General features: G+C 42.2%; 20 protein-coding genes across 38 annotated transcripts; 11 read left to right on the forward strand and 9 right to left on the reverse strand.

Moving 5' to 3' along the window:
- Nucleotides 1-4,066: 4,066 nt before the first annotated feature.
- On the forward strand, nucleotides 4,067-6,167 carry fkbp3 (FKBP prolyl isomerase 3). The gene is made up of 7 exons (XM_055044233.1): nucleotides 4,067-4,197; nucleotides 4,360-4,461; nucleotides 4,600-4,701; nucleotides 4,799-4,934; nucleotides 5,014-5,081; nucleotides 5,666-5,763; nucleotides 5,884-6,167. Exons 1-7 carry the CDS (start codon nucleotides 4,096-4,098, stop codon nucleotides 5,936-5,938), a joined length of 663 nt encoding a protein of 220 aa, XP_054900208.1. The 5' UTR covers nucleotides 4,067-4,095; the 3' UTR covers nucleotides 5,939-6,167.
- Nucleotides 6,168-6,935: 768 nt separating this feature from the next.
- Nucleotides 6,936-9,420, reverse strand: faua (FAU ubiquitin like and ribosomal protein S30 fusion a). The gene is made up of 5 exons (XM_055044236.1): nucleotides 9,323-9,420; nucleotides 7,849-7,930; nucleotides 7,576-7,720; nucleotides 7,276-7,331; nucleotides 6,936-7,171 (listed from the first exon to the last, which is right to left on the reverse strand). The coding sequence occupies exons 2-5, from the start codon at nucleotides 7,921-7,923 to the stop codon at nucleotides 7,046-7,048; spliced, it is 402 nt and encodes a 133-aa protein (XP_054900211.1). The 5' UTR covers nucleotides 7,924-7,930; nucleotides 9,323-9,420; the 3' UTR covers nucleotides 6,936-7,045.
- A 458-nt stretch (nucleotides 9,421-9,878) lies between these two features.
- prpf39 (PRP39 pre-mRNA processing factor 39 homolog (yeast)) lies at nucleotides 9,879-17,101 on the reverse strand. Its single transcript, XM_055044234.1, has 15 exons — nucleotides 16,964-17,101; nucleotides 15,603-16,011; nucleotides 15,268-15,458; nucleotides 15,049-15,174; nucleotides 14,330-14,448; nucleotides 14,064-14,231; nucleotides 13,785-13,965; nucleotides 13,283-13,390; nucleotides 13,040-13,204; nucleotides 12,435-12,561; nucleotides 11,368-11,636; nucleotides 11,023-11,207; nucleotides 10,854-10,937; nucleotides 10,623-10,737; nucleotides 9,879-10,543 (listed from the first exon to the last, which is right to left on the reverse strand). The coding sequence occupies exons 2-15, from the start codon at nucleotides 15,976-15,978 to the stop codon at nucleotides 10,454-10,456; spliced, it is 2,304 nt and encodes a 767-aa protein (XP_054900209.1). The 5' UTR covers nucleotides 15,979-16,011; nucleotides 16,964-17,101; the 3' UTR covers nucleotides 9,879-10,453.
- A 3,198-nt stretch (nucleotides 17,102-20,299) lies between these two features.
- arf6a (ADP-ribosylation factor 6a) lies at nucleotides 20,300-23,257 on the forward strand. Its single transcript, XM_055044235.1, has 2 exons — nucleotides 20,300-20,524; nucleotides 20,676-23,257. Exon 2 carries the CDS (start codon nucleotides 21,377-21,379, stop codon nucleotides 21,902-21,904), a length of 528 nt encoding a protein of 175 aa, XP_054900210.1. The 5' UTR covers nucleotides 20,300-20,524; nucleotides 20,676-21,376; the 3' UTR covers nucleotides 21,905-23,257.
- A 13,876-nt stretch (nucleotides 23,258-37,133) lies between these two features.
- On the forward strand, nucleotides 37,134-82,780 carry LOC129369055 (E3 ubiquitin-protein ligase pellino homolog 2). Of its 4 annotated transcripts, none has more exons than XM_055044357.1 (8): nucleotides 37,134-37,512; nucleotides 41,864-41,993; nucleotides 42,296-42,397; nucleotides 42,869-43,066; nucleotides 43,139-43,324; nucleotides 43,393-43,598; nucleotides 52,062-52,220; nucleotides 82,616-82,780. In XM_055044357.1, the coding sequence occupies exons 1-7, from the start codon at nucleotides 37,433-37,435 to the stop codon at nucleotides 52,210-52,212; spliced, it is 1,053 nt and encodes a 350-aa protein (XP_054900332.1). In that variant the 5' UTR covers nucleotides 37,134-37,432; the 3' UTR covers nucleotides 52,213-52,220; nucleotides 82,616-82,780. The 4 variants fall into 4 exon arrangements, with proteins under 4 accessions (XP_054900332.1, XP_054900329.1, XP_054900328.1 ...); XM_055044354.1 differs by lacking the exons at nucleotides 52,062-52,220; nucleotides 82,616-82,780 and adding an exon at nucleotides 44,284-46,716 and having other exon boundaries at nucleotides 37,134-37,314; nucleotides 37,421-37,512; XM_055044353.1 differs by lacking the exons at nucleotides 52,062-52,220; nucleotides 82,616-82,780 and adding an exon at nucleotides 44,284-46,716.
- LOC129369058 (homeobox protein OTX2-like) lies at nucleotides 66,579-72,068 on the reverse strand. 2 transcript variants are annotated; one of them, XM_055044364.1, is made up of 4 exons: nucleotides 71,972-72,068; nucleotides 69,010-69,227; nucleotides 68,734-68,885; nucleotides 66,579-68,463 (listed from the first exon to the last, which is right to left on the reverse strand). In XM_055044364.1, exons 2-4 carry the CDS (start codon nucleotides 69,104-69,106, stop codon nucleotides 67,795-67,797), a joined length of 918 nt encoding a protein of 305 aa, XP_054900339.1. In that variant the 5' UTR covers nucleotides 69,107-69,227; nucleotides 71,972-72,068; the 3' UTR covers nucleotides 66,579-67,794. The 2 variants fall into 2 exon arrangements, with proteins under 2 accessions (XP_054900339.1, XP_054900338.1); XM_055044363.1 differs by lacking the exon at nucleotides 71,972-72,068 and having other exon boundaries at nucleotides 69,010-71,264.
- Nucleotides 82,781-86,410: 3,630 nt separating the features above from the next.
- naa30 (N-alpha-acetyltransferase 30, NatC catalytic subunit) lies at nucleotides 86,411-93,576 on the forward strand. Of its 2 annotated transcripts, none has more exons than XM_055044361.1 (4): nucleotides 86,411-87,406; nucleotides 88,803-88,926; nucleotides 89,037-89,092; nucleotides 90,103-93,576. In XM_055044361.1, the coding sequence occupies exons 1-4, from the start codon at nucleotides 86,603-86,605 to the stop codon at nucleotides 90,238-90,240; spliced, it is 1,122 nt and encodes a 373-aa protein (XP_054900336.1). In that variant the 5' UTR covers nucleotides 86,411-86,602; the 3' UTR covers nucleotides 90,241-93,576. The 2 variants fall into 2 exon arrangements, with proteins under 2 accessions (XP_054900336.1, XP_054900337.1); XM_055044362.1 differs by having other exon boundaries at nucleotides 88,818-88,926.
- Nucleotides 93,577-94,446: 870 nt separating this feature from the next.
- Nucleotides 94,447-103,471, reverse strand: LOC129369053 (armadillo-like helical domain-containing protein 4). 3 transcript variants are annotated; one of them, XM_055044350.1, is made up of 8 exons: nucleotides 103,360-103,471; nucleotides 101,329-102,137; nucleotides 99,804-100,187; nucleotides 98,810-98,929; nucleotides 98,567-98,725; nucleotides 98,424-98,455; nucleotides 97,752-97,901; nucleotides 94,447-97,673 (listed from the first exon to the last, which is right to left on the reverse strand). In XM_055044350.1, exons 2-8 carry the CDS (start codon nucleotides 102,110-102,112, stop codon nucleotides 97,599-97,601), a joined length of 1,704 nt encoding a protein of 567 aa, XP_054900325.1. In that variant the 5' UTR covers nucleotides 102,113-102,137; nucleotides 103,360-103,471; the 3' UTR covers nucleotides 94,447-97,598. The 3 variants fall into 3 exon arrangements, with proteins under 3 accessions (XP_054900325.1, XP_054900327.1, XP_054900326.1); XM_055044352.1 differs by having other exon boundaries at nucleotides 99,804-100,184; nucleotides 103,360-103,466; XM_055044351.1 differs by lacking the exon at nucleotides 103,360-103,471 and adding an exon at nucleotides 103,068-103,230.
- Nucleotides 103,472-103,616: 145 nt separating this feature from the next.
- Nucleotides 103,617-110,402, forward strand: actr10 (actin related protein 10). Of its 3 annotated transcripts, XM_055044359.1 has the most exons (15): nucleotides 103,617-103,707; nucleotides 104,053-104,119; nucleotides 104,272-104,688; nucleotides 105,632-105,704; nucleotides 105,787-105,869; nucleotides 106,017-106,125; nucleotides 106,332-106,439; nucleotides 107,108-107,175; nucleotides 107,297-107,376; nucleotides 107,817-107,852; nucleotides 108,183-108,262; nucleotides 108,398-108,471; nucleotides 108,897-108,978; nucleotides 109,075-109,276; nucleotides 109,493-110,402. In XM_055044359.1, the coding sequence occupies exons 3-15, from the start codon at nucleotides 104,612-104,614 to the stop codon at nucleotides 109,672-109,674; spliced, it is 1,254 nt and encodes a 417-aa protein (XP_054900334.1). In that variant the 5' UTR covers nucleotides 103,617-103,707; nucleotides 104,053-104,119; nucleotides 104,272-104,611; the 3' UTR covers nucleotides 109,675-110,402. The 3 variants fall into 3 exon arrangements, with proteins under 3 accessions (XP_054900334.1, XP_054900335.1, XP_054900333.1); XM_055044360.1 differs by lacking the exon at nucleotides 104,053-104,119 and having other exon boundaries at nucleotides 103,635-103,707; nucleotides 104,502-104,688; XM_055044358.1 differs by lacking the exons at nucleotides 103,617-103,707; nucleotides 104,053-104,119 and having other exon boundaries at nucleotides 104,141-104,688.
- A 107-nt stretch (nucleotides 110,403-110,509) lies between these two features.
- pgfa (placental growth factor a) lies at nucleotides 110,510-119,518 on the forward strand. Its single transcript, XM_055044365.1, has 7 exons — nucleotides 110,510-115,104; nucleotides 116,239-116,272; nucleotides 116,515-116,711; nucleotides 116,819-116,880; nucleotides 116,959-116,985; nucleotides 117,086-117,148; nucleotides 119,108-119,518. The coding sequence occupies exons 1-7, from the start codon at nucleotides 114,994-114,996 to the stop codon at nucleotides 119,142-119,144; spliced, it is 531 nt and encodes a 176-aa protein (XP_054900340.1). The 5' UTR covers nucleotides 110,510-114,993; the 3' UTR covers nucleotides 119,145-119,518.
- A 1,391-nt stretch (nucleotides 119,519-120,909) lies between these two features.
- cipcb (CLOCK-interacting pacemaker b) lies at nucleotides 120,910-125,878 on the forward strand. The gene is made up of 4 exons (XM_055044366.1): nucleotides 120,910-121,064; nucleotides 122,516-122,661; nucleotides 122,748-122,905; nucleotides 124,001-125,878. Exons 2-4 carry the CDS (start codon nucleotides 122,568-122,570, stop codon nucleotides 124,811-124,813), a joined length of 1,065 nt encoding a protein of 354 aa, XP_054900341.1. The 5' UTR covers nucleotides 120,910-121,064; nucleotides 122,516-122,567; the 3' UTR covers nucleotides 124,814-125,878.
- A 2,705-nt stretch (nucleotides 125,879-128,583) lies between these two features.
- znf410 (zinc finger protein 410) lies at nucleotides 128,584-149,645 on the forward strand. The gene is made up of 11 exons (XM_055044367.1): nucleotides 128,584-129,005; nucleotides 129,105-129,162; nucleotides 129,261-129,393; nucleotides 132,300-132,485; nucleotides 133,005-133,223; nucleotides 136,739-136,904; nucleotides 137,730-137,911; nucleotides 139,316-139,405; nucleotides 139,508-139,627; nucleotides 148,308-148,427; nucleotides 149,175-149,645. Exons 2-11 carry the CDS (start codon nucleotides 129,130-129,132, stop codon nucleotides 149,273-149,275), a joined length of 1,350 nt encoding a protein of 449 aa, XP_054900342.1. The 5' UTR covers nucleotides 128,584-129,005; nucleotides 129,105-129,129; the 3' UTR covers nucleotides 149,276-149,645.
- On the reverse strand, nucleotides 147,268-158,863 carry entpd5b (ectonucleoside triphosphate diphosphohydrolase 5b). 3 transcript variants are annotated; one of them, XM_055044371.1, is made up of 15 exons: nucleotides 158,729-158,863; nucleotides 155,979-156,199; nucleotides 155,628-155,707; nucleotides 155,120-155,263; nucleotides 154,668-154,743; nucleotides 154,238-154,273; nucleotides 153,141-153,229; nucleotides 152,977-153,059; nucleotides 152,660-152,721; nucleotides 152,301-152,402; nucleotides 151,291-151,434; nucleotides 150,918-150,974; nucleotides 150,617-150,732; nucleotides 149,861-149,961; nucleotides 147,268-147,433 (listed from the first exon to the last, which is right to left on the reverse strand). In XM_055044371.1, exons 2-14 carry the CDS (start codon nucleotides 156,190-156,192, stop codon nucleotides 149,878-149,880), a joined length of 1,287 nt encoding a protein of 428 aa, XP_054900346.1. In that variant the 5' UTR covers nucleotides 156,193-156,199; nucleotides 158,729-158,863; the 3' UTR covers nucleotides 147,268-147,433; nucleotides 149,861-149,877. The 3 variants fall into 3 exon arrangements, with proteins under 3 accessions (XP_054900346.1, XP_054900344.1, XP_054900345.1); XM_055044369.1 differs by lacking the exon at nucleotides 147,268-147,433 and having other exon boundaries at nucleotides 149,759-149,961; nucleotides 158,729-158,862; XM_055044370.1 differs by lacking the exons at nucleotides 147,268-147,433; nucleotides 158,729-158,863 and adding an exon at nucleotides 156,323-156,448 and having other exon boundaries at nucleotides 149,759-149,961.
- A 920-nt stretch (nucleotides 158,864-159,783) lies between these two features.
- On the reverse strand, nucleotides 159,784-172,550 carry LOC129369028 (methylmalonate-semialdehyde dehydrogenase [acylating], mitochondrial). 2 transcript variants are annotated; one of them, XM_055044296.1, is made up of 12 exons: nucleotides 172,412-172,550; nucleotides 172,084-172,128; nucleotides 169,146-169,220; nucleotides 167,731-167,892; nucleotides 167,572-167,650; nucleotides 165,076-165,378; nucleotides 164,061-164,182; nucleotides 163,755-163,944; nucleotides 163,421-163,602; nucleotides 161,480-161,659; nucleotides 160,725-160,823; nucleotides 159,784-160,581 (listed from the first exon to the last, which is right to left on the reverse strand). In XM_055044296.1, the coding sequence occupies exons 1-12, from the start codon at nucleotides 172,448-172,450 to the stop codon at nucleotides 160,477-160,479; spliced, it is 1,581 nt and encodes a 526-aa protein (XP_054900271.1). In that variant the 5' UTR covers nucleotides 172,451-172,550; the 3' UTR covers nucleotides 159,784-160,476. The 2 variants fall into 2 exon arrangements, with proteins under 2 accessions (XP_054900271.1, XP_054900272.1); XM_055044297.1 differs by lacking the exons at nucleotides 172,084-172,128; nucleotides 172,412-172,550 and adding an exon at nucleotides 170,123-172,073.
- Nucleotides 172,551-172,704: 154 nt separating this feature from the next.
- Nucleotides 172,705-175,148, forward strand: LOC129369030 (sterile alpha motif domain-containing protein 15-like). The gene is made up of 3 exons (XM_055044298.1): nucleotides 172,705-173,032; nucleotides 173,140-173,238; nucleotides 174,116-175,148. Exons 1-3 carry the CDS (start codon nucleotides 172,961-172,963, stop codon nucleotides 174,557-174,559), a joined length of 615 nt encoding a protein of 204 aa, XP_054900273.1. The 5' UTR covers nucleotides 172,705-172,960; the 3' UTR covers nucleotides 174,560-175,148.
- Nucleotides 175,149-176,701: 1,553 nt separating this feature from the next.
- On the forward strand, nucleotides 176,702-199,230 carry lrfn5b (leucine rich repeat and fibronectin type III domain containing 5b). Its single transcript, XM_055044295.1, has 6 exons — nucleotides 176,702-177,576; nucleotides 187,890-188,805; nucleotides 189,923-190,097; nucleotides 195,583-195,916; nucleotides 196,657-196,957; nucleotides 197,582-199,230. The coding sequence occupies exons 2-6, from the start codon at nucleotides 187,915-187,917 to the stop codon at nucleotides 198,284-198,286; spliced, it is 2,406 nt and encodes an 801-aa protein (XP_054900270.1). The 5' UTR covers nucleotides 176,702-177,576; nucleotides 187,890-187,914; the 3' UTR covers nucleotides 198,287-199,230.
- An 11,899-nt stretch (nucleotides 199,231-211,129) lies between these two features.
- Nucleotides 211,130-217,194, reverse strand: yy1b (YY1 transcription factor b). Of its 2 annotated transcripts, none has more exons than XM_055044509.1 (5): nucleotides 216,389-217,194; nucleotides 214,807-214,969; nucleotides 213,616-213,676; nucleotides 212,976-213,134; nucleotides 211,130-212,219 (listed from the first exon to the last, which is right to left on the reverse strand). In XM_055044509.1, the coding sequence occupies exons 1-5, from the start codon at nucleotides 216,933-216,935 to the stop codon at nucleotides 212,037-212,039; spliced, it is 1,113 nt and encodes a 370-aa protein (XP_054900484.1). In that variant the 5' UTR covers nucleotides 216,936-217,194; the 3' UTR covers nucleotides 211,130-212,036. The 2 variants fall into 2 exon arrangements, with proteins under 2 accessions (XP_054900484.1, XP_054900486.1); XM_055044511.1 differs by having other exon boundaries at nucleotides 214,807-214,957; nucleotides 216,389-217,191.
- Nucleotides 217,195-218,492: 1,298 nt separating this feature from the next.
- evlb (Enah/Vasp-like b) lies at nucleotides 218,493-259,619 on the reverse strand. 5 transcript variants are annotated; one of them, XM_055044210.1, is made up of 13 exons: nucleotides 259,099-259,619; nucleotides 230,936-231,104; nucleotides 230,389-230,566; nucleotides 225,540-225,606; nucleotides 222,755-222,822; nucleotides 222,374-222,615; nucleotides 222,155-222,252; nucleotides 221,704-221,743; nucleotides 221,448-221,499; nucleotides 221,283-221,340; nucleotides 221,122-221,182; nucleotides 220,847-220,904; nucleotides 218,493-219,481 (listed from the first exon to the last, which is right to left on the reverse strand). In XM_055044210.1, the coding sequence occupies exons 1-13, from the start codon at nucleotides 259,101-259,103 to the stop codon at nucleotides 219,414-219,416; spliced, it is 1,164 nt and encodes a 387-aa protein (XP_054900185.1). In that variant the 5' UTR covers nucleotides 259,104-259,619; the 3' UTR covers nucleotides 218,493-219,413. The 5 variants fall into 5 exon arrangements, with proteins under 5 accessions (XP_054900185.1, XP_054900182.1, XP_054900184.1 ...); XM_055044207.1 differs by lacking the exon at nucleotides 259,099-259,619 and adding an exon at nucleotides 251,814-252,558 and having other exon boundaries at nucleotides 221,704-221,740; XM_055044209.1 differs by lacking the exon at nucleotides 259,099-259,619 and adding an exon at nucleotides 251,814-252,558 and having other exon boundaries at nucleotides 218,493-219,563; nucleotides 221,704-221,740.
- Nucleotides 241,645-246,078, forward strand: LOC129368985 (uncharacterized). Its single transcript, XM_055044205.1, has 11 exons — nucleotides 241,645-241,884; nucleotides 242,615-242,703; nucleotides 242,927-243,076; nucleotides 243,390-243,535; nucleotides 243,876-244,012; nucleotides 244,121-244,214; nucleotides 244,504-244,621; nucleotides 244,738-244,961; nucleotides 245,068-245,239; nucleotides 245,413-245,540; nucleotides 245,761-246,078. The coding sequence occupies exons 2-11, from the start codon at nucleotides 242,616-242,618 to the stop codon at nucleotides 246,076-246,078; spliced, it is 1,575 nt and encodes a 524-aa protein (XP_054900180.1). The 5' UTR covers nucleotides 241,645-241,884; nucleotide 242,615.
- Nucleotides 259,620-267,657: 8,038 nt separating the features above from the next.
- Nucleotides 267,658-274,149, reverse strand: LOC129368987 (echinoderm microtubule-associated protein-like 1). 2 transcript variants are annotated; one of them, XM_055044212.1, is made up of 7 exons: nucleotides 273,890-274,149; nucleotides 270,298-270,489; nucleotides 270,038-270,170; nucleotides 269,416-269,517; nucleotides 268,817-268,851; nucleotides 268,663-268,689; nucleotides 267,658-268,417 (listed from the first exon to the last, which is right to left on the reverse strand). In XM_055044212.1, exons 1-7 carry the CDS (start codon nucleotides 274,029-274,031, stop codon nucleotides 268,143-268,145), a joined length of 906 nt encoding a protein of 301 aa, XP_054900187.1. In that variant the 5' UTR covers nucleotides 274,032-274,149; the 3' UTR covers nucleotides 267,658-268,142. The 2 variants fall into 2 exon arrangements, with proteins under 2 accessions (XP_054900187.1, XP_054900186.1); XM_055044211.1 differs by lacking the exon at nucleotides 273,890-274,149 and adding an exon at nucleotides 270,923-271,363.
- Between the last annotated feature and the right edge of the window lie 1,389 nt (nucleotides 274,150-275,538).

Raw genomic sequence — 275,538 nt, forward strand, 5'->3', positions numbered from 1 at the left:
TGCAGCTGAGACCAATGGACGACCCCCAGCAGGCAAAGCGGGGGAAGTGTCTTGTTCAAGGACACGGAAAGGCAAATACTTTTAACAATATGATGTTCTGTACATCTGGTGGCATCACCTAAAGTGGAATTATGTTGTATCTTGCCAGGCCATTGCATTTTACCTCTGTAAAACACATATAGGCTGTTAGTGAAGAGGACCAGGGAAACTAGAATGGCGACATGTCAATATCAAAGGTTACCAGCCGCCATTTTGAGCAGAGATGCAAAAAAAAAAAAAAAAGAAAAACATGCAATCTGTTTGACGTGAGACAGTAATTAAATTTTTACATCCCAACGTTGTTTCCTGCATAACTTCTGTATTGGTCACTACTTCTGCCGTAAAAGATTGCCAGACAGCCGGGCTTGTGATGAGCCCAATCCAGCCAGGTATCTCCTCCATGCCTGTACATGCCTAAGTCAACACAAAAGGTAAGAGGAAAGAAACCCCATCGCCTGTGAGTCAGAAAGTGATGATGAAGGGCCAACCTGGACCGAACGGCGATGAGGACAATGATCGCAAAACGAGAGAATACTGGATCTCGCTTGTATCACCTTAAGCAGATGGGATGATTTTTGGCACTGAATACAGTCTGAACTAACATCCCTTTAGCTAAGCAGTATAGCCGGGGTCATGAGATTCCAACTCTTGATCAGGTAGGAGAGGTTGAACCGTTTTCACCTCAAATGCAAGAATAAGGCATCAGAATACAGGATGGAATCTGGCAAGTCACTTGTCCGCCATTTTGTTCACCAATGCCAGCATTGTGATTTTATTGACCCAGTAACACGCAAGCCAGAATTATCTGGACTTTTTCAAGGTACTTTGTAGAAGGATAGTATTTTCGTGAAAATCCTGCAATTAAAATCCATTCTTCATCACCGTACATTTGTTCTCGGTGAACATTTTCTAATTAAATAAATTTATAAAGACATTGTGTCTCTGTTACAAGTTATGGTAATTATTGTTTTTTGGGGGGTTTTTTAACAGCTAGTTGAATAATGATCATTGTGGCTCCAGTCAAGCCTTGTTTCAAACTCTGCATGCTGAGGCTCTGGAACGCCTCACCAAGAATGCGTAAACACTGACCCCTAGAGGTTTACAGTAGAAACTGCTCCTCAAAAGTACCCAGTGGGTTTATGTCACTCTTGTGGTTCTTTAAATGCCACAGTAAAGCCTGTTTAATCATGTTTATCCTCCACTGCATGAGTTTAAATTTGTGAAGCAAAGCACAAGTCGAGAGATGCCTCTGGAACGACGTGTATCACTTATTTGCATCAGCTGTTGACGTGAAGAGCTCTCAGCTGGAGGATCTAATTAAATCTCCCCAATTTTTGATTCCTGAGATCATTTCAACTGTTCAATTATGCATACCGAGGAAATGTTTGTTTTGTAGTATGCTTGAGTATCCTGGGTATCACTGGCTGAATTTACACAAACGTTGCAGCTTTTAATTGGTTTACGACTACTGTGTTTAACTTTGACCGCCATTCAATTTTTAATGTTATTCTACTGTGAATAACTGGTCAAGAGCTTCAAGTAGGTGTTAGTTAATTCACAATACTGTGATGAGCATGGATGGATGGATGGACGGACGCCCAGCCATTCATTTTGCATCTGATTAAGTACAGGTGCAAAATGGGAACAAGCAAGGAATGACAAAATGACATGTAGGTCTGATATGTGTAAATAAAAAAAAAACAAATAACAGTGAATTGTGAGGGCTTGATGCACTTTTTTCAACAGTTAAAAAACTGGCAGTAATCTGTTGGCGGATTGTTTTGATATGTGACAAAAAGAGATGCAATTAAAACACCATAGCACGTAGCAGCGAGTGTTTTTGCATCTTATGTGCTGAGAGTGTGACTATATCATTTGAGAAACTACAAAAAGTTCACATAGGACTGAGGCACATGCTGCCGAGGTTAAGATGTCGTTGAAATTAACTTTGCCAAGTTGACTGAGTTTCTTGCCTCCCAGCAAAGGCATAAAGAAGCTGAAGCACATCAGTCAGTACTTCAAGCCAGAACCAGGAAGAAAATTATTTATGAAAGGGAAATAATACATTAGACAAGAATGGAAGTTCCTGTCTATGCCATGAATATTTTCCAAGATGTAACCACAATGGAAGCATCACACTATCAGAGAGGGAAAAAAAACAAAACAACAACATTCAGTTGAGAAATTGGCTCTGCTAATGTCACATCATCACACTTTGCACAGTTGTAACTATTTTTCCCGCAACAAAAGAGAAAAAAAAATGAGACCAGGGAGACTTCCTATAAAGATATAATTATCCCTCTCCTCTTGCTTTCCCAGAGTCACTCTTGTTGCCTAGTAACCACCGAGGGTAAAAAAGAAAAACTCTGCACAGCCCTGTTCTGCAGCTTGGTACCGTGTCTGCAAATCATCATCATCACCATCATCTCACTGCATTTCATGGCTACTGATAAACAGGAGGTCGCAGGAGCTGCAGCAGGGCATGTTTTCAAGCCTGATGTGTCTCTGTTGGTGTATTAGCTGTGGACTAGCGGAGCAGCAGGGCACATGTAGTGAGGCGGGATGATGCAACAAGGATGAGGCCGACATGTTCACTCTAAGAAAGGTGCCAGGAGGCAGCAGGATGACAGAGAACAAGAAGCTCCAGCTGAACCCCGACTAAACGTGAAGCCTTCTGTCGAATGCAGCTTCAACAGACGTACAGAAAGACAAACAGCAGTCTTTATACACGTCTCAGGAAAGGATCTCAAACACATATGAAGTGCGGATCATTTATTTGGGAGTGGGAATTCAAACTTAAAGGGGCAGTGTTATATATCTTCCAGCCACATAGTGCCACTTTATAGCATTATCAAGGAAATGTGTTGAGTTCAGTTGTTATAAAAAATACTGTATGTATCAAATATGACTTTTAAAAAAATGACTTTGTAATTTAACACCTTGAAATTGGGCCTTTGCCTCTTTAAGAAGCACCTGCTCTTTCTTGTCCGCCTTCAGGAAGTCCTCACAACATCTATCAGCCCTCTGACAATGTTTTATTCCGGCGTTGCCCTGAGAAGTAGCTTGGATAATGAGCTCAGCACATGCACAGTTTCACCAGGTGTTTGCTAATTGCTGCTGGCTAGTCTGAAGGAGCTGAGTGGGAGAGTCAACAGGGAGCTGCATCATGCTGCACTTTGAGGTGGAAGCATTGTTAGAAATCTGAAAGTGAATGTCTGCAGACCGCAACAGATGTTCAACTAGCCTCAGGTAAAAGCAAAGCAACTTAGTGCTTCACTTAAAGGATCAAATCTATGGCATGAAAGGAAAAATTTTCAAAACATCACAGGGTTTATGCATGTGTTTAACACTAATGCTAGAAAGCGGAAATCTATATGAGAGTACAGAGGAAAATGTCAGGAAAAATGACACAAACAAATGACCTGAACTTTTATTCGGTTGCTTCTCTTTCTTATGCTCTTCTTGCCATAGTCCTGCTTAAACACCTCTCTTTGGTGTTCCTTTGTCCTTCGCTAATGTTCAAATCTCTGAGGCCTTCAGAGAACACCTGTGTTGACGTGGAGATAAAATTATCCAGAGGTGAACTGGATTTAATGAACAGGTGGCTGCTGGAGGCAGCTGGTTGCAGAAACATCCACAGTGGTGACCATGTATTCTGACCTATATTATTTTCTCTCCTAGTATTATTACATTGCCAGTGCAATCTTTCTCCAGTAGGTGGCAGGGCAAACACAGAATTGCGACGTGATACTTGAAATATCAAATCAATGTTAATCTAGGACAATTGATATATTTTAGTAAATTATTGCACCATAAATTATGAAAAATAGAACAAAAGTTAAGATCATAAACATTTTTGCAGCCTTTGGGTTGCAAACCTAACTACGTGGATACATCCACGTGTCTTAAATGTTTAATAGGCCAAACATTTAGTGAACATTTTTATTGAACTGAAACGCAGGCGTGTTAAACGTGAACCTGCTCTGGTGTGGACTCGAAGGGACAGAACGGGAAGGCGTCCCCCAGAGTTCAGAGGTCACCGGCTCACCTCTCAAAATGGCGGCGCCAGCACGGGAGTGGAGCGACGAGCAGCTCAAAAGTGACGACTTGCCCAAAAAAGACGTAATAAAGTTCCTGCAGGACAATGCGGCCCACTCGGTAGGGTCGCCTCGGTTTCACTTCTTTGTAAATCCCCCCCACGTTGCTCTGCAAGCGTGCTGCAGTGTTAGCATAGCAGCATGAAAAACACGTTAGCGTCCAGAAAACAGCGCCGCCAAGTAACGCAAAGCTGTGCTGACGTTTCTGCGTGCTGTCTTTCAGTTCCTCAATGAGCACAAGCTGCTGGGAAACATTAAAAATGTGGCCAAAACTGCAAAGAAAGAGCAGCTGGTCGCCGCGTACAACCAGCTCTTCGAGAGCAAAGTAAGTTAACTTTGTCATGTTGCTCAGCCTGCATCTGTCAGTTGGCTGAGCTAAAGGTTTTGCATTGTGTGTGTGTGTGTGTGTGTGTGTGTGTGTGTGTGTGTGTGTGTGTGTGTGTGTGTGTATGTGTGTGTGCAGAGGTTTAAAGGCACGGACCCAGTGGAGGACGTAACCGAGCAGGTCAAAGCTGTGAAGGTGGAAGAGAAGCCCAAAGAAGTCAAAGCAGAAGTTGTGGACGAGGTGATGCTCAGCTCATGGTTTTTATGACAGCGTGTTTTCCTGTAAACACCTCCTGCCTGGTTTGAAGCGTCTGTTAAGACGTCGTTGCTTGTTCCAGGGTCCTCCAAAGTACACCAAGTCGGTGCTGAAGAAAGGAGACAAGGCCAACTTCCCAAAGAAGGGCGACACCGTGAGCTGCTGGTACACTGGGAGCCTGGAAGACGGGACGGTCTTTGACACAAATGTCCCCGCAGGTATGACTGCTGACTGAGAAGCGCCCCATTAAAATCGCCAATAAAAGATTTTAAGCCGACACTTCCGCCTTATCTGCAGGTGCAAAGAAGAAGAAGCAAGCCAAACCGCTGAGTTTTAAAGTGGGCTTGGGCAAAGTCATCAGAGGGGTATGTCACTATTACTACCTTTTGTGTTTACAGCTCCAAAGGGTTAAATTTACTCATCATGTTGGCAGATGCATTCATTTTGGCAACCAAGAAAAAAAATCACCTGCTCCAAAAGTCCAACCGAACAAGCCAGTGAGAGAGACGATTAGCCTCGGTGTCTGGAGGAGTCGAGGCCGAGGCTTTCAGAGCTAAGAAGTGTGAAGCACGGTGGTGGCATTGTCATGCCGAGGGGCCATTTTGCTGCTAGTGGTACTGGTGCTTTGCAGAAATTGGGAGGATTACGAAAAATAGTGACTTCCACCATTTTTTGTTTTTACTTTACCTCAGAACAGTTAGATGGTACAAAGTGGGACAAGGGAAATACCAGCGATCCCACACATCAGAACTGGTTTCTTAATGCGTAAAGGGTTAAGGATCAGTTCTGATCTGGTCAAATTTGGCTTCTTTGCAACTGGAAAATTGATATTTATCCAGATGATAGTGGAAGTGCACTTATACTTCTTAGCCTCCATGTATAGCTGTGACCTCGGGTCGTTTTGGAGAACATGGACAGTTGGATGCGATTATTTCTGTTCTGACCCCAGTGGGACGAGGCCCTTCTGACAATGAGCAAGGGCGAGACTGCTCGGCTGGAGATCGAACCTGAGTGGGCTTATGGAAAAAAGGGCATTCCAGATTCCAAGTATCCTTTCCTCTTCGTCTGTACGGTGACGTGGTATTCAGGTGTTGACAGAAGAGGCTTTGTGCATGAGTTTGAGCTGTTGGTGATATGCAAATATTTCCTTAATTCCTGTTCCATCAGAATTCCTCCTAATGCAAAGCTGATTTTTGAAGTGGAGTTGGTGTCCGTGGATTGAATTATCTCCCAACGTGCACGAAATGTCGTTTCTAACCCCCATTACAGATTTTAAGTTTACACTGTCTTTGGACTGCATTTGTCAGTTTACTTTTAGTTGCTGGCAGTTTCAAATACCGAATAGAAAATGGATGACTTTTCAGTGTTTATCTTAAGAGGTGGAACGAGGTTTTTTTTTGTTTTGTGTTTTTTTGCATGTACGTTATGAATAATAAACCTGTTTCATTGAACTCTGTGGTTTTTATTTCAGAGGTTGCCGATTTGTTTTCAGGTTAAAATGGACATACCTTAGTGCTCTCAAACCGAGTTGCTTTGCAAAGTGTGATGCAACTTGCACCAACTGGTCTGAATTTGAAGATGCAAACCTCATCTTTGAAAAGTAAGATCGGATAATCATCACCCAGTTTTCCAGGATTTGAAAACAATTTAATGATGGGCCACACTTTGCCAGTTAACGTGCGTCACTTGTTCCACACATTGATTCACTAATACAACTTTTTAGGGCAGTTAAAAATGGTATCCTTTAGCTCCATATGCAAATGAATTAATAGCAATATTACTTTATATTCAATGCTTTTCCACACAAGTGACAAGTTTAAACCAATTTATTAAAGTCTACCTTTCGGGCTGAATCTCGCTCTACGCTCATGGATCAGTTAGTGGACAGGGTAGCCAATGAGGACATTGATTTTAATGACCTAAAGAAACAAATCTGTTTCAAGAGTAGAATACTTGAGAAATTACAGCAAAATGTTTCGATGCTCAGTGACAAATTCCTGCAGGTAAATCTTTGTTTCATATGTAATAAAACCCTAGTTCTTCATCTAGAATGTGAAATAATTTCATAAGAGTGAAATGAACGCTACCATATTATTACTTTTAAAGATACCATAAACAGAAACACCTGTCCAAAGCACAATGGAAAACTTTCATCTAAGACCACAAAGAAATCCTGTGAAGAGCAAAGTTTGTGTAACTAAAGACATTACTAGATGAAGCCAAGTCAAATATCCTTTATTCTGTACAAGACAACTTTCAACTTGGTGAAAACTGATGACTCTAGAACTGATGATGACGATGTCATTTCTCCATTAGAGCACTGAAGCAATTAGGAGTTGGCGTTAGGTCCCTTCTTCTTCCCGAAGGTGGGCACAACGTTCACAAAGCGCCTGTTGTACTGGATGCGGCGCTTGGCACGGCCGGTCTTCTTTTTCTTCTTCTCCTGCTTGTCAACCTGGAAAAATAGAACAAAAATGTCTCAGTTTCTTGAGATAGTTTTTGACAAACGATTGCACAGTCACTTCTGCAGCAAAGAGAAAAGAATACGGGATATTTTACCTTGGGAGTCTGGCCCCTTACTTTTCCAGCACGGGCAAGAGAACCGTGCACCTTACCTGGAAGAAACAACACACAAGAGTCAATATTATACTGTGACTGCATTAACAACTACAAAAAATTACCCTGCAATTTTAAATGACCTAAATGTCACTGTATCAAACAACTGCAGTTAAATTTAAACAAAAAGCCAAACATTACAGTATTAAAACTGCATATGGTTTTTAAAACCTATTACTGTGGTTCAATATTTGAAGTCATGCTTTCGTGAAGCAAGAAAATGTCTGGCAACAATGTACTGACCTCCAAGCAGCCTGCCAGCCACCTCCAAGGTGCAGTGCTCAGTCACGCCGCAGGTTGCCAGGGAAGCATCGTCCTCCAGTGGGCAGCCGGCGAGCAGCAGCACCTGGTCCTCAACCAGGAGTCCTTCCAGAACCTGGACATGGGCCTGGAAAACAGAGGCAACTCATCTTTAAAATACCACTCATACAAAAAAAAAAAAAAAAAAAAAGAAATTAAACAGAGGAATCTTACAAATTTCAGCTTGCAATTGTATTGATTGTTTTTTTAGTTTACCTTGATCTGGCCAACAGTCTCCTGTCCAGTCACCTCAAGGGTGTGAGTGTTCTGGCCACGCAAGAAGAGCTGCATCTTTACACTGGGGGAGAAAGTCAAAAGGTTAAACAATTATTGTATCACCAGCAGATGACTGGATTTGCAATTAGACTCCTGATTGTGCCATTATCTCAAACTGCTTTATATTTACTACTGTGGGTTAAGGTTCCTGTTTCAATGTTTCATCCAGTAAAATTAAACTTGCTACGTATTACTTCTTGTGACCAAAATAAGGCACATTAAATGTTAGCTCTGCAAAAGCCTTTATCAGAAGAATAAATTTGTTTTCAAGAATGAATTAAACAACATTCAAAAAACTTTTAATAGTTTATTTGAGTAAATGCTTTGCTCATCACAGAAAACGTGTTCATATCAATACAGCTAAAATAATGAGGTAAATTGGTAAATTCTAACAGTTTTGATTTCTTAATAGACTAAGAAAAAAAACTGCATTACAAAAGTTGTTTCAGAAAGCAATTCAAATTCATGGTTATATACTAAGATTTTTGTCTTTATGGTGGAAATATGCACTTTCTATAATAAAATGCTAGAGGTTTCTGCTGAATAAAATTAGTCGATATTTATTATAAGTGAAACATAAACATCTAACAGAATGTTGCTGACAATAGAAATCTCTTCTGCTTAAAAATAATAGTTTTAGAGATAAGCACTCTGGGGCCACAACATGATTTTTCCCCCTTTTTTTATTTTTGTAAATTGAGACATTACATTTTCAGATGTAAAGAAAATGTATAGCTATAGCTATTAATATAGCTATAGCTAAATCGTTAACAGCATAACACGATCTTTGTACTGTTTGTAAAGCAATTTAAAGGCATTACACAAGAAACAGTTTTATTTCACTTTCACACAAACAACTGTTATAGCAATCCTTAGTTACAATATTTTTTAAGCCTGCATTAAACTAAAGCCAATCTTAAAACAGCAGTTGAGTTAATCTAACTAGTTTCAAGTTATCAACGTAGCATTTTGGTGCAACTCAAAGCTAATCTGCGACAGCAGAAATTTGTTTCAGCGTTAGCACTGTGTTTGAAAAGCAACATGTCGGCCTTTCGATCGGAAACTGCTACTGTATCGGCACTTTAGCCCACAACGGAAACTAACATCAATTTGACCACATCAGTAAACCTCCACATTCGGATTTTTTCTTTATCGAGGCCAAAATACAACCTCTTAGAAAACCGGGTTTCTAAATTAGAGAAATGTATCTGCTAGCAAACTATGCTAGCTTAGCTTAGCCACATGGTGCATGCGTTTGAGAAAAGTCGGTCTAAAATGTGTCAAATACATATTCGAAAGAAAAAAAATAGTCACGAAACACGGTGGCTATTGATTATAATGCTAAACTTGCAAAGAAATATGTCACTGGACACTTCATAACAAGAAATAATGTCAGAAAACGAAGGCGACTCACCTCGTTTGATGCTAGTCGTTCCACGCTAAGCATAAAAAGGAATGTCTGAGGGGCAGCACAGCGCATGTGCAGATTTACGTAAGGTTTAGCGGAAGTAACTGTTACGCCCAGGATACGCAGCGGAGGGAAAAGTCAAAGAATAACTTGAAACCAACGCTGAAAAGTTAACAGATATCGAATTTAACTAAGTATCTAGTATTTTATTCACAAAATAAATGTATTACAAAAAACACCGCAAGCTCTCAAGTCAAAATTTGTTGTAAATTGTAAGCTTTTAGCAATAATTGAATCTAAGTGATAAAGGTCAGGAGTACAATGACTATATTCTAAAGTGAGCTGTTATTTTAATTTGATCATTAATCACGTGACTTCAAGAATGAAATATTTTTCCGTCATTAAAATGGTTACCGGCTTAATTTATGTTTAATCTAACTACATTACGTCAGCATAACAGACAAACGTGCTTGACTAATAGATTGCGTGAATGTAAACAGTTTATGGTATTGTTACATCATGAGAACTAAATTGATTACTTCTTCCCATGAAACAGTAAGCCTTGAGGATATCAATTTCTTTATTAGGAAATCAGGTCAAAATAATAAAAATAAAAAAAAAAGAAAAAGAAAGAAAACAGAGAGCTCTTCCTGGAAACGGCCATGACATTTTTACAAGTTTGGAAAGAAGAATCATGACTCAGGAAACATACAGAAATGCTTCTCTAGAAACCTTAAAGCCAGAATACAAAGAAAAACCAAACTAAGTCATTCAATCTAAAAAATTAAAAAGCTCGTCTTATACAGGACAAGAAAAAAAAAAAGAAAGAAAATTTACCTTCAACATTTATTTTATCAAAACAAAATTGCTTTGACAACATCTCTAGAAATTGTTTTAAAACCAAATTCTTACATTCCTACCATTGTGAACCAAATTTGTTCTTACACAGGGATGTAACATGAAATTCCATTAGCACAGAATAAACAGCAGTAGTGAAAGAAGAAGAAAAAAAAAGGCTATCCTGCTCAGTGTGTGGCTGAATTAAAATCTTCTTGACACCCAGGTAATTTGCTCTGCTCCAAGGTTTAAAGTCAGGGAAAAAAAAAAAAAGAAAAAGCAACTCCATCTTCAAGTGCATCATGTAGGAGGAGGAGGGTAGTATTGGTTGTACTGGGCATACTGGTTGTACTGTCCCCAGGAATTTTGTCCCCAGCCGCCATACTGTTGCTGATAAAGAAACAGAAACCAATCAACAACTTCATTTTTGGGGGTGGATAAAGCAACAAAGCATTCTACTCCAACCTACCTGGTACCAGTTGTAGTTGTATGCGGAGCTGTTGGCCTGCATGTCCGTCATCGCATTTGCTGCAACTGCAGAAGGATCGTCTAGTCTCTGCCTTTTGGCGTCAGGTTCTTGAGAGCTTGAGGAGAAAGTTTGAATGAGACAATTCTGGTTTGAACAGCATTTAGCTTTAGTGGTTAAACAATGCTTAGCGTTTGAGAACACAGAGCGCTAATGTGCCGTTTCCTCGCCCACCTGTCATATCCGTTCTCAGCTGTTCTCTTCAAAGAGTCGCTTTCCTTCTGTAGTTTCTGTTGTTCCTCGTACGCAGCCACAAGCCTGAGTATGGAATTAGAGGAGCACTGGTGAGACGGAAAGTTTAACATGTCGGTAAAGGGTCTACACGTAATTCTGTTTTACTTACGCGTTGATGTCACTGCCAAAGTCTTCTAAGAATTCAACTTTGCGCTGGGAGAAAATGATGCGGGAGTCCAGGGACAACGGGCTCCTCAGGGCCCGGTCGAAGCAAGCCAAGATCTCCGCCTGGTTCTGCATCACGTCTCCACTGAATTCCAGCTCCAGCAGGTTTAGATATAGTCTCGAACTAGTCTGCAAAGGCAGACATACATACACGTATTACACACAACTGAAGGCGTGTGACGTCTGACGCAAGTGACGTCTGACGTCCTGAAAGAGGAAATATTCAACCACGAAAACAAGAACGCGATGTCCATATTCACTGCGTCGTCCGGTATCGACAGATTCTCACCTGGTCTTTCTCAATGGCATCAAGAAGGACCTTCTTCGCTTTGCTCAGACTTCTCTGCACCTTCACCAGGTGTCGAGCCAGCTTCACGGCGTAGAACGACGACTCCATGTCGTTATTTGCGTTCTCCATTCCCTCCTTCAACAGGAACTCTGCTTCGTCCAAGTTGCCGCGGCGGCGCTCCAGACTGACCCTGCGCAGGCGAACCATGGCCAGATTCGGGATCGTTTCCTCCAAGGCTTTCAGGATCCCGCGAGCCTCTTCCACGTTGCCTAGACAACAACGAGAGTGACGCTTTGACCCGAGTTCATTTACTCGCATCCCATTCCTTTAAACGCTGTGTCACTTTGACCTTTTTAATCATACATTTTAATTCCTAATAACATGCATTATTTAAACTTGCATGACTTTGAACAACTATATTCTGGTATTTCTCTAATCCAGTGGCCAAATTAGACAGGCTCTGACATAAAGTTGGAACTAAGAGATCAGCACTTGCAATAGTTTTAATCTTATTTCAGAGGGACAGAATTGCTTGAGTTAGACTACGTTCAAGTGCTCATCTCTTTTGTGGTATCCCTCAGGGATCAATTCTTGGACCTCTCCTTTTTGCCTGCCATGGGCTCCCTTTGGGTTCCACTTTTAGACAGCATAGCTTCACATTTCATGGCTATGTGGATGACACTGAACACATGAATAATGCCAGTACTTCTTTGACATGCCCTCTTCTTTTAGTGGAAAGTACGGTGCCAAATCTTCTAAAATTTAATGAAGACAGTTTTAGAATGGATCGAGCCGGCCAATGTCAGGCTCAGGCCTTAATCCCGTTAAAACGTTTGTGGACTGTGCAGAACTCTGCAAAAGACATTGATCAGAATACGAGTAGGAACTGCACATGTATATATCTGAACCAATGTGAATCAGTTAAAATTATATTTTGCTTGAAAAGAAATAAAAAACGAGTGGTCTAAACTCATGATCAAAAGCAGAGAACTAATACTACATTCTATAAAGTTAAATTGAAAGGTTTGCCAAATTTATTTTCACTGTTTTTTGTTTACTTTTTTTACCTTGCTGCTCCTCAAATGCTGCCCACAGAAGGTGGATGGCAGGTTTCTTGGGCAGGTGAATGGAACACGCCTTCTTGTACACATGTCTCGCACCGTCAGTGCTGAAGCCTTCTAGATACTTAGCATACTTTAGAATGGAAAAAAAGGAAAGCAAGTTGGGAGAAAGGCAAGAGGACAGAGAAAAAAAAGAAGAAGAAGAAGAAGAAAGGCAAGAGAAACAGAACATTTTTAACCTGTAAATACAGTTCTTACACTCAGTGAATTGCTTCATAGACAAGATCGTTTTTAGAAATTTTCTGTGTAAACCCATCAGCACCTTCATGGAACCAATTAGATAAGTTTCTGTAAGGTAGTGGGAGACGAAGAAGATGCAACGTAGTAGTTGGCAAATGCTGCAGTCATATCTTGTGTGGCAAGCTGGCCATCCCCTAATACAACAGATACAGTCACATATCAACGTTACACGCAAAGAGAGTGCAGGACGTTTCTTTTTCCTTTTCTTTTTTTTTCTTTTTTTTTTACTGAGTTGATGATGTGATTATCAACGTTGATGGGGAAGTGCAGGGAGGCAGCAGCAACGAGTCGCGAGTTCAAGCCCAAAGTACCTTGATCCAGAACTCCTCGTAGAGGGCGCACGCGATGAGGCATCGCTCAAAGAGGACAACCACGCGCTCCGGGGTCCCGTTCTCGATTTCGAAGTCCAGGTACTCCTTCCAGTTGTTTAGCTGCGTTCTCTCCAACGCTTTGACGTGGAAGTAGGGTCGCTTAATCTGGCAAAGAAAGAAATCTTTTAGGAAACGCCTTTACAAGCAAACATGGAGGGAGGAAAAGAAAAAAAAAAAACGTACCCCTTCTTCAAAGGACCAGCGCTTGCTGACTTCGTGCTCGTTGTGGTTGAACACTTCCTGCCGAACCTCGATCACTTTGTGGCGCATGTTTTCAATTTCTGTCACCCTCTACAAAAAGAAAAGACACACACCAGAAACCAGATCAGCACTTTTATGGCTTCTTTCCAGCACAACATTGTCCACTTGTTGAATACTGCTAGTCCTGCAACCAAGGATTTACATCACCATGATGTTGCCAGAGACAAGAAGCCTGTAGAGGGGACAGGAAAGTTTGCACCCTGCACAGCTGGGTTCAAAGGAGCCCCGGTTGATCCTTTTAGTTTAAGGGCGAGTCCCTTACTGGATCTCCTGGCTTGGCTGGTGACATAGAAAAACTTCTTCAAACCTGAGCATTGTCTTTTTTACCCTATGTTATCATGGACAACAGGAATGCTCCTGCTAAACCTGCAAGTGGAATGTTGTCAGTTTTGTCCCTTACCAGAAATGGCAGCGACGTTCTTACCTTGGCGGGATCGGCGAGGTCCTCGGTACCCGGTGGCAGCTCTTCCTGAGGAACGTTCGACTCTCCATCTTCACCGACCATTCCAGACAGGCTGGACTTAGAGAGCTCGAGTCTGAGCTGAACAAACTCCTCTTCTGACAAAAAGTATTTGGGGTGGTTGCCCTGCACATGATCTTTGAACCTGAGCAAACAAAACCAAAATGTCATTCTCATAAGATGCGTGACTGAAGTAGTTAAAAAAAAATTTAATAAAAATCATCTGCTCGTTCCTCGGTGTACCTCTGAAAGTGCTGGGAGTACAACTGCGTCGGTATGCCTAAGACGCGATCGTAGATGGTGGTGACGTTAGCCAGCTTCTGTTGCTCCGTCTCCCAGCTTATGTAGGATTCCCAAAGGCGGTCAGATCGGAAATCTGTGCCTGCGGCGAGCACTGCGTGTTCGTAGGAGCTATTAAAACAGAAGGGGAGAAAAAAAAAAAGATATTTATTGTCAAAGTCATCGGTTGTAAATAGGTCACGTTTAGGCAAAAAAAATGCTCTACTCACGCTCGAATTCGTCCCTCCGTCTCTGGATCGTTGGGGTCAGAGTTCTCTTTGATAAAGGTGAGGTAGTGAAGCCAAAGGTCCACACTAAGAGGAATAGCCTGCAAGCCTCTTCTGTACACCTTGGTAGGAGAGTGTTTGAAAATCATTTGTCAGAAGCTGAAACTGTTTTATGATGCTTTGGCGCGCTCACCAGATAAAGATTTAAGTCCAACCACAAAGTTCAAAGTTTGTCTGTTTTTATTGCGCGACTGTTTTCCCAACTCTAGTATTTGAGCCACTCTCCAGCACATTTCAGGTTTGTTTGCACTTCTGGACACTTTGATTTAAAGTAATCAGTTGCCTCAAGAGCTCATTAATGTCATAGCCAGGATAATTATTAGTATAATGCAACTGGGTGTTTCAGTTAAAGATCTACAACATGGCAAAATGACCTGCAGACTGGGGTGGAGAGACACATTAATGCAAACTGATAATATTGCTTTCCCTGTGTAGCTTTCCCTCAAACTGTAAACAAAAGTGTTGTTTTTTTTTCTCATTATATAATGCTTTTTTCTCCCTTCATTCTTATTAATGAACCATATTGTCAAAAACACTCCACTATAACTACCTAAAGGACTACACATGGATCTGTTCATGACTTGTTTTGTTTCTGCTGTTGACCTCATTTCATTGCATTTGGGGAAAAAAAACACACAAAAAAGTCTCAGAGGAACTTGTACCTCTTCTGAAACCTGAAGGTTGCCGTGTTTTTTTTCCATGTCTGCATACTTCTTCCAGTAGCCATAGCAGTAAGGATAACGTAGGAAAAAGACATCAAACGATTTCCTTGCAGGGAGAAGAAGATTCTGCAAGACACACCATGAAAACAGATTACAATTCTGCTTCTAAATGAAAACCTCAGGCTGTATACAAGTTGAATTTCAAGTATGTTTTCTTACTTCTTGCTCGACGTACTGCAGCAGCGAAACCCAGGCGTTGAAGTCTTCCGGGCTGTCTTCACAGATCTTATAAAGCCTTTCGAACTCTGACGGTGGGGTTGGTTCTGTTGGAACAGGGATTTCCTGTGAACTTTCTCGGGCTGGTTCTTCCAGCTCCATGCCATCCTCCATCTGTGTGGCTTCAGTACCCTCTACAAAAGATTTGTAGAAACATTTTAAAAAGCAGAAGGAATATTCAGTTTCAAAGTGTACCATCATTTTCATTTTAGATCTCAGGCTTACTGCCTTACTGAATACCTAAGGATGCTAAACTTAGATTAGCTATTATTAGTTACCTTGACTTCCATCTGGCACAAAAGCCTCTGGCTGAGGCTCAGTAGCAAATTGCAGCGGTTGGTCTGGATCTGTAGGTGGTGGCAGAGGGGGCGGCGGAGGCGGAGGAGGATGCTCTTCTTGGAAAAGTGACGCGTTGGCAAGCTGAAACTGCTCCACAGCCTTCTCCACGGATCCCAGCTCGGAGAAGTTTGTTTGTTGGCTTTGCTGCTGCTCTTGTGCCAGATCGTCCTGAGAGGAATCGGAGCCCTCCGGCGCTACGCTGGCGGCTGGTTGTGGAGGAACTTGCTCCAAGGACCAATCTGCTGGCTGAGCAGGAAGGTCAGGAAGAAATGCGTTCCCATTACTCTCCATGGCTGTGGACTCAGTGTCCAGCATTCCAGTAAAAGTGGCACTTTTAGAATCACAGACCTGTTGGGGGGGAGGAGTGGGGGCAGAAAAAAATATTGGTTATTTTATGAGTAGCAAAAACATATGACCTACCCTTTATTTTACAAAAAAATAATTCCATTTTTTCTTTATTAAATACTATTTGCATAAAATTAGAGGATAGGGTCTCAATAGAAAATAATTAGATAGTCTTAATTATTGAACAAGAAAAGCAGTTTGAAGCAACCAAAGCATCTTTTGCTGCTCAGTCTTTCTACCAGGTGAACAAAAAACCTAAACTGAATTTCAGCACCCATTCATTACATCTGAAGCAACATTAAGCTTCAATTTAGCTAAACATTTACATTAAGATGGGAGGATTATTTATAAATGACTGGTCGCCGAAAATAAACCGTATGCAGACAGTTGACAGAAGCGCCAGCTGGTGGTGCAACAAGATACTTCCTTGTCCTAAATTCAATTTCGATACAGGGTTCAAGCTGACCTACTGAACATAATAGCTGATATGTTAGTTTCATAACATGTCCAATAAAAAAAATAAATTAAACTTCAAGTTTAAAAAAAAAGATACAAGAGTTACGACTGACAAGGTTTGCTGGAAAGAGGCGATGTCTCATCCGGGTGATCGCTTGCTCAAAGTTCAGCGATAAATTGGGCCTGTAAGCCTGTCGACCTGACGCGAATGTTAAGCTAGCTAGCTAGGGATAGCATAGAGACATTTTTTCCGATTGTTTTGTTTTCATAATTGCTTTCTTACCTAATCAAACAGCCTCTCTAGTAATTTGTCTGAAATACCGAGATAACGACGCAACTATTACTAAAAATCTTCCTTTTTGGTTTCGTCCCCAGTTGGTACAACACACCAGTCTGGCTAGCCGGTTATCGTCTCCCCCAGCGTGGCTAGCATTAGCACAATGTCTAATTATAGTCAATAATTGCAAAGTAGAACGAATGTCGTGGTTGAAAATCTCACCTTCAGCTCCCAAGTCACTGAAGTCAATCCTCTCAAACGGTAATTATTCTCAAAAGTTACAACCGAACAACCGACAGGCGCGCGTCATCCACCATACCTATCAACTTGGGGGGAAGAACAGATCCAGAATGCGCATGCCTGCTCAGAACACCATGGAGACACGCTGAACGGGGTTACCGAGGGAAAGCGCAGGGGTAAGGGTTTTTTCAACAAACTTTATTTACACTAAAAAATTTTTACAATAACATTAAAATGGAAATACGTGTATTTTATTAAAACGAACAAACAAGTAATTAAATATATAAAAAATAAGAGAGGAAAACAATCCCACACTAACTGCTGGAGCTACATAGACGCTGGTTGGTTAATATCATCTGCCATATTCGTTGGCAGGAAACCTGTGCTTGTTATTCTGAGTTATTTTTATTTCTTATTCCTGCTATTACGAATTTGGGAAAACCTTAGCAACTCTCTGAACTGCTACTGAACAACCTCCCTGAAGAACCCAACCATTAGTTCACAACAAGAAAGCAATATTAGCAACTGAATAAGTAAATGTGTGTAAATGAATCACATTCAGTGATGTGATTTATTCATTTGGAGAGAACTTGCGATAATGTGTGCATGTTGAAAAAAAATAAATGTACAGTGTATAAAATATACAATATAATATACATATTATGTAAAGGATAAACAGAATATATACACCTTGATTTACAGTTTTTACTTAAAAAAATTACTTCAGACACTTTACACATATCTATAATTTTTTTTGACCTGTCTTGACATTCCTGAGTACCGTTTTACTATGCATGACCATTCAGAGCATAAAAACAAAAACTGCACTAATACTAGCCTGTTCAGTAACAAAACATCATACATGGAAACAATCTTTTCACTCCCTCTATGCTGACTCGCATGTAATATTTTAAATATCAAGGATTAAACATTTTATTTGGCATCAGTGCAAATTTGCCTTTAAAAACTGAAAAATATATATTTTCCTGAGTATTGATCAAATGAAACAATGATTATGTAAATTAAACGTAGAAACATGCAGCTTCAGAGATCATCTCATTAAACCATGCTATATTGCAGTGCTTCTCAATTATTTTCCGTTACGCCCCCCCTAGCAAGAAGAAAACTATTCGCGCCCCCCACTCCCCACCGTGATTATCCATCTCTGCATAACATTTTTTCCTTATTAACATTTTTTCGCTGAAAAACTCTAGCGGCTTATTGGCGTGATTGGGATGTAACATATTTAAGTGACGCGCTAATTTATTTGGCTTCATGCTGTCCGCTGCGAGCATTTTTTAGACACAGCAAACACACCGGTCTGTAGTCACAGTGAAGCCAAGCGCTAAATACGCTTCGTCGTATTTCCTCTTCTTAGCTTTCGGTTGACTTTCTGTTGTCTCATTATCTTTGTCTCTCTCCGCTTTTCTTTCATCCCTGTGAAAAACTTTTTCATGTTGGGGGTTGTTGAATAACGGAGGGGCCACAGAACGCAGTCGGAGCTTTTGTTGACTTAACACTGCTAACCAAGCAAACCTGTTGTCTTGTAAGTCGTAAAATGTTGCACTGTCGCAAACGTGACAGAAGTAACAATGAGAGCGCCACTGCCGCCTACTGTGCGCAATTACACTTTATACTAGTTCGGCCAAAAAAAAGCCTGTTCCCCAGGATCACACGCCCCCCCAGGTATCGCACCGCGCCGCCCAAAGGGGGCCCGCCCCACTATTTGAGAAGCACTGCTATATTGTAATGTTTTGTTTCATTTGTTGTTTGTTGCATTCTTTTGTTTTTAATGAACACCCCATTAAAAACACTGGTCCCACTCTTGTGCCTCTGGAACCACCACTTATGGCAAACTACAGTAACATAAAATAGCTTTTGTCATAGGACAACCCAAAAAAATGTTCATGCAGCTATTTGGTGTGAGTGCTCAGACACCATTTCTTTAGTAACAAATCCAGAAATTAAATTTTGAAAAATCATAGTTAAGTCCGAGATTGTAATTTCATATGTGACCTGTCAAAATGACACATTTGGTGACGTCATTTGACCGTCAAAATGTAGCACAATTTAAATGAAGATGTCTTAAAATACCATTCAGTATTGTGAAAATGTTGTGCCCATTCTTATAGCTGGTTAATTAGAAATAGTCTTGACAACACCGATTTTATGTTAAAACGGCCTGCCATACACCCACTGGCATTTTGACAGAACAGCAGCGCTGTAGTTTCCCTCGCTCTCCCCCCGCCCATTTCATGGACAGCCTTCCACGTCACGCTCTACTCAAACGGAAACCGTTTGAATGACTGGTCGGACATGTTGGAAAGAACCGCTTGTAAAACCCATCTTGAAATCCTTGTGCAACATAAACTATTTTAGTAGTTTTACAAAAAAGGTAGATGTCACACTGGAGGTGATAGTGTCTGATAGGAGCCTTCTAATGGCGGCAACACGAGCTAATGGGCCGACTTACTACTGAGCTGCTGCTTCTTTTTTTTTTTTTTTTTTTCTTGCGCGCATGCGAAATGGCTACGGCTTCTTTATGGGTAATCGGAAATATTTATTTCCCATGTCCACATGGCTGTGCGTACTGTACAGTAGATAAAGAGTAATAAATAATAAATTATTGATCATGTTAAAGAATTAACACATTCCGAAATATTGTTTTAGTCTAGGTTTTTAATTTGATTCTAAGATAATTATGCATTGAATTGAATTAGCCTATGGCTTCAGGGTCTATTGATCCTGCTCAAATAAATGTGATATTATGAATACAAGAGAAAATAAAAATAGCATATGGAGTTCTGTAAAATCAATAAGGTCCCATAAGTAAATATCCATGCTTACTACTTTTTTAAAGGTCACCACTGTAAATGTCATTGATAATTTCAAATTGAATTTATTTTACTGTTGAAGTTATTGACCACTTTATAGGTTGACAAAGGATATGCTTACCTGTATTTAGTTTGTTACATGTTATTTTATGTCAATTAAATTAAATATTCACACCTTTATAACTCAAAATGTGTTCAAATTAGCTAGGGTCTGATTTTTATTATTTACACTGCTTATCAAATATAGTAGAACACAGCAAAGCTAGTGAAATTGCTTTGGATGCGCCACTATGTTCCTTGTCTGACTAGTTAGTTAGTTAGTTAGTTAGTTAGTTAGTTAGTTAGTTAGTTAGTTAGTTAGTTAGTTAGTTAGTTAGTTAGTTAGTTAGTTAGTTAGTTAGTTAGTTAGTTAGTTAGTTAAAGGCCATGCTAATAGTCTTAGCATTACTTCTTTTCAATTTCAGATGACGGAGCTTTATTCGTGGTCCTGAACGCAGCGCTCCTCTGTGCGTGTGTGTGAGTGTGTGTGTGAGTGCGCGCTGCAGAGGAAGTGGCGGCTGATCTCGGTCCGCACCTTTCCGGTAACAGCCCCGCCACCGCTGTGCCTGACTGAACGGCTGGAGACACGGAGGGAGGAAGACGAATCGAGAGCGGCAAGAGTGGGGGAGAAACGGCCCGGGGGACTGGGGAATGGTCGCCGCAGACGCAGGTATTCATCCCGCCCTTGCAGTGTCTGTCTTCGTCTGTTTTCCGTTGAGCCTTTAGGTTTCGGCAGAGGGAGTTTTCTCCTTTTTTGTCGGATTCAAAGTTGCCCTCTGTACTAACACCCCTCCCTTCTTCGGACCGCTCCTATGTCACAGGGGGAAGGAAGAGAAGAAAGTCGGATGAATCAATGACCTTTTGAGCGGTTCCTCCTGTGGATACCCCGGTACCGAAGCGGACTCGGAAGGCTTCGAATCGTCGCCGCCGGTTTGCGAAGAAAATCGGCGTGCTTCGAAATCCGCCGAGAGAGGAGGGGGGGAACAAGCTAAGTGCGGACAGCCGGCCGCCAAGAAGGAAGTGGGATCCCCCGGCTTGGCCTGGGCCTGATTTATATTGTCCTCTTTAGGTTGAAAGAACTCCTCCAGCCGGACTCTGCTCGGCCACCTGGGAGGGGAAAAAAAAGGACCTTGCAAACCGAGTCGACCAAGACTTGTGTTGGTTTTGGGAGGGAGCGTGTGGTCTAAGCTGACTTTGAGAGAAGGGAATGTCATTTTTCTTCTCACATTGGAGGGCAGTGGATCATAAAAATATATCCCCACCCAAATCTACAAATGCACCCCATGAAGTCCCTCTGACTCCTCAGGCCAGATTACCTCAATCCAGCTAATTGTACTGTAACGCTGCTGCCAGCTCTCAGATTTTTTTTTTTTTTTTGACACTGGTGTCAACCCACTGTTGTCACGTGTGCAGCTTCACGTTGAACCCGGCCTTCTCTGTTGATCCCGAAAACAAGCATTGGCTCTAGTTAGGAGTTTCCCTTCTTCTTCTTCTAACAAAGTATTTATGCACAGTAAACAAGATGGGGAAGATGCTGTCAAAGATCTTTGGCAACAAGGAGATGAGAATATTGATGCTTGGACTTGACGCTGCCGGGAAAACCACCATCCTGTACAAGCTGAAACTGGGACAGTCGGTCACCACCATCCCCACGGTGGGCTTCAACGTGGAGACCGTCACCTACAAGAACGTCAAGTTCAACGTGTGGGACGTGGGCGGCCAGGACAAGATCCGGCCCCTCTGGAGACATTACTACACGGGCACGCAGGGCCTGATCTTTGTGGTGGACTGCGCCGACAGGGACCGGATCGACGAGGCCAGGCAGGAGCTCCACCGGATCATCAACGACCGGGAGATGAGGGACGCCATCATCCTGATCTTCGCCAACAAGCAGGACCTGCCGGACGCCATGAAGCCCCACGAGATCCAGGAGAAGCTGGGCCTGACCCGGATCCGGGATAGGAATTGGTACGTTCAGCCCTCGTGCGCGACGACAGGGGATGGACTATACGAGGGCCTGACCTGGCTTACCTCAAATTACAAATCCTAATGTTTCCTCCCACCCACCCACCAGCTTGGACGTTTCGAGACACACATACACACACACACATGCACACACACACACACACAGAAAAGTAGCAGAGAATTAAAAAAAAACAAGGATGCAATTTGAAGCAATTAATTAAATTCAGTGATCTCTTTGCTTAATGTGTATTAAAGAGAGTCATGATTTACTTATTGGTTTATTTTTCTTTATGACATTTCACTTTAATCCCAAATTTTCAGTTAAGCCAACAAAAAAAAAGAAAGTGTTTTTCTTCTGTTTTAGTTTTCTTTAGTTCTCGATCTGTGTAATCAGTTCTGTTAATCTACACATCTTACTTTTGTGCTTTTTACTGCATTTTGCTTTCGTTTCCCCATTATTGTAACGTTTCTTTTGAAGGGGGGGGGGGCGCACCTGAGTGGTGCCGCTCCCCTCTCCAACCCCCTCACACTTAGTTCTCGTCCTGCTCTCTCGCAACCCAGCTACATATCCAAAGGATGGGGGGGGAAAAGCCCAGAAACCGTTTCCTAGATCAGCATATCACTTTTGAAGACTCTGGGGAGGGAAAAAAAACCCACCTCTGTTTTCTGTCAGAATGTGCTCTATGGGTGTGTTATTAGGACCTTTTAAAAAGTTCAACTGATTGTACTGGGATGAATGAGATCTGTGCAGTGGTTCCATCCATGATAATGTCTAACGTGGACGCTGGATATTCACACTGTGATATGGATATATACATTTATATTTTTAAGTTTTTTTTCAGGGGGGGGGTGTTGTTTCAGGGTCACAATCTGTTACCGACTAGTCTCGTTTCTCTCAGAGCTTCCATTGAGTGTTTTTGTAGTTTTCAGCTGCCTTAGTCCGGACCAGGGTTGCAGGTGTCGACCTCCCCACCCCTCCACATCCTCCAATCCTCCCCGAAACTGAGACAGTCGCAACAGCGAAGGGTATTCTCAGCCTCTTGAGTTTGCACTTTGAATGGGAGAAGGGAGGGGAGGGGGGTTGAGCAACTTGCTGGTAGTGCATACTTTTTTTTTTTTTGGATTTTTCTTGAACTGACTTTTGGACTCCAGCGAGGTTTACAAAGTTCCCAACTCCCCCACCACCCCGCCGCCTCCAAAACAGGTGCTTCTTTATTATTTTTTTCAAAATTTTTGGGTTGTTCTTTTTTTTGTTGTTGTTTTAAAGATCACCAGCCCGTTTTACGCCCTGCAGTCGATTCTGTTAAAAGTTTAAAACCATATTGCTGTTTAATTCTCTCTCTTTCTCTCTCTCTCCCCCCAGTACCTTTTTTTGTTTGTTTTTGTTTTTCTTATGCTATGCTGTTGAAATAATAAAAGAAATATATATCCAGATCAATATGGAAGTGGTTGCTTTTTCAATGACTTTTGCATTACAAAAAAAAAAGAAGAAAAAAAACAAAAAGAAGTAATATTTGCCTTCTGAAAACTGTTGAGCTCATAAAAGAGGAAATGAGAGCTCAGGGCGTTGAAAGAAGGACAAGCCGAAGAAGAAGTGAGCCTCGGCTCGTTTCCTTTCTGCTCCGGTGAGTCATTGGTTGTGAATAAATAATGAGGGCTCTGGTTTCCGAGTAGTGATTGCGAGGTGACGCGTCAAGAAGGTCCCCGAGTGTCCAGCAGAGTCCAGGCCGGACTCTCGCAGCGGTTCTCGTGTTTTCTTTTCTGCAGACTTCATCACTGAGAGAGAGGGCGCCAAAAAAGACGCACGCACAGCCGAGAGGAAATCACATGATGATGATGATGAAGTTTATTCTTCGCCTCTGAGCAAAGCGCAGATCTGAAGTCGGGCTATACTGTTTCCAGAGCCATTCAGTCTCTTGTCTGCCTGCTCAACACTTGATATCGCCGCTTGGAGCGTCATGTGCGTTCAAAACCAAGGAGCGGAGTGGCTCGTGAAAAAGCCGGTCTTAAGAAATGAGGGCATGGAGTGAAAGCCAGACAAGTTTTTGTTTTTGTTTATTTTTGTGAACAAAGCTGATTGTTGGCGCTGAGATCTGAGAGTCACCACAGGTCACAGGTGGAATCCTATAAAGAGTTTTTTTTTGGTTGTTTGTTTTCCTTTATGTGACTCCATCCAGTTAAAAAAAAAAAAAACTTCCAAAGAGTCAAAAAAAAAATAGTCCATGGATTCCTGTTCAGGAATGCTCGCTTTGTGTCTGTCTCTGTGGCTCTGTTTGCTTTTGTTGTATTTGCTCTGCAGCTGTCGATGTGAAGCCTGACCCAGAGCAAAGCGCCGCTCCGCGTGGGTCCCTGCGGCCTGCAGGACGGAGCTCGTCCCCCAGAGACAGTCCCACAGGGGAGACCTGGGGGCCCCGCAACGTCCCTCGAAACCGCCGCCGCTTCTTCTCCAGCGTTTTGTTTTTGTTGTTTAAAGTGGGATCAACAGACACAAGCATTTTCCTCTCCTTTTTGTTTTGTTTTGGTTTGTGGATGTGGAAAGTTTGACCAAAAACGTGGCTCAGAAGGGGGAACCTGTGAGAGGAAACGTGTAAAAGGGAGAGGAGTTTGAAACTACTCCTGATGTGACGTCAGCGCCCTGAGGGCCCGGTGAATCATGCTGCCTGTGTCACAGGCCTTTTGTACGGCTGTCAGTGAGCTCACCTGTGGCCCCTCGGTTTGAACAATATAATTAAATGGACATTTTCTACTGTTTTTCTACTGTTTGTTTGTGTTCTTCTCCCCTGGGCGGCTGGGCCTAGCTGCTTCATCGTTCGCCCTTGACGGTCGACTTCAAACAAAGCTCGAAAGCCAAGCCTACTGCTAGTTCCCTTGTCAACTGTTTACTCAGGCGTTCCTCTTTTATTTTAATCTCCCTCCAGTTCTTCGTTCGGCTCAGCGGAAAGCCACCAATTAAGCCTTGCAAGTCGACACAAAAAAGGGCTGACGGCGAAGTGAAAACGGCACGCGGACGTCGACGACCCGAGTGGGAGACACGAGGATGCGGAGGCCAAAAACGAGCAGGCGAGCTTGTTGTCGCAGGCCTGGTCTGTGTCAGATAGTTGCTTTGGTTTAAATATGCAGCCGCATTCCTACTGATGCGAAGATGTTACAGTTATCTATGCATGGGTGAATTGAAAACTTAAAATATACCCTTCGTCCAATTCTACTACTTAAAAAAATATCTCTTTTTGCCGTTCTGGCCCTTGCATCACAACTATTTGCCTACAGGCTGCAGTACACTCAATGGTTGTTTGCTTTACAAGATGTACAGCGTGTAACTCGTCCACTGCGGTATGAAAACAGAGCGACCCGTTAAGAGTGAGGTCAGATACTAATTTTGCTTTGACATCGTGACTGTCTGTCGGTTTTTTTGTGACGGAAAACATCTTCGAAATGCATCACTTGGCTTCCTTTGAAGTTTGGGGAAAAGTGCGGCCTGCTTTGCAGCAGTGCGTAGCAACAGGTGGGGGACGGGGGAGTGTTATGCATGTCACTGAGGAGTTTGGGCAAAAGAAAAATCCAGCACATTTTAACGCACCTCGTCAAATAGACTTAAACCAAACTATTATTTTTATGACTTTCGATATAGCGCTCTGCTTGATATGTTTATATATCAATATATATGTCTATATATACACTGTAACAAATTGCTGTAAAAAAAACGGCCAAAACTGAACAGTATCATGCTGTTTCTATTGAAAACGGTACTGCACCGTGAAAAACAATGCATTCTCGGCAATTATTACTGTTTTTAACCCTTTAACTACCACACCAAGAAAAAAACCTGTGAAAAAAATTTTCTTTGCATTTCTTTTACCCTTGGGTGACTCATAAACACAATCAATATTTTTTTTTCAACAGACCCTGTGGTTTATAAAATATTGATCTCTACCAAACGGTTGAGATGTCACTTAAAGGTTTAAGTACATGATGTAATAAAAATACCTAGTACAGTAGATAAATTAAAATACAATGCAAATTTATAAAGAAATTAACAACAACAAAATGTCTGGGGCATTGGATACAGTTTATGTTTGTCAAAATGCTACACAACACTGGTTTTAATAAAATACTGTAATAAACTGTGAGTAGCATTGCATTTTGGGAATGATGTTGGATTCAACGGTAAGGAGGCTGTCTTTAAACAGAACGCTACTGTATTTCTGAAGAAGACATGTTGTTGTGACATGTGGAAGCAACCTCTAGAACTTTCTTTACAAAGACTATCCATTTGAACCCTGCATTTTATGAGCCAATCCTAAGGTGAGTTATTTTTGATGATTCATATTTACAAATATTGACATGTTTGGAAGCTCTTTTTCTTTCTTTTGTGTAATTTGACTAGAATTGCTATGATTAGCTGCTAAAGTGAAATTGATGAATGGATATCAACTGGGAATTTGGAGTTTCACAGAGTTGACTTGGCAGAAAACTGTTTAAATGTTATGCTGGTGTCTCTTTATTAACTCTTAACATTCAGAAGTTTGTCTTCACCTAGCACACATTAAACCGACTCCTTAAGCATCATATGCTAATCTGAAATTACTGCATTTTCAGGCGCTTTCTTGATATTAACCTGGACCAAGGCCAGCTGTAGCAAGATCATCTCCAAGAGGACAGGGAAAACTTTTCAAAAGAAGTCGGTCACTGTCATCCCCCATGTTTCAATTCTGCTGAAAAACCTCATGGACTTTGAGTGGAATCTCATAGTGAGAACTTTCTAACCAAGCTATAGATATTGTTGCCCCTCCACGCAAAAACAAACAAACAAAAAACTATACAGGCATGAAGGCAACTTATCCCTGAACAGGAGTGTTCTTGAGATTTTTTTGGTTTAAAGTTCAGCATAATCTTAAGACATCTCTTTTAATTAAGAGCATACATTTTGTTAAGGCTCCCACTTTCTGTTCTTCAGATGTAATTTTGACTGTACAGGCACCATGTTTAACTTATCTTGGCAGTGTTGTCAAATATTGTTTCACTGTTTTATATTTTGAAGTTGGAGCTCTGATTTTGCCCTAAAGGAAATTCAAGTCTAAATGTTTCATTTAAATTTTTATCAAACTAAAATTTGCTATTTTTTCTATGCTTTAGATTGAAGTTAAATGTTTCATTTGTTTTATGTTGCATCATATTGTTCCTCACTTCTACAAAAGTAGTATTTTGTATTGAAAAAGTAGTGTGCTGAGTTGTACAATGCATTATTTCCATAATTTATTTCATACTTATTTTATTTCAGACTAATCAAAAGGCCACAATTCATGCTTTATTCAAAGTCTACTGTAAATCTGATAAAAAAAAACAGCAATGTGCTGTAATCAAAAGATTTCTTTTGTGACAGTAATATACTGTAAAGTTGATTACAGTAAGGGTACTGTATATTTACGGTATAATGCTGGCAACCCTGCTGCCAGCATTATACTGTAAAAATACAGGGCAATTTGTTACAGTGTATGTATAAAGTTAGAGAACAGTTTATCTCCTGGATGGGTTATTACAGAGTCAAATGAAAACAGATTAAATATGCTAATGTTAGCCTAGCGTTCAGCAAACTGCTTTGCACAAGATGCAAATTTATTTCAAACTGTACCTCAGAGTTGGTCCTGAGGGCTGGCGTCCTGCATGTTCTAGTTCTCTCCCTGGTTTAACGCACCTGGATCCAATGATGGCTCCTTAGAAAGCCTATAAGAACACTAACAGCATAACAACATGCTGAAAAGGTTGTTACTACCACCAGGGAGAGAACTAAAACATGCAGGACGCCGGCCCTCGAGAACCAACTCTGCTGTAGTGCGCTGTGAAACAAAAGATAAACTAACCACTTTTTAGCTGTGTTACAAGGACGTCAAAATGTCTTATAAGGGTTGAGCCATGTTTCATCACCGCACTATGACAGGACTCCAGTTGGGATCAAATATTTATTGCTGTGGGAAAAGAAACTAACACTGTAGTTTCCAGAATATCGCTGATGAAAGGGACAATATTTCACCAGTAATACTTACATGCTACTTTATTACCTTTAATACGGTATCACACAAGAAGTTGAGGTCAGGAAATGCTGCGCCAAAAACGACTCTGATTGATATCAGTGACAAAAGGATGTACCTAACAAATGCTGAACTGTGTGTTTTTTTTTGTTTTGTTTTTTTTAAATGATGATTTGTCCTAAAAGCCCTGCAGCACAAGCTGCTGATCATCAGCCAAACATTTGCTTTTTACAGTTCTCTTTCCTGCTCGGCTTCCTATCGCTTGTGTTCCTCGGGGCCTTTAAAGCTAAAATGTATTCCTTTGTCACTCGCTGAAGGGCCAGTGAAATTCCTCTGCATCGAGATAATTGTTCTTTCCAACAGATTCCGTTTAAAAGGACAAAAGCGATGCTATTATTGGACGGGCCAGAGAGCCTCGACTTTGCCGTCACAGTTGCAGCACAAAAGGCCCCCCCTCTGTCTTAACCACCGTCATTACAGCAACACGCAGGGTGGCATTTCAGCTGGCAGGGCACTTTTGAGAGCTCCTCCGAGTCTGTTGTGCACTCCGTTTCCCTCTGCTGCGGACAATGTGCTAATAATTATAGGGAGCCCAGAGCCTGCGTTCGCCTCTTTGGAGGAAAGCTGTGCAATGGGGGGGCGACGTGCTCCTGCCGCAGGCGGCACCAACGCAGCACCAGCGATTTAGGCCACACAGTCGTAATTAATGGAGGCGGTGCATTAGCGGCGGTGTTGTGCTGGATGAAATCCGTCTCATTTAATCTTTATTGAATGAAATGTGTAATTAGACGCAGGCACAGAAAGCTGCAGAAGTATTTATACCCCTTTCTGTCATATTCGGACCGCAAATTGCAATGTATTTCAGTGGGATTTTTTGTGTCGTCGACCAACACGGTGCTGCATAATGAGAACTGGAAGGAGAACGGTACACGGTCTTCTGAATGTTTGACCAACAACATGTTTTGAAATGCGGCGTGCGTTCGTGTGCAACTGCTTTATTCTCACACCCGTGAAGACATTTCATCTTGTGGGAACTATTTCATTCGTCGGCACGAAAAGAGAGCACGTCAGAACAGCAAAGCCACCGAGGCCGACAACCTAAATGACCAAATCTGACAAAGTTTGATGATCAGAGCGCCAATCTGAAGGCCCAGTTTGACTCTGGAGGAGCTGGAGAGAATCCGCTTGCATTTTTTGACAAAAGGCACATTGCAAACAAGTGGAAGAGGAGCTCTGGACAGAACACACTAAACTCGGCATCGCCCTGAACACACTGTACCGATGGCGAAACATGGTGTTGGCTCTGTCATACTGTGGGTAAAGCTGTTTAGAGTCTATGTGACGATAGACGGCAACCCCAGAAGAGAAACCGACTTGAGGTCCACTTTCCAGTAAATCTCAAAAGACGTGCCGTCTCAATCATGGCTAAAGTATCGACTCTGAGTTGACTCAAAGTGTGTAGTGTTTTCCTTCTGCGTTAAAATTGTTCACACCATAAAAGCCCATCGAAATAAATGGAAGCATGTGAGATTAACGTGACAAAATGTAGAAAAAAGAAACAAAAAAAGCTAAGAAATGCAAAGCACTGTGTTTGTTTTGTTTAAAAAAAAATTCTCAGCAGCCAAGTGAAGAAGCTAAGACACTTCAGTAAAATCGAGCAATAATGGTTACCTCGAGCGATGCCTATCTTAAATAACAGGAAGCTGTTTGAGTTTTTAATTACGCCAAATCCTTTGTCTTTCTATCGACAAAGGCACAGCGGGGTGAATAAACGTTGAGTTGTGCTTTCGGTTGTGACAGGAACTGACATGTGCTGCAACCTTCCTGTGTGACACATGGCACGCCACAGTGACAGATGGACAGAGTGAGATAGCAAAGGGAAGAAGGCAATATCAATGAAAGAACTAGACAAGTTATTAAGGCCCAAAAGGACACAAAACACCGGCTCTCCATAAGCAGAAAAAAATAATGGTGACCTGATTCCACGCCTTAATGTCAGTGAAACTGTGCATCAGCACACTTTCATTTGGATTTTTTTGAAACCAGAAGAAATATAACAAGATTACAGTTTCTGTGTAATTATTAATATATATGCTGTTGAGATTTTCACAGACAAGGCAGGTTTCTGTCGCTGGTTTCTGTTGTGTGTTATTTAGGTCCCTAAATAACACACAGCACAAAATCCCAAAATAACCCACCCCGCACATTTCACACACACACACAGCCTTCCCTCTGCTTCTTACAAACGTCCAGTCTGAAGAGCCATCTGCTTTAATGTGAAGCACTCTGCAAAGCTCGGACCAGCAGCTGTGTGTGTGTGTGTGTGTGTGTGTGTGTGTGTGTGGTGTGTGTGTGTGTGTGTGTGTGTGTGTGTGTGTGTGTGTGTGTGTGTGTGTGTGTGTGTGTGTGTGTGTGTGTGTGTGTGTGTGAGGCCTCACTGCGTGGGCCATGTACATGTACAGCAGGTTGTTAGCAGGTGCCTTATTAAAGTCTTCTTAACCGTCGTGGCAGAGTGCAGGATCAGAGGCCTTTCACACCTCGAGTTAAAAACCAAGACGGTGCACCACAGATTATTTTGATTAGGCGATAAAAATAGATCTCCTCACATACCTTCCTCTTTTCGAGAGGCCACGCAAACCTGAACTGCTGCTTTTACGCTCTGCCCTTTTCCCCCGAACCCAAAGGTTAATCCCGTCACATGTTTACAAGCTTTACATTTGGTCCGTTTTGGCTGTGATTTCTGTCCACCAAAAGCTCTTATCTCCAGCTTCTCGTGATCTCCGGCCGTGAGTCTGCTGACGCCGCTGCGTGCAGCACAGACCAGACAGTCGTTTGCTACAACATTTGTTTGTTTGGTGTAAAGTGACAAAACTTGCTTGCGTATGCAATTAGCCTGCTCCCCAGGGGGCAGGCTGAAATCACTAGCAGCAGCAGGTAGCAGAGCCGCGCCAGGGTTCTGCTGCCCGAGAAACTGGAATATGCTGAGCCATCTGCGGCATCACGCCTGCTCATAAAATACATAAATGCATAAAACACGGACACACCTAGCAGGTACGCACACTACAGGCAGAGTCGTTTGCTGCAGTTCAGTTTCGCTTGCGTGGTTCTTTAATGTCTCAAGTTCTGCTTTGTTGGTTGCCTTCACGTTTTCAACACAAACAGGGGAGACAGTTTGTTTAATGACAGACATACCTTTTCTTTGTTTGCTGCGGTCTCTATGGCAGATGGCTGGAGTGCACAAGTGATCTAAAATGACTCTTATGTCTCCCATCTTTTTTTTTTTCTTTCTTTTTCTGACAAATATCCAGGTGGAAACTACAGACTGAATCCAAATTAAGAGATGTGTTTTGTTTTTACTTGTTTCTACAGTTTACAAGCGACGTTATTAGTATTATTTTTAATCCATATTTGAATTTGATATGGTTTAAAAAAAAAAAAAAGATTTTGTTTGCTGAACATTCGAAAGCACGTCAGGTTTTACAACAGCCGTCTGACATTTACAAAACAAATGCACGAGAATAAGCAGCTCAGTTGTGAGCCTGAATAAAACCTATGTTTTCTCTGGATATGTGTCTCATCCAAGTAAAGTTATTATCTCTGAAATATCCATATTTGTGCTCATTTTCCAAAATATTCCAATAATACAGTCTTCGCTGGCCAAGCGTCGTGCCATGGCAGCATAAATAATTCATCCCACATGCTCAAAATAAGGCAGACAGTCTAACCTGCGATTAGTTCATTTAATACGGCTTCTGGGTAAATAGCTGCTCGTTTCCGGTTTTGCTGCTTCAGTCCCGGATTAATATGAGAAGTTATGCAGACAACATAAGTGTCATGGTATGCAAGCTATGCAAACAATCACGACTGAGAAGCAGCCAAGATATCATATTGTTGTCATTGACTGATAAAGAACTAATTCTTTCACGCACGTTTTGCAAAAATGAAAAAAAAGAATAAATCAATAAAAAAAATACTGCCTGGATGTTGAAAACTAAAGTACAATGCCAACCTGATTACCAGCAGCAGCAGCAGCAGCGATTCAATCACTTCTTTGTCAAGACCACTGCGCCGGCCAAATACCAAGTCAGACTGAGGGCAGATGTTGCACACACAAATCATGGCGCTGTACTAAAAACAGCTGGTCCAGATGGAACTGTGCCGTGGACGTGGCCAAAGTTTTGTCACCATCCTTTGCAGGATCGGCCTCAACAACTGCAAAGCGTAACTTCGGTTTTAAAGAGGATACTCTCTTTTAAACTCAAGTCTAAACCTCTTTCTTGTTGCTGTTTTTATACAGAACAAGGAGGGTTGTGTCGTTGCCATTATATTGCAGATCTAGACCCCAATCCTGTGGTGCACTTTTATTCTCACTCAATAAAAGTGCACTTACACTTTTTGAGATGGTAATTTCTAGTGCAAAATTAAATAAACTAAATCTCACCGCTGTTGCATTTCACCGCTTTGCACAGGAGTCCCGCAGGGCTCTGTTTCAGTCCCCATCTTCTACATTCACATAAGTGCTGGATTGGAAACAATTGAGATTGAGTTATTTTTGCCGAATACATCCTGGGTCAACGACCAAGTGCCTAAGTTGATTTACCACATTTTGTGTTGCTGTTTGCTGACTCAACAAACTGCGCTAGCCCCCCAAAATTGGTCAATGTAACTAAATCAAATGTTAATCTTCCCGAAGAGTGGCTTGAAAACAATAACCAATAGCCTAGATTACTAGAAAAGTACTAGTTGGGTTAAAACTGTTTTTAATTTATTATTTACTTCATCTCATTTTGCACTAGAAGTTGCCACCTCAAAATGTGTAATAGCACTTTTATGGAGAAAGAAAAAAGTTACATGTGCTCCATACCTAACACTGCCTAAATGTTTATGCTTCCCTCCAAAATTTAATTTAAAAAATGACATTAATGCACCTAAAACGTCTGCGCAATATATGAAACTGCAATTGGAATCTGAGATTCAATAACGTTTTTCTAACAAATAATATACTTGAATCGTCTCGTATGCTTTCCATGTGCATCTTGGGCTTTGACAGACTAATTGATCTTAAACACTTTATGTATATTTTAGTGGCTGAGATATTAAAACTCTCATACATTGCTGGGGACCTTGTGGAGTAGTAAAGCAAGAAAACAATTATCTGATACTGTGTAGTCTTTTGGTTTTCTTCAGTGTTTACATCAACCTGCTGGCAATTAGGTTATTTTATAACAATTTCTTACTTCTCAGAGTTTCTGAACAATCTGATTTTTTCTTTGTTTAGTTCAAAATGCTGGACTCCCTTTAGTCTCTTCTCAAATCCAACGAAACACTGAATGATACGTCCAATCCATGGGTAAACGAAGTAACCCAGCAGGTTCTCGTCCCACAAAGAGACCGAACTGTCGGAAAGCACAAAAGAAGCTGGGCTGATCAATGAAGGAAGCCAGCATGCCAGCAAAGTGAAGGTCAAGAGGCTAAAAGAACCTGAGCGTTAAAAACATCTCAGCTTTAAAACAGAGAGTAAACATCCGATAATTGAGTCAAGGGGGAAATGAAATATTCACTTGCAAATGAACATTGGCTCACAAAAATAGGGTGAAGGGGAGGAAAAATACAAAGTTTTATTTATTTTATTTAAAAAAAATCATTCAATGAAAAAAAGCCCCTCAAACGCTACATTTCCTGAGAAGTCTGAGAAAAAAAGAGGAAAAAAAAAACTCTCTCAAGATCTGTTTATATCCTTCTGCTGCAGCACCAGTGGGAGTATCCTCTGTCAGAGCAGCATCCTGTTAAGGCGCGCAGCTCTGCAGCTGATAAGGGAAGGCACTGTAGAAAGGTGCAGAAGACCGCATTGAGGACATTATCAGCTGTCCACTCTTAAAGACAAACACACATCCCTGTGGGCTGCAGAAAAGACTCTGGATGCTACTGCCACCCCAGTAATCAGTTTGTCTAAACTTCAGCACCAAGGCAAAGCTAGCAGGGCCCAGCAGAGCATGTCCTGCGAAATGAGAAGAGAAAATCTCAAATCGTTACCACAGAAAGCTCACATTGTGGATGAAGATTTTGTGCTCTTTATGTGTTTATCTACCGAGAATGACGAGTGCCACATTACAATAAACAAAGGACTTATGCAATAATTATTTAAACCTGTCATTGATTCATCGAAACCGGGTATTAAAAACCCCAGTTAATACATTCCCGTAACTGCTGGATTGGAAACAATCCAGCAAATTCTACATTCTAATCAAATATAGAATTGATTATATGTGGGCGGTGCTAACGTTGATACTGTTTGTGGCAGGCCAAACTGGAGCTAGAGAGGCTGAAGTTGCTCACTCAGTAAATAACCCGAAGTCATTTTCACACTTCTAGTTGAAGTATTGTCCCAGCAGGCTTGGAGGAAACTGTCTCGACTTGCCGCCAACTAAACGTCAGGTTTGACGGAGGAAGTTAACAGATCAAATCAGTTCATGATGTGCTTCGTCACATGAAATAAGTTATTCAATCATGGGAAATAAAATCCATGCATTTAACTGCGGCACATGAGATTAGTTTTATGTTTAGCAAATTACTTCTGGATTCAGTCACAGTTTTAATGACACGTTTAAGTCATTAGGACACAAGTCATGTATTTGTTGTTATTCGGCACGCTTCCCTCTGCATATTTAGCACTTGCTGACCGACTTTTTATGATTATCTGTGACAGTAAGAATTGGTTCTGAACTAAGTAAGTCCTTCCTACCGTTTTTCTGCTTTTGCCTTCTAAATATGCCTCTTTAGCAAAAACAGGAAGTTTTGATGCGCAAAGCAAAGGGAAAATGTTCCTCTTGGGATTACGGCATAATCTTTCCATACAGTCTGTCCAGCAGGGAGTCCATACATTCGTTCGGGTCATACTTTGAATTCCTGAGCTGAGAAGTGAAATAAACAACTCCAGCTGTCTAAATTGGATCTTTGTCCTCATGTCTGAACAACGTGGCGGCAAACTTTTTATCATTTAGAAGCTTGGAAGATTGTTTGCTTCTTTGTGTTAAAACTCAGCCCCACACAGCCACGGAAAAGCAGACAGAGACTTTAGGGCAGAGTAATGGAGGGTGTGACCTTAATCCCACAGTGGGAAAGAAAGGAAGAAAGGCGCACGCACACACACACGCACACACACACACACACACACACACATCTGGTCTATCCAGTTTCTCCTTTGTATCTCATAGGAAAACTATGTCGGAGGTTAAACAAGTGTTAGACCCAAAGCAGCTTGTGTAATCTACTTCTTTATACCCAAGAAGAAGTGAGTCATCATTGAAGGCGGACACTGTCCCTGCAGGATGCTGTCATTCATAAAATAAGGGTGCGGACGCCTGTTTCATTTATCCTGAGACTCATTGATGAGTAATCAACCATTACCCACATACGCTACCTTTCACTTCTCTGATTAACGCAGACGTTTTCACTGACAAGTGCTGTACCGGGGCCAACGTTACCACTTGCAACAGAGGACTGTGCAGGGCGTGCAAGCCTTTACGTGTTACACCAGGACACCACTTTTAATACATCTGTTTCAGCTAAAGGCACGTTATACCCAGCTGGTGGACGGAAGAGATTTTGTAACTGATTCTATCCAAATAGTCTGTAGTCGAAGATGAACCCTGGAGCCCTTAGAGGCAAAACACGGGATACACTCACAACAATAACACTTTTCATATATAGTCTGTTGCAAAAATAAAATAAATAAATAAAAAACCAAGTCAAACCATGTGAACCTTCTCCAGTTTTTGCATCATTATACAACCATAAACTTCTTAAGAGACCATGATCATGCAGATCAAGGAACACACCAACCAGGTCGGGGATGACCATACGAATGTATGGTCACAACTCCAAACATGCCAAGACATGGCAGAGCTCCTAAACTGACAAGATGGTCAAGAAGGGCATTAATCGAAGCACCAGGAGGAGCTGAGGTACACAAGAGAGAAAGTGTTGACAGGATAGTGTTGCACTCCAATCTGGAGAAGCCGAATTTTCCTTGCCGTGAACCCCTCCAGTCAAGTTAAAGACTCAGCGATCTGCACTGTTACTCTGTCGTTACTTTCTCCAGATTTGGACACAAGTAGTTCCAAACCAATAAAATGAATATATTGACGAATAAATAGCAACAACCATGCAAAAGAAAGGCATAAACAACTTTTATATCCAAGAAGAAAAGGGAGAACATTTTAAACTAACAGTTTCTAAAACTCATTGACTGAAATGTCAACTTACACTAATATGCTAAATATAAAAATTACATTTTTACATAAATGTCAGTAGTTACATCTCGCAAGTGAAAACAGTGAATACATGCATAGTTAAATCAATAAGCATCAATATAAATGATCAAGATCAAATACTTCCTATCTTAAATGTTTAATAAGAAAATACAAAACCGTAAATAAATAATAAAGAATTATGAATTTGCTTGTAATTACTTACACAAACAAAGTCAATATTAAAATGATAAAAACATGACAGCAACCAGAAACTGAAAACACGCTCGTTTTTAAATCAATTGCAGTAGCCAAATCAAGAATTAGCTGATTCTTGTTTACAGCAACAAGAATCAACTAATTTAATAGTCTGGCATGTTTATTTTGCCTCTACACTGCCCCCGTGTGGTTAAAACGCTGTAGTTTACTACACTTTGTGACAGTGTGAGTGAAGTGAGTATGTGTGGGGAGGAGAGAAAGAGATGACAGAGATTCAAAGCCTCAAGCTGGATTGTGTTTGTGTTTCAGCTTCCATATGAAATACAGCGAAGAGGTTCTTTCTGGAGCCGGCTAATGCTCACCCACACATCTGGCCACTACCCGCAAAGAGTCTCATTACGTCAGACTTTATAATGAACTACAACCGTGCTAACGCTTCATGGCCGGATATTAAATTAGAAGATGTGTCTCATCAGCTTGGAAACTGCAGAATCCATCAATAATGCCTTGGGACATAAGTACTTCCTGTGAATTTCCAAACGCCTCATTTTATTCTATCAGTGGGAGCCAGAGTCTCTCGATGGAAGAAACCATTTGGACTCGTGAACGGGGGTGTTCGCTTTTCAGCTCACCCACTTTTTAAGATACCAGCACGTCTTTCTTTAATCCATACGAACTAATATCATGTAAATACTTTGCAAGAAACACGGATTTAAAATAAAAGGACAGTACGACGGTTTGTAAAATATTTAAAGCACATTGTGAATTCCTACCCTCCTGAAAAAGTTGGTACGTCTTACACCCTGCCGTTAGCCGTTGTTGTACCCTATGCTACTGAACAGATTTACCGCGATACAAACTAGCTTCCCACTGGCCTTAATCGCCAGAAAAGATGCTTCTTCACAGGATTAAAACGATAAAACAAACACCAGGACGTCTGGGAAAACTTTACCCAACTGTGCCCAAACTTTGATACGACCACCAACCAAATATAGTTTTGAGTGTGTTAGCTTTGTTTTATTATCTCCCCACTAATTTTTTTTGCCACTGGTCCGAGGTTTTCAGCTTCTTTCTTTTCCTTTCTTTTATTTTTCCTTTTCATTGGAGGAGCCCAGTCTCATGAATTCGCCGAAAAAGGACGGAGACGATGATGTGCCCGTTAAAGACCCGGTGAAATACGGAGAGCTGGTCATTTTAGGGTAAGTCTTTCTGTAACGTAACGGTCGGAGTGGTTGGTTGGCGGGGGGGTCGAAACGCTCCAGCGGCAAATCACATTAAACGCGTGGGAGCTCCGTTAACGCAGTAATCCGCGAGGCGACGTGTTAAATCCGGTTTTACTCACAAACACGTCGCTCTTAACATTGTTTTTCGACGCCAGCTGTGCTGTACTAACATAGTTGGGCTCGTTCATCACACATGCCCGTCGGTTCTACCAACAGTCTTGACAGCGTAATAGTGATATAAAGTCGGTGGAGCGAATGAGCCGAGCAGCGTTTTGTAAATAATATCCCGGCACGTAACTTAAAAATGACCGCTTTCAGTGTAAATGGCGCAAAGTCTGCAGTTGCTGTACTACAGAAGAAGGCTACTACGGTGGTAGCCGCTTATTCATCAATGGTTGTAGTGGGGGTGAGCAGGCTGAAAGCCCCAATGATGTCATCCACTGCTGGATCCGCGACTGCCTAAAAGTAGGTCTGAGGAGCAAACCATTGTCAGACACATGCATGCGCCTCACTTTTAACATAAATATGTTCATCTATGTATTGGGGTCTGGTCGTTAAGAATTTATTTATTTTTTTTAAATCGTCTCAGTCTGATTCATGCCAGGGATGAAGGCGGAGGAGGTGAAGTAGGAGGATGAAGAGGAGGAGGAGGAGGAGGAGGAGAAGAAAAGCCCCTTTACATCACCAGCGCGCACACATGCATGCAGTGGGCAGGATGTGCTGATGACAGCCACCGGCTTCCACAGCCTCTCCAGTCCCTAAAGCTGCACGCTGTGCGGAGGTCTGCAGGGACCATAAATGCCACCACACACACACACACATATATGTACACAAAGATGCACCATCATAACCAAACTGCCAATGCAGAGCTTCCTGTGGCTGCCAAAGATAAGTGACCTAATGGCCTATCCCTTCCTTCTCCTCGAATGAGCATAGAGAGGAGACTCTCATGTGGTTGCTCTCATCAGCATACCGATTAGTTGCCCCCGCCGCCTTGTTGTCTGTCTGTTTGAACAGAGCTCCCCTTTACATCCTTAAGATCAGGATGAGTAACAAGTGAGAGCCTTTTTCAGTTCGAGCGTGGCTATCTGCATCCTGTAATATAAAAGCAGAGGGGGGACAAATCAGGCTTTTGCTGACTGATACCGATTTCTCGCTGCCGTTAAGCTTCGACCTGTAAACTCGATTACTGCTCAAGAAGTTGCAGGGTAATGCTTTTTACTGAAATACGTACCTACCACAAACGCCAGTGGTGAGTTCATTCTGACTGTGCTGAAGATAGAGTAACGCAGCTGCTGTCGGTCAGTTGTTGGCTTAAAGATCGGTGCTCCTCTCACCTACAAAAGACAACTTAAGCTTTCTGAAAATGTTCCAAGTCACAAAAAAACACAATACCTCCACCAAGCCCTCTGATGAAGCAGCGCCGTTCTAAAACCATCAACATATGATTTTTGTTTTTCACAAAAAATGTGAATACAATGAAACTGGTATTTTGTTTCCTCAAATTATTCTACGAGCATTTGAAATTGCTCAGACACCCTTCATTCAGTGATTATAATCTGATTATGCCAGGAAAAGAAACATTTATAGAAGAATACAAGAGAAGAGCCGGGTTCCTCCAGAAAACCTGCGATTGCCAGTGGTAGGGGTTGCTAGGCTGGTCATCCCACCGTGTTTTTGAGTTAAAAAATGGTCAAAATTGACAGAAAATTTTAAAATGTCTCCAATTAATAGTTATTTATTATTGGAATACATTAACATCAACTATAAAGTCTTTTAAAAATCCAGGAAATTCAGGTGTAAAAATGTTTTTGAACCCTCTCCAGGCAGATGTTTCAGATTTGCAACAACTTAGCTAGTCTTTGCAAGTAATTTGAGCCTGAGAGGGTTAAGATTAACAATATACAATATTACAACAGAAAATGCTGTGCGGTTATGAGGTATAGCATAATGTTTTTACTAAATTGATCCTAAAATATGTTTTCGGTAGGACTTGTTAGAGACCATTGATCACACAGCAGTCCCTCCCCGCACCCTTTAAAAATCAGATCAAATATATTTAAACAGGCCTTTCTTTCTTCTGCTTCCTGTCTGATATCATTACTCCCAGGCCTGTTTTGTGCTTGCGTGCTTTTACATGGATAAGGTCAGCCGCTGACGCTCACATGGCCTCTGCGGTTGATGTCTGCCTCACTGCGGTCCGTGGGCTCTGTGCAGCCTCGTCCTGCCAACATTCGTTGTCTTTACTAGTCTCCGTACGATGCGCCACGTCCAGCAGAGTTCGCCCACACTCGTCAGCATTTCAAACATCTGCCTCCGCGCGCATCCTCGTCCACAACCCCGTGGTGCCTTCCGACCCAGTCCCCTCGCTCCCCGGCCCTCCAGTGTTCTGCTGAGTATCAACTTTGACGGAAGCAGGCTCCCGGTCTGTGGTGGCTTGCCCTTAACAAAAATAAACCCCGTGTTGAGGGGCAGAAGGAGTGAATATTTCATACGGTCTTTGCGCATGCGTGTTGCGTGGTCAAGGTCCGCAGATGTACCATGAGGGTCTGGATCTCCCTGTCTGGTGTTGTTTCGGATTTATGCTTCTGGTTATAATTTTTCAAATTAGATTCTGGCTGCTTTTATGCCCTTTCTGTCTTATGTACTCCATTTTCTCTAGATATTTTCTCTTATGATCTCTGATGTTCTGCCTTGTATTTTGAAACTCAGACCCCGCAGAACTCTGTCCTTATGTGTCCTGTTTCATCCCGACCCAGATTAGTTTGATCTGACTGGCCCGGACATAAAAACCTCAGGTTAACTTTGAGTCATGCTCCTTGATTTGAACAATGCTGCGCTACTGGTGGCTTGTTCGAAATGTCGTCTTGGTAAATTCACTTTGATCAGTCCGGTTAAAATGAGTTCAGTTTGTAAAAGAAAAATAAGATAGATATAAGAAAGGTTTGGCTGTATTTACACTGATATGAGGAAATATGTTTCTGTTTAGGTGGAGTTGTTTTTGGTTTGTTGCCATATGATTAAATTATACTTTCACTAGAGCTTTAACTGCTTCAGTTAAAGTACAAAAATATTCTCCCTATTTGAGCTTTTTCATATTTTGCCAAAAAAAAAAACACCAAAAACTTCTAAATATTGTTTTGGAATTTTATGTGATAAACCAAGCCATAAACAGTGGATAAATATTGAGTAAAATAAAAGTGACCCTTGAATTTTCATATTTATTACACATACAAGCACATAGTTTGGTATCCATTTGTGTTCGACCCCACTGATTCAACATTTAGTTTTTTTTTTATCTTCTAGTTGTAATTTGCCAGTTTATGCATCAAAACGCTGAAATAGTTTTCACTGTATTCCTTAAAGTCAGATGGAAGGAAAACCATCTGTATACAGCGATTTCAAAACATTTCCACTAACTGTAAGGTTTTTCTTTCTTTCTTTAACTAGGCCATTCTACAAACAGGAATATGCTTTGACCTAAACCATTTAATTAAAACTCTGGCTGTAGAGTTTGTGTTGTTTGCCAATCTCAAGTCCCTTGTAAACTCTGCTTTTTGTTGGTCTGTCCAATAAAATGCTGAAAATTGCGAAGAGCATGAATACTTTCCCCGTATCTGTGGGCCAATATGGTCAGTTGATGAGTCTTTTGACAGTCTTGTGGTGTGCTGGGTTCTCACCCCCCCAAGTGCTTTCGATAATGACCAAAAACTGCTGATTACCAAAAGAAGCACAGCCCCTTCTGTGTGAACCCAAACCATGAAAATGATGTTTTATGCAGCTTAAAAACTTTAGATTCGTCTGAACCAGCTCTCCAACAAAGTTTAACAACACACCAGGCTGGTTTGTATTCAATCAAATGTACCTTTATTCTGAAATCTTCCTTCAGCACCAAGAACGAAATGTAAAAAAATATTTTTTTAGACGGTTGCAGTCAGGCAAATGTAACAAGAGTTAAAGCTTCAGTTAAAGCACATCTTGATGATGCTGTTTGTTTCAGATGACTGCTCCAGCTGAACGACTCATTGCTACAGCTAGCTATTTGTCTATTTGTCTCATTTAATTAATTCCAGGGGAATAAAAAATATATATATATACCTCCAAAGATCTGCATGACTACTCAAAGTTGGCAGCATCACATACAAAGAAGCAGTGAAACAAACAAAACAAAAAACTTGTTTCATTTACAAATATGTTTGAAATGACGCTATAACAAACCAGTGAACTGGCTAGGCTGTATGTTTGGTCTCTCTGTCATTCAACACTACAGATCGCCTGAAAGAAGAGCGACTTATTGCAATGTTCTGATTTCCCTGTCCATCTCCAGGTACAATGGCTCTCTCCCGAGCGGAGACCGCGGGCGCAGAAAGAGCCGCTTCGCTCTTTACCGAAGGGCCAAGGCCAACGGCGTCAAGCCCAGTGCTGTGCACATCCTCAACACGCCGCAGGACAGCAAGGTATGCATTTGTGTACGCTGAAACGGCTTGCAAGTTTCCTGCCTTTGATCGTGTGTTGGCCTTTGTTTGGCTGTCAGAGGCAGGAAGTGAACTTGTTAAGAACGGCGTTTTTGTGCTCTGTCCCTTAAGTCGTCCAACTTGGGTTTCTTGGGAACATATATCATAAAAGATTTACCATTATCTGGTCGAATCACAGTAGATTTTTTATTTTTTAACCAAACTGAAACTGTTAATTTTGTCAGTGGTAAAAAAATAAAAGTTGCAGTGTGCTTATGCTGCTTGTTGCTGCTTTCATGTTGCAGGCGGTCCACAGCAGAGGGCAGCACAGCATCTCTTTCACACTGTCCCGTAACCAGACTGTGGTGGTGGAGTACTGCCATGACAACAGCACAGACATGTTCCAGGTAAAACACACAAAACAATCTTTAAGACACGGTTGCGTTTCTTTTTTGAAACATCCTCTTCCTGATACCCATGTGATCATGTGCAGGTTTCTCCGCAAACGCTCTGATGTAATGCAACATGAAACTAGGCATATTATTTCAGTTCAACGTTGCGACGATTAAGAGCTAAAAATAATTTTCAAAGAAAATCTATTTTTGTCTTAAAACTTAGGCTGTTGTTTTTTTTCTCCCCCTTATTTCCTATAAACGATGAATCGTATTTCCATTTCCTTTTTAATAATTGAAAACATAAACAACCATGGTTCAAAGTCTCAGTAAACTTCAGAGACCTAGTCAGAAACTACAAAAGATTACTTATTAACCGATTCAGCAGTCATGTCACCCATTTTTTAGCATCGGCAGTAACAAACTGTAGGTTTGGTTTATTTTAACACTGTAATGAAACATGAGTGAATTTTGTTTGTCATGCAGATCGGACGGTCCACAGAAAGTCCCATTGACTTTGTGGTGACCGACACCTCCGGAGGGGGGACAGAAGGAGAAGACCCATCCATCGCTCCCAGCACTATCTCCCGCTTCGCCTGCAGAGTGGTGTGCGAGCGCAACCCGCCCTACACCGCACGCATTTACGCCGCAGGCTTTGACTCGTCGAAAAATATCTTTTTAGGGGTGAGTGTGACAAGAGTCCTGCACAGAGGCTCTTTCTGTTTGGAAATGCTGAAGCGGCGCTCTCATCACTAGGAGAAAGCAACCAAGTGGAAAAATCCCGACGGCCACATGGACGGCCTCACCACCAACGGGGTGTTGGTGATGCATCCGGAAGGTTTCCCGCAGGACCCCAAGCAGGGTCTGTGGAGGGAGATTTCCGTATGCGGAGATGTCTATGCCCTCAGAGAAACGCGCTCTGGGCCCAGTCGGGGCAAACTGGTGAGTCACCTCAGCGTTGGTTTGCTCCGTAGATCTGGTTTGGGTTGAATATCCCTGTCTGTATGCAGGCAGAAGGGGAGAGCAGCGCACTGCGGGACGGCTCCCTGGTGGATCTTTGTGGCGCCACTCTGCTGTGGCGCACAGGGGAGGGACTGATGCGCGCTCCCACCCTGCGTCACCTAGAGGCCCTTCGTCAAGAACTGAACGCGTCCCGACCGCAGTGTCCCGTAGGCCTCAGCACGCTGGCCTTCCCAAGCTTACCACGCAGCCACAGGTGAGGCTGCCGTCACTTGATTTAGTGTTGACTTTTTCTGTCAGGCAAAAGTTTGAGTGACTCGAGGCAGCAGAGGCTGCAGGTAATTAGCAGCTAATACACCTTTGTTCGCTAGCTTACTTTTTGATTTATTGGTGAAAACTTTTCACCAAATAAATATACATATGTATGCATATTGTACATTTACCATGGTTAAAAGTCCTACATTTTGTCATGGTAAGACTATTTAATCTCGCATATGCTATGCAGTTGTTTTTTGTTTTCTTATGTGACTTTTCTGTTTGGCAAAAGTTTGAGTCACATCCAGACATTGAGATCAGGGAGTTGTATGGATCGAGGCGGTTGCGGCTACTGGTAGCTTAATGCTAATACACCTTTGCTAGTAAGCTAGCAAAGGTTTTGCGTTTATCATGGGTACAAGCAAAATTTTTACAAAATTCACATCCTTAAAAAGTCTTAAATGTATGTACTTACGTAAATGTAAGTCTAACACATATAAATATAGTACATTTATAGCGATACAGGTCTTAATTTTCACTCATAATAGCCTTAGAAGGTCTTAAAAAGTCTTAAATTCGAGTTGATAAAACCTGCAGAGACCCTGATTAACACCGATGGAAGGGTCCATTGTTACAAACATACAAGGAATTGCGTGTCGTTACATCGAGTTGATTTGTTGCCGCAGCCTTGAAGAGCGTCAGCCCTGGGTCTACCTCACCTGCGGCCACGTCCACGGACGCCACGACTGGGGCCAGAGATCTGAGAGGGTGGAGGAGCCCGGGGAGGGTGAGGGCTCCACCAAGCGCCGAGAATGCCCCCTGTGCAGAAGCGTGGGCCCCTATGTGCCGCTGTGGCTGGGCTCTGAGCCTGCCGTGTACGTGGACGCCGGAGCGCCCACTCACGCCTTCGTACCGTGCGGCCACGTCTGCTCGGAGAGGACAGCCAAATACTGGGCTGAGACCCCTCTGCCCCACGGGACACACGCTTTCAGGCCCGTCTGCCCGTTCTGCTCCGCCGCCCTCGGTAACCCCGGCTGGATACGGCTCATCTTCCAGGGCCCCATCGACTAGCTGGACCTTCAGTAACCACCATCCCAACCACAGGAAGCTACTTTAGCCTCATTCCCGTGGCAAACGTCAATGATGAATCAATTCAGTGTTGAGCATGGCTGTCAGGGCAGCACATGCGTTCTGAGTGTTCGACCACGCTCTCCAACGTTGTGTTACAGAATGTTGCTCGATCCGTCCCCTTGTTTATCCTTCAGAGCTTCAAGATCAGGAGGACATGACAGACGAATCAGTACTAACAAGTAGATAGTGATTCTTCTAATCTAACAAAAGCAGAGTGAGCTAATTTTCGTTACGTAGAACGTAAAGAGAGTCTTTGGTGATGCTGCTTGACCTTTTAAAAATTCCTCACTGTAAGATGACTCAGCCCCGTTTTACTGTAACTACACACGATCTTTTTTAATTCTCTTCAGAGTGTGAAATCTTAAGTAGCTTTTTTGCACATACAAAACGAATGGCCTTGACTGTCTCTTTTCCAGCATTAATTGCAGCTGTGTTCATTCAGTCCACTAGCACTTCTCCCGCCGATATTACATAAGTCGCCACTTTTTGAAGATACTTTTAATAGAAATGGTCTACAGAATAGAATAGAATCACACAGATTCCCTGTGTGACCGTAACATTCACTGCCTTCAGTTACTTTCATCTTCCCAAATTTTTGTGTTGCCGCCTGAAACGGGAAGGCTTACCCCCTTAACTACACTGAAAAATGAACGTTCCGACTGATCCATTTAATCGTTCTCCTTCGTCTTCACCAATCCTTTTAGTGTTAAATCTATGCACAGATACTCCTGTAAATGAAACCCCATGGTGAGCATTACGTACGGCGCCTTTCAAAAGTATTCACGCACGTTAAACTTTTTCACATTTTTTCATTTAAACAAGAGATAATTGAGGAATGGAAGAAAAATTCTGAATGGTTCTAGTCATTTTATTTTTTATTTATTGTATTTTTTTTGCAAATCAGGATCTGAAAAGTGTGGTGTGCTTTTGTATTTACTCCGATAACCACATATCTAAAGTCATGTCCCACCAAGTGCCTCCAGAAGCCATCCAATTGGTAAAAAGAGTTCAGATGAGAGAGTGAGTCGACTGCATATTTGTGTAAAACCGCGTGTATGGTCTATATTGTGATACACCACAAATCTGGCCTTTGTGGAAGAATGTTGAGAAGAAACTTTACTTTGCATTAATGTCAGAGTTGATGGAAGATGGTTGGAGCTAAAAACAGGTCAATTGTGGCCCAACAAAAATGTGGCGCTGCAGGGCAACTACTTTCATCGTGCAGTCAGAGGGCAATTGGAATCGTTTATATCAGAATATGCATGTGTCTAAATGGCCCAGTCAAATTAGGCCTCAATCTTTGACATTATTTAAAAATGAATGATCAGAAAACCTTCCAGTTTTAAAAAGTTGAATGTGGAAAATGTAAGTGTGAGAGGGCTGCAGCTTTAAGTGGAGCAAATGGTTAAATTCACAGAGGAGTTAAATACAAATTCATGCCACTGTTTTATTTGAAGAAGTTTGGAAAAAAACTACTTTGTGTAAAACCCCAACGAAGTGCAATGAAGCTCACGGTTGTAGCCAGTTGCGAAAAAGTTAAAAGGGTATTAATACATTTGCGAGAAGCCGTACCGTAACCTCAGTTATGAAGCAGAACGAGGATAAACAAAGGCAGGGAATTAAAACTGGGTTCACTTCACTTCACAACTCTCCAAAGCAATAACAGCACTTGCATAGGTAAGCTACTTGTTTTTTCTACGTATAGCCAGGAGTTCGGTCGGCTGTTCCTGGAAGCTCAAGGGGAAGAAAGAAAGAAAAAAAAAGGGGCGGGGAGTTTCCAGGTTCAGAGGTCAACCAGAGGTGTGTTCAGTTCACCAGATTCTGCGTAGCGTCCTCGCCATCTTAAAGGAAGTCGACGGGTTCTGAACTGCTTCGATTCTGAACGGCCCTCGGGTCGCTGAACTTCTCCCGTCAGGGTCCGTGTGACGGAAGGGGCGGTATGGTTTGATCTTGTACGACCTCAAAAAGAAAAAAAAACAACTTTTGTTTCAAAGGGGTGGGGGGGGGAATTATTTTGTTAAGCAAAGGGGGAGGGCTTTATTTTGGGGGAAGCGGGAGGAATTCTTTTAGATGTTCAATGTTCAAAACAAAGAAAAAAAAATCTAATAACTATTTTTCTATTCGCAGTGGATCTAGTTAATTATTCCTATATGGTGTGAGCGAGTTGTGCCCAGCTGTAACTGTGCAGTAGATCAGGAGAGCCAGTGAATGAGAAGACATTACCAACACTGTGTCCACTTCCACTCTGCTACCATCAAACATTGCCCAGACAATGAATGTAGCCAAATACTCTGGCTATGTTTAGCCTTTGCTGGTGCTCATACTGAATGGTCTATATTGTGATACTATTTTTGTAACTGGATATTACGGTGTAGCTTGGTGAACTAGCTCGAAAAGGTGTGATTTCAATAAATAGCCTCAAGTGTGAAAGACCTGACGACGTCAGCTATACACGCTCACATGGGAAGCGTGTCCAGCTCGCATGCGCTGGACAGTATATACGCTACACGGACACTTATCCAGAAACTTTGCACGGTGGTTTGCGAATTCGTTGCTCAACGCTGAGCGAGTATGTCACAGTTAAGGTCGTCTTCCGATTCCTCAGTTAATCTGTTTTTTTGTAAAGTTTTGTTCGAGGGAAAAACGAGTCTTACAAAATAACAGGGATGCACGGATATGAAAATTTGGGCCAGTAACAATATCCGATATTAATATTGCTGTTGCGGCTGATAACCAACATTTACCCATGTTATTTATTATTTCACTACCCTTTTGACACCTAAAACAAAATAGCCGCACTTTCAGTTAAAATACCCACAATCCTGCACTGCATCACTTTGACTGTCACATGACCAACCTTCTCCCTTTCCCCTACCAAAACGCACAGCAGCAAGATGAAAAAGAAAAATCCTCCCGGCTTTATTTATCGGACCAATATGTTATAAAACCACTAATATCAGCAGGTATCGATGTTAGCGCCGATATATCGTGCATCCCTGAAAAGAAAAATAACATAATTCTTGATATAATTTCATAAATGACACCTCTTGTACTGCTATGCTAACATTTTCCAATAATTCTTCTGCAGGATGTTGATTGACTTGGCACGTTTCATTCAGCTGTTAAAAAAATCGCGTCCAGAAATACTTCTCGATGTACCGTTTTTGGAATGTGACATTTGTTTTATTTTTTTACCCATTTGAAGCCTGAATGCCGGATGTGTTGTGCGGTGGATAAGTGATGTTGTGGTGACAATAACAGTAGCTCAGGATTAGCAATCTCAGAGTCACAGCTGCCAGGGCAACACTAGTGCAACATAGAGAAAACAAAGTTTGTGGAAATATTCAGCTGTTTGAGGTGAAGAAGGCCTGATGACAATTTTGAGCAAATATATCTCACCTGAAATAAATGGCTTACCAGCTCATGATGTATTTCAAGCCAGGCCTCAAGGTTTGGAAGTATTTTGAGCAGCCAGTGATCCACACCACATATGACAACACACAAAAAAGAAAACAATTGATCCAAAAATGTGACCTTTTTTTAAATTTTTTTTTTTACCTTTCTGGATAAAGAAAATCAAACCACTTGGATTATGTCACTAAAATATTGCATGTTTAGTTTAAAATATAAGCGGGTGGAAGTTAAAAATGTTGTGGCCTGTGAGTCCTTTCAACTTGAACATTTTAGCCTGTGTGGAAAAAAAGTGTGGACACCCCCTGATCCAAGTTGATTTTGTGCTGCAGTGCCAGCTGAAATTCATATTATGTTGATAAAAACTCCTTCAATATGCATACACAGCACTGGTCATGATCGCCAAGGACGAGCCTTTCAACAGCGCCAGACTCAGTTATTGGCACCTCTGGTAAAACCGCGTGTACGTCCTTAAATTGTGTGGTTGCTATGGAGACTTCGCTAAAGCTGAATCTCGGGTCCGTGTCTGGCCTCGTTGGTTTCAATTCCTGTCATCCAAAAAGATGATTTATTATCGCTTTGACCGTGAAGGGGAGGATTTATTTTGTTTTAGCCTCCCCCCGTAACCTGTGAAGATCAGCACACCTACCTAATCTGACCGGCGTGGTCTCTTGTTTTTCCTGTTTTGAAGAGCGGCTTTCAGAAACCAGCTATAATCTGGTTGCCTCTGTGTCGCAACCAGATTATACGCCAGAGAGTCATAGATTATTGATTAAAATGTTCCTGGAAACTGATCAACTTATAACGTCTAAATGACAAAACTGCGTCAGTTTACAGAAATCCTTAAGAATTCAATAAATGTGTCACCTGGAAAGAAGAAAAAAATATATATATATCAAATTAAAGGTTTCATTCTCTTTGAAGTTGTCCAAAAGTCAGACCTTTGGTGGGATTATGTTCAGGCTCTCTGCACATCTACTTCAATAAGCGTGCCAATAGGTGTGAAACGGTGCTGTTATTAAAAAAGGAGGAGGAAAAACCGACTCCAACAGGCAAACATCAGCTGGCGGTTATGAATCGTGTCAACCTCAGCGAATGGTGCTCGAGATCTCCGCCCGTAATTGGCATGTGGATGGATGAACTGTTGCGGCACCGTCATTTTTGCTTTTTCCTCGCTCCCTTTTCTCTTCTGTAATATTTGCTCGCGTTTAGTCGTCGTTGATTTATAGGCGTTGACGTGTCGCTTTCTTTTATTTCGTTTAGGCCTTAGTTATTGAGCAAACCTCTCACAGTATTTTAGCACAGCATTAATTTGTTCAATACCACCAGTGATATTGTAAGCTCTTCACAAATGTAGTCTTTTTTTTTTTCCCATGTGTATTCACTGACCCTTATTCCAGGTGGTGGAAACTCCTCATCTTCTAAGCTCTCCTTAACGTAGGTGAGTGAGTAGCTGATGTGTCTAATACAGCGAAAAACCTCACAAATAACAAACAATGCATTCCTTTGACTATATCTTATGTACAGCTATTTTGTATTATTTTATATCATGTTCTTCTGTAACTGTCCGGTGCACAGACAATCGCTATACACATGTCAATAAACCAGACTAAAAAGAAAACTTGTCTGTTTCTTCATAAGGTAAATGTGTTTCCAGCAGAGGGCGCCCTCTGCCAGCGCTGAGGCTTAAGTCTGGCAGGAGCTGGTCTGCCATGGTTGCTTTGGATTGCATCACCGCTTTAAAACACTCATCTGCTTTAATGAGCCGTTTTGGCAGTCAAATACGGTACATCGGCATAAAAGTGTGATAAGAAGCTGAAAATTACAGAACGCCCGATCCTCAAAAAGCTATTGAGGAGACGGAAGAGAATCCGAGAGGTGGAAAGGCTCGCTGCGAGTCGCTTCTTTCAGAAGTTAGTTCAGAAATGATGTGACTTTTTGAAGCCTGAGGAAGAGTCCTTTTCTTTCAGAGAGGAGTGTGTCATGGCATCAGTGATGCATTTAAAATATTTTAGAGCCATCTCAGTCTGTGTAAGAGAAACCATCTTAATTTTAGGAAGAGTTGAGACATTTAACTACGGGAAGCCAGGCTGGGCTGTTGTGCGGATTGGATTTACTGCTAAGATCTGGACCAAGCATCATATTTTTTACTAGAACATAAAAAGACAGAAATCATTTTCATAAGGAAGGAACTTTGATCAAAACACAAAGAACACATTTTATAAAGCTGCTTGCCAAGCATTTTTGTAAAAATCAATTAAACTATTTTTATATGTAGTAGCAATCAATATGGACAGCTATTATATTTTCTGCTCTATTTTTCTGCAAAACATTACCTTTTATCTTCAAATATAGACAACGGATAGTTCAACAAAATCTACTCTACCAAAATTAACATCTAGTGTCATAACAAATGGCATTTAAACAAAGATCTTTAAAGTGCTATTTGCATTTTTCTTGCCTTTTCAGCTCATTTTCTGGTTTCTAATCAAATTCCACCTTCAAATTGTGTTTAACTTGTCTTGTAACGCTCGAGTCATATTTCAGAAAAGTGATTGCCAACAAGAAAACCCAAATGCAACTCGAATGCTTCAGAAATTATGTCGGAAGCGGTCAAAAGTCTTTAATCTGTAGCAGCGTTTAAGCTGACCATTTTTGTGCACTTTGTGATTTCATTGACCTAAAGTCACACAAAGCATAATTGTGTCTTTTCTTTTTTTAAGTATGTATTTTGGGAAGTCCTGTAATCATGATTTAACACGGGACATGATGATGAATCATTAATCATTGGCGTTTTGAGCATCAGAAAACATTTGTTGTGGAAAAAAATATATTACCGCTCGTCAACGTTGAATCACATCAAACACATCAAATGTTCGGTAACTGTCTTACTGCATCTAAGTAGTGCAGATGAAATCAATCCTGAACCTTTTTGATTCTCTCATTTTTAAGACCCAGTAAATTTTCTTGGATGAAAGAAATCACACAACCAATCAAAACAAAATTCACAACTTGCCAATACTAATCATCAAATGTTTCTGGTACAAAACACCAAACTATTGTGTGGCCTTTGGGTTTGAAAAACTTCATGTTTTCTTTTAATAAGACAATTAATGATCAAATATGAACTTCTTATTTATTGAGTGACATCGGTAATAGTATTTAAAGCTATTTTCAGTAGTTTTTCTTTTCTCTTCACATTATCCTAAAGTGCATAGCCCATGTGATGTGCCATTACACACTGCTTATTTTAATTCCAGGGCCCCTTACAGTCACACTGGGAAACATGTCGTACGTAGCTTTTATGTATCGTGTTGCGCGTTTGGTGGAGGTACTGAGTATAACAGGTGATGTCTCAGTGGACCGATTCTTCAGTTTGGATCCCAGCTAATTATTCTGAATCCCTCTTTGGGAGAAATGGAAACCAGAAGGTTTCTGTTATGGGGATTGTGTGTGTGTGTGTGTTAATCAAAGGCCCTAAAATCTGAACCCTCAGCGGACTCTACTCTGTTACAGGGGGTAGCAAGGGAGGGCGTTTCTGCAATTGTTTCATCTATCCCCCATTACCTCCATACACTGGGAAACTTTAATTAAGCTGGGGCCGGATATGATTAATTAACTTTAAGACTTTCACGTCCTTTTTTTTTTATTATTATTATTTATTTATTTTTTTGCTTCAGTATATTTCACTGGGCCACTGGAAGAAATTAGCTGCATAATTTCCAAATCCAATTAATGCCAATATTAATGCACCGCAATCTGCTTTCCTGTGTTCTCTTGTCTTAGGAAGCTATTCTCTTTTGTGGCTCCACTGTTAGAGAATACCAGACCAAGTAAGCTGAGTCGGATGTATTAAACAAGGGTGAGGTTGTAATAAGTTTGATTATTTTAAGGAGTTTATTATGCCGTGTTATCCTGTTAGGGTGATGATGATGCTGTGGCTCCGGAGTGGTAATCCAGACGGTCTCGTAGCTCGACAAATGCAGCTCCCGCCTCCCCGTGGATCCTGTCGTCCCACATCATCATTTTTAGTTGGACAAGGCCAGCATGGGTGTAGGTGGATGAGATTATGACAGACAAGGTAATCTGTTTAACACCTGTCACACACGGCTCATCCGCTGTCACGGAGATACCTGTTCACTGAGACAGTGGTGGGAACCCAAACCCGACCCATCACCTGTCTGTTTGCTTTGTTGCTTTGACATCTTAGAGTTTATATCTGGAAAAATATCTAAGGGCTTTAGGATTACAACAACGTACAATTGGAGGTACAATTTCCAATTAGCAATTTCTTTCAGCATTTTTACAAGTTTTACTTTGTTAAAAAAAAAAACACACACACAATACCTGTATGTACAGTAGGGAAAATAAGTATTTGATACACCAGCAATTTCTTAAGTCTCATTACAGTAATTTTTATTGTAGGCACACCTAATTATGAGACAGAAACTAAAAAAAAACTTACATTGCCTGATTTTTAAATCAGACAATGTTGGACCAATGTCGGACTCTCCTGTCCAGTTCTCAATTAGTTTAAATATTACATGAAGAACAGGAATTTCTTTGTTTCAATAGGTAATTTCTCATTGAAGCGGACCCCTCTTCTTCAATAACTACATGCTCCCACTAACTCAGGTTATACCAATAACCTTTCTCCGAAACTTTCTCCAGCTGAACAGAAACAAAGAAGAACGATCTAGAGTCAATGCCCAGCTTCAGTTATTGATCACTAAAAACTAGCGATCAGGCCCGAAACCTGGGAGTAGTGATGGACTCTGACCTGAACCATAAGAGCCACACAAAGACAGTTACAAACTCGAACTTCCACCACCTGAAAACATCTCCAGGATTAGAGGACTAAAGGCTCAGCCAGATCTAGAGAAACTCATCCATGCGTTTATCTTAAGTCGCATGGATTATTGCGACAGCGTCGTTACAGGCCTGCCTAAAAAATTAGTCCTCCGCCTTCAGCTGATCCAGAACGCTGCTGCTCGCGTTCTCACTAAAACCAGGAAGATAGAGCACATCACACCAGTTTTAAAATCCCTACACTGGCTCCCTGTAGCTCAATGAAAACACTTTAAAATACTGCTATTAGTTCATAAATCACTGAACAGCTCAGCCCCACAATTCATTAAGCGTCTGATGTTATATCAACCTTCCAGACCTCATAGGTCTTCTGGTTCTGGTTCTGCTCTGCACCCACAAAACCAGCTAGAGTGAGACTTGACGCTGGAGAACGGGCTTCAGAAAGCTTGCCAAAGTGCGGGACATGGCCAGTTTGAATAATGATCTATAAATGGCCTGAGGCAGGTTCATTACAGAATTGTTTTACAAACAAGATAAGTGGTTCTCATCTGACCACCTCCATGAAAACTTTCTTTAGGCGCCCCCTCACAGGAGCCTGAGTGAATCGAGGCCAAAGCCAGCCTCTGTTCTCACATCTTCCCTCTCTCACTGCGTGACCGATAACTGCCTCGAGGTGCAGTTTCTGTAATTCTCTGTAAATGACAGCTAATGAAGATGGTACATCCTCTCATTACTTTGTGTCGTTGAGGGCTGTCAGATGATGCAAGCGCATGTTCCGGGCTTCGCTTTCTCCCTTGTTTGGGGAAAACTGCTTCCTCGTCCCGCGGGCACCTTCTGCGGTCAGGGAAACCGCAGCTCTTCTCTCCCCTCTTCTGCCGTATCAAGCTCACACTCAATTAACAGAGCGTGAAAGGTGAGAGCCGTTTTGAAAACATTTCTCATTACACCTTATCGCTGGGCCACAGAGGGGGGCAACACGAAGCAAATTAGAGGGGTGGGATGAGAGATGGAGAGCGAAGAAAGGAGGGAAGAGTGCCGGAGACATCAAAGTGTTCTTGCTCTATTTAAATTGAGTGATCTTGTGTGAAAAGATCCACACTACACAAAGATTAACCCCATCCACCCTCCTACTTGCACACACAGCTAATAACGCACCCACGTACCCTTGGATTTATGTGTCAGGGGTTAATAGCTGTGAGCAGGAGGACACTGGGGGGTTTGTGTGGGGGGTTACTGAAAAATGCACGCGTGTGCCTGTGTGGAACGCGTTCATGTGTGAGGCGGAGATGTGTGTGCGTGTGTGTGAGAGAGAGAGCAGAGTTGGAGATCAAACAGAGAGAGCATGAGAGGCTCAGTTTCATCATGGAGTGACAGACTGACACCAATCCCACGAGCAGCGCCGCTGGAACAGACCTGCCAGCTCTTACAGGGAACACACACACACACACACACACACACACTCACTCAGTGGCTGGGAGCTGATCTGTCGCCTGTTTTCTGCCAGTTTCATCATGTCCTTTACCGAGATGCAAATTTGACTCATTTTCATTACATTGCAGAAGTGTTAAGCTTGTGGAATATTTGCATATGTGGGCTTTTTTTTGTTTGTTTCCGCCGGGATGCGTTACCTGTTGTGGTGCAGCTCGTAAAGAAAGAGTGTGAGCGCTCCCTCTGTCGCAACCCGAGTCGTCTTCCCCTGTAGGTGTGTGCCTGCTCAATCCCGCCCGGTGGATTAGTGACGTCGGTGGAGCTCGCCCTCTCGCTCCGATAAGGGCGTGCGCCGTTGCGTCCCGCTCCCTGCTCCCCGTGCTCAATTTCAGATAGAGCTAATGGAATCTGTCCCGCGCGATTGTAATGCGAACGAGACTCATTTTCCACGGAGCTTGGAACTGTCAGCTTGGCAGGGTGATGCCGGGTGGAAGGCGGGCAGGATGCGGATGCATGGGGCGGGGGGAGTTGATGTACCAACAAGGAAAGGGGTGATGGGATGGGGCTGCAGGAGGTACAGGATGAGGTGTTGTGTTGTGGTGAGTCTCTAAAGTAAAGGGGTGCCTCCAGAAAGTTCTCAAAAGGCGGTGAGATGATTTGACCCATTGGGCGATATGTCGGATCAACTTGGTTTATTCTCTTCTGTGTCGGACACTGTGAAATGGATGCAGAGTTTCCCCAAGAGGCAAAGAAAATCTGTTTCCTACAGTGTGTTGCTGGCTCTAAAGTCATTAGGAACTCCAGTGGATCACAGTGAGAGTCATAATCCACATGTAGAGACAAAGCTGGAGCAGTTGAAAAACTTTCTCAGGAGTGACCAACACAAATAACTCCAGAGAGCACAGCAAAAACTCACCAGGAGGTCAACACTGGACAATACCCAGGGGTTGGCAGGCCTGTTATTTATTTAAGTAAAATGTCGAGCAAAAATTAAGCTTTGAACAAACTAGTGGCAAGCATTTTTAGATGTGACTTAACGTTAACCAAAAGCAGCATTTGATCTCTGCCACAAAGCCAACTTAGTTACTTTGTCCTGCTCTGAATCAGCTACGCTCATTTCTCTGCATTGTTTTGACAATTTTATCTTTCCGCTTAATGAGCATTGTAAAATGTTTGCTACAAGAAAAGTGCTTTTTCATGTTGCAATGATATTATTGTTCTAACAGATTTTACTGTAACCAGAACTTTTAATTCTTACAACATTTAGTTTTATTGTCAGCTACAGAGTCTAATCATGTAGTAGAAACACACTGAGGGTCGTTGGTTGATGATTTCAGACTATCTAAATGATCTGTCCTGATAATTCATTAGAGGTGTTTATCATCAGTGGTGGAGCCCAAGGCTGTGTATTTTTCATGTCCGCCTGTAGGTGGCAATGTTTCCACAACGAACACTTCACGAATAAGACCGACCGCTGACCATTTCTCATTCCTGGACTTTTTTTTTTTTTTTTTTTTTTGTGCATGCAGCTTTGTTTTACTGTCCTTCTATAATATTTTATCCCCTTATTTTCCCCTCTCATTTATCCTATTACTGTTGGTTTTTATTAGGTTTATTTACTAATCACCCCATCAGTTTCCTTGTCAAAGTTACACATCAATTTCCTTCTATAATTCAGAGAATATAATGTGTTTTGGTGAAACACCATTTACATGTACATACAGAGTGGATGAATTCAAGTCGTACCAATGCCTTCTGACACCCTCTTGGTCTCTGTGATGCCCAATTCAGCAAAGGGAAAGGAAGGAAATACCAATTTGGCCGCATTACAGGGATTACGGCGGCTGGCCTCTTTAATCTGGGACAGACTGCGGCATTTGTCGGCACTTAAAGCTGCCATCAGTCGCCCTCTCCCATCCAGTAAACGCTGCTGCTGCTGATTAGACTCTGTGAAATAAATAAATGACCAAACAGCAAAAGCTCACAGCCAAGCTTTAAACCGCTGGAGAGACACTCTCCTTTTAATTATGCAACGCTTCCCAAAAGCATTCACACCATTTGTAATTTCACATTTTTCTAGGTTAATACCAAAAACAACCAATGCACTTCATTGGTATGTGGGTTTATGTTGTAGACCAGAGCAATGAGGACAATAATTGTTGGGGGAATGAAAACCATCGTGGTTTTCAACATTTCTCATGAATAAAAATACTCTTTTAAGAATCATTTTTTACTACAAACGCCACTCTTGTGAAGACAATCAATTCAAATGAATTTCATGTCAGAGTATCACTGAAATATTTTTTGAGTTGCTAGGATGAACAGACTTTTGCAAGGCACTCTGGATCACATTCCCGGCCCACCCTTTACCATGAAACAAAAGGAAACCTGTGTGTTGTAATAAGCACGTCCAGGAAGTTGTCATGTTGAGATCGTAACTATTAATGTAAATTCACTCTTCAAATTTTGCAATTTTCACCAGTCGGAACAAACGTTTTGCAAATCGAAGCGGTCACCTGAACGTTTTCTGGCCAATCACAGAATTTCAACCTATCACTTTAAAACCCTACTGACTAGCAAACCTGCAAGATGAAAGCATGTGTGTGCTAAGCTGTAATATTTTCCTATTTTTTTTATTTTTGTTTTTTTGTAAAAGCCATTTTAAGATGTTCATATTAACTTTGACGTTGAATTCTTACTTTGCATTTTTGACAACTCCTCAGAACATGATTGCATTCGTGCTAAGGCTGCCGTTTCAAGAAGGTGCTTGAAAATATTGTTTGCACGTTAGATTTTAACTATGTCGTGTGCAGGAATTTAATCATTTTTTTTCTAAAACTACTATGTTGTGGCAACAAAGAAGAGTAAAGGTAAAACAAAATGCAACTTCGATCGCAGCTTTTCAAAGTCAAAAACACAAAAACGAAAAGACATCCTAGAAGGACTGTATAATACACTTTAAAGAGGAAAAGGATTAATGTAAATATGCTTCTGCAAGCACACAAAAACTGCTGCACACATGCAGGTAAACCTGTTCTTAACCACTGCTGGAGTTTCCCAGGAAATATTAAAATAACTCGCTGGATTAAAATTCCTCAAACTGAACATTAAAGAAACTCATAGCTGAGCTTCTATAGAAATAAAAGGCAAGTCATAATATTCCACAGTGCGGAGTGAAGAATCAGCGGCTGAAGGTGGCAGGCTGTGATATCGAGGTGGAAGAGTGTAACGTCGCAAGGAAGACAGGCTGATAAAAAGAACGAAGCCATTAGTGGAGAAAGAGAGAAAGGCCCCCACAAATTGGCAAAGGGAAGTCAGGGTCTCTCTGCTTTGCATTTCATTTACATGGCTGGCCGTATCGACCAATCGGATTGGGAGCAGAGCCCGAGGCTTAGGAAAGCGAATAAAGACTCCAAATGCCTTCACTGCTCTCATCCCTCTCGCTCATAATACCCTGTCTGCCCTTCTTTTCTGTGGCTCCCTCTCTTTCCTCCCCTCGGTGTCATAATACCCTTTCTCTCCCCATTCTCCTCTCCCTGGCGTGGTGCTATAAGCAGACCCTGTCCGATGTGATAGCGGGATGAGGAGAGGTGAAGAGGAAGAGGGGAGGGAGGAGGGAGAGCTGCTTCTTCAGCCGCACGTCGCAGGTGAAAAGCAAAACGGAGTGGGGTGGCCATTGAATGTTTTTAAGTGGAAACTGTGGGAGCAGGTCCACTGTCACAGTGATGTTTTACTTGTTTCACTTGATCAGGACGTGCTCTTTTTCTATCACAGTGATACTGGACAGTACAGTGACCTCAGCTCCCCTCACTATTCTCCGCAGGGTCTCGTTGTTTACTGTATCAGCTGCAGTAGTAGCAGCTACTGCTACAGGGTTTCTGCTCAATCTTCCTGTCAAAAATTTCAGACCACTTTTAGATATCACCATTCTTTTTTTTAAGTTTTAATGCAGTATTTCAGCATATTTGCAGCTTTATGGGAGTTTGTCTGATTAGCTGACAGAAAGTCTTTGGTACCCTGTTTCCTATAGATGTTTTTTTGGTTTTGGCCGGAGACCAAACTAAGCCAACTATTTTTTTTTTTTTGTTGTTTAGACTCCATTTGTCGAGATACACAGATTAAGCCAGTTCAAAGCTCCACTTATGCGTTTTCTGTAAATTTCACACACAAAAATCACCTGTTGATGATGAGCAAGGATGATTTTTGGGGGGGTTTTCTGACATGCGGTATGTCATCACTGGGATGTTGTAGCACGCACAAACATGTACACACTGACTACTAATTGACGCTGCACTCTTGAACTCATTTAGATCTAAATAATAATATGTGGGAAGAGATACTACAAAACCCAAGAATGGCCCCAGGCACTTTTTACAAGACACGCGTATTTACTAAACACATGCACTTATTCCACACTTTCATCCAGACATTAGGGGCTCAATTTGAGGCATATTACAAGTTTAGCAATTTACCCCCATCCACGCGTGACAAAAGACTCAAATGAAAAACTGGAGGAAAGACTTGAAGAACAGGTTAAGAACCAAATTCGTGGTTTTCATGGTCATTACAAAACTGGCTAGTTCGCTTAGTAAATGCACAATTTTAGCATGTCACCCCACCCACATATTGCTCAGACAACACTGTAAGGCTCCCGCCCTCCCTCATTGTCCCGACACACACCCCACCAGCTTCATTTACCGTTAACCATCCATAACAATGCCTTATTTGTCAGTGAGGAGCATCCTCAATGGAAGCCCCCAACCCCAGGCGTGTCAGCACCTCCCCCGACACCACAGTGAGTCAGTATGCCACCAATGCAAACTGAATGAGGTCATAACGGGACGGGGTCATTAGCAAAGCAAACCCGTTGACCCCCTTGGGGGGGAGGAGAAGGGGAAGAAAGCAAAGAAGTGAGAGAAGGTTGCGGAAAATCTTCCAATCATAATAAAACTCACATGTCATAGTTTGAAGGACTCATAGATAGATAGATCCCGGCATCTCCGCCGCTCTGGAGCATTTCATCCATCCATCCGTTTTCTAACACCCTTGTCCCTTGTGGGGTCAGGAAGGGTGCTGGTGCCCATCTCCAGCTAACGTTCCGGGCGAGAGGCGGGGTTCACCCTGGACAGGTCGCCAGTTTGTCGCAGGGCAACACAGAGACAGACAGAATAAACAACCATACACACACACACACACACACACACACACACAGAGGGAGAATTTAGAGAGACCAATTGACCTGTCATGTGTTTGGACTGTGGAGGAAGCCGGAGTACCCGGAGAGAACTCACCCATGCACAGGGAGAACAGCTTTGGTGCTTTTCTTCGACTAGAATTGAAATTCTAAAAACACAGCTTGCTCAATCTTCAAATCATGATGCCACTCCTGCACATCGAGAAGGCATTTTCTCATTTTACAGTGAAGGCGCTGAAAATCTCTCCGTATGTTGAGTGAAGCGATTATGTACAGTTCTCTCCTTTTGTCGTACATTTTAAACTGTAGGATGTCGATCAAAATTCAGGATACGAGTCTCGGTTTGTTGTGTGAGTCTCAACATGCAAAATGCTTGAAGAAGTTATAATACGTAAAGTGAACTTCTATGCTGCATTTCCGTTAGTCTTTTGTACTAAATCTGTCCTGAATTGGTCAGTTGAATTCTGACTTTCTTCAATGCAGGTGAATGTGTGAAAACGTTTTTATAGTTTTGGTTTTTCCATTTGATGTTTCTCACAAAACACACAGTTCAAAGTCAGTCAACAGAATATGTTAAAAGTAAACCAAAGACATTTTCTATTAGGAAATTTGGTTTGGAAATCTGTGAGGTAGAGATTGCTCATTCTGAGCGGGATCAGAAATGAGAGTCTCTTCTAAAAGCAAAGTCAATGCATCAGCACCAAAATCTATAAAAATATATATATATGTTGTAGCATAAAACCTACAAAATAATACAGAATTACATTAAATCAAACACGACATTTTGATGAGTTTCTTTTTATTCCTTTCATAATTCATCAAAAAGAAGAAAGAAAAAAAAGCTGCCACGAGAAATAAACTGCTGCAATTGTTAAGAGTTTCTGTCCAAACCGGTTTGTTTCCAGGTATGAAGTGAAAGTAGGCTGGGAGGAGACGACAAGCGCGCTGAGAAGAAACGGGGGCGCAAATTGGCAAATAGACAAAAACGTGGCCCGTTGCCACGTGACAAACCCGCTTGTTCAGGTTGTCTGCTCGTCATGATCGCGTTTTTGTTTGGTTCCCGACAGCCTGCAGGTCTCTCCTGCTTAACGTCAGTGAAAAAGTGGGACAGATCTGAACCGATGCGGGTCACAACAGGAACAACGACAGAACAACTTTCTGACATCTCCAAAAAAAAAAAATTTTTTTTTAACCCCTAAATCTATGCCCAAATTGAACAGAGACTATTTTCACATTCACTCAGAAGAAGTGACGCTTTTTAGCTCAGGTTGTGGATTTTTGTCGCAAACTTTGACAACATGGCGCAAAGCTATGTTAGCGGAGAAGGCTGTCTGCTGCGAGAGTGTCCTTTGTTGGCCGGCAGCATATTTGTATTTGCGTATCTTCATTGTGACGCGTGTAATCCGCATGCTCTCTAATCCCGGAGCAGGTGGCCAGGCGTTTGCCGGCTGCAGGGGGAGGGAGTGTGGAGAGGACACACACTTCTCCACGTCTCCTGAGCACGCACGGATCTTTACACACACACACACACACACACACACACACACACACACACACACACACACACACACACACACACACAACTGATCCACACGCTCCCACCGACCCACCACTGCAGCATTCAAAGAGTTGTGACGTGAGAGAAGAAACCTGGCGAGGCAGCATTTCCGTTCCACCTTTCTCCGGACACCCACCGTCCCGCTGCGGGTCCGCAGCAGACACGCCCGGCTGTGGGAGCTCACCCACCGCTCTGAACGGGCGGGCTCAGGCCGGGTGGAGCGGGGAGTGAGGCATCTGTCGACAAAACTGTGCTGCCGTCTCCTCTGCTGGGCCGAACGAGGGACTTATCGACCCCCGAGGAGGATTTTCCTCCACTTGTGACGTTCCTTCAAGAAACGTCGAGACGCCCGCAGGCCTCGAGTCGAGAGCGCATTCCAGCAACAAGTGCTTTACATCATAAAACCGCGATACAGTCACCCGCTGAAGGTGTTTTTACCAAATGACGTCATCGAAATCGAGAAGCAAATGCATGTCAAGCATGTCGCTCAATCCTCCACTTGAACAATTATTCTTAAACCTTGATTTGAAGGAGTTCAGTGTTTCGTCTGTTCTGTAGTTTGCGGTGCACAGAAGCTGACTGCTGCTTCCCCATGTCTGGTTCTGGTTCTGGTTCTGATTCCAGAACCAGAAGAGGGCTGATTCAACGACAGCAGATCTTCGGCTGTAAGCCGTTCAGTGATTTGTGAACCAACAATAGTGTTTTAAAGTCTCCTCTCTGGGCTGCAGAGACGAGACATATCATCTAAAAACTATCATCTAAAATTTAGCCAGCTGAAAATAATCTCACTGAAACCCAGAAAAAATACACAGACCTATACCTAAAACTTGAAATATTAACATGGCTGAATATGACAGAGCTTTTGTGTTAACTGTCATATTATTCCTATTGAAATTACATGCAGATTACAGGTAAAGACCAAGTTAATAAGCAGTCATTTGTTCTGGAGGGTACAAGGGGAATTTATTATTTTCTTTTCTCTTTCATTGTGTTATACTGTAAACAGGTAATGACAATTATTTATCTAAAATATTTAACCTGTATGTTATCCTAATAATTAAAGTCATACCCCCAAATTATTTAATAATGATGACATGTGAAAATATTTAGTGGTATTGATACTAGTCCCGTGTTTACTCAATATCGGATCGCACACCCCTAAAATGCACACCCACAGCATCATGCTGCCACTGCTGCACTTCACCATGCAGACAGTTTGTTCAAGGCGACATCCAGTAGCTTCTGCTGTTATTAGTATTTTCGATTTTACCAGACAGATCAATGTTTATATTTGGTCATTCTTCCATATATTTGCAACATCCCAGAGGTTACGTGTGTTTTCCTGAGGGAAACGTTTTATTTCAAAAACAATTTACAAACCTCTTAAGGCTTTTTGAGGACCGATTCATATCCAGCTGGACAATCCAATCAGGAGCTAAATTAGTTCAGTGTTGTTTAATACTTTCCTTCATGAGCAACTCCCCATTCAGGAAAACACAAATGCGATTAAAACAATTTACTGTCACGTCAAAAATAAAATTGGGCAGCGTGATTCAAATCTGACTCATAACCTCTTGTCCTGAGCAGAAGGGCAGTTTAAAATCTGAGCTTAGCTCTGGCTAAGAATAAAAAAATTGCTCAGAACCGCACTACAGTGGAAAACATTGTTTCTCTTCCGAGTGGGAAGTTGGAAAAGCACATTGAAGGCACCATTTCTGCCCTGCAACATTTAGATTAGTCCCTCCTCCTGAACGCCTTCGCCAGCGGCTCTTGGAGCTCTGGGGAGGCCTGGTGTGGAACCGTCCAGCTGAGTCAGCGCTTTAAAGAAAGTCCAGTCTGCTACTCAGACTTGAGCCTGGACAGACCTGCTTAAATGATCCAAACTTTGAAACGCAAAACGTTATCCTCCTAAAATCCCAACAGTTAAAATAAGGAGTGCAATTTGAATAATAGTGTGTGTCTGTGCAGTACATTAATATCTAAGCTTGGAGGTCTTTTAAGGGATGTTTTTTGTCGCTTGCATGCAGGAAGGCAGTTAGAGTTGATTAAAAATAGGACCCTGTAACAGGTCTATAAGTGATAATCTGGGGGCTAATCTGTGCTTAACTGATTACATTAAACAAGTTAATTTTATCATGAAAACTAATTCAAACTGAATTCATACAAGGGCCACTGAACTGATATAATCAGTGACACTGTTGTGAAACGTGCCATTGATATCCTACAGACACATCTGTGTGACTCTAAATAAGATAAAATATTACTTGTTTTATTACCAGTTGCTACTATTTTATTACAGGTATGATAGAGGATAAAACCTTAGTTTATGTTTCACGCAGTCTTTGTTCCCGTTGCCTCATGTATTCACTTCCTTGACGGCTCTCCTCTCAGTTGTCTCTTTGTGTTAAATGCTTTTAGTTCAAACCTAAATGTGACCATTAAACGCCCGTAATCTCTTATTAAGACCTTTCTCTCTTTTTTGCTTCATAAGGAGATTTACAGGGGGGTTTTTTTGTTGTTGTTGTTTTTTTTTTTTTTTCCAATGGTCTGTTTGCAAAAAAGGCAAAATTGCTTTGCTGGCTGAATGTCCACTTTTGGCATAATCCAGGATGCTGCGGGTCTCAAGGGAAATGGATGCTTTGGGGAGGAAAAAAAAAACCTAACATGTTAGAACGGCTTTAAATGTATGCACAGCACTAATACTTTAATGGCAAGTCATTCTTTTACATATGCTGGATTTTATGTCAAATCTCTAATCAGCTTTCTGCTTCGTGTGCTATATATGCAACATATGCGCTCATGTTTACAGAAATGTTGCCAAAATAGCACTATGAGTATTTCTGATTGCTTGCGCCTCTCCTTTAATAAATATTACATTTGATATTTTGTTTTTGTTGAACAAAACTTCAAGAGCAGATCAAAAGCAAAGTTACGAACATCTACAGTCTAGAAAAATTACAATTTTCATCTCACATACGGCCAATTTGGTTTGGACGTTTATAAAATCCTCAGAAGCAGCCTGATTATGTACATTGCTGTGTAAAATTAGAAACCTTCCTCTGTTGTTGCGGCCACTAAAGTATCCTGAACAGAAGGTGAAAACAACAGGGTGTTTCTTGGGGTAGGGGGTAGGGGGGAGTTTTTTCTACAACATTTGCTAACATTTCCTCCTGAAGCCAAGAAGATGTCCTGTGCTGTGTCTGGAATCACGAGGAACGCATCTTTTTACTACCAACAAATAAAAAAGCAAGAAGTCGGAGAAAGTTTTGCTCAAACCTCTAAAGTTTTCCACATTCTGCCATATCAGAACCGCAAACATTGCTGCATTTTATTGGACTGCGCCTCATAATCCTACGTGAAGTATCGTGTAACTGTAGAGAGGAAGAATGGGAACATATAGTTTTTAATTATTATTTTATTTTTTAAATTGTGTCAGTCAAGAGCAACCGATCTCCTTCAGAAAGCATCTAAGTTGTAAGTCTATTCCATGGTGTGTAACTTAATGGTATGAACTTATCTGTTCATTGAAGGCCTCAGATGTTTGCTGGAGCACAAACAGCAGCATCCTGAAGACAGAGGACGATCTGGAGAAGTAGGAAAAAAGAATGTCTCCAGCTTTAAACATCTCATTGTGCTGATCAAATGTAAAATGAAAAGAGTGTGGCACAAATAAACATAAAAAATTAAAAAGCACATAGTCACCCTATCTGCTGCTATTACCTGACAAGTCAGGTAAGACTTCAAACTGGGATTTATCTCTACGCGCCTTTAAATACTTATTGATTTTTTAATTTTTCATTATTTTTTTTATTTTTCTGTTGTAGCCAAACATTGGCTCTGCTCTCCGTCTTCTTAAGCCTCTGCACGGCATCATCTTCTAACGTTTCCGCGACGGCATTTTTGACGTAATCTCGCTCAGCAGGATTACGCGCGTGCGCTCTCTCCGTTTCAGCCGCGGTCAGCGAGGCCGCGGAGGCGCCCGGTCCGATGAAAGCACACAAACAAACACTGATGTTCCACTTGTTTAAACGAGATTCCACCACCGCGGCTCCTGCTTGCAGATGAATTATGTTTGCGCCGCCGCGCTTATATGCGACCGGCATCCGCTCCATGCGCGCACACAACGATGCTCCTCGGTTGTGATTCTCACCGACGGGTCGTTGAGCAGAAAAGTTCTTATGTTTAATTATTTATTTTTTAAAAAGTCCATTCTGTTCATCCCGATGCGATGCAGTGAGCATCTGCATCAACAGAGCACCTGCCGGTCAGGACTGCGGAGGATGGAAATGGCGCAGTTTGGGTTTGTCTGTCTGGACTCCAGACTGATCGTGTTGTCCGGACTATTTCTCTGCCATGGCAGCAAGCAGGCGAGTTTTGAGATATTTCCGAGGTGATTAACAGCAACCGGTGTGGAAAACTTTGTGGTCAAACAGCCTCAGCCCGATCCCAGCTGGGAGGAAATCCCGGAAATCCCCCGATCCGGCTGAAGTGACGCCGCTTGGGGAAAGCCTCGCCTGGGGGGCCACAAGACAAACAAAAAAAAATCTCTGACTCCCTATTTTTTTTCTTTCTTTATTATTATTTAACATCCTTAAATAAGATGAGAGGATTAATAAACTGTCTGGCCCATATGTCCTCTTTAGGGCCTCTTGTGCTTAATTAAAGGAAACCCGGGAGGGCCTCGCGCTCCAGATGCTGCAGGAAATCTGACTTACTGAAAACCCGAGTGAAATATAATCACCAAGTCATCTTTTAGGTGGTGGAGCCATTTCTTACAATATGATCTTGATATTTTCACATTCCTTTTTCTACTCTTATTTTTTATTATTTTATGACTTACTATCATTATGTTGTTTTGTCTGTCATTCATCATTGAAGATGTGTTGAGCTGTCGTCATTGTCTCAATTCATTTCAAAGGCTGTTGGGGCGCCGCGGTTTAATTGGGTCAATTGTTGCTAATTGTCGGTCCGAGGGACGTCAAAAAGTCACGGCTCAGATCCGAGACTCGGTCACGGTTTCCCGTTCAGGCCTGATGAAAGCAACGTGACGTCTTGCTTGAATCCACCGGTTGTAGCCGCTTGGGCCAAATGCGTCCTGACTACTGCAACATGTACTTTCCGTCTGAGTTAGATATCAATATAGCCTTTATATAAGTATATAGCTTTTCGATGTGTTCTGTGTGCTTTTGATTTTGCGCTCAAGCTGCGCCAAAAGCATGGCCAGCGTGTTTGTCATTTTTCTCGCATTAAAGTCAGATTGACCTCCTGCGTGAGCGAGTCACGCTTTCTTCCCCCACTCAGTGCGTGCTGTCACAAAAAAGTTCAGGTTTCGAGAACTCCTCAAAATAAACTAAATGACAAGGATTCAATGTGCGCCAAGAGGATTTGCGTGAAAGCAAGAACCACTTTGCTGACATTTTGTGCTGCAATAAACGAAGCGAAACATCGCATCTGAATCAAAAGGTCTTTATTGTTTCATAGTGGGTTTTTTTTTGTCGCTCTTTACAGTTTTGAGCGGACCTTCAGATGCAACATTTACACTGTTGTTGTTCCTGATTTATCATGAAAACCAATAAAATCCTTCTTTTAGTTATCACCGGTAACATGGGGGGGGGGGGAGGTGAAATTCACAGCTTGCTTTTCCTGCGCATTTTTACGCAAGGCAGAATTGCATACAGGTTATAGAAAGGAAGAAAAAAAATCACAAGTCGGGTAAAAAGAAATTTTACAAGGGGAGAAATGAAAATTTAAAAACACATGAAAGACATTTCGGCTCACGCGCGAACGGACTGATTGTCAAATACTCGTATATTTTATGTTTTTCTTCTTCTTCCATAAATTAAGTAGTGCATCCAAGTTCGCGTCAGAGCTGCTTTCACACTCTCTCTCGCTCACGCACGCACGCACGCACACGCTCTTTACAACACAGACACTCATGCACATCGCTTTGATCAAAGGGGCGCCCATTCAGCGTGCCAACAAGAAGAAAGAGAAAAAGGAGAGTCTTTAAGGAGCTTAGCTGGAAAAAGACCTGACCAATCCTTCAAAACTCCTCCAAGCTCGTCTCTCTTGATCCTTTTATTTTTCCCTTCTTCTTTTCTGGTCAGCAGATTTGTTCCGTGCCCCTGATCAAAGTGGAGTCTCGATGGTCAATAAGTTAGTCCAACAAGTGTGAGACAGTCCCGCGCTGCTCGACCCGAGGTAGAAGTTAGGGCCTGGATTCTTGTGGAGGGAAGGAAGAAAAAATAAAAGAGAGAGAAACTTTACTTTTGCATGAATGCAGAGCCGGGTCGAGGCAAGAGCCAGACGCTGCTGCTTAGGACCCCCAGCATGCCACCACCCAGAACACAGATCCAAAGATGTCTGTTAATCGAGAATGAATCGACTTTTAAATTTGGCCAGTGATTTCTCCACAGTTTATTTGTTGGTATCCCTTTATTTAAATACATATTGTGAAATATTATATCATAATTGTGCTTGTTATGTTAGAAAACTGTGTAAGTGGGAATAATAATTTTAAAAAAAGCCCAATAAGTTAATGTAGGTGGTGGTGGTGTGGTTGCTGGTGGTGCCACCCAAATCAATTTCCGCTCAGGACCGCATTCAGTCTTCCACCGGCTCTGCATGGGTTTATAAAAGTTCCCAATTTCTTCCATTTCTCTTCCCTCACAACACTTGAAACTTCCAAGCTGCTTGGTCTTTATAATCCAGACAGTCCGAATTGAAATTTAGCTTCCACGATGAGGCAGTTTGGTCCTTATAGTCCAGACAGTCCGCAGCACCGGTGAATCCGAGCCCCGTCCCTCCGTACGCCGACGAGGAGAGAGAGGACGCCGGACTCAGGTGGCTGGACACCCCGCTGCCGCTCATGGGGCTCATGGTGGAGCCCGCGGCGGACAGCTGGTGGTGCATGGGCGACAGATAGGAGCCGCAGTCCATCCCGGTGAAGTAGGACGAGGAACCCGTGTAGCCCTGATTGTAGCCCGTCGCCTGGGTGTAGGTCATTGGGTAAGACCGCTGCATGCAGGAGGAAGAGGAGGACGTGGAGGAGAGCGGGTCGGAGAGCGGGGAGATGGAGGCCGGGCTCCAGATGGAGACAGGCGCCGCGCTGCTGCTGTTGCTGCTGCTGTTGCTGCTGCTGCTGCTGCTGCTCACAGCCGGCATGGAGGTGCTGGAGGGCGGCGTGAACTGGCCGCTGGCTCCGCTCTCAGAGCTGGCCTCTCTCACCGGGGAGCCTTTCTTTTTCACCGGCCTGCTGACAGACTTGTTCTGCACGCCCGTCTGGGTCTGCTGGGCCTGCTGGCGATGCTTGGCTCGTCTGTTTTTAAACCAGACCTAAAAAAGAAAACATATTTAAATCAGAATAGATCACAAACTACGAAGTTATTACTACAGAAAATATAGTTTACATAATTTAGCCTGCAAAAAGTGGCATTTTAAAATATTCGGATGGTCGCTTACATTTACGATAAAAGACTAAAACACGACTCGGTGGTGTTCAAGAAAAATCAGACAATACAACGCGAAAAACGAATTTAATTGCATGTCAAATATTCTGTGCATTTTTTTAAATTACAGAGTCGTGTAATTAATTGTCGGACTCACTTGCACTCTGGATTCAGGGAGGTTGATCTTTAAAGCCACCTCTTCCCTCATGAAGATGTCGGGGTAGCGGGTCTTGGCGAACAGGTTCTCCAGCACGTCCAGCTGGGCCCGGGTGAAGGTGGTCCGCTCCCTCCTCTGCTTGCGAGGGGTCGCTAATAACGACACGTTGCAATTTAAAACTGGAGGAACACCATCGAAACTCCTTTAGATCGGAGTAGCAAATTGAAGGAAATAGACATTTAAAAGTGGCTACTTGTAAAGAAATCACTCCGTTACCTTGGTATCCCACTGAAGGATGCAGTAAGTCCACTCCTGAGGTCGATAAGCTCAGTCCGTTCACCGTGTACGGCGGTTGTTTCAAATAGGACATCATGTTTGCCTCCGGCGCCCCGATCGCAAAAAAGTAGAAAATGGCGCAAATAATAATAATATTAAGAATAGCGTTTCCCCCTCCCAACTGGCGTCTCCGAATTCCGAAATGCTCCTAAATGAATCTGAAGGAAAACATGAAAAATATTAACAGTGGTCTATGTCCGCCAGGTTTTAAGCGCAGCCTTTACGCACGCACACACACACACACAAAAAAATGGGCGTCCTCAAACTCGCGCGGCTCTTAAAGCAGAAAGGAGACCCCCAGCTGTCCCCACTGGACTGAAGATGCTCTGTCTGGCTGACAGGCGTTTACGCCATCAACCCCTCCGCCCCTCCCTCTAACAGCTTCAATAACCCCGCCTAAAAAATAAAAAAAAAAAACATCGTTGTTAAAATGCGCACTCTCGTTGGGCCCCAACTGTGCACTCAATTAGCATATACACCCACAGGTTGGGGACGAAGCAGCTGATTTGCAGAAACAAAGCGCAGTGTTGACCGATAAGTAATGCTGATAACAAAAGACTTTCAGGGAACAAACAATGGGGCTGAGCGCGCATTTAATCACAGCTCTGCATCTATCGGGATGGTTTTGTTTGGTTGTTGCCTTGAAAACAGTGCTTCACGATTTGAAACTGGAAACTTTTAGGGAAAACTTTTATGAAACATAAATATCTGCTCTCCCACCTCCTCCTCCTCTGCCTAATGAATTGCTCCCGGTAATTAGATTTAAGAGGTGACACTCTGGAGAAGTGTTGATTAGAGAGGAGCGGTTCATAAACAAACGAACCACCACTATTTATCATGGAAACTACATCTAAATGATTTCACAACACCCATTGAAGATCTAGACAGAACAAATAAAACATAACTCGACAAACAAAACAAATGAAAAAGACCACTTTGGTTTTTTGTCTGATTAAGAGGATTTTTATTTCTTTTTCCTTTCTTGGATTCAAAGCTGAATCTTTGTGTTAATGAGTATAAATGAATCAGTCCAAAACGGATTTTGAAGGACTTTAGAGCCTTTAATAGCGCAGGATGTTCAAACTGTAACATTTCACAGTTGAGTACACTGTTAAAAACAAACTGTTTGCAACATTGATATAAATCTGTGTTTCGACTTATGCTAATTTAACCGCTAACGAAGGTGGAGACAAAGTAGATCATTGCGACAAAAATTGTTAACTTTTCTAACTAGTAATCAACATTTCCTATATGGCCATAAAAATGCAAACAAGCTATTAGAATTTAACCGATGGAACTGTTGAAGCAATTTGCATACAATTTATTTTTGGACATTTTAATGATTTCTTTCTGAATAGAAAGTTTAACAGGAAAAATAAAAACCTTCACCTAATCATAAAGATAGTTCTGCTAATTAATAACCCATGTTAAAAAATAAGCAAAAAGTTTGTGACAGTTTGTGATAGAAAGAAATTAAACAAAGAGTTAAATAATGTAAATAAACACACAAAATAAAACAACAAACAGCTTTAAGAAGCCCACCTAGCAAGCTCGAACGAACATTAGCATTGTGGCTATTAGCTAAAGTAGCATCATAGTTTTACTAAGCTAAGTCTTACGGGTCAAATAGCTAATGTTTAGCACTATAGGGCTTGTGTGTTATGCTTAATTAAAATACAGATAATGTAGTTACATTCTTGTTTTATAAATATATATTTATATATATAGTGCATCAATAAAATATCAGTAAAAACATGTTCTTGTTCCTTTAGCATCCTCTCACAGGGACCTGCCTTAAAATGTGTGCTTCTCTATTAATGCTATTATTAGCATTAGCCGGACTCTTCCGAAGCCAATAACGGTCGCTGTTGCTCACCCTAAACTCAATCTGTCACTTTTCCCCTCCTCAGTAATAAACACCCCTCCCGTCCCACTACAGGCTAATAATAATTATTATTGGCTCAAATCTTTCTTTCTTTTCTTTTCTTTTTTTTTAACCCCCCCTCCTTCTTTCTGAGAGAAATTAACGCCATAATCCGGACGGCACGCGCTGGCCTGATTGCAGGACGCCATGCAGCCGCGGCTCCGCGTTCAGGCCTCCGCGATTTTCTGCGTCATCAAAATCAAACAATGAGTGGCGTTGTGTTTGTAAGGGCAGCTGACTGGCAGACGAGCCGCACACACCCCGAACCCCCTCTCTCTCTCTAAAAAAAAAATGAAAAAAAAAAAAAAAAAAAAAGAAAAAATACAGAAACCAGAGGAGTGGTCTCTGTTATTATTATTATTATTTATTTATTTTTTTTAACTGGAATCAAAGGTATATTTTAAAGAGAGAAAAAGTGCCCCAAGTATTGACAATAATCAAAAACAAAGCTCGTTCTATTTTCAATTTTCTAAAAATAAATAAGAATAACTGCTTTAGAAAAATGTAAAAATTCTCAAATTATTGTACATTTTGTCTATATTCAAATTTCACATAAAATGTATATTTGTAAAAAAATTTTTTTTTTTAAAATTGCACCTTTATTTAGAAATGTATAATTGAATTTCTTTTAGTGATTTTATCTTTTTTTTTTTTAGTTGACAATCAATTGCCTAAATGCAGCATAAGGAATTGGCTAAGAATTGAATAGGCAGCAATTTAGTGGCCTGCTTTCCTCTCATCCTGACTAAATCCTTGTGAAGTTGTGAATCCTGTGAATCCTGCGTTGTCCCGTAATTCATTGCCTGAATGCTCCTTTGGTTGGAAAAGGGGAGAAAAGCCCTCCAGCCCCCAAACCTCCCCTCAAACACGCCTCCTCAATTATCTCCCTGTAAGCTGCCTGGTCTGACTGTAAATTAAAGGAAAATCCTAGAAAGGAAAAAAAAAAATCCAAAAAAAAAAAAAAAGAATTCTACTTACTTCAGTCTTCTATTTATATAAAGCGATCCTTTGGTTGGGCTTATAGACCCATCAAGCGGCTTTGATTTGTTTCCTTCTGGATAACCCCGTTGGATGCGGATTAAACTGAGAGATGCTCAGTATTTATTGGGAGAGAGGGAGAGAAAGTGTATGAGGGTGTTTGAGAGGGAGGAGAGGAATTTTAGCAACCAATGGAAATGAGAGGGAAATTTGATTTGCAGAGGATGGAAACATGTGGCTGCAACACAAGCAAAGCAACGAGAAATTGGATAACAGCGACTGTTAGGAAGAAAATCTATAAATCTTTCATCTCCTTTGACCAAAATCCATCTTATCAAATAGAGATCGTCTGCTAACTACCACAACTTGAAAAGCGCTTAACTCCAATCATTACACGTAATGTGACGGAAGTTGATTTTTTGTGTGAAATGAGAACAAGACAAAGTTGACAGGAATAATATATGGACTAAAAAGTGATAGACTGACTCACATAGAAATACAAATTTTAAAACGTGTTGGTCTTATTATAGAGCCAAGAGGAACACCTTTTTACATGAAGGTCATAAAAAGAAAGGTTACTGAGTTTAGCAATTTTTAAAGGTCAGCAAGTGACTGATCCAAAAGAGCGGAGACCGCCACCAGTGGAATGTTTTAAACCGGTTGTATTCCTACAGAAGTGAGGTTTAAAAAATCAATAAAGTAAACTTATAAACAAAAACAAAAAAAAAAAAACACAAAGGTTAGATTAAAACTTCGTCAAAAATCTAATTAATTGCTACAATAAAAAGCAAAACTATCCAAAGTAGCTAGAGGTGGACATTTGATTTCTTTCAATTTTGGTTAAAAAAAAAACAAAAACCTATGTCAGCTGGTTGAAAACATAATGTCTACACGAGATAATAAAGTTAATGTAACATTGCCCCTTCACATGGACTCACTGTGTTTTGCATCTCAGGATTAAATAAACGCATGCACCGGATTATCAGAAGCTAATTCCACAGATCTTCACCGCTCTGGTTTAATCCAGGCTCAATCTCATTTAGGTTGTTTGTCTTTTGTGTGATTCCAGTCGGCCAAAGCTTCAGCCTCGGCGGCGGCTTCAACCGATGCTCTCCAACAAGCAGCAGGTTAGGGAACTAATTAGGAGTCTGCATGCCAGATGAACAGACTGTGAGGCTGTTGGCCTTTTAGTCGAGATGAAAATCAATGAGACCTTTGTGAGCAGACTCTCCTCACAAGCTAGTCCTCAAAGTCTATTAACTCATATATTTATTTGAAAAAAAAAAACCAAAACAAAACACTTAACTCAAATATTTGCTTCAGCAAAGAAAGTTTCTCAACCACAAATCTTCTAGTTCTTCATGTCTCGCTAAGTTGATGCATCAATTCATAATAAACGCTTCATAATATATTAGCTTGTGACGAGACATGGTGGAAGAACCTGTAACGTTTCGACCTCCAGGGTTTGATTTCCAACATGTCTTCCCCCTTTTTTTCACTGCTCATTTCCTGTCCAATTGATGCAAGTAAATGCTGCCTGTGCTACAAATAAAAACATTACCTCCTCTAAACTCTGGGAATGAAAATAGCTCATGTTGACTTAACCAGTATCTTCAGTTAAATTTCATTCCAAATATTTAGAGGGCAAATAATAAAGTGGCTAATATTGGAATCTGTTTGATTAAACACATCACAATTTTGATGGCTAGTATTAATTTACTTTTATAGAGTCTTTTTCTTTTCTTTTCGTTTTTTTAGCATAGTGATGCTAATATTCCTCCTGATTGCAGTTTTACTGTAGCCTCCAAGTGGAGTTTTCCCGTTCTCCCCGAACGATCAGAAAACAAACAGCCCGGCCAGGCTTAAAAATCTGCTCCTCTTGTCGTCCCCCCAGCTATGTTCTTGGCTCACACTGAGCGCTTTCATCTTCACCCTCTGATATATAATTCATCGGAAAATATCTAATAGCCCAGGGGAGCATTTCAGCTAAACGGGGCCGTGCTTGTTAAAAGGTGAAGACGCTTGTTAATGTCTGTGGCAATGTGCCCTCCCCCTGTCTCCCGGCGAATCGACGGAGTCACGCTTCTCCTGCTGTCAGGGAGACGAAGCGAAGGCTGAGGATCGTGGGACTGACTCTGCCGCTGCAGAACGGGCCTGGCTGCTGAGGGAGGCGCTTTCCGCTAGTCTGTTCATCCGGGACGCGAAGTGCTCAACTTGATCATTTCGTCAAATTTAGCCAAAATAAACAGAAAAGTCAAGATCAAGGGAAACAGCTCGTGTAAAGTGTTGCTTTACGAGTTCGGTTTTTCCTTCTTTCACTTCATCTTGGCTCTCTGTGTCAAGGTCAAATTAATGGCTTGGTCTGCCTTACCGGGTCCATCTGTTCCACGCTGACACTCTCAGAACTGTAACGGACAAAAGGTTTCTCTTTAGCCATATGCACCTAACATTGATAGATTTATTGACATGAAGCATGCTGGAAGAAGCCATAGCTGCTGTTTTGCGGTTGGTCACAAGGATCCAATCAGAGGAGGCTGACCTGTTGTGTATCTGGATTAGCTATTGTTGCTCTGGAGAGCAGGCGCTTCAGGGGAAAGACTCAGACATTAAGATATTTGTACATTTTATCAAAAACTGTGGCTCGGGATATTTCTATTGACTGCATACAATTCCAACACGTATGAATCCCAACAGACTCACAGGACTTATGCAACCACTGTTAATTATTGTGTGTCTTGAATGGTTTGTAGTTTGGCAGAGATGGCTCGGTGTACCTCAGGGAGTAGTCCTCAGCACCCTTCGATTCCCCATTTCTTCTTCTTCAGACTAAAAGGTAAACCTAAGTTATTCATGGAGAGAGAACATTCTAATCTTTGAGAAGTCGACTAGAGTTAGTTCAGAGCTAAATTGGTGGTAAGGTAGTTCAGATGACGTGCTGTGAATTTCTAAGAACGGTGCTCAACTGGCAGCATTTCCTCTTCATCTCATTTATTAGCCAATCAAGATGATTTGGTCCAGCCACATTGTGATCTGATTTGCAGACCAACAGAGGTGGCATTTGGATTAACATTGAGGCATTGCTATTATGCTCTGAGCCTGATGCTTTCAAACAAAGGTTGATCGAGAGCAGGAAAAGTCAGCTAATCAAGAATGTGGCATTGTGATGATGTCACACATCAGTTGTGATTTTAGTTCCAACTTGGACTAAAATCCCACTGCAGAAATTCTAATCAGTTCTAATTCAATTATAAATAGAGCCTTGAAATCCCAGTTTGATTACTCAGTGACTTCAGATGCTTCTTTCGTCCAATCATGTATAGTAGTCACGTTTTTAAACAAAACATAAGACTTTATCTTGTTATTTATAAAGAAAAGTGCTTCATTAAATGGCTTGGTGGAGGATTACCTCCAGTAACTCTTTATTTTCTGCTTCATGCACTCTCTACTGCTGTCTTATATCTTATTCATGCCCTTCATTGAGATACATCCACCACTTGTGGTTTGCCCATGGGAGGGTTTAGTGTCTTGTGGCTGCTGGTACCTCGTTAACCTCCCACAGCCCTGTAGCTAGTGTTAGCCAAGCCGAAAAGCCTCATACCTGGATACTGGTCAGCAGGGACGCACCCCAGGAGCCCAGGACCCCCCACCGGCCAGGGGGAGGGAAGCAGGCGGGACAGAGGAGGGCCAAACAAAAACACAACCTGGCATCCCCACAGCAAACAGCCCACCTACTGTCAGCCAGCATCTGGGGCCCAGCACACAGCTCCTCTATTCAAATTCTGCCGATGGCAAACACACAAGTTTAGCTGTAAAACCCCAAATTGTTCTATACAAACCATCACCACATGTAAAAATGTATTGTTTAAGTTCAACATAACAGAGATTATCACAAAAAAAAACCTACAGATGTAGCTTTTTGGGGCCCACCTAAACGCCTTGAATGCGTATACTTCCAAGGGAGTAGGTGGCATGTGGAGAGTAAAGTTCGGAAACTCCACAATAGAAAGAGATTGTGGGGAGAGAGAGAGGAAGAGAGAGAGACAGAAATAAGGGGGAGGAGAGTAAAGTTAATCCCGTCTGAATTGCTAGGCCCGGCTGCAGCACTGCCACTTAAAACAGTTTTTCTTTTCTTTCTTTTCTCGGCAAATTTGCTCTCCCTTCTCCCTCTCTCTTTGCTTCCTCCCGTGCCTCTCGCTATTTCTCTGCCTTCTTATCCTTTTTAATTAGAGGGGCTATTCTGCTGCACAGAGGCCCTTAATCCCCAACTCACCAACATTATAAAACGCCAGCCTTTGAACAGCCGACCCACACCCGTCTAGCCCCGCTTGCCCGCTGCCACTGCCAACACCAGGTCCGCCAATCATTGCAAAAATCAGCTCATGTTGAAAAAACGCGACTTTCCGACATCTTGGACAAAGCATTTGAAGAACTACTTAAGAATAACTTGGCCGTTCCTATAGCCACCACCATTATTAGAAATCTGGTTTGAAATAGCGACAAACCATTGACTGAGTGGGAGGTTATTGACTCAGTCAACGATACAGAGATAACAAGCTACTATCTACAGTGAATGACGCTAAAGGCTACCAACATTGTTCTTACGTCAGATATACGAAGGAATGGCTGACAGTAAAGCACATTCATAAGTTGTAATGTCCTAGTTAGAGTCCAGATCTAAATCAAGTAGAGGATCTGTGACCAGATTTGAAATTTTATGTTCACAAATGCCTACCATCCGATCCCGATGAGTTTGTGCTATTTTGTAGCAAAGAATGGGGAAGCTTGCTCATCTCTACGTGCAAATATGGTAAAGACATCCATCTATAATTTCCCCTCTTCTTCTCAATTCTAAGAAATTCTGTTGATGTGTCATTTAGCAAATCAGTAAACCAGGCTGATGTTAAAGAAAGGATCTGAGAGCTTCTCCCTGAGGAACACCATATCTCTGTCAAGCCATTTTAGAGATGCGGTCAAAGGTAGAGGCTTTATTTGAGAAGTCTGAGCTTCTTGTGGTTGAATTGCACGGAGTCTATTGGAAGAGTCCTGTTGCTTTGTGAGACGGCAAGAAACAGCTTTTATATACAAATGACCGGTTCATCCGTCAGAGTGAAAGAGATCCGAACTTATCACAGATAACAACCTCTACTTGAATAAGAATTAACCAGCCAGTAGTGATGAGTCACTTTGTCAGTGCTGGCAGTCAGATTATTCACAACACGATAAATTTGTTTCTAACAGTGACGACATCTAAAGCAGCTGGGACCGTGTTACCTGTGTCTTCACTTCAAGCGTTTTGCAGGCTTGCCTCGCGAGCGCAATGACAGTCCGCACGGTCACATCCCTGCCCCGTGCCCAAATGATTTTCCATTTGCTGCTGCCGCTTATGCTGCTGCTTTCTATTTTTACAACACCGGTTCAACAGTTCCCCTCTTACAGGCAGAGGGAGATGCAGGCCAGCCAAGCCCAGCGCCTGCATAATCACAGGCCCAATATTTCCATAGCAAGCAATTAGCATCCTGCTTTTATGTGTGAAATGACTGAGGCGAGAAGAGGACTGAGTCGGAGAGAAAGGCACTGTAGAAACACAGAGAGAATAAAAGAGCAATTAAGATGTTGGGTGAGCGGAGGACAGCGGCAGACTGTCTGCTGCCGTGTGATTTGAGGCTTGCAGGCCCAGTAATTAGCCCTTCATTGTGAGATAATGGACTTGGCCGATCTTCCCGGCTCCTTGAGCTGCCTAGCTCGAGTCGACCCGCGAAAGGTCAAAGGCCACAATGTGCAGTTTGCTCCTGCATTGTTGCGCGCCCGGCTGAGCCGCGCGCCGTTTAACGCTAAAGTTCACGCTGGAGAAGCTCGACGTGGTGTGCGAAAGCGTGCGCCGTGTTCAGGTAAGCAAGTTATCTGGAGAAGGAGGCAGCGAAAGCAGCTTTGAGGCGTCGGATCCATCACCCCCCTTGGCCTATCGCTCCTTTCTCCCAGGAATCTTTAAGAGAGCGGTAATCTGTGAACCCTGAATCATCAGCTTTGGGCAAATCTATGTAATACGGCTAATTCGATGAAGCAGTATTTTCCTGGTGAGAGGCAAAATCCTGTTGACTATTCAGGGATTGAATCATCCAACAGTAATGCCATTAGACCAGAGCCGCGGATTCCTCAGAAAATGCTGTTTAATTGCCAGTAACCAGCCATTGTTCGGTGACGGGTAAACACTGGCCGGGGGCGTGGGGGCGGCGGTGGTCGGGTGGTGAGTGTTGAAGCGTGTGAAAAAAGAAAAAAGAAAAGAAAGAAAGATGGCCGCTGTGAGACGGATTTACTCGGGGCTGGAAGAGGCCTGCGCTGCAAAGTGGCAGCAGCACCGGCTTAACCAAAGTCTTCAAGAGTATAAATACAGAGTAACCCTTTGCTTTTAATACAGGATTTGCTCAACAATGCGATTTAGGGGGCTGTCTATTCAAGACAGACATTTATTTTCTGTGGCAAGGTGTTTAAAGATCAAGCCTTGTTGCTCACGTTTATTAGCGCAGGACTATGCAGCTCAGGGATTGTTTGATGTAATCACTGTGCAGTTTATCCATGTTTGTTGTCCCCGACACAAAGTCTCATTCTTGAGAATCTTACAGCACAATGCCACTACCTACACTCAGCCGTTTATCCTCACTCATAAGGATTTCGGCTTTTGAGCAACACAGACTTGATAATATCCGTCAAAATCAACATGAGCCCATTTAAAGACACTGAATTTTTTATTTATTTTTTTTTCTAGTGGGGTTGTGTTTTTTTGTGTGTGTGTGTGTATGTGGGGCGGAGGGGTCTATAGGGGGCATATACTTTTTGCAGCTAATCCAATTCTCACCACCCGGGGACGTTTTATGAGAATGCGAAGGATCTGCGCTGCTTTCAGGCCCGTCCTGTAGGAGGCAGATTGGAAGCGAGAGGTGTAGCGGCCGAGGCTGGGCTCCATTGTGAGCCGGAGCCTGGGAGACGAGCAGCAGTGCCAGAACAGACACTGATTGGGTTTGACACTGCGTCCAGGAGGCGAGAAGAGGCTTATCTTTTGCTCTTTTTTTTTTTTTTAATTCCCCAAAACTAAAAGAACTTCTTTTTTTTTCTTCTTTCTTTTTTTTTTTTTTGGAAGAAGTGCTCCTCCTCTGAATCCCCCTGCCTCTGTTGTGTTTCTCGCCCTCCGTCTTTCACTCCCCTCTTTACATTCCTACAACTACCTCGTTTTCAATTCCCAGATTAAGTCCAGGGCACTTCTGCTTCTTTTGTCTTCCTTCTTCATTGTCCCTCTCACACAGATTTGGACAATAAGTTTGATCCCCGAATGTCGACATCACAAAACTTTTATTTAGTTTTGTCTCTCATTCCCAGCTGAACATTGTATTTTCATCAATGTGAGATATGCTAAAACTAATCCTGCATCCTGGGATAAAGTGCAGTTTCAAACATCCCTGTTCTCAAGGTTTTGTACATTCCACTTTTTGGTCCTCAAATATTAATTGCTCTGATGAAATTCTTCCACCGTATTTCCAAATCCACAGAGTCCTGCTTGTCTTATCATTATTATTCTGTTGAAAAATGCACCGGAGAGCAATTTTCAGTTCTAAGACCTCCTGGTTCATCGTGTCATGCTCTCCAGGACCTTTGGGAGAGAAGCAGGCCCACAGCATCACACAAACTTAGAAGTGGATCCAGTGGGATTTTCTACATCATCGTTCCAAAAAACCTAAATCCCAGACCCATCTGACTACCCAAACAGTAGAGACAAGCGCCGCATGTTTACATTTGTGATGGTAGGACAGAAAATTTTTAAAATTATTATTATTTAATTCACTCTCAAAAGACCAGTTATGGACGGCATGTAGTCGGCTGGTATGAAGTCTTAATGAGTCCACAGTTCCACTTGTTGCTGCTGTTTTACTCTTTATTATCTGTCCATCCATCCCTCTGCAAGGTGTCAATTGCTTTGACTGCAGACGTGGGCAAATGTAGGTGAGTGGAAAACGTAGAAAAGCATTTTTTTATTTTCCTTCTGTTTCAGGATTATATACCTGAGGTTTGGTCTTGTCTTATTAAGCCCGCAGGAAACAATCAAATCTAAATTATTAAATAGAACTTAGCTTTCAAAACACAAGTTAATGTCCACTATTCAGTCATGTTCTTCCACAATGATGTTTGCGAAACAGAAAGGACGAATGCGGAAATGTGAAGACGATCAAGCGAACAGAATCGAGGAGGTCCTGTTCGTTTAGCTGTTTGTTGCTTTCAAAAAATTTCGCCTACACAGAACTTTTCCGTGGAAAAGAGGCCGGACTGGATATTTGTTTCATGCGGATCACCAAAGGAGAACAGGAAAAATCTCAATCCTCCTAATAGAGCCACTAATGATGGCCTCCATTAGCTTAATGTAAGCTTTTATCGCCTCGCCCTTAGATGACTGTAGCGTTTCATTAGACATGTCTGCCTCATATCTCACTTTACACCCAGAGGAAACTGTGAAGGGATTAATTTTTTTGATAGACCCCCTGCCTCTTCCTGCCTACCACCCCCCCTCTGCCTCCTCCTCCTCCTCCCTCCATCCTCTCCTCTCTTCGCCGCCACATCGAGTTCAGGGAGGGCGGGGGGGGACCCAGGAGGAATAAGTGTCTTTGTCGTCCTGCCGTTTTTTCGGAGTTGAGGAACAAGAGGAGTTTAATCCTCATTGTCCAGGAGACTGCAGCGGGTGAAGGGGGGGTCCTCCGGCTGTAAAATGATCCAACTGGCCTCGGCTAATCCCTTTCTAGCCCCCCGCCGCTCCCCCGCCTGACCCCCCTCCTGGCCTTAATTCACGCCCCACAGTAGCACACTGGAAGCACACTGATCTGTGCGTATAAAGCCAGTGCAGATCACTTTGCCTTAGAGGTGAGCGATACGGCGTTTTTTCTTTTTTTGGTATCAGTTTGATACCAAGTAAATACAACATGAGTATCACCGATACGACGTCGATACATTTCATCCAAGTCTGACGTTTCATTCAGACTTCTGACGTTTACTTGTTTTTTTGTGGGTTTTGCTTTAAAGTGTTTTGTCAAAACTCAACACAAACGGCATTGGTGTCTGCAAAATACGTCCATAACATTTTAACATGATGAACGGAAACAGTAGAAAAGAAAAGTATATATTTGCCTGCATAAACAAAGTGCAAACAAATGATCCTTTGGGCACAAATCAAAACAAAACCTTCTTTGAGGTGGGAGTTAAGAAACTACGACGTCAAAATTAAAGAGGGGATCTGAAAGTAAAGTATCGATCTTATCGATACTAATGTCAGCTTGGTTTCGATGTTATCGATATTTCTTCCACCTCTGCTTTGTCTCGCTTCTGCACGTGCGTCTAAGCTAGCAGCGCTGTTCTCAGTTATGCACATTTGAGCGGGGATTTACCTTTAATCACCTGCACCAGCCTCACCACTGGAGCTGTCTGATTGACTCAGCTCCTACACACACCTTACAACGCCGCGCGCGCAGATAAGTGTGAATTACAGTGTTGTTTCACACCTCAAAAAGGTTCATTTGGACGCCTTTAACGTCTGCACACATGTGACAGGAAGCAAACAGCCTTGTGTCACCGCGTGCTCGATAAGGAATCATGCAAAACGTGGGCTGAAAGCGCATGAAACCAAACAAGCAGTCTGTTTTGGGTTTTTTTTTTCATTATTATTATTATTCCTCCCATTAACTGGGGGATTATTCGGAGATCAGACGGGACAGGGCCGGACATTTAGTTGACGTTAAGTCTTTTACAAGAATCTGCCACAATCTTCTCCTTTCACTGTTCCCACCTTCTACACCCCCCTCTTCCCTCCCTCCCTCCCTCCTCTCTTGCCTTCGTCTTTCCAGCTTTCTCCCGTTCTGTCTTCATTTCTCCTCCGTTTCCCCTCCTCTCTTCTTCTGTCTCCGCGCTCCTCCCTGAGTGACAGTTCAATGCACAGCTCTCTCAGGCTTATCTAGCCCCAGCAGATGGTTGACTTGGATCACTGTTCGTACGCCACGATCTGGGCTGGCGATAAAGACTGCTACGGAGGGAAATGTACGCTATCTGTCCCTCGCTGGCGCTTTCTTTCCTTTGACTTCTCCTCTCTTCGCCTCCTCCTGATTGTCTCTCCTGATTCAGCACTCTTCCCGCTCCGGCCCGTAGACCTTTCCCGCCTCAATATCACTCCTCACCTCGACACATCCCTCCATCCCTGTGCATTGAATCTGGTGCTGGGTGATTGTCTCTGGTTCCCCGCTGGGCTGGCGCCTGTCTAAAGGGCCCTAGGATTCTCAACCACCGAGGGGGCGCCAGCCATGCCAGAGGGCCCTCCTCTCCTTCCCCTCTCCTCCGCTCTGATATCTCATCTCATCTGGTCCCTCGTCATCTCTGCGGGACAGATTAAAAGGTCAAGCCGTACCTCTTCCCCGTCTATGCATCGCAGACACATTTGAGAGGAAGAACAAACAGTCCTCAAAGTGAAGCAGCATTTCAGTTCTGTGATCGCCGCACTCGTGCAACTGATGTACACTTCACAGGCAGCCTCCGCTCGTTTTATGTACACTTCACTGGCTTGGATTGCTCACATGTAGGCTTTTTTCTTTCTTTCTTTCTTTCTTCCTCTTTCTGCAGGAGCCAGGGAACAAAGGAGAGAAGAAGCGTTTTAGCTGCCACTGGAAGATGAAGACGGGCGCTGGGAGTGATTCGAACAAGGGAACACCTTGCGTGGTGACGGGGAAGTGGAACAAAACGTTCCATGGATCCAATCTGTGATGTGGGAGGGAAGGGCGTGAAAGTCAGCTTGAGTCGGGACGACTGTGATTACGGCTCGTTCTGAGAAGTGAGAAGAAAGACCGTCGAAGTTTGTCTTGCGATAAGAACGACCATGTCAGCGCGGATGCTCCTCTGCCTTTGGCTCGTGTAAAAGTGTTCATGCGCCTTCAACTTTTTATACTTTGAAATGTCATTTCAAAGTCCCTGTTTTGTTTGGTTGTTAAGAGAGCCGAAACAGTCGCGCGATGAAACGATTATTGAAATAATCGTCAACTGATTTAGCAATCGACTAATCGCTAACTGGAGTATGCTAACTAGAGACCATACTTCGCAGTAGCTAAGCCAATCCTAACAACCCCAACAATGTATGGCCTAGTCAAAGTGATGACCTAAATCCAATTGAGACTTAAAAAGTGATGAGCATGGAGATTCCCTATCCAATCTGCAACGTAGCAGAAGTTCAGTCTTTAGATGTCCTTAAAAAAAACTACCAAAGACGGTTACTTAAAAATTTCGACTCAGGAGAGACTGATGTAAATTTATGCCATATTGTCCTGAATTTTATTTACAGTAAGCTAATACTTTATGTTACTCCATTGCATAAAATCCCAATAAAATACACACACGTCTGAGACAAAATGGGGGAAAGTTCAAGTATACTTTCATAGGCCATTGTGTTTTTCCGATGCCCCAGATAATCCGCAGCCATCTTGATCTGAACTGTGGAACCTGGCAGCCACTCAGAAGCACCTGCATCCGTCCAGCCTGACCCGCTTTTGTTCCGGTGTGACCCCGCCCCCACAACTTTGTCCCTAATTAACCCAACAGAAACTAATTAAACACAGCTATGGCCGACCAGACGCCTGAGTGAGAGCAAGAAACCGGACAGGCATCGCAAGCAGAGGAAGGAGGTTGAAACCCCAAAAACCTGAGAGGCAAAAACGAGATCGGAGTGTTAGTCCTGTGGCGCCTCGCTGACCTCATGCCCCTTCACTGCCTTTTTGGTTTTTTCCAAGGTATTTTGGGTCCTCGTTCGCATGCAAACACGTCTGCCAAAAAGCTGTAATCACAAGCACACCAGTCACATGATGCAACCGACACCCCGGAGATATTTGGAAAACGGTAGAGGCGGTATGGAAACGGCGGCGAAACAGAGACAGAACGATGCATAATGAAAGCGGGGGGGGAAGCGGGAGGAGCGGGTACAGTGGTGGGGGGTAAGAAGAGGCAAAGGACGGGCATGTGAGAAAGAAGATAGGCCTCAATAAATATAGGCTCAAAGCAGCCAAATGACTCTGGCAAGACACTTTCTGCTCTTAGTCCCAAGCAAGCGCAGCTCTCTAAGTGATAGAGAAAGTAATTAAGAGAAGCCTGCTCAAGTAGATAGGCCTGCAAAGAAGATTTGAAGGGGAACTGATTGTGCATGTCTGATTCCAGCTCTTCAGTTAGTTTTCAGCCCCCAGGCTTAGCCCGTTTACAGAGCCGCCGCTCTCCGATTCTGTCGCTTCGCCTCTGTCTTTGTGGTAATTCTTTAGAACCACTATGTTGCTTTTATTTTCTCAAAATGTCCCATGGTAGATACGCAAGAACATGTCAGGAGCGGTTGAGAAATATTTCAATCTAGACTGTTTTTGTTTTTGTTTTTTTTGTCCCTTATTTGTAGACATGAGCGTGAGGCTGAAAAGTTCTTGCAATGTCTTTACCAAATTAAAGCAAACCAAAGCAAACCACCTTCAGGTACCTGGAACCACCCGAGGAAAAGTGGAGCAACATTGCCACCCATGGACAAACACAGCTACACTGCAAAACAAGGAATAAAACCTGATGAATTGGACTGTTAAAACCAGGGAGATCTTCCTTGATGAATCCAACAACACCAAACGTTGCACTTTTCAGTTTCCGTGCCTTAGAAAAGCCACAGTTTATACCCAAAGTGCAACGAGTGAAAAGTTTAAGGATAAATATTTGGTCATGCTTCAAGAAGCATTGCACTGTAAGAGGAGTACTGGACATCTAGTTCACAAGATTTGTCGGAATTTTAAAATTTTTAAGAATTGAAATTATGCATCATCCGTGGCATGGATTTGTATTCCAGAAGCCTTTGCTGCAAATGTAGCAGCCGTCTTTGCCCTTTTAGTCTTTTTAAAGTCTTTCATCTTTCCACAAACATCGCCCGACTTGTCTCTCCAGATAGAAATAAAAAGCATTTCCACCAGCATGATGCTCCCACTTCTATGTTCCAGCTTCAGTGCATCATACCGGATAAAGTTTTCAGCAGGCCAAAAAGTTACTCTCTTCCTTATCTGCACTGTCCTCTGCATGAAGCTACAACAAATGGTAGTTCTGACATCTTTCATTCAGCATTGGCTTTTCCTCTAAAAATGTAATATCTCAGATTCAAAAATACTTTACTTATCCAAGAATAATAATAATAATAATAATAATAATAATAATAATAAGAGCATTTCCACAGTTACTATTACGGTTCTTTTTGCTGCTTCTCTAAATAATTATCTCTTTGTCCTTGTTTATGTGTAAAAACATTTCTTAAATAAATCCATTTTTGCTCCACATGATAATTATGCTCTACTCCGTTCGCATAAAATCCAAACAAACTGCATTAGTATTTTGTGATAGAATACAAAAGAGGTTGAGAGGTATGACAGTGCAGGAGGATCTTTCTGTGTATATTCTTTTGCTATTGGCTATGACAAGAACAAAAAGCAGGGTTGTAAGCATTTCAGTTTCTCTCCTTGCCAAGACTGTGGTCTCTGTCCTCCGCAAAATGCTGGTGAAATCAGATGCTTATTGTATATCTTTATTATTTATTAGTATTATTATTTTTTTTTTACCTTAATCTGTAAAGTTGTTGATTTAAAAGCCTTCATACTGTTTCAGATACAGCACACATAACGGTAAATTAAACTTTAAACAGGGAATTATTTGTGTCAAGCAAATCTACTGGTGCCATCTGCTGGAGAAACTGGGATATTGTAGTAATGAGACTTACAGTGTCAACTTTTCGCCCTCTTGTGGTGAAGAGAGGGATAGCAAGAGCTGCACTGATTTTTAATCCTCTGGAAAAATATATATATATTTTAATATTTATTCTTTACGAGGACCAAAAGTCATGAAACCATTTATTTTACTTATTTTACAAGGTTTAGGCATACATTTTTTTAAGTTAAAAGAGTTCAATTCTGATTAAGCTTAAAAATGAACAATAGCACGTTGGAGAAACTTCTGTTCTATTTCTGTTCTATGAAGGCACTGGTGTTTGAGTAAATATTGTTTTTTTCTGTTTTTTATGACAAAATGTCTTCTTTGCACAAGAAAATGTATTCAAAAACAAGCTTAAATTGCGCTTCTCTTCAACAGAGTTAATGATAGTGGATCATATCAATCACTGAAAATTTTAATTTTGTAGAAATTCGACAGAGTTTGTATCCAAAAGGAGTTTTATTCTTTATCTATGGAAACACAGGGCAAAAAAGAAAAAAAAACATTTAAATATCTCAAATCTTACATGTTGTGTATAAAATATATATCTTTTCTCCAGTCGAAAGAAGTATTGTTTTAATTAAGTCATAAAAACTACAACACCCACAGGTTACGCAACTGCCGTAAAACGACTTCTTCTGTTGCGATGGCGTTTGCGGCAGCAGGGAAATCGAGGAGAGAGCAGTGACAAACGTCGCCAACGGTCACGTTATCTCCTCAGAATCGCTCGGATTTCTTACAATATTCGGCTCGCTGGTTCAGATATTGGTTGTGTAATTATTCGCTTTGTGGATGAGATTGTGTTGGACGTTTCCAAAGCGCGTCTCTCCACTTTAATGCGGTGGGATGGCCACAGTGCCGCCTGGGCCTAGTAACGCACTGCCTACATCCCCGGTTGAAGTTGCTCCTTTCTCCGGGGCAGGGAGAGCGGAGCCGGCGGTGGAAGCCGGAGAGGCGACCTACCGCGTGGAGGTCAGCGTGTCCGCCGGCACGGGCAAGAAGTCGCAGCCGGCGAACGAGGTCAAAGGGTCGGCCAAGAAGAAGCATAAAAACATGCTAGCCCGGGCTAGCCCGGCGGCGCTCCACTTGAAAATGCAAGCCGGAGAGCAGCAGCAGCTAAACGGCTTGGTCAGCCCCTCGGAGGACCCTGACGAGCACCAGCACGCGGGGGGGCGAGCCGACAATCTCAAACCGTCCGAGGACAACTGTGACAGCGAGGCTGCGGCCGCCATGAACAGTACGGAGCACTGTCAGCACGAAGGCCACAACCCCTTCTCCAAAAACGGCAACCACTCTCCTGTGACTAACAGTAGCGTGAACGGGATGCCGGCTTTCACGAGGACCGAGGCGGTCTACGACGGCGAGGACCGGCGTGACCACGCGCAGCCCACAAGAGAAGCGGGCGTCAGCGACGGGCCCGGTGGGGAGGAGAGTCCGGTCGAGCCGCCGGCCGAGGAGCTGGCCCGGCTGGACCTGAGCGGCTCTCCCGGCAGGGCGGAGGGAGACAGCCACAGTATCCGCTATGTTCGCTACGAGTCCGAGCTCCAGATGCCGTGGATCATGAGACTAATCACCAAGGACTTGTCTGAGCCTTATTCGATTTACACCTACAGGTACTTCATCCATAACTGGCCGCAGCTCTGCTTCCTGGTGAGTACGACCCTGAAACCTTCCACTGAGACGTTGTCCTCAACTCACAAATGTCTTGCCGTCCTGTGCCACCTGTCAGCGTTTATACAGCAACTTATCATATCAAAGGGGTCATCAAGGTATGATAACTGTGACTAAAAATACCACAGTTTCACTGTATCAAATAGTAATAGAATTCAAGTGAAACAGCACAGCATTGATCAGCCGACACTGCAAAATCCAATTTTTATTTTGTTCTTTTTTTAAGATAAGCACATCAACCACCAGCATTTGATTCATTTATTTGTTTAGTTGAGTAAAGCGTATGTATAGTTTGGTGAAAAGAGTACCTCTGTCTATCTATATGCATCAAGGAGGAATGTAGTTGTAGTTTGTTTGTCCTCTGTTAGGACTACATACTATACAGTCAACATTATTAAAATGGGGGCTCTAAGTGTTGTAAAGGCCGTTGCGGAGGTGGATATTTGCCGTCTATTACATTCTAATTACGAGTAGCGTGAAAGTTTGCATGTCAATATTTTTTGTCTCAAAACTGGAGCCAAAAAACACGCACACAAAAAAACATCTGAGTATTTTTAAGATTCATGATAACGCCTTTCCTCGTTTGTTATTGGTCTTTAAAAAAAAAAATCTCACAGTCATAAAATGCGGTTTGAGAAAAATAAAAATCGGTAACAACCGATATCCACCAAGTGGAGATCGGTGCACCTCTACCTGGCAAATAAATGGCGTCTAGATTTAGTAGTGATTTTTGACGTGCTTGATGTTGGTTTTAGCCTCCTGCTTTCCTATTCTGCTCCTTGTGGAGTTAACACCTGGACAGCTGCCGATATTAGTCAGACTTTCTGATGGGACGCAGCTGCTCCAGTCATTTTCTGCGGGACAGTTTGAGTCTGCTGGTGGCCGTCGAGGTCCACCGAGGGGTCGCACCGGACCGTCCATTAAACGCTGGACAGACGTGCCGGAAGCCGCTTGCTGGCCGTAGTTCTAAAGCTACACTTCATTCAGATTGATGGGTGGTGCTCTTTTAGTTCCTCCACCGCGATAGTAGAGTTATGTCTCCTCACAAGTTTCTTGTTCATTCACACGAATGAAAACGTCCAATTTCAGTCGGCTAACTCGCAATAAGGAAGCAGACATCTTTATTAGCAGCTGAACATCCCGTATATGGTTCCTCAGAAGTGCCGTCTGACTCTTAAGTTCTGAACGTTTCACTCGGAAAGGGTCAGAACCGCCACATGAGCTGCTGGAGGAGGCACGATGATGAAATGAAAGTCAGCAGGTGTCTCGGCTGAGCCTGTGGATCTGACCGGACGGCTGATCCGCTGGCGTCACCGCCTCTGACCCCGGCTGACGCTCGGAGGAGCAGAGTGCTGACTTTGTGCCTCTGTTGCAGGCCATGGTGGAGCAGGAGTGCGTCGGGGCCATCGTTTGTAAGCTGGACATGCATAAGAAGATGTTCCGTCGCGGCTACATCGCCATGCTGGCCGTGGACTCAAAACACAGAAGGAAAAGTATTGGTAAGTGGCTTGAAACGCAAAAAAAAAAAAAAAACGTCTGGTAAACTTTAATCACTGCTTTTGTATTGTTTGGTTGATCTTCCTTGTTGGCTCTCTCGTTTTGTCTAAAGGTACTAATTTGGTGAAAAAGGCCATCTATGCCATGGTGGAGGGGGACTGTGACGAGGTAACACCAGTCGATCTCTCTTTTAGTTTTGAGTCCAAATTTTAAATAAATCTGAGGGCAAAAAAAACAAAACAATTTTGATTGAATCCTCAAGCACATTCATTGTATTTGTGCAGAGCTGAGAAAATGGAAAATATGCTTTTTCTAATATTTGGTGAGAAATGTATTAGTATTTAAAAATATAAGTTCCTACTGGAGTCTGTTTCTACAGCTCTGTTAAATACATTTGTTGTGAAAGCACAAAACAATCTTAACTGCTTTCATAAACTGTGCAAATAATTTTCGAAGTAAGAAATGTAATGCATTCTTGAAAAATCGTTTTTTATTTAATATCAACAGGACTCTGTTAGGCTCTTTTTACTCCTTCATTAGGTTGAACGTGCTCATTCTCCAGAGCTGTATTAATGCTTTCGTTCTCCCTTTATCGAGCTTCATTCAATCAACTTTGCACTCCCACAGCATGATTCTGCCACCACCGTGCTTCACTGTTGGGACGGCGTGCAGAGGGCATTCATTTACGCTGGTCTGTGCTACTAGCTAGCTGAGTTTCTAGTACAAATGTGCGCAAATCTTTGCCGATATTCTGCTGATGTTTCTATTAAGTGAAATATTCCATTAAAATCACGCATGAATAAGCTTGTTCACGCGATAAGTTAAGAATAATGGCAGTCAGTAGTCATTTCTGTGATGTGGGGGGGGAAAAAAGAAAAAGTGTTTCCGGTACAGTTTTGCAACATCCATCAGTTTTGACCGGCAGAAATTTTCGATCAGGAAACACAAGTCTTTTCAAAATTGCTTTGTTTCCATTAAGCAAAATTTATGTTCATAATTTCAATTTGCTCAGATTGAAACTTCATCTGATCATTCTAAGAATGTGGTGCGAATATTCCAAAATGCTAAAAAGTCAACGCAGTACGGCGGCGCACGCCGTGCTGTACTTGTGAAAATTCAATTCCACTTTTACCTTCGAGAGCCTCCGCTCACTAAGCCGTCCTCTGTGTACCCCGCAGGTCGTCCTGGAGACGGAGATCACCAATAAGTCGGCCCTGAAGCTGTATGAGAACTTGGGTTTTGTCAGAGACAAGCGGCTGTTCAGATATTACCTGAACGGGGTGGACGCGCTGCGGCTCAAACTGTGGCTCCGCTAGAGGGGGTGTGGGGCGGCAGCTCACCTCTAACACTAGGAGCTCAACCATCTGAGCTCTGCCCTTGGTCATTACACACACACACACACACAAACAACCCCCGTGTTGAAATGCGAGGAGTCGGCATCGACATAGACACACCTTCCTTTCCTCCTCGACGTCCGAACAACTATCGCTTAGGCGGAGAGAGACTGAAACGCCAACAGACGTGTTTTATTTTTTACAAAGAGGGGCGGCCTCTTCTCCTCCTTTGCCCCCGACCCCCCACTGCTCCCCTGCACTGTGACATGACAGGATCCACGAGGACAAGCGGCACCACACCAAATCATCCTGCAGAACACTGGACCAAACAGACCTGCAGGAAATGACACGCAGGAAAGCAGGAAGCGGCAACTGGGAGGAAAATATTTGTGAAGTTTTTTTTGTTTGTTTCGCTTTTTTTTTTGTTTGTTTGTTTTAAGCTTTTGTTTGGTTGGGAGGGTTAAAGATCTAGTCTGACTCATGTGTTTGTACTGCCACATGATCTTCTTTTTTGGGTGTGTGTGTGTAATTTTTGGTTGTATGTGCTGCTGTTGGTTTCACTGAGATTTAAGCGAACGTTTTCTGGGTGACTGCTTGGATGCGTAGCGTATGGTTCAGTTTGTTTCTGGTTCTGTCCACTGGGTGCGGCGTCCTCACCCCCCCCCCCCCCTTCTGCTGTCTCTCCCATCACCTTGACCAGAGCCTGTAAACACATGCTTGTTTTAACGTGAGAGAAAAAAACAGAGCTCCTTTTTATTTTATTTTATTTCATTTGTTTGGTCCGGAGCAGTTGTTCAATCCAAATCAATCCACAATCACCTCAAACTTTTTGCCCAACTGCTTGTTTTTTTGTTTTGTTTTTTTCACTTTAATGTCTTTCATGATATCCAACCCTTTCAGGGTTATCTTAGGGAGTATTAATTTCTGGGTTTTTTTTTTTCTCTCTCTCTCTCTTCAGTACACTGCCAGCCTCTGCAAAACGCCCCCAAAAGAGACTTATTGCCAAGGATGGTGTGGTCATACATGTCCAAGCTGTCTCTGTTTACTAATTGACATGAGCAGTCCCATTCTCAAGTGCCACTCTATCCATTAGGACCGACTGGAGTTGTTCCCTATGCTGGATTCCTGTTTGAGTATGCTGTGTGTATTTAAACTGTTGATAAAAAGAAGAAAAATAGACAAGTATTCTTAGCAGGCAACATTTTTATTCCTTTTGTTTAAGCTCAGTTTGTTCAGGATTTGTCCACAGTACGCGTCAAAAAGCAGCGGGGTCCACAATACTCAACCAACAGAGAGCTCACACTGACTGGCAAAGGAATACCGCTCCGGCTGCTTTGGGGTCAAACACAAAAAGTCAAACGAACAAGGTCAGATGCACTTCTTTTAAAATTGCCACAGCGTGGACGACTAAAGGAGAGCGCGTGTTCTGCGGCTTTAACAGCAGCGTGGGTCGGTTCTGTTCAGATTTTCTGCGCGGCCAAGTCGTCTTGCGGCGCGCGCTTCGCCTCGACTTCCGTGGTTTAGTCGACAGTATTCAAAGCGCCGCGGGATGCTGGCGTGCGGCACCAGTGGAAATGTTTTACCCGTCATCAACTAGTAGGCATGGGCTGGTTTCACGTTTTTCAAGCGACACGGCGCCGAATTAAACCACCTAAATGTTTCTAAATGTTCCCAATTTAGACGCAACGCCAAGAGTCCGTCGGCGCTGTCGCCTCTCCTGCTCTTTCTGCTGTTGAAAGCCGACAACATTTTACAAGAAAGACATTTGTCTCCTTGGAAATATTTCTTACCACAAAGAAAGTATTGGTTGGGAAGGTAGAAATGCACCACCCGTATCTAGTTAAGTTCCTGGTGTTTGCTAGCTCCTAGCTATCCAGTATGTCATATAAAACCTAGCAGAATTGGCCGTTTATCAGCTCTGTCTGGCAGTTTTTATTGCATTAAATTAACGATAGAGTTGTACAACAGTTTTCTTTTTTCAGAAGCAACGAACTCAGCTCGGAATCTTCCAACTTCCCACGGTATTTGAAGGCACCACCTAATGGCGCCTTGTTGCACTTGTGTTGCAGAACAGCCAAATATACCCAGTGCAGCAGGAGCACCTGGAAACTACTACTAAATTTAGTAGATGTTTATTTTAAAATGCCCGGCTAATTCTACTTATTCAATTGGCCCTAATTTCTGTAAAATGATACAAACGTCATTACGAGTAATAACTTTTCAACTTTTAGCAGGTGTGGGGTCAAAGGTAATCAGAACATGTACGTTTTTGTTTTTAATTGGCTCATTAATACAGAGAAGTGTTTATTAAACGTTCGGTGGGACTCGGCCCGGCCCATGCCTACTAGCAGAACACGTATGTGATCACTTGAAGCCGTCATGGCTGAAAGCCTCTTTCAGATTTACACTACATGCATTTGTTGGCGTTTCAGGTTTGTTGTAGATGAGCCTAAGAACAGAGCTGCCACCCTGTCTGAGTTTGTGTCTGTGTATTTGAAGCCACTGATCGAATTACCTATTTTTCTTTATTCAGATTTGTATAACGGTGTTTTTTTGTTTGTTTGGGGGTTTTTTTATCATGTGTGAGGTTGGGGCTGAGTTATTTGACAAGATTTTTTTTTTTTTTTTTTAATTTCTGTGCTACTTAACCCATTCAGAGGTGCAGTGAGAATGATGAGCAAACAAAAAAAAATAACCTCGACCCCCAGAAGCAAAGTGGTCCTGCCTGTCTGACATCCCTCTCTAGAGCTCCAAGTTTATTCTGAAGGTTGACCTTTCCTCAGCCTTTCCCACCGGTTGGTGTTTTGTGGCGAGTATCGGTCACTTCCTGGAATTTCAAGGGCATTACAGCCTCCATTCAGGCCATAATCACAGACTGAAGGGCTTTGTCATCATCAGTTCATAGCCACTGACTGGCGTTGCATTCGTTTCATAAAGCGTCAGCCGGACAAAGTTAGGCGTCCGGCTGACGCCCAAAGGTTCCGACTATAAATTCCCAGCTAAAAGAGGAAAAAAAAAAAAAAAACACACCTCTCAGATTATTGTTGGCACAGAGACAGAGGTTCCTGCAAGTCTTTCAGAGCTGGACACACCACCTCCAACGAGAGACCCACACGGCAGGAAGAAAGGGGGAGAGGAAGTCGTTTATTTTTGCATGTCTGTTCCCCTTCCCCACACACACACACACACACACACACACGCTGCTCCTCTCCCCCTCATCTCCCCTCTCTCCTTCATTTTCAATCTGGAAATGTCCAATAGCTTTTATTTAATGTGGAAAAAGAACACAGAAATAAATTATTTGATTTCTTTTTTTAATGCTGTAAAACTGAATTGTCTTGTCTGATGTCTGACATGACACACATACACGCTTATCCACACACTCGGGGCCATTTCAGTCTTTAAATGAGTGTCATAATTTGGGTCATTTTTAAATTGCATTTGAGCTTCATCAATGATTTTATTTTTAAATACAAGTACACAAGTTTTTATTTATGGCAGAGTTATTCAAGTCTATACAGACTACCCTGGTAATATTTGGATTAGTACGCTTTATTAAGTTCCCACCAACAATCGTTTGGTTACTTCTGGTGGTTATTTCATGTCTCATGAGAAGTAGCACAGCTTACCTATCAAATATTTAGTAGCGTTGAGTTGAGAACTGCAGGGGAATCACTCCACAAGCTTTTGAAACCAGTCCGAACTTATGTTTGGAGCAAACAACTGCGTGAAAGTCGGTACAGAAATCGAACATTTGGAAGGAATCGAGATGCTTTGTTTCTTTTTAAAGCCTTACGAAAACACGGCCATGCATGGAGGTGGTAGCGTTATGCTGAGGGTGTGTGTTCCTGCTACTAATATTGGAACTTGTACATAATTGGCTCTTTACATTGGCTCTTTACATTTCAACAAAACAATGATTTCAAACACGCAATACTCATTTAACATGACATGAAGTCATAAACGCTCTGGGGGTGACGGGGATTTGGTGGGAATGCTTCAATAAAGGCCCGTCTCCGAGACTGGAACAGATTTGATTTTAGTTTTTATTGATACAGCACAATAAAATCCTATTTGCTTTGAACGTCACATCTAAAACATTTCTTTAAAAGGCGGCAACAAATTGCAGAATCAAATATTTTTTTGGGATTAAAAATTGTTCTGGTCAATAAACAAGCAAACAAAAAGAGACGTCAACAAGAAATTTTTATATTTACAGACCGCGAACATTTTACATTGCGCTCACATTAAAACAGAAATATATAAACAAGCAGGTCACACTGATGAAAGGTTTTGACTAGACCTTATTGGTTATTGCTCATAATCATCCCACATCTTTGATCCCAGCTCACAATTCTGCTTTTTAAAAGCAGGTGAAGCAAAAGAAAACAAAAAAAAAATTGAATCTACAGAGATTTGGAAAGATCCAAACTTTTATTGTCACTCTCCCTCGGTGCGCCACGCAGGTCAAAGATGAGAAAACAGTCCAGCAGAGATGAGTTCACATACGAGTTATTTTGTACATCAGAGTATTTTATGCCATATGTTGTAAATAGGATGGCGATGTTCGACATGTGCTTTGTTCCAGCAACTTATGTCAAAAGAATTTGATATAAATTTCCTTTGAAACATCATTTAAAACTGGACATCTTTTCTTTAACATAGATCACATAACTACAATACACAGCAGATGTCGTCACTGGAAATGACACAGAAATTAAATTCCAATTCCGATAACTAAATCTTTTAACTAAATCTCCTTAACATGAATAAAAAGCAAACAAAAGGCTTTGTTTGTTTTTGTTTTCTGTAGGTCCAATATTTTGTTTCTATAAATAATAATGTAACAATAAGCTCATTTCATAATGAGGTGAAATTAGCTTTTTTACCTCTTGAAAGAGTTAAAAACAACGATGTTGAAATTGGTTCAATTTAAAGCTTTTTACAGCCACCAGGCCGTCACCACTGACCAAAAGTTTGATCCTCACAAAGCAGCAAATACTTATTTTTACAGAGCAGTGCGGTTTCTTGCAAAAATATTCACACCCATTGATCTTTTCCACAGTTCAAAGGTCGTTGTGTTCTACTGGGCCGATAGAGCGACACACAGCAGTCAATAATCATTACAGTGATTATAGTGGGCTGAACACATATGTGCACACTTTTCTTTCTTTCTTTTTTTTTAAATAAGTTTATTTGTTTAAAAAAAAGTACACGATTCAAATCTGCAGGGACGTTTGCAGCAGAAACATGACAAAGTGTGAAAAAGTACATGAATGAATATTTTTGCAAGGCACTGCGTGTGTAAACGTTAGTGTGGATATGATACCGACACCAAATTGATCTTAATAAGGGTTTCATATTTTGGGAAATAGCTTTCTAGTGTTTTTTTATTATTATTATTATTTCTACAACGGCTCAATTGAATGTGACACCATTCCTAAAGTGTCCAGTTGAGCTATTTACACTCAGCTTATGTTCTTACTTCTTTCATTGACACACATGTAAAACCAAGCTTGCCATAAACAATGAAAACCGATTAAAGTAGCTCCTCTCATAAATCCCAAAACGATAGGATTAAAGCAGCAGTGAAAAAAAAATAATTATTGGATTTTTTTTTTTTTCCCGCGACTGCTTCGGTTCTCAGCTGCTAAACATCCGGGGCTTTTGGAGGCCTCCTGATGTTTCCAGCGTCCAAAGCCCCACGGGTCACTGCCGAGGCCTTCCTCGCGTGAACTCTGCTTCGGCGTCTCAAGGCTCCCACGCCAGGGTTATCTCTGCAAGCTGGACGGCCTCCGTTCTTCTCAGCCAGGCAAACAAAAGTTCTCAAAAGGCTTTATCGGGACAAACGGGGAGAGTGTTTGCTCGTCGCTGCTGAGCAGATGCTTTAGACACGAGACTGTTTGCGTAAACCCTGTCAGGGAAAACGCTGTCGCAAGTGAAAAAGTCTGGAGGTAAACATTTCTGCACCGTGTGCAGAAATGCTTAGATCGGGGGTTTTCTCAGAGAAAACAATAAATAGGAACATGCAGAAGTTATAAAAAAAAAAAAATAAGTTTAACACTGAGGGAAAGTCGTAAATGATTCTGAACTAAGTATGCAAAACAGGATGTTTTCAAAGTCTCCATTTTTGCTGTTTCTTTGTATTTTATTGATAGCTGACAGAAATGTTCTATGAATAGTTCTTACTGCTAATAAATGATGAGTCTGAATAACTTTGGGCTGGACTGTGAAAGACTGTTGGGTTTATTCTCCAAGCCTACAATCATGATGGAAAGAAGGTCAGCTCTCTTTCACAACCGGGACTTTATCTGCAACATTAGAAACGATCTAAAGTGTTTGCAACCCCCACTGAAATGTACTTTTTTTTCTTCTTCTTCTTCTTTTTAAGCAAAATAGATGTGTTCTGTAATAAGCAAAGCCAAAATTAGTAATTCTTTTCAGTAATGGATGCATATTTTTAAAACATTCAACCCCTTCATGACAAGCATCTTTAGCAGCATTTTGCTTTTATGGTCTGTTCCAAACATAACTTACAGCCAGACGCCAACTTAGATACTTTAGTATCTGCAGCTACCAAACATAACAATTCAGACAGTAACTAGACATCATATAGGGCAGGCGTCCATCCAGGTGAGACTCTGCAATGCTCAGAGAATTTTCGTCCCTGGCGTAGGACACTCTTGTCCTCAGAGTGCTAATGTGGTTCGCAGCCAGCTCAGTGCGAGTCATGGACAGAAAATATGTTTATTCAGTGGGACTTTCATGCTGAAAATGAAATAAGTTAAATATAACCCACCCAGCCAAACAGTCACAGTGAGCAATTGATGACCTACAACGACTCAATATTGACGTGTAAAACCAGCATGAATTTGGGTTTACAGAACCCAAATTCTGTAAATATAAGTTATTTTCCGGCAGATTCAGTCCAAGTTTGTTGTAGTTTTTTAACTAGAGTTGAAGTAGTGAATAGTTTGGTGGAATCGCCCTTTTAGCCATTTTGTAATAGGTCGTGTGAAGGCGAGATACGGTGGCTCTGTTTTAGCCTCGTCTTTGCTTAGAAAACCTGGGACAGAGTGGAAAACTGCTTAAATACCAAGAACTGAAAGTTTGCGCACCTTCTTTCTACAATGATTGTATGTAACGTGAGGATCTTTCACACACACACACACACACACACTCTTTACATTGCAAACAGTGTGTGTCCTTCTTCTTCTTCTTCTTCTGTGTGTATCAGATGAGCCGTGCCCAAACAGACGAGACTGATGGGGTTAATACTGACAGAGACATTTTCCAGAGCATCCGCTGATGATCGCTCACAAAAACAAGCCTGAATGCTCTCAGAATTCGTCCTCGGAGCTGTCAGCCAGCAGCATGGCCTGGTCCTGACAGCTGGTGCCAGGCTCCCAAGGTTGCTGGGCAGGAAGACGTAAACAAGTGTTAGATTAGTAAGAGCCGTTCAGGCAAAGACGAGAAACGGCTGGAACACCGACCTCCGGCTGCCTGGCCTTCCTCCTCTGGTGTTTGAAGCTGTTGCGTCTCTTGCGGTGGAGCATTCGGATGCTGTAGAGGGCGCCGACGATCAGCAGGGCCCCGGTGATGCCGATGCCCACGGGGGCCAACATCCCGGACACGTACCCGGCCTGGAGAGGAATAGAGACTTAAATACTTGCCCTTTCTTCAGAGTAAAATAACGTTCGGTCAGATTGAAAGGAGAGCTTGTGAACTTCAGTTTTCAAGCACAAGGGTGTCAAATCAAAAATCGGAATGTTCAATGTATTGATAAAACCATTAAACTGTTAAAAATATTAATAAACAGCTGTTTGTTTCAGCTTTAAATAAGTGTTCATTCAAATTAAATAATACCCAACATCTTTTCACACTGACCAATATTTTATTTTATTTTTTTTGCAATCAAATCACAAATTCATGGCTTTGTCGTGGGCCAGTCCCACTTGCCAAACAGCACCTCTCTTCTAATTTGGATGAACAAAGAATACAATAATGTGTGAGTTAACAAACTAATATTTTCATGCAATTTCAAATTAGGTGGTTTTGTTAAATGTTCTCATGCAATTTAATGTTTAATTTTTATACTTTGAACTGTACTGACTTAAATAATTGGTTATTAGGTGACATATGAAGACAGAAGGGGGCAGTCTTACCTTTTCTCTGATCAGCTCTGCCCAGCTGCGCACTACAATAAAAAAAAAAAAAGGAAGAAAATGATGTTTACACGATTATCACATCCAGTGGCTATTTATTTAATTTATTTTAGTTTTGAAAAGGTGTCATCGTGCGCTCGTACTCAGGCCTTGGTTGCGCTGGACCCAGACCGGCGGCGGAGGGATCAGGCTGTACGGTGGCTGCGTGGAGGACGTTTCTGGCGCCTCTGTCAGGTCTTCTTCACTGTCTTCTTCCACCGATTCCTCAGAGTTCTCGTTGTCTTCATCTTCATCCAGCTCCTCTGAAGAAAAAAAAAAAACAACAGCAACTGTAACAATTTTGTCAATAAAAAAAAGGAATAATTTTAGAAGTGAAGGTGACTTACCCTCAGACTCCATCTCCTCTATTCCCGTTCTGGTTTTGTGCAGCAGCCGGTGGCTCGCAATGGTTGTTATTGTGTCATGGTGGGATGTTCCTGCTTCAGAGTTTGTGGTCCTCACAGTTCCTGTATCAAAAATGGGCTTGGTAGACTTTGCTTGATGTTTGCGTTTAATGTCAGCTGCTCTTTTTCTGAATATCCAAGAAGATTTCACAAGAACTGCAATTTGCAGTTGACAAAAAAAGAAACAGCAGCTGTGACAGATCTAGAAATGTTCACGTGTTGGCCGGTGAGAGAAGGGAACGGCACAAGGTCCTCCTCGGTGAAGTAGGTGGGGAAAAAAACCCTTATGTACAAAAGTAGAGACAATAAAGTGCCCAAAACACAAGAAAAACTATTTATTGTACCACTATCACTTGAAAGCTTTAGCTACAAATGCTCTTTTCCTTTAGTTATTTCATCATTATTTGTTCTCTGTTTTCAAATTGTAGCCTAAAATACCAGAATTTACACACGTCTTCCTACTTTGCCATTCCAATGACATCGTTTCTACATATTAACTTAGGTTTTGTGATTGAACAAAAACTAAACCAAATCTTTCTAATATTTACTTTTTGACTCGAGTCAAAAAGTAAATATTTACTTTTTACTTTTTGACTCAAGTCAAAAAGTAAATGTCAACCCCCCACTTGATGACTTTGTGTTTTTGTGTTCGTAATGATGTAAAGCACTATGAGTCTTTAATTTGAAGGCTACCGGTGGCTTCTGGACTAAAAAAAGAGTTTTGATTTTTAAGAGTAATTTTTAAAGTCATAAAATTTGTTAGTCGGTGGTGGTGGGGGCTGGGAGGTGGCGAGGCTTTGCCCCCATGGCCTCCCTGTGGATACGCCCCTGGTCGACAGATACTACAAGCACATTCTTTCAGCAAAATGTCGTCCTCGTGTTTAGTACATAAAGTTATTGGTTTTGTCGACCTTCAGATTCATTCATCCCTCCTCACCTGTCCCTGGATGCTCTTCCTCCTGCTCGGTCTGGACCCGCCGCTGTGAGGCAGCGGTACCGGCGCCGACCGGCTCCAGCAGCTCCGAGCCAGACGCCTGCCAAGGTGAAGTCCATTCGGATAGAAGAGCCGGCGGCTCCCTGGACGGGCCGTCGGCGTCAGAGTTCACCAGCCGGTCCGGGTCCGCCTCTGACGTGGGCGGCAGCCTGGTCGCCATGGCGCCGGGCGACCCGGCCGGTGCCCGGGAGACCGCCGCCACCGCCGCTGCTCCGGCCGGTCCCTCCTCTGTGGCGTCTTCGAAAGGCTCGAAGATCAGAGGCAGTGCCTCTGAAGACATGGTGGCCTCTGTGGCCTCATCCTGAGGGAGCGGGACCGCCGTGTCTGCTGGAGTTTAACACAAGAGCAGAAACACAAGGCTTTGCAGAAATATTCACACCACTTGGACTTTATATATATCTTGACCTCTTGCAGCCCAAAAATTTCATGAATTTTATTTGGCAACACCAACAAACTGCAGCCCATGAGATGTAAAACAAATAATACTTAACTGCGCTCTTACTGAGTTTAAGTGCACAACTCACTTTTCAGATTGTTGTCATATTAAATGTTGATAGTTATGTATTATTTCTGTTCGTTTTTACAATTATTGACTCTTTTGTGTTACTGTCACATAAAATCCCCAAAAGTTCAAGGGGTTATGAGTACTTTCACACCACAGAGAAGGTTGTTAACATTTAAATAAACATTAAGTGATTTCTTGATCACTTAATGTTTATCATTAAGTGATCAACACTTAATGATGTGTTGATCATCATTAAGTGTTGATCTGTCACACAACGTGAAGTAGACTGCAAAGCAACACACCATGACCCAATCTACAGAAATTAAAACCAAACTCACTAAAGCCTAAAGCCTATATATTTGTAAATATATCATTAGTCTGGTATTACACTTTTGACTTTTTCTTAAAAAAACAAAAAAAAAAGCATGTTTTTATCAAATTGAGATACAGACCCTTTATTCTCATAAAACCTCCAAAATACAGGCGAATTAAAGCAGAAGAAGAGTGGAACAAAATTCTTAACATAAAAAAACCCCGCAATCAATTCTTATCAATGGTACAACGAGAAGGGGGGTCACTTCTTGTTGATTTGGGTGGCATTTCTGCCCCTTAATGAACCAAATCCACATAATAATAACATGATAATAACAACCTGCCTGACTAGTAACAAACCCTTCCACCAAACCTCTCCTGGCTGGTGTGTCGTTCTTCTCTTTTCCCTTTTCTCTCTCTCTTTTTTTTTTTTTTTTGTCGTAACTTGAGTCAGGAATAGAAAGTAATTAGACTGCCATGAGTCCCAGCTGGGGTTCAAAGTGGAGCGTGGAAAAGCAGCGGCTTTTCTTTCCCAACCATCAAAGCCAAACTCTGCCTCTACACAAACTATATATATTATATATATATATATATAATATATATATATATATATATATATAGTTTTTTTTTGTTTGTTTTTTGAAGCCTTACCTCCAGCTGGTCTCGCCGCCTCGGTCCACAGACTCTCCAGGCCGTCATCTCTGGGCATCATATTCAGCGGTCCGATTTCAGGCAGAAGCAGATCTGGAGGCGAGGGTCTCGTTGGTCCGTCGTGGCCCCACGCCGACGGGCGTGTGGCGGTCCGAGGAGTGACCAGCGACAACGGAGGGACGGGACTGAGGGAGGCCGGTTTGGGGGACCAGAGGGGAGCGTTTGGAGAAGCCTGCGAGGTCGCCTCGGCGTGTCCATCTTGTCCAGATTCAAAGGCGGGCGGCTTGGTCGCGTCTGTTCCGCCCTGTTTGCTCTCTTGGCTGTAGGAGGAGTCCGTCCGCACCGCAATGGAGGCCCGGGAACTACCTGACGTGCGCGCGTGGGTGTTCATGTCGGCGTCCACCTGTTGTCTCCCACCTGTTGGACCCCCGGGCTTTACAAGACCTCCATCTCCGCCCTCAGGTTCGCTCTCGGTCTCCTTTCGACCAGCCCCGCTCAACCCAAATCTTCCACGAGCGCTGACCCCGTTTCTCGCCTGCGTCACTGGACCGATCCCCTCCGGGCCTCCATCTGGGCCAGTCCCTCCTCCCTCGCCCACATCCAGCATGAAGCTGGTAACGCGCTCTTTCTCCAAGGGAGCAGGCTCCGTGGCGCAGAGCTCTTCGCAGGAGCCGTCCTGCGTCCGGCTGTGGCCGGGGACGTACGTGGGGGCCCCGCAGGTGCGGAGCCAGGGCTCTGCAAGGAGCAGCGCCTGGAGAATGGAGGACATCATCATCATCATCATCTTCTTCTCTGTGTCTTCTCAGCGCCTGTTGACAGACAGCAGCGAATTAATAAATGCCAGCAGGCTTGAAGAGAGGTGGGAGGGACGGCTGTCTGTCTGCTGGTGGCTTGTGGGGTTAGTGCGCAGACATGAGGCTCCGGCACAAACCAGGGATGACGAGGCGGAACATAAAACTTCACTCGAAGGCACTTTAGTGAGACGAAGGATTTTTAAAAAGCTGCTTTGAATTGCTTTAGGCCCTCAAAGAGTCTTATGTTGTTTTACGCACATCCAACCAGTGAGGAAGATAACAGCCATGCCTGTCGCCTTGAGGTGACACAACATGCAGTTTTACCACAAGACAGTAAATGTCGGTGTCACGTCATCACAACAATGCTTAAACAGCACAAGATTTACAGTCAAACTAATTAACTTCTTTTTTTTTTTTTTTTTTTAGCTTGTTTTAGTTCTCGGTAGTTGTGGTTAGTTAGAAAATACAGAATATTTTTTTGCGCGATGAGGAAGAAATCTCAATTTAGATTTTTCTTTGTGCGCGCGCGCGCGTGTGTGTGTACGCGCGTGCGTGTGCGTGAGGTTGCACATTCATGGCTTCGCCCAGGTAGTGGAGATGGGAGTGATGAGTGAGTGAGTGAGTGAGTGAGTGAGTGAACGAGGTGAAAATAGAGGGAAAATAGGAAGGAGGAAGATGAGGAAGAGGAGGGAAAGTGGGAAACAGATGGAGAAAACGTGAGGAAATCTGACACAGCAATCCTCAGCCCCGCTGCTATAAATAGCTCCAGGTTTTCTCTCCTATAGGATCCACTGGAGATGCTTCAATGCAGATCGTTGCAATATAGAAAACACACCCGATACCAAATGCGAAAGCTAATCCCAATTTGTGCAATCTTCCCTTTTTTTCTTTCTTTTTTTTTTTTTTTTTTTTTGCTGTCTCAGGCAAGAGGAACACATATCTCACCCCCATCCGATGCAGCATAAGATCAATGCTTCGATCAAATCCACTCTCCACGCCATCGCAATCGACTTCGATCAATATAATCGATCAGCGCGCGCGTGCTCGTGCAGACCACCTCCCAGACCACCTGACAACATGACCATGCCAGCGTCTGGACTGTAAACAAAATCACCACCCCCTCCTTCTGCCCCCACTGCGGTACTGAGACCCATTTCTCCAGCGTGACGGCTCCGAATCAGCTGCCCCCGACCCCACAAGCTGCATGCGAGGGGCTCCGAATCAAAACCCAGAATACCTCTCAGAGCTCATGGCGGGTCTTGATGGTCTCTCTCTCGCGGTGTGTAGGAGAATGCCAGAGTGACGCTGCGTCACCGAACAGCGGCTGGATTCAGCGTGGCGGAGGAGTAGAGCGCAGACCGTCTCTGTCCGTCTGAACGCTGTCGACCTTGATTCTTAATTATCCCTTATTCCGTGGTCATTCTTCGACAGGCGGACCGTGGCGCTGAACGGGCAGCTCCTCCGCCTCAGAGCGCAGGTGGTGGTGGCGGCATCATGCTGTGGGGTGGGGGAGTCGAACTGTCAGCAGGCGCAGAGATATGGAGAGTGGTGGAGAAAGATGGAAGGAAGATTAACTTGGCGACAGGTAAATCACCCAATCAGAGCAAGAAACACACACACACACACACACACACACACACACACACACACACACACACACACACACACACACACACACATACAAAGGTTTAGATATGCACGTGTGTTTAAGTGATGATTTCTACATGATAATAAAACATAGAAGTTTGTGGTTGTAAAAAAAACGTGTAAAAAACCAAAACCAAAACTGACAAACAGTTTACAACATGATTTTATGCACATGCAATCAATTCCCTCATATATTTGAATTATCATCTAAAGTTCAATATTAGGGGCTCAGATAAAATGAAGTTTGATTTATTTATCTATTGTTAATAACTTGCTTTGGCAGCTGTTAAACGGTCATAAGTGTTTGCGTCTGAGGAAATGAGGTCAGCTGTAACCAGGACGCCAAACAGGTGACGTAGCAAAATAAGTCAGCCTGTTTGAAGGCGTGGAGCTTTTTATTTTCTACTGATCCCGGGATTTGCATCATAATTGCATCTCCAAACCAGTTTTCAAGGCGAGATCAGGAAAGAGGAATCAACAGCATTTTCCCTTCTTTTGGCAGATTGTAGAAGAGGAACGTTGCCAAGACGACAGATGCGTTTCAGTGCTTCATGGAAACTAGAGATTTATCATGAAGGATTTGCGTTTTAAGTTTAAATCTGTGATGTATTTTCTTTTCTTAGATGACACGTTATAAAGTGAACAATACTATTATAAAGTGACATGAATTCTTCCCTGGCTCGAGCATGTTACTGAGTTTCTGTTTCTCCCAACTGGGCTTTTTCCCTGCAGTCCCTCCGGTCAGTGAAGAGGCTAAGAGGAAGACGACAAGCTTTTTTATTATGCGACGCAAAGCCGTGACTGTTAGCGTCAATAGATAAAAAAACATATTCTGAATTAAAATGCCATTATTTGATGGGTTGGGAAGCGGAGGAGAGAAGACTGCCATTGTGATTGATTTAGGAGCAGCATACACAAAGTGAGTACGCGTTGTTAGCAAAACAGGCTACCCGCCGCCAGGTTAGCATGCTAATATTGTCGCCCATATTGTTGACTTTCTCGTTATTACGATGTATCAAAGATAAGATGAATTTAAATGTTTGTGGCTAGCAATGGAATTGAGCCATATATATTCATGTTCATGGCAGGTATGGAGTTCTTCTCATATGCTCAGCCTATTAGCTAATGCTAACGTAGCTGTAGCTGACGCTTTTAGCTACAGCAAGGCGGAATTATCAGCAAGCCAAAAAACAGAACCCTTCAAAATGCCATCTGTTTGGTTTAACGAATCTGGGATGTTTTAATTATCTATTTTTTACATATGTAAGCTCCATTATGTACTGTCAGTTTTTTCCCAATTAGCCTAAGCTAACACAGCTCCCTAAAAATGTTATTCACATATTTATTTAGCAGAGAAACTGACTTGAAGTCACATGCAGATCAATTGGGCTGCTCTCCTCTTTTATACAACGATTCCCTTTGTGAGTCCAACAACATAGGACATAGAGACCTAGTGTTAATTTGTTGAATGCAGATAGTTTAAAATTAGAATCGTTCGTGGTACTTTTTTTTACTGATTTGGTAATGTTCAACTCCCATTCCAGTATGTTTTTTTTTTCCACTGGGTGCACACAGTACTTAGAAAATTGTGGAAAAAGATTGCTTCATTTTTAGAACATAATAACAGTGGAACAGGTCAAAGTAGCGAGCAAATCTTTCTGAATTTTTGTTGTGTGATATTATTGTACTGTAAGAAAATATATTTTAAGATTCCTCTTTGTAATGAGTGGCAGAAGATTTGTGCCACGCACCCATATTGAAATCAAAAGAAGGCTTAGTTGTAAATCTTACAAAATTTGTCATATTTATGCATGTACATACCAGCTTTGTTGAAATAAAAAAATATGTTTTTTTTTTTGCAGATGCGGCTTTGCAGGGGAAACGGGGCCCAGGTTCATAATTCCGAGCGAGATTCGGAAACCGGGACAACAGCAGGTAACTCTCGTGATTTACTGTAACTAGTCAGTGTGTGGGTTAGCAACATGTGTGTCCTAATGGTACGTGCTGTCTCATGCAGGCCACCAAAGTGGTCCAGTGCAACATCAACACAGAAGAGCTTTATGCCATCCTCAAAGAGTTTATCCACATATTGTACTTCAGGTGACGTGCTTTTCCTGCAACGAGTGTGCTTGTTTCAAAACTGTTGTGTTGTTACATTAACCGAACACCATAGATAACTCCCAGCAGCGATGGGGCATTGTAACTGAGTTATGCAGCCTCATCAACTTAGAATCTATGCCTCATCAGGCACCTCTTGGTGAACCCTCGCGACCGAAGAGTGGTGATCATCGAGTCCATCCTCTGTCCATCCCACTTCAGGGAGACGCTCACCAAGGTCTTCTTCAAACAGTTTGAGGTACCACAAGATGCAACCATTGTTGTGACAGATGCTTGGTGTAACAGTTATGATTGTAAATGCGATTGTTCAGTCTCTCCGCTTCACAAAGCTGTACGCGCTCACTTGTAAATGAATGGAGTGGAAACATATCTGATGCTTCTGAGTGGCGGACATTTGGTCTCGGGTTTAAACAAAGTTAATTTTCTATTTTGTTTTTAATCCAGGTGCCCTCTGTGCTGTTCGCCCCCAGTCACCTTATGGCCGTCATGACTTTAGGCATCAACTCTGCTCTAGTGATGGACTGTGGATACACAGAGACATTTGTGCTTCCTGTATCCTGTACTTATTTTTGGTGGTGTTGAGTAATCCAAAACAGCAAACGGCAAGACTGTAAAGTGATGTTTTAAGCTGATTGTTTAAAGGAAAACAATGAGATTTTTGATATTTGTTGAGCTTGTTTGTAATCTTGTCGCAATAGGGGTTTCTCAATCACATTTTAAATTCAAATGACCTCAGAAATTTCTATTCTGATGATAAATTTTTTTTAAGGTTAATTTTGCTTACAGAGACCTTTTCTTCATTGTTTCTGATTGTGCTTTATTTTGGATATTTAAAACACTTCCCAGTTACAGTGTTGAAAATGGTTTTAAAAGTACAATATTATCGTTTGTCGCCGGCAGTACAATAAATGGTAATGTTATCGATTATCGTCCAGCTAAATGTATCACATCAGTAGATCATTTAGCATAAATCCAGAGCAGTTTTACACTTTGACAATTCAGTTTTGTGACATAGCATTTACTTATAACATTAAAACAATAGTCTACTTGTGTTTTTCACCATATTTCACCAGCATTTTAATTGTAAGCATGAAGGTTGGGATTAATTTACTTTCTCCGTTTCTTTCGTGAATAAGGTTGTACTGCTCTCTCTTTTCTTAAAGCAATAACCAAGATTTACTCCAGACGCTTTTCTGAAAACCTTAACTTTGCTGCATTAGATTTATGAGTGCACGCCGATCCTCCCGGCCTGGGAGGCTCTGCCTCTTGGGGGAAAAGCCATTCATAAGTCAGTACCTCATTGCCTGTTAATATTTCATTTTGCACTTACTTCACAGTGGCGGTTCTGCCTGTCATGGTTAATTTAAAACGGCGTTGTTTATCGTTTCCGTTGTGTTTTCTTATTGCAGAGAATTGAACGGATTTCTCGTGGAGCAGTGCACCGTGGACACAGACACCACCACTGGGCAGAGCGTACCGGCCGTCATCGGTAACGACCGGCAGCTCAGACTAAGAATGTCTGCGACCCATAATGCATCATTCACTATTCATACCAAGGGCTTGTTTCCGCTCAACGTTCCCGTGAATGCGTTGCTCTTGTTTGTAAATTATGTATTCACAAAGTCTGTGTTAGCGCTTCCTCTTCAGAAAACTGTATTCGTCAATTGATGATAATTAAAAAGATATCATGCTGAATAATTTCCTAAGTCTTAGCGAAAATCACAGCAGATCCCGAATAAATGTATTGATCCTTTTTTCCTTAATTATGAAAATAAAGACTGATACTCTGCAGCAGTCGCAGCTGTTTTTGAATTAAATATAACACCAAGTAGTTCTAATTAATCTCTGCAGCAGTGTCAGTTTAGATTCACGTCATAAATATAATTTAGTGATGCAATAAAAAGTGACGCATTTCTGTATTTTTCTCAGGAACCATCCCAGAAGAAACAGTGGAGGACATAAAGGGTGAGTTTAGTTGGCACTTTCTACTTTCCTTAATGAAGATCATTGGCCAACTACTGCATTTTGTAAGAGACATAATATTTCAGCCCCAAAAATCAGCATTTCAGAGTCGCATAACTCAATGTCGAGGCATTGCTGCTGCCGTAATTCTATCACTGGACGGTTTATACAGATTGGTATTAAGACATTGTTTCTGCTTAATTCTCTTCACATATCCTGTTAATAGATGACCTAACCTGTCTGCAAGTAACACCTCATTCAGAAGTCTGAGTAGATTGTTGATGTTCACGGAAGTAGCGTAGTGATTTATGTGTGCTGCTTTGTTTCTTGCAGCCAGAACATGTTTCGTCAGCGATTTGCAGAGAGGCCTCAAGATCCAGGAGGCCAAATTTAACCTGGATGGTACGGCTGAGGTAAGAGGAGTGTTTGCTGCGCCGGTTTCACTTCACTGTTTTAGTTCCTCAGAAAGTTTGGATGCAAAAAAATCCAAAACAAAGCTAAACTAAAAGGACCCTAAATGTCGTGAGGTTTCCTCTGTGCCTTTGCAGCGTCCAGCCCCTCCTCCGGATGTCGACTATCCTCTGGATGGAGAGAAAATCCTGCATGTTCAAGGATCTATTAGGTAATCTTAAGATCTTTTCATCTGGTTTCAGTTTTTGCCGTTTTATAACAACTTAAGCAAGTTCTTGTGGTACTTCTCACTGAAGAACGTGTCAATTATTGTCTGGACCGTGTCGTTTTAGAGACGCAAAACTTTCAGTGTAATATTTTGATCCTGATTTTTAGGATCACAATGCGATTCAGAAACCCAAATTTTAGATTTAGTCTAGAAATGATAAATTATGTGACTGACAAGAAGAAAAAACTGTAAATAAATATAACATTTATTTAAAACAATCATGAAAGGTTCCATTAGTTTATATTTAAACAAAAGTAAGTTTGTGCATAAAATTCTGTAACTTAGATTGCCAGTAGTAGGTCAGCTTGGCTGCATGGCTTTAACTTAAATTAGAAAAAAATGTACAGTTATTTTGTCCGGTCTTGCAGGGACTCAGTGATGGAGATTCTGTTTGAGCAGGACAACGAGGAGAAAAGTGTGGCGACCCTGATTCTTGACACCCTCGTAAAGGTCATTTAATAAGCGCAGCATATCCAACAGATGTTGCAGTTTTTAATTTTATTTATCTATAACTTGTGGAAATATTTTTTCTGTTTTTGTACTCAGTGCCCTATTGACACACGCAAAGTGCTTTCCGAGAACCTGGTGGTGATCGGAGGCACGGCCATGCTTCCCGGCTTCCTGCACCGCCTGCTGGCTGAGATACGCCTCCTGGTGGAGAAACCCAAGTACAGCAACGTGCTGGCTAGCAAGAACTTCCGCATCCACTCCCCACCGGCGAAGCCCAACTGCACCGCCTGGCTCGGAGGTACTCTACAAAAAAGCATTTTCAGTGTTATTTCCTGCTTTCTTGCTGACTCTCTAAGTGAGCAGATTGGGGAAAAAATGGCTGTGTGGAGAAAATATTTCTTCAAAATCACCATTTAGGAGAAACGACTCAGTCAGCTATTTTTCAGAGTGTTCTTTTTGGTATCTGTTGTTCCCTCTCTAAACTTTTGTTTTGAATTTCTCCTGACCCGCCCAGGCGCCATCTTTGGGGCCCTTCAGGACATTCTGGGCAGCAGGTCGGTGTCCCGGGATTACTACAACCAGACTGGACGCATCCCGGACTGGTGCTGCTTGAGCTCCCCGCCTCCTGAGTCGTTTTACGAGGCGGGGAAGACCCCTCCTCCACTGATGAAGAGAGCGTACTCCATGGAGAAGTGAAACATAGCCAGATGGTTTTTCACTCAACAGTTCGGTAATCTTTAACATCGGGACACTTTCTCAGATCGATGTGTTGACTTCACACACAGATTTGGAATGTCAAGTAGGCAAGACTTCAAATGCTAATTCGTATCGTCCTGGTTTGCGTGTGTGTTACTCATAAATTCCCACCATAATGATTCACTTCGACAGTAAATGCAGCAGCAATCCCTTATTGATTTGCAGTTGCACATACTGACAGACATGTCATCGGTCACAATGACACGCTGCATGTGTGTCTTCACACTTCAGTGTTTTCATTGGAAGTGAATCAGGAGAAATTCTGCTGAAGTCAGCAGAATTGTTCAAGACGTCTTGAAAGTGTTGCTTATGTAGTCAGATTGTTATGACTGTTAAAATGAAGAAATTACCCATGGAGATCACAAACAGTTTTCACTTATTTATTGTTTCTACCTTGTTGTTGGAGGTTTTGGATTGTTTTTACCCATATGTTAAAGCAACTCTGGATGGATTAAAATGTAGATAAAGAGTGTTGACTGAAGGTAAAAGGTTTGTTTTGCTTCAACACTATCATTAAAGGCGTAATCCACAATTTAGACACTCTTGACAATATGTGCAATTTGCTTACGTACCTGATAATATATTTACGTGTCTTGTTTTTTGGGCTATTCAGAACATTCCTTTGAAAACCATCATAAATACAAATAAATGTCCAGAAATGAGTCTAATCTGGATTTTGTGTTATTTTGTTTTAAAGTCTAAGAATCAATCTTTCATAAACCTTATTTACTGATTGTCGGGTATTGCCTAAGGACACCCAACGTATACCCCGGAGTATCGTAAGCCTGGCGGGCTACCAGGCTTTATTTCTGTCCCCACCAGGCTTGGCATTGCTTCCTTTTCTATTTTATTTTTTTTTTTTTTATATTTGCATTTTTTAAGACTTTATAGTTGGTGTTCCGGTCTTTCAATCTTTCAATAATGCATAATTATCAAGTAATATTTTCAAATTTCCTGTCAACTTGAAACATTTTATAACTCAAAAACACGACGCGCCGCTGGGTGAATGACTGCTCTTGCGCCCAACCACTGGGCTTAGCAAGTTTTCGGGGGAAAACCTGCCAAGTCCACAACAGCAAAGATTGACGTTGCATCTCATATTTTAAAAGTAAAATGACATTTGCTGTAAATCTTCAAACTTCCCAGATTGTCACTGCTACATATAGACCAATGTAATGTAATGTAACACCTTCCAGACAAGTGACCTTTTGTATTTTTGTAGCCTGATTTGTTGTATTTTTTTGTGTCACACTAGAGTCCGGTTGGTGTTATGCAAACATTGAAGAACATTTATTTTGACACAAATTATAGGGGTCTAATAAGCTGCTGGTTTAAGTAGTACTAAACATTTTAATCAAATAAAAGCCCATTTTTCATACATCAAAACTGTTGTCTGAAACTTTGAATATGATCTTTTAGTCAGTTGGACAACATGTTTTAAATTGTCTTTTTTTTTATTGGCTGTCTAAAATGCCATTGCTTTTAGGTTCCCCAAGTCTGCTTCTAATGACTCCTTCCAGTGAAGCGCTTCTGAAATAAATATTTCAATGTTTACATTGTAAGTAGTCTACGTTTGTGTAAAATCAATCCAAGATTTTATTTTGCCACCTTACACCACAAACTTATATTGTCAGTAAATGTCACGTATATCTTTCAAAGTAGACAGAACATGTATTGAATAAATAGAGAAAAGAGATAAAAAGCCAAGAAACCAGATGAAACCATTGCTGCTGCAGTGTGGCAATCAGATCAGCTGAGTTAATGTTAAATCCTGGATTATAAAAAAAAGAGATTCCTCATTACTGAAGTATTGCATAACCAGAGACATGCTCCAAAAGGTTTACTGACTGCAATAGTTCCAGATATTTTTTTTCCCAATACTTCAAAATACCCATTTTTATGGCAAATGTGCACAAAACCTTAGTCAATGTTCCCCTAATGTAAAAAAGAAAACAACACAATTCAGTAACTGTTAGATTTTTCCTTCAAATAACAAGTGCATTTAAAATTTAGATGCAGCTGAAAATCTCATCCTCACACAAAAAAACTTTTAATGAGAAATACTACTTTTTCTTCTTCTTTTTTAATTTGGCATGTTTTGTATTTCCAATTTACGCTGTTAGGCTGTCAGTGGAAACACGCTGTCAGCTGCATGTTGTTCGGGTGTGGCACTTTCACACAGTCAGGGGTGGAGAACAACAAACAGCCCTGCGCTGACTGGAGTTAAATCTCTGCCTTCTTGAACAGAGTTGCACCTGTTTGGCCCTTTTGGGTCTCGTAAATCACTCAGCTCTGTTACGTCAGACCACTATGGGGCTGGGAGCCAGTAGCACTACCCACAATGCATCTGCGGCAGCTTAAAGTGTGGGAATTTGGTTAGTATGGAATTTTAATCGCGGACATAAAAACAATTGACGGAGCATCACGGCGATGTAATTCTGATTCGGACCCTGTTTGGCTCTTCTAGTCAGAGAGGAAGGTCTTTCTGTCATTTTCCTCCCAGGCTTCTCAGTGTGGTCCTGTTCACTGTGCGCCCTTTTTCAGGTGATTTCATTTTTCAGCCATGGCCTTGCTCTCGTGCAGCTGTTCTGTCCCACCTGCTGCTCCAGCTGAGGACACCCGTCCTCCGACTGGAACTGGGACCTGATCCGCACCGCGGTTCCCAGAGGCGGGAAGCAGCAGCTGCCCGACTGACCTCTGCTTTTCCGGCGTAGACGGAGGTCAGGAATTGTTTTCCCTGCTACGTGGGTGAAGAGTAAGGAAGCGTCTTTCCAGAAGATTTTGTAAATAATTCATAATAATCTGAAATGGGCCAGAATTTGAATATTAAATACTTTCTTTTCCCATTTCTTCCCCCCCACCCCCAAGCAATAAGGGGGTTTTTACGGTAATTGTCATTCCCCTGGACTTTTTAACCGTGCCGATTAACTTCTACAAATTTTTTCCATTTCAGCTGATCAGAGTTGGGGAAAAAGTGAGTGGATACATGAACGTGGTGGGTCTGACCCAGAAAAGCTGAGAGAGCTAAAGCAACTGAAAAAGCTGCCGAACTAACCCGATATGTTCATCACACAAACTTCGACCTGGTTATTCCACCAAATATTGATTTCCAAACTTTTGCTGAGTTTAAAACATTAGTTTATAAATGAATATCAACTTGTTTCCTCTGCATTATTTGAGGTCTGAAAGCGCTGCATTTTTTTTTCGCTATGTTGACCATTTCTCATTTTCTGCAGATGAAAACAAAGTCTTTGCTTGGAATTTCAGAGACACGCCGTCAGTAGTTCATAAGACGCAAGAGCGACGTCCATTTCACTCAAACACATCCCGACAAAAAGGAAAATCAGAGAAACGACACCATCGGCGCGAGTCGTTTCCAACTTACAAAACCTGACATGGTTTTCAGGGCAGGCTGCCATGGAAAAAAACCCCAAAAACCCTGCAACTCATTTGCTGCTATGAGTAGACCTGGTCCACTGGTCTGGCAACAAAACCCACTTCTTCCCTGCGTGAGATTGCACCAGGCTCAAATGCCAAGTCGTCAGAAAATGTCAACAAGACCACTAACTGTGAGCAAGCAGAACCTCTCTCTTCTCAGACATCCATCTGGTAAAAAACACCAAACTGTTAACAGTTTTCAAAAGTCTCCTTGATTAAATCATGGCTTCTCCCAAACCTTTTGGTTCAAGCAACATTTGAGAATCCTTTCTAGTTTCCGAAAGTCAGGACGGGCAAGAACATGTCCAAGTCTGTGGCAATAAATACATATATTTTTTTTTACAAGCGCAGGTTTTGTGTAATGAGCGCTCAAGTTGACTCAACAGCAGAGTTTAACGGTGATTGCGGTCAGATGGCCCCATGCCTCCATCTTTGTTTTCGTCTTTGCGGCTATCGACTGCAACAACAAGTCGGCCCAATTACCCAGCAAGCAGCACTCACGCTCAGCTGAGCTCGTTCTCAGAAGTGCGAAAAGCAGAAAGAGGGAACAACGTGTACACTCACGCAAAGCGTGCGCTAAACCTCCACAGTCACGCACGCCGTTATCTCCAATGGAGCGTCGCTGGATTCGGCCGCGTGACGTTCCTGCGGTCCAGGATCAGGTCACGAGGTCGAAACGAGGAGCTCGCGCTGCGTCAGTCAAACGAGGGCTCGGCGTTTTCACGCGTCGTTAGAAACAACGACGCTCTTTTTTTTTTTTTTTTTTTTTTACATGAGATGATTTATTGCTAACACGGCATCAGAAATCATTAGGTGATGACGTATTGGTGAAAGCACGCGCCACGATGACCATTTTCCAGCTTGGACGAGTCTCGACAGACTCGACTGGGAAAAGGGAATAAAACAGGCAGAGCCCAGTTCAAGCCACGTTTGCACTTTTCCGACCCTCGGGATGTGCGGGGCTCTGCAAAAGTGACGGAGAATTATGTTTAGGAAAAAATAAATAAAAATAAGGTGAGGCGTAGCCTATAAAAGAAAGTGGGGAGGATTAAATGAGATTAGGGTTATAGGGTCCAACAAAAAAAAGAAGGAATTGATTTTGGTATCCGAAATCAATTCGTCTGAAACAAATGAGCAACCCCACCATTTGCAAACCGCAAAAATGAGTAAATGTTACTGAGAAAAAGCCCAAATTCAAAACACAACAGCAAAAGCCTGAAAAGAATCGTCTAGATTTCCATCCAGTTCCCATTTACTCCGATGCCCTTAAATAAAATTCAGCTGAATCAGAATATTGGGAATTCAATAAACTACAAGTCGTGTTTGTCCTGTTGAAAGCTTTGACGATAACCTTTGAGCATGTGTGAAACATACTTTTTCATTCTAAAAATATACATTTTTTTAATAGTCAGATGTTATCCAGTCATGTTAAATGTCACGTCTGCATTTAACATAGAAAAGTGCTGACTTTTCAGTCACATTCCAAGGCATTTAATTGGTCTGTAATGTCAATAGTAGAAATCTCCCTAAACAAAACACCTGACAAACTTGGCCAGAAGAAAATAAATCTGCGTAAAGACAACAAGCAGACCATGGACGATGCTTGATCGGCCCACTTTTTACCCAAACTCTCCAAAGCTGCTTTTGAGTCGCAGGTTTCACCGGTCACGAGTCAGTGGATGGAAGCTGGCGCAATCTCGTCTGAGGAGACGTCACTTGCTCAAATTTCTAAGAAATTCTGAGCAGTGGTTTCCGCTTAATCACTCGCCGTCCATATAAACCCTCTCGCAAACCGCGGCGGCTCCATTCTCCAGGCGTTTCATGGCTTTCCATTTCTTCCCGACTGCCTGGAAGACAGGAGGGCAAAGACTCGTCCTCCTCAGTGGCGCCATGTATCTCCTGCTGGTTCCTCTGCTGCTAATTCCAGTCCAAGTGAGAGTTTTTTTTTATATTATTATTATTTCTTAATTTTATTCACAAAGCTCCCTCTTTTCTCCGTGTTTCTGTTTTTTTTTTTTTTTTTGGTGCGTTTTGACTTTTCCCCCCACTGTAAAGTCGACGTTTTCAGGCTCTCCGGGTTGCATGAAGCAGCTGAACGAGTCTCTGTGGGATTATTTACCTGATTTCACACATTTTCTCGGATATTTACATTTTTCGTGACTTACAATGACAAACTGTATTTTTGGAGCAGATATAAAAGTCTGACCTCTGGGGTTGCATGTGGCCCTTAAGACCCTTCATTGTGGCTCTCAGTAACTTTGGCCAAAAACAAATTGACTTATGTTTTATGTAATAACAAGGTGGTTAAAATAGCTAGTTTAACCAGCTTTTGTGCTTTCTCTGCATAGTTGTTTTGCAACAGAACAATACCAGAAGTGTAAGAAACATTTGTCTTGTTCTGTCGTTTGTTTAGTTCTGTGACGATGCTGCGTTTTGCATTTATTTCGAGAGAAGGAATTAGTTCTCTTTTTTTCCTAAAAGTTCATTTTTTCTTCTACTTTAGAGCCTTAAACAGAAATGAGATTTGGCTCAGTCAGAACACCAACTACTTCTTCACTTTTACGACAGGCATCTAGAAAGCCCACAGCATCACAGATGAGCTACCGTGCTTTACAGTCTTTATCTTTTATTTCATGGTGAACCCAATGGGAGCGTTCATTGCCAAAACAAAGCTTCATCTTAAGTCTCATTTGACCAAGATTTCCATTTAAAGACCCAGTAATACTCCACAAACTTTATGCTTCTGCTACTAGAACAGAAGGTATTATTATTATTATTATTATTATTATTATTATTATTATTATTATTATTATTATTATTATTATTATTATTATTATTACATGTTTTTTTCTTCTTCTTCCAAATCAATCAAATGTTGAGCGTCGTTGTTCCACCACCACTAGAGGGAGCTGTGCGGCCGCTGGAAGCAAATTCCTCAAACTCCATTTGCTGCACGCTGGTTTTCCCCCTCGCAGAAATGACAAGCGACACACATTGCTCTGGAAAATGATCTTTTTTTCTTTTTTCTTCTTTTTTTTGTTTTTGTTTTTGTTTGTTTGAACTTAGGTGCTCAATCTTCCAGGGAAGGAAAGGCCAACGGGTAGGAACGACACACTCATTTATTCTTGCTGATATAAGTGCGTATTTTTCACACCATAATTTTCTACCCAACATTTATAGTTTTTTTTTGTTTATTTGATTGATTGTTTTTTGCTTACTGAATAAATTTAGTGCTTTCTGTAAGAGATCTACCTTTTTAATTTGTCTTAAGTATATCTGTTCCGTTCTACATTTTATCCTAACTTTATTATTATTATTATTATTATTATTATTATTATGTAGCAATGGGATTCACGGAGGTGCTAAACCAGAGCCTCTGTCGACCGATCGAGCAGCACGTGAACGTGAACGCGGAGTTCCCTGGCGGCGTGGAGGACTTCTACATCCCTCACTGCGTCTCGCTGTTCCGCTGCTCCGGCTGCTGCATCGACGAGGCTCGGGAGTGCTACCCCGTCGCCGAGCGCAACATCACCCTGGAGGTGAGGCGAGAGAAGCGCGGGGCGCGTTCGAGCGCGGCCGACCGCGCGCGACGTTTCACTCTCCTCTCCTCCTACCTGTCTCCCCCCACCCACACCCACCCCCGCAGGTGAGTCGCTCCAATCAGGTCGTCAACCTCACCTTCGTGGAGCACCAGGAGTGCGGAGTGAGGTAGACTGACGTCAGACACGGCCAGGTTGAGTTCAGCTTGATGTAGCACTGGGATATTAAAGTTGTTCTCCCTTTCAGGCTGAAAGAGCATCGAGACAATGCAAGGTCAGCAAATGAAAGGGTTTTATTTACTTATTTATTTATGTATCTTTTGGGATTTGAGCTCATCTGTGACTTTGTAATGGTTTTTGTTCCTCCTCCACAGCGAGGAGGACTCTCTGAGGAGGAGGCGCAGGAGAAGGAGGCAGAGAAGGAGAAGATGTGCAAAGTAAGCCTGACCTTCCTCCCTGTTTTCACGGCCTGTGCTCGGCGTCCGGCGTCGTTCTCCTTGACTCGTGAACAAAGCCTCCAAGACTTTAAAAGTCATCGCGTGTCATCGCTTTCGAGGCTCACGGTCACTTCTAAGGCGATGAGCCTTGCTGCTCACCGCTTTAGAGGACGTTTGGTCCAAAGACATTTCCAGAAGGTCGCAGACACGTTGTCAAATTGAGCCGAGGAGAAACGTTCCACGGATCTAAAGTGGCGAGAAGAAATCAGTCGTCTGGAGCAGATCAACAAACAGCCACTCTACAGTGGCTGTTTGTTGTAAGTTGCATAGAAACTACTTGTTGCCATCAATAAGCTTGACGGAATGATGTCAATGCATGTGCGAATGTCTGGTTGGATATTTGAACATCCTATGAAATAAGTTTGTTTTTCTGACTTTAAGGTACAGTCCGTGTATTTTCACCAGACTGATCCATTTCCAGTTCTGACACCATGGCATCATCCACATTTCAACCATCTACTGACTGGAGAAATTGGAGATAGTTCTAGCGATTATTTTATTTTTTTTGCTGACTTCCTTCCTCCTCTTTGTGCATTTCACCAGAACCACTGGGACAGAGTAGAGCTGCCCCACTTATGGGTCACTGCCGATTTTCATCAAGTCTGTCGAAACAGAAAGTGGCGAGAGGAGAACAGAGGAAGCATTTTCAACCTTAACCTCAGTAGGATCTACTTTATCAAGAAAATAGAGTCAGTAATACACAGAATCTAACAACTAGAACTTATTTACCAATCATCCTTTTAACAATACTGTATATTACAACAAACAGAACCATCTGGCAAACGGTGCAGAAGCCGTGCAGATTTCAGCCTTTATTGGTTCCTCCATCAATCAGATTTTAAATGAAGTAGGCATGTGGGTTCTCGTCACGCCGCCGCTGCTCTGGTCTGATTTCCTGCTTTGTTTACTCGCTGGGATGTACGCGAGACTGTGCGATACTTTATTGGGCGATGTGTGCTTCTGGTTTTATTGTGCGCGGCGTATTTTAATGGCTTTATTTACCGTGTCATGTCCAAGTGAAATTTTCCCTTGGGGACAACAAAGTGTACATTCATGCGACTTTTACTGTGCCCAACTTCATGTCGTATTAAGTTCTCTTTCTTGACTAAACGGCAAACATTTTTCAGGTATCTTAGTGGTCTCTTCTGGTGCTAAGTAGCATCTCTATTTGTGGTGTCACTACCAGCGATTTTCCTTTCGGGGGAACAAGAGAGAGAGAGTTTGAGGAATCTGGGTCAACAGCTTGCAGCTCTGCCTGCAGGGCGTCGCCAGCTCCTCTGCTTCACAAAAGGAGAATGCAGCAGCAGAAACACACGCGTTTTCCAAACCACTTCACCTGGAAGCTGGTTATTTTTGGGCTCCGGGTCACTGGCAGGGCACTGCTGAATTCAACAGTATGTTTGCTTTCCCTTGAAACGTATGGATCCCATCACTCACACGTGTCAGAGCGATCATATCGCTGCATTTAAATGCAATTTAGATCCATCATCTCCTTATAGACTCGCCAAAAAGTGCCTTGCAAACACGTCCACCGACTTTGAACCTTTTTCATTTGTCGCGACAACTCGAAACTTCAGTGTGAGGCTCTGTGCGATGGATGAACACAAGGGATTTATCAGGTTTTGATGTTTTATGTGAATCTGAAAAGTGTGACCTGGATTCAGATTTGTACCCCACTCAACAGCATTGCACAGGCACTATATAAAAAAGTGTCTGAAGGCGTTTCCTGTCGCTTTTAACTGTATATACAAAGAATATTTTACATGCTTTCTGCAGGAACACACTGGATGTTTTATAAGTGAGTAAGAATCTGAAATCTAGTTGGAACAAGGGAACAAAATATGTTATCATGCAGTTTGTAGCAGTTTGAATTCATTTCCATGTCTTTTGTCTTTCCAGGTGCCAGTTTTCTGTCTCGAAGACGCATCTTCCTTGAGGCAAACGTCATTTGGGATCAATATTTCCATCCTCTGTACATAGATAACTTCCTGCATTCATCTCACCGGAGGCCAGTTCTTCTTCTGCAAGCTTCTCTTCATTATTTATCAAAGAAAAAGGATCAGCCTTTGATCCTGGCTGCTGCTTGTTTCGGACCAAAGTCAACTCAGTCTTTCACATCGAGATATTCTCACGTGCCGTTTGGACGATGTATGTAAAATACAGAACACAGAAGATGTTTATTTAAGCTCTTTTTTTATATATATATTAATCAGTTGTTAACACAAAGACAATGAATGACGTACAATCGGCAAGGCGTGTGTGTATTATTTTTTCAAAAGTTTTATTTAATTAAATGATGAGTTTGGTGAATAAAAATATATGTAAACAACAGTGATTCTCTGTGGCCTTTATCTGAGACATTAAGAGTGTTTAGATAACCCTTGAGCTTTTTCACATCTTACACCTCATATAACAACACCAAACTTCAAAGTATGCTTGTGATTTTATGTGGGCATAATTGAAAATAGATTAAAGGATTCCTAGTTTTCTAATTCTCACCAGTTTAGCACATGTGGGAGGACTGCGATCCTTAATCCTTAATCAGATTCAGATTAATAACGTCAATGTCTTGCCACGCATTCTAAGTTGGATTTGACTTTGACATGTCCCTGTGTTCAAAGCTTTGGGATACTGTTTTGTCCTGGCTGATTTGTTGCCTTGTCTCGATGTGTTTTGCTCACTCATGTCGTCCAGCAAAACCTTTTGAGACCTTTCACGGAAAAGTCACATTTAAACTGAGCAGCTGTGAGGCGACCAAGGGGAGCAGATACTTTAGTGGAGCACTTGGTTGCTTCACTGAAGTATTTAAAAAGCATTCTCAGTCACAAGCACAAACGGGAAATGTTACAGAAGTGGTTAGGTTAACAGTGAGGATGTGACTCAATGAGCAGCACAATAGAGTGAACTTGGTATATATTTTTTTATTTTGGTCAAAGTCAAGCCATTGTTTGATTTTCTGTTTTCAATGTGGCATCAGTTTAAACTAAAGAGACTTTGAATATGAAAGACTTTTTCTTCCCAGAGGTCGTCCAGATTTTCTCTCCCTCAGTACGGATTAACAATTTGACAATAAGTCTGAAACCTTATCCTCAGCAAAGATGCATAAAGGTTAAGATAAGAGCAGATGCACGTGTTGCCTCCTTGCTTTTATGAGAAAAGTAAAACAGTTTTGTTTACTCGTCGGGACACGCTGCAGCAGAGGAGACTAGTAGCTCTGCTTGGGTTAGCGCCAGGCCAAGTATTTATGTGATACACCAGACGCTCTCACGTCACTGTGCCGTCTACGTTGCCTGCTCTGTGTACAGTTCAAATCCCAATGGCAAGACAAACATGTTGTCCTAAACGTGCCACACATTTGGCCCTGGTCACGTTTTTTAGCTGCTGGCGGCTCCGGCCAATCAGAGGCCGGGAGCGCGGTCACATGGGAAGGGGTGGCGGCCAATACAATGTGACGTGCCGGATGCTCCTGACGTAGCCACGCCCTCAAGCACCAAATATGGAGCCACAGCTGAACTAAATATATATTATTTCATCCCGTTTTGGGTTTAAATAACAAAAAAGGTGGATTAAAGAAGTGGAAACAATTTACTATCATTAGCACATTCTTCGTTTTGACGCAAACAGGATAATTAGAGAGCGCCTGTCGCCACCGTGCTCCGCATGTGAGCTTAACGGGCGGGGGAGGAGCGCTGGGTCCCGTGTACTGCACCGTGGAACAGCCCCGTCCAGAGCGAGGAGCTGGGCAGCTGCAGTTAACCACCGCACTGAGGAAGAGAAAAACAAGGGTCAGCCGTAACTTCAACCCGAATAAAGGTGTCTTTCATACCCCCTCTTTGGAAGAACATCTCGACTAAAAGTACGTGAGTTGTTTTGTCTTCCCCGTCGTGTCCGTGTTGTGTTTTTAGACAACTCGCTCTTCGTGGGAGTCGTCCCTCATTAGCATGTTTTAGCCTCGACGCTGTTAGCTTTGAGTCGCTGCGCGCAGTCCGGCGAAAAATAACAACGCTGTCGACCTTTTCCGCAGTGTTAAATACTAAGTTGTTTGTCCTTTGTCAAGTCACAAACACGAGTTTTAACACCGCTTGTTGATTTACGTTTGTGAAGTTTGGTTTTCTGCCCACGTTTACACTACAGTCAGGCCTAGTGGAGAATAAGGACGAGCGTCAAACTTGTATCCAACTGCATACGTCAGTTGGATACATCCAGAAAATATTTCTGAATTAAATGAGGGTTAAATTCTTCGTACATATCAATACCCAAAGCAGTGCCTTGCTTGGGTATTAATTCCTTTTGAATTTTTTCATATTGTGTCAGCTACAACACCACATTTCTATGTTTTATTTGATGGCTCAACACAAAGTCTCTAAAGAAAAAGTGGGTACATTATGTCAAAACATATTGAGAAAAAACACCTCTTCACTCTGATGCCTCCAAAAAAAAAAAAAAAAATCCAGAGACTGAGAAGCAGCTATGAGCCTTGTGGCAGCTTTGGAGGAGCTGCAGAGATCCTCAGCTCAGGTAGAAACAATCTGAGACAACAACAACTTTTTGTGCATTCCACAAACCTGAAACCTTCTGGCATTCTTCCAACCCGAAAAGTGGTCTGGACAATGACACATTCCCTTGCTGAAAGGTGATGAAGGCAACATCACGCTGTAGTGACGTAGAAAACCTGTTATATCTCGCAGAATAGTTGAGGCAGGGCCGAGGTAGATCCAGCTAGAAATGTGAGATACAGTCGGAGACATACTGCTAAAGAATAGCATCTGTAATAGTAGATGGGTGCATGTTTTTGCAAAAAACATTGCTTCTCATTTATGCTTTAAGTTGCTGGTATGTCATGTATAATGACAAGTGTGTGAAGAGGTAGAGGAATAACTTATACCAGTTGCAATAACCAATAAATCAATTAATTGCATGATAAATTAAAGTGAGGTCAATAATTTCTATTCTGATGATAGACTTTTCTGTCTCATTTATGGTGTTAGTTGTGTGTATGTGGTTTTTATTTCCATTTTATCAATTGTTTTAGTGGTTCTGTGATTTTTTTTAAATATTTTTTTGGCTGCCTAAATGATCTTCCAGTTCCAATTAAATATGTCTCTTAAAAATGATATCAAAATAACAATATTATTATATATTGCCATAATTTCTTGGACAGTTTATCTTCCAGCAAAATTATTTATTTGTTGAGACAGATGTAGCATAGTTACCTTAGCAGAAAGTATTTGTAGTATGTTTGGTTTGCTTAGTTGTAACCACCAATATTTACATGCAGCTTTTAAATGTTGTTGCTTGTGTTTTTAGCTACTTGTTTTGTGGGAGCTTGTGGACGAGAGGACAACGAAGGACAAGGATAATGAGCACCAAGAGGAAGGCCGACAGTCTCCGACCTCGCATCGTGAAGCGTGAAGGCTCCCAGATGGACTCAGAAAGAGACTCTGGATTCTCAGGTTCTCTCCCCGACCCGTAGGGCATGTTGAGGAAAGCTCCAGACGTCCCAGTGGAACCACAGCTAACCTTTCTGTCTGGCCTACAGATGCCAGCTCAGAACACCTGAGCACCATGGACACCACGGACTCTGAGGACTCTCCTCATCCCAGAGGGCAGCAGCGGGCGAAGGGTGCTGGTTCAGGCTCAAAGCCCTCCCAGCTGGCCGTGGTTGGAGGCTCCTACTCCTACGTTGTGCTCAAGCAGGTAACAGGATGAAACCTCTGCTCTGAAATCTGCCATTTCTGTAGGGCTGAAGCAAACAGTTATTTTGGTAATTAACTGATTATTGTTCTATCAATTAATCAGAAAAAAACTGGCACATTCTGCTGGATTTTTTTAAAAACAGACTTATTTAATCCATTATTGGAATTACATAAAAAATACCAAAAAACACATAATTAAATTGTATATTATTGTCTAAAATGCAATAACACAGCATTATTTTAATGAACACTTGATCATCAGGAGCAAAAGAGGCAGCTGCAGCAATAAATATTATCAACATATGAAAATTTCTGCTTGACTTTAACATCAATAATGTAGGGATGATCAGTTGAGTAGGTATATATATTTATGTGTGTGTGTGTACAGTTTTGGCTTAATTACTGCTCTAAGTATGATGTTCTTATGGCCTTTATTGAGTCTATTATCCAGCTAATATTCAATTAACCAATTACTAAATCAGTTGACAGTTATTTCAGTAATTTATCACAATTGATCCAAATCTTAATCTTTTATATTAATACTTTATATTAATACTTTGCTTTTTCTGCAAGTCTCAACTTTGATATTCAGGAAAACTCTTATGTTTTTGTATTATATTGGTATTTGAGTGACTTTAAGTGCTCTTAAGGATAAAATGTATTGAAATAAAAAACTTTTTATTATAGTTTAGCAGTAGCCCGAGGTTAAACGTAAGAGCCGACTAAATATTAGATCCAAGTAGCCCTTTGCAAATGCAATATCAGTTATAATAGCACTGGAACGATTGTTAGATATACTGTTAAACTTTTCTGAGATGGATTTTGATGTAGTAGAAAAAAACAGACATGTCGACGTCGCGCATGGAAAATGTATTGATAACATTTTATTGATTTAATTTCAGTTTGCTGAATGTGATCAAAATGTTTGAGGAACCACCTTGTTGAGTTTGATGTGTTTTACACCAGTTTTATTGAAATACCCTAAACAAGTTCAACAAGTACAAAGATCATCGGGTTTAATTTAGCATTTAAAGATTTGGAAATGAAAAGTAGAAGCGGTTCTATGTGTAAACCTGTCGCCCTCCTTCCTCTGCAGCCTGTGGAGAATCCACCCTCTCTGAAGCCGTGGGGCTTCAGCCCCGCTGTGGAAGTGGTGCAGCCTGTGGTGCCGCAGCCGCAGGTGGTCTTTCTGCAGCCGGTGGTCTCCCGCCAAGCCTCTGCATCCTCCAAGGAGACCGCCTCCAAGCACAGACGCTCTAAAAAGTATCTTCCAATCTTAAAGTCCTACCCCAAGATCGCCCCGCATCCTGGGAACAGCTCTGCTTCTTCAGGAAGGGGAACCGCTTCTTCTTCCTCCTCTTCATCGGGGTCAGAGAAATGTAGCTCGTTGACCTCCAATCTTTGGGAACAATGTCCTAGAGAGAAGGTGCAGAGATCTCTGTGTAGCAGCACCAGCAACTCCGGAGCTGCTTCCCCGAGTCTTCCCGGTACTCCCAGTACTCCCAGTATCATGTCTCCGCTGCTCCAGAGCAGACTCTCCATCCCCGCAGCAGAAACCAGCAGGGGCGACTCGGCCCCCACGCCGCCCTTCGATCACTCCAAGAACCAGGCGCTCACGCTGGACAGCATCTCCTCTCTGGAGTGCAACGCAAGCGATGGCAGCCCGGACACCAAGAGGAAGCGCTTCTGCAACACGTACAACATCCTGAGCCAGTCGGGCCTGCTGGACATCACGCTCCGCACCAAGGAGCTGCTCCGGCAGAACCAAAGCACGCAGAACGAGCTGGACCGGCTGAAGAAGCACACGGACCTGTTCCTCCAGGCACTGCAGAGCGGGGACACCAGCGTCTGCATGAAGCTGCTCACCAGTCTCCAGGAGGAGGACGGGGACAGAGCTGCTCAGCTGTGAGCCGGTTGACTCAGAGGAGGACCAGGAAGTGCGGGGGAGAGGAGGTGGTGAGGCGCGGCGAGGCAGATGGGCTGAAACTAATGCGCTCCACATTAGCGACCCCTCCCCCCGACACGCAGACAGACGACACACTGTGGCCTACATTTCAGCTGTCATTTGGCTTCGGGTCGCTTCCTGATGCACCAAACGAACCTAAAAATCATCAAAGAACTTGTCCGCTTGCACTCTGCTTATACGATGTTCCATAACACTGTAGCTAGATCCTGCAAATCTCCTTCACTAATGAGTCTGAGGGACAGATTCAGTCCAAAGTCTTTTTGCAATGCACAAAAATAATTTTTAATATATTTAGTTAATTAAAGCATCAACAGACATTAATTACTGCAGACTCCAACTTTTTAGAAGCGTTTTATCTAACCGGGCTGCAAAAGGATTCATTCCGACTGCGTACTAATAAACTGGAGTTGTGTTTATTAGGGATGCACCAATTTCCTCCTAAAGTGCACCTGATAATCTGATAACAGGCCGTTTTGTTACGTCATCTCTCATTCATTTGACTTCCTAAACCTGATTCCACAGGATTGTTTGACTGACTCCAGGTGAAAAAGTTTGGACATGTTGAAAATATTAAAGAGCATTTTGCCTGTTTGTAGCATAAAACAGCCAAAAGTGGATGAAGTGTACTTATCTTCTGCTTGTCATGAGGTTCTGTTTGAGCTGTTTTGTGTTTTTGTATTGTGATCTCATCAGGTTGGCTGATATTCGTGCTCAAATTGACTGGAGGAAAAAAAAATTGTTTAATAGCCAGTTAGATTCCTCTGTGATGACGGTTCGTAGTGCATATCGGTCACTTCTGAATGGGCATGTACTCTTTTTGTCAGCTTTATTGTTTTTAAATATTCAGAACAGTGAAACGTAAGGTGACTGAGTCGTCTGTTTTTGTGTTGTCTTTTTTTCTGTATTTTTTTTTGTATATATATTTTTTAAAGTGTATATTTAAATTTATTTCTGTTCAAAATGACAGAAGTATTAAGGCAGCTACTGATAAAAGCCAGTAGTTTTCAACCTCTTCAATCCAAATGTGTGTTTTGTTTTTTTTTTTGCTCTAAATTTAAATTTGTTTTTAATAGATCATGGCCTTCAAACTTTAATTATGTGTAAGTCGAAGAAGAAATTTGCACTAAAATCTAAGAAAAGCTTTGCAGCAATTTGTGGCAGAATTAAATGGCAGCTGTGGCGCTGTAGTTTATTTAAGATGAACATCATTTTTTACTTTTTTATTTTTACACTAGGTGCATTTCCAGACATTAAAACTGCACAGCCTGAGCGGTGTGGTGATTTGTATTTTATTTAGCTAATTGTAGTCAACTCGTAGCCACGGTTTGATATTTGTTGCTCATACTGAGATAAAGTGGTCCATATTTAACATCCCCAGTAAAATGAGGTTTAGAATATCGCCATCGAAACTGCTGTAAATAGAAAAATGTTGTTTAAAAGGTGTGCGATGGAGAATGTGAGGAAATATTTCTTCAAAGCTCGAAATTACAAACAAAATGTGTAATTTTGTTTGTAAATTACACATTTTATCCCATTTTAATGACGGTTTTTGCTTTAATAGGCACGTCAACAACTCTGTTTTCCACACTGTCGTTTAACATATGAAGCACAGTTCACACTGAAATATTTTTCTATTAAATATAAAGCGGATGTTTTGTGCCTGCTTCACAAAATCGATTCAGCGTGAGCAAAGAGGAGCTTTGTGTTAAAGATAGTGGAGGTCATCATCACTCCTCCCATTGTTTTTCACTGTAGTGCAACATTTCCACTCTCAGCTTTATGCCGTGGAGTCTTTTAACGTTTTACGGTTTGTCCCAATATTATACCCGTTGATCTGAATTGATCTCTACGTGTTGATAAATATCTGGAAAACCTCATGAGTTAAAAGTTATTCACCTTCTGACACAGACTTGCCAATACAAACCTTTTTGTTTTTCTCTCCGATACTATTTACTTGTCTGTTTACTGCCTGACCTTTGACTTTGGTGCTTGAAAAGAGGCCACAGCTTAGATTGTTTCCCCCCCTCTAAACTAAATAAAATTTCTCATTTGTTATTTATTCTCTTTAAAGCCTTAAAGTATCCAAGGTAGAGAAGTGAAGCGTTTCCTTTTGTGAAGACATAAGCCGGTTTCACAATTTCAGTTTGGCTTAAATGGTTCATTTGTAGAATGTTTCTGAGACGGAGATTAATAAATCTATTATTTAATTTACTTTATTTAATTTTTTTGATGGGCTTTAGCTGACTCAAAATCTTCCTGTTGGGATACAGAATATGTGCTCTTGCAATTTAATGAACAACACTAGATTTTATGTACAATGGGATACTTTTGAAGTATGTTTGAAAATGGGCAGCTTTTCGTCTGAGTATTTTCAAAATGTTAAGAATTGGGATTGTTCGTTAAAAATGGACGAATGGCGATGTAGATACTGCGAGCAAACATTTTTTTAAAAGGTGTAATAAATAAATGAGTTTAATTGAGTCATTCTGACTTGCAAGCAATAAGTTCTTGTTTTCTAACATTTGTGGTTGGTGAACATAGAAAACTGACTAAATCATAACTTTGTATGAGTTTTAATGTGAACTCACTTCAATAAGACTTACGGTTTGGGTTAATATCCTGTTTTGTATGTTTACATCAGTGCTTCTCAATTATTTTCCGTTACGCCCCCCATATCAAGAAGAAAACTATTCGCGCCCCCCACTCCCCACCGTGACTATCCATGTCTACTGCAGGCAGTATCAGCTCCTCTGCTATGGTGTGGGGCTTTTTGCACTGCGCAATTTGGTACGCCACCTTATATGATGCTAGCAGCGCTCGATGGTTTACTGAAATAGCCTTCACAAAGCGGGATGACTGTTGGCAAATTCAGCACGTTTTCGCTGAAAAAACTCTAGCGGCTTATCGGCGTGATTGGGATGTAACGTATTTAAGTGACGCGCTAATTTATTTGGCTTCATGCTGTCCGCTGCGAGCATTTTTAGACACAGCAAACACACCGGTCTTTCCTCTTCTCCAACTGTAGTCACAGTGAAGCCAAGCGCTAAATACGCTTCGTCGTATTTCCTCTTCTTAGCTTTCGGTTGACTTTCTGTTGTCTCATTATCTTTGTCTCTCTCCGCTTTTCTTTTCATCCCTGTTAAAAACTTTTTCATGTTGGGGGTTGTTGAATAACGGAGGCCATAGACAGAACGCAGTCTGAGCTTTTTGTTGACTTAACACTGCTAACCAAGGCAAACCTGTTGTCTTGTAAGTCGTAAAATGTTGCACTGTCGCAAACGTGACAGACGTAACAATGAGAGCGCCACTGCCGCCTACTGTGCGCAATTACACTTTATACTAGTTCGGCCAAAAAAAAAGCCTGTTCCCCAGGATCACACGCGCCCCCCCAGGTATCGCACCGCGCCCCCCAAAGGGGGCCCGCCCCACTATTTGAGAAGCACTGGTTTACATTAAGGATGTAATTGCCTGTGTAATAAATATTTAAAATAATACATATCCATATGATAATGGTTTCTTATTTGCTCCATTTTTTTCAGGTTTTTCTAAATATTAAAAAACAAGGTGCAACCAGTTGCTAAATTGCAAGCTGCAAATATCTACATGCATTTTTCTTCTCTGCCCGTACGTAAATGCACACATTTGACCGCTGGATGGCGATAGTGAGACGCAAGAGTTTTGCGCGGATGAGCTTGAAAATTGTACCTCTGGAGCCTCCGTAGATCAAAGCTGCCTTCTGTTTTGAGAAAATTCTAAAGCTGTTTGGTTTTGTCGCAGTTGCAGCGCAGTCGCTCTGAGGAGCGGCTAGCTTTGTGGCGTTGAAGAGTTCAGATAGTTAAGCAGACACACAGTCAGTCGGTGGCCATGTTTCAAAGGGGAATGTAGCTGTATTTTGGAGACTTAGCCCCGGGTAGCTAGTTTTCTCCTGCTAGCAAAGCTAACAAGGTAACCTGTCAGTTTTATCCAACGCGGTTTTCAATAAACACCGCCGTGGCGTCCTCTCGCCTTCGGTTTTGCTGTTGTAAATGTAAAAACTTTGAGTGTATGAAGCTGTTTGTTGTCGCTGGTCGTGGGATGAGTTTGACTCAGAGATGACCTACAGCTGCTGACCCACAGGAAGTCTCACCCTTTTACGGTAAGCATCAAGCTCCGCTCTGTTCCTCTATCTGAGCTGACCTCATGTTTACAGTCACTGTGTCGACTGATTGGTTCTTGTTGTGTTTGCATTAAACAGCTGAGAGCTTCACACAGACTGACTCATGCTTTCTGATGAGCTGGACTCTAAACCAGAGGTGGGTAGAAGCCAGCTTTTGTCACTTGCATCCAAGCTTAAAGAGTGACATTATTGTAATATCACCACGATGGCGGGTGTTTGTTTTTGTCTTGTCAGCTGCTGGTGCAGTTTGTCCAGAATGCCTCCATCCCATTGGTGCAGAGCCTGGAGGACTCGGAGTCCAAACACTCCTGCCTGCCTCTGCTGGCCCCAGCTGAGAGCTCCTTGTGCTCTCCTCTGGAGCTCACAGGTCGGATCACAGTGCTGCCTCATTGTTGGACATCTTGTTTCCACTTAAAGGGGGATTAGAATGATGCCAAGTTCACTGCTGTTGTTTTGTGTTTCCTCATTAATACTTACCCTAAAACGGATCATAATGCTAAGAAAAAGAACAAATACAAGCACACATATATTTCTATCCTCCTGACACTCATGTCAAACATATTCTGTGTATTGAAAAAAAATGGAGCTGAAATAGACAAAAACATTTTTTTAGCAAATACACAGAGATGCACCCATAAAGCTTTAGCTGGCCTATGCTGAAGTTTCTATTTAATTTTTAACGGTTCAGATGTTCCTTTCAATAATTATAATCACTGTATAATAATGTTAAATGAAGGTAGAGAACTGTTTTCTCTAGTAATTATAAGTTGCTTTCATAATTCTTATAACAGTTGTTCTGAAATCTTCACATTCAACATTATTTATGAAATAATTTAACTTATTTATCCTTTAAAAGGCCTTGTTTGTTTTTGTTGTGTTAGAGATTGGTAGTAATTGTTTTGTTTTTTTCCCTCTTGATAACCAAATCAGGTACTAAAATTCCACACTTTACCCCTGAAATAGATTTTTGTATCTGTTTATAATAAATGCAAAAATAATTCAACAAATTTTCAAAATAGTAACTGAACATTTCTATCTGTTCAGTTTGCACCGGTACAAAAAAAAAACCCAATCATATAACCAGAGTTAAATCTCAAATTTCCACTTGAAAACACCTTTAACTTAAATGTAGTTTTTAAATCTGACACTTTTATCATGCGGAGGAGGTGAATCCAGTTACTTTGACCCGGTTTAGTGAGGTAAATTTATCCAGTAAATCTCTAGCATCGTAACAAGCTCATTTTCTCCCACTTTTCTGTTCAACCGTATCAGAGCAGCTGCTCTGTGACTTTGTTTTTTTGTGGAACTTTGCAACTTCAAATCGTTCTGCTATTAGCTTTCAGAAAAGTAATTGTTTCTGTCGCCGCTATAAAAACCACCGGCTCGCTTTAGAGAATTTTCCTAGACTGCAGCAAACGAAGCAGGTGCAGTGAGGCCGTTCTGCAGTGGTGACGTGGGTGTTGCTGTGCAAGAGGAAAAAGGTAAATCTGCTCAAACACGCAGCTTTGTTGCATCTGTTTTAGTGAATTGGAGAAAAAAAAGGTCAGTTTTTCTCTGGTAGGAAGCTGCAGTCATGGTTGGTCCGCTTGTGGATCTCCTCGTTTCACCACGTCCCTGCAGCAGTGCTGCATTGCTTACGCCCAATTATTCACATCGGCTTCTTCTGACTCTGCTTGGTCTAATGAGCTGTTAGAGAGAGAAGCGCAGAATCAGGCTGGCTGAATTCAGAGACTCCTAACTTGGTTTAAACCCCCGAACGCCACGTTAATAGTTTGCATTCTCTAACCTTTATAACATTAAAACACTAGTATTATTAAAACATGACATTCTTATGGTATTACAACCTGGAATAATCAAACATTTATGATTAACATGGTTAAAAATACAACTGTTATAAGCTGAGAGGACAAATCTTCTTGGCTCTGATAGTTTTATATATCTGTCTTTTTGATGAAGCTGGCTCTTAAATGTGTTAACAGCCTTGTCCCAGAGGTAGTCGTATTATTTTAAAGACACTCAAAATAAAGCTACAAACAGAGACTGTAATTAAATAAGACAGGCAACATGTTCTAGAGAACTCCACAGTTGGAACAGTTTGTCAACAAAATTGTTGACTAATTTATTTATTTATTTACATCCTGGATGAAAAAAAATGCTTGCAAACAAAGCAAATCTGTGCGCTCTGAAGTCTAGCTCAAAACGATCAGACACGTCGTGGTTTTCATCTTTTAGTTTTGCCAGCGTGTTTCTTCTGACGGGAAGTAAAATCAACTCGAGCTGCGTGATAAATCATCGTTAACTTTGGTATCGGCTGATGGCAAAGACTTGGAGCTAATCCCAATTTCTCTACGGTGTCCGCTGGTATTTTGAGCAGCGGTGTCTTACATTGCTATCCAACAAAAGGCAGCTTAGCAAGAACAAAAAGAGTTTAATTGCAAAGGTTTGACTCGTCGCGTCCTTAACTTTGGATGATCTGTGATTGGCCGTGTGAAACTGATCTCATCCACCGACGTTGTCTGCTTCTGCAAAGGTCTGAAAGTCAGCCACTGTCCCGGTTTGTTCTGCTGTGAGAGAGAGCAGCTAACACTGGTCGCCCAATTCCTGCCAACGTTACAAATGAGCAAACTGTCACTTTATTTAGCAACTTTTCAGACGAAAAAAAATGGCAGCAGCCAAAATCAGAATCGACAGATCAGGGTTTCCAAAGATCAGTGATCAGACTAAAAACTGAAATCTGTTCTTCGGAAGCTTTGTGTGTGATTTTCTTATGCCATTATATTTACTTTTGTACATAATAGTATCCCTTTATAAAGTTCAAACCTTTGTGTTGTAACATAAGTAGAACAAGCTGACATTAGCTGGTTATTTAGTTGAGGTTTCTGTTCAGAAGGAGCCTGCAGGCTTTGTTTGAAACATTCGCTTGGCGCCATTTTTAATGGAACATTTAAAGAGCGATGGCGGCGCTCATTTTGTTTCAGTGTCTGTCTCTGCTCTTTGAAACTGGGAAAATTTCATTCAAGCATTGGAAGCTAGGTGGTATATACTAATTTTTTTTTTTTGTCTTTTTTTACAAATTTATTGCTTCAGTCTCCATAACAGAGTAAGGTTTGGCTCGTCTTCGGTCAACTCAAAGAAAGGACGATTTTTGAATACATTCGCTGTCATTTGTAGTTTAAGAAGAAAAAAATAAAAGCAAAAAGAAATTGATTAGAATTGAATCAGATTTTATTTTTGCTCCACATCACTTTTATTTATTGTTTAACCGTTTCCCAGGAGGAGGTCTGAGCCACGAGCCGGACAGTTCTTCCTCGCTGCCGGAGTTCGGCGCCGTGCCGCAGCAAAGCCCGCTGGTGGTCCAATCCCACGCTCAGCCTCCGGCGCCGCAGAGCCCCCCGGCTATGCTGCACGACCTGCAGCAGCCCGACAGCACCTCCTACGTCCTGCTGAACCTCGCCAAAGGTAGAAATGCCCAGAGCATCGCTCACTGTACCGACCGGTTAATGAGCTATTTACTCGTAGCTTTTCCTGGTCGACTCCCAGCTGCGTCTCTGGACTTTAGCGAAGAAATAAATCGAGAGAGTTCAGTTCTGAGACAGACTGTGAATTTATCATCTGAGACTCAAGCAGGTAATTAAAAATGAACAAGAGAATACATAATGAAAGGAATCCTTGGCTGTGGTCCACATCCGGCATAAATAAGTTTCACTGAAGCGGCTCCAATCTGAGTGCGTTTCTGTTCTTTATGTTCTCAGCACAGCAATGAAACGAGGTGACACATTTTACGCTTGGGAAAAAAAAAAATTTGGTGAGAAAGAAAGAAGATCTCTGGCAAGCGTGTCCTTTAAGTTCATTAGCCCATCGCGGGAAAGTTTCTTCACTTGTGTGTGTTCTGATTAAATGTAGAGCTCTGACCTAGGATACTAAACTCTGATTTGAGTTTTTTTTTTGTTTTCTTTTTAAATTCTCCTCTCGCCTCAGGCATCACGGCCTCCTCCGAGTCGCTGATCTTTGCCGCCGACGGCGCCGTGGACGACGAAGACGACGGCGTGCCGTCAGACTACGGGATGGACGGCAGCGCCCCGTGGTACCTGCGGGTTCAGGAGCTGGCGCACGACAGCCTGATTGCGGCGACGCGGGCGCAGCTCGCGCGAGACGCCAAGGCCAGCCAGGACGCCAGAGCGGCGAGCGTCAGCAACGGTGAGGCGGCGGAACCGTCACCAAAGCGATTTTTTTCCGTCCCGTCGGCGATTTATAAGGGACATTCAGTCTGGAATGGAAACAAAAACAAGAAGCTGGCCCGCGTCGCTGCCAACTTCTAAGACCAAGCAGAAAACCGGGTCAGGGAGATGAAGCTGTTGCATAATCAGCAGTGACTAAAACTGAGCCCAACACTTGCCATCACAAAGGCTCCAAATCAGACCGAATTAGTCACTCTCTCTTGATGCTTCTGTCAGTTTGACAGCAAGTATCCCGCAGACTTGTAAATACCACAGCGTTTCCAGGCGCTGATCGTCAGCGGCTGCGTGTATGGTCGGGCTCCGCTGCTCATCCATCTAATAGACTCCGACCACGCAGTCGTCAGGGTGCGTTCACGGCTTTTAACTCTTGGCTTGGAGAAAAGGTTTTTTTTTTACAAGGAAGTCGTGAAAACGAAGCGGGGATAAAACGGATGTTTAAACTCTGTCAGGGTCTGAGGCTTAAAAAAAAACACAAAGACGATCATGCGTAGTTTGACTTTTATATTAGTTTTTGAACCACATTTACATATTTAACTTTATCTAAATCTCTCAACTTTTATATACCTCATGTAAATGCTGGCTGAAGCTGGTGAGAAAATGTTATCATCCGCAGTGAAAAAAGGCAAATTGCAGTTTGCAAATTCTCACACTGACGAAGATGTTTGTTTCTTGAGACTTGTCCTGTGGTCGGATGAAACTAAAGTGAAACTGTTTGGTTGTAAAAACTTTGTTACATTTTGAGGAAAACCAGGGATGTTTTTATCATCCTAACGCTGAAGCATGGAGGTGTTGTGGGTTTGTTTTTCCGCCACAAATCTCTTCACAGTACGATGACGCATTAGTGTTTGTTAAATATCTAATGTTTTCATACAGCACTACACTATTTAATGATTATTGTCAGCAGGGAGATCATTTCTGTTTTCCACATTGGTTGAAACCTGTGGCCTGCTTAATAATGTGGAACATCCTTCTTAAGTAGATTTCCTTTAATTGAGCTCAAACTAATGAGCCAGCTCTCCGAAATTAGTTATAGTGATTCAAAGAGCCCTGACACACGATACCATCTATAAATTTAGTAGCACAACAAAAAATGAAGTCTTTATGACACTTAAATCCAATTTGCATAATAATTATGACACCTGGTGTCATTATAAACTGAAAAAAGTTACAAAAAGAAATTCTCAAAAAAATGTCCTTGCTGTATTTCCTGGCATTTAGCAAACAGAATCAATGACAGTAATTTGTCAGATTTTAAATTTTAGAAAGTGAGAAAAATGCAGTGTGTGCGTCTCTTAATTCAGTTTCAGCGGCATGTAATCATGATTAGTTGCCGGTTTTCTGAGTCTTTACTGTTGCACAGTGTTCCCTTCACTGTCTCAGCTGCTAAAAATACACATTGAGTGGGAACGTCCTGGACATTTTCTCCGTCCACCGTCTAAAAATATTAACCATGCGCAGAGCATCAATGCATGGCACGAGACAAATAATGTCCTACGAGAAAAAGCTTTGATTGTGATTCAATGATGTCCTGGACTGAAATGGACTCCAGTCCATGTAAGTCATTCGCCAATAAAACATAAACAAAAGTCCTGAAAGACTTTTGGGAAAATATTCAGGAAAAAAAAAAAAAAGAATCTTTTCTATTCATTTGAGAAAAAACACAGTCACACTTTCTTTTTCACGTTCAGATCTGAAAAACCAGAAAATGAAATCTGTGAGGGGTTAAAAAAAACAAGTCTCATCATTTATGTTGCATCTGACAAAACGTTTTAGCATCTGGTCACAAAAAGACAGACATTAGTAAAAAAAACAAACATTTGCTAAGCAGCTAATAAACGTCAGGAACGAGCTGCCCGCCTGTAACTCCTGCTAAAAGTAAGACGCGTGATGAACGGGCGTCTCTTCCAGAATTTATGAAGCCCATAAAATCGTCGAAATACACGCCAGCGTTCCGGCACGGTGCCACTGCTGTTATCAGACTGTTTACACAGTCTCTTTCTCCCGTCTGAATCCAGGCCCGAGCGTTTTTCTGCGCATTGTCTATTATTTATGGCCGTATCAGTCTGTGCATTCATCTCCTCTTGCTGTGAAGCCTCTGCTTTGATTTGAAACAGACCTTCAAGTCTTGCAGCACGCAGCGCCGTTGCAACCTATTGACTCACATCACAAGTCAGCACTTCATCACAGGCCGTCCTCGGCTGCCTCCGCAGGTTGCCGTTGAGAGAGTTTAGCCGTGACATTTGGGGGCATTATGACTCCCAGCTACATGTCTGATCTCTGAACACCTCCTGAGTCAGTCTGTGGCTGGAGGTCGTGGCGGAAACGTAACGCATTAGGACGTTTTCGTCACCTCTCTCCTGCAGGTTTTTGAAAAAATTTATTTATTTTTTTATTCCTCTTTTTCACATTTTCAGCCTTGGATCTTAAATGTTGTTTCTGATCATTTGCACATGAAACATAGAGCAGACAATGCCTGTATTTGTCATACTTGTGTTTAAAATGGAAATAAATAGAATCCCCCGACTTTGAAGCTAAACAGCAACTTCCAGATAAAAAATGAGCAGGAAATTATTATTTATTTTTTTTCCAACTCAATTTATGTAGTGGCAGCTCACAAATCTTTATGGCATTCACAGGTAAGCAGAACTCACAGTATCATGAAAAAATGAAAATTTTTTGTCTCTCATGTCAAAGATATAGACGAGTGACATGTCATCATGTCATTTCCATGATTGTGGATGATAATGAAAACCCCAAATTCAGTGCCTCACATTGTGAAAATGTTATAGAAAGTTGAGTGGAAGAACAAAAGCGTGGTAGGCAGCGATTAAATCAACCGGTGCATTACTGCTGTAATTCATGCAAAAGGAGCCCAGAATCCTGACGTTTCTGTTCACAGTGTCCATTTCATTGATCTTTACTAAACTTGTTTGCAGGAAAGCTGCGTTATCCAAAAGCCATAATAATCAAAATTGAAAAAATTAAGGTTTGGAATATGTCACTCTGCTTAATGAATCTACATATAAGCTTTACCTTCTGAAACGAGGGAGAAAAATCTCAAACTTTTTCGTGACGTTCACATTTTTATGTATTTTTTGCTTTCGCCTCACCATGCCATATGGTGAGTTAGCATGGAACCGAAACTGCTGGATTCAAGCTGCTGCAATTGACGCCCTCCCACTAACTCGCAGTGCATTAGACAAGTTCCCATCAGCTCGTCACTGGCAGAAAAGTGAAAAAAACACAAAAAACACGTGGGCTGTCGGAGCCGCTCGAAGCGGGGCGCCCGGTCAGGCTAAAAGGGAGTGATTGCATTCAGCTCTGAATTGTTTTCTTTTCCCCGCAGCTGTTCAGCGGGTCGCAGTCGGTGGCTGGTGATTTTATAGAGTCGGGGCTCCAGAGGCCGGCCACCTGATTACTGCGCGGCAACCGCTCGCTCGCTCACTCCCCTTTCCTCCTCCCCCGGTTGCCTAGGTGACCACCACACGCACGGCCCGGTCGAAGACGGTGGAGACAAGCGGGAGCTGCCGCCTCGGCCCGGCCGGCCCCTCTCCAAGCAGGTCCTGCGCTGCTCCTTCGAGGGCTGCGGCAGGACGTTCACCTGGCCGGCTCACCTCAAGTATCACCTCAAAACGCACAGGTAACGTCAAGCAGAACTAACTAACTAACTAACTGAGTAATGCTTTACTAACAAACAAGTAAAGCATTACTTTTTGCCAAGCAAATGAACATTAAAAATGTTGATGTTCCACTTCCTACTGCTGGAAGTTTGTTCTACACGTCCAATCAGAGCTTTAACAAAATGCGTATTTGTGTATTGAAACGGCCTAGTCAAATCCCTGACCTCTATCTCACTGAGAATCTTTACTTTGCAATGGAGAATGACGAAGTATAAAAGTACAAAGATGTCCGACAGTAGGGCCGCCTTCGTAGGATTTCCCTTGGCATTTCCTAGCAGAACTTCCAGGTATATTTCAAAATAAGAGCAGCATAAATCACTGTTTTATTAGATGACAGTCGTGATTTTCTTCTGAGATGTTTAACAGCAAGGAGGGTTAAATGTTGATACCTTGACATAAAATCAACATAACAAAATCCACATTTGTAACTGAAGTAATCCAAAACTCGAATGAGTATAATAATTTTAAAAAATGTTGCATTAACTGGCCTTGATTGCACCTTTAACTTCTCATTTTCTTCAACTTTTTAAAGCAGTAGCTGCAGATGAGAGATTTGTGTCAGTTTCTGTAAGATTTCTGCAGATAGAATTAGCTAATCAGTGTTAGCGCCATGGAAAGGCCCACACTTTAGGCAAATATTCCTTTATGCTGCAAATTTGTCTGAGTTTACAGGCATCAGTCACACTCTGGAAGTTGCTCATGTTGGATCTAAGCTGGGCACGAAGCTTTCTGTATTCTCTCTAAGTTGAATGCGTGTGCTCCTTGCGGTCCTGCTTATTGTCCAGGAACGACCGGATGTTCCAGTGCAGCGCCGAAGGCTGCGGGAAGAGTTTCTACGTGCTGCAGAGGCTGCAGGTTCACATGAGGACTCACAATGGCGAGAAGCCCTTCATCTGCAAGGAGAAGAACTGTGGCAAGAAGTTCACCACTGCTGGAAACTTAAAGAACCACAGGCGCATACACACAGGTGGGCAGGCGGGGGAGATGGACGTCTTAATAAGTTCAAAGACGCTGCAGGCAATAACCGGCTGAGGTCATTTACCGGTGGAACGCTTCCTTGGCGCAATTAAGCTGCAGATTTGAAGAGTCAGCAGTGCCGCTGCCTCCGTTTCACTGCTGCACTTAATTCAGGGTGACATTTAGATCTTTGATGGTCAGTTTTATAGTCGGAATCTTCTAGTGATTAGTTCACAGACCACACGCAGCAAATGAAGTTAGAAGATGCTGCTTCCTGAGGGTGCGCTAGGGGTCACCGTTTTATGAAACATCCTTCTCATAAGCTTTTGCTCTTCGAAACGAGGCAAAAACGACTGGAATGCGATCAAAAGATCCATTACCCGAGTAAAAGGAGGAATCCTATCAGTGTCAGTTCTCTAGCTGGACCCAGAAAGAACAAGTTTGGGTTTTTTGTTAACCACTTTAGCACATCAAATTTTTTCCTAGCTTTTTGCAGTGATCACATGGCTGCACCGCGTTAGAAAATATTGCTATGCATGCCTATTCTTTTCTCAAATCTGCCTCTGGACATACCCATAGGGGGCAGTGTAGCGCCAAGCTAAAACTATGTAAACCAATCACATGGCTTGAAAAAAGAAACACAACTTCCTGTTAGGAATGTTGTGTCAGGAGGTTCATTTGGTTGAACTACTTTTAAGTGGCGTGTTGGAATATAAAGTTATTAAAACACAAGACCATGTTGATTGAGAATCAGGTTAAAACGTGGCATATTATTTGTCGCAAACTCAGCCCTAAATTTCCTTTTTACAGTTTTCTCAAATTTTCACTTTGGTCAGAGTTTTTATGAATGTTTTTAGTGATATTAAACTGCAAGTTTGTGTGGCTGAGAGGCCAAAACATATAGAAATGTATCAATTTTCCAGATACCTGTCTTTCTGCAGCTTTCTGTTTGGGGATCATTTTCTGCTCTCTTATGCTTCCCTCTTTACGTACTGAGCAGACTTCGCTGTTCTCTGCTCGTTTTGCTCCGATATCAAGAGAGGAATGCACAACAAGCTGCATTTTCAGAACAAATGACCTCAGTGATTGGACTGAACGTTATTACCAACACGTCCCTTTTAATTAATGATTCAATTACACAGAATCAGCTGCTCGCGTGCCACGAGTGTCGGACCCGTTCGTTTTCTGTTACCCCTCTACGCCAACAAGCTAATTATTTACCATGTAGAAACAACATTTATCCGAAACGGCGATTTGTCTCATTAGCGACGTTGGTTTGCTGTTGTTCTGAACACTTGCTTGCGCTGAGTGGCACTTGTTAATGTGCTGGTTTAAACCAACTCTAGAAACTTGAATTAGGTTTCACGTGTTCACAGATGTGGTTTATTTTTGTCGTCGTCGTTTCTTCTTTCAGGTGAGAAGCCTTTTCTGTGCGAGGCAGATGGCTGCGGGCGGTCCTTCGCCGAGTACTCCAGTCTGCGGAAACACATGCTCGTACACTCGGGTGAGCCAGGCCACAGTTGTTTCTCCGCGTAATCCGTCAGATGTTTCGCGTGCGGCAAAAGAGAGAGACGGCATCGCTTTGAAACGCCTCCCTGCCTCCCAGGTGAGAAGCCTCACGTGTGCGGGATCTGTGGGAAGACTTTCTCTCAGTCCGGCAGCAGAAACGTTCACATGAGGAAGAGGCACGGGGAAGAGGCGCTGGCTGCTGACGGCAGAGAAACAGGTCTGCTTTTCACACACGGTACACACACACGGTACACACACACATCCGCCCACTCAGTGCGAGCGGTGGATATGCTGATGGCTGGACTGCGTCGCTTCAAGCAGCTCATGCTACCTGCTCCAAGATGGCTTTAATTCAAGCTTAAAGCGAGGAACAGCCGTTCTTCACAACGACACCATTATTTAGAACCATGTCCTTAAATCTCCAACTGCCTTGTTTAAACACCCTCTTTGGGGTTCCTGTAATGTAATGTATTTAAAATAATAATGAAGTTAAATACTTTGGCCAATAAACCTGATGGATTTAATGAAGGGAAGGACAAATAAGATGCAATATTTAGGTGATATAAAGGATCCTTATATCTAAAATTAAAACCTTAAAATGTCTTAATTAGGCCCGAGCAGCTAAGCGCTGCGAAGGCCTATTGTTTTCCTACTGTTTCTTATTATTATTCTGCCCCCCTAAAGAGGGGCCTTTTTGGGGGCTTTATCATTTTCAAAAACTCACCAAACTTGGCGGACGCGTAAAGGGAGTTTCAAAATTTTGTATTTTAAGGTCATTGCAAAAATCCCATAAAAAATGGCTCAATAGCGCCACCTACAAATTTTCAAAGGACCCTTTGCTATTCACTTACTTTATCCTAGAGACATGAAATTTGGTACACTTGTAGAGCTCCCCAAGATGCTCAAAATTTACAATTAATGTCATAGTGCAAGTATCACAGGAAGTCAGACATTTTGGATTGAAGGTCCAATTTTGGGGCCATTTTTGCCGTTTACAGCCTTCGTATTTGATCGAACTCCTCCTAGGGATTTCGATTGATCGGCTTCAAACTCGGTCAGTCTGTTCATAAGGCATGTCCCATCTAAAGTTATCAAAACGGTGAGTTTTTGAGTATGCTGAAGGTGGGTTAGCAGGGGTCAAAGTTCACCTACTCGCCATAAAAAAATAAACTGCTATATCTCCTACACAGAAACTCACAGAGGCACCAAAGTTTCTGTGATTGATCATTATCGGGTCTCCTACAATACCCTATGGTCGAATGATGACATCACTTAGGCCACGCCCCATGAGAACAGGAAGTGTCATGTTTTACTGTGGACGGTCGCTATCTGACCCCTTTGACCTCATCAACATGAAACTGTGCCCAGACACAGAAGACATGTTGGTGTATTGAGGATTCCAAGCCCGACCAGCTTCAATGGAGCAGGTGGGCGTGGCGGCGTGGCGAAGTGACCTCTAACGCCATCGCCATACGTTTGGCTCTCAATTCCACATTTTCGGGCCCAGCTGCTCCAAACTCACAAGGATGGATCCTCATCCACTCCCCGACAGGAATCCATTACAATATTTGGTGGGCGTGGCCTAATTTCTCTATAGCGCCCCCTAGAAAACTTTAAATGATCAGCCCCAAGCCATGCTTTAACCTACAATTACGAAACGTTGTACACATGTGTACCATGTCAGGACTTACAAAAAAGTCTCTTGGAGCCATGGTCTAAACCCCACAGGAAGTCGGCCATTTTAGATTGAAGTTCAAATTTTGACCCCATTTTTGCCATTTACAGCCTTCGTATTTGATCGAACTCCTCCTAGGGATTTCGATTGATCGGCTTGAAACTCGGTCAGTCTGTTCATAAGGCATGTCCCATCTAAAGTTATCAAAACGGTGAGTTTTTGAGAATGCTGAAGGGGGTTAGCAGGGGTCAAAGTTCACCTACACGCCATAAAAACATAAACTGCTATATTTCCTACACAGAAACTCACAGAGGCACCAAAGTTACTGTGATTGATCATCATCGGGTGTCCTACAATACCCTATGGTCGAATGATGACATCACTTAGGCCACCCCCCTGAGAAAAGGAAGTGTCATGTTTTACTCTGAATGGTCGCTATCTGACCCCTTTGACCTCATCAACATGAAACTGTGCCCAGACACAGAAGACATGTTGGTGTGTTGAGGAATCCAACCCCGACCAGCTTCGATGGAGCAGCTGGGCGTGGCGGCGTGGCGAAGTGACCTGTAACGCCATCGCCATACGTTTGGCTCTCAATTCCACATTTTTGGGCGCAGCTTCTCCAAACTCACAAGGATGGATCTTCATCCACTCCCCGACAGGAATCCATCACAATATTTGTAGGGTGTGGCCTAATTTCTCTATAGCGCCCCCTAGAAAATTTTAAATGATCAGCCCCAAGCCATGCTTTAGCCTACAATTACGAAACTTTGTACACGTGTGTACCATGTCAGGACTTACAAAAAAGTCTCTTGGAGCCATGGTCTAAACCCCAGAGGAAGTCGGCCATTTTAGATTGAAGTTCAGATTTTGATCCTATTTTTGGTGTTTATAAACCATTTCAGTAATTCGCCACTTGGGGTCAGTATTGCTCCACAAATGAAATGGCAGATAAACAGGGTGAAGAACTATATCCGTATTTCGCCAGTAGGTGTCAGTGTTCCTCCACGGTTGATAAACAGATCCATGGGCGGATGGGCGCGAAACTTTGTGAGAGCGTTGCCATGAAATTTCTAAAAGGATAGAAATGTCTCAGATAATTTTTGTTGAATTAAATCATGCAGTAAATGTAGCGTTTTCTTACTTCTTACAAACCATTTCAGTAATTCGCCACTCTGAGTAAGAATTACTCCAACAATGAAATAGAGTGCTTTAGAAACACAGCTGAAAATGATGAAAAATTACGATCTGTAGTACTTCGACATGTGCATATGATCGGCTGTAAATTACACGTGGATCTTCCGACTGACGCCAAATTGGATACGTATGACCTTTGTTGACCTCTAAAGAGAACAACAGCATTGAAATATATTTTGGCTCCACTGCGCGTCCTACATTAATCCGCCAGCTATATTTCCTCGCTAAACCAATGAATCTGCACCACAATTTTTGCATTGTCAAGGAGCGCCTCCAAACGCATCAGTGCGTACCGCCTGGTGGACGGGCGTGGAAACTGCGCAACAACTTCTGTGTTAGCACGTGGCCAGCGTTGATGGAAACTGAGCAACAGCTTCCGCGGTGCGGGCGGAGGAGCTGAAAACTGCGTGAGAGCTTCTGTGGTGGCTGACGTGAGGCGACGGTTGCTAGTACCCCGCGGTGGCAATAGGCCGGAGCGGCGCTTGGCTGCGAGGGCCGTTCGAGGCTGCTTGCAGCTTTAATTATTATTATTATTCTTCCACCCAAATGAATTGGCTTTTTGGGGGCTTTATCATATTCAAAAACTCACCAAACTTGGCGGAGGGCTTAAGCCTGTTTAAAATTTACGTATTTTAAAGTCGTCGCAAAAATTGCAACAGAAATGGCTCTACGGCGCCACCTAGAAATTGTAAAAACACCCTTTTTTACCCTCTGCTATTCACTTACTTCATCGTAGAGACATGAAATTTGGTACACTTGTAGAGCTCCCCAAGACGCTCAAAATTTATAATTAATGTCATTGTGCAAGTATCACAGGAAGTCAGCCATTTCTGATTGAAGTTCCCATTTTGACCCTATTTTTGCCGATTTTTGCCGTTTACAGCCTTTGTATTTGATCTATCTCCTCCTACGGATTTTGATTGATCGACTTCAAACTTGGTCAGTCTGTTCATAAGGCATGTCCCATCTAAAGTTATCTAAACGGTGAGTTTTTGAGTATGCTGAAGGGGGGGTAGCAGGGGTCAAAGTTCACCTACTCGCCATAAATAAATAAACTGCTATATCTCCTACACAGAAACTCACAGAAGCATCAAAGTTTCTGTGATTGATCATCATCGGGTCTCCTACAATACCCTATGGTCGAATGATGACATCACTTAGGCCACGCCCCCTGAGAACAGGAAGTGTAATGTTTTACTGTGAACTGTCGCTATCTGACCCCTTTGACCTCATCAACATGAAACTGTGCCCAGACACAGAAAACATGTTGGTGTATTGAGGATTCCAACCCCGACCAGCTTCGATGGAGCAGATGGGCGTGGCGGCGTGGCGAAGTGACCTGTAACGCCATCGCCATACGTTTGGCTCTCAATTCCACATTTTCGGGCCCAGCTGCTGCAAACTCATAAGGATGGACCCTCATCCACTCCCCAACAGGAATCCATCACAATATTTGGTGGGCGTAGCCTAATTTCTCTATAGCGCCCCTAGAAAACTTTAAATGATCAGCCCCAAGCCATGCTTTAACCTACAAATACGAAACTTTGTACACATGTGTACCTTGTCAGGACGTACAAAAAAGTCTCTTGGAGCCATGGTCTAAACCCCACAGGAAGTCGGCCATTTGGATTCAAGTTCGGTTTTTTGACCCCATTTTTGCCGTTTACAGCCTTCATATTTGATCTATCTCCTCCTAGGGATTTCGATTGATCGGCTTCAAACTCGGTCAGTCTGTTCATAAGGCATGTCTCATCTAAAGTTATCTAAACGGTGAGTTTTTGAGTATGCTGAAGGGGGGTTAGCAGGGGTCAAAGTTCACCTACTCGCCGTAAAAAAATAACTGTTATATCTCCTACACAGAAACTCACACAGGTACCAAAATTACTGTTGTTGATCATCATCGGGTCTACTACAATACCCTATGGTCGAATGATGACATCACTTAGGCCACGCCCCCTGAGAACAGGAAGTGTCATGTTTTACTGTCAATGGTCGCTATCTGACCCCTTTGACCTCATCAACATGAAACTGTGCCCAGACACAGAAGACATGTTGGTGTATTGAGGATTCCAACCCCGACCAGCTTCGATGGAGCAGGTGGGCGTGGCGGCGTGGCGAAGTGACCTGTAACGCCATTGCCATACGTTTGGCTCTCAATTTTATTTTAAAGTTTTATTTTTTTTAATAATTTTGTTTTGTGGGTTAGTACAAACATTCATTAATTTTGGCTATAAATAATACAAACATCGTCATTCAGCAAAACTTTTATTGTGTTACTCAGCTCCGCTGAGTAACACATTCTGGTCAGTGTTGATGGAGTACGACTGGCCCCTGGTGGCGCAATAGTGGTACTGCTGGCGCAATACCATTATTGCGCCAGCAGGAGTCACTGGTACTCCATCAATGAGAAAACAGATCAAGTTCGGTTTTTTTCGGACGGCCGTGAAAACGTTTCCAGCGCGTCTGCCGTGAGATTTCCAAAAGGACAGCGATTACATTTAACCTGAAATGTTATATGTAAGCCCTAAGATAATTTTTGGCTTAAAACACGGAGTAAATGTAGCGTTTTGTTAATGACTGTTATTTCCTACCGCAAGTAAATGCATCATTTCCCTCGTCTCTGCCTTAATGGCCAGTCAAGGGCAAAAACAAATGTAAGCAATTTGATTGGTTGAGAAGGACTGCACGTACTGTAGCTGTGCTAATACTTACTGTACGTACTGGCAGTCGGCAGGAGACCGTACATGGTTGAGGTTCGGCGCTGTGGACTGTACATTTTTTTTTTGCTAAACTGTTGGAGCAGCTAAGTTTTCCTGAACATTATGCCTGGTTTATGGAGCCACAGAACCGGACCACGCTAACGTTATCTTCGGTTTTGGAGCTGCAGACCCGAATGACGCTCATGAGCCGGAACGGTCTGTTGGAGAGGAGTTTTATTGCCGTTCGTCTTAAAAGTGGTAACTGGAGATGCGGTGAGTGAAGCTCAGTTCACACTACACGATTTTAGAAAAGTCGGCCAATTCTGAAAACGTGAGAGAACACACACTAGCCTATTTAAAATCGTAGGTGTAACGGGTTCGTTCTAAGAGTGTGAGGTTTCACTCGAACACATTCTAATACCAGCTACGAAATACCTTCAAATTAAAATTCTGCACTACCACAGCTGAATTTGGAGTAAACAAACAAACATGGACAACGACGTTGAATTGGTAACTTTAGTTTGCGGACTTATTTTAACCCAAAAAAGACGTAACCAAAAATCAAAGCCTTGGATTAAGAACTGGATATATCGTAAGCAAGGATTATATTTGTTGCATCGCAACATGGAGGTGAGTTTTTTTTCATAAAAAATACTGTTTTCAATGTTTTTAGAAAATCAAATGGGAGTTATCCTTTCTCCCCAACTGACCGCGAAAGCTTAACGTAGCCTATTCCAGCTCCTTTAATTGAAACTTATTATATTGTTTAAAATTTTATTATGACTGCAGAATAAAATCAAATGCGCCATTTCAACCAAAGATTGGAATGTGCTTCTCAACCAGATGTACTCTGTGCAATAATTTTATAATTATCTTTCATTAAAAGATAAAAAAAAGTCGGAGGAACACCACAGAGATTGGATGAATGAGCAAAGATGATTAAAGACAGTCAATATCCCCGATTTTAGATCAAAGCGGTCCCGACGTTCCACCGACTGAACTCGATCAGTCGTAACACACCACACACTACAGGATGATCGGTTACGATTGTTGGGAGCGACAATCTTACAACGTTCTGAGTTCTTAAGACTGATACATTGGGGTTGTAATATTTACTTGGACCACTTGCTGTGATTAATACCTAATTATTGAGAGAGATTAAACCTGTGCTTTTGTTCTAATGTACTGAAAGTTAACTGTGCTCTCTGAATGTGCATTGCCCTTGGTTTATTACTGATCAGAAGGGTTTATTAAACCGATACATCTTAACCTTTACCATTTTCCTGACTCATTTTAGGAAAATGTTAAAGTTGCACTGCATTTAGATCTCAGTTGTAGTTAACATCAAGCATGTGGGCGTGGCTTAGTGTAAAACGTTCACTATTTGCCATGAAACATAAACATTAAAAAACTTCCAAATGCAAGATCACAGCTGCATCACACTTCCTGTGTTTCTATAGAACAGTCCTGAACACATTTCCATGGTCACTTGATGAAATCACCCTAGCCCCGCCCACTTTTCAAAGGCAATCACCAGTTTTTTCTCCTGTGAGTTTTACTGTTATTCTATCATATATATGGGTTTCATCATGTGAATACTGACTTAAAACGATAAGATGATGAACTCTGTGAATGCTGGCTGCTGACCAAACCGCATTGGGGTGTAGAAATGGCGAACTGCAGTTCTTCACCATGTGCATATGATAGGCTCTAAATGATACGTTGATCATCCGACTGGCGCCAAATTGGATATGTATGACCTTTGTTGACCTCTAAACACCCCAACAACATTGAAATGTATTTTGACTCCACTGCGCCAACTACATTAATACACCAGCTATATCTCCTCGCTATATCAACGAATCTGCACCACATTTTTTGTGCGTCGTCAGGAAGTGCCGCCGAACGCATCGATGCATACCGCCTGGTGGACGGGCGCGGAAACCGCGCAATGACTTCTGTGTTGGAACGTGGGGAGCGTTGATGGAAACGGAGCAACAGTTTCCGCGGTGCGGGCGGAGGTGCTGAAAACTGCTGAGAGTATCTGTGGTGGCTGGCGTCGGGCGGCGGTTGCTAGTACCCTGCGGTGGCAATAGGCCGGAGCGGCGCTTGGCTGCGAGGGCCGCTCGAGGCTGCTTGCAGCTTTAATTTAATTTTAAAATTGTAAGTTGGCCCTAATAACATCAATCACAGGACTTAAATCTGTTTAATCTCAGATTAGGGCTGCTGGGGCAAAAAACAAAGTCAGATTTTTATTTTTTTTCCTCATGTGGTCCTGATCCTCTTCAGTAAATCTTGTATCTACTGTGTGCTTTTATCTTTTTTCTCGTGGGACCTTTTTTGTCAGACGTCTTCATTGCGTTCTAAGGATTTTTTTTTGCATCCGTCAGGGGCAGTTCGTCTTCACCATTAACTCTCTCCTGTCGTCAGCACGCACGAGGCTTGGCGAGCTCTGTGGACACATTTCAGCGCTGTATCAAAATAACATGCACATTTCTTCTGTACGTTTCTGTTGTGATACATTCATAACAGTCTAAAAAAGGCTCAATTTGAGTTGGTGAAAGCTACAGAAACCCTGTAACAGGACAGGAAATGGACCGGAAGTAAAGTCTTCCTCTCTCCATGCTTACCCAGATTCTGAAAATACCTGAATCACACTCTTCTAGTCCTCCAGTCTGTTTCCTGCGTTTTGACTTTACAAATCGCTGACACGCGTATCGTGTTTTCATGAATCCGCCGTTTCTCAAACGTCGGCCGTCACAGAGCGGGAAATTCTGTTCCTGGCATCGTTTTCAGGATGCCTCTTCAGGATCAAAGTGTCCCACAGCAAGCTCTTTCAGACCAGTCGCACAAGACGCTGGAAATTCATGTTTAGACAGAAACAATGACAGCAGACAGCGCATCCTCTCGCCTGTCATTTTGGCTCGGCGGCAGCGGGGCGGGGGGGAGAAGCGTCGCAGCTGAATCACCACAGGAAACGCTGCCAAAGCTCTAATTATAAACAACAGATTTATTCGGGTCACCCTCCCCGAAGAGGCTGGTCGTTTGGAAGAGCCGAGCCGGGGAAGACGCGGTTACACAACAGACGGGTCGTCTTCTCCGTTCTACATAACACAATTACCAGATGAATTATTAAAGCGACTTTCCCTCGGCTCTAAACAACATGGAGAGGCTAACTCAGAGCGACGGCGACGAGCAAGTTCGTTTCTAAACGCTTACTAAGAACTTACGGCCCGCTTTGAAGAACGATTCATTTAAAAATCTGAATACTTTGTGAAAAGTAAGGTTTTTGCTTTTTCTTTTACTGCCTGTCTTGCTCTCCACAGGAGAGGCTCTAACACAAAGCAGCCTGCTGGAGGCAGATGGTGAGAATGGAGGTGGCTTGGTCACCATGACAACAGCTGTGGAGCCCATGAATCTTCATCATGCGATGCTGAGATCACCAGGTAGGCATTAAAACATGGACACGCGCGCACGCGGCGGGAGGAATTAACAGTCAACACGTCCGACAGCGTTACCGTAAATGCAGCAAACGCTTATTTGGACTTAGATCATAAATGTCCTGCTGCTGCCAGAGATGCTGAGTCAACTTGTTACCAGTGTGTTGTCAACAGGGAGTCTTAGTCATGCCCGCGCCTTTTTCGCAGATTTAAAGGTTCCTACAACCCTTGATCGATCAGCAGGCACTCTTTGTGGCGTTCCTGTTTCAGTTCAAGTCATTTTCAACAACCTGATGTAAACGATGCAAATGTTTTCAGTGACTCTTGGTGGGTTTTTTTTCATGTAAAAACAAATGAGATTCACCGTCGGGTAAAAAAGTGAAGTCATTTTTTCATGAGTCGAAGACAAACGAGTCAAATTATGTTCATTTTTTCTAAATTTTGAGAAAGTTAACTTTTGTACACTTCAACCTCCTAATTTTATTGGGATTTTATGTGGCAGACTAATGTAAAGTGGTGTATAAATTCTGAAGTGGAAGAAAAAGAACGGATTTATAAATCTGAAAAGTGTGGCATGCTTGTCACAGATGAAAAGCTACCCTTAAATAAAATCTAGTGGCCTGAATACTTTTGCAAAACAGTTGATCACAACTATCAGGTGGCGACTGGTTCAAAGATTACTTGACTGAAGTGAAATTATGAGTGTAACTAAAATGTTTAACTAGCCCTTTTTTCTTATTCCTTTCATTGCAGGATCTGCAGACTCGGTGGTCGTCCTTGCTCAGCCGCATGAGCTGGTGACCATGACAACGGAGGGCCATGCTTACGGGGACGACGTGGTTGCTCTGCTTTAGTCTATTTCAGCAGCATTGGACTGACAGGCTCAGTGGGATAAACATAGACATGGTTATTTGTAAAAAAAAAAACATGAATCAGTCTTTAACACTTGTAGATATTTGTAATTAGCAAACAGTTTTATTTTGACACGTGTGAAACGGTGGTGTTTGTATGAGCCACGTTCTGTTTTTCTTTCCTCTCATGACTTCTAAAAGCAAACGCTCCCAAAGAAACGCAGAAACGGGTTGGAGACGATCGCACAGCGGAGGAAACGCAGCGACGCTTGCAGATGTGAAACTGCAAACTTGCATTGTAACACGTGTACCATTTTTATGGAACAAAAGAAAAATTAACTTTTAATAAAAACAATCATGTTTTGCACAAACAGCCAAAGCCCCCTGTAGTAAACATCTATATGAAGCTAAAATAGTTCTGTCCAGTTCCAGCTGACAGCATCCAGCGCTTCACCCGCTCTTGCTAAAGCAGATTTACAGCAGAATAAATCGACACCTGAGTGTTTAAATGTAGTCAGTTATTTCCAGCTGGTTAGAAAAGGCAGTGAAAAGTGAATCAGTTTGAAGGCGAGCGCCGTATAAATCGACCTGTTCGTTACTGCTCCTCAGTGGATCTTCAGCTTGTGAAAATGGTCCAACATGGCGCCTAGAGCCCAGCTAGCCTCCACATTCTTCACTTTCTTGGTTAACTAGAAGAGGGAAAAAATAATCAAGTCACTAAATACCTGCATTTACCATACAAAGAATAACAGTTTGAGCATTTTTTTAAGGTAAAGATCAAAGTAATGCTTAATTTATGCAAAATGATGCTGTTGAATTGGAGTTTAAATTTAAGTCCTAAGCTGAGCAGGGACAAAATTTAATCTTCTTGCTCTCAGGCTTCTGTAGCATGTTTACGTTTGCAACAAAGAGAAACTTAGACAAGAATGCACAATATAAAGTTAATCTATTCCTTATAGTATAATAAATAAAGGTGCAGAAGCTAATTAGTAACAAGCACAGTGTGTGCAGCCCCGCCCTGTTCTTCTCTTATCAATCACATCCCAGAAGATCTGCGCTTGACTCACCCTGCAGTCACAAGAAGCAACAAAATGATTTTAAACAAAAGCTGAAAACGGGACAAGTTGAACTGCTTACTAAAATTATAACCTAAAAACAAAAGCAGTAAAAGCCAAATAAAACTAATATGTCTGGCTTACTTGAGGCTCGGGGCGATAATTCAAGTTAATTAGTCGGATTGGGCCCTGACCGGGTCTGGCCTAAACTATGTTCAACTAAAACAGCTCCATCAGCCTAAAAGAGACGGTTGTGTCATGAAACAAGGCTCTTCATTGGCTCCCCAACCTGCAGGACGGTGCTGTCCTTGAAGCCAAAGCCATCCCTCAGCAGACAAGTGATGTAGGTCAGGTCCATGCACAGGAACGGACTGACAGCCGGGTACTCGCTCATCTTATTGCATGCTGAGCAGGAGACAAGAAACATCATCTCCGTTAGCTTGGCTAATCACTCATTTGTATTCTGCTGACAGATGAGGGCAGCATTTCAGACAGAAACCACTCAGGGTCCATTGAGATGCGCGCTGTGTGTCAAGTGCAGGGAGCAGCAGATCTGTCATCGTAATGATGTATTCCTCAACCGGTCTCACCCTCTTTCGCTCTCTTCTTGAAGTCTCTGACCCGCGCCGTCCCTCCTTGGACATCATCTACGATGGGAAGAGAGCGACGACGGGGGGGATCATTATGTATTTAAAATGCCAAAACAGTAATTACAACAGCTCATCTACATGCACATTTATATAGTCCAAATAACAGAGCTGATGGCCTTTCAGTGCAGACTGGCAGCGGGACGACAATTTCTATAATAACCGCACAACTATGGCTCATCAAATCCCCTGATACAGGAGCAGATGACTCATATTTCTCAGCCTCTGTCTCGCATGCAGGCGCTGTATAATTATGTAAGGTGTGGACAGGGAGGTGTGTATGTGTGTGTGTGTGTGTGTGCGCACACACACTTACTGATAAGGCCCGCATCCACAGCTCTGTCAAAGTAATAGGAGAACGCATAGAACACGTCGCTGTCTTCGAGCTCGTGCGGCTGATGAATAATCCCCTTCACCACCTTGAGGACTTCCTGATAGCAAGGCTTGTATCCCGCACGACCTGAGGGGGCAAAAACGGAGGCAGGCTTGCAAATTATGCACGGTCTCTTAGAACAATGTTTACGGAAACTCTTGGAAATGTCAAGCTGGATAATGCTCAAATTTATCACATGCCCTGCTTTAGCCAGTTAAAATGATTGATTAAGGAAAATTTCCAGCAGGATCAAAAGTTCCTGCCAACATCTTCATTTGGAATCAACATGATGGATTCCTCAAGCTTTGGAAATGCTTTTATAACTTATACCTGACCTTTATCTTGTGTCCTGCTACTCTACTACTAAGTAGAGCTGAAGCGATTCACCGAATGATTCGAGTACCATGATTATTAAAATTTGTTGAGGAAACTTTATCTGCCTCGAAGCTTCGTTAAATTAGGTTTGATTATTTAGCGCGCGTGTTCCGCTTATGAGTTGTTGAAGTGCTAGCAGCATGACGCTGAATTGTCCGGCGTTTTCTGAGGTTTTGGGGGATAAACAAGTTTTGTTAAATTGTGTGGGGCGATGCTTGGAGTATGACGGTTTTTCTGCGCTCGGAACCACATCATCAGTGTTTTGGAGAGAAAGATCTGATTACACAATTAATCGTAAAAATATTCTTCAGAGAACTAGATTACTAAAATATTCTTTTACAACAGTCCTACTGTTAAGCCTCCAAGGAGAGGTGCAAATGTCACAGTTGGACAGATTAGAAATAGGGTGGTTAGGTGTCCCGTCAGACCGTCAGTTCCCAAAACCACACAATCAAAAAAATAAAAAACCTTGTAAAAGTGCATGCAGGGTCAATGTGACCCCATCAGAGGCTACAAAGCCTGTGAAGACCCCAACAGGGCCAAAGGTGCCTTCAGCAGACAACTTGAACCGATCTTACCATCCTGGTCTCCGCTCACTTGGTAGGTAAGACCTCCGAAGCTCCAGTCGTCCCTGAACTTACTCGGCAGGCAGGAGCTTTTAAAAACCTGCCACTCCAACCCTAGGAGAGAGAGCACACGCATAATTAATCTCCTCAGCGGTCCAACATCTTCACACCAGCTTATCACGGCCCGAGCCGGCTGATACCACACCGCTTCTGCAGAAGCGCTTCCCTGACTAATCTCCGCTTATAACATGATATGTATATTAGCATGGAAACTGGAAGTACACCCTTTATCTAGATGGAGGGAAGGAAGACTCTCGTGAATCCTCTGAGAGGCAAAGCGATGACAATGAAGCTCGGTTAACCGTTTGTACCTTCTGCGCCCAGAGCACCCAGGGTGGAGAGGCGGGCGGCCATGAGTCCATTCCCAAGATAACTGCAGGAAAAGAAAAAATACACGAAACCAACCAAGTGGATTTAACCGGTCATTGTGAAAATTGTATTGTAGCTAAAGCAGAGGTTTCTGCTTGTTACTAATATCAAGCAGAAACCTAAAAGCACTAAAAGCTGTACTAATTACATCTACATCCTGTGACTGTAAGATATCATTTGAAGCTTTTGCATATATTGGCATTTTAAAGACAGAGCAGATCTGAAGCAGTGATGCCATCTGCATAATGAGATCTGTTACCTGTGAGTGTACAGCTCAAACGTTGAGTTGAGGAAATCAAATCTGGCAACATAATCGCTATCGGGAGCGCTCTCGATCGTTTTCTGCAGCAAATTATAAGTGTGATATTAAGCTGGTGTAGTTTTCCAAAGAGTCCATCAAAAAGTGCAGAAAAGTAAGCCGACCCTCAGTTTGGGCAGGAACGTGATCTGTGTGGATCCTCCTCCCAAGTCCAGGATTCCCACAGTCTTTGTGGCGCGAGCGTTCAGATGACCTGAAAAACAAAATGAATCACCGTAATCCAGCATCTGCAGCTGGGAGCAGCTAATCGCTCCCCACCTGAGATGCTATCTCCAAAAGGCCCGCTTCGGCAGACGCGCACCGTCTGAGAAAACATTCCGGCTCAGCTCGGGCCGAGAAAGATCACAGAAATTGGCTTTAGGGAACAAACTCATCCTCCTTCTCATCGGCTTCTATTTATGGACGCCGGCGTGTAACGCAATACGACGCCGGGTTAGGAAAACGCATGGAGTCTGGAGAAAACACAAGTCATCTATGCAACGAAGAAAACAGTTCGATGTTTTACTGACGAGCCTGGAGCCTTTTATTTTCCACTTTTAGTCAGGTTCAACTGCAATCATGTATTTTACTTTATACTTTCTATATGTTTAAAATTTGACAATGGAGTTGGCATTGCGATTTATGTCCTCTAAACTATTTTGTTTGTTGTTAACACCATTAGAAATGTCACTATTTATAGAGGTCGTATTTTCAAGTCGGTATTTGTGTTTTTTGCACTTGAAGTTTATCCTGGTTCTCAATTTTATAATTTTGCAACAAATACCAAAAACATATTGCGATAAAATTCTATACACACATTGATCGTTCACATTGTGAAGTGGAGGCGAAAATAAAGAATTTTCGCAATTTTTTTTAAACAAATATCTGAAATCTGAAAAGTGTGGCATGCATTTTCATTCAGCCCAGTGAGTCGGTGTGTTTTCGCTAGTGAAGCTGGAAGTGTTTGGAGTGGGTCTTTACCAGCTCTACACATCTAATACTGGAATACAGCATGATGCGGCCACCGCCGTGCTTCAGGCTGGGGATGTTTTACCCTACTACACCTCTTCCAAATGGCCATTTTACTGCTTGGTATTATTTTTGCATTGCTTTCTTCTATATAACAAGTATGGGTCACTTTGTGTTGGCCTGTTTGTTGCTGTGAGCGTACAAATTGTCAAAATGTTCAAGCTGCACAAACACTTGGCTTTACAGTACTTGCCTGTTAGAAAGTTCAGAGAAATCCAAGCCAGAATGCCTAGGTTTGAAAGAAACAGGAACATATTTAAAAAGCTGTCATTTCAGAAGACAAACAAAAGGAGAAAAAAAGAAAAGCTCACTTTGAAACAAATTTGTGAAGTGCAAGTGCATGCAAGGACAGCCGAAAATGCTGACAAACCAATTATCCGGCTGTACAACAGCCTCGTAATTACTGGCTTTCAGGGCTTGAAACGACGCCGCTGAAAAACTTTTGTTGTTGTTAATGCGTCATCGCAAAAAAAACATCTATAATCTTCTGTAATTTAGTTAAACGCCTTGATTAAGCGAAAGGTCCTGACAGAAGATCCATTGGGCGCATCGTTACGATGCAGAAACCTTCGAAACAACAACGCAGAGGGGGGAGAAAGTGCTTGTCGGGGCAGATGCCGTACCTTCGTTTGTGCCGTTCATAATGCTGACGCTGTTGTCTGGCACCAGAAACGGGGATTCGTCAAACATGAGTTGGACCTGAGAGAGAGGAGAGGGAGGCGACGTGAGGAGGAGGAGGAGAGCAACAGGAAGCGGGAGCTAAACGGCCCGAACACTATCAGCTGTAATGGCAGCTCATCCAGAGGTGCCCTCCGCTGGATGGGATTAATTCATTCCCTCTGGAACAGATTATCAAAGTATCATTCATCTTCCAAGGTGCCTCAGGGCTACCCGTTTCATTCCCCCCTTATCCTCATAAACGATAGCCTTTAACACTGAGCTTACAGCTGCATAACTTTCCCCTGCGGCATCGACGGATAAAAACAGCGTCCACACAAAAAGGTTACAAGGCCAAACAGCCTCTCTATGCTGAGGAGCTGCTGCCTTACTTTTGCTGAATAGTTAAGAGTCTGACCTGGTCCAGAAGCGCCTGGGCTTTGGCTGAAGGCAGCAGGCGGAGTCCGGCCGTGGCTCGGAGGACCAGCGGGGTTCTCTTCCAGTCCAGACGAGGAACCGTCTTCTTGGCGACCTTCAGCAGCATCCTCACCGTTTCACCAGCCTGGAGAGAGATTAAGCGCGGCAGATTGACGACATCAACTGCTCCGAATATGAAATTGCCAAACCTCTCACGTTTCTACTTGCATTTCAATTGCTAATAGACATACTAATATGTACAGGTGACTTTAAAAATGTATTTTTGTATTTACTCATAAACAGTTCCATCTGAAAAACAAACAGCATCTTCTAAAGAAGCTGATGCAACCAGACCGCAGTCCAGAGTGATCACGTTACTTCACACCTCATTATTTCAAATTTCTCTCCTCTTTATTATTTCCAGCAGGAACAACTCCCGGCTTTGTTTCTATTCCTGACCTTTCACCTCGGCTAAAGTGTCACTGATCACATTCCGACGATGAACTCACCATTTCGGGGTAGTCGGCGTACGCTGACAAGCCTGGCTTTATGGAGTGGAACATCTCATTGTCCAGAACAGGCAGCGGCTCTGGAAAGGCACAACATCCACCCACATCATCAAATATGAAGCAGTTGCTAAAAGCCCTCAAATGCCTGAAACCTCTTAGCATGCGTATGCATGATTCATCAGGCAAATTAAGCCCTATGTGACTTATGGCCTCTGAATTTACAGGTTTAATGAAGTATGAGAATGAAGTAGGTGCCAAGCAAACTTCTATTAGTGAACCAAAACACACATTTTGGGGAAAGATGATAAGAGAGACCCAGAGAGAGAGCGAGAGATCGCTTCCTGGTTTTACCCGAGTTGCTCTGGATGAAGGTGTAGACGTGAATGCGCGTCCCTGTGCTCCCCGCGTCAAACATCACGGCGTAGAAGATGCGGCTGTGGTTGGCCGGTCGGCTCAGGCTCGGCAGGATCCCGGAAAGATCCAGGAGGGACGTGCCGAACTGGGACCGGCTTGGCCCGGCCGCGGCGAGGAGGACCAGCAGAAGGAGCGGGCCGGACGGCTTCATCTTCCCTCTGCGGCATAAGAAGAAGGAGGAGGAAGGAAAGAAAAAAAAAAAAGAGGCTGTTGAGTAGATGTGTTGAACAGCAGAAAAGCAGCTTAACTGGGTGAAGACTTTGTTCCGAGGGTTAAATTACAGGTAGCGGAGGCGCGAGAAGACATCGGGTTATTTACACCGTCGGATTCGACCACGCCTCAGGCGAAGATGATGTCCAGCCAACCAAAACCAATGTTTACCGTCTGCGACGACTCGCACGGAGAGTTTAAACACAACGCTTAAAAATCAGAGGAGGCGGCTCACCGACTTTTAACAATGTATCATAAAAATGTTTCAATTCCCACAGATTCCGGTCAAATACTGATAAAATTACACGGGCGCCTCTTACGGGATTCACAATTACAGGGTTGTCCAATAATCGCTGCCAAAACTCCTCTGCCTGTACTACTGAACACTTCACTGAGGTGTTTCAGAGTTGAGAGGCTTTTTAGATCCATTTCCCGTGGATGGAGTTGTACTCCACTGTCACCCTGTTGTGTGTCGGTAAGAAAGTAACTTTAAAACGCTTTTTGGTCTTGACGTTTGCTCATTAAAGCTGCATCTGCAAAATAAAAACTAAAAAAAAAAAAAAAAAAAAAAAAAAGCCACAACAACATCCAATTACATCTGACTGACTAGGAATTACGCCGTCTCGCATGTAATCACATAATTTGTCGTCTCATATTACACCTTTCCATCCATTTTGAGCACTTAGACGAAATGGCACAGAGACTAGGGTCTCTGCACATTTTTCCAAAGCCAAAATTTCACACTTTCACCGAAAAAACGTCTTTTACGAAATTTCAACGTTAAATATTCATCCATGCTGATTTAGCTTAAAAAAAACAACAACACTTAATTGTTACAAGAACGCTGAAAAATAGACACACTTGTTTAACAGTGCCTTTGCTCCAGCTGTGCAACCTCAGTCCCCTGCGACTCGTGTCGGTGTAAATTAAATATGTGGCTCCGTGGCAGCAGAACACGCTCAGCCAAAGGTCACAGACCAGAGCCACAAAGCTTGTTCATCCTCAATTCTTTTGCTGCGAACCGAGCCTCAGAAACACCAGGCGCGTCAGGATAATAAATCCCTATTGATCAGATTAAAAATGGTGCACACAGAGCAATCGGGTGGTGTTTGTACTGAACCCGTTTGACCCCTTTGTTGCCGAATCAATCAACGCAGCAGCGTAGATAAGAACGCTTTCTTTGTGGATCTTCAATTTTATGTCTTTCCCAGAGGCAAATGCATATTTTCTTTTGTGAATAAAAAGCATCACAAGTCAAGATTTGATTCGTCTGCATTTGCAACATTTCATAGTTCTCGAGCCTTTACACCTCTTTGTTGTGAATTAGCACTATATATATAAATGTAACTGCATTCAATTATAATTCTAATTTGTAGTTTCAAACTTGCAAAAAATTATAACTTTCTGTTTGTCAGACTGTGTATAAAATCGAATCTAGAGTCAAGGTAAACATGACAATTGGATTACAAGTGACAGATATATTGAAGGCAGGTTACATACAATGAGATTATAATTACAGTTTTCAATTAACACCAACTACTAAAGCTAACTACTGAAGCAGCATGAGAGGTGAAAGTGTTAATAGTGTACTGCTGCATAGCAAATGAAAATTTTGACTCATTGTGCACTAATATTTGCAGATGTAAAACATACATAAATGTTTATTTAAATGAATTTTGGATTAGTTAAACAGTAAATTTATAAATTGATATAATTAGTCAAGTAAATGACAGGTACGACTTGATAAAACATGAGATTGGACATAAAAATGGCTCATTTTAAAGTGACCGGCTGTAAATTACCTTTAAGCATATAAAAGATAAGCTACTTTTGAAATGTATGCGGCCACAATACACATAGCAGGAGTAAAAACATCTATTTATATATTTCTGTAAGCTAAGCCTCCCTGTAAACCGTTTGTTTGTGTTCTTTTTTATTGACAGTAGAAACCAATACCCTGCAGTGAAACACATTTATGTACACGTCATTTAGGAAAGCTGTTATTGACTCCATAGTTAATTTAGACAAATTATACTAAAAGTGAACACTTATTTCAACCCGAGTGCCCCCTTACTGCCCCGAGGCCACTGACAAACTCCGGTCGCCCCTGGCTGTGAGTATCTGCTTACAATTTAGCAAAGAGAGCAGCTTATAACGAAAAGTGCCTTCAAATGACTCAAAAGAGACATTCACAAGAGACACTCAAACCCTCGGTTTATATGCTTAACATTAAGGATAATTATTAGAAAACTTTATTGGCTACAGCTGTGAGGAAACAGTCCCGGTGGTTAGCATCCCTGCTACATTACAGAAAGCTAACGGCTAAAGTTCGACGAGCTAACGTTGGGTTGTCAACGGTTAAACAAAACGACGCGTTGACCAAACTAAACGTTTCCTCGTGAAATCTTTAAAACGGTGAAATAAATGAGCCTGTAGCTGACAGAGTGGCGTCGAAAGGCTGAAAACGGCGGCCTCACCATGATGTCCGCCTGACTCCTTCTCGCAGTGGAATCAGTAGTTCTGGGTTCAGAGCCGAACTCGCATCGGAACCGACTCCTGGTACTAAGTAGTGAATTCCGAACGTCCGGATCATCGGCTCACTGAGTCTTTGGAGGTCATAATCTTCCGCTGGAAGTGATTACTCTTTCACAAACTGACAAAACACCAACATGGGATAAAGTGATTTATGTAGACTGTTTTTTTTTGTCATATCAATATATTATAGTTTTGCTCTTATGGAGCACCATAAACGACTCGTGGTCGCTTTATGCCGCTTATTTAATCGATATTAAATCCACAGTGAAACAAAACACGGACACACGTTAGTGACGTCACATGAGGCACAAAATTCTTTAGTTTGCTCACTTGTTTTGTAAAAAAGCTATGGAGTAGCTTTTTTACAAAAGCTACTCCATAAATCCCTTCATCAGTTTTTAGCAATCAGTTTTTTTTTTTTTTTTTATGTATTTAGCCATTTTAATCAATTGTGTTCAAATGTTCAAAAGTTGTGTGTAGTTTGGTTTGGTTCTGATCTCCTTTGGGCCAGTTGATTCTTAGAAAATAGGTGAGATCAGAACCTTTGTTCAAACCAAAAGACCTACTTGGCTAATTTACTCATCGTCTTTTCACTCAAATCTGACCAACTAGATTTTTTTGTGCCTCTTGTGATGTCGCTGACCCAGATACAGTCAAATCGGGATCAGGCGTTTTTCTTTCCTTCAGAGCTCCTTCTGAAAACATTTGACGTTTTTATACTTCTGCAGAGGGAATCCATGCCCCATTACCCAGCTACGCTTTATCACCAATGTACAATATGTATTTTTTAAAAACAGCACTAGATGGTACCTTTAAATCACAAACATCCGGATCGTCAGCTTGGTCATTCCCTGGTAGTTCATTTTACTCCAGAAATAATTGCCATCCATTTATAATTCATAAACTGCTGAAACAGGAGCGTGCAACACGAGTGTGCGTTTCAGCATGGTTGAACGAGTAAAGTACAATAGCTCACAGAAATCAATGCTCACTCCACTCAAATGACTTGTTTTTATTACAATAGCTCACAGCGTCATCACAGTTTGCTCTCACAAACTCAAAGGGGATTTCAAAAACTGGAACATGATTAATAACAGTTTCATCTCAGATGTTTTATCATGCTGGATGATTCAGATTTTTATGGTTGAAGTTCAGGAGATGCAGTAGAGTCCAGTCTAACCGTAACACCAGTAAGGCTACAAACTGAATCTGACAGAAATGCAAATCCAACCCGCAGCACAAGACACTATTTAGTGCACTTACAGTAAAAAACAAAAAAAAAAGAAAAATATTTTCTTTTAGTTTTACTGTAACAGCTTTTTTTTCATTTAAAAATCAGATGAATGAAACTATTTGTTCATAAACCTGCACAAAGATTCTTGTTCTGCAGCAGAAAACCAGAGTTTCTCTCCTTGTGCCATAATAAAACCCACTGGCCTTGACTAACTGAGGTTTGTTCAGGACGAGCAAGAAAACAGGTGAGGAATATAACCAACACCTGTGCGTAGGTGCACCATATGCGAGGAAAAAAATAGCTGTAATTTGTGAGTTAAAATATTCTGCATTAAAAAAAAAAGTGTTATTTTCCCAAACAGTAAAATAAAGTAACAGATAATTGCTTCCTGAACTCCACTCAGTCTTCTTGTTAAGGCAGGTAGGAAGTCAGTGAGGTATAAACTGTCTCTTTAGCTTAGCGTCCCATGGTGGGCATGGTGACGGCCGGGCTCGTTACGGTGGCGTCCTCTGCCTTCCACTGAGACGTCACAGTCTTGATCTGGGTGAAGAACTGAATGCCCTGCAGGGAATATGGGGCGAATTTGTAGACAGGAAAACACTTTTATGTCTTTGAGATCATTAATGCAAAGCGTCTTGGAAAAAAATTAATAAAAAATGAATAAATAAATAAAAAAAAGAGAAATTTTGTTTTTGTCTTTTTACCTGCTTCCCGTAGAAGTTGGTGTCTCCTCTGAAGGAACCTCTGGAGCCGGTGAAGGAGAACATGGGCAGAGGGACGGGAATCGGTACGTTCACCCCAACCTGTGGAAATGCCAAAATGAGTGGAGATGTCTAAAGCCGCACGGACAGACAACATACATTTATACCAAATGAATCTCTTTATTCCCAAGCGCTGAAATCTGAAATCTGGATTTAGGGATTTTGCAGAATCTAAGAGGATTTGTTGCAAACACTGACGAGAACCAGATGAATCGCAGAACTCCTATTTATAAAGCCGCGACAGAACAAAACAATCCATCTTCCCGATGAGGGGTCACGTTTGATAATTACGACTGCTCACTGCGCCGTGTTGATCATTTTGGCGCTGAAATTGGTTTTTAGGTCTACCCAACTGCATCCGGAGGCAATTTGGTCCACGATATTAACAACTCCGCCGAGGAGACCGACAACAAACGGTGAGGTTCTGTGGCGTTGTGCGTATACAAATTCATCAAGTAATGACAGGCTGAGATGATGATGCAAATGAGCTTCAAGTCATAAACCGCTGATGCTTCAGAAACGTTTTCAGCCAGCGGGAAAGCCGATTATCACAACACAACAAACCCCGGCTTCCGAGGTGCGCGACTGAGCTCGACATCGCTAATTCAAAAGCGACCGCGTCTCCGTTAAAGCTGAAACGTTTGTTGATTAAACTTAACCCTCGCGTCTTTTTACAAACTTCTCTCGTTCTCTCTCACCTGGCCCACATCCACCTCGTGTGTGTATTTGCGCGCTGTGGCTCCGTTGGTGGTAAAGATGGCTGTGCCGTTGCCATAAGGGTTTCTGTTGATCAGAGATATGGCTTCGTCCAAGCTGTCGGCTTCCAGGATTATGAGCACAGGCCCAAAGATCTCCTCCTTGTAGCATTTCATGTCCGGCTGAAAACAACAAGCATGATCAGAGTGTAAAAAACCCCCAATCCTGAGCGCTATTAAAGTGCAAGACTGTTACTAGTATGCTCATTTTGCAGAAAATAATGATGGATTTTAAAAAAAAACTGCACAGCTTTCCTATTTTAGGAGTCTTGGAGGGTTTCATTAGTCTGCAATGTACAATGTCTGTCTAATAATAACCATGGAGAGAAGGAAATCTGTATTCTCCTCAACTTAATGCTATAGTGGGACTTTTGGGCTAAAACTCCACCGTCGTTAAGCTCTGTGAATTTACCGATTCACGTCAACAGAACAGTAGGAAAGAAATGGGGAAAGCAGGACCAACTTTTTGATTCCCCTGATGAGCAAAGAGGCTGATGGGAGTTTTCTTTCACTTTAGCTTCAAATAGGTTTTGCAGAAATGAAAACTTCTTCCTCTGTGATATTAGTCCCTTTCCATTTTCAGAAGGCCCTAAAGGGACATGCAGCCCCAGAGAAGAATTGTTCCTCTCTACAGTAACAGTATAGCTGTCTCCATAACAATAGAGACAACTATACTGACTCTATTGTTAAGGAGACAGCTATACTGTCTCTACTGTAATGGAGACAAGTGTCTCTATAACAATAGAGTCAGCTGAAGTCCAGTTTATCTGTGGCTCCCAGTTTGTCCAATCTATAGCGGTTCTAAAAGTATTCACGTTCTTTGGACCTTTTACATTTTGTTTTGGGCTGCAACCTAATGATTACTTTAGTAATCAATTATCGTGATGATGTATTGATTAATTGGATAAGCAGAGTTTTCATTTAACCACCTGAATCTTTTTATTCAATATTAAAAATACATGGAAATATGCAAATACATAAATGATTCAATTCCTTTTTTAAATAGGAAAATAAACATTTCAGTTCCTAAAATGCATAACTTCATCTAAACCAGGTAAAGTTAAAACTGTACAGCTTGAGGAGTTTTGGATAAAATATACCGGTATTTGCATAAAAAGTTTTTTTTTATCTTAAATGTAAAATGTGTGTTTCTTTGTACATTTTTTGTCTTAATTACTGTTCTGAATATGTTTTTTCCCCCCCAACAACAGGTTTTTTTGAGTCTGTATACTGCAGTTAATTAATCAAATATTATTATTTAAATAATTTATTAGTCAAGATTAACCCAAATCATTGTCTCAGTCCTAATTTTGTCGTGTCTTTTTTTGAGGATAGAGTGTGATGGACCAAAACAAAGTAGTGCATGATTGTGAAGTGGATGGATACGTGTAAAAAATATGAACCCAACTTCCTCGCCCCTAGTTTCATAGAATAAAACTAGGGAATGAAACAGATTTATCGGTGCCGATTTCCTTAATTTGGGGAGATCGGATGATGTTTACATATGAAGCCGGTCTTATCCAGCAATGTTATCAACCTCGGCAAAGGTCTAAAAATCAACCACTGCATTTTTCTTTTCTCCTGTTAGAGGTTTGACCGGCAAACCGGCTGACCAGGTCATGTCTGCATATTTACAGTTAACAATAGTCACTCCATTGTTGCCAATTCAGCAACTTTCTTGATATTTGAGCAACATTTCAGACAATTAAACCGGTATCGGCCAAAATTGGAATCGGTAAGTTAAGCCTTTTAAAAGAGCGGTAATCTGCCATCGGCCAGAAAACAGCAATCGGTGCAGCCCTACATAAAACCTAATGAATAAAAAAAGCTTGGGGGGGGGGTTGAATACTTTTGCAAGACTGTAAATTCAGATCGTCAGCTCACCTTTACGTCGCTCAGGATGGTGGGTCCGACAAAGTTTCCGTTCTCGTATCCTTTGACGTGAACATTCCTCCCGTCCAGCAGCAGCTTCGCGCCTTCGTCCACGCCGCTCTGGATCAAATACTCCACCTTGGCCCTGGCTTCAGGGGAGATCAGGGGCCCCACGTCAGCCCCGGGCTGGTCGCCTGGAGCAAAACAATTTGTATGTTTGAGCAGGGCAGCGTCTTGAATGGGTATTTTCTGACAAAATCTGCAATAAGCGGTTATACTTTAGGCTGTTTTGCATGCAAAAAAGAAGACACTAATCTTCTGCTGACTGTTCCTGAGGGGGAGTTACCTGCGTTTACTCGCAGCGATCTGGAGCGCTCCACCAGCTCGGGGAGCCAGTCACGAGACTCCCCGACGAAGATGGCAGTGGAGAGAGCCATGCATCGCTGGCCGGCTGCTCCGAAAGCGGCCCCCACCAGCTGGTTGATGGTGTTCTCTTTGTTGGCGTCAGGCATCACCACACCGTGGTTCTTGGCACCCTGAACGACAAAAATTGCAGACAGCTCTCCAATGTGCGAATTATCACTGAAAATAATTGGCTCTTTAACGTCAGAATGGTGCAATTTGAGACCGTCCAGTGAAGCAGTGAGAGTACCATGTTGGACTGGACCCGCTTTCCGTTCTTGGAGCCGCGCTCGTAGATATACTCTCCAGCTTGGTTGGATCCCACAAAGCTGATGGCTTTGATGGCCGGATGGTCACAGATGAAATTCACAGCTACACAAACAAAAAGAAAAATGAAGAACAAAGTGGTTCAAGCCTCTTTTTTTAAATCTGTGCCCAGGCTTTAAAGAAATGCATCCAAATTATGAGTTGCACAGTTTCAAACAAGCATTCCCACCTTTCCACAAGTTGTCTTCTTACAGCCACACACTTTAATTTAATTGTGCAGTTATGAAGCCAAAACTGTCCAAAAAAAATAGTTATACTTGGAACTTCTCAAATGGCATAGACTTAACCTGTTAGAAAAAAAAAATCTATTAAGACCCTCTTAATGTCCAATTACTAATTGATTAACCAAAAAAAAGTCAATAGATTAATCCTACACTGTCTTGACATATTTTCACTATGATTACACATTTTAGGCAAAAAATGTCAATTTTCTTATTTAAAAAATACTGAATTGTTTATTTGCATTTATGAAACTGTTTCTAACATTTCAATCTGATGCATTTCAATCAAAAATCCGCAAAATGAGATGATTTTTTTAATCATGACATTTTACTATTATTACTGTTTCCCTAGTTGATTGTATGGCTGTAACTGCGTGTTGTGGTTATTATAGTCCACAAATGCAAACACTGCTCCTGCAAAACCTTCCCGTCTTTAGGACACGAGTCACTAAAATGCAGAAAGTGACTTCATTTAATCATATTTTCAAATCTATTAATACACCTTTATTGAACAAACAGTAGAAGAAAAATGATCATAAAAAACAGAAATGCCAGAGTTTTACGATAAATCAAAAATTTTATGATAAAAACTTTATCATGAAAAATGACAACTCTGTAAATGCACATGTGACTCCAGTTTATATTTGTGGAAGTGAGTTGTTTTTGGACTCCTCACTATTGTTTACCACAAACTGGCACTGAGAAGCAGAGACTCACCTGCATGCTGCCCATGGATGATGTTCAGAGTGCCATCTGGTGCGCCCGCGTCCTGCAGCAGCTTGGCCAGAAGCATGGTGCATCCTGGGACGCGCTCGGACGGCTTCATCAGGTACGTGTTGCCGCACACCATCCCGACGGGGAACATCCACAGGGGGATCATGGCGGGGAAGTTGAAGGGCGCGATGCCGGCGCAGACGCCGAGGGGCAGGCGGTATGTGTACGTGTCCATGTCCTTGGCGATGGAGGGGAGGGTTTCGCCCAGCATGAGGGAGGTGATGCTGCAGGCGTGCTCCACCACCTCTGAGGGGAAACCGTTTCGGATGGATCATTTATAAGTTAAAAAAAAATAAATACAAAATTGTTCATGAAATGTAATGAGACAGCCAAATCGCTCTTATTCTGCTCAGTCATTTACACACAGGCAACTTGGAAACAAGTCAAAAGCACCGCTACTCTGATAAAGCGTGTTCTTCACGTTGCGTTAGTATTAACACGCACGTTAATTTCCACACAAGCTACAGTTCAACTGTGATTGGAGGCAGACGGCTTTCGCAGCCAAAAGTCTTGCCCCCCCCTCCTCCACCACCTACCGACCGACTCGGCGTATTTGTATGCAGATATCTGTTTAAAGAGATTAACCTGCTACCCTGAGCCTGATTGTGTTCATTAGGGACAATTAAGAAGGCTCCCACCCGGCTCGGTAAGCTCCCGTAATAGACGGTGCATGTCAGGGATAAATCCAAGCCGAGACACGGTGGGGAATGTCAGCAGACTCGTCAGACAGGATTGCATTCGCTTCCAAATCGGCAGAAGGTTGAGCCAAAATTTACAGTGAATTGCAGAAGTACTTGTACCTCTTCAAATCGAGATTTTAAGCGACAGATGAAATAAAAGTGGCGCTTAATTGTGAGGTGGATAGAAAAGATGCTAGGTTTTTCTCTCTTTTTTTAATAGTCAGTAGACGTTTGTTTTAAATGAATAACTCCTTCATGTTGAATTTACAACTTTTTCATCAATTACTGACTTAAAACAAGCTCCTATATCTTACTGGAAAGTTACTTTTAAGTTCGTTTTGCTGTATGTCAAGTGTCCCAAGACATTTGCACGAGAAAGTAGACCAAAAAATACTTAAGATTTTGTGTTTTTGCAGTAAGTTAACCAACTTGTATTCAGGTTCCCCCTGTGTGTAATTTAAACTCACAATACATCCAGCTGTTCTGTGGAGGCTTATTGAGAAGATCAAGGGACACAGCAGGCAAGTCGGGGAGAAAGACGTGGAGAAATTTAATGGGGTTAGGTTTTAAAACACTATCTCAACCTTTAAACTTCCCTCTGAGCGTCTTTCTCTGGCAATTAATCAGAGATGCAGTCAATGGGAAAAGTGAAAGTCTTACAATAATGACACTGTGGTTCTTTCTAGTTCATTTCCTGCATCACCCTCCGATCCAAAGTTTGTGTTTGAACTTCTACAGTTAAAAAAAAAAAGAAGTTCAATTTTCAAGTAATAAGCTGTGATAAAAACTTGAACAAACTTCAAGCACCAGTGGCCCCCTGTTCAGGAGAAAATCTCTACTCCAGGCAGCGGCGCTCCAAATGGAGCCTGTCTTTCAGCTGATAATAGAAAAGTTAGCAAGCCAGAATAATCTGAGCACACAAAACCTGGGATCTCCACCAAGTACCCCAAAAAATACAGTTTTTTTCCACAGCTCTATCTTGTAGTTACTGAAATAGCTTTTTTATTTTCATTTTTTAAAGTGAACAGCACTCTCTCAGCTTCTCCATATGTTTCTTCTTGATGCCAGAAAGACTCGGTGAAGTGAGCTAAACAGGAACACAGCCTGCAAAGACTTTTTCACACACAGTCAAATGAAATATCCGAATGCTGCACCGGTGCCGTTCGCTGCCGTGGTTACATTTCAGAGATAAAAACCCTGCTACCGCTTAATCGTCGAACTTTGAAAAACGGACAATATTTGACACAGTCTCAGCTGAGGAAGGTGGATTTCTGCTGGTTTTTCTGCAGCTCTTAATAAAAGTGATTCCATCAGAAGAGAAATCAGCTAAAAATTATTTTAGTAATCGGTTAATCAATTTTTTCTGACGATTAATCAGTTAATCAGACTTTTAAAAATGGCACATTCTGCAGATTTTTTATTTAACCACTTAATCCTTTTTTATATATATTGAAAGATGCATTAAAATTGCATCTTTTAATGCAATTCTTTTGCACTAAAAGATGCAAAAAAATTGGACTTAAATTCCTTTTTAATTAAGAAAATAACGACTTTTTGCCTAAGATGAAGCTAAAACTAAAGCATTTGAGGGGTTCTGACCAAAACATATTTACGCACAATATTTTAAATGCAAATTGTATTATTATTGCGTTGGGATTTTTTCCACCAGATGGCCTTCTTTTGTGTACTCCAGCTAACGATTGATTGATTACTAAATTAGCTGCCGATTAATCCGATCAATCGTGAACATTTTACTCACGGAGCCCTCTGAACACGTCTCCCTCTGCGTCTGCAAGTGTTTTGCCCTGCTCCAAGGTGATTAGCTTTGCCAGTTCTTTCTGAAGCATTGGAAAAAAAACACGCGAAGGTCAGCTCAGCAGACGAGATGACCGTCTGAGAAGGCGGCCAATTTCCCTACAATGTTGTCCTTGATGAGCTGCTGGTAGCGCAGGAAGATCTGCTGCCTGCTGAGGACGGACGTCTCGGACCAGGAGCGGAAAGCTCTGGAGCAGGAATCCACGGCGGCCAGCATCTCTGCCTGAGTGGCTTTGGGAACGCGTCCCACCACTTCGTTAGTGGCCTGAGGGGAAGGAGAAAAAGAAGTGATTGCTTGGCATGAAATGCAGGACATTATTCCATTAATATTAACAATAGATTAGGCTGTTTTTTTTTCTCCTATCATTTACAGCTTTTGTGTTTTTTTTATGTGATGAGATGGATCTGTTCCAAGGCAGCAATCAGACACAGCATAGCTAGCGGCTAATGCTTGACAAGCTACAAACTTTTTTTTCCTCTTGCTTAACAAATCAGGCAACAACACAAAGGCAACTGAAGAGACCAATTTATTCACATGTTGCGTCTTACGAAATCCCTTGAGCCTTTTCACATTTTGAGAATCACTGCAAAAGAAAAGAAACCTTACCACATACTTTTGGTTTGGTTTTTAGAGTATATTTGAAAGAGGACAAACCTAACGGACAAGTAACTTTCTAAGCTAGATTCAGGAGCTTGTTTTAAGTCAAGAGTTCCTTAATGATGGTGAAAAGTAGTGTCACAGGCAGATTAGCTCATTTATAAATGTCTTGTTATGCAGGGCTTCTGCAGCTTTCACCAACTCAGATTTAAGACCCGCATCTCCACAGAAATGCACAAACTTCGTCCAGCTAACTGGATTTGCACGTCATAGAAGCTAAACTAAGCTAGCTAGCAAATGTCAGCAAGTTGAGTAGCCTCAACTGTCCAAAGTCACACACAGTGTGGAAAACTAAGTGCATCTCAAACCTTTGCCTGACATTAGAGTACCAATTAAATAGTCCTGTCAAGACTCAAGGTTAATTTAAGTTGTTTTAAGGCCTTAATTTTAGCTATATGAGTTTTAAGATTTTTTTAAGGATACATGGACACCCTGTTATAAGTAAAACTAATAAATTTTTTGTCAATATCAGAAAATTGCTTACTTAAAACTAGCGCCTACATTTTGCTGAAAAGTTATTTGTTCGATAGCCTTTCACTCCATTTTGAGAGGCGGAGAGGAGATTCTACATGGTTTATTTTATACAAGTAATAGTCAATCATTTGTAACTCGTCTATGCAGAAGTAGTAGCTTTTGGAGTTTGTCCAGCTTTAAACAACAGAAAACTTGAGCTCATTCCAAAACGGATCAAAACTCAGGCCCAGACTTCACTCCTCGACCCAAACCTCTGTGCCTGTTACTCTGCCTCGTTCTCAAGTCTTTTTCCTCATCCGACAGGTTTTCTTGCCACATTTCAATTGACATCTTCATAGCCTGTTATTGCCCTGCTGCCGTGTCTCCAGAGCTGGATGAACACTCACAGGGTTGTGGATGTCCAGCCACTCGGACGAGCTGGACTCAACGAACTTGCCATTGATGAAGAGTTTGGTCGTCGGCTGGAAGATAAAAGCAGCGTACAATTAATGCCCCTTTCCTGCATGATTAGATTCTTAATAACTCCGCTGACAACATCCATCAATCACTGCAAAGTGAGTCGAGGGTGTAATGTCTCCTTGAAGCGTTTCATAGTTGACTGGCTGCCACTAATTGAGCTGACCGCGATAATTTGGCTTAATAGTGTGTCTATTTACCTTCTATGTGTTCTATTAAAGAGTATAAAGGTGAACAAATCAAGGTTTTTTGTCACCGTCCTATTTTAAACGTACAACCTGGCGATGCAATCGTCTTCTGCAAATAATTCAGGAGGTTTAATTCAAAGCTTTAATTGAATTTGAAATGCTCCAAGCATGTTGCAAGGTTTGCTTCAATGCCATGTGATTTAGCTTTGCGCTTCTCGATGCCAATGAAACATAAAAGCACATCTGGAGGGATGGAAGAATTATGAATAAATAAACGTTAAAGACATAATTTATGCAATATTTTTAATTAGATCGAGTGCAATAAATAAATCATTTGTTTAGAAAAAAAGTTTTTTCCCCCCACACCCCCAGTATTTACAGCTCAGCTCCATAAATCCTAATTTCCAGCAATTATGCGAGTATAAAATGTGAAGGTGTTGATAAAGTCAAAGGCTGGCAGACTAGTTTTCAATAAATCCTTTTTTTTTTTTTTTTACAGCTTATTAGTTTCTAATCATGCATTAGAAATAAAAGCTTTGCTCTGCCTACAAAAAAAACAATCAAAGACCAACTGACTTTGATTTATTTGTGTTTCTGTGTGCATTTACTTGGTAACAATACATTTTGATTTTCAAACGCATTTCCAGACAATCACCTAAGATTGTTTCATAAAACGACAGAAAGCAAAAATAATCAGCACGCACAAAGCAATCACTCACATGAAACAAGTGAACTCCATTTGGATCGCTTCGCTGGGTTCTGTCAGCAGTGGACGACGCCGCGTCATTTCACTTCTGAAGACGAAGAACTTTCCCTGAACGGAGTCAACATGGCCGCAGATCGAACACGACTCGGAAACGCCTCCGATTAGGAGTTCGGGATATTTCACAAAAAAAGAATCTTGTGAAGGCGACGTTGTTGCTAAATGTTGCCATACATCGGTCGTGACAAATCCACTCCTTCTTGACTTTTCCCTAAACTTGAGCCGTTTTAAACCCTCTCTATGTATGACCTTTAGCGACAAGTCATCCGAGTCAAGAAAATTAACTGCTGACATTAAACACTTACTGCTCTCCAAACAATCCTTGTAAAATCCCATATTAGTGTTGCACATAATGGACAATAAATCGGTGATGTATTATTTAGCTCTGTCTCACAACCTCACCATGAACTCCCTGAACTGTTGCCATCAAGAAAAAGAAGAAGAAGAAGAAAAAAACATACCATAGCATCAAAAGCAGAACCGTAAGACTGCAACACAGCTTTACGCCTCAAGCTGATAAACCGCTGTGATATTATTACCCTTACTTTGATCGTTGCCGTTTAGATTTTGTATTTCATCTCCTCAGAGTTTTTCTTTTTTCTGAATAATATTTGAAGACCCCAGGGAAACTGTCTTGCTCAGTTGTACACCATTAAGTAAACAAGAACATGAGAGTAAACTGATTTGATTTGATGAAGCATTTGACTCAAGATGCGTCTTTGCTGCATTGATTGTTTGATGCTGCGTATCAGATATTTATAGCGCTGCTTTCCTATTATGGAGTAGTCTGTCACAAGGTAGCCAGGGCAATAAAAAGGTATCTGCCAGCATCTGTTCAGTTGGCTTATTGGTCATACTTAAATGTTCCACATCATGAAACGAATATCGATATTAGATCAACTTGGTCATAATCTGAAAGGTCTCTGACCTTTGGAATAAAAAACATCACTCACGGGCCTCGTCTGACAACATGTAGTTGGTCAAAAGATGTTAAATAGCAACTCATCGGGTTCCCGATCTAAATAAATACAGGCCCACACGAGAGATAAAGTCACAGACATTCATCTGTTCAGGAAAGGTTACAAATCCATTCCTAATGCTTTGTGACTGCAGAGAGCCGCCACGATGCAGAAATAAAGAACAGACGGAACAGTGGAGCAGGCGGCCTACCGCTAATAGTCAAAGAGCGCATCAATAAATGATTAAGTGTCGCCAAAAACTCAGAGCAATCTCTGCAGATTTGTCAAAAACTGCATTCCAGGGAAAGTTACAAGACCAAACCCTCAACTGACCAAAAATGACACAAAGACACAGAAAACATCTGGCTGATCTCAGAGGCTGATGGGAAAATTCTGCATATCGACAAGACAATAATAACACTCAACAACTAATAATGTTAGTTGTTGAGTGAAACTGCAGGAAGCATTTATACCAACAGCCATGCATGTTAGTGAAAGAGCAGAAAGAAAACAAAGGTTCTGAGGTGGCCTAGTCAAAGTTGGAATGCATGTCATGTTGAGATGCAACAAAATTATGAAATCTGCTAACGTGGCTGAATTAATACAATTCTGCAAAGAAGAACGGGTCAAATTTCCTTCGCAGAGAGCAATGTCAGGTCTCACACAAACCTGATAGAAATCTTTGCTGCCATGGGGAGCAAAAATGGTTCTTTCTTAGGTTAACGAGGCACATGAGCTGATCTGGAGAAATTTCATCCATGAATGAAATGATTAAATGATTGGGAAAACTGCATTTTTGAACTTATCTGGATTATCTCTCTCATAAATATGTTCATAAAGTGACATAAAGGAATCTAGTTTCTCTGCTCTGTAAACACACTTCGAAATGAACAAGAACTGAAAGAGAAAACAAATGAAGTCGTTATAGTAACAGCTGAGTGTCAGTGTCAGAGCTCACCACTGAGGAAGAGGAGTAGCACATGCGACCAAGCTGCAGAGGAGCCTGCAGGAAAAACAACACACATTAACCAACTTTAACCTCATTTATACCCCACAAACAACCGAAACGATAATCAATAGACTCTTATGAACAAATCACAGGTCTGTAATTATTATACACGTGTAGCTAAATAACACCTAACTAGCTAAAACTAGGACGAACTACTTGCAGAAAAAGAGGAGTGAAGGTGTAAGGAGCATGACTTTGTTAGCTAAACAGCTTCTTAGCCTCGACAGGTAAAAACGTGCATTAAAAAGCCAACTTTTGTAATTAACGCGAGCTTCACCTTGTTGTTTAACAGTGGCCGGAGGACAAGCGCTGCCATTGTGTTGAGGTCAGGTGTCTATTTTTCCTATAGCCGACCCAAAGTGAGAAGGAAACTTGAGCTCCAGCGCTTTCCAGAGGACAGGGCAGCGGACCTGAAATTTCACCGATCTACAATACATTTTCCACGCGTTATAGCTAAAAAGGAGTGCCGCAGATGATTCGTTGATCTGTGAAAACCAGGCTTTGCGCCCATTCGCTGCTTTCTCTAATATGGGTGGGACATAAAATCGCTGGCAACCAATCACTCTACGACTTTCAAAGCCGTAAATTCAGAAGGCGCTGATTGGGTGTGGAGCCAAACAAGCTGAAGTTTGTTGATCTGCATTTCTCTGGAATTAGGATTTACGTTTTAGTTTTACTGAGCTGAAATATGAGCTAGATCAGATTTCTTAAAGTCTACGAATCCGATGTTTTTGTCAGATATATCAATATTTGCCGTTGCCGCCGCAAATACTGCCCCGACGTTCACGTGTCCAACCGTTTCCATAGCAACGCCTTCAGAGGAGACATGGAGTTCCTGAAGTGGGACACTGAAGATGTCGCAAAGTGGGTTGAGTCCATAGGCTTTTCGAAATACAAGGTAGGTGACACCAAACAACCTCACTCTAGAGTGATACTGAGGACATCAACTCACTTTCTAATGGACTGACGTCATCACGTCTCTAAACTCTGTTATTTCTGTCGCAGGCTTGTTTCACCGAGAACTTCATCACCGGAAGGAAGCTCATTCATGTCAACTGTAACAACCTGCCAAAACTTGGAGTCACGGATTTCAGAGACATTCTGGTACCGGGAACAGGCAGAAAAACATGCAACATTCGTGTCATGATGAAAGCACGTTTATGTGATAGCAACACTGTCCCCTCAGATGCATCTCATCTTGACTCAATATAATATTAATGATGGCACTGCTAAGTGCACTTTATTAGTCAATGCCGAAACATCAGCGCCGTCCCATATCGTTTAGTCTAATCTCAACAAACAATTACAAGTCTCCTCTGAGTGCACTGGCAGCCATTTTCAGGTGTCTTGGTGTCGGCTTGGCACTGTCACACATCCAGCTTGACTCTGTTTCTTTGCATATGTGGCATCCAATTAAAGCTGTGTGCTGTAACCACTTTTTTTTCTTTTTTTTTTTTAGTGCCGACACACTCAACTCTGCTAAGGACTTCCCAGCATATGCTTTCACGATTTATAGCCGTTTAAAACGTACGGTTTCTTGCATAGATATCAATATCTCCGCAATTTGTTTCACATTTTTTTCGCATCAGAATCTTAAACTTTATATTGAGATTTTTATGTGGTGGGTGAAGTGGTGCAGAACTGCGAAGTCGAAAGAAAATATTCCATGTTTTCAAAGTGTGACCTGCAGCTTCATTAAGCCGACATGAGTCAACGCTTTTAAGGTTGTCATTTGTGATGCGACTAAATGTGGAGAAGTCCAAAAGAATGCTTTTGTGCATTGCCTAAGGATTCACTTGCATAAGTCCATGTGCTAAACTGACAGAAAATGTTTCTTTTGCCAGTCTTTACTCGTACACAAGTGGTTATGACGTCTCTCGTCCCTCCATTCCCTCTGTGGGGGGAGCTGCTTTATTAAATAGATTTGAACTGTATAAAGCTTGCGTCTTCAAACGCCTCATCCCTGCTGTGCGTCCTGCAGGTCATCTGCGCTCACGTACGCGTGCTGCTGGGGATCACAGAGCCCCCGTGGAACAACAGCATCGCTGACCCCCGGCGGGACACCGTGGCCCTGTTCTTGGAAGTAAAGAGCCGCACGGGACGATGGACCAACTCCCTCACCTACCAGCAGTTCCTGTACTACTTGGAAGATCCGGACGGCGCGAACATGGAAGACGAGAAAGAGGAGTGGGAAGAGGAGGAGGAGGAAAAGGAAGAGGAGAAGGAGGACGAGGATGAGAAGAAGGACGAGGATGAGGAGAAAAAGGACGAGGATGAGGAGAAGGAGGACGAGGATGAGGAGCAGGAGGAGCAGGAGGAGGACAAGAACGACAAGAACAAGGACAACGAGAACGACAAGAATAAAGACGACAAGAACGACGAGAACAAAGACAACCAGAATGAGAACAACGAAAACCAACAGTAAAGAGCAAAAAATATATATATATAAATACTTATGAACAAAAGCATGTCTGTGTCATTTCATATCAGTGTCTCATCTGATGACACAGATGAGACACTTACAGTAGGTCAGAGACGGGCCCTGGCATTAACACTTCCCAGCAGCAAAATGCCATGCACTGTTGTCAGTGTGGCCGATAAACAAAGAGAGAATCCCTTCAAGTGTGCTTTCTGCTGGCCGCCTGCATGGGTTTAAAATCGCTTCAAACAGGAACGAGCCGCTGGAAATTTCAGCGACTAGTGGGTGATCTCACAAAACGAGAGAAACAACAGAGGCTGATTGCATTTTGCCCCTCACCCAGACACATCCATCAGATTTTGCGAATGTGAAACAGCACATATCAGCTGATCAAAGGGGCTCCTGCCAGGAGAAATCCCCGAACCACCTGTAGTTCTCATTGATCTTGGGCGCATGTCATAGAACTGGATTAGTTCATTGAATCCTAGCGATCCTTGGTGTAATTTTCAGGACGACGCCAATAAACGGCTGTTTCAAGAGGAAGCGCCGTCAGTGGCGACCCAATCCTTGTCCTCAGAAAAAAACACTCTTGTAAAAGTATTGAGACCCATTAAAGGTTCCGCACATTTTTGTCAGACTGACTTTGGTGTATTATGTGGGAGTTTCATGGGATCAAGCTCAAAGTGGAAAGAAAATGACACATGGTTTTCAAAATCACCTACAGATATTTTACCATCAGATTATCTTTTAATCTGATACCCCTAAATTAAATCTATTTCATTCTAAATTTGCCTAATTACTACAACATGTCTGTAAAAAAAAAAAAAAACACTAAAATTTCACCCTTTCAGGTCACATTTCCTCTATAGTTTGTACAAGGGTTACAAGGGCTGTAGCCCAGGGCGCCAACTTTGGGGGTGGCCCAAAAGATCTTTCTTTATCTTTAATGAATGCATGTATTTTGAAAATATTTTTGCCTGATTTAACACTAATAGGCCCGTATCAGGTAAGGTCTGTTAATATTTTGTATTTTTTATGAACGTAAACAGTACTGAAATATTTGAAAAATATGAATTTATGCTTCATTTTTATGTAATCTCGGCCTGGACCACATTGGGGAGCTATGTATTATGTGGACGTCTTCGGCTGCGGCACTCTTTATCAACAAGCAGAAAATGACACTGGCAAGGTGGGTTCATAACATTTGACCCAGCAAATTATTGCTTGGTGATATTTATGCTGTTGCATTGCAATTTTTAAATTTTTTTTAGTTTTTTCACATTTTAACTTTGAGTCGCAGCTTCGCATTGTTAAAACGAAGGATTTTTGTCGCTTCATCTGCACAAATCGTGCTGGGAAACCATTAGCCATGCAAGTCCAAAGGTCTGGTCTTTGACCTGCATGGCCATTGTTGGACGCAGCGATTTTTAGAGACATGAAGAAGATGAATGAAGCTTTCTGGAAGAAAACCCACACTAACCCTTTAACTGGTATTTCTGATCTAAGCACATTCAAGAGATGAGAGACCCTTCAGAATCTTAATCTGAGCAAATCGCAAAGGCAAATGGAAAGAAATGTTGGTTGATGAGCAAAGGTGGACACGTTTCCAAAAGGGGGAGAACCCTTCAAGACAGCTACCTAACTGTCAACTTATGCACTTATGGCTCATACTTTGCCAACTTGCACAAAAGGCCAACGGGGTGGGAGCATCAGATAATGATGGATTCGGTGCCAAGTAGAGCCTGAGGGACCCAGGGCCTCTGTGTTTTAGCCAACTCAACACTTTCTTGCCCAAAAAGATCTATTGAACATCAGGGGACTGCTCAGCTATTTTTGGTTTGGTCCGCGAAAAAAAAGAAGGAAAAACGCAGGAAAAGAGTTCATGCAAAAGAAAGTGATGGATTTTCAATGCAGCTCCACTCATGTTTCATTTCATGAACGTGTGAATCTGATCGACAACCAGCTCTGTTTTTATAAGAGCTCATATCCGTTTCTTTCTTTCTTTCTTTCTTTCTTTCTTTCTTTCTTTCTTTCTTTCTTTCTTTCTTTCTTTCTTTCTTTCTTTCTTTCTTTCTTTCTTTCTTTCTTTCTTTCTTTCCTATTTATTTCTTTTTTTTCGTGCAGCAGTAGTTCGGTCCACATGAATAAATTATGATGCCTGCCTGTGAGGACGGGCTGCGAGCTTCTACCGCTGCTGCTGCATCTGCTGCTGCTGCTGCGCACAAACGGTCTCTGTGCGGCTCGGAGCGCACGGATTACCATTCCGGGCACAACGCTGCCGCCGCTGCTGCTGCTGCTGGTCAAGAAACGGAGCCGGGTCGGTGGCAGACAGCGGTCCGGGGGGCAAAGCGGGGGGGACCAACGCCGCCTGCGACGGCAGAGAGCAGAGAGCTCTCTGTCAGTCTGGATTAAAGTCGCTCCTGACTGAGCCGCTCGCGTCGCGCGGACTGGGGAGGGAAAAAAAAGACAACAACAAAAAAACAAAAAGCCTGCGAAAGCGAGACGAACATCTGGTCGGACTGAGCGCAACACCAGCCACCCTGCGCCGTGTTTTAGAGCCGAAAAAAAAAGGCGTTTCTCCTCCTCTGGATGCGCAGTGGAGGCGATCCACACCGGGACCCCTCACGCAGTTTGCGCCCCCACCCTCCACCCTTCACCCTCTTCCCCCCCAGCAGCCCCCCTCTTTCTAAAAATGAAGACATTTTTTTCCCTTTTTTTCCCTGTGAGCGTTATCTAATGCGAGAGGATCGCTCGGAAGGAGGAATTGCCCTTTATCCGCCGGGTATGGATTCCTTGAAGGGCATCGCTCGCTCCGCAGGCCGCCGCACATTATAGGAGCCGAGGCGCGTGCTGCGGGATAGCTGCCCGGAATAATCTCCGAGAGGCGCCGTCGGTCCCATTTTCAGGCGAGCCTCCCCCCCCCTACACACACCACAACCCCCCCGGTATGCCAGCACTGCTCCCGGGAGGAGATCAGACCGCAGCCAGCCTCCTCTGACCGGGCTTCACGTCTCATCTGGAAGGTAAAATTTGAAGATTTCACACCGCGGGTTTGAACTCTTTTCTCCTTCTTTTTTTTTTTTTTTTTTTTTTTTTTTGAGGAAGACTTGGAGTAGTTCTCATTTGAATGTGACAGGGATTCTCATGACAGCACACTTATACCGCAAGGTCAAAAAATCAAAAAACAAAACCCCTCTCTGTTCCCCGAGGCGTGCCGTCAGATGTAATGGTTTTATTAATAGTATCCTCTTGGATGCATTTTTTTTCTCCTACAGGTGAAACTGAGAACGGTGCCTCGCTATTCGGTCTTTTGCTAAATTAATTAAATAAATAAATAATAAAAAGGATTTGTTTGATGGTGTCCTGAGAGCCCATACTGTGATGCAGCCTGTCTTTTGTGATTATAGCTGATATGCAAATTGCACTCCGTCACCAGCACGGGATGAAGTCCCAATTAGTCCAAATAGCAAAACTGATGAGTCTGAGAAGAGGGGCATGTTGCCAGGTGACTGGAGCATCAGTGGCACAAAAAGGATGAAGAGGAAGGAGACAAAAAAAAGACAAGACAAACAACAGATATGATTGTTATAGACAGATAAGGGTCTTGCCCCCTCTGTGGAGTGTTGGTTATCCGTCTCCTATTATTCATGAGAGCCCGAGGCCCCCCATTGCAACTGCTGCCCCAGTGAAAGCGAGCCCACGCCTCATTTTGATGCCAGTGTTTGCTCTCGCTGCTCTGTGAATGTGCTCAGTGTTTGCTGTTTGCAGTGGCCGGGGATGTGACCGGTGGCCCCTCGGCCACACCGGCCTCTCGCGTTCACTGAGCCGAATCGCTTCCAAAACGGGCCGAAGAAGGGCTTCCTTTAAAGGGAAACCCGGTGCCGACGTCTGTGTGGGACCACTTCATCTCCCTTCAGATACGATTTGTCACATTTTGGGTCTTTTGTGGTCGGGTGTTGTGCTTTTTTCCTGTTGCAAGTTGTCATTTATCTGAGATGACATAAACTCCTGAAGACTAGCTTCCGAGCCGATGCCTGTGCTGTGACATCACAGAAGGTATTTGCGATTTTCTGTTGTTCTCCTTTCAAATTAAGTTCCTCTTTCGGAGATCTGTGACTCGCATGAACAAAACGTGGATTTTGTGAAGAATTGGCAAAAATGAAACAAAACAAGACATGGGAGCGGTTTATGAAAACTACAGTGTCATTATCGAAGATCTACTACAATCACCCTTAAAATATGTAAACCCGTTAAGACTAGTCCTTGGAAATAAAAAATAATATTTATTAAGAATATTTTCTGCAGGATCTGTGTGATCTACGTTCGGTCGATATGAACATTTTTATGTGCCCCATCCAGCCAGTTAGCCCCTAGCTCCATTCACCTGCAGTCCAACTCATCCCATCATCATCACTTTAACAAACACGACAGAGAAGAAATGCATGAATAATCCCATCATGGTTAGTTGGAACAAAGAACATTTGGAGCAGTTTACACCGCAAGTTGTTGTTTTTCACTGGAAAATCAAAGAAAAGTGTCACAGTCAGAATATGGCATGTTACGAGTGGTGAACATGCACAGAAACCAATTAGAATCAACAAGAATATAAACAGTTACGCTAAATGTCGTCGTCTCTCATTTGCTCCGCCGCCAGTCTGTGGTGGCTTGTGGGTCACCGGGGGTCAAACGGCGAGTTGGACGTGTAAAACTCGACCCCGTCGTAGCCGAACGCTGCAGGATCACGGCGTCACAATCTGTCAGAAGTTGCTCACTCAACAGCAGCTGATCAGCTCGGCCCTCGTGCCTCTTGTGAAGTCGTTAACCCACATAAACACAAAGTGCAGTTTGCTGTTTTTGTCTTTATTGCGCTCTATTCTTTGTGAAATCCTGTAGTGGAAATCCATACTTCATTAACCAGGCCAGCTGTGTTTTTTTTTGTGTTGCTGTTTCTGTTCTGTACTTAGAGAAAACACACACACATGCACACACCACTGGATGTTACATTTAAAGACTTTCACTGGATATGAATGTATTTGCTCCCCCATGTGTGTGTGTGCATTATATGATATGTTTACAGCCTACTATTATTATTACTAAGTTGTTTTGTTGCTGTGTGAGGCAGAAACAACAGTACCCCAAAGATCTTTGGCATAGAGAAAAATAAACAGTTGGTGCAAAGATGGTTTCTGTTTGGCCTTTGTCTTCTCACATATCAACGAAATCATAGAAAATCCTACGTGTAATACAGCATAGCATATTATCCATATTCTCTCATCTACATTCCAATAGAACTACGTTTAGCTTGTCACCAATATGCTAACTGGCTGCAGTCATTTTGTGCATTCTTTTAAATTGACTTCAGTCATCTATATGATAATCAGCTGGGTGAACTTTATGGAAACATCATATTTCCATCACTGTTTTCGCTTAATTTTCCAGAAACCTGCTCCCTTGTCTTTTGCTACGGTTTAATGGCACCGACTGTTTATCTGGAGGCATTCGACTTCAAATATCAATCTGACTGCATTCCGATGGGCATCCACTGACATTTACTCCACAGTGACGTTATGGCTTCATCTGGGGGTTTGAGGCAAATGAAAAGGAAAAACGTAATAACTTAGAACCAATTTGTCAGATTAGTCCCCAGTGAGTTAGGGATGGATTTCAAATTGGGAGACCCAAATGCGTCCATGTTGAAAAACTAGCCGAGCAGAAGGTTGCTTTTTATTCTGCTGGGAAAGACTCTGGTATTCTTCATTGGAAATATTCTTTCCTGCTAATTGTGTGAAGTTTCTCTCATGTTAAGCTGGCAAGTCTTCCAGCTGCCAACTAAAATACATCATCCTTTTGCTTACATCGCACACGGATAGCGCTGACCGTTTTCCTTTGAGACATTCGACTACAAATGCGAACCTGACTGCATTGAGTTGGGCAACTACTGCACGGCGAACACTACGGCCTCATTTGGGGGCTTTAATGAAAAACAAGAGCCCAATAACTTAGAAGCAATTTGTCAGATTAGTCTCCGATGGGCTTGGCATTGGTCTCAAAATGAAAGACGAAGACAGGACCCTGGTGGATTTAGACAAATATGAGAAGGGAAGCACACAAAACAGCAAAGTCCAATAATTCCCAGGCATTTCTCAATTCAAGGATATGAATATAGTTCTGCTTTTATTAACATATATAATCAAATTTTGATCTGTGTGTGAAAATGCTTGATTATGGCGGCTGGCTATCAACAATAGATTTGTAAGAAGCTGACTTAGGTCAGCAGCACTGTATGTTTCTGTACTCATTTTTGTCATTGGAAAGGTGCCCCAGACCACTAGATGAAGCCAATTCATATCCAATAATAAAACAAATACACCCTTTGTGCCTGTTCTCCGTCTTATTCAGGAGGCCAACAAAGGCTCGCGACCGCCATTCATTCCCACTTAACCATTAGATTCCATTCATTCTTCATTGTCACGACTCAGTGTTGCAGTGTTAATAAGAACTTTCATCACTTTTCTAACTTCCCGTTACAGAAGGCTGTGCTGCAGCAACAGCATTTTCTATGCAAACAAGAGGAAATGGAGATTCAGTTTCAGATGTCTTCTTTGTCTGTGTTTTCTAAAACACGACAGCTGAGCTTTGTTAGTACCTTCACTAATGAAAAAAAATTAAAATATATATACTGCTGCTAACAGATATATTACGCGCCACAAAGAAGGCTGCAGCCTAAGCAACTGTGCAGGTCCTGCAGCAATGAGATCCAAACAATATGAGGCAGCTTACATTTTGGTCAAAAGACCAATCCCACACGAAGCATCATTTTATTGCTTTTTAGAAAATCCACATAGAAATGAACTACAAAGTCTGCAGTTGCCAAAACCACAGGTGAAACTGATAGTGGTTGAAAATGCAATAACAACACTTAACATGATTTATCTGATTTACAGCTATAGCTGGCAAGAAAAAGGGACGCTCACTAATTATCATATCTCTGAGATTAGGCGAGCAGTTGAATCTGATTCTCAGGGATTCTCTCCATTTGTCAGCCTTGAAGCAAATTCCAGGTTCCATCAGGATCTGTTGCAATGGAGCCAAATCCCATTTGTAATTCACATTAAGATCCAAACGCGATCCGCACACCCCACCCTCCCCCGCCCAACCAGCTTGGCTTACACATAAAATGAAGAACAAGAGAAGAGTTTTGACCTACTCTCCAACTGGGAAATATCCCGCAGATCGAGTTAACACGGAATATCTTGTGATGCCGCGTGGAGTAAAACACTGGGAATTACAAGGAGGAAATGTAGATTCTAATGAACAGCACTTCTATTGATGCAGTGGGCTCTGCTTAGTATGCTATCCCCCTGGCACACGCAAATGCCCACGCACACACACATTCACACACACACACGCAAGCCTTTCTCACCGGGAAAAATTATTTAAACTGCATCAGGATTCCCATCAAGACATCTAGGTTTTCTTTTTTTTTTTTATTATTATGTGTAAGACTGGGAAAATCAATTGAGACGTCAAACCCAATACAGAATTAGCTGAGTTTGCAGTCTTCTCCTGTCATAAATGGTGCAGTGGGTCTCCGTCACGGCCTTCAACCGTAACCTTTGCTGTAGATCATGTCAGGACTGCTAGGAAGAAAAAAAGAAGAAAAAAAAAATCAGCTGCTGATTACTTTGCGCCCAAATCCGACGTTTTCTGTGTTGCCATGACATCCAGGCTGTCACCCAGGAGTTATCCCTCTCTAACATTGGCAGACTTATTGCTGATAAACAGGCGTCACAGCACATGCACACATTTACACTAAAAAGTGTATGTATGTATGGTGGAAGGTCCACAACAACATCGGCGTGCGGTCAGAATTTCTCCCAGCTCAGTGAAAATACGATCCTCTACTCGGGGATCCATTTGGCCTCTCAAAGCAGAGTCGTGTCACTGCTGCGTCGATGCCGTTCTGCCATCACGTTGCAGCAGCGTCGGTCTACCTCCTTGACGTTCGCAACACTTCCTTGAGGCAGCAGGAGGGCCGCAAATCACCAAGTAATCCAGGGTTACACGCTGCCATGTGCCGCCGCAGCATCGACGGATCTCATTAGCGCACCGGGCCGCTTCCCCTGATTTCCACTCCAGGAGATTATACGTCTTCGCATGATCTCCACCATAAGTTAGACCATCTGAAAACATATCCCCTCCCTTGTGACCTCCCAAGGCTGATTGGCATGCGACGTGCTGCATAAGGATTTTCTTGGCAAATGCCACCCGAGGGAGACCATGGATATCCTCTGCTAAAGCTGCTGCAGTGCACGAGTGTCTCTGTAGCTGGAAGATGTTGTTGTTGTGTGTGTGTGTGTGGTTAGCTTGCGCCTCTATTAGGCACAAATCCACCCACCAGTGTGCATATGTGGGTGGGCTGTCAGTCTGCTCCGCTCTCTAAGGGTGGAAGTACCTGCTCGGAGGTAGTAAGCGAAAGTTTGATTGACAAAAAGCAGGACTCTTGCGGTCCACGCGTTGATACGTTGTCTGCTCTCTTCCTTGTTTATTCCCGGGCCTCCCCGCGTCGCATCGCTGTCATGAAATCCGCAACCTGGACGGTAATGATTTTCCGGGAGGCGGGGTGTGACATTTAAAGATCAAGTGTGTGATTGATGAGAGCATTAATTGATTATCTACCTTTCTGTTCGTGTACCTGATGAGTGCAACCTGTTATGCAAATCTCCGTGGAACAGAGCGGCCGTAATTAAATGCAAATTGAGGAGACGGTAGCAGATAGGACCGTTTGCTGCCGGACACTTTGCCGTGAGGCTGGGCGGGAAACACGTGGCGTCCTTTTTTTTCCTTTTGTCCTCGCAGAACAAATCTTGAAAAGATTACCACTGCAACAGTTCCCTTCACGTTTGGCTGGGTTTTTAGCGGCAAAAGAAAAGAGAGGGCCCTGTCTCCGCAGAGTGAATCAATATCATGTCTTCAGCGCCATTTGAGACTGGAAATAGCAGGTTCTCTTTGCCTCAGTGCACAACCAGACCATTCAGCAAGGGGAAAAGATGTTTGGCACACACTGATTACACCTCAGCTGTTGAAGCCGTTTTATTTCCCCCTACATATGCACACATAGATTAAAGTGGGGAAATATTGTGGCTTGCTCACAAGTAGCTTCAGCTGTCTTGTTAAAGCCACACGCTTAGATATTTTTTTTGTTGGGATTTTGTGTGATAGACCGAGCTGCATTTGGATTTGCACCTGAATCAAACCCAGTCCTGCCAGCTCCCTTCCAAACACCTCATCAATAACCAGTTCCAGCTGCTTTTTCATTTCAATCAGCCGTGCTGTGAAGGCCGTGCAGTTTTGTCGGCGCACATTGGGACAAACGGCCGGATAATGACCAGGAACACGAGAGATAAACACTGAAATGACCAGGTTTTAAACGTCTCACAGTTAAACCCGTCTGACTTCTGCACAACGTCCAAACCACAAACAACCTGGTGTCGCCGCAAACCGGCGCATTGGTCAGAGGGAGTATTGATCAGAGAAGAAGCAAACGTCCCTCGGCAACTCTTGAGGAGCTGCAGGGACCAACAGCTCAGGAAATAAAACCTGCTAACTGGACAGCTATTAGCCGCGCGCTCCACAAATCCGGCCTTTATGGCAGAGTGGTGAGAAAGACAGAAAGTCACTGTTGGCAGAAAGACATAGACATCTACAGAAAACCTTTCAACTGAGGTGTTCTGGTCAGATCAAACCAAAATGAAACTTTCTTTGGGCTACGTAACGATAGCAGCTTTAGAATTTATTTAGGCGCACCTTTCATAATACTCAAGGTCACTCAAGGAGGTGAATAAAGGGCAATCATGAAGAAAATCTTGCAGGGTACTGCAGTCGTTCATTCATTATTGTTTATTTGCATGGGGATAAATGTTAAATTTGAACAAAAACAGGACTCTGCAGCAACATAGCAAGATAACATATCACACATTACTTTAATCCACAATGAAAGAAGAGCCATAAGGGAAAAGACGAGGCAAAGATGGAGGTTTGCCTTCGAGCATGATGAGCATGTACATCAAAGCACATTCAGGTAACGGAAGGGCCTAATCAAAGTCCAGATTACTCCTACGAATCCAAAAATTTATGCTATGCATCCAATCTCAGCCTAAACTCCTTCAATCTTAACAATCTACAGCTACAATTTAAGCAACATACCATGAGATTATTGGCTCTACATACAAGTGCTTGCCACACTTTTTAGATTGCCATTTGAGAAAAAAAAAAAAAAAAGAAGATCCATCCATCCTTTTAATTCCACCTCACAGTGCTTTGTTTTGGTTTGTTCCATAAACTCCTGACAAAGCAGGTGGAGGGTTTGTGGTCTCGGCATGACAAAATGAGAAAATGTGAACGGCGATGGGAGCCGAACATTTTCCCAAGGCCTTTTAAGAATAAGGAGCCCGGCAGCAGTCAGCGCCGTCTCCCCACTCCATTTATCTCCGAACTCGAGTCCACGCACCGCCACACAAAATCCACAAATCTTGCGCGTCTCTGCCGAAGTTGTCCCACATAAAAATGGGTCAGGGGAAGACGTTTATTTCTCGCCGCTTCATCAGCAGCGCCTCATAAAAATGTCAGCATGTTCTCCCCCAATAATATTCCTCCCCTCGCTATTATGTGCCATTTAAAGGCGACCTCGTTCCTGCCTCCTTGTCAGGCTGCGCTACTTTTTACCCAGCTGTCAGCGGCTGCCACCGGGCTTCCTTCTCCACCAACCTCATGTGAGCTGGAAGAAGAAGAAGACGAAAAAAAGAAAAAGAAAACCCACAGCGTGCCCCCGCTTGCCGGTGTGTCACTCTTACCCTGTGTGCTGTTTTCTTTATTAGCCTTTCAGCGCACTCAGAGGGGCGAGGTTATTACACCGAGCTGTGCGTCGCCACTCAGGTGCAGAAGTTGCTTTCATGGCATGACAGTTTCTTTTCGCTGAAGCAAGAATTTTATTTGCTCTGTCTGAGGGCTAACATTGACACCATGGGCGGGGACGCGGATATTCTTTCTTAGGTGCATGCAGGCACATGATGGCATTCGTGGCCCTTGATCACAAAACAAAAGCGTCACAACTTTGACTTTACAGTTTGAGGCTGAAGATTGATGCGGACAAAAAAAAAACAACTAGATTTCCCAAAAGAATTTAGATGAGTTCGAGTTATATTTTGTCGATAATGTCTTTCACTTTGACTTCAAGTTCACAGTGAGTAAAAGAGGAAAGATTCAGTGAGACCTTGGTGGTGAACTCAGCTAAATAATCCGATAGTTTCTGGAGAAAGAGGGACCCACATTCTGTTGTTTTATTGTTTCAGGTGGTCAAAAATGACAACAAATCCAAAGATGTTAGAAATAAATGTTAGGTTTGAAACATTGTCAGCAGTTTTTTTTTAAACAAGGCGAAGCTGAGAGATTTGATCACATCTACGTTGATTTACAGCTCCATTTCCTACAGAAATGAGACTTTATTTAATGAAAATAGTACAAATAAAAAGGAAACAAAAGAAAAAAATCTAAATTTTGTTTCTCTTCTTTAGTTTCAAGCTGACAGTTTTGGCCCACAGGCCTCTCTCTGCATTATAGGCACGATTACTGGTGCAATTATCACCCCATTATTTTGGCGCCCACTCTGGCAGGGAGCCCCAATGCATCACATAAAACCTACACACCCAGTTTTTGCGCCACTGATTGTGGGTACTGACGATAAAGGTTTTTAATGATAAATCAGCCGTTCCTCTCTGTATTTAAAGATTGTCTTTCGGACTTTCGATTAAACTGCTGTACCTTTTATGTGCGCCGCTGGGGTCGCCCAGAAGGCCAGACCCTCCGTAATATAATCACTTGTCGTGTCACTTGTGCTCTGATACATTGTGGCTCACCTGCAAAGCTGTGATCTGATCTCCAAGGTCTTAGTTTTATGACATTCCACATCCCTGACAGCGTCTCCGGATTCATCAAATGGATCTCATCTTATCCTCTCGTCTCGGCTGTGTCATAAGTAAAAGAAGCAGCAGAGAGAGGCGAGAGAAAATCAATAGCGAGGCAGAGCACACATTCGCCGAGGCTCTGGGCCCAATCATCCCTTCCTATTGGCGATATGATCCGGAGAGATATCGGTCTAATTTTTATGAGGCCCCCAAACTGCCAGTCGAGACTTTCATCCTTCTGTACACAAACATAAAAGCGTTGGCATTATCATATCAAAAACAGAAAGTATGTAGAGGGGAGCGGGGGCTTAAAGGGAAAGCCGCCACAAAAAAAAAAAAAAGAGAGAGAATCATGCAAGGTTACTAACGATGTTTCACTCACAAGTCAGCAGGTGATTAATTAGCGTCATGTGTAATTGAGCAGCCTGTATTTGTTTGATCAGGCGTTGACTTGCTTCACTTCTTGCCCACTGTTTGGTTTCCCAGAGCGTCGAGTTGGCGGCATTGGCGTTCCAAATGCAGCGCAAAAGCTTCAACTTTCCAAGGCAGAATTCCTTCAGTTAAAAGGGAATTATCTCGCCATGTGGGCGATCGCTCCAGAAACAAATAATCCACTTAGTTAGTGGTGACACAACTAATATTTCCATAGGTTACATGTTGGTCTGCTTCAGAAGCATGGGGTTCCTACACATGTGCCAGTTCTCAGTCCTTAATGTTCAAATTAGAATAGTTCACCACAAATGGTAAATATGAGTGTGGTGAGAGTGTTTAAATAGAACTAAGCCTTCTCTGCTTCCTTCTCAGGAAGCAGAGAAGGAAGGAAGGAAGGAAGGAAGGAAGGAAGGAAGGAAGCAGAGGAGGAAGGACAATAGAAGCAATGGGAGATTGGAAACCCAGAAGAAAGTAACAAATGAACTAACTCAGGGAGTTAGGAGCAAAGGAAGGAAACTCGGAGCAAGTATCACATTCCTCACTCCTCGAATACTAGGAATGAGACAAAATTTCACAAGAAAGAAAGTTAAAAAAGAATAAACAAGGGAATCAATAATGGATGTAAGGATGGAAAGAAGGAAGGACACAACTTAGGTAGGGCATATGAGGACGCTAAGAAGGACACAAGCAAGGAAGAAAAAAAAGAAGGGCACATGAAATGAAACGAGATAGGACGCAAGGTAGCATGGAAGGTCACATTTAAGAATGAAGGTGTCAAGGTAGGAAGGTAGATAACATGGAAGAAAAGCAAAAAAGACACAAGAAACAACAGGAAATTAGAAAACCTGAAAAACACTGAAATCCAAACCTCTCCTTTTCCTTCCTGCGTATAAATCTTAGAAATAGCTCACCTTCATTGTTTTGCGTCTCTTTTTTTTTAGGTCTGTTTACCTGATTTCACGTAAAATGGAGTCGTTCCTGGTCTACCTGATCATCCTGGGCATGGCTGTGAAGGCGCACAAGGTCCAGATCTGCCCCAAACGCTGCGTCTGCCAGATGCTGAACCCCAACCTGGCGACACTGTGTGACAAAAAGGGGCTGCTGTTCGTGCCCCCCAACATCGACAGGCACACGGTGGAGATGCGGCTCGGCGACAACTTCGTCACCAGCATTAAGCGCAAAGACTTTGCCAACATGACCAAGCTGGTGGACCTGACCCTCTCTCGCAACACCATCGGGTCCATTGCACCGTATGCCTTCAGGGACCTGGAGAACCTCCGCGCTCTTCACCTGGACAGCAACCGGCTGACCCGCATCACCAATGACACCTTCAGCGGCATGTCCAAGCTGCACCACCTCATTCTCAACAACAACCAGCTCACCCACATCCACAGTGGGGCCTTCAACGACCTAACAGCGCTGGAAGAGCTGGACTTGTCCTACAACAACTTGGAAAGCGCCCCTTGGATAGCCATTCAGAGGATGTCCAACCTTCATACCCTCAACCTGGACCACAACATGCTCAGCCTGATTCCAGAGGGCACTTTCTCTGGGCTGCAGAAGCTTAAGAGGCTGGACGTAACCTCCAACAAGCTGCAGAAACTCCCTCCTGACCCCGTTTTCCAAAGAGCCGGGGTGCTGGCGACCTCCGGCATAATGGGGCCCTTGTCGTTCGCGTTGAGCTTCGGCGGCAACCCGTTGAGGTGCAACTGTGAGCTGCTGTGGCTGCGGAGGCTGCAGAGGGAGGATGATCTGGAGACCTGTGCTTCCCCGCAACACCTAGCAGGGCGTTATTTCTGGACCGTTTCAGAGGAAGAGTTCCTGTGTGAGCCGCCTCTTATCACCAGACACTCGCAGGTATAATCTCCAAATTGAATTGTTCACTGTTAAGACATAACACACTCTACTGTTACAGGCTCTGAGCCAGAAATGGCTGTAGCTAATCCAAGGTGCCACGTCGGGCTTCCTAGTAACTGTCTCAGCAAATACAATCTCCGGAGCATGAGAAGTCTCAGAGAAACTGCTGGCTTCACAGTTGGAGGAGTTTGGTTAAATGTTTACCTAAGTGTTAGTCTGTTGTAAGGCTTTTCAAGGAGGATTTTTTTAAAGAACGTGCTTGTCTTATTAAAATGAGAACATGGTTGTAGCAGAATCATGCAGTGGGGATGCTTTTTATTCTACAAGGACAAAGAAGCTGGTTAGAGTTGAGGAGGGAGCTAAATACAGAACAATCCTGGAGGAAAACTTGGTTCACCTTCCACTAGAATAAGAAACATACAGCCAGAGATGCAACTGAGTGGTTTAGCTCAAGAGTCTCAGACTTCAGTCCTTATTGGCTGACGTTCTGCAACATTTTAATGTGATCTCTAATTCAACATGCCTGAATCAAACCGTTGAATGCGTGTAATCGGTTTTGACAAAGTCTTACAAGGACCTGCATATTTGATTCCTGTTCTAAACTCATGTTTTAGATTCAAGAATGTTTTATGGGCTCGGCAGATCTAGTCAAAGTCCAAATATAAAGTTAATTCAGAGACTCTGGCAAAATTAAAAATTTGCTAGTAGTCGGACAGACAGACAGACAAATGCAACGTTCAAAAAGCACATATCCTCCTGTTTCACAACGACATGCTATTTTGTGTCGGTCACATGAAATCCCGATGAAATCCGTTGAAGTTTGTGAAGAAGTTAAAACTTATGAACCTTTTGAAAGTGAAACTTCTTCAGCAAATCTGTGCTATCCAAAGCGACAGAAAATTGAGATTTTCATTCTGAACCATCACAGTTTTCAAGTTCAGTTTTGCGGTGGGGAATGGAGTAAAGCGGCACCATCACTGACAATAACTCACATGTAATACCGACTCTGTGTGTGTGTGTGTGTGTGTGTGTGTGTGTGTGTGTGTGTGTGTGTGTGTGTGTGTGTGTGTGTGTTTACATAACGCATTCCTCTCTACCTTGCGTCCCTCTGACTCAGGAGCTGCATGCTTTGGAGGGCCAGAGCGTGACTCTGCGCTGCAAAGCCAGGGGCGACCCGGACCCCATCATCCACTGGATCGCGCCGGACGCACGGCTCATGTCCAACTCCTCCAGAGCCGTGGTCCACACGGACGGCACGCTGGAGATCCTCATCAGCACCGTCAAGGACTCAGGTCTGTTTACAACCCCCCTCCCCGCGGCGGTGCTTGTGATGTTGACAGAACGGAATGACATGTTTGCTCGCGCCACACAAAAGCCCCAAAGATGAAGTATGCACAGCTGAGATGGCGGAGGCCGACAAAAGCAAAAGGAAGAGCGACTTCGTCTCTGCCACAGTACAGTGATCCCAAGCATGTTTGCTCTGGCAACTTAAGCGAACATCATAACCCAGTTTAGAAGAACCCGACTCCTCCCTGGTGGGGCTTCTCCTGTCTTTTAGTTTTACACTGTATGGCTTATGTAATTAAAAATCCCAAATTAGACACCGAAGGGAGTAGTTAGTCCCAACAAAAGACACAGAGCTGCTGAGCTGCTAGAAAGCTTTGTCATATCGCCATGAAACACAAGTGTCTGGTCTGGCAGCCCTGAAGAATTACAGTAGAAACTCTCTTTGAAGTTTTAACCAATTACCTGACCAATCAGAGGAGATTTGTGTTTTTGTTTTGTGACCCTTAAGAGACAAGAGCTAGTATTTCACTTTTGATATGAAAATGTGCAAGCACAATACTCTTAATTTTTTTAAATGACTTTGCAATTCAGATGAGCATCCTGAAGGCAAAACACACTGTGTGCGGGAAGGATTTGTAGTTTGGGAACATCTCATTAGAGATACGGAGCATCATCTTGTTTGATGTTTTCTGAAGATAAAGACCCTTTCTGAAGTCACAAGAAAAAAAAAATTTCTACACATTTTCCCAGGTGATTTATGTTTGTTTTGTTTGCTTTTTTTTTTTTTTTTTTGCAGACTTTACTCTTCAACGATTGGACAGTGATCTTTCAAACTGGCCAATCAGAGTCAATGTTGAGTTGCATTTTATAGAGACATTGTTTTCACTCTAAAGTGTAAGAGGATAAATTTACCAACTTGTTTTGATATTTAATTTCTGTATTGATTTTTTTATCTTCAAATAATTTTAGGACCCCAAGCACAAAAAAGTAAACGTATTAGTTTAGCGCTGGTGAACTACCTTACAAAATAAATCTGTCAAATCTAAAATGCATTCAAATCCAAACTGAGGCGTCATTTACATGTAAAACAAGGAAGATTTTAAGAATAACATTTCAATTCAAAGTGAATATAGAGACTACTTATTAATGATAAATGACAGAACTCAAGCTGTTGGGAATAATGGTGACTAAGATTTTAAAAGTTATTGTGACAAATTTTAGAAGCCAAAATGAATAGCATTTCAAGCTGTAGTTTCTCGATACTGGATGAGGATTTGGCATCAGACCACCGGCAGCATTATATTCAAAGACACTTTGCTTTGGTTCAAACTGTGCAGAAGCAAAGGGGGGGAAACAAAAATAGAGCCTTGCAGAGATTCATTCAAAAATAGAAAGCATAGAAAAATATTCTATGACTAAAAGTGGGCTGTGTTTATGCCATCAAAGAGACACAGCTTGTGCAGAGCAAATTATCAGCAGTTACTGCTGTCAAAGCTGCACAACAACTTGAAAAGTCAGAGAAACTTTCTACGTTCTGTTAAAAACAGCGTATTATTTGAAGAAAACTGCTGAAAAGACTAGACTCTTGTTTCATTTTATCATAATCTTGCAATCTGCTGACATGGATAAGAGAACAAAGAGTCCCCGGAGAAAAGAAGGGCATCGCTGCAGCAGAAATGTAGATCCCTCATTTCTCTTGAGTTAAACTTAATGACAAAATCCTTTTTTTTTTTCTTGTTTTTTATGCATCAGCTAGTTTGATTCGTCGCCGCCCAATCAATTTTATTGTCCACGCCAAATTTGTCTCATTTCAGTCACACACAGTGGGAAGATAAGTTTGTAAGGATATCAACTGCATATCTTATGACGTGTATTCACAAACCGCTCACCAGAGAATCACCAATATAAATCTTTTCTGCACATTTTCCCAGGCATTTCATCTCACAGGTTTGAATTACAGGAATAATGTGTTTTCCTCCTCCAGATGTTGTCACCGGAAACACCTCAGATTAAATAAAATAAACTCAATTTGCTTCTTTACAAATGGGTAAGTATGGAAATTTGTGAAAACATGTTGTGAACCTGAGATGTGAGGCAAATGATGACTTGTTATTTAAGTTCCTCAACAAGAACCCAACTGTAATACTAGTTTTTCTTAATCTTGTTTTGAAAAGGTTAAGCATTAAAAGTAAAATAAGAAATCAATATCCTTTCCAATTTTGTGGCAGACTTTGGCTGAGCCAATGAAACTTGCAGAGCTTCAGACGTATTTCTATGTCGTCTTGCAAACTCCTGGCTGAGTCGTCTTTGTGGTCCTGGAGTAATTTAGCTTGATTTTTCTCTTTTGGACATCTTCACCAGTGCTTCATGCTTCTTTTTTTTGTTTTCCCCAATGATTTGGTTTGCTGGCATCTCAATGTCTTAGGAATGGCTTTGTAACCCTTTCTGGACAGATTCAACTGCTTTGTATTTTGCCCATGAGATGTTTTTAAGAGCATATGTTGCTTTTTTTTTTTGATCTTTCATGTTGTCAGAGAGGATATATTGAAATTAATTATCATCAGCATGTGATGTAATAATAAGTTCTGTTTGGCTTGTGAAACTGAGCTCAGTGTTCTTAAAAATGAAGCTTAATCACAGTTAGTTCATGATTTAACAAGAGGAGCCATTCCCTTTTTTTCCCCCCAGTACACAAGTTTAGTTACATTCCACTAATGAAAACTGCTTGTGTGTATTTGGTTTATATTTTTGCAATAAAATTTGCTTCACCACCAAAAACATTTAAGTGTGACAAATAAGCTAAAAACAGAAGAAACCTGTCAGGAGTCAAATTCGTTTTCATACCCCCACATTCAGCTCTTGCCTTGACTGACTGAAATCCCACATTAAATCAAAAACTATCGAAACGCAGAATTTTATTGAAGATATAAATACACATGTGCTGAGGTACTTGTGCTCTTACATAATCTTCCATTGCTCTCTTTCGTTTGAAGAACTGCCTGAATCTTGGGTCGTGCACAAAACAGTCTTGTCCTCAATGCTGAACATATTGACATTACATTTAAAAAAAGAAAAAAGCTGCAGTCTTTCCCACTTGTATAGGAAAGCTAAATTCTGAAGATTAAACCACACCGTTCTGGGAAAGCCACAACATGATGCTGTGTTTTCAAATGCTGAATATATTTACATTTGTTGAGATTATCTGGTTCTTGTGGGGCGAAGAGTGGATGTGTAAATGTGTGCAGGTTTGAGTGCGACTGGGTCAATATATATATATATATATATATATATATATATATATATATATATAGATAGATAGATAGATAGATAGATAGATAGATAGATAGATAGATAGATAGATAGATAGATAGATAGATAGATAGATAGATAGATAGATAGATAGATAGATAGATAGATAGATAGATAGATAGATAGATAGATAGATAGATAGATAGATAGATAGATAGATAGATAGATAGATAGATAGATAGATAGATAGATAGATATAATGTACAAGAAGAGTGATCTGTAGTATCTCTCGAGCAATGCTACAACAATGCTCTTTGCCCCCTGTTTCAGTCTGGCATCTTCCAGATGTAAGATTGAAACGATTTATTCCTATTTTTTCTTTGCACCAAGAGCTTTATTTTCTATTATGAGAGATATAATAGTAAACCTTGAGTATTGTGTTTTTCTGCCATCATGATGCCTATCTTGACATCTGCTGCAGGGCGAAACCTCCGAGGAGGTTTCAGTCCTTTACTGTTGTTATCTCCGGCTTGGAGATGTTTTCAGAAAAAAAAGTGCATTAATGTCAATTGTTAGAAATTTCATTTTGAATACTCCAGATGAAATGTGAATACAAAGTAAAGCAATTAATAGTGCAGATCTGCATTCTAATGAGTTTGGTCAAATTTAGGCTGATGGAAAACCTTAATATAGCTACTTTTCTCGTTATCCAAAGACCACAGTGTGTGGATTTATCAGCCTCACATGTGGAAAGACTACAACAGGGTCTAGAAGACTGTATTTCTAATCTCCTGTATAGAAGATCTAGTCATCTAGACAGTCTATTACAGAGTAAATGTAGTCAGTGTGATTAAACTGCCTCTTTTTTCCCCAACCGGTTTAAAGTTTCAGCTTAAATATGCGAGTGAGCTCAAAGGAAACGGCGTTGAGAGAATCTGCTGGTTATCAAATCCCCATCAGCTGTGAGTTCACGTTGCCACAGTGAGGTTAAATGCAGCGCTGTTTCTGACTCAGATAGTCAGGCTTGTCCTGCTCTGCAGCTGCTAGCAGAACGAAAATGAAAACCTGCCGATAATTCACTTTTGCTACTGTGATAAAAACCAGGCACATTTTGACGGCATTAAAAAAAAAACAGCCAGGCGCCGTAGAAAGAGACTGCTTAGTTTTTATTGGACCAGGCAAGGAAGGTTTGCTGTCGTTTAGAGTCCTCTGGTGCAAAAGGTGATTTTTATGACATTTCTACGGAAAAATGTGCGTGTGATGGTAAATCTGTCGGCATTGTGACAGATTAACTCAAGCCGGGTTAATCTCTTTATGCAGATTCGCTCAAATAAATTGCATGATGATTCGGCGCTTAAACTGTGTCGCTATGTGTTACATCCCAATACAGGTCAGTTGATAAGAATAATAAAAAGATTGAATAATTACAGTAAACCTTTTATGAAACAACAAACTTTGCTGTGCATTAAACTGTCCCAGTAACTATTGCTATGAACGATAATACTGTTGTTTTGAGATTATTTTATTGTTGTTCTGAGACTATTTTCAAGTCATATACTGATGACGGCTTAATGTTGCAAGTTTGCTCTCCAAAAACCGATAAACTTTAATTTCCCAAAGGAGAGTTAACACTGGAACTGATAGGTGTTTTAAATGTCCAAAATAAAACACCACAACCAAAGAGAATAGAAAACAGAAATAAAAACCACACACAAACAAAGCTACAAATAAAATGGATCATCAAGACTGGATAAACAAACCTTCCCTTCAAACATGGAAATCACCAAGTTCATTTTAATTTATCATGCGATTAATTGGTTAATTGATTTATTGCTTGTGGTGACAGGCTTCGAAACAACTTCACACTTGGGCAGCAACGTCATAGATGAATTCATTTTTCTTTGATAAAAAGTTGCATACATTTTTAGAAGGTAATTAAAACATTGCCATAGCAAAAGTAATGCAAACCAACAACAAATAGCTCTCCAAATAGCATAACAGAAGAGTACCATAAATGTTATTAGCCCAATTTTGAATTTTGTGGAAAATGATACATTTGAAGTTAAAAGCTTGTAAGTGAATAGCAATTAAAAAAATCTGAAGGTGGCAGGTTTGTTTTTTCTTGTTTTTTTCTTTCTTTTTTTGTTTAGCATAAAGAAAACAATACCTGCCAGGCGGTATTTGTGGTCACAGACGTCATAAACCCCTCCGCAGTGATAATCTAATCGGTTTGTGTTTCAGGTTCCTTCACCTGTGTGGCCTCCAACCCGGCCGGAGAGGCCCACCAGACGGTGGATCTGCTCATCGCTAAACTCCCTCACATCACCAACGACACGATCGCTGAGCAAGAGCCCGACCCCGGATCGTCAGACATCGCCACAGTGACCAAGACGGGGGCCGAGGCGGGAGGGGTGCCTCTGGGGAACGCCAAGACGAGCCAGGAGAAGAAGGTGGTGATAGCCGAGGCCACCTCCACCTCGGCCCTGGTGAAGTTCAACTTCCACAGGAGCATCCCTGGAATCCGCATGTTTCAGATCCAGTACAACGGCACATACGACGACTCGCTGGTGTACAGGTGAGCAGAAACATTGAACTTGATACGAGGTCACAGAAGGTGTAGAATGTTTTCTGTGCAGTCATAGGGTTGGGGTTATTTCATTTCCTAATGTTCACATTGAGCTACGAATGCCTGAGCGTCTTTGGCTGTTAAATCATTAAAAGCCGGACCCGACTGTTTGCATCGTTCGCCAAATCACTCAATCCCATCAGGAAGACAGGAAGACTAATGCACTGCGCATGAATTTATCTCCGTTGACTCTAATCCCCCTTGTGTATTATTTACTATATGCAAGGCCTTGATAATGCCTAATCAACAAAATAAAAACAGAATGTCAGCATTAAGCTGCAGACCCATGGGGAGATGAAAGAGCCGTCTTCTATTGTTTCATAAAGAGCATCAGATGCTTCATGTGGGCTTATCTGAAGACGCAGAACACCCAGCTTTCTCTCCTCCCTGCCTGCTTTCACTCCAGATTTACTGTAAGTCACTGAGATACGATGAGATCATTGCACCAACTCTTTTTTTTTTTTTCAAAATAAACATAAGGGTCAGCATTGCATATGGTCTTTCAGCAGTGGCTGCTAAACAAACAGTCGTACTCCGCTTCCAAGCAGGTTTTTACCAGTGATACTGATGAAAGAATAAGTCATATGTCAAATAACAGATTTTGCTTAGAAAGATCTTGAGTAGCCCTGTGAGAGTCATTTCATCCAAAACAACAGTAGGATTAATAATCTGTCTGCTCCCCTTTGCAGAATGATCCCCCCAACCAGCAAGAACATTCTGGTGAACAACTTGGCGGCTGGTACGCAGTACGATCTGTGCGTCCTGGCCATCTACGACGACCAGGTCACCTCGCTGACCGCCACCAGGGTGATAGGCTGCGTCCACTTCACCACCGAGCCGCAGTACCTGCGGTGCCACTTCATGCAGTCGCAGTTCCTCGGCGGGACCATCGTGGTCATCATTGGAGGGATTATCGTGGCGTCCGTGCTCGCCTTCATCATCTTCCTCATTGTGCGTTACCGAGTGTGTAACCAAGGGGATGCAGACAAGGTGAGTAAGGCTGTTGATTAGGTTTAACAATTCCCTACATGACTTCCTGAAAGAGCCGTCTTTCAAGGGACAAAGGACCAATTTCAAGGCGTCATATTACGAAGTTACATTTGATATATTTGCAACATTCATAACAATGAATGTTGTTATGAATGTTGCTTGATTGTGGTCGAAAATGCAATGTTAAATTTCTGTTGCAAATGGAGTTAGGTCAACTCTGACTGATGCTCTACTTGTCAGGCTTTTCTCTTTAGGTGTGTGAGATGTTCAAAGCCTGGAATACCTGACCCTGATTCAACCCTCTTGACTTTCACCTTCAAAATGTTTAGATGTCAATGGTCCCATGTGGACACCGGTGTTCTCATGGGTGTCCTCATGGGCACTTTATGTTGGTTTGTGATATAAAGTCCCTATGAAGCACCTGCTTGTGGCTGCAGTGCAAGAAAATGTGGAAAAGACAAATCATAAAAGCACATTTGCAAGGCATCCCTTTGACCAGAGCAGCTGGTTAAATGGCTGATCTGGTCAAAGAGCAAGATACTGTAGTGCTTTTAAAATGTGGGAGTCTACTAAATGTGCCATTGTTTTTCCCTTCTCTCTTGTGTTTATCTCATGTCGGACCAGGCCCTGGAGATGGGGGATATTCGATCGCTGAGCAGCGATGGACAGCTACAGGGCTGTGGCATCCCCAAGTCCCTCTCTAAACAGGTTCTCCGTCCAGAGAAGAACGACAAGGAATGCGTCAGAGTCGCCCTCCCGCCTCCAGAGCCAACCAAGCAACGACCTCCCGTGTCCGTGCCCAGCACAAAACCTTCTGTTCCTGACTGCACGGTGTCTACCTCTGCTGGCAGCCATAGTTGGCACCCGGCTTCCCCAGGAGCGCCGAGGCCCAAGCGTTCCAGCGCTCCACCGAAACCCTCGGAGGGCCGGCGGGCTGAAGCTCAGACGGACATTGAGCTCAACAACACGAACCGCAATAACTCTTCAGAGGTCAAAACAGCCACTGCCGTCTCCACCGCTCCCCCAGGGCCCGGTCAACCCCAGAAATGGACTACTGCTCCAAGAGTCCCGCGACCCCACCAAGCCTCCCGACATTATATGACTGTCCCTGCAGGAGCGGTGAGAGTGAACCGCAGGCACTCGCTTAATGCAGACTCGTCGTACAGCGAGCGCTGCTACGTAGCCTACCCCAAAGTCGGGGCCGGCCTGCGCTCCAAGCGCAGCCTGTCGATGAGCGGAGAGCTTCCGCAGCTCAAGAGCACAACAAACATTCATCGAGCCAGGGACAAACTATCCAGGTCTGAGTGGCTGCTGGAGAGCACTTTATGATTTCAACTTCACAACCTGTGCGTCCTCGGCTTTCCTCGGATTGGGTTGGGAAGTCTGCTGTGGAACATACTGAGAATTTTCTTCCTTGTTTGGACATTCCTCTGAGGGGAACGTGAGGAAGGCAGGCACACAGGGGGTCAAGGGAGATTGTTCACATTGTTTTTCTACCATATAACCTATCAGAGTCTTCTTTATATCAACTTCAATGAAAGGCACAACGATGTATAAAAACAATGCCATGTACAAAAATGTTTAGTTCTGTGAGATACCATATATCTCAGTGCAACCATAAGTGTTCATGTGGTTGTGAATGCAGTAACCTGAACATACTGTATAATAAGGAGAGCATCACACAGGGGGCTTGTGTGATGGTATTACACCGCCTCTAACCTGAGGTGACGGCATCTCTGAAGACTTTGAACGTCGAGACTTTGCAAGAGATTAGGAATGTGCTTCACATCCCGGAGATGCGGGAACAGAATGTAGTAGACAAGAGAGCGCTCCGGCTCCTCATCCCAACACTCCCAGATCCAGCACAATGCAGCAGTTCTTTATCCTGTGTTTTCCTTTCTTGTGGCACAAGTCGACTCAGCCCAATACTGCCGTCCGGTTTGAATCGATACATTTTTATCTCGTAATTACATAAAGACTCCGCTCAAATAGGATTCCTGTCACGACTGATTTGAGTGGCAACCTGAACCATCTCCGGTGGCATGACAGGTGCTGCAACTAATCTGATATTACGTGTGGGTGAGATCCAGAGGAACGGCTCATTTCCATATTTTATACTCGCAGACGTTTATCTTGTCACGCCGACAACAACCATTGTAAATTAACTTTGTCGATGCAAGAGAGAAAGGGAGAATCATGAGAACTGGAGGCCGACTGCTCTTGATTTTGTTGTTGTTTCTGTTTGATGTTTACCAGTACAAATAAATCAGTGATAAAACAAAAAAAAAGGGGGGGGGGAATTATTTATCTCTTTTCCAGCTTTCCTGTGAGCTCCGCGTATCAAATTAGTGAATAGCTATAGAGCTCTCTTTGTTCCTGCACACCTCATCTTGCAGAAGTGGTTGCAATTTGGGGATTTTCTGTCGTCTTGCAGTTGCTTAATTCCCGTCTCTCTGCAAGTGGCGGACCTCTGACAAATCCCCGAGCTCCAGTGTTTGTTCAGAGAGCGCAGGGAGGCAGATGATGAAAAGAGACCTCGCCAGTCACGGGGGACACTCTGCTTGCTCACAGATCTCCTTGCTCATCTAACTGCGGCGTGTCTGCTCCTCTCTGAAGCCTGCAGCCACTGCGGAAACCTGCGGCAGAAGAGGTTAAACGCAGCCTCCCTCAGTGGGAACCCGTACACAGCTAATTGTAAGTCTACAGTGGCGGGATTGAGGTAGAACAAGATCTTTAAGACCGATTGCTTGCTGGCTTTTTCTCTCTCTTTTTTCCCAGGGAAAACCTTTCAGGATCAGCTGCCTAGACTGCAAGTGTGAGACATGAATTAATTCCCGTCATCTGAACTGGATGCATTCATCATTTGGGTGCTCATTACAGGTGATTAAAATGCCAAGGAGCTTGGACCAGGCCTTGGTTTAGCTTGTTGGCGGGAGCTGAAGGTGTTTGTTAATAATAGATGCTTTTCTGGAGCAGAGACAGTGTGGAGAGGCATAAATGGAAGGTTTTGTGAAACAAATACAGGGAGGAGGGTGGGAGGCTGAGGCACAGGGGTTGTGGATGAAGAAGCAAGAGTGTGGAGAAGATAACTCAGAGATTTAGAGAGAGACAAGACAGAATGTAGAGCAGGGGAGGCAGAAAATAGCTGCCTTTTGTGAGGCGGCTCTGCAGCCTCTTAGGTATTCTGCACACCTTCTCTGAGATTGTGAGCATGGGGAGGAGGTTGCAACGGGGTGAGAGACCTCAACTGGAGGTCAGACGACAAGCATAGCAGAGTTACCCTGCGGCAACATCAAAACCGCATGGTTCCCTTCACCAAAGCGCATGAGCCTGACCCACTTTCTAACCCCTGTAATGTGTCTCCAGGCCCCTGGGTGGCCACTCCCCCCCCTGGCATCACCTCATGACCCCGCGCTCTATTCAGCTTACTGTCCTGCCTCATGCTGACAGCTGAAAGGTGCTGTCATGTTTCTGGGGAACACTGAAGGCAACTACCATCACAGCTCATAATCTTTGATAGAATACATTCTGGGGTCATTCCTCGCGTCTTTACATTTTGCTCAGGATGAGTGAGGTTTATGTTTTCAAGCTTTTTGAAGGTGCCAATTTTTCTCTAAATTGTCGTTGCCGTCAGCTCAGTACTTGACCAACTGAGTTTGTCAACTGGGCTGGGTTCTTTGGTTGAGTTGCTCCACACTTGTAAGAATGGATCTTCTGTTGTGTCTCTGCAAAGAATTATGAGTGAACAAATACGTAAAATTAGAGATGTCCCAATTGGGTTCCTATCAAAACATTTTTAAATGATCAATATCTGACTGCCTGACTAAAACCAACTGAAGACACATCAATGTGTTAAAAAGTTTAATTAGAGAAATTAACAGAGCACTGCACTCCTCTCCATCTACTATTAGAATCATTTCTGATTGCAGCCTCTATATGATCCAGTGGCCTAATTGCCCTCATTAGACGTAATTAACTAGCTAATATCAGCTTGTTTTACTCTATAAAAGACAGAATGGCAAATAGGTGTAAAAGTATGCGTATTGAGACACTTGAAGACTACTGCTAATGTTAGCCTGTGTTTATTCTTTGTTTTTGGCTTAGGTCTATGCATCAAAATCACAATAAATACAGAAGCCATTATCACAACTGTAAACGTCAACATGTTTATGTAGTTATTTTTGCAGCAGTAGGAATAATTTTGTAATGTGCCTTTTCTTTTTTCAACAAAAGCATCTGAGGAAAAACCAATAATCCAAACAACCAAAACAAAACTGTCCTTTTTCACTTCAAATTATGGTGCTAAATGTGGTATCTGGTGTGCAGCCCTACATAAAAGGCTCTTCCACACTGCAATTGATGATTTGTGACACTCAGACAGGTCAAATGCAATTTGGGTTATTTATCATTAAAAATAGATTTTTCAAACATAGTTAAAGTTTAGTGGAAGCGTTATTCTATTCTGTTTTGAAAGAGTCTCTTAAGCTTTTTTGCTTGTTTGTTTTAGGGTTACCTGACATTGAGACGAACATAAAAAGTCCTATATAGAACTGTATATATATACACAGACTGGTCAAACCCGGACTGAGTTATTCTACTCTGATTATTGGATACCTAATTGATTTTTATGAGGTCCAATACCTAGTGTCATACTGATGGATGTAGTCTTTCAGTTCCAAGTTGTTTTGTGGGGGAAGGCTGCCAGAGTGCTGCCAAAGGAAGGTACTTCTCTACAAACCTCCGCTGGTCCCAACAGCTGCTACTGTAGTGGAGAGCAGCTGAGATGCAAGTTGTTAAATTTTACAACTTTTGAATTGCTCAATTAATGAAGCAAGAGAACCGCTATTTATGCATTTTGTTCTGTACAGAAACAATTTGAGTCACATGAGATATGTTATTACTGAATCTACTGCCTGTCATATAACAGAAAGGAGACATGCTAACGTTAGCCAAACACTTCAGCGAGCTGCTACGCATGAAAACATTGTCAGTATACTGAGATTTAGAGCAATATACTGAGATTTAAAGCATATAACACTGATCATGTTTTATGTTAGACTAGGAGTCAACATTGTGGCAAACAAGAAAGCTTGCTGCTACTGTGGAGAAGTTGACCATATAGGCAGATACCTAATCTTACATGATTCTGAACAATATCTGGAACAAAAATGTTCATACTGGGAAGTCAAAAATAGCATTTAAACACCAACATAAAAAGAAAAGCATTACAAAACACAAAGACTGGCAATTAATGGTCCATTAGCTGACAGAGTAACATACTGTATGTTTTTCTATTTATTATAGACCTGACTTTCAGATACCACTTATCTACCACTTTTCTTTTGCGCTGTCATCTATTTTGTCTTCCATGTGTTCACAATTGTTCTGAAACATGTCTAAATGACAACTTCTAAAGGGTCTGTAGATCAAGGTTTCATTTTAGTGTTGCTAATTTAGACTTTTCGTTCCTTAATGGGATTTCCATGGTTAACCTCCACCAACATGGCGTCTGATAACATAGCTGACTGTCGTTAACGGCAATCGTGTTGTGGAGAAAAATTACGTCGGAGCGCTGATGTGTACAATTTGCGGTCAATTGCTTTATTTAGAGAGATCATTGCACTCACTTCAGGGAGCTGAAGAGCCTTTTACTGGCCCAGTTCGAGGGGAGTAATGGGAAAACTGAGCTCCTTCAACAAGTGAGTTAGCACCTTCCACTAGCAATGTTTCATTATCTCCAGCCCAGCAGGAGGTGTTAGTCATAGTCACACATGAGACATCATTTCTCTGGGAGACATTGTTCCTAGGAGAACACATAAAAAAAAAAGAAACCATGATGAGCGTTAAGCACAACCAAAACATCACCGGCATCACTCTGGAGGAGGAGGTGCCGTTGAGTAAAATATGCACAGGCAATTCCAAAGACTATGCATTATTAAGAAGAGTAAATGGGTCTGGAATGAGCATCATGGCTCATTAATAGTGAATGTGATTACTGTTTCTGGGAACACAGCAGTCTGGACAAGAAAAAGGATGATTTAAACGGTCAAATCCAAAAACTAAAAGTCTGTGTGTTTACTCAGCACCAACTGTCGGCATCAAACCCATGACTCAACCCGAAAACTCGTCTCCGCCAAATGTCTTGTTGTGATTACTAACGTCTCACCGTGAAAAGCCACTCAACTGGTGTTTGCCAGGAGAGTCTGGAGACAGGTTGGAGCCGGGATTTTTATTTATTTATTTATTTTGACAAAGCTGACTGAAAATGAGAGAGCAGTTTCATAACACGGAGTCGTCGGGCTGACACTCCGGTCGGTGCCTGCGGAGTGACTCCCCTCCTGGTTGACAAACAGACTAAGTGACACATCGAGATCCGGAGGCACATTCAGAAGATCTGATTTGACATGAACTCAAATTATTGTGTTGCCCCCCTGAGGGGTTCCCACGCTGAATGAACAGATGCCTTCCTCGCTTACTTCTCCTCCTTCACAGTCTCCAATCTTTCTGTTACATATGCTTCAGGGTGATGGACGACTGGAGAGGCTGGCTGCAGTTCGAGCCAGGCAAACCAGGCACCATTAGGAACCATTTTCTGCCCATTTCCCTGATAGCTGCTATCTCTTATGGAAGTGATTTGCTCTCCTTCTCTGGACTGTGTGCTTCTCTGCCAATGATGGATCTCCCATTGATTCCCCGGTGCAGGAGATCACTGAAGGAGCAATGCAGGCAGCCAGGCAGATGTGCCAGTCGGCTCTCCACTATTTATCAACTGCTGGTGAAGGGGGACGTTTAAAGCTTCAATCACAGTGATTTACTTCGAGTGCTAATCTTGTTATCATTTCGGGCTTATGGTACCAGAGAATATGCTGTTATTGGGAGGTCTTGGGTCAATATTATTATCTTAAGTGCCACCAGGCATTTACAGTGTCTCGCAAAAGTATTGACACCCTTTTTCCACATTTACAACCATTTACCTTTATGAATCAGTGTATTTTGGGGACTTAATGTGATCAACCAACACAAAAAAGATAATTATGCACTGGAAGGGAAGTGATACATGGTTTTTATGTTTTTTTTTTTAAGTATGAATTTGCATTTAACTAAATAAAGATATATTGAATCCTGTTTTCACCCCTGCAGAAGACACAACAAAGAAGTTGGCCAAATGAGAGTGAAATTAAATTTATTGGCCAACTTTCAAAATACTACTTAAAGGAGCCTGTTTTGCACAAAATATAATGGCAGTATCATGTTGAGAGGTTGTTTTCTTGGTTACATTTGCATGGGTGGAGCTAAACATGAGGGGAAATTTTGAAGAAAATGTGTTCAGTTCTGCAAAATACTACAAAATTCTGGGGCTTGTGGCCAGAGTTCACGTTCTGACGAGACAGCAATCCTAAACATACAACTGGAGCTGACATATTGTTGTTTCGTATAGAGAGGAACCAAATGCAGGCAAGTCGAACGCAGAGTTATTTTATGAATGGCTAAATTTTAAAGACAAAGTCCAAAGTAGAGTAAGAAAATCCAAACCGGAGGCTTTATCCAGTAGTGGAGGAGGAGGAGAAGGCAGCAGTAGAATCCAGCACAAAATGAAAGAAAACTGGAACAAGATACTAAGGGAAGTTGATCACTGGATAAGGTGCAGGTGAGACTAATTATTGAGTGGATACAGCTGGGAGAGAAACTTCAGAACATAAACAGCAAAGGAAACCTTATGGAACTGACAGCCAAAAAAAAAATAAACATATGGAAACTGGAAAACGACACAATCACCAAGCAAAATGAAACTGGGCACAAGAATGAGCCAGAACACTAACCCAACCAGCGACTAACAAGATCAGAAAAATGATTAAACAAAAAATTTGAAGTAAATTCAGTGAAGCGCACAGATGAAATAAAACATAATCCACTTACTGGGAACTGAAACTGTAAATGGAAACTTTTAAGGTACAGAACAAATAAAATCAACACAGCATTCTGAACTTGATGCCAACATTGGCCCAGTCATGAAAATGTGACAGAGTTCTTAGGGGTACGAATACATTTGAATACATTTACAAGGCTGTTTACTCTGTGTTTCTCCTGTTAATCCTTGTCTCCGTTTCACTTGCATATTGTTGAATATCCACTCACAGAAATCAGCATGGCTTCAGGCCCTAAATAACCAGCTCATGGGGGGATTATGAAAAGGCCATGTTTCTGAGCGTTAATCTTATTTGTTGCTTCGAGTGGAGCGAGTATGCCTAATAAGATGATACATGAATCCTCAGCGTGACATTCAACGTGAATTGTGCGCCGACTGGGATCTGTCCGATCAGCTGATGGAACAGAGCAGCTGCAGATGGTCCACAGGTTTAGGCCTGCAAAGGCATCTTCATTAAACCTGGAGTCTATTTTTCAATATAAAGTCTGTAGGCTGATTGTATCGCTGCACTGCCACATGGTCCTTTGAAATGCATATGCAGAGGCCTTCGCTCTCTTTTGATGCAAGTTCACCTTCAGCGACCAGCCAGAATGAGAATGTGGCGCAGGCAAAAGTCAAACAAAGGTGGATTTGGGAGTGACACATGATTGCCTGATGTCAGACTGATAAAGAGAGAGGAGGAAAAACAGAGCGCAGAGATAAGAGCCAGTGCACGGCATGCACATGACATGGATGAACAAGTGCGGAAGAATGGTGGCGTTCGAAATGTTTGCACATCTGCAGCAAATCCATAATGGAACCTAATGGTGCTTGGAAGCACCGAGCAGCACATAAACAAACGAGTGGCTGTTTCTGGGTGTGAACACAACCTTTAATTCAGAGAACAGTTGTCACTATTTATCTTTCTCTCATCAGGGCTAGAATATCCATAACACCCCTCTCTGAATACCGTTTAAATAACCAATATCAATTTTTCTAAGAAGAGAGAATCAAATATCTAACCAGAATTACACCAGTGCCTAGCTCATGGCCCTTGTGCAGATAAGAAAGAATCTGTAATCAATTCAAAGTTGTGCCTCTGACTTTTGTTTTTAAACTTCAATGAAGTTGATTGTTGTCTGTCATTCCACTCTGAAAAAAAAATAGCTAAAATTGAATAGTAAAAACTCAGAAAGTTACATGATATGGTGATAACTTGTGACTGAGGCTGTGCTAACAGAGACAGCGAGGACACAGGATGAGGCAGTGATTGAGGAGAAGCTCCAGCTGAGGCAGGGAGACAGGTAAGCTTTCTATTTTTAGGTCACAGACAGGCGCTGGGAGAACCGATAATGGGACCAGAGGTGAGATATTCAGACAGGACAGGAAAATGAAAGGGTAACTCCGCAGCCTCTTCTGTAGGGAGAAGAAGACAACAGCCTAGAAATAAAACTTTTAAATGGGCTGACATTTTAATTTGACTCAGAGACGTTGATATTTGGATGTTAGCAGGGTGGAGTGCTGCACTCTAGCATCTAGCAGTGCTGGTGTTGAGGGAAGGTGGTAGTGGTGGGGGAGGGAGGGAGGGAGGGCTCACTCAGCCTCTCACTCTCTCTCACTCTCACACACATGCTCTCACTCCTCTGTTACCTTGGCAACATACTTTCTGCATAGAAATAGCATCCCTTGCTGTGCCACACACACAAACACAAGTATGTCTTTCTATTTTCACAGGGACTTTGCACTGACTTCCATTCATTTTTTCATTCATTTCTGTAGCCTGAACCAGACTCAAACTCTAAAACTTGCCATTACTGCTACATGTCCAAGCATAAACCCAAACCCGAGCCAAAAACAGCACTTGTTATGGGGCCTGGGCTTTTGGTCCTATGAGAAGTAGTGGGTCCTTGCAACATTGTATGTGCTAAGGAAATGGGTCTTATCATGTATCAAATACAAGGCCACACACACACACACACACACACACACACACACACACACACACACACACACACACACACACACACACACACACACACACACACACACACACACACACACACACACACACCCATACATACATTTCTGTACTTCTGTACAAACTGAGGACTTTGTATTGACTTCTATTCATTTTATTAAAAAGGGAGCACTGTTATGTCTTCATCAAAATCATATCTGGAGTGTTGTAATCTCCCATGGCAACCACTCGACTGTGCAAATCGCCTGGGTGAACCAGTATCACCTTAGAGACACAGCTCTTCCTCGGAGCTACAGTTTCAAGGTTTCTCAGCTTCTGCCTCACAGAGCAGGCCTCTACCCCAACTCCCTCACTCAGCTCCTTCAGACTAGTCAGCAGTCATTAGCAAACACCAGGCGGTGCTGTGCTTCAGCTGAGCTCATTATGTGAGCTACTTCACAATGTAACGCTGGTGAAAACATCGTTAAAGGCATAATAGAAGAGCCATGTTGGGATAACTTCCTGAAGGCAGAGTTTCATAAAGGCAGGATATTTTTAAAGAGACAGAGGCCAAATTTCAAAACGTTCAAATAGTTTATTTTCTTTCAAGTTATATTTGACATGTATATCTTTTTTTATAACAACAGAAGGTAAAATACTTACTTGATTGTGCTACAAAATTATACAATGTGGCCGGAAAACACAAAATACTACATTTATGACTAACCCAGATATTCCATAACCGTAACCAGTACTTGTCTATTCCTAGCCCTCACTTTAGCCAAAACTTAATTCACGCCAAACCTCTAAACCTAACTAGTAGAATACAGTAGCTCTGCAAAAGAAGAAGTGAGGAGTCAAAAAAGGTCCTTGCTTTCCACAAATGACGAGGGAGATGCGCATTTTGTCGCTGGAAAAACAGGAACTATTTTGAGTTTTGGTCACCAAGTTCAAAGTAACTATATCATCACTGTATGTATTTAACCTAAATTCAATGTATACCTTAGTCCTTAACCTAACCCTGAACCCATAAATTGCACTTCTTCTTATGGGGCCCAGTATAGCAGACACACACACACACAGAGCACACTTCAACAGTTTTGACCTACAGAAAGAGTTATTACTGTTAAACTTGTCTTACAAGCAATTTGGCTGTGAAGAAGCAATTCAGAAGTTAAGGAGGGATTCTCACTGGCAGCACCTCATCTTGTGCCAAGGAAGGTGTAACCTTCAAAGAAGCTCAGCATTTTAAGAGTGAAGATCTCGCTTTCTGTGGAACCAAGAATCAAGTGTAAATTATTTGAGTGTTAAAACCAGAGCGTAAGCGGCTGGAAGCTTCAGCTTTACAAGGAGGAGGCAGATCCCTTCAGGGGTGTCATTAGGAAGCGTAAGACAAATGTTAAACCACCGGAGAGAGAGAGACAGAGAGATAGACAGAGAGAGAGAGAGAGCTGCAGTGTCTCCAACACCACACAGACAGACAGGGGTTTAGTCTTATCTCCCTCGCTCGGCTTCGGCGTGATAAACCTGCGTTTGCTCACCGTCAGAGCGGCACAAGAGAGACAGAGGAACTAATGAAATAAAATTCGGGAGCTGAGATTGCTGGCGAGATCCCACTCAGCTGCAAATGAGCCAGGACTTGACCAAATCAGAGAATGAATGAAAGAAAGAAAGAGAGGCAGAGTGATGGAGATAACAAAAAAGAAAAAGAAAAAGAACAAAGTCCAGGTAATCATGCGGGACAATTTCTTTTTTCCCCCCTCTCTCTTTAAGAAAAGGGTTTGAACTCCTGGGAGGGAGGGAAGCTGTAATGAAATAAGCATCTGAAAGAGAGCAGGTGTTGAAGGCTTGACAGACTTCAGCTGCATAACAAGTAGCGCATTCACTCGTCTCCCCCCGCTTTTGTCAATCAAAACATCCAGTGCTGTAAATAAATGCTCCCTCAGAAGAAGAGGAGAAGAAGAGACAGATATCCCCAAGAGGAATCAGCTTTACATACTCTGACTTGCTTTCTTACTCACGAACGAAAACAAGCGGTGGGAGGAGGGGCTGAGCTCGAACGTCACTTCAGTCGAAAGTTAGTCCCAGGTAGAAGAGAGAGAGAATAAAACAAAACAACACTAGGTGTGAATTTAAAGTAGGAACATTGAGCTCCTAAACCGAGGCTAAGAAAACCAATAAGACATCCCAAATGCGCCAAGGTGAAATTATTTGATTTTCTCACCCGGCAGGCAGAGGGGACAGGAGTTTTCTAACAGGGAGAAGTTCATGAGGAAACTCTTCAAAAATAAACACTTGTTTATTCAACAAAACAAAAAAAGTATTTGAAACCACAAACTTTTTTTTCACGTTTTGTCTTGCTACGGTGCGTTACAGTGGAGTTTAAGGGGATTTAACGTGATATCACAAAATAAGACGTGAGTGAAGTTGGGTCCCGCCCGCCTCCTTCTCGTCAAACTGAATCTGTGTCAAAAGTTTGTGCAGCAACGAATTTCATTTGTCGCGCTATCATTTTAAAGATATTCATAAATGTTTCCAGAGGTCATCATAGGTCAACCAGCACCATGCACATTTACAAAATCAAACAAATGTGGCGTCAATCAACTGTGCTACAAAGGTTTTAGCTGCACAAGTAATGTGTATCGATTTATTTTGACTAATCGTCTTTGTAAACAGCTGAAGCTCTGTCAGACTGGATGGAGAGTAAATGAAAACAATATTTGCATGTCTCTCCAAATAGACTAATATCTGGACCTTGACTAGGCCATTGTAACTCATCGATATGCTTTGATCCACAACCATAAAACAGGTTTTCTTTTAGGATTACCCTACTTTTAACTCCAGGTATCGTGTCATTAACTTTGACCACCTTGTCTGTGATGAGTCGAACTTGGTGGTGCTGATTTAGATATATTTGCAAGGAATTCTGCAGTATTTCCATTTACGTGACAGTAAATGTGACTTTTTCCATTTCACTTAGCAACCTTCTCGTCGTTTTTCATCTAAAATTCCCAATGAAATAAACTGAAGTTTTTTGCTTGTACCGTGAAGAAATGAGAAAAAGTTCGAGGGGCTTAAATTCTTTTCCAAGCAGAGGATGTTTCTCTTCAAACACACAGAGAGTTGGTGATTAAACATCCGGAGGCTGCAGCTCAGCACCATGGTTAGTTGCACTGCCGCCGCTGTTTGGGGCCCGAAGGGGGCCACAGGAGCAGGTCTGCAGCCTGCAGTAGGAGCGGGATCTTAGCGGGTCGCTGACATAGCCGGTTCATGCTAATTCTGCTGGCTGAGCGGAAAAAGGAATGGAGTTATGAGGCGAGGCAGAAACTGCCAACGGAGCCCCGAGAGAGGGAGATGGAAATCCTCCTGAAGGGATATAGCTTTTAGGACGTTATCCTGAGCTCACAACGAATTAAAACTGACACAGTCTGTCCTTATGGACGGTTAGATTTAGTTTGCCTTGATCCCAAAAAGAAACACACAGATGCAAGATGTCCTGCGGTGTTCTAATTCCCGCTAACAACATCTGCTGGTGCACTCTGGATAACGTCAGCTTTATAAATTCTGCAGCAAATCTGTTTTCACCCGATGCGGATGAGGATAGCTCGTTTTTTTAGCCAGCCTTGTATGAACTGCATGTTTAGGATGTACCTGCAGATTCCAAATGATGCCTGGGGAGAGCTGCTCCAAAACCTGTAAGATGTTTTTTTTTTTTTTTTTAAGTCAGCCTTCTGGCTTTAATTCTATTGACTTCCTGCGTGACATTTCCATCTCACCACTGCAAGTCAGTCTGCTCCACCCGCTGCTACACAACTGCCAAGCAGGAAACTTTGATGGATGCTTTTCACCAACCGCTTGACTTTTTCACTCCAAACCTGTGAAGATTTTCAATTTTCCTCCATATTGGTTTATTATGCATTGGTCTAAAAGCATCGACTCCCATTCAAGTATTTAAGAGTACAAAAATTCACTCTTAAAAGTTTTTTGCAGTTAGCCATTGAGCTAGTAATGAAATAAAATATATTGTACACAAGAATGTACACAAGAATGATTGACAGCACCAAGTTTCTGACCAAAGAGAAAAGCTAAAATTTTTTCCACACCTTATCTGTCCCATATCATATTGTGACAACATAGTGAGCTTTTAAAAAATGTTAAAAACCATATTGTTGAGATAATCTGCACACATCAGTTTTAATAACTTTTTGAAAAATTCTCTTCCTTTGTGACATAGCCCCTTAGCAATTTGTACCAACAAACACCTACTTGGAGAGCCCTCGACGAAGATGCATAGAGAGAAACTGTAGCGTGTAGTTTGACAGAGTTGGAATGACCCATTTTATTGTGGGCAGCTGAAATACATGGGTGTAAATACCAACGAAAGGAGGAGAATGGCTGACATCTGTACATTACATTCTAACAAAGAAGTGATGGTCTCGCAGTTTTGACCACGTACGCGTCAGACCCTTCAACATGACTGCCGCCGAGTACGATTATATTACTCATTCATCTGTATTAAGACAGTTAATATAAAATATAAAGCAACCCATGACTAAAAGTTTAATTGATTAACACTTTAAATCACACCTCTATCTATGTCTACTTAATTTTAATACAGCCATACAATACAAGTATACAAGGTTATTCTGTGGTTAGAGAAAAGTACAACCAAAGATGGTGGAAATGCAATACAGTGGGTTTTTCGACTGCTTGTACGTGTTATTCGGATGGAACGTGTCAAAAGGTATGATCTTGTAACGCAGGAAAGTAAAAGACAGAAAAAATGTTTCGCTAAACACGGCCTGAGACAAGTGTACAATATGCACACTTGGAGGGAAATAAAAGCAAAAATAAAAGTACTAATATATACCACTGTTTCTCTGACTTCTCAGGTAAAAATAAATCTCTGATGTTTGTCCTTGGGTTCCATCTTCTGGTAGCAAAGTGCCAATAAAAGAAATGGAGACAGGTGGCTGGGAGGGTCTTCTCTGTGTTCCTCATCCAACATGACAGCAGGGGGGAAAAAGGGAGGTTTTTGGGGGGGAAATAAAAAAAAAACAAAAAAAAAAACGCAATTTCAGTGTTTTATGTCTTTTAAACTGTCAGACTTTTTCGTTTTCTTTGTTTGTTTTTTTAATATAAATCAATGAGTCTCAAGGTTTTCATCGCGTCTTCAAAAGAGGTCGTTTTTTCCGCCTTCGCGGCCCGACGGGCTCTCATTGGTTGTTTTTGGCTTTGGCGTGTGTGAGAATGTGAGACTTCAGGTTGGTAGACTGGGCGAATTTCTTATTGCAGCCGTCGAACGGGCACACGTAGGGCCGGTCTCCGGTGTGGATCCTCACGTGCGTGCGCAGGTTGAAGTCCAGAGAAAACCTTTTGCCGCACCCTTCGAAGGTACACTGGTGAAAGAAAAACAATACTGTTAATCTGTTGATACAGGGAAGTCCTTCGACTCTGATTTTGATTTGTTTTTTCTTTTTTAAATTGTAATCTTCGGTGCATTCAGTATGAATTGATGTGATAAATTACTGCAAAGTAGTTACCATAAAGGATGAGCAACATGGTCTTATTGCTCATTGGCTCAAAATGAGCTTTTTAGTTAATAACGCAAGTAGTGTTTCATTATGTTAGCTGGGTCTTTGCAGGTTTCATCAACTAAACTTCAAGACCATTTCGAAAGAATTTAACACGACAGGAATGCAAATAAATTTATCACATGGGTTGGAAACAGAAGTAAACTAATGGCAAAGACAAACATCTTCACCAGTAAATTTACTGACAGCAAATTTGCGTATACTTACTCATGATCGACGTAAAAGAAAAAAAAAAGACTCAATTGATAGCAAGCAAGGAGATATTGACAGCTAAGTAGAACTAGCTGCAACAGCCTCGAGAACCAGAATGCATTGAAGATTCAATTCAAAAATAGTTTATTGATCCTAAAGGGAAAATAAATGTTTGTCCAAGACTCAAACTTTTACGTAACAGTAAAGTCCCGTGAGAAGAAAAAAAAACAACATAAAGAATATTATCGCCTTCCTAAAATAATGGCCCAAGTGATTTTGTAAAAAAAAAAAAAGTATGAAAAAAATATGAAAGTCCTTCCATGACAAAATTTAAGACATGTATTAAGGATGGTTAGTCCTGATACCAACCTGAAAGGGTTTCTCCCCTGTGTGGACGAGCTGGTGGCGCTTGAGTTTGGAGCTCTCGACGAAAGCCTTGCCGCACTCTGCGCAGACGTGAACGCGGGGTCCGTGGGTATGCAGATGCTTCCTCATGGCCGAGTTGTCCCTGAACATCTTTGTGCAGCCCTGTGGGGCGGGCGGGGGAGGAGAGAAAAGGAAGCATGGCGCTGAGTCGACAAACAAATAACGGGAGGTTCGTCGCAGCGACTGTGTCAATATTTTATCGACGCGCGAGCGGGGTTACGTTCCCTTTCATACAAATGTCAGCGACAAGTGCTCTCAGCGTTTTGTCGAGCTTTCGGAAAGAGGCTCTGAAAAGAGTAGAACAACAGATCTATACCGCGCTGAAGAGGCGATGCTCTGCTAAAAGCCCGAACGAAAAAGAGCAGACTGCTCACAGAGCAAAGAAAAACATTACATTAGCGGCTGCAGATAAAGCCTGATTGTAATTGTGCATCAGAGCACTCAAGGGCTATCAATGCTTTTCAATAACCTTCAGTGGAAAAAAGAAAAAGAAAAAAGAGAGCAACAGGCAGAGCTAAACCTGTGTGAACAGAAAATTTCATCTCAAAAGGGTTCTTGAGAGAGGCAGCAGCTTTAGACTCACTTTATGAGGACAGGCTATCGTTCGGGGAGCGTCGTCTTCTTTCACCTTCCTGGGCTTCATTCTGATGAGACCGGAGGGGGAAATAAACGGTCAGAAAGACATAAACACACATATAGCCTTTCTGTTAACAAAAGATTGAAACAGAAGTTTAATGCAACCTATTGAAGTGGAGATGCACCAATCAATAGGCCAAAGACTGGAATTGGCCAATTTTCTCCCTGAGTCGACTCTGGTCTGTTCAGCAGGTCAAATAAAATCAGATAAAGGGAAGAAATGGATGCTTTGATGCAAAAATAAGAGTGCTGGTATAATTCTTTGGTCTTGACAGTTTCAAAACTACTCTCCCTTATCAAAGAATATGCAGTCTATCGAGGAAAACCAGAATTTGAAAAAAAAAAGAAGAAAGATTGACCGATGCATCTGCTGAGAAATCGGAGTTCAGCCTAAGATTATGCCTGTTGGTAAAAGAAGCAATTCAGGAAACTTTATAGAAGACAATTCAGTCATGGAGCTTTTTTGGTAAAGCTCAAAAAATTCATTTTAGACATGAAATTATTGTGCGTTGATACGACTCATTCAAAACTGAAGCACAATGGACATTTGGAAATGTTTCTCTTTTTTTAACATTTCAAAGAATAAATAAATAAAAAAACAGAGAAATGTCCACTGTGCTTCAGTTTTGAACGAGTGTGCATTCGTCTTCCTGTTCGTGAGAATTGTGAACAAAAACATTGGTGCTAAGTGTTAAGATTAAATCATATCAAATGCATATTTTAAATATGAATCCCCCTCGCACCCTAATTTTGTAAACACGCAGTTGTGACCGTTCTAAAATTAGCACCATTTGCACCACCTCCCTCATTCTTTACGCATTAACGTCTTTGGTCTCTATGTGTGAAAGTAGGGTTTAAATATGTAGAACTGTTGAATCTCGGCCATGTACCACATTGTGTGCCCCTTCAATTTCATTTAACAGGTCTTTCTGTTCATCCAACAAACAAAACACGAATTAAAGCGTGCATAAAATACCAGAAACAATTCCAAGCTCATATCTAAAATGCAAGTGTTGACATTTAAAACGGAAGCGACGGGAAGCAGCGTCTTCAGCAGGCGGCCTGCTTGTTCCCGGGCTCTGTGTTGACAGTGTAAACACGTCTGTTTTGCGTGACGCAGAGGCGCTCTCTCTCTCACCTGGCAAACTCAGCCAGCTGTTTGGGGTCCGAGAGGTCGATCCCCGGGATGCCACCAGGGGGCAGCTTCTTCCCAGTCATGTACTCGGAGTAGTCCGGAGGCGAGTTCTCCCCGACGATCTGCTCCTCCACCACGGACTCGTGGTCAATGTCTTTATTGTCATCTAGGAACACATTACAGAGACTGAACCGATAACATATTGGTGGAACCCTGGCGACAAGCCTGGGCAGTCGGAGGACATCTGCAGGCCACCTGATTATGCTAATAAGCACTTCCTCACTCTTATGGGAATCACAAAATTGCACATTGACATTACACAGTAATTATACCTACCACATTGTTATTTTGATGCCTTTTTTGTTGTTGTTGTAAAATCATTAAACATGATTCAAAAAAATAAAGGAGGGTACATTCTACTGAGAATTGCATGAATTCCACCATAACATTCAAACTGAAAAGTGCTGTAAATGAGAGCTATACATCACATTAAGGTGTGATTACGTAAATCACTAATTATTTTGATTATAGATTGATAAGAGATTTGCATGGGTGCTGCATTTTGTGGAATGTCTGAGCAATAAATAAATAAAAATTAATATTGCTTTCTGTTCAAAATCGTCAATTTTTAAGTGCACCATTTTAAACTTTATAATAAACAAATGGCAAAAAATGTATTGAGAAATCGTTCTCTATTACCTATGTAAGGGTCATTTATGCAACATATTTTAATACGGGCTTTTCAGCACAAAGCTTGCAGTCTCTTAACTATATTATTTTTATATGATGAAATGACTTTATCTCCATGCTTAACATTAGAAGCTTTTCTGTTCAGTCAGAAAATGCATCTCTGTTAACATTACTCTTCACCTGCCAGCAGAGAGCACTAAATATAGAGTAACACATGGAAAAGGGATGGCTCTCACTAAACGTGTTTTAGCCGTGTTTGAGTCTTTAATGGAGCTGTTAAGATACCGGCTCTGGGGTGTTTTAGACGGATACATGTATAACTGGCTGCTGTGTCCCTTCGCACGCCGTTGATTTTAAAGGCTCGAGCCGGAAGGAAGGAGCCGTTTACCGTCAGCCGCAGGAACCAGACAAAGCTAACGGCTAAATAATATACTCAACAAATAGTTCGTAATTCCACAAAAACCGTCCATGTAAAAGTTAAACCCGATTTGAAATAATGTCCCGGAGCCGTGGCGCACTGTTAACTGCGCCGAAAGTGCGCCACGGTGTTGAGGCCTGCACTTATGTTGGACCCAGCTCTCTCCCGACCCGGAGCACGGCGGCCATCTCTGCCCGGCCGCGTCTATCGCCATCTTTTCGGGGCCGCCGCCATACTTACGAGTCTCGGGGAATATGGCGGCGCCCAGCAACACCTAAAACATGGCCTCCCTTCAAAACAAAAACATTTCCATATAGTATAGCGGGATTTTTCCTTGAAAAACCGGACTAAACGTCGCTTTTCACAACCGCGCGACGGAGCACTCCAGGAAATAGTCTGGTGCATCAGGACAACGCCCTGGTAATGAGGCCTCATTGCAACGAAGCTTGCAGACACTGAGTGGCTAAAGTTACTTACCCGATGCCCACATTGTAACAGAAAATTCTCCCTCCAGAGTCTTTATTTGCACCTGCTTTTGTTCCCATTTTCTCCCACCAGCGTCGGGGCCGCTTAAATAGCTCTTTTTGCCTGATTTCTTCCCACCGGTGCCGCCTCCTCGCTTCATCCGACCCATCGAGCTCTTTCCAGCCACAGTCACTAAAGTCTGCTCGATGTACTCATCCTCGACCCCAGGTGCTGGCACTGGGATGAGGATCTGATCCTCGAACCCTCCCCCGCCGTCCGTGTGCAGGTCTGAATCGTCTCCGCCGACCACCTCCTCCCGGGTCTGAACCAGGATAACCTCCTGGTGGTGGTGGATCGAGCTGGGGTCGTCCGTGACCAGCGGCTGCAGCGCAATCATGGGCTGCCCGTCATCATCGTCGTCGTCGTCGTCCCCGCCGACCACCGTGGTCTCGATAGTCTCCACTGGTATCGTTTCGACTTCTATTTCGTGCAGTTCCACAATTTCGGCCGGCATCTCCGAGCCGTCTGTCTCAATGTACAGCGTATCTCCGGATGCCATGTTGAAATCCGCCAGTTTGCCTCTCTCATTCACGCCGTGTTGTGCTCCGTGTCTTTGGACCTCACAAACACTCTCTCGCACACACACACCCCCTTTGGTCCGCTCCTGCCTCCGTCTCCTCTCTCTGTTCTTCGATAACAACTCTCCTCTCTGCGTTCCAAGCCAGTTCTCGTCGCCACTATGCTCTCAGATGCAATCACCGCGAGATTTTGGTGAGCTCAGCGAGAACGGTTTTGCTGTGACATGGGGCTCCAGTGGGGATTCCAAGGCTTGTGGATGTTAAATAAATAAATAAATCTGACTTTCATTATGTTCATAATTAATCTAAATATCTGTAAATAAAGTTAACCATGTTGATCATACTTTACACATTCTCTCATACTTTACACATTCTCTCATTTAACCCACATTTAAAAAAAAGAAAAGTTTTTTATTTGATTTTTATCTAACTCTTCTGATCGCCCATGTCAATTTCATGAAATCCGAAATGGATTAATTAAATACACCAGTAACTTAATCAATAAAGATATTTTTGTATTTTAATGTTGAAGTTTATTGTATTTTGAAATCACATAATTATTCTTTAAGAGTTTCTTTATTACTTTGCAAAATGTGTCTGCACTTTGCACAGTGCTATTATTTAAACTTTGTCTGTTCCTGATTAAAGAAACCATAACATCTGACTGCTTAATTTGCACAAGATAACATCAGACCAGTTACGTTAACAACCACAGAGTTTGCACCATTCACTCAACCCATCAAATTACTCAGGGTCAGATTACTGCTTAATTACTTTATTATATCATTAGATAATAAAAAAATGATATAAATACACCCATTTAATTAAAAATATACTCAATAAAATATATATATATATTTTTGTTACAAAAACAATCATTTTGTTGCACAGCATCATTTTTTTGTCTGCCAGACTAATCCCTGAAAGTCAGTGGGTGGAGCTTAGACTACTAGTTAAAGGTGATTGGTCTGAAGTGCACTTTAGCGAATCAGATTTTAGGATCCATTAGTTTGCCTTTCTGGCTGTTTGAATAGTTTCATAATCCACTGCGCCCACATGCACTGTATAAAATTATCAAATAAATGCTGAAATAAGTAACATTAAAATATGCCTTTATTTAATCTTTAATATTTAAACATTTATTTAATGTTCAAATGATTTTGATTTTCTTACAATAAATAAAGTATGTCAGAAAATTATGGCAGATAAATAATTCTCGACACTCTTGTTTATTTCTTGCATGTTTCCAGTTTTACTTAAATCACTAAGTCATTTTGGCCCTCCATACTGGGTTGAGTGCAAAGCAAAACCATTTTTCAGACTGATGTTTGAATTTGGCTCAGGTAGCCCATTTCTTTATTTATATTTCATCTAAGTTATCTGCATGCTACTGCATTGTAACAGTTTTCAAGCTTAAGTATTAAAGACTATAAGGCGAGTAGCTCAGTTGTTGCCTTCATTCCTGACTTGCACCAGGCGTCATTTTGTGATCCCTGTTTAATCAGCAAAACAAAACGCACAAAAGGACACGACACTGATTTATCCAAGACATTGTTCACAGTTTTATTTGAATTCATTTGAAACTCATTTTGTTTTTTTCCCCCCTCCTCAAACTAGGAAGCACTTTGTCATAAAGGGAGACAATAAAATGAACAATACTTCACTGTATCTTTGCAGCCAATAAACATTTTGTTTTTTTTAACAACATGATCACAAATACTCTGGTGTTTTGTTTTTATTTTTTTTTTATTTTTACCTCAGAAGTTTGCATTATCAAAAGAAGTTTATTTTTGTTCTCGGTTTTACGTTGAAGGCTATTTTTCTCCTTCCCTTTTATTTTTTTTTTAAGTTTCTGTGGTGGTTCCAAATGTACTTGGTGTTGGTGAGAGGAAATAATAATAATAAAACAAAAAGAAAAATTAAACGTAATTGTAATATTTCAGGTCAGGTGGTGAAAAGCAAAAAAAAAAAAAAAAACAAGGGACTGCTTGTGAATGTGACAAACAAAACTAAATATAAACAATGTATAAAATACAAAACAATTTACATTTATGTGCAATAAAACATTATCGTCATAGTACTGTCATAATTTTTCCAATATTCCATCTCATTTTATCATTAGAATGATAGTAGTGATAATAATAATAATAATAATAATAATAATAATAATAATAATAATAATAATAATAATAATAATAATAAAATTGTATTAAAATATTTAAAATAAATAAAAAAAAAGAAACAAAAACTAATAAAATAATTGTATATTTCATAAATTTCCTTTGGAAAGGCAGAGAGGAGAAATGGGCAGACAAACAGACGAAACATGTTAACAAAACGGAGCAATCAGTGCGAGAATGTGGCCCTTTCACGGTCGAAACAAACAAACCAAATGTTATGCAGACGCGGCCGAGGCGTTACAGTAACGGCGCAACGTCGCAGAGCTCGACGAGTGGATGTCACAGTTTGGGCCTCTGTTCCTGACTCTTCCTCCTCCTCCTCGTCGTCTTCAGGGCCTCAGCAGCGGCTGCAGGGGGCAATGGTTTGAAAAAGCGATTCAGCTCTCAAAGTTTATGTCGTGCTAACTCGACTGAGTTCATTTCTAATGGCTGTGTGGAGAGAGAAGACGGGGAAATAAGTTGGGGTTAAACTGCAGGCAGGTAGGTCACTGTAGAGACAGATGCAATCGATTTTAAAGGGACATTTCTCATGTTTTAATGCGGGAGGTCATGTGCAGTCGGCATATTGTGATCTTGCTCTCCGAGAGGTTTCAGTAAAAATAAAACCGCTTCCCTCGCATCTGGAGATGTAGTGAGACTAAAGGGAACCTGCTATTTTACTTCCAGTCCTAAGAAAATAAAAATCCTACTTGTTTATGCAAACACTCTCTAAAAAACCTCTACACCACTGTAATCACTGTTTGACTTTAGGCATCTATGGAACAATGTTTCATATGAAAACATGTTGCAACATGGATGCTGATGTGATGGCAAAAATCTGCTGGGCTTGGAGAAGCAGCTAACCTCCGGGAAAAAAACAACATCTCTGATTGTTCTTCTTGTTTTTCTCTTTTCATGTGGTTCCACGATTCTTAGCTTCCTTAAAAATCCTCTTAAGAAAAATTAAACTGGAGCACTTTTTAAATTCATTTTCAACTATTTTTAGTTTATCAGAAAATGAAAAAAAAAAAAAAACCTTATGGATTTCTTAGTAGGAATCCATATTTCTATTAACGGTAAAGACAAGCGAACGCACCATTGGGCTAAAACACTTACATTGTTATTCAGGAGACTGGAAAATAACAAGATAATCACTCATCTAAACTTGTTGATGTAGTTATTTTCAAAACTTAAAAATGGCTACAAACAAAGCAGGACGAGCCCCTAAGTCTGTGTTTCCATGACGCTCGGTGGAAGGACAATAACGGAGATTAAATCAATCTCCAAATCTTGTTTTAGCAAACTGGATCAAATTTGGATCAAATTTTCAGTGGGAAATACAGCTGGAATAAGACATTGCGACTTTTTGCACATCTTTACTAAAATGTGCCAATATAACAGGTTTAAACAATAATTGAACATTATTGGTTAATTGCCCATATTAATTATGTATTTATATAGATTTCTTGAACATGTTATTTATTAATTATTGCTCATTACAAATGCATATTTTGTATCCAGCTACCACAGCTCTGCGCAAAATGACATCTGTTTAATTTTATGACATGTTATAAGTGTGACTTAGCGTTCAGACCAATCTATTTGAATTGTTGCATCTACTTTTCTTAGTCTCTAGTGCAACCTAGTGGTTACAAAAGCACATAAACGGTTAGGCTGGTGCAAATCAACCGGCTGTGACATTCCAACGGCCAGGGTGTAAAACTGAAACGCACCATCGATGATTTCATCCTTCACTTTGTGCAGTTCGCGGAAAACCTCGTCCAAGATCTCCTGCAGAACAAGAAATTGACGTTCTCTTTATGTACAGTAGAAGAAGTTCAGAGAAAACAAATGAGAACTCGTCACGTAATCGAGGTGATGCGTGGATTATCAGTTGGCATTTAAAAGTAAAAACTGTGGAGAACAGACAGATTTTATTGGGAATGTAAAGCAGCTCGGTTTTCCATTCGTGCCGCCATGCAGTTTGAGAAGTTCAGTTTCACTTCACCTGCTTCATCCTGTCGAGATCTAACGAGTCTGCATCGCTGACACTTCCTGCTGTTCGTAACCTGTGGGATAAAAAAAAAAGTTTTTTTTTTTTTAGGAAATCATCTGTTTTACTGACAGCTGCTGTTCTTTTCAGGCCTCGTGTGAAACGAGCTTCCTCACCGTGAAACCATCGACCTGTCTGCAGAGTTCGCTCGGTCCCAGGGCTTCTTCGCACCGTCTGTGTGACAAAAGCAAAATGCGATTTTTTATTTTTTCCCCCCCATTGCAGGACAATCAGATGATTGGCGACTGAGCAGCTCGTGCAGCTCTAGCGTTGTTTCCTACCTGTGGAATTCTGCGCACCCCGAGTGTTGGGTGACGAAGAGTTTGCATCATCCTGGCGTGAAACGTCGGAGGTAAAAAAGAAAAATACGGCTTTTGAGCTTTGTTGCACTGAAATGGCATTTATCTTCATTTAACTCAGCAAGTACTGACAAGTGACACTGTTTTGATTGTGCAATCACCACCATCGTCATCAGGTGTGTAGCTTTGAATGGCATTTTGAACATTTTCAGTCCATCACTGCTGCTTGTCCACTTACGTTTTGGCTGTCGTCAGGCTTCTCTGAAGCCGCTTTCCTTCTGGGGGAAAGAAGAAGCCTCAATTAAGAATGACATTTTTCACCTAAATAAATAAAGGGCAACTTTGTTTGTCAAACAGACTGGGGACACAAAAGGCAGAATGAAAGGAAGATAGACAGACAGGACATCACCGAAAAAAACAAACACTTTAACCATTAGAGTAAAAACTGTGCCGACTGTTTCCTCTGTGACGTCACTTATGTCGCGACTGTTTGATTTTTCGCTCCAAAAAATTTCATTTAGCTTCTTTTTTTTTCTGTGTAGACTACAGCAAATACTAAAGCCACTTGAGACCAATGAACTGAGAACAAAAGAGAGAAAGGAAGAAAGATTGAGAAGTAAAGACAGAAAGAAGGAAGAGGGGGCGGGGGGTGAAAAAAGGAGGATTTTTTTCGGGTCGATTGCGCTGACCTTCGAGCCAGGAGAGCGTTCATCTCCTCCATCAGTCCTCCACTTCCTCCACTTGTTCGGTTGGCTTCATTTTTGCTACCTGAAGAGCCGTCCTCAGGCTGACACACAGAACTTACTTCAGACGGCTTCTCAATCATAACCAAATGAACAATTCGTCGTATGTGTCCTCAAAAAAAAAAAAAAAGAAAAAGTAAAAACAGGGATACTTTATGCTCTTACTCTTTGGACACGGCGAAGTTTGGCTCCAGCAATCATTGCAGCGAGGCCGGTTGGCGCGGGGCCCTCGTCCCCCTGGCTGCCTCCTCCTATAGGCAGCGGAGGAGGGAGAGGAGGGGCCGCCGCTGACGGCGGCGGGGGGCCCGGTGGCGGTGGAGGAGGAGGAGGGCCCCCCATGTTTACGGGTGGAGGTACTATAGGTGGGGCTACGGAGAGCACAGCAGGGTGGCCTTGGAAAGGAGAACCTGGAAACATCAAGTCAACGGTGAAGAAGATGTTTTATTTACCTCAGGTTGCTGCTAATGATGATTTCAATAAAAATAAAAATATGTGTGCGTTAGTGAGTGAGAAAGAAGAAACTTTAAGTGTCCTGGGTGTGTGTACCTGAGTTGGAGGACCGTCGTTCCCGCTCCATGTGCGCCTGAATCTGCTGCTGCTGTTCCATCATCTGCCTGAAGGCAAATGGAAAAGCACAGCTGCTAATTCAGCATCCGAAAAAAAAAAAAAAAAAAAAAAACACAACAACCCCATAATCATTGAATATTTGATTCAATTCCAGCACCAAAACATTTGAGACAGCCACTTGACTCGAACAGCAGAGGATCTTTAGAGCTGAACTCAAAGCTCTAGAATTTTTTTCATGTTTCACTTTGCTCCAGTTTAACAACTTTTGCAATTAGATTCAATTGTGCAAAAAAGAGGCATCCCCGTAGCATGATGCCTCCACCACCGTGTTCTACTGCGGGGATGGTGTTTTCAGGGTAGGTTTGCAGTTGGGATAAACTCTACTGAGTTTGATGAGGACAATAATCAAACTGACTAAAAATTCAGATAAAAATTGGGAATTTTATTTTCTTATCTCAGATTTAAACTCTCCACTACTTTGGCCACGATGCTGTAGTTCTCCAATAAACCTCCAAAAATAATTTCCCGGTGCCGTACTGTTGACTTTATCCACCTACATATCTTTTGATAAGTCGATTTAATGTGAAAAAATAAAAAATATCTTTCCCTAATGCCACGTTGTTTTGGCCCTGGGTTAAAGAAACAAGTTAAAGATTAACAACTAATATATAAATCACGCATTTGAAACAAAAAAGACATTATTTAAAGGAGCGACGCAGAAGTGTTTTGAACAAGTCCAGGTATTTCTGCAACATCCTGATTTTGGTGCAAAAAATAAAATTCTGTTTGCAATTTAAACAAGCATGATGACGTCTCGACCATTCTGGAGAAAACATTCATTTAGGCGATTCAAAACGTCCAGTCGGCCGCACAGGTCCCTTTAAATCAAATGGAAAACATCTGCCAGCCAAGGCAACGCTCTCCCCTTCATCTCCACACTTCTTCCTTACAAAAATCACATTTTCATTCCCGCTTTTTGTGACATGCGCTCTTTTATAATGCACAAAGCATATGTATGTCACACCCCAGGAGGGGAGGGAAAGAGACAACTCGTGGGGAGGAAGCAGAGTCATCCAGCTGTGAGTTGGACGAGAGACGAGCTGAGACAGCAGAGCGTCTGATGTGACGGCAGAGACAATCTCCCGCCACGTCCGCTGCGCCGACCCTGGGACTAGTTATGCTTTTGCAAAGGGAGAGAAGAAATCTCTCATTCGCCTATCCGTCTTTTTTTCCCAGTCTCGATTATTATAATCGGCACACGCAGCAGAACCCATGAGCTGCAACTGTTTCAGACGTCGACGCCTCAAATGTCACAACACTGCAGCAGAGCTCTAAATATAGCCAAGAAGCCTTTCTTCCTTTCCAGTTCGTCTCCTCAGGAGACGCCAGCTTCCTATTAGTGGAGCAGAGGAAATGTCAGCGCTGCTCATTTCTGTCTGCAAAGTCACATCTCAACTCACTAATTCAGTTTGTGTGATATCAATGATTTTGCTAATCATAACTCAAGCTAGAATCACAGGTACGTATTTTAGATCAACCCTTTTGTAATCCAGTGCTGGTGTCTTGGTTCAGCGTAACTGTTCCCGTTCAGTCTGACTTTATTGAGTAAAATGCTACATACATACCTGAAAGGACACATGGAACATGGATGGATCACCTGATCAGGTTTTAAGCTCAGTAACTGCTGAGGATTGAGTGAAAGAACGCACTGTTAAAGCTGAATGTGTTTATTAATTAAGAGATTGAAAGTGTTTTATGATTCCATTCTTCTGACCAAATCTTAATAAGTTAGACCACTTTCCTGCCCAAATCCAACAGCTTCATGTTTCAGTTCTCCATAGATACAAAATCTGATGAATCTTGACAAAGTTTGATTCCTTTCCCTGAAATATTTTTCAAACCTGCTAAACAAACCATCCAAGTTTAATTTTCCACTTAATATAAAAAGTCTTTTTTTTGGCAAAAGTCATAGCAGGACATCCAACTCAACACATTTTGGGACCAGCTAAAAAAATAAAAAAGTTTGAATTATTTTTATTTTGAATAAAATTTGTATGACGTTTAAGTTGGTAGAGGAATCTTTTCATGTCTCTTCCTTGTATCCTTTCTCTTTTTTGAAGGTCTCTTACACATTTGGCATATGTAAGTAATCTAATTCTAATCTAATTACACTTCTTCTCTTTCCAGCCTCTTTTCTGCCAAATCATTGATCAAAAAAAGTGCAAAAAATAAATAAATAAATCACCTCTCTGATGTCCAAAACTTTATGTAGAAGTGGCGTGAAATTTTAGGAACGCGTTAGCGTCATGCTGGGTGATTTGAATTTATTTTTCAAAAGAAAAAGATAAAAAAAGGGGGAAAGACATCAGAATTTCTCTGACATATCTATTTGCTCTCTCTTTCTGTTGCCTTCCTGTTTTAATAGTGTGAAATAAATCAATCAGCGTCTCAAAAAAAACAATGATAAAACAAGTAACACCTAAAAAAACAAGTTTCCTTTTATCAATATAATCCAGGGAAATAAATGGATTGTTTAACTTTAACAAGATCTGGTTTACTAGACACACAGCAACATTTCATGGAAGTTAGAAATTTGACTCAATTAAACAAGTTAATAAAATATAAGCTAAAACAAAGTACAAATTTTATTAGATTTTTCTTTTTGCCTTTTTTTTTAGCCTCAAGCAGCAAGTCCATAACAGAGGTGTTGTGTTCTGACGCTACAGCGTTGTCGTCAGTGTGTGTCCGAGTGAATGTGGTTCACCTCGCTCTCTGAGCGTCGATCTCATCCGAAGTGGGGCCGTTCTGGACCTGCCGCTGGAGAGCTGGACCTGCAGAAACCAACCAGAGCAAAAAGGCAGAGAGAAATACGGATAAGGCAACGCTGTGCTCAGCAATCCATTACCAGCGCCTTGGATGTTCATTGTAATTAGTGCCAGTCGAGACAATTAACCACCCAAGTGACAGGGGAATTAAGCAGGAGTTAACCATTATGTCACCTCTTTGTGGGGTACTGACTAATGCCGAGTGAAAAGCATACTAATCCGCAGTTTAAATGAGCGCAGATTGATTCATCAAGCTCTTGTGAAGGCAAGTTAAACACCAGAGGGATGTGCTCTTTGGCCTTTTGATCTGCAACGCGAGACGCCTTGCAAAAGGATTTGGACGTCACACCACCAAAACTTTATTTCGTGCAGCTGCAACAGTCCAACACAAAGCGGTAGACGATTGCGAAACGGATGGAGAACAATCTGTGGTTTCCAGCTCACATGGAGTATGACGGCACAACCGCAGGTTCATAAAGACGCAGCCGTTGCAGAGAGATTACCATTTACTTGCCATTTCACAGAAATGAGGGTGTCGGTCCATCACAGAAATCAAATCACCTTGAAGTTTATGGTTGCACATTAGTTTAAAAAAAATGAAATGAAACTTCAAGGGGTATGAAAAGGTTTTGCAATGAGCTGCATCGTAGGACAAAAATGACTAAAAAGTCTGTTTTTCCTTTTACAGTTTGCGCTGCAGGGCCCCTGCAATGTAATCCCTTTAACACCATTAGAGAGATCTACAAATGAAGAACCAGATAGGATGTGTGATTAGTTCAAGACGTGATAAGATTGGAGTAAAAGCCACTTTAAGCTGAGGGATTACAATAAAATCAGAGATTCATCATCTTTTCACAGTGAAGACTCCAGTTTGATTGAACTCCCTCAGCAGTGTTATTAAATGTGTCACAGAAGAATCAAGAAGACATCCGTATGTATGTCTATGTGAAATGCTCCTTTAAAGAAATAAGTATTAGGATGAAGTATGATTGCGATCATTGGATCTTTACGTGTTTCACAGTTTCTCTTTTGTGATCCCGTGGATTTCTTTTTCAACAGAGAGCCGAGAAACAAAGCAGAACTAAAACACTGTTCACCTTCGCCACATCCTGTCCTCGTCTAGGGAAAAGTGTTGCCTTACATAATAGCGCTAAGGCTTTCAGGGTCACCACTCTCTGACGGATGAGGCTTTTGGCTAATGGCTGCCATTGATCAAGTAACACACATCCGAAAATAACACAGGCCGAATTAAAGGACGCGAGTCAAACCTGGTGTCAGGTGATGGACCCGTTTGTAGACGTGAGCACAGTAGGTCTGGTGTTTACCTTTCAAACAATCAAAGAACTTTGCTTCCACATATTAATTCATGTCGCATTTTTCCCTTAAAATACTCAGGCAAAAATCAGGCCAGTCATGGACCCACTGACACCAGGTGAGACCCATTTCACCCAGACTTAGCTATTCCCCTTAGTTCTGCATGTTAAGTGTAGCAGACTGTTTACTTTTAGAGACACATATTCAATTGAAGGTCAAAGACTTACTATTAAAACACACACAGAGTTTCTGACCCTTACTGACATGTTCATCATTTTGACGCTCTGCTCTAGCATCTTTGGCATCTCTCTCAAAGTACGAAAAAGTAATGTTGTATGCAGATGACATGCTGGTTTCTTGATTGGGTGTCATGCAACGTTTAGCACTGGAACATTTTAATCTGTATGTCCCTTCGTCAGCATTTTTGATTAAATGCCTGCACATCCTCTGTTACATTTTGAAGGATAGAGATTTCTTCCGGCCAGGACAGACTTCTAAATCCAATATGGCTGCTTATTAATAACTGTATTAAAAAACATATTGACTTGTTTGTATCCCATGTTCACAAACGCAGCACCGTTTAGTGAACACGTAGAAAATGTTTCACAGAAAAAAAAGTCCAAAGATTCAAAGTACTGATGTTGTCTGCATTGCTAATAGTGATTATTTTGGTCCCAGAACACATAGGTTAACTAATCCCAGTGTTTTCTAAACAGGAAATTATAATCTAATTAAACTGGGTTTGATGTTATTCTCAGAATTTGTCACCAGCTTTGTCTCGTAATTTTCTTTAATCTTTGTTGAACCAAAAACAATTTTCACTATTTCTGAGCAGTTCATCGTTTTGGCTGTTGGAGCTTATTATTATTATTATTTTTTTTTGTATTCACTTTGCAAATCATTGATAGTAATAATTTCTTCTTGCACGTTCGAGAACCGTTGTTTGATTTAGTTCAGGCTTGAAAACGTTTCGGAGGACGTCAACTTACTACTTTCTAATTAGGTAACTATAACATTTATCCAAATGTTTTGGCAAATGTCAACTTGGATCTATTGGCATTTTCAGGCAAATAATTTCTGCTTTGGTTCTTCACAAACCAAAGTTTTGTTTTGTTTTTTCCCCACACAAACACAAGCAAACTTAAAAACACAAATCAAGCACAGCTTTTTACCACAGACAGAAACACAGCAGACGCGTATATTTGTCTTGCTTTTACCTACATGACATGCTGAAGAAGAGGAAGCGGCCGTAGCAGAGACAGAGACACTGACAGACACACTCTCCTCTGACCATCTCTTGCCTTAAGCTTCCTTTACTCCTCCTCATCCTCACCATCGTCCCCGTCCATCTCCTCCCTCCCCACGTTTCTGCCTCTCCTCACCTGCCCTCCTGTCTACTCCACTGAGCCAACGGTATCGTCTGTCATCTTCATGTAAATGACACCAGCAGCAGCAGCCGCGTAGCGAACACCTCGGGTTCATGTTTCAAAAGGTCGGCTTTTCCCCAGGCTGAACAGTAAAGGTCTCTCTGCATAATGTGGGCTTCACATCATTTCTTTTGTTTGCAAAATTAAATTCAACCAGCTTAGAGTGAGAAACATGATGCATCATCACGATTCCACGCATACTTGACAAACTCAAACTACCACTATTACTTTTCTTAATAATTGAATTATTTGAAAAAAAAAAGATTCAAACTGGTTTACAGTCAAATGTATCATATTCATTAAATACACCCAGTTTAACTTATATGCTATATTGCTTCATGAAGTGAACTAGTTACTGGATACTTTTACCAGGTCTTTACTGGTTTTCGTGAATTACAAATCAGAGATGTAACCTTTAGGTTCTCTGGAAAGTACAGGTTTCAATATATTCGGCCATCTTCCCCCCTTAGTTTGAGCAATAACATGAAAGAAGAGGTCCTAGTTATGTAAGCAGATAAACGTATGAAGGACTATCATTAAATTAATTCAAATAATTTACATTTTTGTCGTATCTTATTTGGATAAAATAAAATAAAAATAAAATCAAGATGTCCGTGTGGGTTTATTAAACTCCACTCATGGAGCAAACTCAGTGAAGACCCAAGGTGACGCTTGAACCCACCTCACCACCAGAGGGCGCAGTGGACACACCTGTTTGGACAGCAAAGAAACCTTTTTTTTAACCCTCTTATTATAGCATTTCTGCTTGGTCAATGGTTTGTGTCTCCTTTTTGCTTCCAGTGCAACAATGCGGCTATAAAAGTCAATCTTACACACACTGTGCTTTCTGTATAGTGCGTACATGTGTAATTTCCATCGGCGGCCCCCGCCACTCAAGCCTCTCTGCGCCGCCGCCGCCCGACGGCGTCATTAGGTGGATGAAAAGGCCCGAGACCCAGGGGAGAGCTTCTCAATGACTCATTCAAATTAAGAGGCTGGAGGGGGATGGAGGGGGATGGAGGGGGACACACACACGCTGCTGCTGCTGCTGCGGAAATGAGCGGCAAGCTGTGAAAGTCACTGTCTGTGTCTCGTTCTACTTGCCCCCCTCTCGCTCTCCTTCTCTCTCTCTGTGACTAACTCAGGCATGAATAGAGAGTTACTGCAGGACAAACTACGTATCTCAAATGTTCATGCTATGCTAACAAAGTGTTTTAGAAATAGGACTTCACTCCATCTCCAATGAATCCCTCATGACTCCCAGTATATCCAACCCTTGTACTAATGTTATCAATTACACTCTGTTCTGTTATGTTAATAATAATAAAAATAATAAAAAAACATTAGCCAGAGTTTGTTAGACAGAGAGGGCACTGTTGCCTAACTCAGCTGCACTTTCACAGCTACTATCACACTTGAGCAGGTTGCTCTGATCTGCTTACATCAGCATTTATGGCCCATTTGCTGAGGATGCTGCGTCATGATGCAGGCAGCAGTTAGGAGATGGTCCAGGAGTTTCACTGATCTATGCTTAAGGTCTCAGGATATTGCTGACGGCAAATAAAAGAGTCTCCAACTGTTAAGTAAGGGAGATATAACAGACTGAAGAACTTGTGCGTACTTGACGGATAAAAGTTGAGTCATTTCCAGTGACATGAGAGCCACGTGCAAGAATCAGCATGAACCAGATTTGGAAATAAAGCCTTTTAGTATTTGTGTGTCTCCATGGCGGCGCATCTTGAAGCCATGAAATCTTGCAAAGATGAAAGCCACATAACTGCAGCCTGTTAAGACTAAAGACTATAGCTGTAGTTCATGCAAGCACAGAAATAACGGGCAACAAAGATACTGTCGACGGTTTTAAACCGTGTTTTTATCAGAAAACCAAAAATTCAATGTGGCCCAACAATCAATAAGAGTTTAATGTTTCCTAACTTTGATTGTCCAGACTAAGTATTCCTGGATGAAACGTGCTCAAAGTGTTCATCCGGCAGCGAACCCATCTGAGTGCAAAGTGCATGTGTGGTGCAGAGAGGGGAGACCACACCTCCATCCTGAGCGCCGAGTACGTTGAGGGCGAATAGCATGGCGTTGGAGAAGGTGGTGGCCTCCTCCTTGCTGGCAAAATTGAGGCCGTAGACCTGCCTGGCGTCCCTCCATTGGTGAAAGGTCGGGGTGGCTTGGTTGTACTTGAGGCCTTTCACTATAGAGTAGTTGATGACCACCTGCAGAATAAAGAAGAGGAGAGGAAAGAAAGCTATTTATGAGCAACACTGGAGGAGTTAAAAACAGATCATGTAAATAATTTGGCCTGAACAAGTTTCTAAAATGATTTCAATCTGAGATCAAGCGTCCAGAGCCAAAGAGTTTGACTAAAATAAAAATTATGGACTCCACCAGTGCAGAAAAGATGCAACAATGTGGATCTATGTACTTTATCCTTATTTACAAAGACATGTAAATATGCGTCTACTTAGCTACAATACAAGTATCTACATCGCAGCGGTTCAGAGGACTCTCTCGGTGTGAGTCCAGGTCAGTCTAAACGTGTTGCATTCCCCCCGCAGCGTCGGAAGCGTCACTCCCCGGGTTACCTGCTGGTCCTGCAGCTTGACGCCCACCACTCTGAAGGTGTTGCTGGCAGTGTTGTGGTAGATGTTGATGCGGCTGAAGCCCTGCTGGCCCGGCTTGATGGGGACCCACTTCTTGCTGGTGTCGTCGTAGACCATGACAGAGGCCCGCGCCTGGCAGATACTCTGCTCACTGGCAAGGGCAAAGGGACGGAGAGAGGAGCGAAACGCTTAGGAATATTCAAGTGCTTCTCTTATTAATATGCATGAGGCTGAATCTAATTAATTCAGAGTTTTCAATGTCGTCTTAGGGCTTATAAGTTGTAGGGTATTTGCCATCAGTGTAATGATGCAAAGGGAAACACTTTCTAATGATATTTGTAAGCAAATAAAACAGCATCCAAAGCTACTAACAGAGATTTAATATTTCAATTTTGAAATAAAAGAGGTGTCCTAATCTGTTCCTGACCAAAAACTGCATTTTTCGAAAAAGGAGGTTAAGTTTTAAAAAGTTGGTTGTAACTGTTTGGCTATGTTATTTAACCTCCCAAGGATTGTTGAAGCCAATAATTAAATATGTAGGAAAAATTAACAGGCTCTTGAAAGGTGCCGTAATAATTTCACATAATTAACAAAAAAGAAAAACACTAAATAAAACACTGATTCTCTCTGCGCCTTTGTTTCTTCCAGACATAACATCTGCCAAGCAGACATATCAGGGGGATTGGGTCAAACTCAATCACATGCCTGAATTAAAAACTCTTATTTTGACTGTAGGATTTAGTCTCATCTCGTCTCCTCAGCCGAGAGCAGATTTAAAGTCTGTTGCGGTTAAAGCTACCAAATAAATACAAAAAAAAAAAGTTCTTGGCTTCCTAAACCTGTAGCCTACAATAAAACTGTATAGAGTAAATGTGGACAGTGCCTGCCAATAGATTAGTAATAACTACACTTATTTACTTATAGTATTATCGCTATATTAGTATCTTTTTCATATCTCTGTGTTTCCACAATGAAAAACATTTTATTAAAAGCTATAAAGCAGATTTGAGGCTATCTAAATGGTCTAAAGTTTAGATCAGGATTGCAGTTTGGCTCTTAAAATACAAAAAAAAAAAATTATATATATATATATATATATATAAAAGAAAAATATCCGCTTACAGGTCATTTTTGCCATAAAATGACAGTTCTTATAAATTGATTTCTCCAGTAAGCCTCCCAGGAATAAGGTGGATAGAGTCTGCTTTTTAACATATATCTTCCAATAAATCCGTAATCAAATCTGTTCAATCAAATAGTGAATGCAGTGAAATTAAAGGTTTAAATGTCAAAACAAATGGCACCATTTTTATACAAATACTAATCAATCTGGAAGTTGCTTCATGACTAAAGAGAAAGCACAAGATTTAAGTTGAGAAGAGATGGTTTGGTTTTCATTTCTAATAAATCAAGTAAAGCAGAAAGGCACACAGAACCAGAATCAAGCACAGCTCAGCGTCTCCTCATTAGTGCGCTCCAGATCGGCTCCGGCAGGGCAGTGATGTGTTTCATTTATTTTGGGTAAGTCGCCGAGTCCATCCATTTTTTAAACAGCGTTCGAGGCAGCTGGCTCCAAAAATGAAATAATAAAAAACAATAAAAAAAAAAAAAAAAAAGGTAGGATGAATAAATGAGGTTCTTGTGCTAAAAGAGACTGGAGGTGAAGAAAAAAAAGAGATGAAGCAAAACCAGAGTTCGATTCTGACTGACAGCTAAAAACACAAACAGGAACGCTTCATATATTGCTCTACGAGCATCAATAATGAACTAAATACTTATGAATTTACCATGACGCCGCACATTTGTGCACTTGCATGTGCATGCAAGGCCCGGCGAGTTTAAATGCCATCAGAATACTTTCCTCCAGTCAGATAGAAAAAATAAAATAAATAAATAAATAAAAGCTCCTTTGCATGACAAAGGTTTTGAGCGAGCGTGTTATTTTCCGGTCTGGATTAAAACGTAATCTGCTTCCTCCGAGAGTCTGAACGCCATAACCTTGAGGGCAGAGACGATGATGACGCCCACAGGCCGCACACACACAACACGATGAAAACCGGAAGCGGCTCCACCGAGGAACAAGTCAACGGCGTCTGTTGCTTTCAGATGATGCCGATACAGGAAGTGCTCTCCAAAGGGAAAGCGTGATAATCGATCTCCATCACACACACACACCTGGTCAACTGAGCTTCTGTTCTCCTCGTTGCAGGGGATTCCAGGTGTTCTGTCAAAACCTTTTTACTGTTTTACATAAATTATTCCTGCTCGTAGCAAAACATGTTGGTAAAAATATATGTTTGTTTTTTTTTTACTCTCAGTCTATGATTATGCCACCTGGTCCTGTCACATTTGTTCATGTCAAAGCATCAGCTTCTTCTCTGTCTCTTATTTCTGGCGCTTCCTGTCTGGTTGCAGTGAAAATGGCTTCGTCTCCAGCGCAGCCACGAGCTGTCAGACTAATATGTTGTCGATTCACGGAAATCACAGGAATGAAAACAGATAATTGAAGACGTAATTAAAACCTGCATGCACTCAAGAGAAAGAGAGAAAACCCTGAAGCAGGAGCTATAAGTAGCACTTTGATCTTCTCTACTGTGGATGATTAGGCAGAATTTGAAATTCCCCACAATATCTGGTTGGTAATGGTCTGACTGGAGGCTGATGCTTCTTTCATGTCTGCTTAGTTTAGAGGCCTCCACTGAAACCTCACTCCTCTGTGAATTGTTTTGAAGCCGAGAGCAGTTCTGTTCAATTTTTTGTTACTATGTAGTCTTGGCTCATACAACTATGGCAACTTGCAAACGTATGTACACCTCGAAAAACAATAGGATATGGGAGTTTGTATGACGGTAGTGCAACTGTGAAGTGAAAGGAAAATTACGCTTTTTTTTGCCCAATAACATCTGAAAAGTGAGCCACTCAAAGGGGTGTTGATGCTTTCCTAGTAGCATCAGGCCCATGCATTTGTCAGTCATGTTCCTCGCAGTAATCTGCCCTGGCAGGAGGCTCGCCCGTCCACCAGAGGATCGCCTCTTGCAGCAGATTTTACAGCCCGCCGCCCTGCAGACATCACGCCGTCAAAGCCATTCTGTTGTTGCTCCACTTTCCGAGGGACACGGCGCTCAAGGCGAGCGGCGCGCAGACAACAAAGACGAATTGGACTAAAATAGCAGCGCACACCGTTCTCAGCCGAGTTGAGATGCATATCTACGCTCTCCAGGTTCCGGTGCATTGGGACTGGCAAAGCACCAATGCAGCGAGTTGAGACAAACTTCCAGACTAAGATAAAAACAGAGACTGAATAATGATTCAAGAAGTAATAACGTAATCTCTGAGATTCCAAGGATGAAGCGAGTTGATACCTGAAAGAATTTCCCATAGGCAAAACATGGCAAATCTATGTTCAGTTTTAAAGTTAGCAACTTTATTTGAGTCTAGAAAACCCAGAGGTGTGCTACCTGCAAATTAAGATAAGAAATAAGATTAAGATTCAAGATGACAACAAAGCAAATTTTAAAAGACAAAAATGTTTCAGAATCCAAAACGATTGGCTGTTGCCTGATGTTGCAGCCGTCAGCTAAGCCAAAGAGATCAGTGTTGTGTTTCTTTAGGCGAGAGAGGAAACACAAAACTAACCAAAATTAAAAGCATGGAAAAAAAAATAGAGTAAATATGTCCATCAACAAAATATGAGTCACTGTCTACAGAATAGAGCAGCGGTTCGGTAGAAGTGACGCGACCTCTACAAATACAAAACCCTCGAGGCCGGGATGTTCACAGCCATCCTGAAGTGCAAAAACCCAGAGGTGAAGCGTCGGAGCTGCAAATCTATCTGTCCCAAAAACAGAGAGTCGTTTTATGTGTGAACTGCAGCCATGAAGCCTTGAGCTGAGTGGAGTCGTTGGAGCGAGCGGCCCAGTGAGTCACTGCAGCACGCTGCTGCTGGGGTGAATGAGTCTTCCACGGCTCAAAACAAGCTTATGCCGCACGGTGATGCGGAGCCCTGCGTAGTTGTGGGATTCACAGACTTTGACCCATTTCACACAAACAGAAAGCCAAAACGAGCCCCGTCTCAAACAAAATGGACTTCCAAAGAGATTATGTAATTCCTATGCACAAGCATTGAAAGCACTGTGAAATATATTGAAGGGTAACGTGAAAGTTCAATCACCAGGATCAGTTTCCTCTCATTCTCAATTCATTGGGTTTAATATGATGCCAAGCCACCCTTTAAGAGAGCCAAACGTTTTCACTTTCCATAGAGAGTGTGTTTCTGGAAGGTTCTGAACATCCTTCCGGAAGGGCATTTCTGAGGTCAAACACTGATGTTAGACTCAAAGGCAGTGTCTGCTTTACTTCAGTCCAAAGGAATCTCCTGCTGAACTTCACTTCAGTGAACATATTCAGAGAAGTCGGGATATCAACATGAAGACGCCCAAGTTTCACTTCCTATAAGCAAACACCACTTTTAATTTCTTCAATTTGGAGTCACAGGCACGACATTTAACATGTATTGTACAATGAACAGGTTTCTACCACAGCTTACTACTGTCGATGCCAGGAGCGGCCATTTTGAAACACAAAGCCTCACAGATCGCAGCCGGTGGCTGTCAGAGTTTGTCGCAGTTTCCGAGTGAGAGGCGTGAAGTCGGAGTTTCCGAGTACCGGCTACAAATGGAACGCACCGGGTGGGCTGAACGGGAACTCAACGGATCTAAAACCAAATAATGTCAGAGAGAGAAACGCACACAGAAAAGAATACAGGAAACTAAATACAAAGGAGCGAACATATACTACCTAAAAGGGGATGCTAACGACCTAGCAAGACCACTGGTATAGCAATGATGATGGACACAAACGAGGATTGTGTCACTTTACATGGCCTGGCACTTCAAGCCTGAGTTGCTTTCATTCACACTTAGTTGCAACAATCCTAACAACTGGCTGGAATATTTAGCAGAGAGAAGCTCAAGACTGAACTTATTGCACAACTACGTTGAAACTCACTGAGCTTTGAAAGGGATCCATTCAATTCGATTTATTTATGTAATGTCATTTATATGCACTACAGTTAACCTCTCTGCATCTAAATGCATTGAAGTTGTTCTTTTTTTCAGACTTTGTGGATGAGGAGAAAAAGCCAGATCACAGAGGGGTCCTTTGTGAAATCTCCAGCGAAATCTCCAGAGTGAGCGAACAAAACAACCAGCACCATAAATTGTTTGTCTCTTTATCTCAGTCCCTCACAGAATGTTCTCTGTTTTTGCAGACGGCAGGACAATGATGAAGAACCCTCTGCGCTGGGAAGCGGACAGAAATGTGGCGCAGTGAAACTTCTCCTGCATGCCAGCGAGGAAGTATGCGCGTGTGTGTGCGTGTTTCTGCGTTTGTGAAGAGCCGACTGCATAAAACATCAAAGCTGCAGAAAGCAGGAGCAGCTGACAGCTTAAAGATTTATAAGTGCGCAAAGGCAACAAGACGGAAACCTCAGCTAAACCTGCAGAAAGCGGGATAAACTGCGTTCAAATGTGTCTGCAGTCCTAAACTTTGGGGCGAGTTGGTAACATTTAAGAATGCCTTGATTAACTTCTGAACCAAACATGAATTTACATGAAAGTTTCTGCAGTCAATGCAAAAGCAGAGCTCACTTTCAGGATCTTTCCTGCATCTCTGGAAAGAACAATGCCTTGAGGAAGTAATCACACTCCAAGAGTTTCACATTTAGTACATTTCAGCACATTTTTTGCATCACAAGCCAACAGAAGGTGGGAACTTTTAGCAGCACCTCTTCTGGCTTAAGTTTCTGCCAGCATTTCTTTCCAAAACAGCTCACACTCAGTCAGAGTAGATGGAGAGCATCTGTCAGTACCAAACGTTACACACAGATAGACTTTATTTACTAGCCGGGTGACTTCTGAACATAATTGATTGCTCTAGATTCTTAAGTGAGGAGGAATACAGATGTATTTCATACATTTTATATGTTCATATTTTTTGAAAATTGTGAATTATTTTCCGACCAATGTTTATTCCCGATCTGGTAAAACAAACAACAAAAAAATTACTGACACTGTTTGAACTAAGAGGCAGCAATACCCAAAACCCTCTTCTCAGCCTGTGTGAAACGCATACAAGAGCTGATGTATGTTGCAGCGTAACAGCTTGTGTTTACATGTTCCTGTCCTGGGGGACAAAACCATCCCGTTGTTCACGAGGCCAAACTTAAAGAATGTAAACCATTACGCTAAATGGTGGCCTGTAATATAAGCAGCTTGTCTGCTGTGTTGTATTTCTGATGTTTATGCGGTGGTGATGATCTGTGGGAATGACAGCAACACAGAAAACTCCAGAGAGACAGTGGTGGTGGTGGGAATGTGCCAGCACTGACAGCCTGACTTTTTACACAGCCAGTCTGCTCTTGTGCAAACAGTTATAAAACAAACCAAATGGGTCAGCTTGCCGAGAAGAAGTCTAAAAATAAACTGGCCCCAGCTGAACCAGGTTCCAGGTCTGCAAATCATGCCGGGTGATTTTCGGAGCCGCGGCAGGAAAACTCCTGAAACGTGGACAGAGCGTGACGAAGCAACATCCGTTAATGTTGGACATGATCCCACAGGTCAATCACACAACAGTGCTCTGAACCAACTCTTTAAGGTTTGCACGGTTTGGACCACTTTAGAGGACACAGATGTTTCTTTTGGAGTGGCAAGTCCATGTTTTAAAAAAAATGGTACATTGCATATTTATTAATGTTTACACATAAATACGTTATTATTACTATCTGCAGATTCTCTTGTCAGTTTGTAACCATTTTGTCTTGTAATATAATTTATTTGTTGGCAGTATGCCGTCACACGGTTTTAATTACAAATTTTTGATAATTATTGAGTTAGTAAGTCATGTTTTATTAAATTGAGATAAGCCGTTTGAAATAAATAAATTGAAATTATTACCTGCAAATGGCTAATTTCTGTCTAGTCTCGTTAGCAGGCTACATGCTAACAGGCTAACTGGATGCAACCGGCTAACGCTTCAAATACGATTTTTTTTAAAAGCATCATTATGTTATAAAAAAAATCTTCATGAAGTAGAAAAGAGCATAAACAGTTGGTTGCGATTTGTCGTCTCTCATGGTTTGTTAATTTTGACTTTAAGTGTGTATGTTAAGTTGAAGAGGGTTAGCATTAGCAGCGCTAAAAATAGCATTTCAGCAATGCTGAGCTCAACAGAAGTAGAAAAAGTAGCCTGTGCCCTAAACCACTGGAACAAACAAAAGCCGAATACGAAAACTCTCTTTCACATCAACTTGTGACCCTTATGACCCTGCGTGAGGGTCATAAGGGTCACATTCACGCAGCGACACATGCTCCCAGTTTCTCCTGCAGCCTGGCGGATCTGGTAGCATGACAACCCGAGTGGGATGTTAGCTTGGCCTAGAAAATATGGCTATGCAGAAAAGATGAATGAGCAGCGAGACATGAATAAAAGACAGCCTCAGACAGCGTGTAGCCTAATTACAGACTCCTCTGTGTTTCTCACAACACTGCGCACGTCTCAACTGTTTCTGCGTCTTTGCGTGGCTGTGCTGGATGTGTCGCGGTTCTCCTCTCAGGGTCCTGCTAATTGCCTTGGAGGTCATCTGGGATTGCCAAAAAAAAGGTACAAGAGCCCGTTTCAGCGCCATAAAACTGATCTGAATTTATAGTTTAATTCCAGCTGAAAGCTGGTGAAGAGTGTGCATCTAAGCAGGGTGGGTTTTACTGCTTGATGCACTTGATTGCATCAGGCATATAGGAGAGTTCCTACCTCATAGAGCTAACGCTCAGCATCCACAGAGCAGTGGCAGATCATTTCAAGTAAATGTTTTCTTTTATTCCTACATATTTGCATATATTCTGCACATTTGAAAAGAGAAGCATGCAGGATGATTCCAAGAGGCTGAACACTGACGCAGAGGAAACGCAGAGGAAACGGGTCGTAGTGGTCTACAAAAACAAGTTCTTGTATTCCCTATACTGTACATCTGGATGGGGGAAAGGAGTAGGATAGCAAGACAGAAGCTTTTTCTTCCAAATAATAATTGAAAGGCACGGATACATTCTTCCAAAACCTTGTGGTTGCATGGTCTGATGAAAGTTATCCTCTGTCTGACCCTAGACCTATGCAAACCCTGCATGATCCTCTCTGCACATCTACTGGTTGTCCTGCTTTTGTGACTAGACCAACATCTGGGCAGACTGAATGATGGCGGTGTGGAAGCTGGCCAGCAGCTCCGGTGGCAGGTTGTACTTCTTGAGTTGCTACAGGAAGTCTGTGTGTGAGGACCAGCTCAGGTTTCTGGGAAGTGATCCACGGGGAGGCAGCGTCGAGTCAGTTCTCTGGAAGTCTGTTGTCAACATCACCAAGTGGATGATGCACCGAATATAAAAATTTGACCACAATGTTCTCGCAAAAAGTATTAAAGGTGTATTGGCTTAAGCATTGATGTTACTCCATAACAAGGTTTTCAAATGATATATCCTGGTGTTGGCTGTTTACATCACACAAACCTGGGTTTTTAAGAGAGCTGCGTATACTTCCAAGATCCACAACCCCAAACTAATATACATGTTTTGGTTGTTAAAATGATTTAGTTCTAGTTTTTTCCCCCTCTTTCACAAAGGGAACCAAGCTTCTTTGTCAAATAAGGTTCCACTGAAGACAGAACCAGGAAGTCTGCTGACGGTTTCACAACAATGGAGGCCTGCTGTGAGCATAAACGCTTCAATATGAAGACGACCTCCCTCGGGGCGTCGCGAGGTGTGGCAGAGGAGTGGTGCCCCCCCTTCTCTCTTTGCCCATTTCCTGTCTAGTGACTTTGAATCCAATAAGTTTAGGGTATCACAAATTGACTTACAGTAGTCCAGCTGGAGAATGTATTTACTTAAAACAAGGCAAACGTTGCAATACTGCATGAACTTAAATGCGCCAATCTTCTCAGAAACCATACTTTCAAATGTCGCCGCAAAGCAATTTTGCTTCAAAAATGCTAAATAATAAAACACTACACTTTCGTGGAAATTTGAACGGCACTTTTCATCAGATCCAGACTTTCCTCTGCTTTGTTGGCAGTTTTAATCTGGCCTGAGTTAGGTTTCGGCAGGACGTCTTGTACCATGTCTAGACCCCTCGGGTCATCCTCGTCAGTCCAACTGAAGCAGTGATGTCTTGCTATGAAACATATCACAGAAACAAAATAAAAAACAAAAATCAAACCTGCCCTGGTGAGCGTGCAGAACAATCGGTCGATTGGTCCCAATCAAACCACGCACGGGTTAATGAACCAAATGAACAGGCCGACGGATGGAGATGTTTTATTAGTTGTGGCAGAGAGGAAAGACGAATGCACGTTTGCTTTGAGAAGAGAAGAAGAAAATGTCCCAACCAAGAACTCAGCGGGATCAGTAGACTTGGATTATTTTTAAGAAAGAACATGAGGAACAAAAGCAGGGTGGGAGCAAATAAAGCTAGGAGACACCCGGAGGCGTCTCTCCTCTCTGGGAGGCCATTTAACTGCTGCTTTTCACTGTGGAGCCTCACACACACACAGACACACACACACGCAGACACACAATGCAAACAGTTCCTATATTGTCCACTTTACAGCTGAACATTTTCTGACGATTAGATTTAGTGTTTTCCTTCAAGGATCAAATACACAGTCCTTGAAGGAGGGGTTTCTGGCCTCCTGCTCCAAGAAATGCCCCAGGGTCGGACGCGCCGGCCTTCCTGCTGGTGCTAAAAACCGTCGGTCAGAGCATCGAATGACCCAGAATGCTTCACTCTCTTCATGTTTGACATACATTCATGGCAGCCCTCGTCTCTAATCCGTCAGACCACGGCGCAGTGAGGGGTGAGGAATGATAATGCGGAAATTTCGGTCTCCTCTGGGAATCCTAAAAAGCCCTGGCTCTCATCCTAAAACATAATCCTCATGCAGTAACTCACATCGTATCGGCTCTTGAGTTTAAGTCGAAAGCTTTTAAGGTGAATGAGCAGAAAAGGCTGCAGAGGGTAAACTCCCAGGAGCAGCCGGGGCGTTTTGTCCAGACAGTGCTATGGTTGTGTTGATCTTGTATGATCTTAATATTCTTAGACTTTTCTGAATAAATCTGGAATAAGCAGTGAGGAAAAGTTCCCTTAAGAGATCAGTTCAGTTTTACTTATTTTGCATGAATTCTCAAAAAATGCAACATCAAAGCACTTTGCAAAAGAAAAATCTTCTTAATGGAAGAAACTGGTATGCTGAGCTCTAAATCAGTGACTGGCTGGTGAGATTTATTTACTGTAGTGATCTTCTTCAGACAGCAGATTTGGACCTAATGGGCTTCCATATAAAGAACTAAAATCAACCATTCTTTGTCTAAAACGCTGCTGGTTTTGACTTCATTAACAAAACAATATCAGCCATTTATGTCACCTTAAACGTGAACTGGCCCCGTTTGAAGACGTGTCACGTTGCTAATTTGTTGAGTACATTTAATTGATTTGACTTTAAATAAATAAATAAATCAGTAAAATCTGTTTTATTGAATTAAATTCACCCTAATCAATACCAAATTTCAGACGGACACGTTTCTTTATTTAATGCGACTTCACAACACCTTCACTGCTCCTGGAAGAGACCCTGTGTGACGTTTTGGACCTACACAGGAAAAATAGGAGAGTAAATTTTTCGGAGTTAACATTATTTTCCTCTGAAAGAGTCAAGTTTATACATTAGAGAGTGAAATCATTTCAATTGGTCAATAGAATCGGAGTAAAAAAATAGAGGAAATCATATCGGAGTAAAACAAGACCACGCCCACTGAAGTTCCTTAAGTTTCGTTTCTTCCACCATCTTGTTATCGCGCAGTGGAAACGGAGGCGAGGGACGGTTAGCTGTGTGCGAGGTAAGTCCCCAAATGGGTTGTAAATATATTTTACGTTGGGCTTTATGATTTTTTTAAATTATTAAGACTAATTATGATGACGTGATGCTGTATGGTTGTGGGGGAAGGAGGGGTGCAGCAAGGAATTAACAAGGTTGGCTAACTAGTTAGCATGTGTGCTTCAGCTAACTTAATTTAGCCATTTACAACAATGTAAGCAAAAAAAAAAAAAAAAAACACATCAGTGTTGTACAATGCTGCGTCCATTATTCTATTTTCTCAAGTAAAGGCTGTCGCTATTTTTAAGCTGAGAGACGGAGTTGAAAAGAGGCGGGAGCTGTACACATGCTAGCTCTGCTAGCATATGTGGAGTCTGTATTCCGCCCAGAAAATGGCGCGAGAGGACTATGCTAGTAACGTTTCTTGAACGTAGAGCAACGATAAAAACAGAATTAAAGTTGTGCTTTGTATGCAATCTGTGTAAGTTGTCCGTAGAACATTTTTCATTTAATATTTTGTCCATAAATCCCGTTTACATCGAGTTGTATGGAGCTGATATGTTTTTTTCTTCCGTTTTAGTTGTGGTAATTGGCTAAATTCAAGTAAAGAGCCTTGCCCATTATAGATAGTTGTTAGCCACCCAGTGCTTCTTCCTCATGATGATTTCAACCTTTTACCTTAATTTTTTATTCACTTTGATGTTTAAGTATGTTCTTTGATTATAGAAAAAAATTATTTTCTTATCATGAAGGATGCAAGCTGTGCGTGTGAAATACAGAGATCGACAGAAATACGTCTGTTTTGAAGGCCAACTGACTTACTGTTCGTTTTTGGAATGTGGTGAGTGCTAACAAAACAAGTTTCCAACATTTTCATATATTGTATTCCTCAAAAACATTTTGAGGAATACAAACCGTTTTTGAGGAAATGCACCCATTATGGTATAAAGCACCTATTCAATTTATAATTTTGTTTTACTTAATTTTACTTTTTATGTCCCATTTTAATTGCCATTTACACATGTTCAAAAATATAATAAATAAATAATTTTCTATGTTCACAGCTGCCAAAAAGTTCTGCATCCCAACCTTGGAATTAAAAGTCTTTGATGATTCAAAGACTGAAGTGGATGAGGAAGTTTTTGAGCTCCTTTTGAAAGGTCCGAACCTTGGTGTGCTAGAGATTTGTGAAGCACAAGATCTCGATCCAGAAGGTAAGTTGTTTTGAGGTGTGATTTATTTATTTTTGTGAACTATTTTTTGGTCATTCTTACGGGTTTGACTGGATAATAGGGATAGAAATTGCTTTCTAGAGCAGTACAGACAATTTCACCTATTTCTGGTGTTTCAGTGATTAATTACAATGAACACTGAAAAATAATGCATGAGTTAGCTGTGTTTATGTCATACTGTTTTGTGTGAGAATAGCTCATCAGGTTACTTGATAGTGTAATTATGTGGTTTGAGAAACCATTTTCTCAATTTTAGTGTGTTGACTACTGTTTACACTACCAACAAAATGTTTAGGTAATCCTATGGATCAGCTAAATTGTGCAGCAAGCAGCTCCTTTACGAGTTCCAGTGGAGAAACTGAAGTGGACTCAGATGACACCATTATATTGCAACATAGTCCTGCAACAAGACAGAGAGCTAAAGACACCTCTCTTGCCCACGTAAGCTATGCAGATTACTGTGCGGCAGACTTCCGTAGAGTTTTTGCAAATTTGAATATATTATATAAATTACTCTCTTAAAACACTGTCTTCTTTCCTTCAGCATATCTTTGCACATTTAATCTAGATCCTTACCATAGAAGGCTCTGGTCTTCACCAAAATTTAAAGTCTTGAAGTTATTTGTGCTTTTTAAAGATAACTTACTATTCTACTAATAACTATTATATCTCTTCTTATACTATCTCTTTTGTTAAATAAAATAGGATTTGTAATTGTCTTGTGTATGTTGTTTTTGTTATGTATTGATATATATTTTGTTAAATTTTTGCCATCACTTAGATGATTGAAAATGTTTTAAAGAACAAACCAGGAGGAGACAGGATCATAAATGAATATGCACGGACTAAAAGCCTAACAGACAGCAGACGGCGTGACATGGTCAAGATACTGGTTGCGCAAATGACAAGTGAACATGGGTATGCTGAAATTATAATTTTTTTTTCATGGACCTCTGACAATTACCTTTATTGAAGGTGTTCTTTACACCTTTAACAATGCTCATAGTTTTTTCTGTGTCTCTCTAGGACAAGTCCTTCCAGACATGTAAAAGAAGACTATGCAAAGGGTATTATTACCTTGTTCCCTTACCTGGCTGATCCTAAGAGCAGATTTGGCTATGTAAGTTCAAAACAGAAGTTCAACCTCTTGGGTATGGTTTGAGTAGAACTGAAAATGTTTTTCTTTTGCATGCCCTGAATCTGTGCCACTTGTTTTTAACTTTCCAATTTTTAAACCTTTGTAGAGTACATTGTTCCAGTGTTGGGCTACTGGTGCTTGAAGAATAAACATTGTGAAGAGATTTTATCTATGTAATTCAAACAATGTGATTTGTAATTCACAACTACTTGCATTCATTGTTGTCTTTACTTTGACAGCTTTAAAAACATTATCATTCACCTACTTTTAGGAGCATTATTACAATGCAGAAGATGGAAGTGGGTATCTGGCTTGGAGACTGAAGTTTGTCCAGAGGGAAGCTTCTAATGGACAAAAGAAGGTCCCCAGATTGTCACAAACCCAAACAGGTATATGTATTTATACTTGTACACATTTCATCCCGCAACCAAACTGCACAATAAGTTCCAAAGCCTTATTTATTAAATCCTAAGATGGAGTCTCACATTCATATCACTTTTTTTAGGGGGACCAACAACTGATAGGGACTGTTTGAGAGAAGAAGACTATCTTCTGACAGATAGCTTGTGTTCTGAGGCCATTGCGCTGATGAAGCACACCGCTGACGAAGGAACTGTTATGAGGAAGATGGAACAGACTTTCAACTATCGCCAGAAGATGATTTATGACCCAATGAAGTCATCTAGCATCTTTTTGGACTTCCCAAGATTCCTGGACATAGGAGGATTGGTATGCTTATCTTCACTTCAGTTTAACCAACAAAGTTTAAATTAAGGTGGATGTGAGAAAGTTTAACAAAATTATTTTTAAAACCTTCACTTCACCTATTCTCCAGGTTGAGCAAGATTTTACATTGATGTTTGGGGAAGCCATCTCTGCAAAGTTCCTGGAGAAGTGGCCCACTGTCTACAAGCAGAAAGTCCTCAAACAAAGCCGTGGTCTCACACAGTCTGATGACCTTGAGAACCTTCTTCACAATGCTGAAGGCACAACAGAAGTGGAAAATGGTAAGTTGCAATGACTTATAAAGAAAGTGTTTAACAGAATTTTATATGAATTGGTTCAATATAAGTACACCTCCTCCTGCTGTCAGTGTTTGGTAAGATTACTCTGGAAGTATTCACACGGTTGCAAATAAGAAGTTTTGGTAGCTTGTGTTTATTTTTACTTTTTCTTCTAGGATGGGACAGTGACATGTCATCCATTTTGATCCTAGTCCACCTCCTGCCACCGTCACCTCATGGGCGCAAGAGACCAGGAAAACTCTCAGCCAGACAAGCCAGTGAACATCTTGTGAAGTTTGTCAAGGTAAGGTTACAGAAAAGGGAACATTTATGTTTATCAAAATTCTCTATTCTTCCCCTTTTATATATATATTTATTTAATTGTTTATTAGTATTTCTTGTGAAGTTGGTCTTAAATTTCATTTCAAGTGACATTTAAGAGGTCCTGAAAAGTAATTTGCCTTACTATTCGAACCCTGTTTTTGAAACCCAAGACTAATCATGTTTTATTCTGTTTTTGCCAGACAGGAACCAGCATCCAGGAGCACCTTGATGGCATCGCAGAAAGCCGTCAACCATACCTGCTTGCAGTAGGGACTCAGAGGAGCGTGATTCACAAGTACTTCATTGTGATTGACAAACATGCCATACCTTGTAAATCACAAGGTTCTCTTGCCTGTTTTGATGAGCTTTTTAAAGCTCACTTTGTGTTCGGCACTTCATATGATCATGATCTGGTCAATGTGTACAACTTTCTGCAGACCGCCATTTATGAGATAGATGCTGAGACAACCAAAGTGAATCCTAGGGTTGCAGAGTTGAGGGCTCGGATGCTGCGTTAAGTAGTTGTCAATTCTGATTGTTTCAATATCAAGTTGGAATGTTCTGTTTCATTTGTAAGAAGTACCAGACAAATGCTAATTCTCTGACCAAGCACTTAAAAGTTATCCACGGACTTTGCTCTGGTAAGACACTTCGTCTTAAATGTGGTCAGGGAGGTTGTGCTCAAGTTTATGGCACATTTTCTGGGTTCAGAAAGCATCTCAATAAAGCACATAATAAACACACTTCTAATCCTGGTGAAGGCCCATCTACAACTGAAGAGACATTTGAAAATCAAGATTTGCCCTCTATGAGTGCCACTTCTGATTCAGTCCTGCTTCAAAAATCGCTTGTGCATAGTTGTGCAACAACAGTTGCTGAACTTAAAGTAGCAGGTGTAAGTGAAAGAGCAATTAACTCTTTGGTCATTTCCCTGGAAGAAATAGTTAATGATATTCAAAATCAAGCAAAAGAATCTGTGAAAAACAGTCTTTCCTTACAAGAACCTGTCAAACATGACATTGAGTGCAAAATTGATCAATGTTTTGAGAAAATGGAAAATCCTTTCATGGCATTAAATTCTGAAAGTAAAAGAACTCGTTTTTTGGCAGAGAATTGGGGACGTGTAGACCCAGTAGAATATGTCCTTGGTTCCAGATTTGAGACACTGCGCAATCGAACCACGGGGGGCTATGATCAGGTTGTTGTTACAGATAAATTTGTTTACATCCCAATTTTGGAAACATTGAAGTTCATTTTCAGGCACCCTTATGTAGAGGAGATGATGGCCAAGTCAAATTCAAGTGAAACTCTTACAGACTTGTCTGATGGAGAACTTTTTAAGAGCCATGCTCTGTTTTCAAAACAAAATCATGCCCTACAAATTCAACTTTTCTATGATGATTTCGAAACAGCTAATCCTTTGGGATCAAAAAGGGGAATACATAAATTGGGAGCTATATATTTCACACTGCGAAATTTTTCTCCTAAGTACAATTCTGCGCTACACAATATTCACTTAGTCTCTCTGTTTCATGCACAGGACATTAAAACTTATGGCTTCTCTAAGATACTTGATCCGATTGTGGAGGATGTTAAAATCCTGGAGAGGGATGGAATTACTGTTCCTCTATATGATAAGCCAGTACGTGGCACTATTGTCCAAGTTACTGGTGACAACCTTGGTCTTCACTGTCTGTTTGGTTTTGTAGAGTCATTTAGTGCCAGATACTGTTGCCGCTTTTGTCTCATTGAGAAAGAGGACTTTCAGACAGAGTTTACAGAGGACTCACCCAAGATTGTTATGCGAACTCAGGCACTTCATGCTGAATATTGTCAGAAAATGGAGGCAAATCCCAGACTTCCATATGTTATGGGTGTTAAAAAGTCATGCATTCTAAATTCATTGCAGTACTTCAGAACATGTGAAAACTTCTCAGTTGATATTATGCATGATATCTTGGAAGGAGTGGCACAATATGAAATGAAGCTGATTTTATTGCATGTAATTGACCAGTACACAACATTAAACGATGTAGACAGGAGAATAAGGAGCTTTAACTATGGGTACATGGAACAAACCAACAAACCACCTACAGTAAAGTTGTTAGAGGACTCAAATGACTTGGGGTTAAATGCCATCCAGTCCTGGTGTCTACTGCGCAACCTTCCACTCATCTTTGGAGACTTAGTTTGTCCAGATGATCAGCACTGGTATTTGCTGCAGCTGTTGCTTCAAATAGTAAATATTGTTTTTTCACCAGTGTTATCAAAAGGTATTACTATTTTCTTAAAACACCTGATTGCCGAACATCACAGGTTATTCAAACATTTGTTTCCACAAAAGAAGCTGCTACCGAAGCATCATTTCATGGTGCATTATCCTACATGTATTCTCAAAACAGGCCCAATTCTACATAGCTGGTGCATGCGATACGAAGCTAAACACAATTTCTTTAAAAAACAGTTGAAAAGTTTCAAAAATGTTACAAAAACCCTGGCATTGAAGCATCAAAGTCTCATTGCTTTCAGTTGGCATACATTTGACCCCAAGAGACTGAACATTGGACCAGGTAAAATGGTGCCTTTAAATGCACTGGCTTGGGGTTGTGAGATAGCAGAGACTCTTCAGTTACCAATCAACACCAAGGTATTAAATGTTAAATGGGCCAAACATCATGGAAATGTGTATCGTGCAGGTTTAGTTGTTTGTAAAGAAGTGTTTTGTGAAATGCCAGTTTTCCATAAGATCTACAATGTTGTTGTGAAAGATGAGAGGTTACTGTTTGTTACATTTGCTCTGCAAACAGTGTGCCTGAATGAGCATTTCAGTGCTTTTCAAGTTTTGTGTACAAGAGACGGACCTCATGTTATTGATGTAGAAGAGCTTTACTGTTCCAGAGCTTTTGATTTACAGGTGTCATGCAGTCATGAAGATGCAAATGTTTATATTGTTCCATACTGTTTCCTGTGAACAATAAAAATGGCTGTTCAAATACTGATTTATGGTCTGCATTGTACTCTTACAAACTCAGCTGTGTATTATAGCTGTAAAACAATTGCTTAGTGAGTGAAATAAAGTTAAATTCGGTACTATTTTAGAATTAATTAAATTTTTAACTGTGCAATATTAAATTAAATTAGGAGTAAAATTTTATAGTATTAAGAGCACAATTTATACTATATGGAATAAAATGTTATTCTGTTATGAGTAAAATTTCCTTTTTAGTTAGACTAAAATGTATCTCTGCTTATAATAGAATGCAATTCTCTTTAGAGTAAATTATATTCCACTTGGAGTTAAAATAAGATAGAGTATTTCTGGTTTAAACAACTTGGAGTAAATTCTCTTGGCATTGATTAAAATTTTTGCACTAAATTGAGTTGATTTTAATCTGTAATTTCAACTCTTTCAGGAGAGTAAATTTTACTCTATTTAGACTGGGACCAAATGTTGTCTTTTTTAGAGTAAAATTTTTTTCAAATTGAGTAAATTTTACTCTGTAAATTTTACTGTGTACAGACGCCATATGTTGAGTGGATTGGCCAACGCAGGTGGTCATGGTTTTCAAGCCATCATGTGGTGATCTTGTGGTAACCATGGATCCCATGGCTGGTGCAAATTTCCCAGCATTCTCCAAGAGCTTTTTCCAAGACAAATGGCACGCCCAAGATCCATGTTTTGTTTTTTTCCCCCACACACGCAGTCGAACCTTCCTCTTTTTCCTTCCTTCATTTCACGTCTGTCTGTCTAACACGGCGCCTTGTAGATGTTCTTTCTCTTCATTTTGCTTTGGTTTTCTCACCATCCAACCCCCTCCCCCTGTTTTCTTCTTCCCTCTCTTCTCTCTCATGTAATCTCCATCATCTGCTCTTCTCAACCTCCCCGTCTCGCTTGGTTTCTCTCGAGACGTTGCAACCAAGGAAAAAGTGTGGAAGATGCACAAGGACTAACAGATTTTAGTTAGCTGTAAACCCTATCAAGTAAATGAACTTAAATGAACACTTGAACTATATCACTATATGACACAAATCTTAATAATTTATCTGTATTGGTCTTGCTGAATAAAACTGCCCAACTCCTTTTATATTTACAGAGCAAAAAACAAAAACAAAAGCAAGATCACCTATTTTGCAGATGAAGCACAAATATGAGGAGCCTGCCTAAAGAATACATCTGAATTAAAACGCCTCTGCTCCAAATGAGTATCCGTTGCAGTAAATCGGATTTGCTAAACGCGATTGCTTGAATTAGTTTCGTGGAATCAGATATTTAATCTCCGCAGAGGCGCACAAACAACTCTCGTTGTGTTAGTGTGGTGTGAGGCGCAGCAGGAAAATGTGAAAGCCTCCCGTCTGCGGTCACACGGTCAACGTCACGATCGTCTGAAAACCCCCACTGAAGGTCCCGAATACGTTCTCAGTGGTAAGTGTATCAGATGTTTCTCCTGAGATGGCGCAGATGCGGTTTGGTATTGAAGGATGAATTTTCCGTCCTCGCCCGTTTTTGACATCCTGACTCACTTTGCAGACGGCTTCCCTCCTCCTGTTGGTCCAGCTGTGACTTCCACAGCGCCATCAGGGAACTCTGCCAGGCCGTGACAGTGACACGCTTTAACCCCAAAAATAGCTGCTTTAGCAGCAACGAGGCCTGGTCACCCTTAAAGCTGCTTAGTGGGGCAAAACTCCAGCTGAGTCCCTTAAAGCTGCACTAATCAGAGCTGTTAGAAGAGGAGCAGTCAAACGTATTTCGCATTGGATTACGAGGACATCGCAAGCTATCGGTGCAAAGATTATTCCCCAAAAATTGTCACCGAATAAGAGCGGCATCAATGTGTTTTAACACGAGCCGTCCAAGGAATTGCTAAACAAGTATTTGGTAAAATGGCGACTGGAGTTCTGAGTCACTGATCAAAACAAACGGCATCGTCAGACCAAACGAAACAGAAAGTTATGCGGAATTTTTTGGGGAATTTTAAAAGCCAAAATGAAAATTATTCATATAACATAATTACAAAATAACATAAGGCAAACATTTCTCCAAATTCTTTGGATGTGAAGCTAACTAACAATTTTTGGCCGAGACAAGCTTGTTCGTCATTCAGTGAAGTTACTCATAGACTGCAGAGTCTCAGGATGTATTTATTAAAGTAACAGTTGCTGTACCTCATCATAAAATGACTTTAGTGAAAGTAAAAAAAAAAAGATGCATTAAAATACTTCTAAAAGTACAAAAAAAACTAATTCAAGAAAAAGTAACTAGTTATAATCCAAATATTGATTTTTGACGGCTAACAAAAATGTTTTTTTTCCCCCCAATCAGTAAATGAATCGCTGACAACTTTAACTATTTTCAGCCTATAAAGCCATTGACCATTGTGCACAAAAGTCTTTTTTTAATTTCATGAAAGACACATAAATGTTGTAATTCCCTCACTTCCTGTTTGATTCAAAATCAGCATCAATCAGTCGTCAATCACCTGATGGTGCATCTCTAGAGAAAACCACCAGTTTGTTTGTTTTTTTGTTTGTTTGTTGTTTTTTTTCCCCCCTTCATCACAAAACATGACGTCTCCGCAACACCTGAGCGCAACCGCACAATCGCATCCCGGCAAGACAAAGAGAGGGGAAGCTGTTGCTGATCTGAGCATGCGCGTTCAGCAGCGCTGCGAGCATGACGGCAGCCGTCGGATGCAACAAGCCGAACACTTCCAGCTTCGATTGGAGAGAAAGACTGACAAAAGAAGAGAGACAGAGAGGACAAAAGAGCCTAACAGTCCCCCCCACCCCCCCTGAAAAAAAAACAAAAAAAAAGGAGGACTGCACGTCCATTAATGGCAAATCTAACCCAACTGCAGCTCTATCCGCCTCTCTGTTGTGAACTTGGCCAGCTCCCTCACAGGCGATCAATGGGCCCCCTGGTTCTTCCAGGGCCCTGACACTTTTCTGCACAGCTCGCTAATACATCAGAGCATCCAGCCCCATCCCCCTGCAAGGCCAGTCATGCACTCACAGCAGCACTCATCACACACAGACCTGCCTTATATGCTGCAGCAGCAGCTGGAGGATCTGTTGGAGGGAGAGAGAGAAAAAAACAATCATGTGGCATTAACTAAATTCTGCATGGAAGTGAAAACCGAGCGACAGTGACGAGAGCCAAAAGAAGAAGGCGGGTGGAGTGTGGAGGATTTATCGCTAATCGCTGACAGATTTCTCATTCACAGAAAATCAGCCGCTTGTGGTTGGAAAACCATACCTGACTTTGAACTCGGCGAGCTGCGGCTGCACGCCGGGATCAGCGCAGTAGATCTGGGGGAAGTAAAATCGATGCGACTGAAGGTTGATGTCCATGGCTGAAGGATGCAGGTAAAGTCCTGTTGTGTGCACAACAACAACCAAAAATTACAACAAAAAGAAAGAAAAAGGAGAAAGAAATGTCCGGTCCCAGGTGCTCTCTCTTCTTTGTCTGTCCTGAAATCAGCCGCTTACTCTCGGGAACATTCCAGTCACCTTCTGGGTGAACTGAGCGGCTGGCACAGAGGCGACCCCTTCCCCTTCATCCCCTCCACGCACTGAACACGCAGTCACCTCCGCTGTCTGCCACCAAACCGGCACACTAACCTATTTCCCCACTAGCAGCTTCTGTACACTCAGCAGCTGTGAGCGCAAGAACAAAGATAGCTCCTCTCCAAGAGGCCCAAAGAAGTCGAGAGGCAAAACGTCGGATTCCAGTCACCAAGTCATCCTCTGGATTGTGAAGATGCAACCGTGGGAGAAGACAGGAAGGGGTGGAGGGGAAAAAAAGCTGAATTATGGATGAAAGAATTGCCTGAAATAGAAAGACAGTTCTCAGCCACATGCAGAAGACTGGATGGGGAATGAGAGTCCTTTGGGTTTTTCTTTTTTTTTTCCGCTTCAGAGGCAGAAGAAAGAGGAGAGTGCAGAGGGAGGGGAAGAAGTGGAAGCGATGGAGACCGAGAGAGAGATTCCCGGTGTTGTGAGGCGTTGCCCTCGCGCTGTCTCTCCCCTCTCTGTCTCACTGGATTACCTCCTCCCTTTCGGAGGGCCCTCCCCCTCCCCATACCCCTTCCCCTCCCAGCTGTGACGGGAGGGGGAGACAGGCTACCAGCCCCGGAGGCTGCTGGCCCCTGATTGGCCGGGGCGTGGATGCGTAAACCCCGGACGGAGAGAAGGAGCAGGACGAGCAACAGATTTTAATTCATCTGATGGGCCCCTCGTCGCTGCCTCGACTGGATGTGGCGTATGACACACGCACACACACGCACACACACGCACACACACACACACACACACACACACACACACACACACACACACACACACACACACACACAGTCACAGACCAGCATGTATACGCACACTGATCCAGCAGCTTATGTTTGATGTTCATTAACCTAAAGTGACGCAGGTGGAAAGATAAAACTAAACACGTCCATCTGCTCTGCACATATCAAGTGTAAACAATCAAAATCCTGTCGAATGTGGCTCATATTAAAACTGCAATGCATTAAATCAATCGGTAAGAGCTTAAAAAAAGAAGAAGAAGAGGAACAACGCTTTCTATATTCGGATGCATTTTTCCGGATAAATTCTCTTATCTCTTTGACAGGTTCAACAACAAAAGCAGTTTACCAACCAATCCCTCCCACAGAAAGCAGACCCAGCTGGAGGTTTGTTTCACATCACCAACATGTGTCCCGCTCCGGTCAGCCGGAGGGAGCTTCCATCGATGGCGTGGAATTGCTGGATGACACGTTTTGTGCTGTAATCGATGTGCAGCGGGCAGCACAGTTTAGCAGGGCGCCGGCCCCCCCACAGGCCCCATAACCCCCATAGTGGTGTCGTAAATTTCCATTTAGGCTGGAAATCCTGAGCGCATCAACCAGTAGTGGATTTTTAAAAAAATTTTTATTGACATAAAAGTAATGCCACGAGTTTTGCTGTGATTGAAGTAACTATACGGCAAGTTTAGGAATTACAAAGCAAGGTCATTTCTGCGTTGAGTGATTACAATTTGTGTTTGGGAAGCTTTTTAACTCAAAATTGTTGTAAGAAAAAAAAATAGAAAAACATTAAAACATTTTAGTTACCTTCTTTGATTTTTTTTATTTATTTCCCCAATCAAAGGTTCCCACCGGAACCTTTGTGTTCACGTTTCTCATACGACAGCGAATGTGACGCACAAGCGACGTCCAATGGACAACAAAAGCCGTTTCTTTTTTCTTGATTAATTTTTGCTTCAAAAACTGATCTGATGACACGCTGGAAAAGACTACTGCTATGTTTGAATTGTGCTAAAAGGAGTTAGCCTGTCAGCGAAGCTACTACCTGAAACAGAATCTCATTGGTAGCTAAAATCGGCGTCCACAGTCCACGTTTCTGAAGAAGTATCAAATAAGTTACATGAACGATCTGCAACACTTGAATTAAAGAGTAAGAAACAATCACAATCTTGAGCTCCCGTCTCTATTCAATAATTTAGCAGCAAATGCTATGCTAAAATGGCTGAACTAAAAGTTAGCCATTTTAATTTCACACATCCTGGATGCTGAGGTGAGTGGAGCATCTTTATAGTGCAGCGAGAGATTATAACTAAAATCATCAATGGATCGTTGTTGTGATATTTGTGATTTGATTGTGCGGGTTTTGTAGTTGTACCAAACTAAACAAGGGGGGGTATTGGTGGCGTGTGTTGAGTTTTTCAAATTCTCCAAAACAAATACAGCAACCTGCCTTAGTTTGGAATCAAATTATTTAAGTTTCAGTGTCCGAAACACACAGCAGGGCGGCGCTGTGGTGTTATTCTTTGCTTTTTTTGCCTTGGCATGTTGAAAAGAAATGAGACCGTTTGGTTAAACTGATCTCATAAGCGTAAGCTGTGAAGAATATATTTTGTATGTGAATTATTTGGGTTTGCCTCCTCTGTTAATGTAAAAAAAAATGTATCTGCAGTAATGCAATCCTAATTGTGAAGCTATTTGACTGCTGAGGTAATGGAAATTCATAAAAGACGTGAGAAATACTCAGAAAATGCATAAGTTGTTGAGTATTTTCCAAACTCTCAAGGCAAATTAAATGACATGTGACTTTTTAAGCAGAAAATCGGAGTAAACAAAATTCACCAAAAAGGCATTTAAGAGGCATAAAAGCTGTGACAGGAAGTTGAGGAAGGGGATATTAAAATGTACTGTTGGCAGACAGGAGAGCAAGCGCGTCTGATTTACTATCATTGAAACGCAACGGTTAAAGGAAACCAGAAAGAGAGCAGCTTTGGAAGGACCGGTCAGGAGGCGGTGGGGCGCCTCGGTGAGGAGGAAGTGAGTCGCATGGAGAGGAGAAGTGGGGAGGGAGGGTGAGACCAGAAAATCGGAGAAGCAGATGAAGGTAGAAGGGACGTCCGGCTCAATCTGCGCGCGCCCATCCCCCACCGCGCGCTGCCAGGTCAGAGCCAGCAGCAGCAGCAGCAGGATGGAGTCTAATATTAAACTGCACAACTCTGATGGAGTGAGTAAACACAGCCCTCAGAGTGAGCATGTGTGCACTGCAGCCAGCGACTCTAACATGCCTATTATCGCACCGTCGGGGGGGTGGAGGGCCTTCTGTCTGACACACAGCCGGGTGGGATGGTTCCCCACATGAGCAGAACGGAATCAACCTTCAGGTGAATGAATGGATGAATCGCAACGAGGTTATGATGCTGAAAAGTAAACAATTTCTATATATTAAGACAAATGAAACCATGTATAAGACCCTAAAAGAGGACATTTCAAGGTCTATTAAATGGATTATATGTTGTTTTTTTTTTTTTTCAAAAATTGTTAGCCCCAAAAATTACCAACATTTTTGTTGAGCACCAGCAAAACCTGCTGCTGTGCGATGAAGCTTTTAACGCGCCAAGAGCTTGCAAAACTGAATTCGACCTGAAATTTTTCTCCTAGTTTACACATAAATTAAGACCTTTATCAAGAGTCAGTGGAGAAAGAATCATGCAAAGAAGTCGTAGAAATCAGTTCAGTCTTGAGAAAAAAAAAACAAATTATTGCTCACGAATCAACAAGGTAAGACCAGAATATCTGCTGACGCTTATCCAAGCTGGGAACTAAAATATCAACAGACTCTTAATTTCTATTGAGACTCCTGCAGAGATTGGACTCCTCCAACAAGTAAGACTGAAGGACATGCTGGAGCTCACGCAAACTGGAAGAATGTCCAGTGGTTAGACTAGACCGACTGAAACGTTGCTCATGTTTTGGGACGTAGAAAATCCTAATCTACGGAACATCGTTTTCCTGTGAAACACGGTGGTGGTTCCTGTGGGGATGGACTTGGGGAAGGAATCATTTTTTTTTAAAAAAAAACAAGCAGATTTTATAGCTTTTCATAAAAGAGCAGCTTTTTTTTCTCTTAATAAATGAAATCTTCAATTAAAAAACTCCTTACTTAATTTACTCTGTCCGTCTTCGTACTGCGTTTGAATGAACGTGATAATCTGAAATGGAAGAAATCCGTAGAGGATCTAATCCTATCTGATGACAGCAACCCCCTTTGGTAGAAAACACAGCGTCAAAAAACATTATATTTCACATCTCTAGATGTTGTTCTGGCTGATTTGATCAGATGTTCTTAACTACCTCCAGCTGCTCTCGATGGAATAGACAACAACTGGTTAACACACTCAACCAGCGAAACTGAAGCATCTTCTAACCCCAGGATGTAACTGGGCGACCTTCAGGCTCTAAAACAAAATCCCAGTAAACACAAAATATGAATTAATCGACTGACTGTTTTTTTTGTGTTTTTTTTCCCCAGTTTCCATGCAATTCAACGTGACGTAATCTGCCTTTTATCCCTTCATCCCTGTGAATCCGCCCGTAAGCAAAGTGATGAGGAAGAGGCGGATTAAAAGATGACGAGAGACGATCTCTGACAATTTCTGTCACACACACACTCTTCAGGTCGCGCCTCGGGACCGAACACGAGTGCGAGCGAACGTAAACTCTCCGCGACTCAGACGAGACGTGTTTTTTAATAATCACGCCACACACCGACAGGGGGAGGGTAGATTGCTGCAAAGGAGGTGGGAGAGCTTTCCCTCTCATTCACAAAGATTTGATTATCTCTCTCCGAACATCACAACACACACACACACACACATTTGTGTTGATCAGCCTGCCTCCGGATGCCTCAGCATGCTTAATTATGACTCACATACTAGGCTGCTATCAGCCAAAATGAGCCGTTTTCATCCAAGCAGACACACACCTGCTGCTGGATGCAGGGTGATGTGAAGCATCCTTCTCTATTTTTGGGTACATGCCAGGCTGATTGTGGACAAATGTGGCTGATGTTCCTCACAGGTGTGCTGTAGCTTCAGCTTCACGCATCACGGAGGAAGCACAGAAATAGAACAGCTGACACAGTTTGGCCTGATTATTATTCACAAACAGATCTTTATGAGCAGTAAATGTGAACGGGTTTAAAGTTTTCAGTGTTTTTAAAATGTCCAGCAGTGCTGTGCGGGAGACGAAGATGGCAACTTTCCTCAGGGATCTATCTATATCTAGGTAGCTGACTAGCCAGCCATCTCGCTATTTATCTATCTAAATTAACAGTGTGGAGATATCTTGTTTCAACATGTCAAATTAATGAAGTTTGACGAGAAACTTATTTGCATCTCTGAGTGAGAAATTTGATTTCCTGCTGGTGAATATTGATACAAATGGAATTATTTCCTCCAGCGATTATTGTTCACATTTTGCCACATACTCGCCACAAATTTTGATTGTATTGGTATTTTATGTGATGAAACAACACTAAATAGAACATAATGCTGTTTATTCTTCAACGGTCAAACATCTGAGGGATATAGATCTCACTGGATTTCATTTATGGATGTTATGGGGAGGTCAGAATTATTATTATTATTTTGCTTAATTCCCGCCACATCGTTTTTCACTCTCTTCCCAGTCATCCTCCTTCACTGGTGCTTGTGCATCTCTGCAGAGCCCAGGCCGACATCGATTCAGCAAACACTTACCAATTATGATCGCTGGGCAGTAGGTCACACACACACACACACACACACACACACACACACACACACACACACACACACACACACACACACACACACACACACACACACACACACACACGCAGATACCACCACCTGCTTCCGTCAATACGCATCAAGCACCACTATTGAAACCGGCTCAATACATTTCACACTTTGCTTTCAGAGTTTCATGAAACCGTCCAGAACGAAACCAGTTGGGGGCTTCGACCCAGAGAGGAGGCCACGGCGGGGAACGCTGGGCTAACTAAAACCCAACGAGGTTTTTATTTTGGTTCATTAAAAAACAGAAACAGACCTGAAAGCCACTGGGCGACACTTTGTCGATATATAGTAATTTGTGAAAGACAAAGCATGCCATAAGGTATGCTTATGGTCAGAGTTGTATTAAATGGAAAAACTCTGGTACAGAGACGCCATCGAAATAAAGCCCTGCACCTCAAACTAACAGCTTGAGGTTAAACTGCTCTGACTGAACAGGATTTCAGGTGACCCACATGGAAGCTGTCTGTCTGCATGGAGGCGCGGTCGGTGTCGCCACCTAGTGGACACTTGCACGCAGCACAGACTGCCATAAATCGCAGCAGCCTGCGGGCCGTGGCTGCACGAAGATTAGCGACAGTTAGCAACTTTAAAATGAGTCTGACTTATTATTCTCCTTTCACTTCCTACTTGTGAGTTTTCTGAAATGTGAGAGGATTCAAGAGGCGTGGCTATGATGCTTTATCCGTGACCTTCAGCCTTCAGAGGTCAGGACTCCAACATACGCCTTAGCACAACTAAACACCAGTTAAGCAGCTCCCTCCTAATAATTCTACGCTTTGTGGTGGCGACTCCTTTCGCAGCCGAGCTCTCCAGCCCCACCCAACGTCCGTGCAGCAGCACTGCAGCTGATTGGTGAACAGTTTGGCTCCCAGTTCCGTTCCAGCTGATAGGTTCTCACCGGCAACCAGTAAACCCAGCGCTTGCATCCCAGAGACAGAGGCGTCTCCGAGCCGATTGGCCGCCAGCCTGGGAGGTGTGTAAAGAGTCCATGCATGCGCACATGACGTTTTTTTTTTCTGAGTTGATTAGAAGCGCTGGCGACTGCTTCTGCAAAGCTATGAAATGAAAATGGGCGTGCACGAGAGCAATCCGCACGTGCTGTCCGAGTTCCACGAAAATGAATTGGTTTCGGCCTCCATGTGACACACAATAACAGCTGGTCTAGTATCAATAACAAAGATGGTATTTGAAAGGAAAACAAAAACAAATCTCCGGCTTGTTGCTTTTTTGTGTTGGCTGAAAGGTCGACGTGCCGATCAATAAATGAATCACCTGTGGCGATGCGGGGACGGGCCTCCGAATAAAACCGCACATATATTCCCGCATAGATTTCATCTGATTTGAGGTGCAAAACAGTCCAAACAACATCTGATGTCTGTGCAAGTGGACGGCGACTCCTTACCTCATCTTCCGCCGCCGTCCGACTGAATGATGCTGCTCCGCTTCAAGTTCTTTGAGTCCTTATTGTAGCCTCTAAAAATAATAGTAGTAGTAATAATGATGATGAGAAACGATCCGGATCCAGCAGCGGCCGCACGTCTGGTTGTTTTGAGGGATACTGCACAGATGTTGGAGGATGTCAGGGTGTGTGTGTGTGTGTGCGTGTGCGTGCGTGTGTGTGGAGGGCTCTGCACGGATCTCCACGGGTTTCCTCCTAGAAATGACGGCTCATGGCGCGGGCGTGCGTCAGGAGGCTGCTCGGTCGGTGGGAGCCATTCCTCAGAGGGAGGCGCGCCGCTTTCCCAGAGACGAGAAGCCGGGCGGAGAAGCTGACAGCGGCTGCCGAGGTGCCATGTCTCCCTGCCTCCGACCGCTGGGAGGGAGGCTGGATGGATGGAGAGCGGAGGATGAGGGTGTGGTGAAAGAGGTGGTGGTGCGGGTCGGGGGGCAAAAGGAGCTCAGCGTCTGAAATATTCATGCCGGGGTGGGTTTGTGTTGCACGGAAGCGCCCTCTGTCCGCCGACGGAGGAACTGCAAGAAAGAAAATGATGGCGCCATCGAGAGGCGGTTGAGGGGAACGTCCTCCTTAACTAGTTAATCATGCTGTAAAAATATCAAATAATAAAATAATAGATAGGTTTCAGCATTTATTTATTTTATTTTATTTTAAATAAAACTATTTGTATATGTAATGTCATATCCTGCCAGTGCATTCGCCTTTGTGGAAACACCGGTGTGGATGTCTTTTATATGTTTTTTATTTGTTGTTGTTGTGAATCATGTGTCTTTGTTTTTGTTTGTCTGTCTGGACCACGAGTCTGTTGAATCCATCAATCATATTGGGGCCTGCCCATAGCAATGCATGGAAGGCACCTACCAATCTTCACCTAATAGAACGCCTCTATTATACTTCTTTATTTTTCTTTCGTAGACTGGAATGAGGCTCGCACCGCTGCTGTAATAGCTCCAATGCCGGTCCCGGCATTGGAGCTATTACTTTTATGGGGAATCGGCGTTACGACGGCGACGTAAAAAGCGAAAAACGAGCAAAATTTCCACCTGCCGCTCCGCTAGAGTGGAGAATGAAGTGGATTTTTGACCCCAAACCAATTTTGAAATCGCCGTCACGCCCACAAATATCGTGCTATCGGTATCAAACTCGGTCATGACATAGATAGGCATGCCTGCTTCGGTAAAATGTTTTTAAAAAATTTCTAGGGCTTATGGTTTTCGGTCAAGGTGCTTCAGAGCAAAATCATGTTCCAGGGTAACTGACGCTCTCCACCATATATTTTCATACTTTTATGGAAAATTTCAGACCTCAGCTCACACCATTTTTCTCTCATCGCTGCAATTAATGTCAATGAGCTACAGATATGATTTGCAGGACAATCGGAGATGACAAATAGCTCTCTCATACGCTTCAAACGGTTTTCCGATACGTATCACGGTTCCCGAACGGCAAGGAGTTGTTCGGACCGCTTTTTCCATTAAAACTGACTGGGCGTATCACAAAGATAGAAATCTGTCTCTGCCTCACAAACACATGACAGTTGACCTCTTTAGAACTACAATTCCTGAAGGTCAGAACTACAACATGGCGGAACTGTCAGTTAATGCTGAGGAGGAATGAGCTGGCCTTTAGAATTACATTGTGTTTGGGCTTTTTATAACTGATTTTAAGCAACCACTGTTACACACAGGATTAATGTGGCAATTTTAATTTAAGCTTAATTAAAATTTAAAAATAAAAGCCCAGAGATTCTTTTATATCACGTAATTGCTCTCTTGGGCATTATGTGACATTTTTAACAAAACCACTGTTAAACTTTGGATTATTTTGGACATTTAAAATGAAGTTTAATGAAAATTTGTGGCGCATGCCTATTTTAGTGAAAATGGCTGCCTCAAACTGATAGCATTATGTCTCCCCATGTCTAACTCAGAGCTGGCAGAGGATCCATTACCATTGCAACAAAACACAGCAGGGCCAGCTAATTAAGACTACAAAAACGCATCACTGTAGTTCTAACTATGGCAGAACTCAGAGGAAAAAGCTGGACTTTAGAACTGCTTGTGTTTTGGGCCTAACTCATTTTAACCAACCATTGTTACACATGGAATTAGTGTGGCAATTTTAAATTAAGCTTTAAAAAAAATTCAAAATAAAAGCCTTGACAATTTTTCCATCAAGTAAGTGTTCTTTTAACCATTATCTAACTGATTTAACCCAATCACGGTTACACATGGGATTACATTGGCCATTTAAAATCAAGCTGAATGAAAATTTCAAAATAAAAACCTTAAGATTCGTCTGTGGCTAATGCAGCGCCACAATGCACTGTCTTGGATGTCTTGCTCTGCAAGACAGTGCAACATTACAACAAACATTAGCATTTCACTGATCTAGTGCACTGCCAAAGGCAGTGCAATAAGATTATCCTGCATGATCTTTTTCACTCAGGTTACGGCTCTGCCTAGCATTAGCATTATACCTTAAATGAGGTATTAGCTATTTCCCTTACTTATTACCCATGTTTAGTATACTGAATGAAGTAAGTTATGCTTGTGATGTTCTATTGATGACATTGCAGCTTTCTTTAGCATGGATGCTAATGTTTAGCATCAGAACGCTGGGTCCAAACTGACGGGCAAACTTTGGCAGGCCCCGTTTAAATTTCTTCAGGAATTTTCTAGTTCTACTAATATTATCTCTTTATTCTCAAAGGAAGCTATAGATTACTCTATAGAGAAATTAGCAGAATAACAGCAAAGTTTTTAATGGAAATCACCTTTAAGTCCATCTGTTATTGAGTTGAAGTAACTTTTTCTGTAAAAACAGCATTTAAATGAACCGAACTGAAGCCTGTAAGTTGGGACATGCCATTTTCCAGAACTCTGATGTCGATCGATTCCTCCAGATTAGAGCGGAAATCTTCAAGCCTCAGCAACAGGCGACGCCTGCAAAGGGACATTTAATGAACATCTGAGTGGAAACCTTGGGAAAGTTTCCACTGCTTCGTAATGCGTCCCATCTCTGTGCATGTAGCTCAGTAGTTTAGTGTTTCTCCCCTGAGCCCTGAGTGTGTTTTCCCCAAAACACCTCGTAGCTCAAAGCTGCAACTCTCTCGCCTCGCAGGGGAAAAAAACAAACTCTAGCTAAAATTGATCAAGAGCTTTTCACATAACTCTTAAAAAAGCTCCAAAAGAAGTGATTGGAGCCGTCGCAGCGACGATTAATCTGTCGACACCAGCGGCTCCCGCATCCTTGGAGCCAGTGGCGGAGCCAGAGGGATGGCCGGGGTGGCACTTACCTCCCCCAGCAGAGCCCTTGCCACCCCTACTGCCACCCCACTGGAAATGGTAATTTTAAAATATAATACTTATGAGATCAGCAAAGATTTGCCAGGAAAAATATAATTTCCGACTGTCCCTGAAGGCAGCCCGATGCCCGACGCTGTTCATTGGTTAAACTGACATGCGGGTCCTGCTTGATCCAAAACACACCTGCGGTTTTAGAGTTACACCATCTAGGAGTTTTGCAGGTATTTACATTTTACCGCTCAGCCGTAACCGCTGTTTCCTTCCTAATGAGAGGCGGCACTTGTCATACATTTCTAAAAAGAAAAACGAAATGGTTGTGCACCGCTGCGTAGTGCCTCGTTTATTATATTAGCCATGCTAGTGCTGGTAGGTCATGTTTTAGACAGATTCTTTTAACATATGTTTTAGTGCACATGCTGCCCTCTAATGTTTTATATCTCCCAGCTCTTGCTTGAAATGTGTGGTAAGAATATGTGAAAAACCATTAAGTTTTATAATGACTGAAATGTAAGTAGGCTATGTCATATGAAAGCTTTGAATTATAACCTAACTAGTTATATTAATTAATTTTGAACAAATTTTTCCTTTCGTTCCATGGAACGGTCCATTTGTATGTGGACCCCTCTGATAAAGCCTTGCTCACCCTTTGGCCACCCATTGAAAAAAAGTCTAGCTCCACCACTGCTTGGAGCCTCGTGATTTAGAGGTTTTGCAGAGTTTCAAACTTTTCTTCACGCCGCGGCTGCGTTCACACCAGCCCAGTTGAGTCCATCGTAATCCAGCAGCGGTTCGTTTGTGGAGGTGAGAATGTGGACTAACGAAACGAACCCCTGAAAACCTCTCGCTCTCGGTTTTGTCAGGGCAAACTCTGAGGGCAACCGAATCGGGGAACGCTCCAGACGCCGGACGCTAACCACAGCGCAAAGCTCCAGCGACCCGGAGGGCGAGGAAATGCAGAATATAATTCTTTGGCTTAAAGTTGTTTTCCGCCTTGTTTGTAGGATTTACTTTTACTGCTGTAATTTTTAAACCTACAACAAAGACAACAAAATCGGGACTAATAACCGCCTCGTTTCTTATCATCAAATTTAATAAAATATCGGAGTTGTGGTTTGTAAAATTTTAACAAATCAATTTCAACAGCGGCAACTATGTAATAGTCAATTATTGACCAAAATAAAAGAGAAATTTTCTTAGTCCTCTCTTGCATCTTCACAGAAACCAAATTTATATCCAAATACAAAACAAATTTCACATCGGTCATTTACTCAGCTTTAATTTAAGCAATATTTTATAGAAATCGGGTCAGAAATAAGGAGCAACGAACCTTTTTGTGACAGAAACCTGCTTATATTGAACGGTCCGGTTTTGTGGATGTGACTCAGTGACTCTCAGTAATGGCGGCAGAGTCGAGCATGACGCGCTTGGGCTGTTTTGTTTCTCTTCGCCTGTGGCAGTAGGACAGTTCCTCCCACTGCTGCTAGCTGGACACGCTAAAGCTAAATGCGCGTTTTTAAGTTTTCTTGCTGTTTCTGTTGTTCCGTTTCAAAGCATCACTGACTTTTAGTATCGTTAAAATTACAACATGCAAAGCAAAACAAGCTGCTCTGGAAGGCGTTAAGTGTGATGTAACCTTTGGGGGGCGGCATCAGCTAATTTGCATAAAAGGGACAGACGTCCAAAACAGCTCATGAAAAAAGCTTAAATTACACAGAACAGATCAGGTGAAATGTTATGATTTGGTGTAAAAAATGTGACAAATATGTTTTGATTAGACCATATTGCTATGCTAACCTGTTGAAGATGAACTATCATCGGATCCCTTTAAGATATTTCTCACTGCATCATATTTTCACGCAAAAAAGCTCAGCTGTTTTCTTTGAAATTAATCTGATTCCTGATGGAGTAGTGCCCACAAATTTATATATATATATATATATATATATATATATATATATATATATATATATATATATATATATATATATATATATATATATATATATATATATTTTTTATTTATTTGTAATGGTGTTTACTGTTTTCTTTAAAGGCTGGTTTATATATATATATATATATATATATATATATATATATATATATAATAAATATTCCGGCTTTCCTCTGATAAACAACAGAGGAAAGCCGTTGTGGTAGATGTAGCAATACCAAGTGATTGCAACATCAGGAAAAAGGAGCAGGAGAAACTGGAGAAATACCAGGGCCTCAGGGAGAACTGGAGAGGGCCTGGAAGGTGAAGACCACAGTGGTGCCTGTGGTCATCGGGGCCCTCGGGGCAGTAACCCCCAAACTGGAGCAGTGGCTACAACAGATCCCAGGAACAACATAAGACATCTCAGTCCAGAAATGTGCAGTCCTTGGCACAGCCAAGATACTGCAGAATCCTCAAGCTCCCAGGCCTCTGGTAGAGGACCCAAGCTCAGAGGATAAGAACCACCCGCGGTGGGTGAGAAGGGAATTTATATATAAATATATATTTAAAAATCCCTCCTCACACATATATATAAATGTATATATATATATAATATCATATAAATTACCTTCTCACCCACCGCGGGTGGTTCTTATCCTCTGAGCTCGGGTCCTCTACCAGAGGCCTGGGAACTTGAGGGTTCTGCAGTATCTTGGCTGTGCCAAGGACTGCACATTTCTGGACTGAGATGTCTGATGTTGTTCCTGGGATCTGTTGTAGCCACTGCTCCAGTTTGGGGGTTACTGCCCCGAGGGCCCCGATGACCACGTCCGGCCCTCCTCCGAGTTCCCTCGTGCTTCCTCGTCGCCACCTTGTGCTCCTCCCGTGTCGTCGTCTCTTCCCGAGTCGTCGCCTCCTATTGCTCCTCCTGAGTCGTCGCCTCCTATTTCTCCTCCCGAGTCGTCGCCTCCTAATGCTCCTCCCGTGTCGTCGTCTCCTCCTGAGTCGTCGCCTCCTATTTCTCCTCCCGAGTCGTCGCCTCCTAATGCTCCTCCCGAGTCGTCGCCTCCTTGGTGCTCCTCCCGTGTCGTCGTCTCCTCCCGAGTCGTCGCCTCCTTGGTGCTCCTCCCGTGTCGTCGTCTCCTCCCGAGTTGTCGCCTCCTAGTGCTCCTCCCGAGTCGCTGCAGCACGAGAGTGCAAGTCACTCTATACTTGCACTCTGCAGACCTGCCTGTTCAAACACCTTTCTCATCTGGGAGGAGACGGCTTGATACGCACGTTCGCTGCGTATCATAGGAGTAAACAACAGTGGCTTTTTGGTGGTCGCCGTTCCTACTGACATCCCGATACCTGGACTGGGCAGTGCTGACACAAGTTTAAATTTCTCAAATTGTTTGATGTCTGTCAATTTTATTGCTGTATTCAACGTATTCATGTAGTTCTTAAAACACAAATAGTTGTCCGTGATGTATAGGACTCCGTAACCGCCGAATTTTTTTATTGCTTTTCTGTCTCTATTCACCATACAGCAGTGCCAGCCGGTCTTATACTCAGGCAGAGGTTGCTCACTATCGGGAATGCCAAAAATCTCATGAAAAAGTCTTTTCTTTCTCCTGAAATGGATCGGTCTGCCACCGTTTCTGAAATGAACAGCACTGAAGCTGCTCAGTCGATCCCTTGCAGCAGCAAACCGACTGCTCAGGCTGTGGCGCTTGTGGTCGGCGTGATCCTGCAGCTCCGAGTCGATGGGTAAAGTTTTCCAGAGAATTACGAAGGTGTCATAACGCTCCTTTAGCACGGGGTAACTGTTAAAGATGAGGTCCACGATGAAGAACTTCAACCCAGCAGAAAGAACTAAGATGGTTCCCATCATCTGATAACATAAGAAGCACGTGAAGAAAAAGAACACCCACAGTAAAACGTAGAACTTCATCGTTATCTTTGGCTTGACCCACATGAACAAATTTTTTCCCTTCTCGAGGGTGTCGGCCATAAGTCCAAACAGGTTCTGGGCTTGATGAAGAACGTCCCTAACCTGATGGAGTTTCTCTCTGAAAGATGGGTGTGCTTTCAGAAGTCCCAGTGGCTGAGTCAGCTGCGGTACGATGCCCCACGTGATCTTCCAGCCTTTGCTTATTAAATAATTCAAGGACAAGCGGAGAATTATCAGCAGCAGCAACATGGGGATGGTCCAGCCACACCACGCTGTGTACATGTATGTGAAGAACCAAAATGAAGAGAAATATCCAGAGGTCCAGTTCAGCAGGGCGTCCAGGTCATTGAAGATATTTTGCAGCGGTACTGCATCACGTTCTACACGTTTCATATTTTCTTCCAGCTTCTTGTGATCAAATTTATCCTCTTTCTTCACAATCCCCTCCTCTGGTTGGACGAGTAGGTCTTCAAAGTAATCTTCACATTGATGGGACAAGCTTTTCCAATAGGTGCTCAACACAGACTCGTTCTCATTTGGACGTGGCGGTATGTCAGCTGACTCAGGTGAAGATGCCTCAACTTTTGTCTGATGTCTGCGGTGTTCTTTCCTCAGTTCCCGTTGAAGTAAATCTATGTATTTTTCATCATTTTCAAGCTTCTTCCTCAGGAGCTCTTGTTCTTGCAAAGACTCTTGCAGCTGTCTTTGCATTTTTTTGATATCCCAGGCTGACACAGAGAGTCCAGGAATAATGTGGCTTTCCTGCTCCTGTTCTCAGTCAGAATCGCTCAGCCCTGGGTCTCTGTGCCAAGATCGTACCTTTGTCAATTCTTCGTCACTGGAGTCCAGTGTGTTTCGCGAAAAATGAATCTTCCTGGAACACTTCGCCATTTTTGCTGCTGTGGAATCGAGTCTCTGTCAGAACTTTATGGGCTCAATTTTGGCGCGCAAGACATGAAACCTTTAGAACTTCTTTGATCTATTGTGATGTACATGATGTCTTTTTTATTTTCCTCATCGTCTTCCTTTCTAACTTGATGAACTTAAAGGATGAATTATAAACTTCTTACTAAAGCCAACATAGGACAGGTTTGCTCTTGAAAAGGTGTGATTTTACATTTTACATGATTTCATTTGGCGGGAAACTCTTTCTCCATTTATTCATCCTTCATGGATGAATAAAAGTCATCCATAAAGTCACTAGATGCTTTAAAAGCATCTTTTAAAGCTCTAAAAGTCACTAGATGTGCTTCGAGTAGGCTTTTCTTTTCTGTTTAAGAAGTCGAGTCGCTTTGGCATGTTTCATCAGGCCCTCTACGAGACACCTCACACAGAGATCAACGTTCTTTATTGTTTTTTCTGAGTAAGAACAAACATTTGGAGGCAGAAACTAACATCAAAACACACACAAAAAGACATCGGTGCACACAGATAATCTAGGCATGTCGACAATAAGTTGCTTCCTCATGTACGTCACTGAGAGTGCTCTCATAGAGAAGACAGAAGTTCAGGAAAATGATGCACAGATCTACTAAGCATGTGGCCAGTAAAGTTATCACTAACATGTGGTATGTAAGGAAAGTAAAGAAAGGCAGACAAATGTTCAAAAGAAATAAGCATAAATCACAATATTTGATGCAGTCAGGTGGGTTAGTTACAGCTAAGTGGTTCGGTGAGCCTCTTTAGGAGTTTTATCAATTCAGTTGCAAGGAGGTTGTCATAAAAATGCAGCTTCTTTGCATTTTTATGGCAAGGAGGTTGCAGTTTTTGAAAACTGAAGTCTCTGATCGAGACGAGTTCGGAGTGTCCGTCTGCGTCAGTAGCAAATCTGAAAGTACTGGCTGGGCGACTTGACCGGGCTGATGTAGCTGGACGTTTCCTGCGCTGAGCTCTGGCCCGTCACGGTTTTCTGGAGGTTCAAGGTGAAGGACGGGGTGGACTTCTTCCTCTGCGGTCGGACGCCCCTGTGGGTCGGCGGGGGTCCGGGGCCGGCCACGGGCCCCCTGCAGGCGGGCACCGCAGACGCCGACTTGGCCTCTTCAGAAGACCCAGTCCTTCTTGCGAGGGGGCTCAGATAGATCTGCATAGTCACTAAGTGAAGTGGTGAAATGTGGTGAGGAGGCCCAGAGAACGGACAGGGGGGGGAAATGACATTCCAGGGGGCGAAAGAGAGAAAACGGGGGAGAAGAGAGACAGAAATGGATGCAAGAAATGGGGTGATGGTGCACACAGTTATGGTATGATGTGACCAAAACAATAAAAAACAAAAAAAGAGCCATTAACTACGACATTTTCTTCTAAACTATAGTCTTTGTGCGCCAAGAGACAAAGCCTACCTTTGCAATGTGTCACCCGCCTCGATCCTGCACCAAAACGCCACAGACACAGAAACGTTGTTAATTCTTTTGTCTTTTGAGTCAGTTTTTCTTCCATTTTGTCCAGCTGTCATTTTATTGGTATATTTTAAAGCACACAGGAGTGTTTCCTTACCTACGCTCACATCGGGCTCACTGGATTTGTTGCTTCTGGTGTGTTGACATAGAAAAACGAGGAATAGAAGAGAGAACTGGTGAGAAGAACTGAGAATACCAGGAAAAGATCAACCCACTTGAAGATTGTCTCACAGACACGTCTGTTGCAGGAAGAGACAGCAACAAAATTAAGAGGAGGGGAGAAAATGGTGGACAGGAAACGATGCAAAGTTTCCAAAGATGTATTTTTAGGAAATAATGCCAAATGTCCGACGTGAACTGATAGCACAAGTCAAGAGGTTGCCGTGTTCAAAAGGTCGATCAGTTCTTTTATTCCCCCTCTCTTACTCAGATTGACCGTCTCCCCTGCATCCCACACTCTTCAGATTCTCATCTGTAGAAAGCATTTTGTGCCAACAATGCATCCTTTTCCTCCCTTTTCACAATTGAACCCAACTTTGACTTTGATCCTAACAAAATGCACTGAGGTTGGTGGGTGCAACCTGACAAAGTCTTTTGAGTCGTACGCCAAAGTTTGAGTCGTACGCCAAATGTTGCCGTGAGACATTTGGCCTCAGCTCAAACGACTTGACCTCACAATGACCGGCACTCTCTTACTCTTCAGGAACTTTCTTGCAGGCCGAGGCTGCAGACGCGGGCCGCGGCTTGGTGATCTTACATGGACTGTCCTTTGCACTGCCTGGCGGGCTCTTCACACCGCTGGAGAGAACAGGAAGAGAAGCCAGACAGAGAAGAAGTGACGTGAAAATCCCAAGAAGAGGGGGATGAAATCAATTTGCGGTTGCTAATAAGTTTTTTTTTCTCTCTCTTTTCTTTTTTTTTCATCGTAATTAGACACTGAAAGCCTTAATTGAGTGGAGATTTACCTCTCTCTGTGTAATTATTCCAGAGCAGCACAGATACGGCGACAGCAGATTAAGGTGAGGCCATCAGGCTTTTCTGACTCACACTATCTAATGTCAGTATCGCTTGAAAGGTAATTGAGAGGAAGAGGTTGCTGCTTGGAATTAAAGGCCAGCGTAGGGGATAATCACAGAGCCTCCGTGTGCGGTGTCTCAGAGATAATGAAGGGTGTCTGCTGATTGCACCTTCCATAATGAAGAACGAAGCCTCACTCTGATTGGGGCGGTGATGTATGTTGCAGCTTCCTCTCTCTGCTCTAATTGCGTTCATCATCTGCATCGTGCTGCTCTGAAGGGGAGGAAATGAGCAGATTTACCTCAGAGGTGGCGGCGCGGGGCTGTAGTTCCTCGTCGTGGCGCTGGAGGGCACTGTGGAGCTCTTTTTGAGGGAAGCAGAGCTGGACGCCGCCATGGAGCTTCTGGGGGGCAAGGCCAGGGAGACGGGTCTGGCTGCACAGACACAGACATCACAAGTTATCAGTGGGGGAATAATTATTTGTTTTTCAAATTCAAGGTAAAGAATAACAGGTATTAACAAGCCTTCTTCTTAAAGAGCAAACACACGTCTCTTGGTCACCTTTGGCGCCAGGCGCTCTCCTCCCTGCAGCGGCGGCTGCCTGGTGCTCTTCAGAAATGTTGAGCCTCTTGAGGACGTCAGCCAGCGCCAACTTCAGCAGCTGGATCTCATCCTCCTGCATCTGCATCCTCTGCTCCAGGTAGGTGAGGCGGTCGGCCACGTCCAGGCCGCTGGCTGCCGAGCTGCGGTCGTCTGAGAAGGACCAAGGGAAATCAGGAAGATGAACGCAGAGATCAGACGCCCAGAGAGTGAGCGGTCTTCAAACTGACTGAATGAGATTCACACATTTTCTATCATTAACCCCATTAAAAAGAACATTTGAAAGCATGCAAAACGTTTCTTTGACCAGCGTAAAATTCAAACTTGCAGAATTTATCTTGACAACTACCAAATTACTTTGCCAAAAAAAGATCAATAAAGGAAAAGGCTTAAAATGTAAGATCCCTTTTTTCAAAATGGCTGTTGGACTAAAATCTGGACAATAATTTTAGTCAAATTTTTGGACTGTACAGCTCAACGCTGTCGACACTCAGCAGCATGGAAACCACAATGACATCAAGCAAAATTTCTTTCCATCGCCGTCATTTTTCTGCTACAAACTCTTGCTCAAGTCAGAGGCGGGTACCATATGAGCTGCTGGAGGCCGATGAGAAGCTGGGGTATCTCTGCTGACCGCTGGCTCTGTCCTCAACCAGCCCAGATGTCCTCCTCCTCTTCTTCTCCTCTCTCGAACAAACCCTCTCAGTCCTCTGGACTCCTCTGTCGCCCTGTTGCGCCTCCATCTCGTCGTTTACCCACTACGGTCTCATCTCTCTCATTCCGGTCATGTGGCATTCACAGATTGCTGCTTGTACGGTTTTCAGGGTCCAGCATCAGACTGTCGCTACAACTGAAGGAGGGTACCGCCGCGCCGGTCCCTGGCTCACTGCAGGACTCGATGGTGATTTGGTGAGGCGTTAAGCCGCCAGCTCAGGATGTGTGTCTATAAAGGTGGGGGTTGGGAATGCTTAAAAACTAAGAAGTCATCCAATTCGACCTGAATTGTCCCTGGCCATGAGTACACAGACTTGCACGGGTCTGATGTGTGTGTGCGTGTGTGTGTGTGTATGGGAGTGGAGAGTACAATGTTAATCCCAATCCCAAAGTTAATCTTTTAGGTCCCGCCCACACAGATAATCCCATGTCACTATATGAGGGAGGGACAAAGTAGAAACATCAGAGCTGGACCTGAAGGTACATTGCAGAGATGTAAACAACTTGAGATTTCACATCGCCAAGGTTTTGGTCACGAAGGGGAGCAACATAAACATCATTGATTTGGGTAAAAATGGAGGCATAATTTCTTTTTCATTGTGATTTTCCACAATCATCTGAATCAGGGCTAAGTTGCTAAACAATAGCAAATCCACTTGTCACCACATTTCTCAAACTTCGGAAAAACCACCACCTGGTGGTTGGGGTGGTGATTTACAAGATATTTTTCTTACTGCAAACTAAGTACGTCTAAATTGTGATGAAGAGGATAACGTGACGATCAAACCCAAATTAACTGTATTCTAGTAGTCTGAAGATAACTGCTGATTGTCCTGTGATCATACTGACTACTACAATGGACCCCCAGTATCCAATAGGCTTAGCAGCTGACAAATAGTTGAAATTCATAAATGTTTTAATAGTTCACACACCAAATACATCTTAATTTGCATTTACACACACAGTGGCTACCGAATGTAAAATCTTCAGTCTTGTATTTCTGTACTTACAGATTCAGCCAATCAGCGCCAAGAAAAAAATATTGGTGCTCCTGGATTGGCTGCTTTGAAAACGCCAGCTGGTGGCATCCAGGAAGTTTTGCACCACACATTTTCTTTCATGTGTAAATTATTATTATTATTATTATTATTATTCTTTACCGCACCTAACACAAAGTTTTAGAATATCAGCCTCGTAAAACCTTTCAGTTAATTTTTTTAGTTATTGTAAGCTTGTCGCTATTAACATAGTGCAGTATTGTAGTAAGAATATTTTTTCAGTAGTTTTTGAAAAATGTTTGCGTTTACCAAGGTGGTGCTTGCTCTATACAAGTTTGACATGATTAAACAGAAAGTTCAGTTTGATAAAAGCTACATTTGGAAACTGGATCAGCTAACAGCCCTGAAGGCCGTTAGCTAACGTCACTATTTGAGGTTTGAACGGAAAGCTGAATATTAAAACTGAAATAAATAACTGGATACATAGTTACAGTAAGAGGATAAAAGTTTGGATTATTTTAAGAGCATATGCTTATGACAGTAATGAAGATATAAATGTTAATTATCTAAAAAGAAAAACAACATAAAGCTAGTTGGGAAACTAGCTGAAAGTGTTAGCTAAACTCTGACAAATTGCTACAAGTGGATTTTTTTTTTAATCCGATAAATAATTTGTACATAAAAAAAATATCAACAGCAATAGCACAATAACGCTTGAATAAAGTCGTGTTCATTGCAAACTGAAGAGATTTAATTACTGTATGAATAATGAGAAACATGAAGGGTCAGAGGTTAGGTCGTATTATCCTAAAGGTCAGAAGTCTTTCTATCCATCTCTTGGTGCCACTTTTTAGACGTATCCATTTCCTCCTCATAACAACAATCTGCTGTGTATGAAGACTTCATGCATGTGTACTGAAGCATTCAGCCAGCGGTAATCTGCCTCTCACTGAGGGCTGTGATCCTCTGCTGGCCCGTGACCTCCTGTGTCTGTTCCTGTCCTGGCCGTGACTTCATCCTCGTGCCACGTCCATACTCTCCACATGGGATTGGGATTAGAATAGCACAATAATCCCGCTGCTGTGAAAGAGATTTAGTGAACGCCGAGCGCAAACTCTGCTCTCGGGCGCATTTCCTGCAAACGCAATCGCGAGTGCATTTAGGAAGAGATGCATGTAAACATCTGTACATGTGGGTTTCCTTTAAAACTGAGACATAGTGAGTGTTTTAATTCCTGCATGCAGATGGTGTCATTTAAATGACAGAACATCTGTCTTCCCACATTAGCTCTGCACCAAAAAACCCCAAAACAAAACAAAGAAATAAAAACAGACGACATAGGCAGCATCCTTCATTTATCATTTCACTGATATGCACTTCCTGGACATGTTTCAAAGTCATCTCATCTGACAATTTCTTTAGCTGGGTGTGGCACATGAGACGAGAATTATTATCAACGATTTAATATGCAGAGTGTGAAAATGTCAGGTATTTTAGGGTTCCTCCTGATATAAATCAACATGCCGGGAACACATAATATAATTAACCATATTCAAAGTAGAAGTGTTCAATCAATCTCAGGAGATTTGAGCATTTTACTTTTCACCTTTTAAAACTCATGTGTTCTTCTTGATTCCTCCTCCTTTTTCCCCTCTGAAGAATCACAAGTGCAATAAACCAAAGCGAAAACTTCCAGCCACCTGCATGTGCAACTTTTGTCGGTATGAATACATCGTCCCTTTGCTCTTTGACTGATCTCACGTCCTTCCACGGAGGAAGGAACCGGACGTGTTTAATTTATCTGACGGATCTGAATTCCCTCAAACCCTCTCAGTTTTTACCTGTCATGAAATCGGTGTCGCTGTGATAGCTCCCCTTCAGCGAAGGTGTCCTCAGCAGGCCCTGGGCCCTCTCCTCCATCTGCAGGTTGTGGTCGTCCAGCTCCTCCATGCTGGCATCTTCTTCTGCTATGATTGCCTGCATGTCACTGACTGAGGATGCGAGATTATTTTGGTCTGAACTTCCCTGGAGAACTGATTCACCTTTCCGAGTCCAGCAGTGGCTCCCACCTCCTGCTTCCCCCTCTCCTCACTGTCACCTAATAAATATCCTGTAAGGAGCGTGAGCACAGGGTGATGTCACTCAAAGGAGAGATTAAAGACCTGGTAATCCACCTGAAGCTCAAAGGGAGGATAGGAGTGTGCAAGAGTCTTCATTTTCTTAGTAGGTGGAAAATGTTGGTGGCAACGACAAAACAAACTCTCCCATCAGGAGTTGCAGGTGCAAACACACAACCGCCGCTTCAAGGAGGCGCCGAAGGGTCATGACCTCCGTCCTGAAGAACAGCGTTCTTCTGACGGAAAAACCAAACGCGGCAGAGTGAGGCTGGAGAATCTGCTGTCGCATGCAAAAGTTTCCGACAAGCACACGGTCACACACTCCCCCAGAAAGAGCTTACACAAGGCCGCCATCCGGCCTGGCCAGCCTGGGCCTACTGTAAGGATGACGAGATCCAGAGATTAGGGAGCAAAATTTGATTAATTAGTCATCAGGAGGACAATAAGCCGGATGTGGTGATTAGACCAACAGGGGGAAGAAACGGGACGAGATGAAAAGCTAGTTAGGCGATTAGGTTTGCCCCCCACCCTGGTGTGAGACAAGGTGTTTTTTTTTCCGTCCATTTTGCAGTTTATTGGATCGACTCTTTCTCCAGCAGATGTGTCCGTTCGCTGATGCATCGAGGCTTTCTGTTCTCACGGAGGAAGTCGTAAGTCACAAGAATGAACGAGAAACTTTCAATCAGAAACAAACACGTTCATCTTTGCATTATTGAGTTTAATCCAATAAAGTCTTCGCGTCCTGACACACTCAGCGTTTTCTCATCCGCTGTGATGGATGCTCGCTCTCCCCAGTCATCATTTCTCATCATCAGACTTCCTGTTAAGTCAGCTCGCAATCTGTGCCGACAGAATACCGTTTTGTCGGGAAACATTCAGACAGCACGAGCTTCCCGTTTGGCAGAGTCAGATGGTGGCTCAGAGTTTTGCCATCCTGCTTTCAATCTTCATGTGAAGGATTTAACAGCGCTCTGTGACATAGTCAAAGCTTGGGATCTTGTTTCATCCACCCCTTAAACCTCTTCACCTGTGCTCCCCGATTTTCATTACTCTGAACTAATGCTCTCTGGAGAAAAGCAAAACCCTGGGATCTTCACAGAACATGACTTTTTACACGTAATTTTTGTCCACTTCACAATGACTTCTTTCTTTTAGATGTAATTTAATAAAACAGCAACAAAAGAGACACTTTAGTGTGAACATAGAAACGTGTGATTGGAGCCATCTCAGATTTAAGGGTGTGTCTAATTGCATTATTAAGTCTGATCAATGAACTGCTCAGGCTGTTCTTCCTGCTCGAAAACTTGGGAGGTCAGAACAGAATTTAACAGCCAATGTCTCACTGCTGCCCTCATGTGGACACCATCGTTATT

The sequence above is a fragment of the Poeciliopsis prolifica genome, unplaced genomic scaffold, assembly GCF_027474105.1.
Source record: "Poeciliopsis prolifica strain line A6 unplaced genomic scaffold, Auburn_PproV2 SCAFFOLD020, whole genome shotgun sequence".
NCBI classification, from domain to species: Eukaryota; Metazoa; Chordata; class Actinopteri; order Cyprinodontiformes; family Poeciliidae; genus Poeciliopsis; species Poeciliopsis prolifica.

What these genes read in the sequence shown, in the direction of transcription:
- evlb (XM_055044206.1), bottom strand. Translation starts at nt 251,908, where the DNA reads ATGGACATCAACCTTCAGTCGCATCGATTTTACTTCCCCCAGATCTAC. An exon ending in ACTCGGCGCTCAGGATGGAG is followed by an intron (nt 225,607 to 230,388) that starts GTGTGGTCTCCC and finishes TGGTTTCTGCAG; the next exon opens with GTCCAGCTCTCCAGCGGCAG. An exon ending in GACAGGTCGATGGTTTCACG is followed by an intron (nt 221,183 to 221,282) that starts GTGAGGAAGCTC and finishes TTTATCCCACAG; the next exon opens with GTTACGAACAGCAGGAAGTG.
- fkbp3 (XM_055044233.1), top strand. Translation starts at nt 4,096, where the DNA reads ATGGCGGCGCCAGCACGGGAGTGGAGCGACGAGCAGCTCAAAAGTGAC. An exon ending in AGGACAATGCGGCCCACTCG is followed by an intron (nt 4,198 to 4,359) that starts GTAGGGTCGCCT and finishes GCTGTCTTTCAG; the next exon opens with TTCCTCAATGAGCACAAGCT. An exon ending in ACCAGCTCTTCGAGAGCAAA is followed by an intron (nt 4,462 to 4,599) that starts GTAAGTTAACTT and finishes GTGTGTGTGCAG; the next exon opens with AGGTTTAAAGGCACGGACCC.
- lrfn5b (XM_055044295.1), top strand. Translation starts at nt 187,915, where the DNA reads ATGGAGTCGTTCCTGGTCTACCTGATCATCCTGGGCATGGCTGTGAAG. An exon ending in TTATCACCAGACACTCGCAG is followed by an intron (nt 188,806 to 189,922) that starts GTATAATCTCCA and finishes CCTCTGACTCAG; the next exon opens with GAGCTGCATGCTTTGGAGGG. An exon ending in ACCAAGGGGATGCAGACAAG is followed by an intron (nt 196,958 to 197,581) that starts GTGAGTAAGGCT and finishes ATGTCGGACCAG; the next exon opens with GCCCTGGAGATGGGGGATAT.
- entpd5b (XM_055044371.1), bottom strand. Translation starts at nt 156,192, where the DNA reads ATGAAGCCGTCCGGCCCGCTCCTTCTGCTGGTCCTCCTCGCCGCGGCC. An exon ending in ACGCCGACTACCCCGAAATG is followed by an intron (nt 155,264 to 155,627) that starts GTGAGTTCATCG and finishes ATCTCTCTCCAG; the next exon opens with GCTGGTGAAACGGTGAGGAT. An exon ending in CCCAGGCGCTTCTGGACCAG is followed by an intron (nt 154,744 to 155,119) that starts GTCAGACTCTTA and finishes CCTCTCTCTCAG; the next exon opens with GTCCAACTCATGTTTGACGA.
- LOC129368985 (XM_055044205.1), top strand. Translation starts at nt 242,616, where the DNA reads ATGCAAGCTGTGCGTGTGAAATACAGAGATCGACAGAAATACGTCTGT. An exon ending in ACAAGATCTCGATCCAGAAG is followed by an intron (nt 243,077 to 243,389) that starts GTAAGTTGTTTT and finishes CAAAATGTTTAG; the next exon opens with GTAATCCTATGGATCAGCTA. An exon ending in CACAACAGAAGTGGAAAATG is followed by an intron (nt 245,240 to 245,412) that starts GTAAGTTGCAAT and finishes TTTTTCTTCTAG; the next exon opens with GATGGGACAGTGACATGTCA.
- LOC129369053 (XM_055044350.1), bottom strand. Translation starts at nt 102,112, where the DNA reads ATGATGATGATGATGATGTCCTCCATTCTCCAGGCGCTGCTCCTTGCA. An exon ending in GGCGGCGAGACCAGCTGGAG is followed by an intron (nt 100,188 to 101,328) that starts GTAAGGCTTCAA and finishes GTTAAACTCCAG; the next exon opens with CAGACACGGCGGTCCCGCTC. An exon ending in GGAAGAGCATCCAGGGACAG is followed by an intron (nt 98,930 to 99,803) that starts GTGAGGAGGGAT and finishes TTTTTGATACAG; the next exon opens with GAACTGTGAGGACCACAAAC.
- actr10 (XM_055044359.1), top strand. Translation starts at nt 104,612, where the DNA reads ATGCCATTATTTGATGGGTTGGGAAGCGGAGGAGAGAAGACTGCCATT. An exon ending in GGGGGAAAAGCCATTCATAA is followed by an intron (nt 107,176 to 107,296) that starts GTCAGTACCTCA and finishes TTCTTATTGCAG; the next exon opens with AGAATTGAACGGATTTCTCG. An exon ending in AACAGTGGAGGACATAAAGG is followed by an intron (nt 107,853 to 108,182) that starts GTGAGTTTAGTT and finishes TGTTTCTTGCAG; the next exon opens with CCAGAACATGTTTCGTCAGC.
- LOC129368987 (XM_055044211.1), bottom strand. Translation starts at nt 271,079, where the DNA reads ATGGAGGCGCAACAGGGCGACAGAGGAGTCCAGAGGACTGAGAGGGTT. An exon ending in GGCCTCCAGCAGCTCATATG is followed by an intron (nt 270,490 to 270,922) that starts GTACCCGCCTCT and finishes GGTCCTTCTCAG; the next exon opens with ACGACCGCAGCTCGGCAGCC. An exon ending in GCGGGTGACACATTGCAAAG is followed by an intron (nt 268,418 to 268,662) that starts GTAGGCTTTGTC and finishes CACTTCACTTAG; the next exon opens with TGACTATGCAGATCTATCTG.
- prpf39 (XM_055044234.1), bottom strand. Translation starts at nt 15,978, where the DNA reads ATGCTGGACACTGAGTCCACAGCCATGGAGAGTAATGGGAACGCATTT. An exon ending in ACCTTCAGGTTTCAGAAGAG is followed by an intron (nt 14,449 to 15,048) that starts GTACAAGTTCCT and finishes TCTCCTACCAAG; the next exon opens with GTGTACAGAAGAGGCTTGCA. An exon ending in TTTGGCAGTGACATCAACGC is followed by an intron (nt 10,938 to 11,022) that starts GTAAGTAAAACA and finishes TTCCATACTCAG; the next exon opens with GCTTGTGGCTGCGTACGAGG.
- cipcb (XM_055044366.1), top strand. Translation starts at nt 122,568, where the DNA reads ATGAGCACCAAGAGGAAGGCCGACAGTCTCCGACCTCGCATCGTGAAG. An exon ending in AAGAGACTCTGGATTCTCAG is followed by an intron (nt 122,662 to 122,747) that starts GTTCTCTCCCCG and finishes TCTGGCCTACAG; the next exon opens with ATGCCAGCTCAGAACACCTG. An exon ending in CCTACGTTGTGCTCAAGCAG is followed by an intron (nt 122,906 to 124,000) that starts GTAACAGGATGA and finishes CTTCCTCTGCAG; the next exon opens with CCTGTGGAGAATCCACCCTC.
- faua (XM_055044236.1), bottom strand. Translation starts at nt 7,923, where the DNA reads ATGCAGCTCTTCTTGCGTGGCCAGAACACTCACACCCTTGAGGTGACT. An exon ending in AGACTGTTGGCCAGATCAAG is followed by an intron (nt 7,721 to 7,848) that starts GTAAACTAAAAA and finishes TCTGTTTTCCAG; the next exon opens with GCCCATGTCCAGGTTCTGGA. An exon ending in TAAGGGGCCAGACTCCCAAG is followed by an intron (nt 7,172 to 7,275) that starts GTAAAATATCCC and finishes CTATTTTTCCAG; the next exon opens with GTTGACAAGCAGGAGAAGAA.
- arf6a (XM_055044235.1), top strand. Translation starts at nt 21,377, where the DNA reads ATGGGGAAGATGCTGTCAAAGATCTTTGGCAACAAGGAGATGAGAATA.
- pgfa (XM_055044365.1), top strand. Translation starts at nt 114,994, where the DNA reads ATGGCTTTCCATTTCTTCCCGACTGCCTGGAAGACAGGAGGGCAAAGA. An exon ending in AGCGCAACATCACCCTGGAG is followed by an intron (nt 116,712 to 116,818) that starts GTGAGGCGAGAG and finishes CCACCCCCGCAG; the next exon opens with GTGAGTCGCTCCAATCAGGT. An exon ending in AGAAGGAGAAGATGTGCAAA is followed by an intron (nt 117,149 to 119,107) that starts GTAAGCCTGACC and finishes TTGTCTTTCCAG; the next exon opens with GTGCCAGTTTTCTGTCTCGA.
- LOC129369028 (XM_055044296.1), bottom strand. Translation starts at nt 172,450, where the DNA reads ATGGCAGCGCTTGTCCTCCGGCCACTGTTAAACAACAAG. An exon ending in AGACGTGTTCAGAGGGCTCC is followed by an intron (nt 165,379 to 167,571) that starts GTGAGTAAAATG and finishes GTTTCCCCTCAG; the next exon opens with AGGTGGTGGAGCACGCCTGC. An exon ending in CCATCCTGAGCGACGTAAAG is followed by an intron (nt 161,660 to 163,420) that starts GTGAGCTGACGA and finishes TGTTGTTTTCAG; the next exon opens with CCGGACATGAAATGCTACAA.
- naa30 (XM_055044361.1), top strand. Translation starts at nt 86,603, where the DNA reads ATGGCCACAGTGCCGCCTGGGCCTAGTAACGCACTGCCTACATCCCCG. An exon ending in ACACAGAAGGAAAAGTATTG is followed by an intron (nt 88,927 to 89,036) that starts GTAAGTGGCTTG and finishes TTTTGTCTAAAG; the next exon opens with GTACTAATTTGGTGAAAAAG. An exon ending in TGGAGGGGGACTGTGACGAG is followed by an intron (nt 89,093 to 90,102) that starts GTAACACCAGTC and finishes TGTACCCCGCAG; the next exon opens with GTCGTCCTGGAGACGGAGAT.
- LOC129369030 (XM_055044298.1), top strand. Translation starts at nt 172,961, where the DNA reads ATGGAGTTCCTGAAGTGGGACACTGAAGATGTCGCAAAGTGGGTTGAG. An exon ending in TAGGCTTTTCGAAATACAAG is followed by an intron (nt 173,033 to 173,139) that starts GTAGGTGACACC and finishes TTTCTGTCGCAG; the next exon opens with GCTTGTTTCACCGAGAACTT. An exon ending in CGGATTTCAGAGACATTCTG is followed by an intron (nt 173,239 to 174,115) that starts GTACCGGGAACA and finishes TGCGTCCTGCAG; the next exon opens with GTCATCTGCGCTCACGTACG.
- znf410 (XM_055044367.1), top strand. Translation starts at nt 129,130, where the DNA reads ATGCTTTCTGATGAGCTGGACTCTAAACCAGAG. An exon ending in AGCGGCGAGCGTCAGCAACG is followed by an intron (nt 133,224 to 136,738) that starts GTGAGGCGGCGG and finishes CCGGTTGCCTAG; the next exon opens with GTGACCACCACACGCACGGC. An exon ending in TGCGATGCTGAGATCACCAG is followed by an intron (nt 148,428 to 149,174) that starts GTAGGCATTAAA and finishes CTTTCATTGCAG; the next exon opens with GATCTGCAGACTCGGTGGTC.
- LOC129369058 (XM_055044364.1), bottom strand. Translation starts at nt 69,106, where the DNA reads ATGATGTCCTATTTGAAACAACCGCCGTACACGGTGAACGGACTGAGC. An exon ending in TCCTTCAGTGGGATACCAAG is followed by an intron (nt 68,886 to 69,009) that starts GTAACGGAGTGA and finishes TGTCGTTATTAG; the next exon opens with CGACCCCTCGCAAGCAGAGG. An exon ending in TCCCTGAATCCAGAGTGCAA is followed by an intron (nt 68,464 to 68,733) that starts GTGAGTCCGACA and finishes TTTCTTTTTTAG; the next exon opens with GTCTGGTTTAAAAACAGACG.
- yy1b (XM_055044509.1), bottom strand. Translation starts at nt 216,935, where the DNA reads ATGGCATCCGGAGATACGCTGTACATTGAGACAGACGGCTCGGAGATG. An exon ending in TGTTACAATGTGGGCATCGG is followed by an intron (nt 214,970 to 216,388) that starts GTAAGTAACTTT and finishes ATGTGTTCCTAG; the next exon opens with ATGACAATAAAGACATTGAC. An exon ending in CAGGGGAGAAACCCTTTCAG is followed by an intron (nt 212,220 to 212,975) that starts GTTGGTATCAGG and finishes TTCTTTCACCAG; the next exon opens with TGTACCTTCGAAGGGTGCGG.
- LOC129369055 (XM_055044353.1), top strand. Translation starts at nt 37,433, where the DNA reads ATGAATTCGCCGAAAAAGGACGGAGACGATGATGTGCCCGTTAAAGAC. An exon ending in ACACGCCGCAGGACAGCAAG is followed by an intron (nt 41,994 to 42,295) that starts GTATGCATTTGT and finishes TTCATGTTGCAG; the next exon opens with GCGGTCCACAGCAGAGGGCA. An exon ending in GGCCCAGTCGGGGCAAACTG is followed by an intron (nt 43,325 to 43,392) that starts GTGAGTCACCTC and finishes GTCTGTATGCAG; the next exon opens with GCAGAAGGGGAGAGCAGCGC.